Genomic DNA, 245,871 nt, shown 5'->3' with positions numbered 1-245,871 from the left:
TGAAGTTAGGAACCTACAGAGGTAAAAGGAATTTAATGTTCTTTTATTACAATTCTATTTTGAAAAACTATTGGTTTTTTCATTTTCTGTTTCCAGCGGCTTTTTAACCATGTGGTATTGACTAACTCAAAACAAAATGGCACACTCGCAAATCCTTAAAGACTTGAGAATGTAGTTAGTTATTGTTCAGACTACCGCGTTTTCTGAGAAATGTTCTATTTTATGAAATATCTAAGAAACGGTGCAAGATAAGTAGGTATAGGAAAATATTAACAATATAGGTCTGTTTGCAGAGGCAATTCCTGACTGGTTTCCAACCAGAGACGTTTTTCTCAACTCAGAAACAGTAAATGTCACGTTTCATTGGTATTGAATGCTCACGTGACTATGACGTTTTCTGACTTGTGACAGACCTAATAATGACTCGCTTTCTTGCGATGAGTGTCAATGTCAAGTCAATCCTGTTTACATCGGGCATCCATGGCATGGACGTCACCGTTTCAATCGGATAGAACATTTCAATCCTGTTATTTTTTGGGATTGACTAGTCAATCGGAATCGTTAAGCCGCGTCGTTTATATCGAGGATTTTATGACGGTTTGCATGATCGGATTGAATAAGCGGATTCAATTTGCTCGATATAAACGTAGTCAATTGACTACGTTTATATCCCTAATTGACTACGTATAAAACCCATTTCCGTCGACCGTGCATTAACAGCGTTTTCTAATAAACCATTTTAGTATAGTCCTATCTTTCTTTTTTTGTATTAAACAGAAAGAAATAGATGCACATGCAGCGTTGCCAAAGCTACCCCGATCGGAGTAGATCTACCTCATTTCGAATAACTTCACCCCGCTCCTCCATCAAAATCTACCTCCCATCAAAATCTACCCCGTTATTAAATGGAACAATCAAGAAACAAAAAAAAAACAAATAATATTGCCATATGTATGATAAACCACACTCCGACTTCGAGCAATAACCAATGTTGCCAGGTCTACCGTTAAAACGGCATATCTACCGTTTTTGTACTTCTTCTACCATTCTCCTGTTTTTTTGTATATAATCTACCGTTTTTAATTACGTTATTGCCATTATGTTGGTTGTGAAACTTTTTATATACTTTTTCAGTTTATTGAATAGGAAATTTTATAAAAATTCTAAAAATGCGCTTAAAACATTTTCTTACTCCAAACTATTCTCTAAAACCACGTGATGTCTGTCACTATTGTGAAAATTGTCAAAATTTTTACTAGAATTTGCAAGAATTACATTTTAACACAGTTTTCGAAACAAGACGATTTTCTGAGATTTAGCAGTTATTTTGAGAATTGTCACTTCATAGTCTAGCTAAATAGTCTTCTGAAATCACGTGACAACTGCCTTTAACGTTAAAACTGTCAAAATATGCTCTAAAGTTGCAAAAATCAGGGTTTAGAAACGTTGTTTTCTTTTAGTATTTGATATAAAGAGTGTTTTTGAGATTTATGATTTTCACAATGGTCACGAGACTGTTTAGCTAAATTATCCTTTAAAACCACGTGATCTAACGATTATTATTAAAAAAAATTAAAATTTTGTATTTTTGAAGTACAGTTTTTATATTATTTATAGCAAGAATCAATGATTAGAATTTTTGACAACTATCAAAAGACTCCCTGTATAATAATATGTAAAATAAATGAATTTGTTTTGATCTACCGTTTTTTGACTGATTCTTCCGTCATTAAATTTTTTGACATGGCAACATTGCCAATAATAACAAAAACAAACCGAAACGGTGTGAACTCAGCAGGAGTAGGAGTTCATCCTGGTCTAGTCTAAAGTCTAAAACCTGATCGTCATTGTTCTTCATTCTCAAAAAATCTATATGATAATTAAATCTAGGTAATATAATATGATGTGAATGCAAAGAATAGGGATGTATATAGGACTAATAAGAAGAGACAGTAAGACAGAGTGAATAAAATTAGAGAGAGAAAGATTGAAGACTCCCGTTTAAAGGGACTCGACAACTCCCACCCCAGCATTCCAGCATCTCTATGAGCAGCAATGCCAATTCTCTCTTTATTTCGTGACTTTAATGTTCCTCTTAACAAATCCTTTGCAAATTACATATGTTAGATTATACTATATTTAAATAGAACTATATAAGTAGTTATCATTAGAAAAATTAAATAATATTACGGTATATCTAATCCTAAAATGCCTAAAACAACGACATGGCAATAAAACATCCATATGATTGATTGAATGATATTTGTGAGTTGGCAACATCGCGTAAATCTGGGTTTTTGTTTCTTGATTTGTTTATTTGTAGTAAAGAATAAAGTATGTAAAGAGACAAAGTAAGGTTAAATTTTCGGATTTTGTTAATTTTGTTTATAATGTAACAATATGCAATGCATATATAATAGCTGTAAGAACAACAATAAGAAATCTAGCTGTATTGGAGAAAAAACACAAAAAGTCAAATTTTTTCGATTGCCCAAAGATGAAACTAGGTAAGTGCATTATTACTTAGGCTACTAAAACTAAACAAAAGTAATATTTTTTATATTTACAGATGCACCCAATGGTTAGAAGCTTCAGGTCGTGGAGACCTTTTAAAACCAAATTAGATTAGATTAGGCATAGTTATGAAACACTTAGAATTTGTAGTGATCATTTCGACAGTGATATGTATAACAATCCCTTTGAAAAAACAAAGTTGTTGTGCAGTGCTGTGCCTAAGACTTACGTTTCATCCTCAGTCTCAACTAATTTATTTAGTAACCTGCAACATAGACTTGACCCAGAGCAGAATCAAGGAAGCAGTCTAAATCATATTGGTGTGTTGGAAGATATAATAACTTTCATTAGATGTAAAATAAAAAATAAATAATCGACAACGCTGTTTCACTGAATTAACTAACATGTTGACAACAGCGTTTGGGTCTCCGATTTAAAGAGCCAGGCGTTCAAGGTCATAGAAATGTTCGCCCAAAACATCAAAGAAATTATGCCGGCTGTCCGGTCTTATTACAGTATGTATAATATCTCTAGTCTTTGGTGAATGTCTGAACTGCCTCAACGTATTCAACACATCTACCCCGAAAAAAAATACGTTTGGCAACACTGTGCACATGATTAGTTGACGTTCACCATTACCGACAGAACTAACTCAGGTCACTGGCGTTGTTAACGCGTTTACTGCGTTAAACAATTTCGATTATTAATCGCTTTCATTAATACACTCGTTCACTTTCTTATCTTTGTTAAATAAGGTATAGGGTGCTTGATTGAAGATTGGTCTTAGTTGTTGTTTTCTATATTTGTGGCAACATCGCACAGGCACACATATCGATCGACTGTCAAAATATTTCACCTGACAGTTGACATTAACCTCACTTTTGTTTTAAATTCCTAAATATTATTCAAATTTTATTTTGAATTAATTTATCAATAATGAACTTAATTACCGTACAGCTTTGTCCTTAATAAATTTAAATTATTTCTTACATAATGCTGTGGAATTTAGCAACACCCTTTCGGTGCATCAACCGTTCTTTTAGGTAAGAACCCCAGACTATCAAGAGCCACAAATTGTTGTTACAAAACTGGTTAATACAAGTTTCAGGAAGTTAGCTCAAAATTCGTATAATTTGTTGCATAAAGAATGTCATGGAGCTGTTAAGAAAGAGATGGGAAGACTTCAAACTGGGCATACTAGTGGCCGAGCAAATTTGGGGCTTTTGCCAAAACTAGGAGTCTTTGTAACTGGATGTGGTGTAGCTAAACTGTATATTAATGCTAACACAAGTTACTGTGATGCTAGCAGGTCGCGATTAGCTGGATATAAAGCAAGCAATACTAAAGCTATTAACTTTGATTTCAAGCTTTTTTGGCAGTATTTAAAACCGCACTTATGGAGGCTGATTGCAGCTATGTTGGTAAGTTTAACTCGTAATAATGTTTGATTTAGACTAGTTTTAGTGTATTTTAGGGTGCATTTGCTGTAGCATTACTGAATATACAAATACCACAAGTGATGGGTGGTGTAATAAATGTTTTAGCAAGACTTGCTACTGAACATGATAGTAAACTGTTCATATCTGAAATTAAAGAACCAGCACTCAAATTAATATTGATGTATATTGCTCAGGTAGCTAAGTTTTACTTGCTTTCTGCTTGACTTGTGTCTAAATATTTTTTTGCAGAGTTTTTTCACATTTTTCTACATTTCTACTCTATCAAACTTGGGAGAAAAAATTGCTTATCAAATGAAATCAGATCTGTTTAAGTCAATTTTGAGACAGGACATTGCTTTCTTTGATGGACAAAGGACTGGCGAAGTAATAACAAGGTAACTATTATTTTTAATATGTTTTTCTTTCTACTTAATCATCAACAAGATTCTAGATAATTATTTGTTTTATTAATATTGTCTGGTTGATTAATGATGTTTTCATTGCAAACAAGACTTATTACACTGTCAGTATGTTCTTAAAAAATTGATGATTTAATTAAGTAGGTATAATGCCTGGTTTGTATTCATTTAAAATTGATTGCATAAGATTTATCATTTTGTGACTTGTAACATCGTTTATATTCAACCTAAGAATGTACTATAGAAACACATGGTTTCTGTGTACTCCTTGTAACTATGTTTTTGACACTTGACAAAACAGTTGTTTGCCTAAGAATCCTTAAGCTGTTAAATGAAATATAACTATCAATTTTGCCATAAAAACTGACAGTAATTGATGCAAAAATGGACCAAAATGACTTTGTACACAATTTTTCAAAGGGGATTTTAATCTTTTCAACACAACTGCAGATTGTTGTAAGTCATGTTTAGAAGATTTAAATATTTCAGAGTTTGGGTTTTGGCGAGGGGTAAACTAATGGTAACACTAATTCCTTGTAATGCCCATTAATTCCTAATAACTTGCAATAACTAACCTAACCTGACAATAGCCACTAATTTTCTGATTACCACAACTGGAGAAACTAAAAAAACCTTTTTTTAATTAAAAAATAACGAAAAAATAAGAAAATATGCGTGCAACGATTTTACCGGAAGTAGTTATCAACTTCTGCTTAGTTTAAATGGGACACACTTTTCTTTATCCGTTTCTGGGAAATTTACCGTTCTATGTGAAATTTAATATTTTCAGTCTCCATAAGAATAATTTTAATTTATGCATATCAGGGAAGGTTTTTTTCTTGGTTTTTGTGTTTTGTCGTGTTGTACAAGGTTTGTTCTTCTCTGTGGGTGAAGAAAAACGATAAAATATATTATACAGGATGGTCAAAAAATAGCTCAAAGGCGTCAGTTCTAAAAAGGACGTTTCTCAAATTAAACACTCCTTTTGTCTGATTATTTGTTCAAAATTAAGGTAAGTTTGTATTAGGTTTACTTATTTAAATAAATTATTCTTTAAATTGATATATTGAACCACCCTGTAACTGTCAAACTAATCGAGTTATTGAAGGTTAAATTAGTAGCTGTCAAAACTGTCAAACTACTCCTTTATTCGCAACACTTTGTATAGACTTTTATCTGTCGATGGATAGAAAATATAATGGGCTTTCCAAAAATATGACCGTTTGTGTTGGTAGGGTGCGTCGTTTGGCCTCCAGAGGGCTCCAAAGCTAACTAAACGTTTTTCTTGACTGTAACCACTCTAACTTCTTTGAGGGATTTTTTTTTAATCGGTCAGGTACGGGCCTGATATTTGGCACAAACCTAGCCCAGCGAGTGTCAAATTTAGAGCCGTGGCAAAACTGTAGAAATAAAATTATTAAAGTCGATTTTCGCTTGCAGTAAGTGGCCAAGATATCGCAAAACCCATTGGAATAGTGGTGGTGTTTCAGGCAAATTTGACCTTTACGAAAATTGTCATTTGCAAAATCGGTTTTTCAAGAAATTTCTATGTGTTACATCGTAGTAGACCTAGAGCTAATGTAACTGTGTTTTCTTAATTTTCCAGGGTCAAATTAACCCTAACCAGTCAAAAAGTGTTTCTGGGACACCCTGTCTGTAAACCGTAAATAACACGCGTATTTGTAACACCTTGTATATACTTTTATATGTCGATGCACAGCCAATGAAATGAGCTTTATATTGACGTAGAAAAGTCGGTTGGTTAGCTGCACCGTTTAGCCACTAGAGGGCGTCAACTTTGACCATTTTTTTTTGTGTATCTTTTTGTTTAATATTCAAAAACCCGCTTAATTGCACTATTTTTGCTAGAGTTTTATACGTCAATGGAATGACCTTTCTAACAATTTCCCAACATGGATTGATAGGTTAGACGGTTTGCCCGCTAGAGAGCGTCAAAGTTGACTATTTTTTCATGACATTGTATTCCAACGGAATTTATTGAAATTACCAAATTTTATTTATGTTTAAATTTGAATGGTAGATGTATAGAAAAAAATATTTTATAATATAATTTAGCAGTTCCCAATTCTATTAATAGTTTTCAAAATATCAATGTATCTCCAGTAATGCCCATTAATTCCTAAAGTTTGATTGTACATACCATAATGCTCCAGCGGTTTACCCCTCGGGTTTTGGTTCAAATTCGCTTGAAAAAAGCTTTAAATGGGTTTTGCCATAAATACTGATAATAGTTTGTTGCAAAAATGGACCAAAATGACATGTTGATTGTTACTAAACAAATTAAGAAACTACGCAATTATTCAAAGAGGAGTTTTATCTTCTTGACAGATCTGCAGCTTGTTGTAAGTCAATAGACCTTAGAAGGTTTAAACATTTTATTTCCTGCAAGTTTCAAAAAAAAAATAGTGATTTAGGGAGTTGTTTAGATTCTTTATTTAAGAATAACGCCTATTTTAGAAGCAGTACGTTTTTCTAACGTAAAAACTTTGATCAATTTGAAATTGAGTAGTAAAAAGTTAAAAGTCAGAAAATTTATGGTCAGTTCGCGAACAGTATTGAGGCAGATTGTGAAATTTTAAAATATCAAAAATACGACAAAAACAAGTACAAAGCATTTTAAGCCCTTAAATACCTTTGGTTCGTAAAGCTGTTTTTACTGACAGCTTTGACTTAAAAGTTTGGTGTAAAATAAAATCACATTGGACTCCAAGAAATGCAAGAATTTATATAATAATTTGAAACTTATGGTGTAAAACCTGCTAAACTTTTTTCTTCATCTTGAATTAGTTTGAACTGTTAAGAAAACTTGTAGCATATAAGAAAACAATTGAGTATATTATTTGTTAAGCAAATCATATTCTGATTTAGATTGACTGCAGATATTCAGGATTTTAAAAGTAGCTTCAAACAAACCATATCAGGTGGCTTAAGGGCTGCCACTCAAATAATCGGATGTTCCGTAACACTTTTCTTAATATCTCCATACATGACGGTTGTCTCTCTACTGTGTATACCATCAGTGATTGGAGTGGGAACATTATTTGGGTCACTTTTACGGTTGACGTCACGAAAGGCTCAAGCGCAAGTAAGTTTATATCCAGTTGTCTTTGTTACAATGTTAATTTTCGTAAAAACTACTATAAGGGCTACAAAATAAAAGTAAAAGAATATTTTCTTAAAAATCTAGGTTTTTTTTCATCAATTAGGCAACACGTGAAATGAAGATTTTAATTTTAATTTGGAGGTGTTTTACTCAAATTTTGGGATCTAATTAAGGTGACTATTTTGTCCGTATTTTTTTGGTACTGTGAGGTTGTATCAAAAACGTAAAACAATGCAATCACATCGCACATAAATCTGTTTTTATTATGATTTGCATTTTATTGTACTTACTGTACTTTGTAAAAAAGGTGCAATTGAGAAAGAGATCATTCAAAGTGTATCAAGTGGATAGTTTTTGGGAATTTTTAGAGGAAAAGGTCTCATCGCTTTACTAATTAATAATAAAAGTCAAATTGCGAAAAATAAGCACAAAAAAGGTTTTGGAAAAAAACTCTACAATTTGATATTTGGAGGCATTTTGAGACACTACATGATGTTTAAATAATTTTTGGGTAGAAAACATGAATTTGCAGTAGAATCGACCATTCCAAAATAACGATTTTGACATGCTGTGTTACATCAAACATAGCAGATATATCCATCAAAGTTACGTATTCTGAAATGATCTATTGAGAAAATACTACAATAATTAATTCATTTTGTTAAGTTCCAGAAAAATGCCAAAACTGTAAATGTAATTTTCACAAGTTTTAAAAATATTGTTACGATTTTCCCGTGGGTTCACACAAAGTCAATTTAACTCAACAATTAATAAATTTATTTACACTTCAAAACACTCCGTACAATAATTAACTCAGCTATTAAAAACACTACTACAATTCCACAACTATTTCACTATTTAAACTTTACCGCGTTCTCAAATTCACTACACTACTACCCTCTACTCCTCGTCGACGCCACTTCTTTTATATTCACAAACTACGTTCTAGAATGACCGCGAAACGTTTCGCGATTTGCTTCGAATCTTCCAGGTGCGGCGCTTCCTAACTGTGGCCTACTTTAATACGCGCCCGGCCAGATATTACGGCGCATCGGTTTCATCGAGTATCGAGCATAGTAGGCCCAAACCGTAACAATATCTATCGGAAAAACAGCGAGAATCATTGTAAATCGATACTCTCAACAGACAGGAAAACAATTTCATCAAAAGTGACATGTATCAGTTGGCCGGACGGGATTTCACTTAATTAGACATTTGGCACAAAATTTCTGTCAAGGTTTCTAATATGCTAGTCATGTAATGACGTCAAATCTGTTCCGCGAACTAGCGAATGTAACGAAGATTTTGAATGGGGCCGCCTACCAAAAACATTTTTTTTCCTCTAATTAGAAGTACTCAGAAAAATATTTGACACGTATTTTTTGTTTTTTACCAACACAACATTTTACTGCAAAAAAAAATGTTAGTTAATTTCCGGAAAATTAAATTTATGGAAATTTTCCCAGAAAATTCTCTATCAACTATAGTTTCTGAGATAGCGATGCTAATGCATCGAATTTGTAACACCCTGTATACTCCAGGTGGAGAAAACAACAGCTGTAGCAGATGAAGCGATCAGCAATATTCGTACAGTACGTGCGTTCGCCATGGAAGATCCCGAACTCGAAATGTTTGTTAAAGAAGCGGAAAAGTCGATGATTTTAAACGAGGCACTTGGTTTTGGGATTGGAGTATTTCAGGCAGGGACCAATATGTTTATAAACGGGTAAGTCAATTATAGTTCTACTCTCCCTAGAGTAGGATTATTACATTGATGAGGTTCTAGTACAGTTTTAATGACCTTATACATGGGCGGTTACTTGCTGTCAACTAATCAACTGTCAGCTGGTGAAGTAATGTCTTTTCTAATGGCCGCTCAAACTATTCAGAGGTCTTTAGCTCAGGTTTCTCTATTGTTTGGGAGCGTTATTAAGGGAATTGCTGCTGGTAATCGTGTATTTGAGGTATTTTAATTTCTGTCAAACTGTAGAAGGCGTTATTTCTCTTATATCAACCTGTTTTAACAGTATATTAAAATGGAACCCGCCATGAAATTAAGGGGAGGACAGGTCATACCAGATGAATCGCTTAAGGGAGAAATTCAATTTAAAAATGTCACTTTTGCATATCCTACCAGAAAGAAGCAGGTCGTTCATTTATAAATTGCCGTAATTTATGATAATAAAGAAAAACATGTTTTCAGGTTATTTTAGAAGATTTTAATTTAGTGATTCCTGCAGGAAAAACTGTGGCAATTGTGGGTGCTTCTGGAAATGGAAAATCTACTATTGTCGGTCTCCTTGAAAGGTACCGAATAGTAAAACTGTCTTAGAGTGAAAACCGAAAATCGTATTTATAGATTTTACGATGTCGATCAGGGCTCAGTTTCTATTGATGGTAACGATATTCGCATTTTGGATCCATCTTGGTTACGTAATAGAGCTTTAGGGCTAATTAGCCAGGAGCCTATTCTGTTTGGGACCACAATTTTGGAAAATATCCGATATGGAAAACCGGAAGCTACAGATGATGAGGTAGGTAGACAGGTAAAGTAAATTAGTAAACATTAAGGAGGAAAAATGCATTATTGTGTAAATTAATCAAATAATATCAACAACATTGACACAAATTATTTGCAAAAGTTGCAAAGACAAGCTGAACAACTTTTAGTTAAATAAACTATCTAAATTTACCATTGATGAAGTGATAAAAAAAAGCTATATTACCACAGTTGAGATATGAATTTTAAAATTGAAAAATTACCACTGACAACAACAACAGAAACAGAATAAAGAAAGAAAAATTACTGAACCACAGTAATTGAACAGTAACCGAATAAGAATCTAATTTTACCAGGTTCTAACAGGACATGTGCTGGACTTTCGTTCGTACGCGTTATTTGTACGTTTAAGCATAGACTAAATGATAAGTACAGACAACCAGCGCAATGTAATTAAAGTGGCACCCAAAAGGGAAGCTGTTTACGCTTCAAGGGCTTTCTAATGTATTTTGGTCGCTTCAGTTGTACAGGGTGCTGCATTTTCGATGGTTTTACGGGGTACAGAGAAAACGGTAATAGATAGAAAAAAAGTAGCATACGTGTTCCGATCTCATTTTCTGAGCTGAGGTGACTGGCGAAGAGTGGGCTGAGCAAACTTCTTTTGTTTCAAAGATACGGGGGGCTTTTGAAAATTGGTCATTTTGGAACCTCCTCTGTATTTCAGTTGCTCTTAAAGTTATCAAAAAAGGGAAAACGCTTTCTGGTAGAAGTTTTGACGTAGAATCCAATGGCGTAGTCAGTTTTTTTCTATTACGTTTAGTTTCTGACATATGACACTAAGTTATATTTTTTTAAATGGAACACCCTATATATTTTTAGTTCATTTAATTCTGTTGATTTTTACTTTTTCAACGGTGTATTAAAACATATAAGTTTGTAAATGTTCATCTTGGTAATTAGAAAAAAAGCGTTTCCTTAACAAAAAAGTGCTAAATAATATGTATAAAAATACCCACAGTCGAAACAAGATTTGGCTATGTTCATATTAACATGTTACATGTCGTTTATAAACAGTTTTTTCAAGTTCTACCTTAAAAATAGTAGAAAATAGAAATGGCCACTTTTCTTATTAAAGTGACGGTAGAACTGTTTGTAACTTAGATTTTTTAATAAGATTTATTAAAAATATTTAATTTTCTGATGTGTTAGTTTATATGATTTCCTATTTTGTTTGGTATTTTAGATATTGGCCTTTTTTTAGCTTAGCAAAGGCCTTTTTTTAAAATAACAGGATTAACCTCTACAAACTTATATGTTGTAATACACCGTTGAAAAGGTAAAAATCAACAGAATTAAATGACGTAAAAATATATAGGATGTTCCATTTAAAAAAATGTAACTTACTGTCATATGTCAGAAACTAAACGGAATAGAAAAAAACTGACTACGCCATTGGATTTTACATGAAAACTTCTACCGGGAACCGTTCTTCCTTTTTTGATAACTTTAATAGCAAATGAAATACAGAAGAGGTTCAAAAATTACCAATTTTCGAAAACCCCCCGTATCTTTGAATTTGAACTATTTTGAAAACTAAACAAGATAAGATAGTTGTTGTGCAACATCTGGTGACATCTGTACTCAACTCTATGAGTTAGAAAGTACAGATGGCGTTCCCAAATCTAGGAACAGCCTCATTAATGCCTCATCATTCGGTAAACACCGATCTGATTGGTTAAAAATGGTGAGGTTTTGTTTTTTGTTTATCAATCCCAATCCTCTGACCGGTTTTGCCGTATTACGGCTCATCAGAAAGGAACCGTAATACGGCGAAACCGGTCAGAGGATTGGGATTGATAAACAAAACCTCACCATTTTTAAACAAGATAAGAATTTCTGGATAAAGATTCTATTTATTTTAAGAGTCACAGGACTCTTTTTTAACGTCAAAACAGAATCCTGAAGATCACGTGACCGTTTTTTAGTTTTAAACTGAGACACTAATCGCCCAGTACTTTCAGTTCAGAATAACTTTATTCTAAGGATAATATCTATGGAAACCGCGAAATCAGACGCTGCTATTGGCCAATTCCGTCATTTCAATAGAAATTATCCTAAGAATAAATTTATTCGGAGGCGAAAGTACCGGCCCTTCATCGCGTATCTATTTGTAAGATTAAAATGTCATTTTTAACGTCACGTGACAGTTTTTATGTTTAGACTATTTTTTTTTTCAAATTGTGTGACTTTTTTAACGACAAAACAGATCCTGAAGGTCCCGCGACTCTTTTAAGATTAATAATGCAATTTATAATGTCACATGACAGTTTTAAATGTTTGAAGGATCACGTAATCGTTTTTCAGTTTAAACTGATATTTTTAAAGACACGTGACCCTCTTTACCGTGCAAATGGCCACATGACAATTTTCAATTATTTTAACGTCATGCTCTATGGAGCGTGCAAATCTTTTTTTGACGTCACGATGACGTAATTTGACAATTGGCCAAATTATGGTTTTGCCAAATTACGTCATCGTGACGTCAAAAACGCTCTGCTCGCTCCATGGAGCTTGAAAACAAATGCGGCTAAAATGTGCAAATGGTCACGTGACGATTTTCAAAAATTAAATATATTTTTAAGTCACGTGACTCTTTTTTAATGTCAAACCGAAATCTTGAAGGTCACATGACTGTAAATAACGAAATAATATTTAAAGGGTCACGTGACCGTTTTACAGTTTGAACTGAGATTTTTTAAATTACGTGACTACTTTTAATGTGCAAATGGTCACGTGACGACTTTCAATACTCAAATTTAATTTTTTTTAGTCCACGTGACTATTTTTTAACTTCAAAACGGATCCTAACGGTCACGTGACTCTTTTAAGATTAAACTTGGATTTTATAATGTCACATGACAGTTTTGAATGTCAAAAACTTATTTAAAGGATCACATGCTCGTTTTTTAGTTTAAACTGATATTTTCATTTTCAATTAAAAACGTGTTCACATCAAACCGGAATCTTAAAGGTAACGTGACTGTTTTAGATGTGAAAAATATTATTTGAAGAGTCACGTGACTCTTTTTACAGTTCATAAAGTCGCATGGCGATTTTCAATACTAAAAACTTTATTTTTAAAGTTTAAAGTAGAGTCCATTGTCTCGCAGTGGAGGTGTAAGAATACACATACAACATTTATTTTTAAAGGTCACGTGACTCTTTTAATGTCAAAACGGAACCCTGAAGATCACGTGACTGTAAATGACAAAATATTATTTGATGGGTCACGTAACTATTTTCAATAATTAAATTTAATTTTAACGATCACGTGACCGTTTTTTTAGTTTTAAACTCTAAACCTCGTGCAATCTCGTGAATTCATAATGTATTAAGTATAAAATAACCCCCCTTGATGAATATTAAAAATAAACTAATAACAAATAACTAAACTAAAAATACAACAAAGTGAAACACAATAATTAAAGAAAACACTCACAAAATCTGTTATTTTAGAAACAAAACAAAAAATGTGATTTGTCAACTAGACAACGCCGCATTAAAACTGCAGTTTTTCGTGCCAACAGTCAAAAGATCGGAATTGCTGCGTCTGACTTTAAAATTACGCGAATATGCGTTTAGTGGTGCCATCTCACGCTGCTTACTTAAGGGCATCGGTAAAGCTAAACGTTTTATGGGAGATTCAATGCATTTTATGACAATCTTTTAACCCAAATTAAAAAAAAAACTAGGTTAGATATTGCTGTTTTTTAAACGGCGTATGAAAGAAGACACTTGCTAGAATGTGCGAAAGTTATATTATATAATTTTAATAGTACGTCAATTAAAATATTTAGAAGCATTTTAACAAAATGCTATAATTACCATAATTTTCAAGTCACTATTTTTTCTACCTGCAAAACTTTTTTGGTGACAAAAATAACTTTCGCACATGTCCCAAACCTTTAGCTATTTAATTAAAAAAAATCACGCAAATAAGTTAAAAATTAAAGTCGTAATTTGGGTTAAAAGATAGGACTAAAAAATTGCTCGAATTACGGAGCGAAAATCTTGCATCTTTGTTCCATATCACTCTAGGAGCCTCGTCGCTTAAACAGTAATGTCTGCGTTAACACTGCCGTAGTTTTATCGACAGAAACAAAGAACGAACTGTTTTTTATATATTTTTCTACACGTAGGCCAAGCATCGCGATCGAAAAACGTAAAGTCTTTACCGATCCCCTTAAAATAATTTTCAGCTCCATGGCCGCATTCGTTTTCAGGCTCCATGGAGCGAGCAGAGCTTTTTAGACGTCACAATGACGTAGTTTGACAATTGGTCAATTATGGTTTTGCCAAATTGCGTCATCGTGACGTCAAAAAAGCTCTGCTCGCTCTATGGAGCTTGAAAACGAATGCGGCTTTTGTCTATACTTATCATTTAGTCTATGGTAGTAGGTAATGTATGTATGTACACAATAACCTTGTAAATGGACCAATATCCCAGGTTAAGAAAGCGGCAAAATTAGCCAACGCCGACGATTTTATATCTGGATTTCCTAAAGGCTATCACACAATGGTAGGCGAACGCGGGGCTACACTATCTGGAGGACAAAAACAACGAATTGCCATCGCTAGAGCTTTACTGAAAGATCCTAAAATTTTACTTCTTGATGAAGCAACTAGGTAAATGGATTTCTCATATACAGGGTGTCCGGAAAATATTGGTTTTTTACTAAATTACGTAAAAACCTGCTAATCGATTTTAATGAATTTTAGTATGTAGACTAATACTATAAAATGACGTTTTCTAGTAGTATAGTCACCGGCTGTAAATAAGTGGAAGTGTTATAAAAGTGATATAATACGTCAACATTTCTCCTCATTTTTTATATGAACGGCGTTATGACAACCCAGATATTTTTGTCGAGTGACCGGAAGTATTTTGAAGCTATTTTACCTCTTTAATATTTCCCGGTGGATGAGCTGTTTCGCCAGAAAAAAAAAATTTACAATTACCTGCATACATCAAAGTAGGTATAATAAAGTTGAAATTATTTATTGTAAGAAACTAAGTAAACCAAAAACATTACTTAAGCAAATGTGTAAAATTAAAAAAAAAACTAAAATCGTTAATTAAAATCGATTAGCAGGTTTTCACGTAATTTAGTAAAAAACCAATATTTTTACAAATTTTTGACGCCCTCTACCGGCTAAACGTGACAATTTTGGATATAACTAAGTCGACTTAGATCGACATATTTTGACGTCAGGAGTCTGTCGTCAAACGTTGTACACGTATTTTCCGGACACCCTGTATGTTTTTTTTTTTTTCATTAAATTGTTATGACTGTGTTAGTGCGTTGGACGCTGAGTCAGAACAAATAGTACAGACGGCGTTGGATAATGCTAGAAGAGGTCGAACAGTGATTGTGATTGCCCATAGATTGTCTACTGTACGAAACGCTGACGTCATTTTGGTGTTAAATGAAGGAAAAATTGTTGAGGTAGTATTTTTCAAATCCCATTTCCGTCAGTATGGTGGTGTTTGTTTCATTTTAGATGGGGACTCACGAACAGCTACAAAAAATGAAGGGTTATTATTGGGCGTTGACTTATCAGCAGCAACAACGTTCACATCCTGAAGCGGCTTAAATCTAATACCTTGTTTTTTAAAGTTAAAAGGGGATTAAGATTGTTGGAAATATATATTGTGCGTTACAGATTTTAGGCATTTTTATTTATAGAAAAAATACACTGTATTTCGGCTTGTTTGGACTTGTATTAGGGTCTTCAAATTTTCAAATCTACCGCCAACGTTTCGACACTATATCGGTGTCATCCTCAGGGCTAAAAAAAAAAGATATAAAATTCTTAGAACGTTCTTAGCCGTTAGGGATATCAAACCACTATAATTCACATAAAACACAAATATAAAAACACAGACATTGCCCACATCTAACGGTGTTCAAATATAGCTATTAATGTAACGGGATTATTATAATAATAATAATAATAAAGCTGTTTATTTCCAACAGGCCGACGCCCACTTACAGGAAATTGAAAGATAGTATACGAACTCAAACTTAAATAATTAATAACTAAATACTAAAAATTAAAAAAAAGACGAACAAGAATGAAGTTTCACAATACAATCACAAAAGGGTAGGGGGAGGTAGGTGCAAAGGATATGTGCTTGTGGACAGCAGGATTTAGGGGGGAAAGCCGGAGAACGAGCGAAACCTATGCAACAAGGACGAGAGACTGTCGCAAAAAATATTAAGTCAGCCGCTACACAGTTATAGCTGTAACAAGCTTTGTGTATAGGGTCTTGGGATAGAGGATGTTGTACCTCGCAAATGCCAATGAAAAAGTTGGTTGATGCCTGACCGCCGCACGCGGAATATTAAACAAAACCCGCTCTAACAAGTATGGGCAGTCTATTTTAGAGTTGGTAAGTTTATAGAGAAACGAGAGTGACTGCAATTCCCAACGTACAGCCAGATGAAGTTCTGAAAACCTAAGAAGAATACGGTTATGCTCCAAACCCCTTTCTATGTATACATTATCCTCTCTAAACATCAAGTATTTTAGGAATCTTCTTTGCACCGACTCAAGAGTTTGAATGTGGGAGTTGTATATAGGGGACCACACTATTGAACCGTAATCCAATTTTGATCTTACATAGGAGTTATACAGCACTTTGATAGTATCCTGGTTAGCAAAATGTTTGCAGTTTCTCAAAACAAAGCCCAGAGTTTTAGAGGCGCTGGCAGCCAGTTGTTGGATGTGAGGAATAAAAGAGAATTTGGCATGGAAAACCACTCCCAGGTTCTTTATAGTGGAAAGTCTGTCAAGGGTGGATTCGCACAATGTATAATTAAATTGTACGAGGGTTTTATTTCGTGAGTAAAAGACTGCGTTACTTTTCGAGATGTTGATGAGGTTTAGCCGGCTAGCCAGGCACCACTGACTGAGAACGGATATGCTGTCCTGCAAGAGGGTGTAATCGGCCGAAGTTTCGATGCGATTAAATATTTTTATGTCGTCAGCATACGCCAGTGTACTGCAGTTGAGTGTTGAAATTAGATCGTTTATAAAAAGGTTAAAAAGTAAAGGGCTCAGATTAGAACCCTGAGGTACCGCGAGGTACGTTATTATGCGATTTATAATAGTTGTGGACATTGCTATGTCCGAGACGGTGTTAAATCGCTAATAATCGAGTTACATTCAAAGCTTTATCGTATCATTGGCAACTGCGATACGAAAACAAAATCAACAAAATTGTATGTAATTAATTTTTTGTTGTCCGCATTAAAATCATGCAAAATTTAGATATTCCTAATAATATATTGGCTGCAGCCAACAGTATAAGGTTGAACTTGCTTCCGGAAAAATCTTAAGTCCAGTATGAGAAAGAATATGAACAGTTTTGTGTGTGGCGAATCCAAGTACAAGTTCGAGGTGCAGAAGAAACGGTGTTGCTAGCATATTTGTCAAAACTCGCTGCAGAATATTCTGCTTCGTCCTTATGGCCAAAATATTTCATGTTACGAGCGACCTTAGAATGGGCCTATCCCACATATCATAAATTTTTGTTTTAATGACTGGAATCGAAAGAATAAGATCAAAAAACTAATTTTTCATATTCTTGAAGAAAAAATTATGATCGTAAATGTTCCTACATTAGTTTGAATTTGTCCATTAAATTTAAAAGATTGTTTTGGCGCGCATGGAGTTACATCTAACTTCATTAGACCTATATGGAAAGGAGTGCGCAGCCAGCGCTGCTCTCAGACTCAATGCAGTCTCACGATGGCCTAAAGTAAACTACGGCCACTCCAAGATTCTGAAAGAATTTAATCTCACCTTAATAAACACAGACTACACGAAACCCACCCCGATGTTCGACCGCAATTTCACAGTGGACATTCCGTCCAGAGAAAAATGGACGGCGAACCTAGTTAAGCCAAATGGGACGCTTTTTTATACAGATGGCTCAAAACTAGAGGGGAGAGTAGGAAGTGGAGTCTTCTCAGAGTCCCCACCTCTCAATCTATCATTTCGATTGCCGGAATACTGTAGTGTTTTCCAGGCAGAAATGGTAGCTATAAATGAAGCAGCCAAATGGGTACTTCAAAGTGGACTTGAGCCTGATGAAATATCTATTCTAAGTGACAGCCAAGCTGTCATCAAGTCTCTAAACTCGGTCTACCTGACCTCAAAGGCGGCTATACAATGCCGTGAAGCCTTAAATGAGCTGGCGACTAAAGTAAGAGTCAATGTCGTATGGGTACCCGGACACAGGGACATAACAGGCAACTGCATGGCGGACGAATTAGCAAGAGCTGGTACAAAGCTCGCGGCTATATCCGCTAATCCTATACCAGGGGCATCTATCGCTGAACGAAGGTCGCTCCTCCGGAAGGAAATACTCCGCCTAACCAACCTTAGGTGGCGGGAGGAGCGTTCTTGCACCTCGTCAAGACAGGTATGGCCGGAGCTTAACCTGCGACGCACCAAAGATATTTTATCTCTTTCCAGAAACTCCATTGGAAACGCGATTGCGGCCATTACTGGACACTGGCTTGGAGGATGCCATGCTGCACGTATGGGAATCCTAGAACAAAATGACTTCTGCAGAAGCTGTCGAGATGAGGAGGAGGAAGAGACGATGGTCCACTTACTCTGTCACTGCCCTGCCCTATCCAGGAAAAGATTTTCTGCTATGGGACAGCCCCTTTTTGGCAACCTATCCGATCTTCAGTCGGTTGGCATCAAAAGCCTCATGCAGTTTATTAACAGCAGCTACTGGTTTTCACGATAATGGTGAGGGTGGTAACCACCCCATACGGCATCACAACGGGCCTCTGGCCTATGTGGGTTCCACCCCGGACCACCGTGTTAACCTAACCTAACCTTTGGCGCGCATGTGACGTACGTAATTCTGGGCGATTTTATTGGCTGTTGCACGCTATCTGTTTCACTTCTTGTCGCTGATTGGTTGATAGTGTAGTACGTCACCGGCGGCGGGCGTTTTAAACATGAGATTAATGTAGTTTTTATCGTTATTTTTTTCCTATTTAGACTTAATTTTTTTGGAATTTTTGAAAACAAAAAAATACGGGTATAATATTTTCAATCCGTCTTTGTAGTTATGAAATAAAAAAAAATTGTGGGACAGGCCCATTGAAGGAAAGAGTGGAAATCGATAAATACGGCGCTTTAATACGTTTTATCAAGAAGAAAGACGTCGGATATAGACCAAAAGAGAACAAATCAACGAATTTGTACGTTCTGCTCCAGACAAGGAGTTTTTGATGTTAAAAGTGGCCTTTCTAATTGTAATTGGAGGAGCTTGCCGAACCAATAAACTATAACCAAGATGACCACGGAAGATGTTGACGTTTTAGAGGACAAACTGATTGTTACTATTCCCGACTCCAAAACCCACAAGAAACGGACGTTCGCGATAGTATCTGAGGGCGAAGTCATTCCTGTGCTTTTATTTAAAAAGTATGCATGTTAAGGCCAGCCCATGTTACTCACCGAAGATTGTTTCTATCATATAGAAAAGGAAAATGTACAGTACATACCCTGCGGCATTCGTTTCTTCGCTAAACTACCTCAAAACCTCTTGTTAATGCTGGAGGGGGTATATTGAATTTACAAGAACTTGGTGGATGGAAATCAACGAAGGTTGCTAGAGGGTATCTAGAAGAAAGTGTCCAAGAAAGTTTTCATTGCTCGTAAAATTCAAATCGGCGATGTCTCCGAATACTTTGCCTTTGGAGTCCACGATCATATTTATGTCTTCTGAAGGCTGATTAATGTCCGAGTATGCATTCCTCTCCATTTCATCCGGTTCCCTAAGGCTTAATCCACTGCCATTAATATATAATCCTCACCCTCTTACCATTACTGCATAATTTTCCTTTAAGTCGCTCTGATAGTCCAGGTAAGTATGGCATGGTATAGAAGGTTTCATTCTCTTCGGTGGGATTGATTAAATTATTCTGCAGGGGATTGAGCTGAGGAGTATGAGCAAGGAGACGGTTGCAGAGGCCCATGGGATACTCGTTCTGTAGCAATGTTTTCCGTTCTACATTTCTTTTACAGTTTTGTTTTGGTTTGAAAAAGTTTTATAATGTTTATTTTCTGATTAAGTGGATGAGCAGAGCTGTAATCTAAAATTCTATTAGGACTACTTGGTTTTTTGTACAACTCTGTACTAAGCTTATGATTGTTCCTAACAACTAGTAGATCGAGAAAGGGTATTTTATTATCTTTTTCCCTTTCCACTGTAAATTGAAGGCTGCGTTCCACACTATTCAATCTAAAAAGGACATTATCGGGCATTTCACTCGGTACAGCAGTCAACGAATCATTAACGTACAGAAAAAAAAATGGAACCTCGAAACTCAACTAAATTGGCCAGAATGGCGCTTATTGGCGCTCCCATGGGTGTTCCCTTCTTCTGCTGATAATGCTGTACTTCATATGAGAAGTAACTGGATGCACTTAAATGTAAACTCTATGAGCCTGTAAAACAATTCTTTGTTAATGGAAGTGTGTTCTTTTTATTTATAATTTGCCACCTTATGCCTGCCTAAAATGACTTCTGTCCATTATTCCATCTTCAGCCCCTTTTTTGCCATCTTGGATTGGCTTCTGCCACCTTCTTCCTTTCTGAAATGACTTCCGCCACCTTTTCTACCACGTTCCAGTACTACATTTCTTTTATTTTGCTACATTTACCGCTTTAAAATATCATCTGCCACCTTAGAATAGCTTTTGTCACTTTCTGCCCATTCATATTGTCACGTTGAGACAATAACCTAACCTAACCTAACCTTTTTTTTTCAGGCTCTATGACACGAGAAATCCGCATGGGACTGACCTGATGATCCTACCATCGTTGTGGTACTAGCAAAGGAAAGTAGGTATGGCAACTCTTGCTACACGCCCGCACTATTTCCTTTGCTGCTTGACACTACGTGACAATATTGCCACCTTGAAATGACTTTTACTGCCTTCTGCTTCCTCTTGCCACTTTGGAATGGCTTCTGTCACCTTCAATTATGCTTTGCGACACCTTCAACAAGTAGCTACTGAAACCTTGCAAGTGATTTTAGCCACCTTCAAGTGCCATTCTGCCTTCCTAAAATGACTTCTGCCACCTTTAAGTGGCTTGTACCAAATTCAAAGAGCTTCTGCCACCTTCTTCCGCTTTGACATAGTTTCTACCGTTTTCTTCCACCTTGGAACTAATTATCACTTTGAAATAGCTTCTGCTGCCTTCTAGCACCTGGCATGACTTTTGCCACTTTTTGTCCCTCTTTGATGCCAACTTGGAATGACTTTGGCTACCTTCAAGTAGCTGCGGAAACCTCCAAGTGTCTTTAGCCACCTTCAGGTGCGTTCTGCCACTTTTAAGTGCTTTCTGCCAACTTGAAATTGTTTTTGCCAGCTTCTGCCTTCCTCTAAAATGACTTCTGCCACCTGCAAGTGGCTTTCTACCACATTCAAGTAGCTTCTCTGCTACTTTTTGCCCCTTTTAAATAGCTTCTTCCACCTTCAAGTGCTTTCTGCCATTTTCTCCAATTTTTAAGTTACTTCTGTTACCTATACTGCCTCTTTCAAGTGGCTCATTACCCCAACTGTTCACTAAAAGTTACAATATACCTATAGAAAATTACATTTAAACCTAAACAAATCAATTTGACCGTCGCAGCTCCAATAACTATACCATTACTGTCAATCTAGGCTCTAGGGTCAATGGTGAAAAATTTTCAATTGCTACACATATCCTGATAAGTCAATTAGAAGAGGAACAACAATGCGCCTGTAAGCTGACCAGCAAGAACACCAGATTTAACGCCTCTAGACTTTGTCTTGTATAGTGTTAAGTCAACAGTTTTGCTTTTGCTGAAATACTGCAAAGGATTGTCAGTGCCGCAAATTATTTAAAAAAACTCCACAGTTGTGTATACATTTTTTATTTATTTCTGTTAATTTTTGAAATCCCGTTTACTGTTCATGTCATGAAAGCTGGGATTTACATTCCTCATGTAATTTATAAACTAGCAAATTTGATTATGTTTCCCTACAGTTTGTTCAAACAGTAAACACTTCACTCAAATGAATGAGTGGGAGAAAAGTACTCATAAGAATAACTTTCATATTTTTATCTCTTCTATTCCCTGCTTACAAAACTGAATATAGCTATTGCATTCTGGATGGTCTCTTAGTTGTACAGAATGTAAGTGTCCAGGGACTTTCCATTATCCATCCACTTTATATCCCGTTATCAACCAAAGCAACAACTTCTTTTTAGGGCGCAAACTCAACGCATTCAAACGGGAAACTTTCCGATTTTGGTAAAGTTACTATCTTCCGTACGTTTGCTCTGATGCAAGCTCGGGAAAGCTGGAACACGTAGTCGTGTAGGAGGTTTTTGCGAAAAAGTTTTCGCGCGTTTTAAATCGGACACTAAAACTATTACTCTAACAATTATTTGTTGATTTATTAGTGAGTTTTGAACACGAATTCAGGAACGATCGTCATGTATGGTAAGTAAAACTTTTTTATTGCCTTAAAAAATATGCATCTTGAACAGTGTATGTTATAAGGAAATTTGCATTACCAAAGCCACAATTAAATTTATGAAGAAGAAAATGTTGAGTAGGTTTCAGGATCTTAAGATTAATGGACCAATTTTTCTGACGTGTATTTCCATTATAGGATATGATGACAGTTTTGCCATATAATCGACAAGTGTAAGTAATCTCCGCATTGTTCCACTTAAGACTTTGTCTCGTGTGTCTTGACCTAATTCCATCAAGCATTCAGCCGAGAGAAAGTATATAACCCTGAAAAAAGGAATAATAGGGATCATCAAGTAAATTGATGTTTTTCTCGTGAAAGTCCTCGAAATTTTCGTAGTTTGTTACTCTAGACACGAGACTTGTATTTACAATCATTAGCTGATAAGGAACTTATTAGGGATGGAAGAGTTGGAACCAAAATCCAAAAAAATTGGCTTATGAGTAGTAAATTTGTAGATTCATGCTTCAAGTCAACTTAAAAATGAGAAAGTCAAATTTGAGAGCTTATTCAAGTCCCAATTAAATCAATTGAGGATCAAGCAGACAAAATCTTGTGGGCAAAAATGGGTTTGTGGTGGATTTCCATTTCATTTCGTCAGAAAAGTCTATTGGTAATGTCAAATCTAAGCAAAACCGTTTGTATCTCATTCAAAACCGACTTTAAAGTCAGGCCAATCAAGCAAATAAACCAGATAATCATACAAAATAAAACTGCTTTTAGGCAAGATTTATGCAAAAAGGGATTAGTCCGTCGGCTAGTCTTGTATTTTATCTTATTCAGTCGGTAAATATCAATTCAAAATGAACAAAACAAAATAAAGTTTTAATTTTTGCTAAAACAACTAAATAACTAAACTTAACAGAACTGTAATTAATTAAAACATATACATGACAAAGCATATTACACACAATAATTATTAATCTTTAACTGAAGCTAAAGCGGATACATAATAATAAGTTGTAATTAGCAATAATTTTATTATAATTCATTGCAAAATAAAATATTTTGTTCTTGCCAAGTTTTCGTGATTATCTCCAAATTTTATGTTATAACTTAGAGTAAACTTATTTTTGCTGGTAATTCCATCAGTAATTGTGTCTTTTCTTGACTGGAGACCACAAAGTTTAATTACAAGTATATCGATTCACTCTGTAGACCCATCAAGACCATCGTTATCATAAAGACCTCTCTAAACAGCAACGGAGTTCGTTAGAAGGTAATTTTGCCAGTCATTATCGTTATGAACATTTCTCAACACTACCTACAATATACTATAACGTGCTATAACTCTTTGTTGTTTCCCAATTTTACAATAATGTTGCTCCTAGCATAGTAAAACTGATACACTGTGTGTAAAAAGTCCAACATATCTGAATTATTTCGAAAAATATACAGCTGTGCTCTAAGTTTTGCTCGTGGTTTTGTTAAAGTTAAGTTAAAATTATCTACTTAAGGTAGGTAATGTTGTAGTTAATTGTTGCAACCTGGGTTACGCTTTCCCCCCTTTTATATAATTTTTAATACATTTTACAATCCATTCATAAACCAAAACATATTTACGTAACAAGCTGCATCTTCTACAAATAGGTTAGCGTATTTTCCCAAACGACATAGATTTGAAGTAAAGTTTATTTTACTTTTTCTACAGCAAAATTGGATGTGTATTGGACTGCAATATACGAGCAAATACTGATCCTAAAACATATACTATTACGTAAAGGTTTTTGATTTTGTCGAATCAAAATCCCTACCAGAAATTGCAAAAATTGTTAATAATTAAAATCGTATATTACAACAAAATATAAAATCACAACCTAATTAATTGCAGTTTGGATTATCGTATACTTTAATCCGAGTTTAAGTTAAATATGGTTCAGACTGTTTTTTTGTCTCAGTACAGCCACCCTAACTTAAACTTGGTTTAAAGTATTGTAATATCCGGACTGTTGAATAGTTCAAATCAACATAAACACAACACTGGGTACTACGAATAATAAATAGTATATCTATTACATAGGTTATACATAAACATATAAATGTCCATAACCGAACACCACGTTAAGTTGTTAAGTTCAGGTTAGATAAGTTTAGTTTAGACTGTTTTATTTTGCACCTGATCTGTCACATTCAAACCTCAACATACCTTATGTTGTACTTAATTGAGTTAAGTAAGTTAAAACTAGTCGTTCATAAGTATGACCAAGTCAAAATATTTAATGGCAGTAGAATAATCAGTCAAAAAACAGTTGATAACGGTAGATTAAAAAATAAACAATTTACATAGAAAAAACAAAATTTATTTTCCATTATTATATCGATTGTCTATCGAAAAATAATTCCAATTTGCTATACAGGGTGTTGAACAACAAGTTTGAAGCTTTCTTTTCACCTGCGAATAGAACGCTTATTCGAAATATCAACAATAACGAAGATACAGGGTGTCAAAGTTTTACTGAAAAAGAAATAAAAAATTACGAAGAAAAACTGACAGAGGTTATTCCTTATCAACAGACATAAACAAAAACAATAGATTTGAGCCGCTTATTTTGAACTAAGTTTTAATAATTTGGCATTTTAAATTAAAACAGCATTTAATTTTAGGCACGCATTAATTTATTTTTTTAAAAAGGGTTTTATTTGTAGAATTGAACAAGAAATTCAATAATAATTTTTTTTTGGAAAAAAACAGTAGCGTACTATTTTTTTCAAAAATATTTAAAAAAAATTGTTTTCAAAAATTTTCTGGTAAACACAAGAAAATTGTTGTTTCTTGAAAAATTTTCTTTCCACGTAGCTACTGACACCTACAAAATTTTGTTTAATTACTTTAAGTGGTTTGACCAAAATCATTAAATTTCTGTTTTTTCCAGTAAAACTTTGACACCCTGTATCTTCGTTATTGTTGATATTTCGAAAAAGCGTCAAACGAAAAAAAAAAACATTATTTTTTGAAGCCCTCTTCGCAGGTAATGGCAAGCTCCAACTTTGGAATCACCCTATATAAACCATACTTCAAAAATACAGATTTTCATTTTTTTTTCAAAGACGAAAGTTCACAGTCATGTGACTACTGTCATCTCAGAAACACGTTTTACTGCAAGAAAACTTTTTTAAACATTGATTTTTGCAACTTTGGAGCAGAGTTTGACACTAGTAGTGACAGTTGTCACAGGTTCTATAACACTATTTACCTAGACGGTCATGTGACAAATTGTCATAAGTCTCAGAAACAAATCTTGCATCAAAAACTGTAAGTAGTAAGAAAACTGTGGTAAACTTTAATTCTTGCATATTCGAGGGAAATTTTGACAGTTTTATATGACAGAAATAACTTTTAGCTACTTAGCACAAGTATGACCGTGCAATAACCTCTAAGCTAGTTAATCCTTAGAAATGCAGCTGTAAAATGATAGTTACGTGATTTGAGGTGGTAAAAACTTTAAGTCCAGCACGATTCAAGAGTTTTCCAAGCCGAAATGGCAATTTCCTGTATCAAACAATAAAAAAGTGGAAGTTTTATTCGGGTATTAGAAGTTTTGAGTTAACGAGCCGTTTCCGGTTAACTTGTTTCTCCTGAATGTGACGCGAGTGGAATCAATAGTAGCAAAACTTAGCTATATTGAATTTACTTAATTAGCTTTAAGTTTTTTTGTGCTATTAGAATGATTTTCTTTTTAATATTTATTATTTAAATAATTGTACAGGGTCTTTCACTGGGGGCTTCCCTGTTTTGAATTAAAGAAACTGAGATAGCCATTTGATGTAGTTTAAAAAGTTGAATCAAAAAATTAGTTCAGAAATATTCCTAACCTTCAAATAGAAGAGGTACAGCCAATAATGGTGTTTTTCTAATGGACCACCCGGTATATTTAACTATTTTCGGCAAATATTTTTATAATTTTATTTATATATTTTAATATTTTAAATAGGGACCATTAATTAATAATTATAACTCTGGAATCACAGCCATAAACAAGTGAGGGTAGAATATAAGATATGTTTTACAATTTTACAACAAACTAAAATAAATTATTAAGAAATATATATAATAATAATAATTTTTATTAAATTTCGTGGTCATTTTTTGATTCAACTTTTTTAACTACAATAAATGGCTATTTCAGTTTTTTCAATTACATACGGGGAAGTCAGAAAAAGGGTGTTGGTCCTCCAACCACCTTAATATAATCCCCGCACAACTTGCGAAGTAGTGTCACGTGTGCAAACCCTTTTTTCGTTAAGGAGCGGTCACGTGACGTTAAATTTATTTGCCAGTGAGAGTTTTTGCTTCCGGTCCGTCGTTTGGATAACCCGGCAATGTGTGTTTGGATAACTTGGAAATTTTATTTGGGTTTTGGTCATTGAATTAAATAGAATTCTGGACCTGTGTGATCCAAAAAAAAACACATTTATTTTGCTTGTGATGTAAAATAAAATTGCTTAGTTGAAATTAGGAAAGTTGCAAGGAGTATTTTTCCTAAATCGCTAGAATCGGATGTCAAAGTTGACATATGTCAATTACTTGTAAAATTTTGAACAAATCTACTACTCTGACAGTTTTTATAAAAAAAACACAATAAATTAAAACCCTATGTTTTTCAAAAAGTAACCAACAAACAAAAATTTAAAACTATATATTTTTTGAAAATTAATCATCTTATTCTCAATAAAATACTTATATTTGATATCAGAAAAAGAGATTATCCGATTGAGCAAATGAAATGCAGAGTGTTCCATTTGAAATCAAAACATGTATCAAACATTTCACAAGTGATTGGCATAATATATCAATTTTGATATTAGATTCTGGCAAGTTACAAAAAATTCTACAACTTTACTAATTTAAACCATGCTGTTTCTGATATCTCGGAGAACTAAAATTTAAAGTCACAGATAGTCATCGATTTTCAGGAACAAAAAAAAAATTCTCCAATCTCACTCGGGCAAAAATATATTTACTTTTTTCCTCGTACACATATTAAACGATTCCAAATACGTTCTTTTGTTTACTTAAAAATAAGTTCAAATTCCCTTTTCCCGACAGAAACGTGCTAAAAAAAACTGGAAAACCGTTAGTTCTTTTCAGGCAAATATGAATAATTTGTTACATTTACATACAAAAGTACAAAATGTACGGTAGATAATAATTCAGCAGTTTCAGAACAACGCATTTGAGTACAAAAGCAAAAAGTAGTTACTCGTAGTATTTATTACACATTTACCGTTTTTGTAACATGCTTATAGGTATTAAACTGAAATTCAACGTTTGATTTACTTTTAAACGGAAATGTAAGTTGATCAAAGAGACATTTTATACGTTATTTTAACGTTGCCAATCTCCTAAAATCAATATTCTGTTAGTTTAGGTTAGGCTAGGGTTAGGTAACATAGTTGTATTTATTAGGATTGTGTAACGTTAATTCAACTTTGATTAAGAAACGTTGCAGACACGCAGAAATTCAAAGTGTTGAATTTTAGTTTTTGTGTAACAATTTATAAAATAACGTTAGTATTAAATTTAAAGTTAATTTAACATTATATAGTGACGGTTTACTGTTTAAATAACTTTTAACGTCTTATTTCATGAAATACTCATCTTCAGTTCACCCTGTCATTTTTGGCCAACAAAAAAGGGACACCCTGGGCAACTGGAGCAACTTTTTTGCTTTTTCCCCCTAATTTATGTAAATTCAGCTATTTGCTTGAAACTTTCAATTTTCTTCAAACATTCGGCATTCGAAACACGAAAACTCATATATGTTCGTTGCCAATATTCCTGTTCCTTGAACATAAAATATATGAGATTGTATACAGTGATATATCGTTTGAAAATACGTAGTTTAAAAGTTTAGGTCTTAAACTTGAAGAGTTTAAGTCAAATACGTGTTATACATTACGTTTTTAGTTTATATAGTATTTAAATCTCTCCTTCAGGAAATGTCTTTTTCCAGTAAATGAAAAACCCATATCACAAGCTATTATCATAATTAATCTTCTAGAGACAGTATAATTTTGAAATTTTCTTAGTGATTAACCTTATTCCAGACTTCAGAGCTGGATTTAACTGGATTGACGTTATCAGTCTGGTTTTATTTGATTACCGCTTATGTTCTCTCGTTTAGATTATATTTCAGCCAAAACCAGTCCAATTCCACGTGGATTTCTGTTAATTTGGACCGAAAAGCAAACTAAATTAAGTGTAATTTGTTGTTTGATTACATCGATTTTTGGTATACGTTTTAGTAGTTTCTGATGTAATTGTCATTAAAAAAGTGTGTGTTACCACTGCTATCGGTGTGGTCAAACTTCTTGAAAAAAAAATGTATTTTTGAGAATATTTGGAAAACGTTTCTATGGATTTTAATGAAAGTTGCTCGGGATTTTCAAATCAGTTGAAGTTGTGATTTGAAATTTGTCCTATAACTAGGTCATTTTTTAGAGTTCAGGGAGGTTGAACCATTCAAATTAATCGACTTGAGCTCTTCTTTCCAGTGGAATTCTAGAAACCTTTTAGAATAAACTGGAACCATCTAGACTTTTGTAAAGTCGTCTAGAACGTTTTAGAAGCTTCTTAAACCTTTCTGAACCCGTAGAATCTTCTCAAAACTTCTAGAAACCTTTTAAAATGTACTTGAACCATCTAGACTTTTGTAAAGTTGCCTAGAACGTTTTAGAAGCTTCTGAAATCTTTCTGAACCCGTAGAATCTTCTCAAAACTTCTAGAAATCTTTTAGAATATACTGGAACCATATAGATTTTTGTAAAGGCTTCTAGAACGTTTTAGAAGCTTCTAAAACTTTCCTGGACCCTTAGAATCTTCTCAAAATTTCTAGAAACTTTTTAGAATATACTGAAACCATCTAGACCTTTGTAAAGTCGTCTAAAACGTTTCAGAAGCTTCTGAAACCTTCGTGAACCCGTAGAATCTTTTCAAAACTTCTAGAAACTTTTTAGAATGTACTGGAACCATCTAGACCTTTGTAAAGTCGTCTAGAACGTTTCAGAAGCTTCTGAAACCTTCGTGAACCCGTAGAATCTTTTCAAAACTTCTAGAAACTTTTTAGAATGTACTGGAACCATCTAGGCCTTTGTAAAGTCGTCTAGAACGTTTCAGAAGCTTCTGAAACCTTCGTGAACCCGTAGAATCTTTTCAAAACTTCTAGAAACTTTTTAGAATGTACTGGAACCATCTAGACCTTTGTAGAGGCTTCTAGAACGTTTTAGAAGTTTCTTAAACCTTCCTGAACCCGTAAAATCTTCTCAAAACTTCTAGAAACATTTTAGAATAAACTGGAACCATCTAGACCTTTGTAAAGTCGTCTAGAACGTTTCAGAAGCTTCTGAAACCTTCGTGAACCCGTAGAATCTTTTCAAAACTTCTAGAAACTTTTTAGAATGTACTGGAACCATCTAGACCTTTGTAGAGGCTTCTAGAACGTTTTAGAAGTTTCTTAAACCTTCCTGAACCCGTAAAATCTTCTCAAAACTTCTAGAAACATTTTAGAATAAACTGGAACCATCTAGACCTTTGTAAAGTCGTCTAGAACGTTTTAGTAGCTTCTGAAACCTTCCTGAACCCGTAGAATCTTCTCCAAACTTGTAGAAACTTTTTAGAATGTACTGAAACCATCTAGACTTTTGTAAAGGCTTCTAGAACGGTTTATAAGTTTCTTAAACCTTCCTAAACCCTTAGAATCTTCTCAAAATTTCTAGAAACCTTTTAGAATGTACTGGAAGCATCTAGACTTTCGTAAAGGCTTCTAGAACGTTTTAGAAGCTTCTGAAACCTTCCTGAACCCGTAGAATCCTCTCAAAACTTTTAGAAACCTTTCAAAATATACTGGAACCATCTATACCTTTGTAACGTCGTCTAGAACGTTTAGAATCTTCTTAAACCTTTCTGAACCGGTAGAAACTTCTCAAAACTTCTAAAAGCCTTTTAGAACGCCCTGGAACCATCTAGACCTTTGTAGAGGCTTCTAAAACAGTTTATCTGAAAAATTGAGTACATGGTGACCGAAAACAGTCAATCACCAAACTTTTCATGCACACCCGCTATACTGTAAGCAAAAATGTGCTGCAAATTTTTGGTGCCTGGCAAATTTTTCGTAACTTTTACCGTTTTCGAGTTATTTAAAAAAAAAACTGGTTTGATGCAACAAATTTTCAAATCAGTAATTCTTTCGTACGTAAAGATAAGTATTAAAAATATTTTTCTGGTAGATTATTGTTACACTATAACATTATCCATCCACAAAGTTATATTAAGTTTTAGGTTATAATAACGATATACTTACGTTTTTTGAATAACTTTCCATAAAATAATGCTATTATAAATCATTCAAATCTCTCCTTTGTTTTGTACAATTTTCTAATACCAACAAATTTTGCTTCGTGTATAGGAACTAGCTCTGAAACAGATTTTTGATAGGGCTTCCCGTTAACAAATTACGGGATGCAGGTTTATCAAAAGTATACAGAGTGTTTTAGGTTTTAATTTCGCAAACGTATTCTACGTCTAAAAATATAACTATAGTCTGCTCTAGAAATTATATTTAAAAAATGTTTTGTTAAAGAAATACAGGGTGTTAAATTATTTTTATTCCAAGATTAAAATTTCTTATTTAATTTAGAAACTTTTTTCTATTATTAATTTCTTTCGTATCTGTAATCGTTTTCAAGCAAATTGCATTTTAATACATTTCAATTGCATACTGCACATTGTTTTTTCTGATAAATTGCCCTAAATCTCAAAAGTAATACTCGGTAAGGTTTTTCAGAATGTTGGCTTAAATAATGATGTAGGGTATGATAAGATACGTATAGTCCAAATTTCAGCTGATTATTTCCTTCCTATCAATTTTGACCAATCGCTATCAAGAATTAATATAACAAATGTAAATTTTAAGTGGAAAAATCACTTGTCAACAACTGTCAACTTAGCTGTCAGCAGTTTTTCCGGAAAAAAATTCGAAAAAATTGCACACTCGTCACAACAACATAAAGAATAGTGTTACCCTTTCTAGCTTGAAAGTATTGTTCTTATTAATTATTGTTCTTATTATTTTAATTAAAATAAAATGTTCTCGCTCATGCTATTTAAAACAAAATACTTAGAAACTCGTTTTTCCGAATTTTTCCGGAAAAATTAAATGCACTAGGGATATTACCCCCGATTAATTGTCTCAAAAACTGAAAAAAAAATACAGAAAACCAGTGGTAAAAAGAGAAAATCATTAGAAATTAATGGGAGTAACGAGGATGGCAAACATCGACAGTTGGTCACATGATCACTTTATCAGAAAAATTGATTGATAACTGGTGTTTTCAATAATTAGTCCATTAATTTGCCATATCACACGAGGGTAATATACATACATTAACAAAAACATGATTTTATGTACGACTGGTGTGGTAATTATTCATTACATAACTCTCTGTTATTTTTAATCTGTTAACTTTAGTCTATTGCTTAAAATGTGTAATCACATTTATAAAATACTGTTTTCAAAAATCAATTATCGGTTTTGCTGCAGTTGTGTCAACTTTGGATCACCCTGTACTAACTATAGAGTAACACGAGTGTGGCAATATCCCAGTTTAAAACAGGATACTTCTTATAAACTACCCACTTTATTTTAAAAATACCTAACAATATAACTCGAGAGCAAGTAAAACTTTATGAGAGATAAACCCCCGTAACTTCAAGAAGAAAAAGAAAAGTTGATAAACTAATACCATGATACTTCAAGATTCTAATTTATTACAGGAAGAAACTTTGACAGGAGTTCCATAAAAACGTTCTACTAAAGCCCATACTGATATACAGCGTGTCTATTTAATAACTCCATTCATGTTGTATAGAGTTATTACCTATAGAAAATTGAAAATTCCAATGGAAGTGTATAGGCACTTTATTTCAGACTTTCGTGTCAATGTTGTTTCGACCAAACACATTTGTATGTACCAATGTGTTTAGTTGATAGCACTTTCTAAATGATAGCACACAAACTAGCAAAAGCTTCTAGAGATATTGACCACAATACTCGATTCAGGTTACTTTGAAAACAAACAAATTTTCCTGGAGAAATGGCATTAACCGAAATTTTAATTTTTGTCCCATTCTTTTTGACGAGCAGTTTATTTAGATGGGTCCCTTTCGTCCAAACTTGATTTTTATTGCTCTTGGACCTTTGCCCAGTAAAATTGTATTACCCCAACCAATTAAATTGCCTAGGCAGCAATATTCATCCTTTCATTGGCCTTCACATCGGATACTATACGCACGAGGCATTCCTTTAGCAAATTTTGTTTTAAAGGAAAACGATTCCTTCTTTGAGCTGGATATTATAATCTTCATCAAAAATTAATCAAAAAAGGCTGCAAAGTAATGAAAAAAATTAACTACTGTCGGAAAATTGTAGGAAATTTGGCGGTAATAAATAAGTGGAGTATTATATTAAACTTAATTTTCTTCTCATGGGACCCATTCTGTGAACGAATTAACAGAAAGTGAAATTTCATTTAGGATTGACCCTCCAAATTTAATTTCGATGGATCCAGCATTCTAACTGCTGCCTTCATTATGCGTGTGTCAAGCCAAGGAGAAGTTTATGATAATCAGGGTTAGTTGGTTAGTTTCATAGTTCTTTGTTGTGGCTAAACATTCCAGAAGGGTTCCAGAAGAAGGGGCTAAATGAAAGTAAATTAGATATACCTGAATCTGAACGCCATCGGAGGCAAGTTATATTTTAATTTTAGTTAGGTCTATACAAGGGTTATCAAAATATTCGTAAAACTGAATTTATTAATGACAGGAAAGTATTTTTTGGGAAAGGAACAAGGATGATAACCCGGCGACACAGTTTTTGCTTTTTGACTTCATCAGGCATGTAACTCCAACTGTATGAAAGTAGGTTTAGAAACCAGCTGACATACACATGATGAAACATATAGGTACGGGTGTAACCTGGAAAAGGAGGGACAAATAACAAACATGGATATCACAAACTGACACTTTTCTCTTCTGGTCGTTTGTGATATCCATGTTTGTTTTTTGTCCCTCCTTTTCCAGGTTACACCCGGATATATTTCACCATGTGAATGTCAGCTGGTTTTTGAATATAATCACCTAAGGCATTTTTACACGGAGCACAAAAACACGATTGGATGCCAGATGAGATACTGGCGCTGTTTGAGTAACGAAGAGGGTACAAGAACAAAGGGAATGGTGATAACTACAAAAAAATCCAGAAAGTCATTAGAACGAAGATAAGAACCGCTAAGGATGAGTGGCTGACACAACAAAGTGTGAAGAACTAGAACAACTACAAAGAATACACCTACACAGAAAGGTAAAAGAGACGTCAGGAGTATATAGGAAGAGTCCATTCTCTAATGTAGAAAACGATCAGGGAGAATTAGCGCAGGATGATCAACATCGTAAAATCATATAAAAGAACTATATTAGCAAACTTTTTGCCGATGAAAGACCTGTTGTTGAAAATGTAGGCGATAAAGACCTTTCGGGACCTCCCATCACAAAAGAGGATTATCCAAAGATAGAAAGGCGATTTGCCCAGACCGCATACCTATAGAGTTGCTCAAACTATTGGACGAAAAAACCATCAGAGTTCTTCAAACGATATTTAATCGAATCTAAAAGACAGGCCCGCTAAATGGTTATCATCGAATTTCGTCCCCTTGCCGAAAAAGAACAATGCAATAAAATGTGAGGACCACAGACTAATCAGCCTCATGAGTTACACACTTAAGGAGATTATCCACAACAGAATATCAATAAAGTGCGAAAGAAACATCGGATCCACACAATTTGGATTCAGACGAGGTTTAGTTACGAGAGAAGCATTAGTTGCGACTCAAGTACTGATTCAGAACTGAAACGATCAGAGAAAGGACATAATGCTGTGTTTCATCGATTATGAAAAGACGTTCGACAGAGTCCAACATCACAAACTGTCCAACATCATAAAAAGACATCCGCTGAATTCAAAGCCTATACTGGAACCAAATGGCTGAAGTCAGAGTTGGTAACGATCTCACAGAAGCAAGACCAATTTGTAGAGAGGACCAGGGTGTGTCTTCAATTTATATTCTGAAGCCATCTTTCAGGAAGCCCTAGAAGAAGGCGTTCAGGTGAATGTTGTATAAGTCAACAATATTCGTTATGCGGACGAGACAGTTCTAATTGCAGATAACATGGAGGATTTGCGAGATATGCTTGGGACTGTCGGGGAATGCAGTAAGAACATAATATCAGCACCAAGAAGACTAAATTCATGATAATTACTCGAAAGCCACAAGAATTTCAAAACTCATATGAGAATCAACCAACAGAGCGAGTAAATAAAATTAAATATCTAGGAACGTGGCTGTGTTAAAAATGGGAATCAAATTCAAAAAAGTGCTCACCAATACTGATTTCAATCTTGGCTTGAGAATTAGATTTGTCAAATGCTTGTGACAGTGTTGCTTTATGGCATGGAGGGATGAACACTGAAGGTGAGCACTATGATCAAGCTGGAAGCATTCGAGATGTGGGTCTATAGGCGTGTACTGAGGATTCCATGGACTGCAAGAAGAACCAACGATGAGGTCTTGAGAATAATCAATAAAGACCGCGAACTGTTAGACACCATTAAATGTCGAAAAACAGCATAACTAGGCCACGTAATACGCCACGAGAGGTACCAATTGAGGGAAAGAGAAAAATCGGCAGGAAAAAGATGTCATTGCTCCGCAACGTTAGGCAGTGGACAGGACTGGGGACAATGCAATAACTAATGCATACCATACGTAATAAGAAAGAGTGGACAAATGTGATCGCAAACATCCATTTATGTACACGCAGAACTTCTTCTTTCACTTAAAAATTCTACCGATTTTACAAATGTCCATTTAGGAGCCAAATTTACCAGAACATCCTTCCTAATTGATTCCAGTAGTTTTTCACTAAAAATTTTACTTTAAGAAACTAATTTCAGTAGTCTAACGATTTTCTAAATAATATTAATTTAGTTGCTTGTTTCCTAGAACAACCGGTCTTATAATACTCCGCTTGAAATGTAGCCTTTATAGACGAACTTATACTGATTTTATAAATGTCATGTCGTGTAATGTGTAATTTTCATAATTTCAGTTCTCTTCGGATATCTCCGGATGGCATGGCATCTTATTAAACACCAAATTGCGCATTTTTGCAATAATTTAACTAACTCTGTATCTCTTACCGTTTGAGATGAGAGAAGCACGAATTTGTGGTTGTTTTTGGTGTTTTCAAGCCGCAAAACCTTTAAAAAAATAATTGACTTTCTTTATTACACGTGTTGAATAAAATATAATCGAATTGCTCACTCTCCCAGATTGGTGGGATTGCATTGTCGTCCGGTATTAGAGCACCAAGAAAATGTTGAAATCCAAATAAACAACTACTTAATACCGTGTCGGAACAGCATTTCCAAGAAAATACGATTTCAGTGTATTTCTCTTCCGGGCACTTTCATTTCAATCCATTCTTGCATTGCACACAAGTATTGGCCGCCAAGCAATAAGCTTCGAAAACGTGGAAAATAATTTGTAATGACATGGCGGTTTATATATTGTATAGGATGTCTCAGAATACGTATTACAAACTTAGAAAATGTGTTGCAAATACAAAAATGAAAGAAAATTAGAAAACGCCTTACATCTCGAAAATTAAAGTTCCAACGGCTTATGTTTACAGAATATTTTTCTTCTTTTTTGTACATTTACTACATGGCCTATAGGTTTGTAATATAATAAGTATTCTGAAACACCCTGTATCATGCTTTCAGCACTTAATGTGTAAATAACTGTTTCACACTCTTCTTGCTATTCGAGTTTCATATTAGTTTACTAGATTATAGTTGGTTTACGTTCAATAACGGTTTTCTGTTATTTGGACACTCTTTCTGCTCATCCATATTGCATTTTGCAAGCATTCTAATAATTTACATTTCAAAATAGTAAAAATTGTGCACTGTTCATGCCGACATCGGAAAGGATTATTGAATTTCGTCTTCCATTTTATTGGCAACTGCAAAATGCATCATCACTTCCATCTTTATCGTAGCATAAAATTATATACGAGCCATCTACCACGGAATTTAATTTAAATTTACCGCTGCCTGATCTTTACCATCATTTTATTATAATAACCTGACTGAAATACACAATTTTTCCACCTAAACTGTGTCCTATTATGGGTCTTACTTATTATGTTTTATTCACAAGTAAAGTAATTTTTTATGTATTTTAGGATTTAAACGTGCACTCTTAATCCCTTATTTTAAGGACAAAAGGGACACTTTTAATCCTTTTGCCAAGAGATTAAAAGAGTGGCACTTTTATTTTCCAGGTTTATAATATAGTATTAAAAATATCTCTCGCTTATTTAGAGATATAAACAAACCAGAAAGAAAGAGCACGCTACGTGATATTGATAATTCACTTTTTGAGCTTGCAACACTGTAAAGCCCAATTGACAGCTGTCAAAAACAGTCACGTGACGTTCAAAATGTAATTTAAATATTGGAAAACTGGTAATTTAAATTTACCACATTGTAAAAATTTGAGTGGTAAGAGACACGTTACGTGACTTTGATAATCCAATTGTTAATCTTGCAACACTGTAAAGCCCATTTAAAAGCTATCAAAAACAGTCACGTGACCTTTAAAATGTAGTTAAATTGTTAATAATTTGCTAAATTAAATTTATACGGTTGTAAAAGCTGAAATTGTAAAATAGACATCACGTGACGTTGCTAATGCAATTTTGAGCTTGCAACACTGTAAAGGCTAGTTGACAGCTGTCAAAAACAGTCCTGTGACCTTCACAATATAGTTTAAAATTTGAAAAACTGGAAAATTCAATTAAATTTCTCAAATCATAATACCTTTGTTTGGGTTATTGAATTTATTACACTAATATGTCACTAAAAGTTCTATAAATCACTTGTAAGTGCTAGAATACACTTGTAAGTGCTAGGAGCTATTTGAAAATGCCAGAAGCCAATAGAAATTCTCTGAAACGTTACTAGAAAGTGCCAAAAGCAATCTGAAATGTCACTTAAAAGAACCAGAAGCCACTTAAAAATTTTAGAAGCCACTTGCAAGTACTATAAAAGCCTATTGAAAATGCCAGAATCTAACTGAAAGTGCTAAAAGTTGCTGAAACTTTACTAGAAAGTGCTAGAAGCCTCTGAAATATGACTTAAAAAAACCACAAGCCACTTTTAAAAGGGCCAGAAGTCTTTAAAACGTCACTTAAAAGTTCGAAAAACCACTTGTAAGTGTTAGAAACCACTTGTAAGTGCTAGGAGCTACTTGAAAATGCCAGAAGCCAATAGAAAGTTTCTGAAACGTTACTAGAAAGTACCAGAAGCAATCTGAAATGTCACTTAAAAGAGCCAGAAGCTACTTAAAAGTTTTAGAAGCCTTTGAAACGTCATTTGAAAGTACCAAAAGCCAATTAACTCTTCTATAAACCACTTGTAAGTGCTAGAAAACACTTGTAAATTCTAGGAGCCACTTGCAAGTAATATAAAAGCCTATTGGGTATGCTAAAAACCAACTGAAAGTGCTAAAAGTTTCTGAAACGTTACTAAAAAGTGGCAAAAGCTACTTAAATGTTCTAGAAACCACTTGTAAGTGCTAGGAGCTACTTGAAAATGCCAGAAGCCAATAAAAAATTTCTGAAACGTTACTAGAAAGTACCAGAAGCAATCTGAAATGTCACTTGAAAGAGCCAGAAGCTACTTAAAAGTTTTATAAGCTGCTTGTAGGTACTATAAAAGCCAATTGAAAACGCTAGATGCTAAGTGAAAGTGCTAAAAGTCTCTGAAACGTTACTAGAAAGTGCCAGAAGCCACTTAATAGTTCTATAAACCACTTATAAGTGCCAGAAGCCATTTGAAAATGTTTGAAGTCGCTGAAACGTTACTAGATAGTAGCAGAAACTTCTGAAAAATTACTTAAAAGATCCAAAAGTAACTAGTAGTGACTTTTAAAAGTGACAGCATCTAAATAAGTGTAACTTGAAAGAAAATGTTCAAATAATCTTATAAACACGAAAAATTACAATTTGTTGGAAAGGTAGGTTGATGCGTAAAAATGACAAGATTGAAGTGATTCGAGTAAATGACTTTAATCAGGCAAATTAACCATATCTGACTAAAATAGTTTCAAAAAATCAATTTCCATCAAAAAAACCTTGAAATAAATCAATTTTTCTTATAATCATTAATATAAATTCAAACGAACTGGGTGTAAGAGTGTAAGGTTCAGAAAAGTGCAACCATTACTCATACATAACGAGCTTTCTAGACAGGAAAGTAGCATTTTTTTCTTTTTCAATCATTTTTCATTCATCTGAATTACTACAAAGAAATATAAGCAATTTATTATGTTATTCCTTCAAAACAACCCCAAAAATAAAAACATATTCAAGGTATTGTTTGAAGTCCCTCGAGTTGGTGAGTTAAAAAAGTAAATTTTTTGTATTTTGCTGATAAACTTCTTCTTAAACAGCTCTCTGAAGAGCCATTATTTGGTTGGCATTGACAAATAGTCGACATTTATTGAAGACAGTCCCAAGAGGCAAAAACTTTTTAAACTCGGTTAATCCTAAGATTAATAAATTCCTAGCAGAACCAAATTCGAATAAATCGCCAAATTCATCTTTTTGACGGTCCATTTTAAAGTGTTCCTACTTTATTATTCATATATAGAGATTAAGGACTGAAAAGCTTTTTACGAAAATAAAATAAGAAAAACGTTTGAAACTACTTAGGATGTCCCATCAATTTTATTTTTATTTTACGTAATACTAAACTTAATTATTAATAAAAAATATACCTATATAAATAATTCTAGATTATCAAATTTTATAGCTTAATCTGTGTTAATCCGCTCTTGCGATGATTACAGGATATATTTGTTTTGTATACCATACACGGTATTGGGATCTAGAAGGGGGCTTTAGTTATCCTGGATTAACGTAATACCGCTAAACTGTGATTCTCCAACAATAAAGAGACAAGATGAGACACTTTCCGTAAACTTAGTTCAGCTAGAATATTGTGTATAGTATTATAATGTTATGAATGGGGTTTTCACACAAACAAAATATTTTTAATTAAGCATAATAAATTTAAACAATTTCAGTGAAGTAATAAATATACTAGAATTGCAAACTGTTTCAATGTTTATTTGTTGTAACAGTTAAATTATCTTCTGCAAATTGCTTTGAATTAATACATTTAATTTTTTTTTTCAAACACTCTGTATCCAGGAAATAAAACACTTGTTCTCTTAAACTTTTTGATAGAAAAATCATTCCCAGGCCTTTGTCACGTCAACTCTAAAACACTTTATATCATCTAAAAGCCTAGAAACTGTCTCGTAATATTGCTACATAAATTTCTTTTAATAGGTACTAAACTATCAACAAAATAACATCTCGGTATACAAAATTGTCTTTTCTCTCTTGTTTATGTCTAGTAAAAAGTAATTTCCTAAGTAGTTTATGTAAAGTTAAAGAGATGCTTCTCATTTTTTGTGGCTATTACTTTGCTAATTAATTTAGTAAATTCTTACAAAAGGGTTTATCATCATGGATCAGGATGAAAACTATAAAAGAATAATATAATCAAATAAATAATCCACACAAACACTGTTTGTGGTTCGTTTGGCTTTATCCCAATGCCCTTTTAATGGAATTGAGGATATTATTATATCAATCATTTTATTAATAGGACATTTAGTTTAGTAAAGCGTTATTAATACGCAATTTTCAAATGCATACATACAGTAAATTCAGGGAAATATTTTTCAAAAAAATGCTTGGACTTGGAAAAAAATGCATTTTTTGATGAACAAATTTGATATACCAAATGTTCCAAAATTGATATATGACCTTCCAGTTGATATTTTCAAATGAGATTTTTTTGTTGCAATTTCTATGTAAATTCTGGGTATTTTTCATGTAGCATGAATGAATGTTGTTAGATGGGCTTCCTTCGGAGAAGACACTTAGGCCGCTAGCCGGGCCCATTGTGACCAAGGGCAGCATCCGTAGATCTACCCGCCCTGTAAGCGTATTGCTTCTCGTGTAGAGGAGCCACAGTGAGTAGCTCTTCCTTAATATGACGGTCCACAATGCGCTCAAGAGTCCTCAACATAAAGCTCGAGAGGCTGATGGGACGAAACGATTTCGGATTAAAATAATCCGGCTTGGGAATGAACACGACTCTCACTCTTCTCCAGGCCCCCGGCTATGTACCCCAGAGTGAGCGATCGCCTAAATATCCTCAGCAGGACCAGGGTCATCTCCTCCGGGCTCCTCTGGAGGAGCGCCAGAAAGATACCGTCAGTCCCCGGGGACTTAAAGGGGGCAAACGAGGATATAGCCCATTTCACCATCACGTAGCATATTCTATGTCGATATTCAGCTGTTTTCGTCGAGGTTTTCGAGAAAATAACAGTTGGACGTGTAACGTGTTTCATTTAAAATAATGTTCAGTAATAATAAAAAACAGTAAATAAAAATATAAATTAAATAAAATTATTTTTTCTTTTATTAGATCAGACCAAAGACTTTTCAACGGTGTATTCAAAAAAGGTTATTGGTGTGATTGTTTGACCGCTAGAGAGCGTCAAAGCCAAGCTTTTTGACAATTTTGATTATTTTTCCTTTTTACGCAATTTTTGAGGTATTTCCCGAAAGCTAAAAATTGATTTTCACTTTTTTGGAACACCCTATACTCAGCCGCTAATCTGAGACACCCTGTATCACCCTGACATTCTATTTTGCCCCAACTGTCACGGTTTTGGGGATGACCTAAAAATTATGTCAATTTTGACAGTTTTCAGTGCGTGAAATGTATAAATATCTCAAAAACGATGGTTTTGATTAATATTACTTGTGTATCTTTCTCTAGAAAGCGTTCAGAATGTAATTATTGTTATCTTCAAATAGCGTTTTCGGGCCTGTTATTTTCATGAAAATGCAACTATTTGCTATTTTGATTGAAAGGAAAGATGAGTCTCCTATAAACCTGAAACGTTCATGCTTTTCCAAATTTTCAACATCTTGTTTTAAAATGGTTAGCTGTCTTTTAGGGTTTTTACTTACAAGATACATATAATATTAGGCTACTAATTAAATGCAAGTACAGAAATTGCATATAACTTGTCCAAGGGCAATCTAAATCAACCAAGAATGCCTTATTAGTAGAAGGGCTTATAAACATTCTGTGCATTATTGTATCTAATTGAAAGTTTGACAATGTATAGAACTGCTATTGAGGTTTGCAAACTTTATTAATATACTCCCTGTATTCATTACTATAGAGTCTAATTTGGGTATACAGATGAAATTCTCTATTGTTGTGGCTTGACTAAGCAATAATTCACAGGATGAATTGAACACATGAACATATTTTAAATCAGTATAATGTACACCTTTTTGTTCAATGAAAATTTCGATCTCTTCACATGCTGACACCAATGATTAATACGAGGGTTGTAACGATTTTTAAAAAACAATAAAATCTTGGAATATGTTTTCCAATTCAGATGTAGAAGTGAAATTTTGACATTGGTTTGTCATAATTTAAGGGAGTATGATACACAAGTTTTTAATTAATAGAAATTTCAATCTATTTTTAACACCAAAGATTAGAACGATGCTTGTAGTAATTACCAGAAAAATGTATAGTTTATAAAAACCTAATAAAAACATGGAAAATGCGTTTAAATTCAGTTGAAGAACTAATATTGACTTCTTATTTAATTTGTTTTTTTTTTACCTACACTTACTATTTCCATTAGAACTATACCAAAACTGCAGTTATGCTGCTAAGTATGGGGATCTCGAAAACGGTAAGAGATACAGAATTGGTGAAATGGAGGCAAAGTTGCGGAATTTGAAGATCAATCTTATGCCGTTTTAAAATTTAAAAAAATCCGATTACTTCCGGAAATATCAGAAAAAATACGAAATTTTGCAAAAACGTTTTTATTTTATTGTAAGCTTATTTGATGAGATAATTTAAATTTTGCAAATTTTTTCCTCTAAAACCTGACATCGTCACATTTAAATCCTGCGTTTCGGTTTTTGCCAGCCATCATCCACTTTATTTTTTTAAATGCGATTCTGTTTTTTTTTAAAGCAGATTTTGAAAGTACCTTTGTTTTCTGATTTAAATGACGTGCAACAGTTGATTATTCTTTTGAATTGTAGGTTAGAATTAATGATAACACAAAACCCATGTTGTTAAATTTAATGCATTAGAATGTATGCTGTAAAATCTGAAAAGTAAAATAAATAAAGTAGGTGATACAGAGATAAGTACATGTTTTATACAGAAATTCTGTGTAAAATTCAAATTTTGCTACTTCGCATGTAAATTATCAAATTGCCTGGTATTATGTCCTTTTTTACATCCCCATTAGTATCCGTTATACACGATTCCCGTACTTGTAATAAACCGGATCTTCTCCAGAACAGTAATAATAATACAACTTGTAGAGTGTTATATCCCTGGATAGTCATCCCGAGAAACGTAATATTGCAGCCACAAATACCGGATGTTCTTAGTTGTTTTCGACTTGAATCCAAATCATGTTAAATAAAATTCAAAGCCAATTTTGAATGGTTACACTCGAATTGCAATATTTAGGTATACTAGGACATAGGAGATTAACATGGAAAAATGGTTTTGATTTTTTTGCGCCTGTACGGTTCATTTAAAGGAAATTTAATGTAATTTTTTTAATACCGTAGATTTGACCATTAAGAATGCAAAGAAAATAAAAATAAATCGTGATAAATATACTTTATCAGTAGCCACAGCCCAAAAATCTGGTAAGTTGCGTTTATACAACCTATTTACTTTGTAGCAAAATTCTTTAAGAAAACACTGGTTTTGCTTGCAAATATTTAATGAGGACGACCGAATCACCTACCTCAAGCCTCTTCATAACACTACCAAAGTATTTAAAGTGATAAAAACAATGGACTAGGAAGGCCTGCAGATATTTGAAGATAAGTTGCTTTACTATACAGGGACCACAAAAGAGGGCAAATACTTCCCTCAAAAGTGATGCAATTTAGTGACCTATGTGACTGATAGTTTTATTGTATCCTTCTGTTTTGTAGTGTTATCAACACACCATAGTGTTTAAGTGGTGTTATATTGTATTATGTTAATAAAAAGGCATTTTTTATAACTGATTGTCAATGTTTTTTTCCTAGTTCTACAGGTTAAGGTAAGTACTGATATTTAATTAGCTCTATTAGTTAACTTGAACATCATTCATCTACAAGAATACTTGTAAAATGTCTACTAACCAAAAATAGTTTATTTGCAAGAAATGTGTTACTCGAGTTCACATTTGATTAGTAAAGGTATGTCCTGTGAAATGGTGTATTGAATTAGAAGCAAGTTATTTATCTTTAGAGACTTTCAATCACTACATTTCACCTACCTTTGCTAATTTGGAACTCCACTATTATCCAAACAAACATTAGGTTAGTAAGACAAAGTTGATTTTAGCATAGCTTGTATGGTGAAAGGTTCACTCACTCACACTCAATCTGTGGAACAATCACTGTTTATGTGGTAAGACCAGTTTTCTTTGCCACCTATGGTACCTAAGCTTGAACTTCACTTGAAGAAAATGTATACTACCTTACCTACCGTACCTTGAACTGTGAATAAATAATTAATACAAACGTTCAGTGTACAAAGTTTTATTTAGAACAATTGAGTGTGTGGAAAAAAGAACACAATTATAATGTTAATACCTCATAGAACAGCTCATGTAGAGAGATCAATTGAAAAGTTGGTTTTTTGACAATACCTACCCATATACAAAAACTTTTGTCACCTGACTGATAATTTGACTGTGTAAGTCCATATTCTGTTCCTAGAAGGGGTTTCTCAGAGGTATTATAGCCAGTTTAAGATTATTCACATTTCACAGTCACATCAAATTTTGAGATTTAAGTCAGATATCAACACTGAATCATTTTAAGTTTTAGTTGCAACACTGATGAAGACCCTTGCTGATGATAGTCCATGAAGTTAAACACATTGAAGCTAAATCACACCACTTTTGAAGGAAGTATTTGGCCCCTTTGTTGTTGTTCCTGTACAGTAGGAAACTTATCTTCAAAGATCTGGCTTCATTGTCCACTGTTTTCATCACTTTAAATCGTTTGGTAGTGTTATGAAGAGGCTTGAGATAGGTGATTCGGCCATCCTCATTAAATATTTGCAAGCAAAATCAGTGTTTTCTTAAAGAATTTTGCTACAAAGTAAATAAGTTGAGTAGATACATTGAATGAGGTTATAAACGCAACTTACCAGATTTTTGTGTTGTTGCTACTGATATAGTATTTTTATCACGATTTATTTTTATTTTATTTTCATTATATGGGTAGTAACTCAAAATTATTACTAAATAAACTTGTTTTGATTACAGAATGACAGCGATTTGTTATCATTTTGAAAGGTTGGTAGCACAGCCGGATATAAAACTTTCCTTAACGACCGCTTGGCGCGAGATTTAAAATTTCCGAATTTTAGATCCGTTTTTCGTCTTAATGGTCAAATCAACGGTATTGAAAAAATTACAAGTTGATAGCCGGAAATGTGCTCTACAACTTTTATCTAAAGCGTTTTTCCATTAAATAAACCGTACAGGCGCAAAAAATCAAAACCATTTTCCCATGTTAATCTCCTATGTCCATGGTGCTCTTGGACACCTGGTATAATCGGTTAGAAGAAACTTTCTTAAACATTCAAAACTCTCTATTTATCTCTAAAACCCATTTTAAAATAAATTGAAAGGCTTATTGTTTAAATATTAAAAGGGAATTAAATTTCTTTCTTAAAAGTTAATTCGAACTGGGCCACAATAGAAAAAAACTTAATTTTACGATCCAACAGTTTCCTGCCTTAGTAAACAGCAGCGTAATTAATTCTGAGTTAAATAAAAAATGTTTTAATCAACCATCGCCACTTTGTTAAGATAAACAAACTGTGTGTATTTTTATACTTTTGTTTCTTTCTCTGTGTGTTTTAACGTAGGAGAAAGCAAAACTGTCTAGTTGACATGAGAATGGGACAGCAAAATTTTTAATATTTTTTGAGCGGCTGTATCTTCAAATTGAGTAACTCGATTTTAATAATTTTTTTGAGGTTTAAAAGGTATTTTCTTTCTCTTTCTGATAACCTAAATGATCTTTTTGAAAGTTGTCACGGATCCGAGTATACAGCGTGTGACTGAGGTGGAGTCAAAAAATGAAAAATTTGGTCTAACGCCATTTCCTGCAAAAATATTTTTTTGGATTTCACAAGAACCTTAATCAAGTCTTGTGGTCAATATCTCTAGACGTTTTCGCCAGTTTGGCGATTAAGAAACGTTTACAAAAATTTTCAATATCAATATCAACTCCATGAGTGAGTTCTAGACGGTCTGTAAAGCAAATCTATTTGGATTGCAGTCTAATTTGTTAAGGGTGGGTCAACTGTCAGTATTCGCTGCAAAAAGCTATAAAACTGTAAAGAAAAACAGTTTCAAGTAACTGTTGTTATGAATAACTTGTAAAAGATCCCGTGAAGTTGTAAAACTCTGAAAATATCCTTGAAAAACAGGAAAAACAGTTTTAAGTACTTACTTTACGCTTCTATGAATGGGGTTTTAACTAAATTTAATCTGTTTCAAAGTTAACCACCAAAATCTGGCAACATGGAAGCAATATTTTACTTTAGGGTTTGTAGCTTGTATGTTGGGATGTAAAAAAATTAATTTAAATAACTTTATGCGTTGAATATTACATGCCAGCTCGCTTCTATGAATAAAAAAACTTCCTACGCTTTAAAATAATAACTTGGAATGTCCGGTATTTTCATTATCACATAAATTTGAGCTGCGATAAAAATACTAGAACTAAGAACGTCTTTTCAGTGAAAATATATAATATCATGACATTGTTACAATAGTAAAAGCAAAAAATTTTGTCATTTTGTTGTAATGTTCTATCGTACTTATTATATAAGTTTAATAAAACATGTTTTTATAGGTGATTTCGCAAAAACACGAAATACTGTAAATCATAAATCTCTTGTAAAATTGCAATTTCTGGTTAAATATAGAATAATAACTGCAGACCTATTACTCTACTTAACAAAAAACATTAACAAAAATAGTGGTTTAGCCAAAATCATTAAATTTTTGTTTTTTTCAGTAAAACTTTGAGAAACAAAAAAAGACCTTATTTTTTGAAGCCATATTTGAAGGTGAAAAAAAAATAATAAAAAGAAATAAGTACAAGAAAAGCACTTGAAAAATTAAAAGAATGGGGGGTATTAGGGGTCTCTTTTTACTACTTTTTGAAATTTCAAAAAAAAAAAAAATTCAAAATGGCGGCCTGAAACGCCATTTTGTCTGTCATTTCTTGAAACTACGTGAAATTTTCTTTACAATGAGGTGCAAGTCAATATTTTGACAGGAAATTCAAAATGGCGGCCTGGAAAACCTTTTTGTCTGTTAATTCTTGAAACTACGTGAAATTTCCTTTAAAATGAGGTGCAAGTCAATATTTCGATAGGAAATTCAAAATGGAGGCCCGGAACGCCATTTTGTCTCTCATTTCTTGAAACTACGTGAAATTTCCTTCAAAATGAGGTGCAAGTCAATATATTGACAGAAAATGCAAAATGGCGGCCTGGAACCGTCAAAAAATACAACTTTTTTATTTGAAAAGACGCTGGTGTAGTAGGTTTTTTGATATCTCAAAAACTAACAGAGTTAGATCTAAAATTTAACCTATTCTTTGCCAGGAACTCTGCCGGATTAAGAGATACATGAAATCTGACTAAAAAATATTTACAATGCAATAATAATATGTTATGGTAAAGGAAATTTGACGCCCTCTAGCGGCCAAACGGTGTTATCAATCAACTCTTGTGGGGATATTTTTAGAAAGCTTGAAGTCTGCTCTATCTTTTGTTTTCTATGACATTTTGACGTAGTTTGTCAAGTAAGGGAATAATTTAGGGCCAAAGCAACTTATGTCAAAAAATATGCTATTTTTACAATATTGGCAATTTTTAATTTTGCTCCAGGAGGGTTCTAACGCACAGCAAACGGCATATTTATATCAAAGGACCTTAAATTAGGTGAAATAAGTATTAATGTTTTTTTAACTATATTTTTATTATAATTAATTAAGTATTAGGTGAAATAATAAAAATTACTAAATGATTAATACTTAACTAAATCTTTAGTTAAATTATTAAGAATTCAATTACAATATCTACTGGTTGGAATAGCTTTAACTAACTTTTCTGTTTACTTAATAGCTTAAATATCTTGTGCATATTGGCGACAAGTTAAGCTTATTGCGTCTGTCGATAATATTCATGACGGATAAACCGAATAATATTGAAGCTCCAGGGAGCAATAACTTCGCCAAGTTGTGGGAAATTAATAATTTCCTTAAAGGAAATTGAGTAGATAATATATTCCCAGAAATACGACACGTATATGAAGATGCAAAGAATCGCATTGAAATAAAATGTTTTTCGCTTTTGTGAATTTAAAGTGGCTGTTTTGTGATGTGTCTGGTGCTCGTTTGCTTCTGTTCGTGTTCCTTAAGAAGCTTAATTTCCACTAATAAGGTGAAAACTGGGTACAAACCAAAATTATGTTTCTCTACAATGTACTGAAGCAATCTGACAAAGAATTACAATCCTAAATTGCAATGTTATAAATCTACACCTCTCAATACCTAAACAGTATCAGTGGTAAGTTTTTGTGAGAAAACATGTAAATTCCTAAAATTCCGTTCTAGCGTTGGTTCTCCTGTACCAAAAGGAACTTTTGAAAAGATAGGTATATATTTTGTATGAAAATATACAATGTGTCCATCAAGTATGGAATATATTCGATTACAATTCAGAGAAATATCTTTCAGAAAAATGCTCGGACACGTACGTTTTTTGAGAAAAAAATTAAATAGACAGGGTGTCTCAAAATTGAGATATTACCTTCGAGTTGATATTTTCAAATGAGAACCCCCATTTTTCATAATTGCAATATATGAATTCTACGTAAAGTTTGGGGTATTTTTCATGTAGCATATCCTATGTCGATATTCAGCTGTTTTCGAGAAAATAACAGTTGAAAAATATAACACGTTTTATTGAAAATAGTGTTTAATAACAAGAAACAATAATTATTTAGTTAATTAAATGTTCAAACTGAAATCCTTCTTGTGCCTGGCATTATCCTAAACGATCGATAAATTCACGATGGACTATTTTGCTCCAAGAGGGTTCCAATGCACAGCAAAGGGCATATTTATACCAAGGGACCTTAAATTAGGTGAAATAAGAACACAAAAAGCACTTTAAAATTTTCCATTTTTCAAAAAAATCGAAAGAATGGGGGGGTATTAGGGGTCTTTTTTTACTACTTTTTGAAATTCAATATCTCGGTAACATAAAGCGCTAGAGAGGTCAGTTTTGGCTCGTTTTGTAGTATTTTTTATCCTCTTTGTAATGGCGTTTTAGTGAAATCTATAAGAGTTTAAATAAAAAAGTTACTATTATTCTAAAATTGAAAAAATACCGTTTTTGTAAAAAGTGCAATTTTGGCAATTTTTTATTTTGCTCCGGGAGGGTTCCAATGCACAGCAAAGGGCATATTTATACCAAAGAACCTTAAATTATGTAAAATAAGAACACAAAAAGCAATTTAAAATTTTCCATTTTTCAAAAAAATCGAAAGAATTAGGGGTCTTTTAAAAGCACACTACGTCTTTTTGAAGTTCAATATCTCGGTAACATAAAGCGCTAGAGAGGTCAGTTTTGGCTCATTTTGTAGCATTTTTTATCCTCTTTCTAATGGCGTTTTAGTGAAATTTATAAGAGTTTAAATAAAAAAGTTACAATTATTCTAAAATTAAAAAAACGCCGTTTTTGTAAAAAGTGCAATTTTGGCAATTTTTTATTTTGCTCCAGGAGGGTTCCAATGCACAGCAAAGGGCATATTTATACCAAAGGACCTTAAATTAGGTGAAATAAGAACAAAAAAAGCACTTTAAAATTTTCCATTTTTCAAAAAAATCGAAAGAATGGTGGGGTATTAGGAGTCTTTTTTTACTACTTTTTGAAATTCAATATCTCGGTAACATAAAGCGCTAGAGAAGTCAGTTTTCGCTCATTTTGTAGTATTTTTTATCCTCTTTCTAATGGCGTTTTAGTGAAATCCATAAGAGTTTAAAAAAGTTACAATCATTAAAAAAAAAATTATTTTGCTCTAGGAGGGTTCCAATGCACAGCAAAGGGCATATTTATACCAAAGGACCTTAAATTATGTGAAATAACAACAAAAAAAGCACTTTAAAATTTTCCATTTTTCAAAAAAATCGAAAGAATGGTGGGGTATTAGGAGTCTTTTTTTACTACTTTTTGAAATTCAATATCTCGGTAACATAAAGCGCTAGAGAAGTCAGTTTTCGCTCATTTTGTAGTATTTTTTATCCTCTTTCTAATGGCGTTTTAGTGAAATCCATAAGAGTTTAAAAAAGTTACAATCATTAAAAAAAAAATTATTTTGCTCTAGGAGGGTTCCAATGCACAGCAAAGGGCATATTTATACCAAAGGACCTTAAATTATGTGAAATAACAACAAAAAAAGCACTTTAAAATTTCTATTTTTCAAAAAAATCGAAAGAATGGGGGAGTATTAGGGGTCTTTTTAAAAGCACACTACTACTTTTTGAAATTCAATATCTCGGTAACATAAAGCGCTAGAGAGGTCAGTTTTGGCTCATTTTGTAGTATTTTTTATCCTATTTCTAATGGCGTTTTAGTGAAATCTACAAGAATTTAAATAAAAAAGTTGCAATTATTCAAAAATTGAAAAAATGCCGTTTTTGTAAAAAGTGCAATTTTGGCAATTTTTTATTTTACTCCAGGAGGGTTCCAATGCACAGCAAAGGGCATATTTATACCAAAGGATCTTAAATTAGGTATAATAAGAACAAAAAAAGCACTTTTTCCATTTTTCAAAAAAATTGAAAGTCTTGACTAAATGTTAGCACCAACTTTCATTGTGACAATTTCTCACATCTCACAGTTAAGATTAGCTACGATTGGTCATATTCGCTCACCCCCCTGTAATTGCCCATACTTATCTTGTCTCTAAACTGTCAAGAAAATAGCAAATATCACTGTAAAAGTACAGGAAAACAAATATTAGCTTTTTTGAGCACTTCCTCATGCTAATGTTTGGGTGTTGACCCTCAGAGCGAACGGCTATACACAAAGTAATGAATTTTCAGACCGTTTTAAAGCATAATTAATCATCGTTGTATTACCAGGCAAATTACTTTTTATTTGTTTTCCTTCCTATTGACGTTCTCCCCAGTTAACTTTAATAATCACGAACCGTGCGAATAACTTAATTAGCGTGTGTAAGGTCATGTAAATTTTGTAATAAGGGTTAAGTTTATATTTAATGCTTTTGATTTATAAATTAATGAAAAATATTGAATTATATGTATTTCTACTAAGTCTTGTTTCAATAGAAGTACATATATAGGGTGTCCAGGATAAGGAGGGCCACTATGGAGATCTTGAAAACGGTTAGAGATACAGATTTGGTTAAATGGGAGAAAAGTAGTACGATCCTGTTGTTTCTATGTGAGATTCTGAAAGCTCTTTTTATTTCGAATTCAATAATATATGAAACTTATTTTTTTTTATTTTTACTTTTGGAATTGGAGAAAACTGTTATTTTCTTATTTTTAAATATAAATAAATAATAAAATAATTTTCAGATCCGTAATAGGCCATATCTTTATTAAGCTCAAATATAGGTCCAATATTAGCGTCACAAAAAAGTAAAATAAAAAAAAAAATCACTTTTTTCAAAATATCTCGATGTTATCTAAGTGACATTTTAGTAAAGCCATGATTACGTAACTTTTTTCCTATTTAACCAAATCTGTATCTCTAACCGTTACCAAGATCGCCATAGTCGCCCTCCTTATCGTGGACACACTGTCATTTAATATTTTTTAAACTAATTATCTATTGTGACTTAGTTATATCGCCTTAAAAATTGTACCTACAGAAAATAATAATTTTTTAGGGTATTTCCTGTAAATCCACGATTTGTTGTTTTTGATACTATTTAAATTTGTTTTAACCAGTTACAATAAATACTATCAATATTTCAATTTGTGTATAAACATTGTTTGTGTGCTAAAACTAACAACAAAATGGTCTAAATTAAACTAAATAGGGAAAAATTCAAATTTGTTGGTGTACTAGAAGCAAAGATGCATCGTATTCTAGTTGATTAACAACGAAAATTTATAGGCTCTAAATGCAATAAGTAATTAATTTCTCTTAAACATGTGTACGTAGTCGCAAAAGTAAATTATGTGGTAGCCATTGTTGTGCAATTTTAGGTATTTAATATTCTTTTGCCTCACTTAAATTTGGGATGGATGAATGTAACAGATAAAAATATATTATATAATTTGCTAAACCATTGAATAAGTAAAACTTCAAAGATCTTGTAACAAAAAAATATTCTGTGTGAAATCAAACCCTAAAAAGCTATTTCTGATATTTGCTAGGTTCAGACCGTATTTATAACATACACTGGCTAATCTATTGCTTCAGGTATTGGTCACGTGTAGAAGTTTACAGAACAAATAATAAGATTAATTATACAGGGTGTTTCCTGAACTATGGTACAAAACTATAGAGTGGTTTATTAATTAAAAAAAAAATGTTTAGTACATTATTTGTAAAAAAATTTAGCACTTTTTCTTTTTGCCTACATCAGGGATGTTCAGAAATTGAATTACATTCACACTAAACTAGGTAGACGAATCTATAATCTGAAAGCGTTAAAGGCTTTAAATAAAAAGTAATGGAAAAAAGGCATTAATGAAGCCTTTCTAAATCCCTAATTCTAATTGATAGCTCGTGTTAAATGCGTTTAGCCTGCAAATGGTTGATGTCTAACTAATACGATTGTTGTTTAAATGTATTCGAATAGAGAGAGAAGTATTTTTTATTTCTATTAAACCCGACTATGCATACATAACGACAATTTTTTAAAACCAAATGTTACAAAAACCGCTGCTCAAATTAACCCTTTTTAATTAAAATACCTTAGAGAATAATACACTTTAATTTAGAGTCAAATACAGAGTGTCTCGAAAAAGTTAGGTTAGGTTAGGTTAGGTTAGGAGTTTTAGATATGTGTAAGGTATCGTAAATGGCACCCTCTAAATTTTACAATGAATTTTAATCAAATTTTAATTACTCACCTTGCAAAATATTGATTTTTTTTTCGAATATCTCCGCAAGTACTAAGAATTTTTAAAGTGACATTTTAATCGACTCCTAATTGCTCAAATTTAAACTTCCTTGTATCTCTTCAAATAACCGAGTTCTCTATGGTGAGGCACGTAAAACGGACACTCTGTGTAACGATCTAACCGAACTTACGTTAATCCAAAAGTGGATGTTGTGGGAGACACAAAGTGTCACAATTATATTACATTTTAGGAACACCTTGTATTTTGCAAAGTTTTGATTGCTACTGTCAGGTAAATGTCAAAAATTATAAAATGTGTAATCGAATTTTTTTCTTTATTACATACACTAAATTAAGGTTACTGCACGTCACAAAGTTTATATTTAACTTTAACTAATTACAACTAACTTCTTTTCATAATCATTATGTTTACATTGTAACCGATTTAAATTATTATAAACAGACTGCAGAGGAATTTAAACCGGTAATTTCCAACACGTATAATAAATATTCAATACATTATAATTGAAAACCTGTTCTACTGAACGATAATCACTTTCAGTTGAATGCTGGTAAGAGAACTTTAAACAGTTTAAAACTATATGCTAGCTGAATTAACCGTTATATCAACTACAATGTAAATGTGTTTAATAACTCTTGGAATTGCAGAGATTTTACCAATTTAAATTTAAATAATATTCACTAATTTAATTATGGTTGATATTGCATTTTTCATCTAGGGCCAATTAAATATTCTTATGCAAATGTGGTCAATTTTGGGACTTACCTTGTATGGAGCAACTAAATGATGTTATTATGAGTGAAAACAATATGATTTTGTCAATAACTATAATAATAAAAAAATGAAAGTTGAATATAGTAACAAAAACCCAAAATGTCGGATCCCAAATCTGATATTTCCACGTTGTAAGGGGTTTCAATTATTTTCAGTTATTCCTTCCAAAAATTTAGCAATAGAACAAAAATAACTGAGATTCTTATGATGACGTCTGTAAAACAGACACACTGTATATCTTCTACGGTTTTTCCAAAAATGTTGTTCTTGAGACAGATGTTTTTTCAGGGGGCTCCTATACAGTATGTCCAAAATTCAATTCTTTATATAGGGATCTTGCTTCCCGTAAGAGCTACTGCAAAGGTTAAATGGGGAAAGTTCAACACCGTTTTATAAATATTTAATTTTTGCTTCGTTTTGGAATTATTTTCGAAAAACCAAAAACGACCATTTTCTAAAAAGTGCTGTATTTTCGATAATTTTAAAATTTGGCTTGAATATTGTTAGCGCAACTTTTTAAGGACTACCTTTCTGTGTATTTCATTTTCAGTTTCGACGTTTCGGTCTCGAGATACCATCATCAACTTCTTTTTTTTCTTATGGACGTCATTTTGTTTTTCTATCTAGTTAAAAAGAACACGTTTTTTGCATTAGAATGATGTATTACATGTTGCAAAAAAAATTTATTTTTATGTTAAAAAAGCTAAAAAATAATTTTATTTTAAATTGGCTTTGATTTAGGTGGCCATTTGCCGTAAAAATACATTGTGAAATATGACAGTGACACTCGGTTTTTCAAAACTGTTGCACAGATAAGCTTTTGTTCGTAGTTGTAATTAATATTTATATTAAAATGCCACAAAATAAGTATTCAAATGAAAAGAAATTTGACATGCTGGCACTGTATCTTCAGTTCAACGGAAACGCAAACGTGACTTCAATTAGGTATTTGGAGACGTATTTTGAGACGTAACAGTAACAGAACAAAATTGCCTGTAAAACCCACTTGTAGTGACAAAATGACAATTTTAAGCACATTTTTTGAATCCTCTTTAAATTTCCTATTCAATAACCTGATAAACACTATACAGTTTGGTACAGTCAGGGTGAAAAGCGGTGTCTAAGTTTGAACTGGCATAAACACAGTTAGAAAGAACAGTCAGGGTCAAAATTGCCTGTAAAACCCACTTAAATTGACAAAATGACGTTTTTAAGCACATTTTTGGAATCCCCATTAAATTTTCTATTCAACAACCTGGAAAACACTCAACAGTTTGGTACAGTCATGGTTAAAAGCGGTGTAAAAGTTTGAACTGACAGAAACGTTGTTTAAAAGAACAGTCAGGGACAACATTTCCTGTAAAACCCACTTGGAGTGACAAAATTACTATTTTAGACACATTTTTGGATTCCGTATTAAATTTTCTATTTAATCACCTAAAAAACACTCAATAATTTGGTATAGTCAAAGAGAAAAACGGTATCAAAGTGTAAACTCACAGAAACACAGTTTGAAAGAACAGTCGGGACAAAATTGCCTGTAAAACCCACTTGTAGTGACAAAATGACTGTTTTAAGCACATTTTTGAAATCCCCATTAAATTTTCTATTCAACAACCTAAAAAACAATAAACAGTTTGGTACAGTCAGGAAGAAAAGCGATTTCAAAGGGGCATTCTAATATTCACCAGCAGAGAGAGTGGTATATTGAATAAGAATCATTAAATTGGTTTAGTACGGGGAAATTTGTTTTTATTCTTCCCTCAATTCTTACACATACATATGTATAGATTAGCTTTAACTACGAGAGAAACTATTTGTTAAATTGCAGCTACAAACCGGCCATTACACGACTATAAACTGAAACTTTCTAGAATAGATTTTCGAATTAAAGTTTTATGAAAGCGTTTCCCAGTCTACATTTTAGGTTTTCAACAACACAAATATGTACTTTACGTTGTGACAAAGTTAAAATGCTCTACACGCCAACTTTTTTTTAGAAAATACTTCTTGAAAGCTTAATAATTACGTGTTGCTCGCCGCAACAAGTGCAGAATAATAAGTTGGCAACCAACTAACGCTGAAAACAAGGCAAACAGAAATGCAGAGTTTTTTGTATGGAATTTCATAAGGACAAATAAAACGAGAGAACTTAAAAATACATGAAAAATAATAAAGATTGTGGAATTGTTGGAAAGTTGAACTATTGCCAAGCAAAATTTTTAGATAAAGTTTGTTGAGCATACTTTTAAAGAAAAAGTAATAAAAATGTTAGTTTTTCTTAACTGCGCTTTTACTAATGTTAATAATTCAATATTCTTGATCAAACTTTAAGCTAGCCAATAACTTTGCAATATTGTTTGCTTAGGAAGAGGCTATCTTTTGCGCAATTATTTAAAAAAATCGAAATATTTTATTATTAAGCAAATTCTGTGAAAGTTTGAATATTATGGTGAAAGAATTGGAAAATATGGTAAATATTATATAAAATAACATTTTGTCAAAATTGTCAAATACCACTCTATCAAGCCAAATAAACCAAAAGAAAAAAATCTAGAAAATTATTGCAATTTATATGCTTAAAAATTGTTTTTAAGACAAAGGGCAACAGTGTTTTTTTATTGGAAATGTCAAATCAAATGGTGGTAAATATTGGACGTTCTAGCGGGGTAAAATTAAATTATGTTCGGGAGGATATTAATAAAATTCAGAATGATGTCGAAACTTACGTGACTTAGAGCGGAAAATTGACAGCAGAGGAGCCAGCTTTACAGTGATCACCGGAAACGGGCTCAACAAGATCAAGCCTCCCACATACAACGGTCAAACTTCATGGGCAACGTACCAACTCCAATTTGAGGCCGCTGCAATAGCAAATGGATGGAGTAACGAGGAAATGGCTGTAGCACTAGAAGTGGCACTACGAAGACCTGCATTGGAGCTGTTACAGACTCTGCCTATCGCCCAACAAAGCAACTATCAAGCATTAGTAGCTGCATTAGAACGACGTTATGGGGTTCAGCATAGGAAAGAAGTGTATCAAACACAATTAAAGGCAAGACAGCAGAAAACAGGTGAAAATCTACAAGAGTTTGAGGCCGAAATTCGTCGCCTTGTGCATCTGGCTTACCCAGCCGTCCCGGATGAAGTCCAAGAAGAATTTGTGGCACAGTATTTTGTAGAAGGGATTCGAGATCCGGACGTAAAGAAAATGCTGAAGATGTTCAAACGGAGCAACAGCAGCGAATTACTGGTTCGAGCGCTGGAAGTTGAAGCTGCCTGCAATGACTTAAAACCAAAGATCAGGGCCGTGACTATTACAACCATTCAGACGGGACCAGGAAAAACTCCAGCAGTATAATTTCAACATCAAGCTGCATAATAACGCAGATACTCTATCAAGAAAACCTTGCGCCGAAGAATGCAAACATTGCCAGAAAGCGGAACAACGTGAAGGAGTTGTGTCCGTCAGAATGGTTCAGCTGAAGACCGACGATGAATGGAGTTTCGATAAAATTAGGAAGGATCAACTAGAAGACAGCGACATAGGCCCATTGTTGTTGAGAAAGGAACAAAGCGAGCCAAGACCAACATGGCAAGAAATCTCTAGCAAAGGCCTGACGTTCAAATTACTTTGGGCTCAGTGGGACTCGCTTGTGGTTGAAGGCGGCTTGCTAAAAAGAGCTTAGGAGAGTGCCGATGGAAAAGAGATAAGGAAGCAGCTGGTAGTTCCCAGAGGAAGGGTCGACAACGTACTAGAGGAAATGCACAATGGAACGACTGATGCTCATTTGGGAGTAAATAAGACTTTGGACACAATCTGGCAAAGTTTTTACTGGGTGAACTACTGCCAAGACGTGAAATAATGGTGTCGACAATGTTGGCCTAAGGTGTTTGCGATTCCAAATCAAGAAGCCAGCACAGTCGATGATATTCTCGTCGAAAATGTCTTCAGTAGATTTGGTGTGCCGTTGGAGTTACACTCTGACCAGGGACGAAACTTTGAGTCCAAGCTCTTTCAGAGGCTCTGTGACCTGCTAGGCATTAGGAAGACCCGAACAACGCCGCTTCATCCTCAGTCGGATGGAATGGTCGAGAGATTTAATAAGACCATAGTGCAACATCTCTCAAAGGTTGTTGATCAGCATCAGAAAGATTGGGACCAGCATATTCCGCTTCTTGATGGCGTATAGAGCAGCAGTCCACAACTCACTGGGACAGTGCTGTTTGGTCGAGACCATGTGATGTTGTGTTTGTATCTCCAACATGCCAAAGCACGAACATTGAGAACTACATTGACGAGTTGCAAGAAAGATCACTGAACATCTATAGTCTTGTCGGGGAAAGTTTGAATCTAGCTAGCGACAAGATCTTAGGGCCAATTCGGGAGGGTTCCAGAAAGACGATAAAGTTTGGTTGTTTAACCCTCAGAGGAAGAAAGGCAAATCACCGAAATTAACACCGGTTTGGGAGGGACCTTACAATGTGGTAAAAATGTTAAACGACGTCGTTTGCAGAGTCCAACGCAGCCCCAAAGGCAAGATGAAAATTGTCCATCTGGACAGACTCGCAAAGCGTTTCGCGGTGGTTCTATAACGTGGTTTGCCGAATATAAAGGAGTGGTTTCAACGGTGGATCAGTAGTGGATTTGGGAACCCGGTGAAGTTTAAATAGTAGAATAATTATAGTAGTGTTTTTGGTAGCTGAATTAATTATTGTACGGAGTGTTTTGAGGTATTTTGAAGTGTAAATAAATTTATTCCTTGTCGAGTTCAATTGACTTTGTGTAAACCCACGGGAAAACCGTAACAGTACGTTGTTATGATTAAATTTGGCAGTTTCCAGGTTTAGGACAGAACTGTAAAAGTAACGGCCAAATGTCATGTCAAAATTTCAATCATGAAGTTATGAAATATAAGAGGGTGTTATGGTTTCACTGTTTTATGGAAAGGATTTTGAGGTTGTCATCATTTGTCATATACATTCTCATTCAAGCCATCCAAAGTTAATATAAAAGAACCAATTAACATTAATATTCATAAACAAATTTTAGTTTAAACTAGTGGCATAGTCTACTTTACCGATTACAGATCAGTAATTACCACATATCAAAATTTACCTTATTTTTTATCAACTTAGTATTCATCAAAATATACCATTTCACTTCGTACTAATATTTTATTCTGCAACTGCAACACCTTTACTGTTTTTTTTTTGTTAAAACCGCCTTCAATTCTCCTCAACATTTGTGAGTAAAATTTTACATTATTGCTTTCGCCCTTTGAATTCAGTATCGAAATTACCGGATTTCAATACTGAGTTCAACCCTTTTGCAAGCCCACGGAATAACAAACAACTAGGCAGACGGAAAAGCTTTTCTGAAAAATTATTTCCTAGAAACTGATATTTAAAATATATACTGGCATAGTTTTTCACAGAGGAAGCTGAAAATTGATTAGTTTAGATAGAATTAGGTTAGGTTAGGTTAGGTAAGATAGAATGACGTCAGTCTAAAGTTACTATTTAGAAAAAATATACAAAATTAAATCTAAATATCCTCGCAAATTCCTAGTTAAACTATAGTTGGATTTTTACCTTTTGAGAATGACGTCATCTTTTTACATCTTTGTTTCGCGCATATCAAACATGTGAGATAGACAATTTTAGCAAAAAAGGCACGTTGTTAATTTTGTCGTCCTGTCAAATTAAAAACGTTGACATTTACTGTCACTTTGATTTAAACGAATATCAAAGGTATAAAAATGCTGCGCTACAATGAGAAGGCCCAAATGGTAATTCTAAATGTGCTGCTTTTTTTCGAGTACGAAAAGAAAGAGTTTCCAGATGTCAACTGAAACTCTCATGATCACTCATTTTTCAAAGCATTTGTAGGTTAAAATTTGTGATCTAATTCCAGACATGCGTGTTTTTTCACCTGTTTGACGTCATTCTCAAAGGGTAAAATTTTGACTATATATTATTTTGATTTTGATATGATTAAGTCATAGTTTAAAAACATATACAGGGTGTTGCCTAACTTTAGTAAAACTACAGGAACCTGTTGTAGAGGGTGATTAACTCAGTTAATTTTAATCTGACAGCATAGATTGAATAAGTAAAGTGGCAGTATTTTTCCTACTTTTTTATTTGTCAAGTTAGAGTTGACGTCTCGGTGTCATTTTATGTTAGAATTTCTCGGAAAAGACGCTGGTGCAGTCGGTTTTTTGATATCTCAAAAACTAACAGAGTTAAATCTGAAATTTAACATTTTAACCATTTCTTTGCCAGAAACTCGGCCGGAATAAGAGATACATGAAATCTGACTAAAAAATATTTATAATATGCTCATAATATGTGATATTATGGTAAAGGAAATTTGACGCCCTCTAGTGGCCGAACGGTATGACCAATCAACTCATGTGGGGATATTTTTGGAAAACTTGAAATCTACTCTATCTTTTGTTTTCTATGACATTTTGATGTATCTTGTCAAATAAGGGAGTAAATTAGGGCGAAAGCAGCGGGTGTCTAAAAATATGCGATTTTGTGGTGAAGCAACTTTGACGCCCTCTAGCGGACAAGTCAATATTTTGACAGAAAATTCAAAATGGCGGTCCAGAACGTCATTTTGTCAGTCAATTCTTGAAACTACGCAAAATTTCCTTTAAAATGAGGGGCAAGTCAATATTTTGACAGAAAATTCGAAATGGCGGTCTAGAACGTCATTTTGTCAGTCATTTCTTGAAACTACGCAAAATTTGCTTTAAAATGAGGAACAAGTCAATATTTTGACAGAAAATTCAATATGGCGGCCTTGAACGTCATTTTGTCAGTTATTTCTTGAAACTACGTGAAATTTCCTTTAAAATGAGGTGCAAGTCAATATTTTGACAGAAAATTCAAAATGGCGGCCTGGAACGCCATATTTTCTGTCATTTCTTGAAACTACGCGAAATTTCTTTTAAAATGAGGTGCAAGTCAATATTTTGACAGAAAATTCAAAATGGCGGCCTAGGACGCCATTTTGTCTGTCATTTCTTGAAACTATGTGAAATTTCTTTTAAAATGAGGTGCAACTCAATATTTTGACAGGAAATTCAAAATGGCGTCCCAGGGCGCAGGAAATTCAAAATGGCGGCCTTGAACGTCATTTTGTCAGTCATTTCTTGAAACTACGTGAAATTTCCTTTAATATGAGGTGCAAGTCAATATTTTGACAGAAAATTCAATATGGCGGCCTGGAACGTCATTTTGTCAGTCATTTCTTGAAACTACGTGAAATTTCCTTTAAAATGAGGTGCGAGTCAATATTTTGACAGAAAATTCAAAATGGCGGCCTGGAACTGTCAAAAAATTTAACTTTTTTATTTGTCAAGTTAGAGTTGACGTCTTGGTGTCATTTTATGTTAGAATTTCTCGGAAAAGACGCTGGTGCAGTCGGTTTTTTGATATCTCAAAAACTAACAGAGTAAAATCCGAAATTTTACATTTTAACCATTTCTTTGCCAGAAACTCGGCCGGAATAAGAGATACATGAAATCTGACTAAAAAATATTTATAATATGCTCGTAATATGTGATATTATGGTAAAGGAAATTTGACGCCCTCTAGTGGCCGAACGGTATGACCAATCAACTCATGTGGGGATATTTTTGGAAAGCTTGAAATCTACTCTATCTTTTGTTTTCTATGACATTTTGATGTATCTTGTCAAATAAGGGAGTAAATTAGGGCAAAAGCAGCGGATGTCTAAAAATATGCGATTTTGTGGTGAAGCAACTTTGACGCCCTCTAGCGGACAAGTCAATATTTTGACAGAAAATTCGAAATGGCGGTCTAGAACGTCATTTTGTCAGTTATTTCTTGAAACTACGTGAAATTTCCTTTAAAATGAGGTGCAAGTCAATATTTTGACAGAAAATTCAAAATGGCGGCCTGCGACGCCATATTTTCTGTCATTTCTTGAAACTACGCGAAATTTCTTTTAAAATGAGGTGCAAGTCAATATTTTGACAGAAAATTCAAAATGGCGGCCTAGGACGCCATTTTGTCTGTCATTTTTTGAAACTACGTGAAATTTCTTTTAAAATGAGGTGCAACTCAATATTTTGACAGGAAATTCAAAATGGCGTCCCAGGGCGCAGGAAATTCAAAATGGCGGCCTTGAACGTCATTTTGTCAGTCATTTCTTGAAACTACGTGAAATTTCGTTTAAAATGAGGTGCGAGTCAATATTTTGACAGAAAATTCAAAATGGCGGCCTAGAACGCCATTTTGTCTGTCATTTCTTGAAACTACGTGAAATTTCCTTTAAAATGAGGTGCGAGTCAATATTTTGACAGAAAATTCAAAATGGCGGCCTGGAACTGTCAAAAAATTTAACTTTTTTGTTTGTCAAGTTAGAGTTGACGTCTCGGTGTCATTTTATGTTAGAATTTCTCGGAAAAGACGCTGGTGCAGTCAATTTTTTGATATCTCAAAAACTAACAGAGTTAAATCTGAAATTTAACATTTTAGCCATTTCTTCGCCAGAAACTCCGCCGGAATAAGAGATACATGAAATCTGACTAAAAAATATTTATAATATGCTCGTAATATGTGATATTATGGTAAAGGAAATTTGACGCCCTCTAGTGGCCGAACGGTATGACCAATCAACTCATGAGGAGACATTTTTCGAAAGCTTGAAATCTGCTCTATCTTTTGTTTTCTATGACATTTTGACGTATCTTGTCAAGTAAGGGAGTAAATTAGGGTGAAAGCAGCGAGTGTCACAAAATTAGTGATTTTTTAGTGAAGAAAGTTTGACGCCCTCTAGCGGCCAAACGGTATTATCAATCAACTCATGTGGGGATATTTTTGGAAATCTTGTAGTCTGCTCTATCTTGAGTTTTCTATGACATTTTGACGTATCTTGTCAAATAAGGGAGTAAATTAGGGCGAAAACAGCGGGTGTCTAAAAATGTGCGATTTTATGGTGAAGCAAATTTGACGCCCTCTAGCGGCCAAACGGTATGACCAATCAACTCATGTGGGGATATTTTTGGAAAGCTTGTAGTCTGCTCTATCTTTAGTTTTCTATGACATTTTGACGTATCTTGTCAAGTAAGGGAGTAAATTAATGTCAAAGCAGCGGATGTTTAAAAATGTGCGATTTTATGGTGAAGCAACTTTGACGCCCTCTAGCGTCAAGTCAATATTTTGACAGAAAATTCAAAATGGCGACCTGGAACATTATTTTGTCTGTCATTTCTTGAAACTACGCGAAATTTTCTTTAAAATGAGGTGCAACTCAATATTTTGACAGAAAATTCAATATGGCGGCCTGGAACGTCATTTTGTCAGTCATTTCTTGAAACTACGTGAAATTTCCTTTAAAATGAGGTGCAAGTCAATATTTTGACAGAAAATTCAAAATGGCGGCTTTGAACGTCATTTTGTCAGTTATTTCTTGAAACTACGTGAAATTTCCTTTAAAATGAGGTGCGAGTCAATATTTTGACAGAAAATTCAAAATGGCGACCTGGAACATTATTTTGTCTGTCATTTCTTGAAACTACGTGAAATTTCCTTTAAAATGAGGTGCGAGTCAATATTTTGACAGAAAATTCAAAATGGCGACCTGGAACATTATTTTGTCTGTCATTTCTTGAAACTACGCGAAATTTTCTTTAAAATGAGGTGTAACTCAATATTTTGACAGAAAATTCAATATGGCGGCCTGGAACGTCATTTTGTCAGTCATTTCTTGAAACTACGCAAAATTTCCTTTAAAATGAGGGGCAAGTCAATATTTTGACAGAAAATTCAAAATGGCGGCCTAGAACGTCATTTTGTCAGTCATTTCTTGAAACTACGCAAAATTTGCTTTAAAATGAGAAAAATTGCCAGAATCTAATGTCAAAATTGACATATGTCAATCACGTTTCAAATCAAACACATGTTTTGATTATTTCAAATAAAACACCCTGATTTTTATTTGCTCAATCAAATATTCTCTATTTTTTTAATGACAAAAATAGAAAACCTGAAAAAAGTCGAAAATTTTGCTGCAATGTTGTCAAACGCTTTTTCGAATTTGTCGACTAGAATACTTGCATATTTCAGTTGGTTTGCTACGTATGCTACTTTACCTCGTAAAACCATCGAAAGTACAGCACCCTGTACATTACCCGTGTGATATGGCAAATTAAAAAAACTCGTGCACTGCCAATACTTTCCACTCGTGACTATAAAAATTCTCATACCACACTAGAAATGTAAATAACTATTATCAAAGCATTATTAATATTCACCTGGTATAACTAATTTCCGCGTGGCTAAAATGAAATCTAAACAGCAAGGTTCAAAGTAGGTAAAATTAACAATTTGTGAAATGTCAGTGCTTTGAACAACTTTTGATTAGGTTTTGGTACGTTTAATTAAGTCACTATATCGGTGACTTTTAATAGAATATTTTTCGGCGAGCGAAAATAATCGGTGTGAAAAATGTATAGCTTGTTACAGATTCAAATTGAGTCGACAGACTATAAACTATGTTGTGTAGTTATTTACAGTTTTTGGTTCTTTTATTGACATTTGCCGATACAAACACTGATGGTGTTTTAATTGAAAATTCCCAGTCAAATAAAAAATTATTGAATCGTTTTTTATGCCAACGTAAATCTGTTTTATAATAACGGTTTTTGGTTCTTTCTTTTGATGTAGGTATTGTGTTTTTGAGTAAAATTTGGTTTAGTTGCTTTCATTCCTAACAATAGAGTTTAATCGTTTAATAAGTTGACTATTGCAATTACACGGAATAACTTTTAAATTTTTGTATTAAAAACATTATTTTGGTATTTTACTATAGACAGAGAAAAAGTGTAAAACAAATTTTGGTTTTTGAAATGCACTTTTTTGAACACAACACAAAACACACTGAATTGCATTTAGTTTTAATAAGTAAACATAACATAAATTCATGTAAATTAGGATCAAAATTGCCTTCCATTAATTCTAGATAACAGAAAATCCTATTAAACAAAGTCATCAAAGAGTCTTGGATCTATAAAGTAAATAACATTTGGATATTGTTAATAAAAAACGATTGTTTCTACCTTTTTTAAAAGCTGAAGTAAACCAACAATATCATTTGATTAAAAAATATACAGGGTGTCATAGTAAAGCATGTCCAATCAGTGATAAGTGTGTTGTATAATTTTCCTATAATGTAAGACCAAAGTGTTAAAAAACCACCTTTTTCAATATTCTTATCAGTTTATTTCACTTAAGACTTGATCACCATGTATTGACAGCACAAATTTTAAGTGCGTACCGAATGCCATTTATGAAAATGTTTTTTTGCCGTTAGATGAAACTAATAAAAATAATTTCGAAACTCTTTGCCCATATCGCTTTGATAATAATATTCTCTAAATAATAATTATTACTTTTATATCCGTAATACGGCGAAACCGGTCAGAGGATTGGGATTGATAAACAAAAAACAAAACCTCGCCATTTTCAACCAATCAGATCGGTGTTTACCGAATGATGCGGCATTAATGGTGCTGTTCCTAGATTTGGGAACGCCATCTGTACTTTCTAACTCATAGAGTTGAGTACAGATGTCACCAGATGTTGCACAACAACTACCATCCTACCTGGTTTGGGTATAAATACCACTCGTACTTCCACTTACTGGAAATATACCTCAGAGATAAAGAGACTGTGAATACTCCAACCAGGTGCGGCATAAAAATGTCCATTCCCCATTGAAGTAGGGCTGGTTTTATACCGTCAGGTCCTGGTGACTTGAAGGGGGCAAAGCCGGATATGGCCCACCTTATTTTGTCCTCATCAATTACTGCACTAGCACATTGCCAGTCGTATTGTGAAGGTGTTGTTGGTACTTCCGTCCAGTTCGTCGTTCCAGGAAAGACATAATCTGGGAAGTGAGTTTCCATAAGAATCTCAGCGCTCTTTTGGAGGTTGGCGGCCTTGTCGCCATTTTTCCTCGTCAGGATGCCGATACTCTTGTGGTGGTTATTTAGGAGTGCTTTCTGTAGCCTAGAGACTTGTGGGAAGTCTTCGACTGTCTCACAATAGACTCTCCAGGCTACTCTTTGATTTTGTCTGCAGACTTTTTTAAACTCTCTCAGGTTGGCTTGATATATCTCCCAGTCCTCTTTGAGTTTTGTTCGTTTTACCTTGTTTACAAGGCAAGATATTAAACTTAAATATTACAACAAATTTGTGGCACTCTGATTTATAGCAAGAATATTATAATAATTCGTTGTTTAGATCTCTTTGTGGTGAATATTAATAACAATGGAATGATGACAAACAATTTACTAATCTAACTTTTATGAAAGAAAAAACTAACATTTAAAAAACTTGTTTCAATGAACAAAAATCGTTTGCATTGATAAAATGTAAATAGAATAATAAGTTTCAAAAACCACCTCGATAAATGCTAGTAAACGATAGATTTTGTAAGAGAATATCTTGATAAAGTCATATTACTTTTTCAGTTTACTAATTTACAATGAACTGAAAATTTAATAAACTTGAATTGCCGGTCTTTGGTGATAATTTGGTTAGAAACGTTACAGAAATTCTTATTGAAACTCGAGTTAGGCATAATAAATTCTGACACAAAAAATAGGTCTCAAAGATAAAATTAAGATGTTTGCGACTGTACAGGATAATCTAATTTTTAAGCTAATGGTTTAGGAAAAAAACTGGCTGTAAAGATGAAAAATCAAGGCATAAAATTTTTTTTCTACCCAATTAACTGAAATGGATTTGATTAAACTTGATTATATCGAATCAATTCTGAAAAATCGACACTCAATTTCACATAACATGCTGATAAGGGTTGGCAGACGTTTCAGATATTCAAATCGACACGCATTCTTGTGAGAAAATGATTTTTTAATGTGTATAGGACGACATTGAGGGATGGCATTTCCAATATCAATATACCTTAAGGTTATACTGTGCGTTGTTAAAGGCACTTATTGATTAAAATGCCTTAGAGGTTTGGCGTTCTTGATCGTTTATGTAAATTCCAGCGTTTTAATAAAAAAAAAGATGGGCTCTTATTCAAAAGTAGTTTACGAGCATTTAATAAATCTTACAAGCGTTTTCTTTAACATAACCTTTCACATATTTTGTGTTTAATGCTCAGTTTTTCAATCTATTAAGCTTTAACTGGCAAACTTGTGATTATTATTACAGTTACATAAAACTACCATTACATGCTGAAGAGGCCATTACTTTAAACGTTTACGTTCAATTTTGTCTCTTAAACAGACAACTCATTTGATAAGTCTCGTTTCAGTTTACGGGACAATATAAGGCATAGAAGGGTATTAAGTGCCCTTTAATGTCCATTAACCACCACTTTTACCTATATTAGAGCAGCTCTGTGGTTTTCCTTTGAAATGGTCCAAAAAACCAAGAATATCTTAAAAAATTAAATTACCGATTTTATGTTGAACAATAACTTATTGACCTCAATATAAACATTTTTTTGTTTCAAAATTGTGTACGAATTTGCAACCGTTATAATCTAACCTAAACAGCATGGAAATATCCAAGTTACCTCAAATATTATTTAGAAAAACCGCAAATTTATGTAGAGCCTAATCCCCTCTATTTTTTGTCACGAAATATTTTCTCCCTAATGTTCACACAAACGTTTTTTCCATTTTTTAAGCACAAAAACTGACACTTTGTACACTAGGACTCCTATCACTCTTGATATGGAGTATGATAGTTAACGACCTTATCGGAATTTTTACCGCAAACAGAGTAACTTGCCTTGGATATGCTGACGACATAGTCATTATCTCTCTTGTCTTAGAAAGGCAGCTAGAATATAGGGTTTATTAGTGGAATTGAGAATTAATTCAACAAAAACCACAGTGGTAATTTTCACCAGGAGAATAAGACTAGAATGGCGGCAAAAGATTAAGTATCTAGGAATCGCCCTAGACTCAAAACTTATCTGGAATCGTCATGAAGAAAAGATTGTCAACAAGGCAAAATCATCACAGATGGTGTGCAGGAACCTTTCGGAAAAAACGTAGGTACACGGCAGAACCGAAATTGCCACAACAAGGAAAACATTAGAGAAGAGCGAATCCAACAGCAGCACTAGAGGTCAATCTGTACACCTCTCCACAGGTTGAATAAAGCCGAATTTAAAAGGAAAGCACACAGTGTAAAGGACTCATTACCCACTGGTAGTGCACATCTCGCCAACTGAGGAAGTTCAGTTTTGAAAAACAATTTCAAATATAACTGAGCACCAAGAGAGACTGCAGCAGAGAATCCACTCAAGCATTGGGAAAAAATACCATAATATGATAAACGGACGGATGTAAAACTTCCGAGAAAACTGGATCAGGTTTGGGCGTTGCACCAAATACTCGGAACCGATGGGCTAGATCAGAAACTCACGCTATAGAAAGGTGTATTCAGTTCAACAATACCGGAACAAGAAAATTACGATTCTTTCCGATAGCCAAGCAGCCATCAAAGCTTCAGCTCATCTAACATCAACTCGATGGTAGTTTTGAAATGTCTAGGAAAACTCAATGGTATAGGAAGGAATAACAAGGTAACCCCTCTTCTGGGTTCCGGGGCACGTCGTAGTAGAGAGAAATGAACAAGCAGCTACTCTGGCATGAAAAGAGGCATCAACGCCACTGATCGCCAGCCAGAACCATTCTGCGGCCAAGGAAACGCGTACGTCTAGGAAGAATTTAATAAAGAAATGAGAGCAACACACTGGCAAAGACTTCCAGGACTGAGGCAGACCAAAGGTCAAGAGCAAGATACAGATTAAAGACACTGATTAACCTTTGTTTGTGGCATTGTTGACTTAGAGTACCTCTAAGGAAGTTAGGACTAGAAAAGACCAGCACCTGCAAATTCTCCGGAAAAGATCCAGAGACATACCACCACATCCTGCTGGAGTCAAAAATTTTCAAAAAGGTATTTTTTGCAGTTTCCAAAGTATCACCCTGTGTAGCTATAAAATAGATGAAGTTTAGTTTATTGGTGATTTAAATAAACAATTTGAATTTTTAATTTTAACACTTAACTCCACTAGTACGGTTATGCATTTCAAGGGTATTTGAATAATAACGTAAATATTTTTGCAAAAATGCAAATATAAGCAAATGAAATGCTGGATAAATAAAAGTTGGATACTGTACTTTTTTCTCTACGTAAATTTGTGTATTCCTTTAAAATAAAATAAAAAAATTCTGAAAAATATTGAACGTAACTACAGAAGGACACTAGTTAAATTAAGCCTTAAAATGAATGTGAAGAAACAGCTGTTGCTAACTATAAATTACACGTATTTTATTGCAAGATGCAGCATAGCTTTAATTATACCAATTAATCTGGAAACAACGAATAAAACTGTTATTCTTATATCAAACTTTATAACCGTATACTTTACCGAAGCTTAAGATGGAATGCAGTCAAATTGTTATTTTAAAATGGATTTTTCTAGAAATTGCTATTGCCCTAGATAGATGGATCGCTCACATAAATCCCTAAGGAAATGAATTCTGATTTTCATGATCTACAAATTTTTGCTTGTTAGTTTAACGGTTTCTTTTTAGTATCCAATCTATGTTTTTCCTAAAACGGCAGTGTTGCCAGGTCTGTGGACAATTTTTAAACCCCGGTACTTAAATACTAATACAACGTTCCATGCAACTTATTCACATACAGGGTTAGAAAAAAAATTGGACAGTAGTGACGTGTATTTCAATCTGTCATAAACTTGGAAATGTTCCTCTTGATTTAGTTGGACTTTTACCAGTATCCAGAGGATTTCGTTACTGTTTAACTGTTATTGATCGTTTCACACGTTGGCCAGAAGCTATTCCAATTAAGGACATCACTGCGACACTGTTATCACTGCTTTTTACACTCATTGGATTTCATGTTTTGGAGCTCCTGTCACCATTACCACCGACCAAGGATCGCAAATTTTTACAGCTTTAACCAATTTAATAGGTTCCAAGAGGATTCGAACAACAGCTTGCCAATGGAATGGTGGAACGTTGGCATCGTTCTCTGAAAGCCTCTATCATGTGCCATGGTAACAATGAATAGGTTGACGTTTTGCCCACCGTTCTTTTGGGACTCACAACCAGTTTCAAGGAGGACCTAAAAGGCACAGCTGCGGAGATGGTGTATGGGACTACGTTACGACTTCCTGGAGAGTTCTTCACAAATGTCGATATGCTCCCTGATCCTCAACCTTTTCTTGCAAAATTTAGACAACACATGCAATTAATTCGTTCAATTCCTGCCGCTCATTATCATAAGAAAGCCGCTTTTGTTCACCAAGATTTGTTCACTTGTTCTCATGTTTTTCTTAGAGTTGATGCCGTGAAGAAATCTTTGCAACCACCATATGAAGTTCTTGAACGTATTTCCGACGTGGCTTAAGCCTCCTCTGCAAGAACAGTCTCAAAATGATTCAGGCAGACCCTCAACTTTAGCAGCACCCCTACGCACCTACTCCCGCAAGAAGAAGGTCCGTTTCAGTGACCAGGCAATTTGAACTGGACTATGGCCAAGTCACTTGGGGGGGAGTAACTGTGGCGGTCACTATGCCTTTCCCTGACCACCTGGGGCCAACCTTGCTTACCTGAAGTTCCACGGCACGACGGACTTTGATTCAGTGACGTGTTTAGTAACCGTTTCGTTATTGTTATTGTTGACTGTCAGTTAGAGACTTGAGCGTTCAATAGATAGTCGCAAAACTCTCGTTCACACCTTCGTATCCGTTTATTTATTAAAAGTATTGTTGCATTTCTGCTTCATTTGTGGACGTCAGTACCCACAATTTAAAGTCATTTACGTTTTTTCTTAGAATTATATACAGGGTGTCCCGCGAGGTAAGGGACAAAATTTCACTACCTGTTCTTTAGGTAAATTCGAGTCGAAAATGTTCTATGAACATGGGTCCGCAAATGCTTCCTTACCAAGATATGATTTTTTTAAGTTTAATAGTTTTATTGTGTTGAAAAGTACAATAACCTCACAAAAATATTTTTTTACAAAAAAAATTAATACCTCTTGGTAAATAACTGTTTATAATAATTGTTCAAAGTGCCCATTTTCCCATTGTAAGCATAGTCTAGCCCTTTTAATAATGTGGATGAGATCCATTGTAGTTTTTGGTACAAAATCACTATTAAATTTAAAAAATCATATCTCGGTAAGGAAGCATTTGCGGACCCATGTTCATAGAACATTTTTGACTCGAATTCACCTAAAGAACACGTAGTGAAATTTTGTCCCTTACCTCGCGGGACACCCTGTATATGAAAAAACCGCCCTTTTATCAGTTCTGGGAGCAGATAAACTGGAAAAACATCCAAGGCACGTCCACTGTCCCGTTTTGACCCTTTTAAAATGTGCTGAATATCCCTTTGGTGACATATTTTAACACATTTTCAGGTTGACGCTGCTTACTATTCATTACATTCCCTTGGGAATGCGAATGTAATACAGTCGTTTTTTTGTGAAAATAGTCTCAATAGGAAAAAGCTTTATATTGAGTCTCAATCTAGTGGTTTCGTACTTAAATTCATATTGATGAAATCACAGTTATTACACATTTAATACGTGTATACCTTATTTTGCAAATAAGGGCACATTTTGCATGCTGGTAACTCAAAGAGATTTACTCTTTGAATTGACATTAATGACTAATTTACCGTTTAAATTTAATTAAATATAAACTCATCTGCTCAGTAATTTTGTAGTGCAACCATTTTTAAATCAAAAAATGTAAATCACCCTTATTAAATTAACGTCGCATCGGTTTGGTCGAATGTTGCTTCCAAAAAAAAAAACTAAACGTAATTTAGTCTTTAAATTGAATCAAAATTAAACCTTTCCGAATTTCTTTTTTTATTTATTATTGGTGTCATTAATAACTTGAAACTAGAGTGCAATTATTGTTACTAGCACTTGATGCGTATTGTGGTGGTTGTCTAACCAAAATGCAAACTATTGAAATATTATCTCAAGAAATAATGAATATCAATGACTACGTTTATATCGAGCAAATTGAATCCGCTTATTTAATCCGATCAAATAAACCGCCATAAAGTCCTCGATATAAACAAGGGAGATTAACGATTTGGATTGACTAGTCGATCCTAAATATTAACAGGATTCAAACACTGAATCCGATTAAAATGCTACTTTTTAAATGAGATATACAAGATTGAATAATCTGGCATTTGACAACTGAGATTAACAAAGACAAGTGAATCACAAGACAAAAGTCATTGGGTTTAAGTTTAAAATTTCTGTTCAACGTTTTGTTCTTTAATATTCCTTTTATGAAAAGTTTGTCTGTTTGTGTTTAAAAGATCTGTTTTGCAAAAAAAATTGTGGTTGTCTTGCACTGGTTTCATCGGCTTGTTCTATATCGATTGACCAATCCAATCAAAGCTAAATACGAATAAAACGGAATTCAACTTATGATTGTTCTATCCGCTTCAGTAATCGGATTAAGATTACACGATATAAACGAAGTAAAAGTAAAGGTTGAATTTTGCTGCCAAAAACTAGCAACTTTTTTCCTTTAAACTGGATCTAATAACAGTAAAATATATACAGTAGTTTGGTCCCCTAATTGGACAGAATATTAATATCTGCTCAGATAGCAGAGCAGCCATCCATTCAGATACTGAAACTCGACAGAAGCAATTTAAGAACGGTGATAGGCTTATTGACCGGTCATTGTCACTTTAGACGACATCAGTCTTTGATGGGTGTTGCTGAGAATCCCGAATGTAGGGGATGCTTAGAAGATGAAGAAACTTCGGGACATGTCCTTTTGAGCTGTCCTGCCTTCTATTACGCGCGTATGCGCATACTGGGACAGCCAATGCTGTTGCCCAGGGATATAAGGGACTTATGCCCCAGCCACCTGGTGGCTTTTATAAAGGACACTGGGCTGCTGTAGATCCCTTACTGGCGGAACGTGACGGGCCCATATAGGAGGCCTATACGTTTTTTAAGGACAGGAGTCCCCCGCTTCACACACTCACACTCACTCACAGTAGTTTGTTAATGCAATCATTTTTAATCAACAGGTGTCAATGATGTTAGAACTATAAATGTCAATTTGGTTTGAAACAACCAACTCAGAAAGACCCAGAAGATATTAAGAACACTTTCTATATTATTTTGAACAATTTAACTTAGAAAAGCGGCTTCCAATGTGTCATTGTTATTGTTATAAAAAAAATCAACAAAGTTAATTCACAGACAGGAAAATAACCAGATTAAGATTTCCTAAATTTAGGGAAAATCTATATAGTGACCTCTCGCTTTTCCCTAAATTTCAGGAAATCTTAATCTGGTTATGAGGCCTTTGTAACACTGCCTCCCTCTTTAAAAGCTATTCGTCCCGGATAGCGTCATTCTGAAGGTTCCAAAATGGCGGATTTCTTCCTTTATATGGACTTAGACTCTCCACATAAACTACTTTTGGTTTAGATCTTGCTGAAAGTTGAATTCGGTAAACTAGATCGTTTATTTTCTTCATTATCCTGTATGGTCCTTCCCAGGGTCGTAGTTTTGGGCTCAATTTCTTCTGGGTTGCCAACAGCTGGTCTGTGGTCCAGTCTCATCTTCATACGGTCGCTGTTCAGCTTTAACTTATCTCTCTCAAGTTCATGAATTATGCTTGATTCCTTCTTTAACGAACACTGGTCACACCGTTTACACCATTCCTCAACGTCCTTTTTGAAGTTAATCCAGTAAAATCGATCTCTTATTCTAGCCAAAGTCTGGCTTACTCCAGTGCTAAGCTCTAAATGCTCTCCTTCACGATTGTCGTGTAATTCTCGCAACACACTCTCTTTGTAGGAATTGGGAATATGGTTTGGTAAACAAAGCGTTTTCCGTCTGGACTTTCCCATTTGCGAGTAATTAAGTCAGTAACCCTTTATTGTCGGTCCATGTCTGGAAGTTTCTTGCCAAGCCGGTTTCAAATCGTTTTCCAACCATGTTCTGATTACTTGCAAATCAGGGTCTGAGCGCTGCCCTTTTATTATGTCTTCCTTAGAAACGCTGCTCTTCATTCTTTTTGTAACCTCTTTATCTGTCACCTTTGCGATTTGACCAATCCTCCCCTCCAACCATCATGAATTTGTCCTTTCCGGGTTCTTCATTTCCTGCTCAAATTCAAGGTAGAATCTGCTTGGTCTTGGTCATCCGAAAATCTTACTTACCGCACTCTTTCCCTTTTGTAGGAGATGTTCTTTGCGGCTTCAAATTCTAAGCTGTAGACTACGGCATCAGTCAAGTTCCTAGAACGGCCAAGGCGAAGCGCCTGCTGTAGATCTGCTCCTCTGACATCATTGGTAAAATTTTGGACAGCGATCTGGTTCAGAAACTCTTCCGGTGCTTGTGGATAGGCCAGTCGAATTAGTCGCAGAGTCTCTGATGACCCTTGGGCTTTACTCTTCAATTGGCTCTGGTATACCTGGATCAAGTATTTATTCCCGTATCTTAGTTCCACCGCGTTTGCAAGGTAATAGTAATCTCCTTGTTTACACTCCGGGATGTTCTAGAGTATTTCGAAAGCTTTACCACGTAGTGCCAGAACCAACTCGGTGGCTTTTTGATGTTCGGTTCTCCAATTAGCCCCGGCGGCAGCCTCAAATTGCTTCCTGTACAACTCCCACGACGTTTCCCCATCAAACTGTGGCACCTTACACTTCATTGTCGCATCCGGTCGAACTTTCGGGCAGTTTCCTATTTCCTCGATTCCTTGCGAACGCTCATGATTTCCCTCCGTAAAGTTGCAATCTTTTGTCCAAATTGAGTCTCCATCTGTCCAAATTTGTTACCAAACTCAGTTTGCACCTCGTCGACTTTATGGTATACCTTTTTGAGTTCATGGTCCATTTTTTCCACTTTGTGATCCACATCTTTCACTTTATTACCGACCATCTCCAGTTGTTGATCTACATATATAGGATTGTAACTCTGTTCGGTTTTCTCAAAGCTTGCAAAATAGCTTGTTGTCCTTCCTCATCCTGTTGGTAGCGTCTCTCTTGCTCCTCTTTTTTAAGTCGTCGTCGTTCTTCCTCTTCTTGTTTTTCTTGTTGTAACAGTAGTTTTCCTGACAAGTGTGCAAGGTAAGTCGCGAAGCGGAGTTCGGACACCAGACAAGTGCGGACAAGACACTTTGCACAAGAGTTAGCAACAATATTTTTTTCTAAGAGTAACCCGACTCTTAATTTATTTTGCAACATAAATAAATATAAATTTGACACACGCTTGTCATATGCACAGTTTTGTCATATTTTAACCTTAACGTCACTGTAACAAATTGTACTACTGATGTTTTGTGTTTTCATTATTATTGAATATTTGTAGAAAAACCCTTATTTGAGTAAATTGGAGTGAATTCTGCCATATTTATTTTACATTTACCTATTTGGTACCTACGTCATTTTATTCTACTTTGATTTTCTCCATAAAGTCGTTAAATTCTAATTAGATTGTTCTTCAATAATGCTTCAACCATCTCCTTTTTAAACACTTGTTATAGAATTACATCCAATTAAACAATTTCCTACTTTGTAAAATAGTTTCAGGAATATTTGCCTGGAATAGGAAAACTTACAAACTTTATTGCTAAGATAATTAACTTTTTAATTATTTAACTTTGAGAGTTAGCCTGGAATTTTCGTTTGAAGAAACCTCAATTTTCCTTAAAGACAAAACTTTATCCGGAAGTAAAATAATGTTTACTTGATTTCTATAAACAAATGATTGTCGCGCAATGTTGCAGTTACATAGAGGGTGATAAAAGAATAAGTTGCTAATTTCACTAAAAAAAGTTAAAAACATAAACTTTTCTTGGTTATCCATATATCTACTGAGTGGTCAAGTTAAAAGTGATTCCATCGTTGCTACATTTACATGAAATCAATGACAACAAAGAATTTTTTGGCAACTATAGTAACTGATACCATTTTTCAATTCTGCTACTTGGTCTCGACAACTTTTGTCGTCGTTTTCAAAATATTTACCATTAAACAACGAAATTTTCAACATTTGGAAGGCTGTTGATTACAGCCAATATCGTTAGACATATCAATTATTATTACTTCTTTTTCTTCTGTCACCCTGTAAACTAATAACTCAACTACACTAAACTACAGAAGAAAGCTAAAATACAATTTTTTTAACATAAAGTGCCGACATTTTGACCTTTATTGCCGCTCTATATCGAGTCAATTACATGGAAGAAATGAAATTCGTGATGTCTGATAGGAAATTCCTCCTTAACACGTATTCGATCGAATGTTTTCGCCATTTCAGCTGTTATTTACCAATACGCTACATCAGGAATGTACCTTTCGTTACCTTTCTGAAGTTTATATGTGTCTTGTTTTACTAGTAAAGAATAATTTGTATTTTCTGTTAATATATCATATTTTAGCTTTTAAAATCCATTTTTGACCACCCTGTTGCTATAAAATAGTACTTACTAACAGATAAATCTAGAGATTTCTAGCACCAGACGACTCTACATTTAAGTAATTTGTAGTCACTTGGCAACATTGACCGCTAATTCAAAGATAAACTAGAGTTGGTTCAGAATGTTTTCAGATCAACTATGTCATACCCTGTGACCTGTAAACAGCCTGAATTTAATCGCTTATTCATTTATTGCTATTATCAACATTTGAAAACGTTTCTAGATCAGACCAAAAAATGTTCATAATATATAAAGTCATTGCGAAAAATAATGAAAATGATAAAAATAATCAGTCTTGCATGCACACAACAAGTGCAATTAATAATAGTATAGAAATATACAGGGAGTTGATGAAATATTATGCCAAAATGAGATTAAAGTAAGTCAATTTGATTAATAAAGTATTATTCGCAAATCCCAAATAGTTTTTGAGATACACAGGGTGATATTATTATTTCACCAGAGAATTTTAAACTAAAAAACTTTTCTACGCATGCTTTCTTGAATATTTTTGTTTAAATTTACCAGTATGCAGAAAAAAATGATTTTAATCGTGACAATTCAACTGTTGTTACTATTGAATGACCCATCTATACAGGGTAATTCAAATTCGACCCTCCCCATTGGGATTTCTGAAACCAAAATTTTAATTCAAGCGAAATTTTAACTCGGTTTTGAAAAATTAAGTAGCTTATACAGTTTATGAGCTTTTGATATCAAATTGTCTACTTTTTTATTAGTCTGTCATTGTCACCTGTCAACTTATCCTTTATGTCGCAGTAAAATTACAAAACACACCTGAGATTCCCGAAAAACAGTTTAAAGTTACATCATAAAGCCCTGAAAGTATAAAACACAATTGAAAGTCCTAATAAGTAGCTTAAAGTCATTTAAATGAACCGGTTTGCTTATTTTATACCTCCATAGGTTTAGACATAGGTTTTAAGCCGAAACTGTCTATTTGACATGTAGTCTGTCATTTTCCAACTGTTTCTCTGCATGAAGCTATAAAACTGGCAATTCAAAAATCATTCAATCGTATTCTACACATCTATGCGTCGACTTGACTGTCAATTTAAAAGGTAATCTTGTCATTTAAATGACACTTGTAAAGTTACTTTTCATGAAGCTACAAACCATAAAACTGACAATAACAATAAAATTTGGACCTCCACGGTTTATACTTTGACTGTTCCTATGTTGATACTGTAGTGTGTCACTACTACAAGTGTCACCTGTCAAGATACTCTTTATGACGCTATAAAACTACACAAAACACAGTTAATAGTCCCGAAAAACCGGTTAAAGTCGTTAATTCGATTTTGCACCTCCATGAGCAGTATTTTGAGTGTTTCTAAGCCAAAACGGTCTTGTTTTTGACTTACTGTCACCTGCACTGTCATTTTACTTTCACTGGGCAAGTTCACACTTGAAAATCCTTATTTTACACCTTTCCTTTTGGACATTTACTTTAAAGTGTCATTTAGCTGTCACCTGTGCCAGGGTACTGAATTTTCGGAAATCAGTTTAAAGTCATTTACAGCCATTTGCACTATGTATCGTATTTTATGCTGAGTTTAAGTCTCGACGTGCTCTATTCAACAGTTGAATAATATACAGGGTGTTCCATTTAAAAAGAATATGGTGTGTCACACTTTTTTGGGACATCCTGTATAATTCAAGTAAGTTCCGTTCAAATTTTTAGAACAAATTTTACAACTTTTTTTTTTCCTAAAATCATAAACAAAAAAATTAAAGGGGGGGCCGTTTATAATGAGACACCCAGTACCTACATTAGACTTGCCAGTGGAAAACGCACATACATTTCATGAAGCTATAAAAGTAACTGGAATTCATTCAGAGTTATTTACGAATAGAGCGAAAAAACTCCTGTATATTGAAAACTGCTGATTTGTTGATCTTAGTCTAATAATCATCCTGGCTTTAATTTTTGATGCTCTAGCACCACATTTCGTGAACACACTGTATAATAATTAGCGGACATTCCACGTTAAGTTGGTCTTTATCAAAAGCAGCTCCTACGCATGATAAATATGCTTCAAATTGACTGAATATCGACGATTAAACAGGATTGCAAGTTAAATTACTTCTTATAAATATTATTTATTGCTCTGTTTACTAAAATAAGCATAGGTCATCGATAAACGACTAGATAATCGCCACTACACATCATTTACATATAGCAAAGACAGTTCGTGATCGCGTTTCGGGTTTGAATCACTGATGTTTTCCAGATTTACTGTGGGATATTAGCCTTAAACAGCATTAAATTGTCAGGTAAACGTTTAAATAATTTATTTTTAATAATGAAATTGAAAGCTGTAAGGAATGGTTTTTTGAACTCCTTGACACCAAATTAGTCGTAGAATAATATAAACAATATTTTTTAAAATTTTTGTTAGGGCACCATTTTGCTATCAAATTAAAGGTCTAAATGATGTTTAGGGTCCAAGTAAAACCAAAAATGTGTGTCAATTAGACAGTGCGTTTGGAATTTTCGGTGGTTTTTTATTTTGCAATCAACATGCTTTGAGCTTTGAAAATTAACAATTTTCAAATTTGCCTCAAATGTGGAATACTGATTTTGAAAATTTTCAATATTTTTAAACTATTTTATTATGTCCTCCCTGTGTGCTCTCTAGAGATTATCACTATGTATGAGGACACCCTGTATTTGTTATAAAGTTTCTAATATTGTTTTAACATCAGGCTATTAAGTCATAGACGCTGTCCTGAAATTACTTACGGTTTTCCCGTGGGTTTACACAAAGTCAATTTAACTCGACAAGAAATAAATTTATTTACACTTCAAAATACCTCAAAACACTCCGAACAATGATTAATTCAGCTACCAAAGACACTACTAAAATTCCACAATTATTCTACTATTTAAACTTTACCGCGTTCCCAAATCCACTACTGCTCCACCGTCGAAACCGCTTCTTTATGTTCCGCAAACCACGTTCTAGAACCACCGCGATTTGCGTCGAACATCGAAGACGCTTCCAGATGTGTCGCGTTCTAACCGCGTCCTACTATAACACGAGCCAGGCCAGATATTGCGGCGCATCGGATCCATTTCGAATCGAATGCTCGTTCAGTAAGTATCGAGCATAGTAGGCGTCAAACCGTAAAGCTGACCGTCCCGATCCGCTTCATCTAGTCCCTGGTACTTCTTGAATCTATCCAGATGGACAATTTTCATCTTGCCTTTGGGGCTGCGTTGGACTCTGTACGCGACGTCGTTTATCCTTTTTACCATATTGTAAGGTCCCTCCCAAACCGGTGTTATTTCGGTGATTTGCCTTTCTTCCTCTGAGGGTTAAACAACTTTATCGTCCTTCTGGAACCCTCCCGAATTGGCCCTAAGATCATAACGAGCTTTTATCTTGACGCTAGCTAGATGCTAACTTTCCCTGACAAGACCATGGATGTTCAGTAATCTTTCTTGCAACTCGTCAACGTAGTTCTCAATGTTCGTGCTTTGGCTTGTTGGAGATCCGAACACAACATCACATGGAAGTTGAAGTTCTCGACCAAACAGAACTTTGGATGGTGACTGTCCCGTTGAGTTGTGGACTGGTGCTCTATACGCCATCAAGAAGAGCGGAATATGCTGGTCCCAATCCTTCTGATGCTGATCAACAACCTTTAGGAGATTTTGCTCTATGGTTTTATTAAATCTCTCGACCATTCCATCCGACTGAGGATGAAACGGCGTTGTTCGGGTCTTCCTAATGCCTAGCAGGTCACAGAGCCTCTGAAAGAGCTTGGACTCAAAGTTTCGTCCCTGTTCAGAGTGTAACTCCAACGACACACCAAATCTACTGAAGATATTTTCAAGGAGAATATCAGAGACTGTGCTGGCTTCTTGATTTGGAATCGCAAACACCTCAGGTCATTTGCTAAAGTAATCCATAGCAACAAGAATGTACTTGTTGCCTCTGTTGGTCTCAGGAAAAGGCCCAGCAACGTCTATGGCTAAACGTTCGAACGGCAATCTTACGTTGTACTGCTTCATAGGTCCTCGGGATTTTCTCTGTGGTCAGTGGCTAGCTGTACAAATGGAACATTGTCGACACCATGATTTCACGTCTTTGCAGTAATTCACCCAGTAAAAGCGTTGCCGGATTTTGTCCAAAGTCTTATTTACTCCAAAATGAGCACCAGTCGTTCCATTGTGCATTTCCTTCAGTACGTTGTCGACCCTTCCTCTGGGAACTAACAGCTGCTTCCTTATTTCTTTTCCATCGGCACTTTCCCAAGCTCTTTTTAGCAAGCCGCCTTCAACCACAAGCGAGTCCCACTGAGCCCAAAGTGCTTTGAACGTCAGGCCTTTGCTAGAGATTTCTTGCCATGTTGGTCTTGGCTCGCTTTGTTCCTTTCTCAACAACAATGGGCCTATGTCGCTGTCTTCTAGTTGATCCTTCCTAATTTCATCGGGACTCCATTCATCATCGGTCTTCAGCTGAACCATTCTGACGGACACAACTCCTTCACGTTGTTCCGGTTTCTGGCAATGTTTGCATTCTTCGGCGCAAAGTCTTCTTGATAGAGCATCTGCGTTATTATGCAGCTTTCCGGGTCGATGCTTGATGTTGAAATTATACTGCTGACGTTTTTCCTGGTCCCTTCTGGATGGTTGTAGGTCCCTCGTTGGAGAGCGGGACGGTATCCTTACTCGACAATCTTGTTTAATGTGTCCCGTACGTCCGCATCGATAACACTCCACTCTAGTGGTCGGGCGTGATCGTTCTAACTGTGTGAACTGACCATTTCCTGATGCTGCCATTTGTTGCAATAATTGGCCGACCATTGATTTAATTTCTTTTATTGATGTAGCAACATGATCGGCGGGCCGTACTCTCTCCTCTTGAAAAGTCACGGCTCTGATCTGTGGCTTTAAGTCATTGCACGCAGCTTCAACTTCCAGAGCTCGAACTAGTAATCGCTGCCGTTGCTCCGCAACAATATCATTCAATTGATTGCATTTGCACCGTAAAAGTTCATAAAACCGCAGTTTTCAATTAACTTTTTACTCGTGTTGTTAAGTTTTAATTTGCTGCTCTTCAAACATTTTTAATTTGGCTTATTTTCTCGTCTAGCCAATATGACCTTTCATCAAACAACTCAATATTGGTTGCAATATAATATGTTTTTATTTATTCAAGCTTCATTTTTTTATTTCTACAAGGATATTTGCTAAATTCCTCAACAGTTTTGATGCGGATAAGTAGTAAATTGCAGTTGGCTGCTAAAAATAGATTTTATTTATTCTTAGCTGAAATTTTCATCCTTTTATTAAAAAAAATCTAAATATTTATTTTTTTTTCTGTTTTCCTATTAAAAAATTAAACCATTGATACCTATCAAACTATATGAACACTTCAATTACAAACTACAATTTTCTATTTTACCCTCGAACTGTGAAGTGATAAATTCGCCTTTTCTATTTTACGATCGTTATTTGCCATACAAGATTAAACGCAACGAATGGTCCTATTCCCATTTAGATGAAACTTTCCATCTTATTCGGTCTTTTTTCTGTCTTTTAAATAATGTCTTCTTCTAATCTCATGCTTGCGCACGTTTAAAAATATATTAAACACCTTACTTCAGTCTATTAAATTATACAGCTGCTACATACAGTGTGGCCACAAAGTATGGAATAAATTCGATTAAAATTCAGGGAATTTTAATTTTTTTATTAATTACTTTGTTAAAAAAAACTGCACTTGTTTCAATTAAAAAAAATTATATGGGAAAAGTTGATTTTTAGTTAGCCAGTGGTGGCTGCGAAGCTAAGATAATTAAACTTAATGACTTGTCAATTATTATGGTAACCTTAGAGGTATTCGAGAATTAAGGTTACAGGCTAACGAATAGAGTTTGTAAGCCATAAATGATTCCAGTAGATTTAAGTTATAGAACCTGCCACATCCATTATTATTTGCCTATTAAAACCGTAACTTTTAAGAATGTATTTTAAGTTTGCATATTTAAAACAGCCATTAGAAAGATACAAATTATTTAACAACTGGCACAGCCAAATCTACCTACTTAAAAACAATATTAAAAGCAACAAGATTAAGTCATAAGTCAAAAAGTCAAAAATGTTTCCAAAATTTTTTGGTAAGTGCACCTAAAACTATTATAGTTTAAATTAATATCAGATTACCTTTAACTGACAATATAAACTGTTACATAATAGTTATTTACATTACTAGTGGGGTATGAGCATTTTTATAGTCACGAGTGGGAGTGTTGCCACGACGAGGTCGTAGACCGAGTTGTGGTGATCACACGAGTACGTTAATTTGCCATACCCCACGGGTGATGTACAACATTTTATCTACGACCATCAGAAACAGCGTAAAGTAAGAAAAAAATTCATATTTTGTGCAATGTGAACTATTTAGGAACGTCTCGTATATGCTTGCTACGGGTAGTTATTTGTTACCCTTAAATCTTGTCATCTACGCTGTACTGTTTTGGTGTTGTTGCTATGGTGGCCATTTGTTTCCACATATCACTTAAGCGACAATTTAACAGTGTCAGTCACAAATTTTTAAAAGTGCATTTCGTTATGAACATGTCTGAAGAACTTCCGTCAGATATTGAAGAAGCTGCCGCAAACGTGGTATCTGGCTTGTTGCCTGCCAAGTCAAAGGAGAAATATGAAAAAATGTATCAAAGTTATGTTTAAATTCAATAAACAATTACAGCAGAAATTTTCATTTAAAATTGTTTTATCGCACTAGTGCGATAAAATCGATTATTATCGCACTAGTGCGGTAAAATCGCTCATTACGTAACTCAAAATGAGCTATGTAATGAATGATTACCATGCTAGGAGTAGATAAAAAATATTACATTTCTGGTAATAAAAGATGTGAAATCTGTGTTATAGTTTTATGTACCACTCCAAATACTAAGTAACAGTGCAATAAACCAAAATTTATAACGCAAGTGCAACATTTGACGTCAAATCACTTAACTTAACAGTAAATCATCTAAACGCAAAATTTTTTTGTTGAAATGTTTCACCAGATGTCGTTATCGGCTAATTAAAAAGTGTACAGAGTGGATCAAATTAAATGCTCTTAATTTTAAATTGCTGGTCTTTTTTTTCGTACAGTCCAATCGTTCCAGCCCACAGTTTTGGAGATGTTTGAAAATTAGTTTTGTTTTTTTATGGGACACTCTGTATTTTATTTGCGCAGTCGAATGGTTTTTTAAGTACACATTAGTACATTTTGCTCGTCTCTGTCGACATTTTGTACATTTTCCTGCATTATATTCATCTCATGCCCTTCTAAACTAGATTATTTTGTGGGTCTGGTGCGATATAGGTGTATTTTGTTTTTTTTTTTTTTTTTTGATGACATTGATGTCAGATTGTTTAATTAACTTAGTTCTATCCAAAAAAGGGTGGATGAAGCTGTTTTTTGGAAAAAGTACCCTAAAAAAACGCTTTGAAAGTGGTCAGTTTACACCAAGTCTAGGCAGTGTTGCCAAGTCAAAATATTTAATAGCAGTAGAATATTCAGTCAAAAAACGGTAGATTAAAACAATTTCATTAATTTTACATTATTATACAGGGTGTCTTTTAATAGTCGTCAAAAATTTTAATTTTGCTATAAAAACCGTACTTCAAAAATACAGTTTTTTTATTTTTTCATTAATAATTGTTTTTTAAGTTTTGACATTAGTGACAGATATCACGTGGTTTTAAAGGATAATTTAGCTAGGCAGTCACGTGACCATGGTCAAAAATCATAAATCTTAGAAACACGTTTTATATCAAATACTGTAAGAAAACGTTTCTAAATCCTGATTTTTGCAACTTTTGAGTATGGTTTGACAGTTTTGACGTTAATGACAGTTCTCACGTGATTGTAGAACACTATTTAGCTAGACGGTGACGTGACAATTGTCAAAATAACTGCCCTAATTCTCAGAAACACGTTTTATATCAAATACTGCAAGAAAACGTTTATAAATCCTGATTTTTGCAACTTTTGAACATGGTTTGACAGTTTTGACGTTAATGACAGTTGTCACGTGATTGTAGAACACTATTTAGTTAGACAGTCACGTGACAATTGGCAAAATAACTCTCATAATTCTCAGAAACACGTTTTATATCAAATACTACAAGAAAACGTTTCAAAATCCTGATTTTTGCATATTTTGAGCATGGTTTAACAGTTTTGACGTAATTGACAGTGGTCACGTGATTTTAGAAGACTATTTAGTTAGACTATGAAGTGAAAATTGTCAAAAGAACTGTTAAATCTCATAAAATCGTCTTGTTTCGAGAACTGTTTTAAAATGTTTTCAAATTAAAATTAAAATTAAAATTTAAAATTTTGACAATTGTGACAAACATCACGTGGTTTTAGAGAATAATTTGGAGTAAGAAAATTACAGTTTAACGCATTTTTAGAATCCTTATTAAATTTCCTATTCAATAAACTGAAAAAGTAGGGTGTCCCATGACGAAAGACATCGATTGATATTGGAAAAAGTATAAATAGAAGAGTTTTGAAAATTAGGCAGGATACTGATGTGGGCATGCCCAATCTAACTAAAATATTTTCAAGATGGTTGCACTTCCGTTTATACCGGAAGTCGATCACAACTTTCTTATTTTAAATAGAACACCCTATATATTACTACATATTTGGATTCCTCACAAAATTCTGACCAACTTATGTGTACAGGGTGCTGCATTTTCGATGGTTTTACGGGGTACAGAGAAAACGGTAATAGATAGAAAAAAAGTAGCATACGTGTTCTGATCTCTTTTTCTGAGCTGAGACGACGGCGGCGCAAACTTCTTTTGTTTTAAAGCTACGGGGGGCTTTTGAAAATTGGTCATTTTGGAAGCTCCTCTGTATTTCATTTGCTATTAAAGTTATCAAAAAAGGAAAAACGGTTCCCGGTAGAAGTTTTCATGTAGAATCCAATGGCGTAGTCAGTTTTTTTCTATTGGGTTTAGTTTCTGACATATGATAGTAAGTTACATTTTTTTAAATGGAACATCCTATATATTTTTACGTCATTTAATTCTGTTGATTTTTACCTTTTCAACGGTGTATTACAACATATAAGTTTGTAGAGGTTAATCCTGTTATTTAAAAAAAAGACCTTTGCTAAGCTAAAAAATGGCCAATATCTAAAATACAATACAACAAAATCGGAAATAAAATAAACACATCAGAAAATTAAATATTTTTAATAAATCTTATTAAAAATCTGTTATAAACAGTTCTACCGTCACTTTAATAAGAAAAGTGGCCATTTCTATTATCTACTATTTTTAAGGTAGAAGTTGAAAAAACTGTTTATAAACGACATGTAACATGTTAATATGAACATAGCCAAATTTTGTTTCGACTGTGGTTATTTAGCACTTTTTTGTTAAGGAAACGCTTTTTTTCTAATTACCAAGATTAACGTTTACAAACTTATATGTTTTAATACACCGTTGAAAAAGTAAAAATCAACAGAATTAAATGAACTAAAAATATATAGGGATGTTCTATTTAAAAAAATATAACTTACTGTCATATGTCAGAAATTAAACGTAATAGAAAAAAACTGACTACGCCATTATATTCTACGTCAAAACTTCTACCGGAAACCGATTTTTCCTTTTTTGATAACTTTAATAGCAAATGAAATACAGAGGAGGTTCCAAAATGACCAATTTTCAAAAGCCCCCCGTATCTTTAAAACAAAAGAAGTTTGCGCAGCCCACTCTTCGCCAGTCATCTCAGATCGGATTCTATCTATTACCGTTTTCTCTGTACCCCGTAAAACCATCGAAAATGCAGCACCCTGTACAATGCCCTATGCCTATCTCTAGCCGTTTTCGAAATATTTGATGTTTTTCCAAAAAAGTGACAGTTGTTGCAACGCTCAACATCTTTTTGTACTATGTTAAAACCGTATTTCATTTTGCAATGAAACTTTGGGTTATTGTAAATAAAGGATCGTTTTATTAAACTGAGGGTGCGTAATGACTCATTTGTATACAGGGGTGTCAAAAAAAAATCATAAACTTGCCACTAAAAAAAATGAAAAATCTCAAGTTTTTTAAATAGAAACCCACATTTTTTATTGCGGAATCATTTTGATCATTAAAAATTACTATACGTTTCAATTTACTTGCCTATACCTAAATCCAACCCATTTCGTTTTATTTGAGAATAAATTTTTTTTTATTAGGCTGCATGGTTGGGATTAGCTGGTACTCTAGTTGGCCATGCTTTTGACACACGGTGATATTGGAGACCTGCAGAGCATGTTAATAACACTAGTTTTGAGTGTTTTAACAAGAGGATCTCAAAAAATAAAAAATTATGGAAAACTTCCATTTTAAGAAATTAATAAACAATTATTAGAATGACATTACTAATTTTGAACAGAAAAGCAGTTCTGTTTGACAACGTTGCTAAGGTTGTTAAGCACCAAACAAAATGTTCAACAATCACGCTGGTGCTGCTGGTACCAATGAAAAAAGTCATTTATGTTTAGTATAAAGAATGCCATAAGAAAGAAAATAACGTGAAATATGAGTTTTCACCCTTATTTTGGTAAAAGTAAGTTAAATAGACAATCTGACAACGATTTCATCAAAAAAGAACTAAAAATACGGTGGCACCTAAATCGCACCAGAACCTTATTTTGTTATTACTTACTTATGATCGCCATCTTGGATTTTGGCATTTTTGAAAAGCGCTAAAGAATCATTTTCAATGATGTATGTACTTGTGTTGTTTTAATGATGGTATTATTTACTTTCTACAGTGCAGAAAAACGTTTTTTTTTTTTTCAAGTTTTTATCATACATGGCTTTGGAAAATGTCGCGGATATCTTGAAGAAAAATGACAATCGACGTTTTCCCAATTTTCCAAAAAACGAGAAAAAAAAGTTTAATTTGGAAACCGGAAATAAGTTTCACATAAAACTCTCTAAAACTTTCCATATTTAACCAACCAATTTGAGACACACTGTATACATCGACATGATACTGACTTCTAGTTCAGAATTTGAGGGCTTTTTCCATCGATATCTCCTAAACGGATGCAAATATTCATTTTGACATAAAACAATAAAATTTCCAAATTTATCTTTGTACTCACCTTCTGCTAACTCAGGTCTAACTCGGTTATTGACAGATACGTCAAAATGACTGAAACTATAATTTATGTTTGTACTAATTTGTAAAGAATTTCTAAAAACACATTTTTCTGGACGACCCGCCACTGTTTGTAAACTATGTTTCAAAATGATTCAGTTTTATAATTAGACCAAAATTTTCAATTAAAAGTTTTCTAATTTGTTGTTATGTGGGTGTAGAGAGAAGAATTCTTAGCAGTAATTTTCGGCATATCTTTGATTGGCTCACAGTTCAGTCCGATAAAGCAATAAATCACATTTAATTAAAGACTGTTTATACTAAATTCATACGTTATTTTTTTTGTATAAATAATGAGATATAGTTGTTTGTAATCCATCTTGAGAAGCTTCAATTATTAATTATGTTAATTCACGTATCTTAACAGTTGTGAACGAGGTTGAACATGATTTTTTTACTATTTGTTTTTTTAAAAAATGTTTTTATTATACAGGGCGTTCCAAACTTAGCTAGTTTACATTGTGATCAAGGAAACCATAGGTCGGCTCGCAGAGGCAATTTTAAACTAAAAAATTTTTTTGGTTTCCAACTAAAAATCGAAAAATGTTGGTTTTTATTGGTCGAATACTCACGTGATATTGATAGTGTCTGGCTAACAGCAAATAACTGGACATATTCCCCTGATTGTTAGTGGGAGATTTTTTTCCCTTAACTTATAACGCTAAGTAACAAAATTTGAGCCATGTCTGGTCCCATCGACAAAAAATGTTTTCCCAAGCTCCGTGGGTCCCAAATAATAGGAAAGACCAGAAATCCAAAAAAGAATAATGATGTCAAAACTATAGTGCTGAATGTAATGGAAAACTGAATGTAACTCACATTCTAATCGCTCTAGAACATTGATTTTTTAATAGAGACTGAGTATAGAAAAGATAAATCAGACTTTTTTGATTTTTATTAAGATATGGCAGTTATTTAGGATAAGTTTATTAAAAGGCTTGGCTTTCCTTGCCCCCCTGATCCTCCGCCACTGTATATAAATAAAACTATTCCAGTTTTAAATCTCGTCTAGTCATCCATAACATTTCGAAGGTCTTCTCATTTACACCGTTAATAGTTTAACGAACAAATTGACCTGATTTACATGTCAATGGTTTTTTTCAGACTGACAACACCGCAAACTGCATTAGCATCAGCATGAAAGATCACATTTACTCAGCAGAATCGAAGGTGGAAGATCATAGAAGACTGGACGATTGGATTACCCCCACCACTTCCGATATCAACCCTCCACAAAATGCTTCTTCAAATGGATCGGCGGCGTTGCCACTTTATATGGTTTTCAATGACGGTCATCGATTATCTATTGCAGTGTATAGTGTACTGATGGTGTTTTCCACGATTGCCAATATTACGATTTTAGTGTTGTTAGTGAAACGGAAAAGACAACAGCCCAGTAGAATTAATACGATGCTGATGCATTTGGCGATTGCTGACTTACTGGTAAGTTCCACTTATAGTGACAGTCAAATCAAATTGGGTAGACGTCATAAAAATTTGCATTGTTGCCAAAAGTACTGCCGCTATTTTGGAGTAGTTGCTTTAGTGTGCAGGGTGACCACTTTTCGTTAATTTTAGTTCTGTTCGCAGAGATAATCCCTGACTGTTTTCCAGCTCAGAGACAGTAATTGTCAAGTTTTATTGGTTGAATTCTCACGTGACTATGACGTTTTCTGACTTTTTGGCAATGGATGTAACTATTTCTCTGATTACTAGTTTCTCTGCGAACAGACCTTATACGGGGCACAAGAAAATAGAGATAATTTTAGAAAATTTGACTAATTCAATTCTTCGAGATGTCTCTGCTGTCATTCAAGTTAATAAGACACTGAAAACCACTTGTAAGCTTGTTTAAAAAAGCTTTTAATTTTCAAGTTGTTAACGTAAATCACTTCCTTTCTTATGGACTATATCTATCTATATCCTCATTTTTTAGTATCAGATTTTGAAATCCCTTTTTATTCCGAATTCAATGAGGTAGAACACTTTATGGTTTAAAAAGGTTTTAATCTGTTATTTCATTTTAATATAGAAATGTCCCATTACAGATCTGAAAATTTTAGGAAAACCTGAAATTTGTTTGTTAAATATTGCTTATGACAATATGTAGTTAAATTTATTTGGTTGGTTATTATGAATTGAAAGTTGAAAATAAGACAAGAAATTAGTTGTTCTCCAATACCAGAAATAAAAAAATATACAAAAAAATAAACAAAAGTTAGAAAACTTTAGTTTAAAGAACTTTTGGTCAAATTATTTTTGTGGGCAAAATTTGGATATTGGATTTGGATTGTTATTTGAACATAGTTAGTAACAGGTTTTCCAACTTCCACCTTAAAAACAGTAGAAAATAGAAATGGCCACTTTTCTTATCAAAGTGAAGGTAGAACTGTTTGTAACTTAGATTTTTAATAAGATTTATTAAAAATATTTAATTTTCTGATGTGTTAGTTTATATGATTTCCGATTTTGTTTGGTATTTTAGATATTGGCTTTTTTTTAGCTTAGCAAAGGTCTTTTTTTAAAATAACAGGATTAACCTCTACAAACTTATATGTTGTAATACACCGTTGAAAAGGTAAAAATCAACAGAATTAAATGACGTAAAAATATATAGGATGTTCCATTTAAAAAAATGTAACTTACTGTCATATGTCAGAAACTAAACGGAATAGAAAAAAACTGACTACGCCATTGGATTCTACATAAAAACTTCTACCGGGAACCGATCTTCCTTTTTTGACAACTTTAAGAGCAACTGAAATACTGAAGAGGTTCAAAAATTACCAATTTTCGAAAACACCCCGTATCTTTGAAACAAAAGAAGGTTGCGCCGCCCACTTTTCGCCAGTCATCTCAGCTCAGAAAAAGAGATCAGAACACGTATGCTACTTTTTTTCTATCTATTACCGTTTTCTCTGTACCCCGTAAAACCATCGAATTTGCACCACCCTGTACATATTTGCACATTATTAAGGACAAAGCCCATTTAATTTGTGAAAATAAGAAGGAAACACGACATTTAGCAACTTTTTTTCTTCAGCTAGCAATTATCTCTCTTAAGTATTCACGTCAGCACATCCTATTCCTTTAGAATTTGCCAATCGCCATTTGATTAACCGAATCAAATTAAACATTTTAAGCACCTATAATTGCGTTTAATATCGATTAGAGAAGACGAGATAAACGTTAAGTGATTCTTCAGCCTTTGTTCCTTCGTAGACTCGTTGAACTTGAAGATACATAGTTAAATTTGAATAAAATTACTGTGACTTCCATATAAACGAGGCTTTTCATTCACGTCAAAAGCAGAAAGTCCATTTTATAATCCACCTTTTGTCTTTCTATATCTGTTAGGATGTTTCATTAAATTGCATCCTTCATTCTAATAGCCCTATAGAGGATGAGTTTGTTAATACATTTCAGTTAGGAAAATCAAAGGAAAGGAAATCTAACATATTTCAATATTTGTTTATGTATTATTAGTTATTCTGAAATACTCATTTTGTGTGGTAAGGACTCCAGGTATATTAAGTATTTTTCAGGAATTTGACGTATGCATTTAAATGTTTGATTATGCGTGCGGAATAAGATATATTAGTCAGGTAAATGTATTTTGAAACAACTCACCCTGTATAGGAGAACGAGGTGTGACGTGTTATTTAATTTGGCATTTAGTGACGGCATCACACATATCAATAGAAAATGATCGGAACAGGATAATCGAAACAAAATGGGAGAAACGTAATTTCAGGATTAGTAGAAATGGAGAATCGATAAGGGAAACCGCTCGTTGGCAGATTATTGGGAATACGTTTTGCTATCTAACACCTGCCGTAAATAATCTATCTTCTGAATTGCTTTTCTATAATTTACTAAGTAGTTACAGTTATACCCAAAATCAGACAAATTTGCGATGACGTTACAAATTTCTAGAGTTTGTGCCAGCAAAGAGAGCAAATTTTACTTGCTGCAGTGAATATCTTGCAAATTTGAAGCCTCTTATAAGTGTGAATATGCTTTAAATGTTGGTCAATTAGCCGGAACAATCATTTGTAAATACATTCATGTTTTTGTTATTGATTCCTCTTTTACAAACTGACATAAAAAAAGTTTGAGAACAATCACGTGACGTTTTAAGCAGACGAATGGTTAACTTTATTATTAAATAATGTGCCTTAAATTTGAAACACCTTATACAGGGTTTAACTAAGACTTTATCAACTATAGCTTCTGAGATAGCAATGCTAATGGGTTCAACAACAATAATAAAATGAATAAAATAAAATAAATTTTTCTGGAAAATATTTTTATTTCAAAAACTTCTGAAAGTTTCCTAACCTAACAAATCCTTTCTAACAAATGCCCTTTACTACAAACTCCTAACCCAAACAACCCTAAACTTTCAAGATGAGAAAATCATTCAACCAGGGTCAGTTTGTAGTGTGTAAACTGCAAGTTTCTTGGTTTGCAGATTGTTTATTATTCTTGAGGGTCTTAAGTTTAAGTCTTAAGGGTTGTTTGAATTAACCATCTTTGATGCAGTTGACTTTTTTCTTTAAACAAAGGAAATTTGTTCCTTAAAGGGAATTAAGTTCACGAACTGAAACTTGGGAATTAGTTTCTAAGACTTATTTTTACGAAACGAAAAAGTGTGTGATCTCAAAGTCTTTTGTGAATTATGTCGTCTAGACAGTTTAAATCTAAGAAAGACATTTGAAACTTCTTTTATACTCTTATATTTGACTTCCTAAGTTTTTTTTAATAAAGTCAACTCAAATTCAGTCCAGTTAGCATCACTTAAGTATATGAATTCAATTCTTGCTAAATAAGTTACATCATTACATCCTTATAATGTTATTAATTACTGATTTGTCACAATATTAGTTTTGATAAGCAGGATTAATGCTTTATTAGTAAATATGTTTTTAAAGTATTTTGTGATAATATTTATTTTTTTAGTCGTATTTTTGTAAATAGAAAAGGCAGTTTAGTGCTCACAAAAATCCCAAAAAAATTATCAATAGAACACACAACTTACAGTCTCTGTTATAACAAATTTGTCTTATAATCAATAGAACCATCATAAAATGCCATAAAGTTACAGGGTGTTGGCACGTTAAAATTTCCAAGAATATCTGTTCAGTGTATTTCAAACATTTTAGATTATTAATCACCCTCTAATGCGGTTAAATAAACATTAATTTCTGGTTCGCAATTAATTTGGTTTATCTAAAGGCGGAACTGTCCTAATCTCTCTTATTGTTTATTTTTTTTTGATAAATGCAGAAGGCAAACGTTGATTTGCAAGGTTAATCACCATTCAAAATTATCGCTAACGTGATTTGTTTTTCTTTTAGAAATAATCGGAATTTTGCCATTTTACAGTTTTTTCCGTCGTTTAAAATTGTAAAAACAAGTTGGGATTATGCAATACTATTGTAAAAAGGTTATCCGAGAATAGTTGTTGTTTGTAACGGCAAAAAATACATATTTTTTTTTTTGTTGAACAATTAGCTATTATTTTAAAGATTCCAACTTTGTCCGTTGAAACATCCGGTACAAAGAGAAAATCATTGGAAATAGATAAATTTTAATACTGTTTTTGCTTTTTAAATGGCAAAAATGCAATTTTCAAACAAATCTAACCCAACAAAGAGCTTTTTACTTTGAGTTTTATATGGACGTAAAGGAACATTTTCAAGGTTCAACGAATATTTTACAAACATTAAAGGATCCTCTGATGCGAAAACTTACTTAAGCCAAAATAATTCCATTATTTTTATTGTGTATAAATTATTTAACGTAAAATTCCTGATAAAAATTCACACTTTGTGGTCCTTGGAGCTAATCGTTATGTACTTTATAATCCTCATTGAAAGTTTAAACAAACTTTTGAATTAGTAATTCGACTTTAAATTTTAATACTTTCTAATGCTATTTTAGTTTTTGCATACAAAAAAGTTATTCTGTTATCACTACCGGCAACATGCAATTTGTTTACTTTAAAGATTTTAAGCTTCAAAACAGTTTATTTGAACACCAAAGCCATTTTTTTTGTTAAAAGATCACACATTAGATGAATTAAGCACAAAAGTACAAAAATAAATAAATTTAGTTACTTATTTTTTTGTAAAAGCACTTATTTAAAAGATGAGGGGGCATGTAAAGTGTTTTTTAAGCACGTTTTGCATTGGAATATCTCAGAAACGAAGAGAGCTAGAGAGGTAAGATTAATTGATTGTAAACTGAAAACCAATAAACTTGTATGACGTCAGTAATTTCAGCCAAAGTAATGCATAAAACTTCAATTACATGAAAATCAAGGTGATTTGAGGGTTTTTGCTATCTAATATCATAAAAAATACTACAAAATCATGTAAAGTCAGGGAGAAAAGTGATGTTTGAAATGTTTGATCTGCCAGAAACAGAGTTCGACAGTCAAGAACGAAACTGCCTGTAAAGCCCACTTAAAGTGAGAAAATTACTATTTTAAGCACATTTTTGGAATCTCCATTAAATTACCTATTTAATTACATAAAAAAACACTACAAAATCATGTAAAGACAGGGAGAAAAGTGGTGTCAAAGTTTGATTTGCCAAAAACACAGTTTGACAGTCAAGAACATTATCGCCTGTAAAGCCCACTTAAAGTGAGAAAATGACTATTTTAAGCACATTTTTGGAATCTTCATTAAATTTTCTATCTAATGACATAAAAAAACAAAACAAAACTATGTAAAGTCAGAGAGAAAAGTGGTGTAAAAATTTCATCTACCAGAAACACAGTTCGACAGTCAAGAACAAAATTGCCTGTAAAGCCGACTTAAAGTGAGAAAATGAATATTTTAAGCACATTTTTGAAATCTTCATTAAATTTTCTATCTAATGACATAAGAAAACAAAACAAAACCATGTAAAGTCAGAGAGAAAAGTGGTGTCAAAGTTTGATCTGCCAAAAACACAGTTTGACAGTCAAGAACATTATCGCCTGTAAAGCCCACTTAAAGTTAGAAAATGACTATTTTAAGCACATTTTTGGAATCTTCATTAAATTTCCTATCTAATGACATAAAAAGACACTACACAATCATGTAAAATTAGAGAGAAAAGTGGTGTCAAAATTTGATTTACCAGGAACACAGTTCGACAGTCAAGAACAAAATTGCCTGTAAAGGCCACTTCAAGTGAGAAAATGACTATTTTAAGCACATTTTTGGAATCTTCATTAAATTTCCTATCTAATGACATAAAAAGACACTACACAATCATGTAAAATTAGAGAGAAAAGTGGTGTCAAAATTTGATTTACCAGGAACACAGTTCGACAGTCAAGAACAAAATTGCCTGTAAAGGCCACTTCAAGTGAGAAAATGACTATTTTAAGCACATTTTTGGAATCTTCATTAAATTTCCTATCTAATGACATAAAAAGACACTACACAATCATGTAAAATTAGAGAGAAAAGTGGTGTCAAAATTTGATTTACCAGGAACACAGTTCGACAGTCAAGAACAAAATCGCCTGTAAAGCCCACTTCAAGTGAGAAAATTCCCTGGAAATCTATACACAAATTGAAGAAAACTAAAGCTTTAACATTACATTGATGTACTTATTTCTAGCTAGATTTCTTGATTTTATAACACTCTGATCTAAAATGTATAATATTTACAGGTTACCTTCTTTATGATGCCCATGGAAATAGCATGGGCCTATACAGTTCAATGGTTAGCAGGCGACATAATGTGCAGATTAATGAGCTTTACTCGGATATTTGGATTGTATCTGTCAGGTTTTGTGCTATGTTGCATCAGCATTGACCGGTAAGCTTATCATTTTATTTTAAAAATTACTATAAGTTTTATATTTTAAATCATTTTGAATAAGTATTTTCAAAAAGTATGGTTTATTGTTACAAAAGGACTTTTTAATTTATTTCTTGTTATATCTTGCCTAACCTAACCTAACCTAACAGGTGTATAGTATTCTTAATTTCGTGTTAACCTTTATAATAGTTAGATTGTTTAAGTTCTTGAACGTCTTACTTCAGCTGTTTGTGAAGAATCATGATATGAAAGGTGACAGAGACTTATTATATAAGTCTTGAATACTTGTGAATCTGCTGGAATCCAGAATCTATCGAAGGGTATCAATTTTAAAACTTCCATTGCAAATATCTCTGAAATAAACAAATAATTTAATTTAATACAAAGTCAAACAAAAAAATCTAATTCAAATAACCTAAACTGTGTTTGTATCAAATGTTATTTTAAATACTTTGCGCTAAAAAAAGATAGTAATATTTATTGCTCTAAATAGTAAAAGTAGTATATCAGGTTTCACTAAATAAAATATAGTGTGATTCAAAATAAAAAAGGGAAACAATTTTCTTTTTCATCCGATTTCATAGCTGACAGAGTATGGTTGAAAGAATTCAGATAGTTAATATTTATGTTTTTGAAAAACTTTTCATCGTCATAAAAAAGTTTTTTATATTCTCTGGCTAGTTACGAAAAGTGTTTTTTGTTTTGACTTTTCAGATACTACGCAGTATTAAAACCGTTGGATTTCATCGATCTCGACAGAAGGGAAAAGTATATGCTGTTATTTGCCTGGATTGGGGCAGCTTTATGCAGTGTCCCACAGGTAAGCTTCCATTAAATATTCACATTTTGAAATTTTACTATGATAGTTTTTGCGAAATCTACAAAATGTTTTTTTTTCTTTAATTTTATTCAGCCTTCAACATGTTTCGGGCCTATAAAAGAACCCATCTTCAGGAGCATACATTAGAGGGTAACTTATAGTTAATTGTCTTTGTCAAAAGGCCAGGTATCACAAAAGCCTAAATATTAGGTAATTAAAAATTATTCTGAAGAAAACATTTTGGAAACATTTTAAAAACTAGATTGACTCAAGATACATACTTATTAAAGTTAAAAATAAGAATTTTTCATACATTTCTATCGCAAAATCAAGTTGGAGGCGATGCAGGAAACAAATTAAAAGTAGAATTCCTGATGCTTTAAACTTTTTAAGAAAGACATTTAACTACAAGTTATCATCTAATGTAAGCTCCTGAAGATGGGTTTTTTATAGGCCCAAAACATGTTGTTGAAAATAAATATGTTCAGTATCGGGAAGTAGCTATTTTGTCAGCCCCTTTGAAAAAACAATTTTTTTTCTTCAAAGTTCTACGATTCACCGTTCAGTCAAAAAACCTAGGGTCACCCTGTATGTTATAAGCAAAACTTTTAGTATACATTTACAATATACCACTAAATAGAAACTGGGTTAATTAATGAAGCTAAAAATACACCTTTTCTCAAAAGATGTGTATTTTTAACCGAGTTTTTTTTAAGGAAAAGAGGACACCAAAACGTAATGGAAGATCCGAAAACTTTGGCGACGCACCTTTTCCATTAAAGCCACGACTTTTAAGACTGAAAAGTATATACGTTACCTCTAAATAGGATCTCCCTTAAGTATACATTAAAACTTATTCGCTTTGAGGAGTTGTGCTCAAAGATGGCACGGTTTACACTGTATTTTTTTGTATCCATTAAAAAACCAAAAGGTTATATTTCATTAAACAAATAGTCCATAGCAAATAATATTAAAAAGTACTCAATCTTCTGATATTAACGATGTTTCATTATTTCTTTCGAAAGGGACAACAAAAAGATCTCTGCAAAATAATACATGGGAGTTTCTTGACAGTTAAAAGTTCGGTTATACTTTTTTTGCTAGGAACTATCTGGAAGTTATGAAAGGAACTTTTATGTCCAAAAATTATTGGAAGAGTTGCCTATACAGTGATGTAGACAGTGACGTAGCAAAGTTTTTACAGATTTCCCAAAATGACTAGAAATATCAAGCTGAAATTTGCAAGACGGTTAGTACCCATCAGCTATAATGTTTTGATACAAATTTACACACCTTAAGAACTCGGTTGTCTTGACCAATAAGTCAAGCTATTTTATGACTGAAATATGAAAGTTATCCGGGCTGGTGGTCCAATGGAATTTCTTCCTGACGTTTCATTCATATCAACAACTGACTACGAACGGAAAATCGAAACCCTTCTGGATCCCATAACCTACAAGAAGTTGTCACGTGACCCAACAGCTCGAATACTTAGGACCAACGACTGAAAGATTCCACGACTGTCGCTGCTGAAGATATCTCGAAACTCAAGAGGTCAGATGCCCTTCCACCCAGGCTTTATGATTTACCTAAAATACCCAAGCCGGATGTACCTCTGTGACCCATAGTTAGTGCCCTAGGAAGCCCTACGTATGAGATAGCAAAGTACCTTACAACACCCCTTCAACCAAACATAGGAAAACGAACAGCTTCATAAAAGACTCAGCACATTTTGTGGACGAATTGCATGCCTTAACTTTATCTTCAGGTGACGTCCTTGTGAGTTTTGATGTTGTTGCTTTATTCACTCATTAAAACGGTTATGGAGCAGATAGAACAAGAATTTCCACTAGACCTCACCAAATGGTTCAGACACTGCCTAACCACCACTTACTTCCAATGGCAGAGTGAATTCTTCGAACAGAATGATGGTATTGCAAGGGGCAGCCCTCTCAGTCCGATAATAGCAAACTATTTTATGGAAACATTCGAAGTAAATGCTCTGGCCACCGCTCCAAAGAAACCAAAGTGCTGGTTTCGATATGTTGACGATACCTTTGTAGTTTAGACCCACGGTGAAGACGAACTGCAGCAATTCTTGGTACATCTAAACTCCATTAATAATCCAAGAATTCAATAGCCTTTCCTGGATGTAATGGTGGCAAGGAAACCTAATGGAACACACGGTGTATCGAAAACCAACACACACGGACTGGCCGTTATTTCAATAGTGAATCTAATCATCACCCTAGCCAAAAAAGAGGAGTGATCAAAACCCTATCGGAGCGGACAAGAATGATTTGCGAACCATCAGAGTTAGAAAAGGAGCTTAAACATCTGGAAAGGGTTGAAGATCGCTCTGATGTTGCTCTGCTGAGATCGTCTGGATGTTGAAGAGAAAGTTGGTTGGACTTGCTTACCATGCATACACAATGTCACGGATAGGATTGGAAGGATTTTAGAGAAGCACAAGGTCAAGACCGTCTTTAAACCAACCTGCACGATTCAACAGAGTCTCAGATCGGCCAAGAACAAACGAGATCCTTCTCATCTTCTTCGTGCAGCTGTGGATCCGTATAAATTGGAACGACTAAACGTAGTGTCAACACGAGAATAGAGAAATTGCAGACTGGGACAGACCGAGAAATCAGCGGTGACAAAACATGCACTTTCCAGAAGTTTTGAAGAGGTGGAGGTTTTGGATCGATCACAACGTTACGATCCTAGATTAACTAGAGAATCCATTGAGATCTTTAAGCACGAGAACATCACCAACAGAAAGGATCACTGTCATCGCCTTTGATAATGTCCACCGCAGTTGTGAATTCCTTCACGTCAGGAAGAAATTCCATTGGACCACGGCTTATAAGCCCGGATAACTTTCATATTTCGGTTTTGACCGGCCGTGAAAGCCTTCATACTTCATAGTCTGATATGGCTATTGATTGGTAGTGCAGAGATCCTTCAGAAACCGAATATGGATGGGATGTAGTCATTAGAGGGCGTCAAACCTGGAATAACATTTTGACGTTTTTTGCCAATATCTCGAAAACGAAAGGTGTAAGTTTTCAATCAAACACAACAAACAAACAGGTTGGAAACGTTTCAGAATTTAGAGTAAAAATGATTTCTTTTTTCGTTAAATTCTATCGTTTATTGTATAAATACATAATACCTTTCGGCTTGAGTCAACATATAATAGATAAGTGCAGGAGTAATAGTTTCCTATAGTATAAGAAAACTCTGTGATGTTAAATTCAAGGCTTGTTTTACAGTTCGCTATTTTTCCTTTTAAGAATACGACAACTTTCGATCTATGAAGCAAATGTCAAGAAAAGCTGAAACACTTTTACAATCTTTACTTTACAAAAACTCAACAGACACTTTGCTTCTATTTGATCGGTATAAAAACTGCAATTTCAGTAAAGTGAATGTGTTTTTCATATAATGTTGTTTATTTCTTTTTTGTTAAATAATATGGCAAAAATAAATGTAGAAATTGCTAAACTGTGTTGCCAAGTGGCTAATCCTACCAAATTACGAGTATATAACAGAGGTTAATTAATTATTAATAGTTAAAGGAATTTTCACCTAAAATAGCTTTGGAAAAACAAATGGTACCTACATAATATTGTTGTGAGAAATTACACAACAACGTTAAAGTAAAAACTGATTAGTTAAGATATTAATTTAGTTTAAATGGTAATAATTCTTCTTAAAATCTCAACACTTTTTACTATTTCACTTTCCAAAAAGAAACAAGGCCTTTACAGTGTTTTTTTGTGAAAAATTGTATAGACTATAGAATTAATAATAATTAATTAGATTTATTGAACTTGGTTTAATTAAAAATTTTTGCTCCGTAGTTTATCCAAAGTTATTTCAAGCAAAAACAACAATAGTTTAAAGAGGATTTATTTAATTGCCCTGTAAAAGAAAACGTAATTTTTCTTTTGTTTTTAGACTGATTAAATCGAAAACAATTTAATGTTTTCGCTACTAATTAATACTATTTTATTTGAATCGTCTGATTTAGATAGTGATCTGGATTTCTGGATGATGTTTGATTTCTGGAACTTTTAAATCCAAATCGAAATGAGAATAAGGCTGAATTTTATGGAGACTTTGATTAAGACAACCTATTTGAAGAAGAATGTAATATTCCATTACCAGTCCAGAAAAAGGGGTTTTCCCGTGCGTGCGTGACATTCATGCGAGAACGGGAAAAACTTTTTCGGAATGAACGATACTTTTCATTATCAGACTCTAAAAAACGTTTACATCGCTTTCAAAGATGTTATTAGGTTAATACCTTTACATTGATAGTGATAATATAGTTATTGTTGTTATAAAATTCATGCAGGTAGTTGTCGTATTATGCGATGAGCCAAAATCTTCTAATGTTGCACAGTGGGCTATTGTGGCAATCTAATTTGGACATAATGTTGGAATTTCTGGTTTTGAAATTAGTCAGTAATATTAATTATAGTTAATATTAGTAATTATTATTCTTCAAGATTTATCTGTGTCAATAAGGCTCATTTATACATAATATTTAACTCACTTTGTTGGAGATACCACAGTTTGCAACAGTAACAAGCTTTTAGACTGTTCTAAAAGCTTTTGGAAGCTTCTAAGCTGTTTCAGGAGCATTTGGAAGGTTTTTAGGACAGTTTAAAGAGAATATTGAAGGTTCTGGAATGCTTTAGGGGCAATTGGAAATCCTAGACCATTCTAGAAGTTATTTAATGCTTTTAAACTGCTCTAATATCATATGGAAGCTTTAGACTCATCCAAAATCTTTTGGTAAGCTCCACTTTCTGTATGCTGCTTCAGTAGCATTTGGAAGCTTCTAGGCACTCTTTTAAAAGCTTTTGGAGTATCTATAATGTTTTAGAAGCTCCTGCAATCATTTTGTACAACTTTAGGAGTATTTGGAAGGTTTTTCGACAGTTTAAAGTACGTATCTCAGACGGTTCGAGAAATTGTTTAAAGCTGTTAACTGCTCTAGAATCATATGGAAGCAGTTGGACTGTTTTGAAAGCTTCTAGACCAGTTGAAGCTTCCATAAGCTTTTGGAAGCTACTTCAGAAGCATTCAGAAGCTTCTAGACACACTAGTTTTAGAAGCATTTAGATTATCTATAGTGTTTTAGAAGCTACGGAAATCTTTTTAAACTACTTTAGGTTCAGTGTTTGGAAAGTTTTTGGACAGGTTTTGGATATTGAAGGTTATGGGTTGCTTTAGAGGCATTTGGAAACTTAGTCAGCTTTAGAAACAATTATTAAAAACCATTAAACTGCTCTAGAACCATATGGTAGGATAGACTGTTCTAGCAATTTTTGAAAACTTCTGTTTTGAAGGGTTTTAGACTACTTTAGAGGCATTTTGAACTTGTTCTTGAGCTTTTTTGGTCCTTATTACCATTTATAATTGCCCAATGAATATTTTTTCTTTTTAGGTTATTGTTTTCCACGAAGAAACTCATCCAAATTTCACCTGGTACAAACAGTGTGTCACCTACCACTCATTTGCTAACGATTTTCAAGAGAAAGTCTACAATGTATCTGGAATGGTGTTTATGTATGCTTTTCCGTTGTCGGTCATCATATTTTCTTACGCTTCGATCCTTTTGGAAATATACCGAAGAACTCGAAATCCTGGTGTTGGTAAGACTTTTCATTGTACAATAGTGTCCCATTGAAAAACTGGAAAAACTTTAAGCAAACGCTAAAAGACATTAGATAAAATCATTTGAAGTAAAATTTATACAGGGTGAAAAAACATCTTTCACCTTAAAACTAGAAGTGTACATACAGGGTTTTTCACTAGGGAGCGACCAACCTTCCTGTACCAAAATATTCCTAACCTTAAAATAAAAGTTGCTATATTTATGAGATACCCTGTATAAAATTGCTACCTAATTTCTTGACTGGTTCGGTGAAATAAATACGGTGGAAATATGATATAAATAAGAGCTTTTTGTAAGAGCTTACAGTGAATATTATACTGCAAATCTAGTCTGGTTTCACTCATTTTGGCTATTTATTGCCTCTTTAATACAAAACAGATACACCAATTATTCCCTCTGATTAATACGCCACAAATTTTCCAAAACTAGTATAAATTAAAAAATATCTCAATTTTTCATATCTATCACACTCTTTTCCACCCCGACCATATTCCAGCTAAAGTGACATGTGTCAGTCCAATCAGGTGTCACGTAATTTGACAGTTACAAGATGTCAACTGACATAACATTCATTTTGACACATGTAATAAATTTTTCTGATTTTTCATTAATAAATTGAAATCTCTATACCTTGTATTTATAACAAACTATAAGATTAGTCTTCGATGTAGATAATCTTAGTAAATGGTACGGGAAACCTGGCCCACCTTGTACGAATGATCTAGTAAAACTGTACTGTAATGGAAATTAAATTTAAAAATTTTCCTACAACATAAACTAACACAATGTGAAATTGTCATCGAAATGTATTTTCCGGGGCAGTCAATCGGGAGAAAATTACATTTTTCCACTCGTCGAATCGTAAATAGAATCACCCCATTTTTCATTCAACAATAAAACGCTTTTCGCTGAGTTATTTTTGACCGCGCCAATGGAAAAAAAACATTATATTTTCTTTGATTGACATGAAGAATTTAAATGGAAATCTATTTTATAAAATGGTTGAAGTTAGTACTGATATATTTCATTAGGAAATGAGGCTCCAAAACTCAGATACTCCCCTATCAGATAACTCACTCTTTTTTAAACAGCTTGATGTCTGAATTATGTATTTTCTTCTTATATTCACATCGGACCTTTTCTATCTTGTCAAATTGAATAGTGTAGAAAATATTAAAATTTATGATACACATGGTGTTCCTTTAGGGCAACAATTTATACGAACTTTTACTTAAATTTTAACGGAACTGTTTTAAATGTTGTTTTTTTCTTTTGACAGCTGACAGTGTCACAAGGTCCAGTTTGGCGTTTCTTGGGAAAGCTAAAGTGAGAACACTCAAGATGACGATTATCATTGTATTTGTATTCTTCGTGTGCTGGACTCCTTATCACGTAATGTGCGTTTGGTGAGTATATTTTTTCTTATTTATACAGGGTGTCACAAATTCTTGTGTAATAAGAAATACCAGAGTTGGTGAACTTGAGATGTCCGAAAATACCGAGATTTAGAAAAATTTCAACAAACAGTATACGACACTTTACTATTGCCATTTTTCCTCCACCACAATGTGGCAATATCATATTTGAAATCCGACTGATGTGATATATGAGAATAATACTTTGAAGGTCTGTATATTTTTATAATTTGGTCTTTTAAATTACTAATATTGGTAATCTAGCAATTTTACACTATTTACATGTCATTTTAGTAGTCTAAATTTACTAGAATGACCTTCTAGAAACATTTTAAAATTAAGCTGAGCTTGACATTTGTAAAATCGGTACAATTCTGAAATTAGACTTTTAAGGCGAAAAACTTCTGAAATATTCCAGTAAAAAAGTGAAAGGTATGTCGGACTTCAAATATGACGTTGTCATGTATTAGAGGGAAAACGATAAAATGTTAAGCTCTAAATAATTATCTTACATCAACAAAAAACATATAACTTTTGTTATTTTTGCAAAATTGCATACCATATGATAGATCACAATAATTAAAATGTTGATCTCGATGTTGATGATATTCAGTGTGATATTGTCACGTTGTGAAGGAGAAAAACTGTCAATATAAAAGTGTCGTTTATTTTCAGATATCTCATCGAATAAATAAAGAAATAATAACCAATTTTTCAAATCTTTCTTTTTTTTTGGATAAAAAATAATTTTTTGAATTTTAAACGGCATATTATTAAACTCCAAACTGCGCAATTTGGGATACTTTAACAAACTCTGAATCTCGTACACACGAATTTGTGGCACCCTGTATGACGTCTTTTTACAAATGTATACTAATATTGATATATCTAATCGTGAGGACATTTTTGATTATTTATTTCTATATTGTACGTATTAAAAAGAAAGAATTATTAACAAGGAGAGTTTATTAAAAATGACTAAAAATTCAGTTTCTAAATTACAAAAAAGTCAACCACTGAACGACTTTTAACAAAGCTTTCCAGACGATTTCGTTCCTTTTCAACAATAACAAGTAAAAAGCAATTTTAAGATGGGTATTTACATTTATTTAGCGGAACACTATAAAAACAACTGTTACATTTTTTTTCCTCCGGGAAATTTTATTTTTTTATGGAGATGAATGTTTTAATTGCAGAATTGTAAATTCCATTTCCAAATTAAAATAATAGCAAAACGACAGGGAAACGTGCCGCAAGGCATAACGTTAAATAATTTGGTTAAAAACTTTTAACAAATCAGTCCTTCAACATTGATTACAGTGACCTAACATCAAGGGTTAAACACTTTAAGACATAAGAGAAAAAGGCAAAAAAACGAACGCAGCATAATAAAGCCTTGGAAAAAAATGAAATTTACAAATCACGAACTTCTGATAATAAACAGAGATAAATATTCTTGGAAATCACGGTCATTCGTTGGTTTCAAACTAACGAGGTGCTGACTGAAAGAAAAAAAAAACATACATCAAGTCAACTAACGAAGCTATTCTTTTGTCAATTCTGTCAACCCCGACCTAGTGCATTTACAAATAAAAAAACAATAATAGCCTTGAAATTTACTATCTGTTATTATTTTAGTAAATCCATAAGACAACGATTTGCAATAATTATACGTAATGTTTACCTTACTTTAAGGTGGCAAAATTGCCTAAAATATAGTGTGTCCAAGAAAGAGCCACTATGGGAATCTTTGGTTAAATCGAACAATAGTTGTGTAATCATGGCTTTAATAATATGACATTTTGAAGACGTCGTATATACTGGGTGATTCCAAAGTTGGGGCTTTCCTTTCACCTGCGAATAGGACTTCAAAAAATAAGGTTCAAGGTTAAATACAATTTTTTCGAAATGTGAACAATAACGAAGATACAGGGTGTCAAAGTTTTACTGAAAAAACAAAAGTAAAAAAATTACTTTAACTTAATTTTAACTAACTGACAGGTTATTTCCTATCAACACACATTAACAAAAATGTTTCTTTTATTTTCTAACTTTTTCAGTTTTTGAGAAATTTCAATTCGAAAATTGTGTCACTTTTTGTGAGTTTGCAGCGTTGTTGCTAAGTTTGAAGCCCTGTGAAGCTGTAATTTGCACTCCAATCTAGATTTTTTAAATATCATTAGAAAGAGGATAAAAAATGTTACAAAATGTCCGTTGAGCGAATTTTCTAACTTTTTCAGTTTTTGAGGAAATTTCAATTCGAAAATTGTCACTTTTTGTGAGTTTGCAGCGTTGTTGCTAAGTTTGAAGCGTTGTGAAGCTGTAATTTGCACTCCAATCTAGATTTTTTATATATCAATAGAAAGAGGATGAAAAATGCTACAAAATGTCGGTTGAGCGAATTTTCTAACTTTTTCAGTTTTTGAGAAATTTCAATTCGAAAATTGTGTCACTTTTTGTGAGTTTGCAGCGTTGTTGCTAAGTTTGAAGCCTTGCGAAGCTGTAACTTGCACTCCAATCTAAATTTTTTAAATATCATTAGAAAGAGGATAAAAAATGTTACAAAATGTCGGTTGAGCGAATTTTCTAACTTTTTCAGTTTTTGAGAAATTTCAATTCGAAAATTGTCACTTTTAGTGAGTTTGCAGCGTTGTTGCTAAGTTTGAAGCCTTGCGAAGCTGTAATTTGCACTCCAATCTAGATTTTTTAAATATCATTAGAAAGAGGATAAAAAATGTTACAAAATGTCCGTTGAGCGAATTTTCTAACTTTTTCAGTTTTTGAGGAAATTTCAATTCGAAAATTGTGTCACTTTTTGTGAGTTTGCAGCGTTGTTGCTAAGTTTGAAGCCTTGCGAAGCTGTAACTTGCACTCCAATCTAAATTTTTTAAATATCATTAGAAAGAGGATAAAAAATGTTACAAAATGTCGGTTGAGCGAATTTTCTAACTTTTTCAGTTTTTGAGAAATTTCAATTCGAAAATTGTCACTTTTAGTGAGTTTGCAGCGTTGTTGCTAAGTTTGAAGCCTTGCGAAGCTGTAATTTGCACTCCAATCTAGATTTTTTAAATATCATTAGAAAGAGGATAAAAAATGTTACAAAATGTCCGTTGAGCGAATTTTCTAACTTTTTCAGTTTTTGAGAAATTTCAATTCGAAAATTGTCACTTTTAGTGAGTTTGCAGCGTTGTTGCTAAGTTTGAAGCGTTGTGAAGCTGTAATTTGCACTCCAATCTAGATTTTTTAAATATCATTAGAAAGAGGATAAAAAATGTTACAAAATGTCCGTTGAGCGAATTTTCTAACTTTTTCAGTTTTTGAGGAAATTTCAATTCGAAAATTGTCACTTTTTGTGAGTTTGCAGCGTTGTTGCTAAGTTTGAAGCGTTGTGAAGCTGTAATTTGCACTCCAATCTAGATTTTTTATATATCAATAGAAAGAGGATGAAAAATGCTACAAAATGTCGGTTGAGCGAATTTTCTAACTTTTTCAGTTTTTGAGAAATTTCAATTCGAAAATTGTGTCACTTTTTGTGAGTTTGCAGCGTTGTTGCTAAGTTTGAAGCCTTGCGAAGCTGTAACTTGCACTCCAATCTAAATTTTTTAAATATCATTAGAAAGAGGATAAAAAATGTTACAAAATGTCGGTTGAGCGAATTTTCTAACTTTTTCAGTTTTTGAGAAATTTCAATTCGAAAATTGTGTCACTTTTTGTGAGTTTGCAGCGTTGTTGCTAAGTTTGAAGCCTTGCGAAGCTGTAACTTGCACTCCAATCTAAATTTTTTAAATATCATTAGAAAGAGGATAAAAAATGTTACAAAATGTCGGTTGAGCGAATTTTCTAACTTTTTCAGTTTTTGAGAAATTTCAATTCGAAAATTGTCACTTTTAGTGAGTTTGCAGCGTTGTTGCTAAGTTTGAAGCCTTGCGAAGCTGTAATTTGCACTCCAATCTAGATTTTTTAAATATCATTAGAAAGAGGATAAAAAATGTTACAAAATGTCCGTTGAGCGAATTTTCTAACTTTTTCAGTTTTTGAGGAAATTTCAATTCGAAAATTGTGTCACTTTTTGTGAGTTTGCAGCGTTGTTGCTAAGTTTGAAGCCTTGCGAAGCTGTAACTTGCACTCCAATCTAAATTTTTTAAATATCATTAGAAAGAGGATAAAAAATGTTACAAAATGTCGGTTGAGCGAATTTTCTAACTTTTTCAGTTTTTGAGAAATTTCAATTCGAAAATTGTCACTTTTAGTGAGTTTGCAGCGTTGTTGCTAAGTTTGAAGCCTTGCGAAGCTGTAATTTGCACTCCAATCTAGATTTTTTAAATATCATTAGAAAGAGGATAAAAAATGTTACAAAATGTCCGTTGAGCGAATTTTCTAACTTTTTCAGTTTTTGAGAAATTTCAATTCGAAAATTGTCACTTTTAGTGAGTTTGCAGCGTTGTTGCTAAGTTTGAAGCGTTGTGAAGCTGTAATTTGCACTCCAATCTAGATTTTTTATATATCAATAGAAAGAGGATGAAAAATGCTACAAAATGTCGGTTGAGCGAATTTTCTAACTTTTTCAGTTTTTGAGAAATTTCAATTCGAAAATTGTGTCACTTTTTGTGAGTTTGCAGCGTTGTTGCTAAGTTTGAAGCCTTGCGAAGCTGTAACTTGCACTCCAATCTAAATTTTTTAAATATCATTAGAAAGAGGATAAAAAATGTTACAAAATGTCGGTTGAGCGAATTTTCTAACTTTTTCAGTTTTTGAGAAATTTCAATTCGAAAATTGTCACTTTTAGTGAGTTTGCAGCGTTGTTGCTAAGTTTGAAGCCTTGCGAAGCTGTAATTTGCACTCCAATCTAGATTTTTTAAATATCATTAGAAAGAGGATAAAAAATGTTACAAAATGTCCGTTGAGCGAATTTTCTAACTTTTTCAGTTTTTGAGAAATTTCAATTCGAAAATTGTGTCACTTTTTGTGAGTTTGCAGCGTTGTTGCTAAGTTTGAAGCCTTGCGAAGCTGTAACTTGCACTCCAATCTAAATTTTTTAAATATCATTAGAAAGAGGATAAAAAATGTTACAAAATGTCGGTTGAGCGAATTTTCTAACTTTTTCAGTTTTTGAGAAATTTCAATTCGAAAATTGTCACTTTTAGTGAGTTTGCAGCGTTGTTGCTAAGTTTGAAGCCTTGCGAAGCTGTAATTTGCTCTCCAATCTAGATTTTTTAAATATCATTAGAAAGAGGATAAAAAATGTTACAAAATGTCCGTTGAGCGAATTTTCTAACTTTTTCAGTTTTTGAGGAAATTTCAATTCGAAAATTGTCACTTTTTGTGAGTTTGCAGCGTTGTTGCTAAGTTTGAAGCGTTGTGAAGCTGTAATTTGCACTCCAATCTAGATTTTTTATATATCAATAGAAAGAGGATGAAAAATGCTACAAAATGTCGGTTGAGCGAATTTTCTAACTTTTTCAGTTTTTGAGAAATTTCAATTCGAAAATTGTCACTTTTAGTGAGTTTGCAGCGTTGTTGCTAAGTTTGAAGCCTTGCGAAGCTGTAATTTGCACTCCAATCTAGATTTTTTAAATATCATTAGAAAGAGGATAAAAAATGTTACAAAATGTCGGTTGAGCGAATTTTCTAACTTTTTCAGTTTTTGAGAAATTTCAATTCGAAAATTGTCACTTTTAGTGAGTTTGCAGCGTTGTTGCTAAGTTTGAAGCCTTGCGAAGCTGTAATTTGCACTCCAATCTAGATTTTTTAAATATCATTAGAAAGAGGATAAAAAATGTTACAAAATGTCGGTTGAGCGAATTTTCTAACTTTTTCAGTTTTTGAGAAATTTCAATTCGAAAATTGTGTCACTTTTTGTGAGTTTGCAGCGTTGTTGCTAAGTTTGAAGCGTTGTGAAGCTGTAATTTGCACTCCAATCTAGATTTTTTATATATCATTAGAAAGAGGATAAAAAATGCTACAAAATGTCAGTTGAGCGAATTTTCTAACTTTTTCAGTTTTTGAGAAATTTCAATTCGAAAATTGTGTCACTTTTTGTGAGTTTGCAGCGTTGTTGCTAAGTTTGAAGCCCTGTGAAGCTGTAATTTGCACTCCAATCTAGATTTTTTAAATATCATTAGAAAGAGGATAAAAAATGTTACAAAATGTCCGTTGAGCGAATTTTCTAACTTTTTCAGTTTTTGAGAAATTTCAATTCGAAAATTGTGTCACTTTTTGTGAGTTTGCAGCGTTGTTGCTAAGTTTGAAGCGTTGTGAAGCTGTAATTTGCACTCCAATCTAGATTTTTTATATATCATTAGAAAGAGGATAAAAAATGCTACAAAATGTCAGTTGAGCGAATTTTCTAACTTTTTCAGTTTTTGAGGAAATTTCAATTCGAAAATTGTCACTTTTTGTGAGTTTGCAGCGTTGTTGCTAAGTTTGAAGCGTTGTGAAGCTGTAATTTGCACTCCAATCTAGATTTTTTATATATCAATAGAAAGAGGATGAAAAATGCTACAAAATGTCGGTTGAGCGAATTTTCTAACTTTTTCAGTTTTTGAGAAATTTCAATTCGAAAATTGTGTCACCTTTTGTGAGTTTGCAGCGTTGTTGCTAAGTTTGAAGCCTTGCGAAGCTGAAACTTGCACTCCAATCTAAATTTTTTAAATATCATTAGAAAGAGGATAAAAAATTTTACAAAATGTCGGTTGAGCGAATTTTCTAACTTTTTCAGTTTTTGAGAAATTTCAATTCGAAAATTGTCACTTTTAGTGAGTTTGCAGCGTTGTTGCTAAGTTTGAAGCGTTGTGAAGCTGTAATTTGCACTCCAATCTAGATTTTTTATATATCAATAGAAAGAGGATGAAAAATGCTACAAAATGTCGGTTGAGCGAATTTTCTAACTTTTTCAGTTTTTGAGAAATTTCAATTCGAAAATTGTGTCACTTTTTGTGAGTTTGCAGCGTTGTTGCTAAGTTTGAAGCCTTGCGAAGCTGTAACTTGCACTCCAATCTAAATTTTTTAAATATCATTAGAAAGAGGATAAAAAATGTTACAAAATGTCGGTTGAGCGAATTTTCTAACTTTTTCAGTTTTTGAGAAATTTCAATTCGAAAATTGTCACTTTTAGTGAGTTTGCAGCGTTGTTGCTAAGTTTGAAGCCTTGCGAAGCTGTAATTTGCACTCCAATCTAGATTTTTTAAATATCATTAGAAAGAGGATAAAAAATGTTACAAAATGTCCGTTGAGCGAATTTTCTAACTTTTTCAGTTTTTGAGAAATTTCAATTCGAAAATTGTGTCACTTTTTGTGAGTTTGCAGCGTTGTTGCTAAGTTTGAAGCGTTGTGAAGCTGTAATTTGCACTCCAATCTAGATTTTTTATATATCATTAGAAAGAGGATAAAAAATGCTACAAAATGTCAGTTGAGCGAATTTTCTAACTTTTTCAGTTTTTGAGAAATTTCAATTCGAAAATTGTGTCACTTTTTGTGAGTTTGCAGCGTTGTTGCTAAGTTTGAAGCCCTGTGAAGCTGTAATTTGCACTCCAATCTAGATTTTTTAAATATCATTAGAAAGAGGATAAAAAATGTTACAAAATGTCCGTTGAGCGAATTTTCTAACTTTTTCAGTTTTTGAGAAATTTCAATTCGAAAATTGTGTCACTTTTTGTGAGTTTGCAGCGTTGTTGCTAAGTTTGAAGCGTTGTGAAGCTGTAATTTGCACTCCAATCTAGATTTTTTATATATCATTAGAAAGAGGATAAAAAATGCTACAAAATGTCAGTTGAGCGAATTTTCTAACTTTTTCAGTTTTTGAGGAAATTTCAATTCGAAAATTGTCACTTTTTGTGAGTTTGCAGCGTTGTTGCTAAGTTTGAAGCGTTGTGAAGCTGTAATTTGCACTCCAATCTAGATTTTTTATATATCAATAGAAAGAGGATGAAAAATGCTACAAAATGTCGGTTGAGCGAATTTTCTAACTTTTTCAGTTTTTGAGAAATTTCAATTCGAAAATTGTGTCACCTTTTGTGAGTTTGCAGCGTTGTTGCTAAGTTTGAAGCCTTGCGAAGCTGAAACTTGCACTCCAATCTAAATTTTTTAAATATCATTAGAAAGAGGATAAAAAATGTTACAAAATGTCGGTTGAGCGAATTTTCTAACTTTTTCAGTTTTTGAGAAATTTCAATTCGAAAATTGTCACTTTTAGTGAGTTTGCAGCGTTGTTGCTAAGTTTGAAGCCTTGCGAAGCTGTAATTTGCACTCCAATCTAGATTTTTTAAATATCATTAGAAAGAGGATAAAAAATGTTACAAAATGTCGGTTGAGCGAATTTTCTAACTTTTTCAGTTTTTGAGAAATTTCAATTCGAAAATTGTGTCACTTTTTGTGAGTTTGCAGCGTTGTTGCTAAGTTTGAAGCGTTGTGAAGCTGTAATTTGCACTCCAATCTAGATTTTTTATATATCATTAGAAAGAGGATAAAAAATGCTACAAAATGTCAGTTGAGCGAATTTTCTAACTTTTTCAGTTTTTGAGAAATTTCAATTCGAAAATTGTGTCACTTTTTGTGAGTTTGCAGCGTTGTTGCTAAGTTTGAAGCCCTGTGAAGCTGTAATTTGCACTCCAATCTAGATTTTTTAAATATCATTAGAAAGAGGATAAAAAATGTTACAAAATGTCCGTTGAGCGAATTTTCTAACTTTTTCAGTTTTTGAGAAATTTCAATTCGAAAATTGTGTCACTTTTTGTGAGTTTGCAGCGTTGTTGCTAAGTTTGAAGCGTTGTGAAGCTGTAATTTGCACTCCAATCTAGATTTTTTATATATCATTAGAAAGAGGATAAAAAATGCTACAAAATGTCAGTTGAGCGAATTTTCTAACTTTTTCAGTTTTTGAGGAAATTTCAATTCGAAAATTGTCACTTTTTGTGAGTTTGCAGCGTTGTTGCTAAGTTTGAAGCGTTGTGAAGCTGTAATTTGCACTCCAATCTAGATTTTTTATATATCAATAGAAAGAGGATGAAAAATGCTACAAAATGTCGGTTGAGCGAATTTTCTAACTTTTTCAGTTTTTGAGAAATTTCAATTCGAAAATTGTGTCACCTTTTGTGAGTTTGCAGCGTTGTTGCTAAGTTTGAAGCCTTGCGAAGCTGAAACTTGCACTCCAATCTAAATTTTTTAAATATCATTAGAAAGAGGATAAAAAATTTTACAAAATGTCGGTTGAGCGAATTTTCTAACTTTTTCAGTTTTTGAGAAATTTCAATTCGAAAATTGTCACTTTTAGTGAGTTTGCAGCGTTGTTGCTAAGTTTGAAGCGTTGTGAAGCTGTAATTTGCACTCCAATCTAGATTTTTTATATATCAATAGAAAGAGGATGAAAAATGCTATAAAATGTCGGTTGAGCGAATTTTCTAACTTTTTCAGTTTTTGAGAAATTTCAATTCGAAAATTGTGTCACTTTTTGTGAGTTTGCAGCGTTGTTGCTAAGTTTGAAGCCTTGCGAAGCTGTAACTTGCACTCCAATCTAAATTTTTTAAATATCATTAGAAAGAGGATAAAAAATGTTACAAAATGTCGGTTGAGCGAATTTTCTAACTTTTTCAGTTTTTGAGAAATTTCAATTCGAAAATTGTCACTTTTAGTGAGTTTGCAGCGTTGTTGCTAAGTTTGAAGCCTTGCGAAGCTGTAATTTGCACTCCAATCTAGATTTTTTAAATATCATTAGAAAGAGGATAAAAAATGTTACAAAATGTCGGTTGAGCGAATTTTCTAACTTTTTCAGTTTTTGAGAAATTTCAATTCGAAAATTGTGTCACTTTTTGTGAGTTTGCAGCGTTGTTGCTAAGTTTGAAGCGTTGTGAAGCTGTAATTTGCACTCCAATCTAGATTTTTTATATATCATTAGAAAGAGGATAAAAAATGCTACAAAATGTCAGTTGAGCGAATTTTCTAACTTTTTCAGTTTTTGAGAAATTTCAATTCGAAAATTGTGTCACTTTTTGTGAGTTTGCAGCGTTGTTGCTAAGTTTGAAGCGTTGTGAAGCTGTAATTTGCACTCCAATCTAGATTTTTTATATATCATTAGAAAGAGGATAAAAAATGCTACAAAATGTCAGTTGAGCGAATTTTCTAACTTTTTCAGTTTTTGAGGAAATTTCAATTCGAAAATTGTCACTTTTTGTGAGTTTGCAGCGTTGTTGCTAAGTTTGAAGCGTTGTGAAGCTGTAATTTGCACTCCAATCTAGATTTTTTATATATCAATAGAAAGAGGATGAAAAATGCTACAAAATGTCGGTTGAGCGAATTTTCTAACTTTTTCAGTTTTTGAGAAATTTCAATTCGAAAATTGTGTCACCTTTTGTGAGTTTGCAGCGTTGTTGCTAAGTTTGAAGCCTTGCGAAGCTGAAACTTGCACTCCAATCTAAATTTTTTAAATATCATTAGAAAGAGGATAAAAAATTTTACAAAATGTCGGTTGAGCGAATTTTCTAACTTTTTCAGTTTTTGAGAAATTTCAATTCGAAAATTGTCACTTTTAGTGAGTTTGCAGCGTTGTTGCTAAGTTTGAAGCGTTGTGAAGCTGTAATTTGCACTCCAATCTAGATTTTTTATATATCATTAGAAAGAGGATAAAAAATGCTACAAAATGTCAGTTGAGCGAATTTTCTAACTTTTTCAGTTTTTGAGGAAATTTCAATTCGAAAATTGTCACTTTTTGTGAGTTTGCAGCGTTGTTGCTAAGTTTGAAGCGTTGTGAAGCTGTAATTTGCACTCCAATCTAGATTTTTTATATATCATTAGAAAGAGGATAAAAAATGCTACAAAATGTCCGTTGAGCGAATTTTCTAACTTTTTCAGTTTTTGAGAAATTTCAATTCGAAAATTGTGTCACTTTTTGTGAGTTTGCAGCGTTGTTGCTAAGTTTGAAGCGTTGTGAAGCTGTAATTTGCACTCCAATCTAGATTTTTTATATATCAATAGAAAGAGGATGAAAAATGCTACAAAATGTCGGTTGAGCGAATTTTCTAACTTTTTCAGTTTTTGAGAAATTTCAATTCGAAAATTGTGTCACCTTTTGTGAGTTTGCAGCGTTGTTGCTAAGTTTGAAGCCTTGCGAAGCTGAAACTTGCACTCCAATCTAAATTTTTTAAATATCATTAGAAAGAGGATAAAAAATTTTACAAAATGTCGGTTGAGCGAATTTTCTAACTTTTTCAGTTTTTGAGAAATTTCAATTCGAAAATTGTCACTTTTTGTGAGTTTGCAGCGTTGTTGCTAAGTTTGAAGCGTTGTGAAGCTGTAATTTGCACTCCAATCTAGATTTTTTAAATATCATTAGAAAGAGGATAAAAAATGTTACAAAATGTCGGTTGAGCGAATTTTCTAACTTTTTCAGTTTTTGAGAAATTTCAATTCGAAAATTGTCACTTTTAGTGAGTTTGCAGCGTTGTTGCTAAGTTTGAAGCCTTGCGAAGCTGTAATTTGCACTCCAATCTAGATTTTTTAAATATCATTAGAAAGAGGATAAAAAATGTTACAAAATGTCGGTTGAGCGAATTTTCTAACTTTTTCAGTTTTTGAGAAATTTCAATTCGAAAATTGTGTCACTTTTTGTGAGTTTGCAGCGTTGTTGCTAAGTTTGAAGCCCTGTGAAGCTGTAATTTGCACTCCAATCTAGATTTTTTAAATATCATTAGAAAGAGGATAAAAAATGTTACAAAATGTCCGTTGAGCGAATTTTCTAACTTTTTCAGTTTTTGAGAAATTTCAATTCGAAAATTGTGTCACTTTTTGTGAGTTTGCAGCGTTGTTGCTAAGTTTGAAGCGTTGTGAAGCTGTAATTTGCACTCCAATCTAGATTTTTTATATATCATTAGAAAGAGGATAAAAAATGCTACAAAATGTCAGTTGAGCGAATTTTCTAACTTTTTCAGTTTTTGAGGAAATTTCAATTCGAAAATTGTCACTTTTTGTGAGTTTGCAGCGTTGTTGCTAAGTTTGAAGCGTTGTGAAGCTGTAATTTGCACTCCAATCTAGATTTTTTATATATCAATAGAAAGAGGATGAAAAATGCTACAAAATGTCGGTTGAGCGAATTTTCTAACTTTTTCAGTTTTTGAGAAATTTCAATTCGAAAATTGTGTCACCTTTTGTGAGTTTGCAGCGTTGTTGCTAAGTTTGAAGCCTTGCGAAGCTGAAACTTGCACTCCAATCTAAATTTTTTAAATATCATTAGAAAGAGGATAAAAAATTTTACAAAATGTCGGTTGAGCGAATTTTCTAACTTTTTCAGTTTTTGAGAAATTTCAATTCGAAAATTGTCACTTTTAGTGAGTTTGCAGCGTTGTTGCTAAGTTTGAAGCGTTGTGAAGCTGTAATTTGCACTCCAATCTAGATTTTTTATATATCATTAGAAAGAGGATAAAAAATGCTACAAAATGTCAGTTGAGCGAATTTTCTAACTTTTTCAGTTTTTGAGGAAATTTCAATTCGAAAATTGTCACTTTTTGTGAGTTTGCAGCGTTGTTGCTAAGTTTGAAGCGTTGTGAAGCTGTAATTTGCACTCCAATCTAGATTTTTTATATATCATTAGAAAGAGGATAAAAAATGCTACAAAATGTCCGTTGAGCGAATTTTCTAACTTTTTCAGTTTTTGAGAAATTTCAATTCGAAAATTGTGTCACTTTTTGTGAGTTTGCAGCGTTGTTGCTAAGTTTGAAGCGTTGTGAAGCTGTAATTTGCACTCCAATCTAGATTTTTTATATATCATTAGAAAGAGGATAAAAAATGCTACAAAATGTCAGTTGAGCGAATTTTCTAACTTTTTCAGTTTTTGAGGAAATTTCAATTCGAAAATTGTCACTTTTTGTGAGTTTGCAGCGTTGTTGCTAAGTTTGAAGCGTTGTGAAGCTGTAATTTGCACTCCAATCTAGATTTTTTATATATCAATAGAAAGAGGATGAAAAATGCTACAAAATGTCGGTTGAGCGAATTTTCTAACTTTTTCAGTTTTTGAGAAATTTCAATTCGAAAATTGTGTCACCTTTTGTGAGTTTGCAGCGTTGTTGCTAAGTTTGAAGCCTTGCGAAGCTGAAACTTGCACTCCAATCTAAATTTTTTAAATATCATTAGAAAGAGGATAAAAAATTTTACAAAATGTCGGTTGAGCGAATTTTCTAACTTTTTCAGTTTTTGAGAAATTTCAATTCGAAAATTGTCACTTTTTGTGAGTTTGCAGCGTTGTTGCTAAGTTTGAAGCGTTGTGAAGCTGTAATTTGCACTCCAATCTAGATTTTTTAAATATCATTAGAAAGAGGATAAAAAATGTTACAAAATGTCGGTTGAGCGAATTTTCTAACTTTTTCAGTTTTTGAGAAATTTCAATTCGAAAATTGTCACTTTTAGTGAGTTTGCAGCGTTGTTGCTAAGTTTGAAGCCTTGCGAAGCTGTAATTTGCACTCCAATCTAGATTTTTTAAATATCATTAGAAAGAGGATAAAAAATGTTACAAAATGTCGGTTGAGCGAATTTTCTAACTTTTTCAGTTTTTGAGAAATTTCAATTCGAAAATTGTGTCACTTTTTGTGAGTTTGCAGCGTTGTTGCTAAGTTTGAAGCCCTGTGAAGCTGTAATTTGCACTCCAATCTAGATTTTTTAAATATCATTAGAAAGAGGATAAAAAATGTTACAAAATGTCCGTTGAGCGAATTTTCTAACTTTTTCAGTTTTTGAGAAATTTCAATTCGAAAATTGTGTCACTTTTTGTGAGTTTGCAGCGTTGTTGCTAAGTTTGAAGCGTTGTGAAGCTGTAATTTGCACTCCAATCTAGATTTTTTATATATCATTAGAAAGAGGATAAAAAATGCTACAAAATGTCAGTTGAGCGAATTTTCTAACTTTTTCAGTTTTTGAGGAAATTTCAATTCGAAAATTGTCACTTTTTGTGAGTTTGCAGCGTTGTTGCTAAGTTTGAAGCGTTGTGAAGCTGTAATTTGCACTCCAATCTAGATTTTTTATATATCAATAGAAAGAGGATGAAAAATGCTACAAAATGTCGGTTGAGCGAATTTTCTAACTTTTTCAGTTTTTGAGAAATTTCAATTCGAAAATTGTGTCACTTTTTGTGAGTTTGCAGCGTTGTTGCTAAGTTTGAAGCCTTGCGAAGCTGAAACTTGCACTCCAATCTAAATTTTTTAAATATCATTAGAAAGAGGATAAAAAATTTTACAAAATGTCGGTTGAGCGAATTTTCTAACTTTTTCAGTTTTTGAGAAATTTCAATTCGAAAATTGTCACTTTTTGTGAGTTTGCAGCGTTGTTGCTAAGTTTGAAGCCTTGTGAAGCTGTAATTTGCACTCCAATCTAGATTTTTTATATATCAATAGAAAGAGGATGAAAAATGCTACAAAATGTCGGTTGAGCGAATTTTCTAACTTTTTCAGTTTTTGAGAAATTTCAATTCGAAAATTGTGTCACTTTTTGTGAGTTTGCAGCGTTGTTGCTAAGTTTGAAGCCTTGCGAAGCTGAAACTTGCACTCCAATCTAAATTTTTTAAATATCATTAGAAAGAGGATAAAAAATGTTACAAAATGTCGGTTGAGCGAATTTTCTAACTTTTTCAGTTTTTGAGAAATTTCAATTCGAAAATTGTCACTTTTAGTGAGTTTGCAGCGTTATTGCTAAGTTTGAAGCCCTGTGAAGCTGTAATTTGCACTCCAATCTAGATTTTTTTAAATATCATTAGAAAGAGGATAAAAAATTTTACAAAATGTCGGTTGAGCGAATTTTCTAACTTTTTCAGTTTTTGAGAAATTTCAATTCGAAAATTGTCACTTTTTGTGAGTTTGCAGCGTTGTTGCTAAGTTTGAAGCCTTGTGAAGCTGTAATTTGCACTCCAATCTAGATTTTTTATATATCAATAGAAAGAGGATGAAAAATGTTACAAAATGTCGGTTGAGCAAATTTTCTAACTTTTTCAGTTTTTGAGAAATTTCAATTCGAAAATTGTGTCACTTTTTGTGAGTTTGCAGCGTTGTTGCTAAGTTTGAAGCCTTGTGAAGCTGTAATTTGCACTCCAATCTAGATTTTTTAAATACTATTAGAAAGAGGATAAAAAATGTTACAAAATGTCGGTTGAGCAAATTTTCTAACTTTTTCAGTTTTTGAGAAATTTCAATTCGAAAATTGTGTCACTTTTTGTGAGTTTGCAGCGTTGTTGCTAGGTTTGAAGCCTTGTGAAGCTGTAATTTTCACTCCAATCTACATTTTCTATATGTCATTGGGAAGAAGATAGAAAATGTAACAATATGGCGTTTGAACAAACTGTCTAACTTTTTCAGTTTTTGAGATATTTTAATTTAAAAATTGTGTCACTTCTTGTGAGTTGAAAGCGGTGTTGCCAGGATTAAACCTTTGTGACGCTGTAATTTGCACTGTGTCACTTTTTGTTTGAGTTTGCAGCGATGTTGCCAGGTTTGAAGCCTTGTGACGTTGTAATTTGTTCTCCAATCTAGATTTTCTATATATCGTTGAAAAGATGATAAAAATGCTATAAAATGTCGATAGTATACACCCTGTATCTTCGTTATTGTTCATATTTCAAAAAAGCGTCAAACGAAAAAAAACCCTATTTTTTGAAGCCCTATTTGCAGGTGAAAGGAAAGCCCCAACTTTGAAATCACCCTGTATATTTTTGGTTTTTGAGATATTTGAATTGAATTGACCCGTATTACTAGAAATCTCGTTTCAGCGTGAAATAAAACACTTGGTCCCTATTACTAACTTCATAACTTACTAAATAATATCTTTGTTCCAATCAACTTGGTTGTGTCTGGAGTAGTTTCTGTTAACAACCGTAGAAACTCCAGATCCGGTGACAGTTCGCTTTTTACCTCGCTTTTTACGGACGTTGGATGGGTTGTCATCCCCAGGTCCCGAGTCCTGTACGCAATGCTGCTCCCACCGGTTTACCGCTTGTTTCCGGCATTTTCTCAGTGCGGATCTCCTAACACTGATGTCGCAATCGCCACCGGCCGGAGCAATTGGGACATCAACCAGCACAGAAGAGGCCATTGCTGTGTCGTCTTTGTGGGGTCAGGCAGTCGCTTCCAGTGGTAGCCTCCTTCCCTGGAAGTCCTTTATCCGAGGCTGATTCTATGACGTTCATTCATATTTGGGTCTTTTCAGGCAAGACCCCAGCTTTGCAGACGATTAATACTCCTAGCGACAGAGCCTCGCTGGGCCACTACTTGATTCATGGCCTATCGCCAGGAGGGGGTTTTACTACAGTCAGTACAGTGGTCCATTGGATGTGCCTTCCGCATCTGTCACTCCGGTCTTCGCTCCACGGGGGTTGGTTACCCGATCTCGCAAAAACAGAAGCGTCCAGGGGCCACCACGTGGAGGTTGCGGATAGAACTTCGGCCCCCAACCTAACCTAACCTAACATTTTTTTTTTATAGAGGTGGACAGAATCTCAGACATGTGAGCTTGGCGTAATGCGTTCTTAGGCGCTTTTTTTCGATCCAAAAGCGTTATGATCTAAAAGTCACATGGCACCACGGTTTCAATATTTTCGTCTTCAGTTTTTTGTTTTAGTATTGAAGTTGACAGCTTTTTAATTTCCATCCAGTTTTCTTTCGACGAAAGTAGGAGGTCAGACAGGTTTTCTTCTTCCAGGTTCTTTCCAAGTGCAGCACAAGCTTGTACTCTGACAGTTAGCCACCGTAGGCATTCGAGAAGGGTGTACATTGCAGTGTTAATTTTTTGCAGTACCGACAATAAGGATCTTCGCGTTTTCCTATTCTACACCGGTATTGTCCAAAGGCCCCGTGGCCTGTCATGAATGATTGGTGTCTGTCCATGGTGTTTGGCACCAGTGATTAACATTTTTCTCCCATTCTTGTTGCCACTGTAAGTTTCTTCTGATTCTAGCCTCCTTTTTAAAGCCGGCTCCTTTTTGGACACTTCCCTGCTTTCTTGGACTGTTAGTTTAATTCGGGCTATTTTGGCGATGACCAGTATCGCTGTTGTTGGGGATGTGCGGTATGCTGTGGTTACTCTTAGTGCTGCTTGTCTGTTAACGTTTTCAAGTAAGTTTTCGTAATGTTTTCCCATATTTGGCATCCGTATGTAATAATTGATGTGGCTGTTGTCATTAGCATTCGCCTACCTCCAAATGTTGGTCCCCCCACGTTTCGAGTTACACCCGCAAGTTTGTCCTTTGCTTTTACTGTTATGTTCTTAATGTGTGTTTTAGACAGTCTTTTTCGATGTGTAGTCCCATGTATTTTATAGCGTTTTTTGAGTTTATTGTGCTATTCATCCTGATTTCGATTTTCTACAGGTTGCGTCTACTGTTTAGGAGCAGGAGCTCTGTTTTTTGGACAGCCACTTCCAGTCCCAAAGCGTGCAGCACATTTGCAAACGTGCAACCTAACTTAACCTAACCTAACACAGAATTTTGGAAAGGGGCTTGTCACTTGGAGCGCGATTGCGTATAGATTTTACTTTGGGAAGTTCGGACTAACTGACTAGGACCTCGTCGTCACAGGTCATCGCATAAAAAATTGGAAAAAACCGTCCTATAGTCCTATCAAAAGGAAGAAGAGGAAGAAGAATGAGTTGATGAAATGATTGAACTGGCAAAACCAGTTTAAAGAGCATTAAACGTGGCTGAAACAGAGTGTCGTTAGTATTTGTCTAGTTTCAATATTAACGTCACAAAAAAAATAGAACACTTTTTTCAAGTTATCTCAAAATCGGAAAAAATAGACCTTTTCTCCCATGTATCCAAAATGTGTATCTCTAACAGTTTTCAAGATACTTATGGTGTGGCCCTCCTCATTCTGGACACACTGTACTGTACTCTTATTGACTAAGTTAGGGTCGGAGGATAATTCTACAATACGTATAGACAGGGTGTTCCAATAAGCCGTGCACGCGGCTTTTTCTCAAAAACCTAGACAGGGCGTTTCATAATATATGCTCGGATCTTCAAAAGTTTTTTTTTCTAATTATGGCATATAAAGTGACACTTTTCAAAACTGATTAGAGTGACAAAACGTTTTACTTTATGTAACTAGTTACATAAAGTATCACTTTATGTAACTAGTTATGAAAAGTTCATTTCATCACTCCCTGTTTTTATGCATTTCCGTAGAAACATATGGGCGACATCCATCATAACATGTCGTTGTCACTGTTTATACAAGGTGCTATGAAAGTGAATATTTGTGTTAAATCACTTTAAAAGATGGTTTTTGCCGCTTTTTGGTCAAAATTAGAAAAAATTATGTATGCAACACGTTTCGAAAATGTCTTATTGTGTAACTCATTCAAATTGTAGGACCTCGCTGCGCTCGCCCTACAAACATTCATTCATTACACAAAATCGATCTTTTCGTAACTGGTTACATAAATAGCTATTTTATTTTTTCTTTAAATCCTTCATTTTGGCTCATACTGTTTTTTTTTCGCCTTTAGGTACTGGTATGACAAAAGTACAGCTTTGGAAGTGGATCAACGAGTACAGAAAATTTTGTTTTTGTTCGCCTGCACCAATTCCTGTGCCAATCCGATCGTCTATGGCATCTTCAACATTCGAGCAAGACGAAGAAATACTCACCAGGTGAGACTTAGAGTGAACGGTTATGTCACCTCACGGTCACGGTGTAGTATACCACCACCAATTACGGCAGAAACTAGATTGTCACCATTAGAAATATCACTTAGAAGTCTTGAGTAGTTTGGTAGTGAGTGAACGCATTTTGGTGTAGGAAAATTCAAGCTAAATCGTCATGACGTCACAACACAAAAAAATGCAATTTTATCAAAAAAATAGTAGTTTTCCTATTCAGTGTGCAAAGATATGTTTTCCCACACGCGAAAGCAGTTAGACTTAGGATAAGCTTCAAGTGCGGGAAAACTACTTTGCACACGTGTTAGGAACAATATTTTTTCTACGAATGAAATATCTATACATTTTGTTTTTAATTTTTATTGATATTAAAAACAACAACTTATAACTATTTATTGTTATTAACAACATTAATGTTAAATGTACAGTTGGTCGCGTTTTTTAAATTGATCGCAGATTGAGCAACTGAAGGTAAAATACTGGTACTTGGAACTGCTTCACTTTCTTTAGGATTGAAGGTCAGAATTTTGTTACTTAATCCTTTTTTATAACTTGTGGATTCATCAATGTATTCTTCAGCTACCGTAGTCGATTTCCAACCCCCCAAGCGTTTTATGTCAGTGATTCCTTCTCCAGAATCGGCCAGGAACGTTGCCGATGATCGACGATAACTGTGCCCTGTCTAGAGTTCTGGATTTGGCAACTTCAAAAAAATAGCTATTTCAGAAGGCATTTTTCCAAAACTGTTTACTCCAACACTTTGCGAAAAACATTTACCCTTTCTGTAAACTAGGAAAAAACGATTGTTTGACTTTTTTGGACGTAGGCCGGTGTATCTTCTGTACAGTTGCAGGTAGGTTCCGTTATGAACTTCTTCTGATATTATAAAGTTTCTTGCTGTATGATTTTTGGAATCCCTAATTTTAACAATTATGAGGTTTCCTTTGTCTTCAATATCTGTAGTGGTTAAATTGGCTAGCTCTACCCGAATATAGTGGCAACTTTAATTAACAGGTAAATTTCATCTGGTGCGGAGTTCATAAAACTGAATATTTCTTCTTTTGTAAAAATTTTCGCCTTTTTAGGTTTAAAACCAACATTCTGCTTTTTCAGAAATGCAGTGAGCTTATAAAATTCACCGATATCGATGTCTCTTTTTATTTTTATTACATTTTTGAGCATTGAATACTTTGACCACATTGTGTTAGGTTTGAATTCTTTGCTTAAAGTAACAAAATACGCTAAAAGTACCTCTTCCTTTAAGGTTTTTATCCCCTTTTGTTCGCACCATTGGGTAAACAACTCGTACTGTTTCTCGTATTTTTCTCGCGATTTGAGAGGCAGCAATTGCAAACTAGCCATGTTGGCGGCTTTTAGAACATCTTCCGGAAGTTCATCTTCAGTGATATCCATTATTAAAATAGTTTTTTTAACTTAAATAAGTAAGAATAAACACTGTTGTAGACTTTAAATTGCATATAAATGCGTTGTTTGACAATGAGCTTTGGTTTCTAAGGAAACAAGCCTCATTTTCAAAGACAGAGACAAGGTGGTTTATTTACCTAAACTGTACGGAAGAATAATGTGAAAAAAGTCGTGTTTTTTATATGAAACCCCTGAATATTATTACATTTTTGAATTCTACGCAAAATTCTAAGCAGATTTTATGTATAATAGTCTATATAAAACCACTGTTGCAAGGTATAATCAGCATTTTAAAAAGTGTGCGGGAAAAAAATTTTCCCGCATAGTGTGCGGGAAAGTGCCACTTTGCACACACTTTTACGTATGCAAAGTAGCTTATTTGCAAACATTCGTAGAAAAAATAATAAAATGCATTGCGTATCAAATTAATCCTGTCAGAATAACGCATTTATGGGCAACTGCAATTTAGCTTGATTTTTCGTACATTTTCCTGCCTTTGTATGAATTGTTTTAGTTTGTTAAGTACCTACTCTGTATGTACAATACTCGTTTTTCTTTTCAGCTTTGCCTAAAATATCCATACACAACTGTCATATCCTTATTATTTTGTAATGTTAGTCAATTTGTGAATGTTATTGTAAATTAGTGTATCTATAGATTATTGTTAGTAATGAAGTATCTTTGCTTGCTACAAATTGTTTGTGTGTGTGTGTGATCTTATAGGAAACTGAATTCACGTCATAGATAAGCAATGTAGCCAAACTTTCCAACCTTTGGAAATGACAGACATTTTGCTAAAATAGGTTATTTGTCAATTTTAGTTGGTTTAACAAGCTTTCATCAGGGATTTTGTTTATTAGCTAGTTAAGGACTACCTTAGTTTTCTTATAACTTTAGAAAAAATATGTCCTTTAATAGCCCGGTAAATAAAAAAAATTACTTCTGTCCGGAATATTAAAAAAAAATAGAAATTTCCAAATTGTCACTTCAAAATGGTGACAAATTTCCCAAAAATCTGAGGATCTGTTTTTTGAGGCACATATTTTAGGGTTTGCTAGCTCTGCTAGAGGGCGCTTTTCGACCATAGTTTATATGACACTTTCGAGTTTATTTTTTATGTACTTTCCACCTTTTAAGTATCCTACAATCAATTTTGGATCACCCTGTAGAAAAACTCAAATCCTAAAATTACATAGATGACGTGAATGCAGTTTTCTTTATATTTTTTTGTACCATGGCCTAGATATGTTTTGTATAAAGCTAAATTGAGTTTGCTAGTGTTTTTTGATAAATATTTTTAGACTGTGATATTTTTTAGGTGTAAATGCTACATGAAATTTAGGCTGGTTTTATAAATCGATACAAACAAAAACATTGTCACTAACCACAATGTTTGTGTCAATTTATAAGCCCAACTTCACTTATTTTCTTACTTATCGAAAAAAGTTGTTAGTTATTTATATTGTTGTTTAATAATAATTATTCCTACTTAAGTGTACAAGTTTTCACAAACTGTAAGAATGGCAAATAATAAATAAATATATTTAAATCTGATATTTACATTATAATATGTGATAATTTACTGTTATTCTTTTCCATCACCTCATCATGATTCACAAAAATTTATAAAATTCTGCAAAAACCCAGAAATCCAGGGAACCAATTGTTCTTTTTTAAATATTACATGGTATTTTTCTTACACTTTTTCTTCTTGTGCGTACCAGATTTTGGGTGAGTATGGAATGCATTCGCTGTCAATAATTTTTTTGCTACGGTTTCAGTGTTCCTGTCGTGAATCAGGCCGATCCAGATGCTCCAGATCAGAAAAGGACGTGGTGTGCCTTTACTCTTGGAAACGCAAATCCACCAAACACCAAGTGTCAGGGCGCCAAGAGACTTATGTTAGCACTGCTGAAGGCCCAACTACAGCTTTTCCAATCAAATGTACAAAGTAACCTCTCTCTCTCTGTAAGGCTGATTTTACCCATGAAGTACTAAATTATTACACTACTTTTACTTTAATTTTAAATAATTTTTTTATAAGTAAATAGTCTGTAAATATATGTGTATAAAAATTTGACAGTGGATTGTACTATTCAAACCAGTTTCATCTCCTATAGTGGTGGTAAAATCAGCATCTATCATACTAATCAAGTAAACCTAATTCACTTTTACAACAAATTATGGATTTTCCAACCTGTGTTTGAAGAAAATTTTGATTTATTTGATCTTCTTAAACAATAAACACGGAGCTTTCCTATTGTATAACCATCTACTCTTCCTATTGCACATAGTAGGTCATTGAGTTGTCCTTTTTTTAATTTTTTTTAAGGAATTTGATAGCCATATTATTGAAATAAACGTACAAACTTTTGACCTCAAATATCTTAGAAGTAAACTACTTTTTCTATTACACATATGGTAGTTTATTTATTGACTAGCCCTGATTTTGTACTATTAAACGACGTAAAAAGAATTTACTGTGTGTCCTATTTAAAAAAAAAACTCTAAGGAAACAGTTTTTTTAAACCTTTGAGTTCAAGCCAAATTCGACTTTGTTCATTCAAATATCTCGAATCTGAAACAGTCTGCTTTGCCTATACAGACTGTCCCTGAATTGATATCAAAAAATCTATACCAAAGGACCTCAAATTAAGGGAAATAAGCACAAAAAAGGAACTATAGAGGCGAGTTTTGGCTCATTTTGTAGTATTTTTTATCCGTTTTCTAATAGCGGTTTCAACCTATCAAAAATACAAAAAATAACAGTTTTGGTAAAAAGTGCATTTTTGGCAAATTTTTATTTTGCTCTATAAGGGTTCCAATGCACAGCAAAAGGAAACATTTTATATTATTTTCACCTAATTTTACAAATTAGGTGAAAAAGTACCAAAAAAGCACACACAAAAAAATTCAAAAAGTGCCTAGGGGTCTAGTATTTTTTATCCTCTTTCTAATGGCGTTTAAGTGAAATCTATAAGAGTTCAAATAAAAAAGTTGCAATCATTCGTTACAATCATTCAAAAATTGAAAAAATGCCGTTTTTGCAAAAAGTGCAATTTTGGCAATTTTCAATTTCGCTCCAAGAGGGATCCAATGCACAACAAAGGGCATATTCATACCAAAGGACCTTAAATTAGGTGAAATAAGTACAAAAAAGCACTTTAAAATTTTTCATTTTTCAGAAAAATTGAAAAAATGGGGGGGTACCAGAGGTCTTTTTTACTACTTGTTGAAATCCGATATCTCGATAACATGAAGAGCTAGAGGGCCAGTTTTGGCTCATTTTTTAGTATTTTTTATCCTCTTTCTAATGGCTGTTTAGCGAAATTGATAGGAGTTGAAATAAAAAAGTTACAACCTATCAAAAATACATAAAATGACAGTTTTGGTAAAAAGTGCATTCGACATCCTGTAACTTTTTTTTTTCTTTCTCCATGGGTCTGTCGGCTGTCAGCTCCAGATAGCACGTAAGCCTAATGGCTTATTGTACTGTCCCCATGTTTGTAGTACTTTAGTTACACCAGTCCATTATCCCTGTTTCCCGTACGAGGTGAAGAAGGTCCTTGCTTGGTGCTCTTTCAGTACTAACTTAGTTTTCCCGAAGATTGTTTGTCGCCTTTGACCAAGTGCTTCACATTCACATATGATGTGTTCAAACGTTTCGATTTCCTCCCCGCATAGTCTGCAGTCCAGGTTATCATCGAATAGTTTCATGGTGGACAGGTGTTGTCTCACAGGTCCATGCCCTGTGAGAAGCGCTGTTAGGTCTTTCAGTTCTTTCCTGCTGTACTTTAGCAGTTCTTGAGCCTTATTTTTATTTGGTCCTGCAATAGCTTGCTTCCCATGCTTATTTCCTGGGTACGTCTTCCAGCGTTCCAGGTGTTTTGTGTTGATCCATTCTCCAGTGACCCGTCTTGTTGAGCATCTAGGTATGCCTACAGATGGTTCTGGTCCAATCATGTTTGCATTTGAGCCTTGCCTGGCAAGTTCATCTGCTTTTTCATTTCCAGGAATGCCTGAGTGACCTGGTACCCATACAAGTTTTACCCTGTTATGCTCTGCCAGTTCCGTAATTCTCTGTAGACACTCATCTACCAGTCTTGACGATGTTTTGCACGTAAGCAGTGCTTTCAAGGCCGCCTGGCTATCAGTTATTATTAGAATTTGCTTATTTTTGTAAGTCCTTCTAATGTTTTCTTCTATGCACCATAACAGAGCATATATTTCCGTTTGAAAAACTGTGGCGTGTTTTCCTAGTGGTATGCTGATGCTTACCTTAGGTCTCTCGCCATAAACTCCTGCACCACTTCCCCTTTCCTGTTTAGATCCATCTGTGAACTTACTGTGTTCCAAATTGATGTTGCACCTGTCGTTGTGATGTCCTGTAACAATCTGTAACTTAAAGAAGAGGCATGTAACGAACTTTTTCCTCATATTTTTGGAAGTACTATCTCTCTTTACAGTTTTAACAAAATACCAATACAAGTACACCCTGTAGAGCACATTCTACGCTGAATTGACCCAATATACCAGAAGACCTGTGTATCCGAGTTATATTTGTTATTTACTTTGAACTACATAACGGTACTTGTTTCACAAATTGTTGAAGAGGCTAAAGCCAAATTTGACCTCAAAAATATCTCAAAAACCATCTAGATTTCCTCATGCTCGTAGCAGATCATGGAACAGCAGTGACGTTGCAGTACGAGACAAAAGTATAATATACAGGATGTCCTATTTGAAATAAGCGTTAAGGTAAATTTGACCATTTAGGTTATTAAAATATACCCAAAGCAAAAAAAAAGTTAATTTTAACAATTGTGGACTATAAGGAATCTTACAATATTAAATTTGACAGATAAACTAAGACAAAATGGCTATTTCTTTCTCATGAATTTTATTGACAACTTTTAGAGTAAAAGTGTACAGCAATTTACCTATAATACCAGCCAAAAATATTGTTCCGCTAATTTATTTTAAAAATGTAGTAATTTCGATCATTTACAGCAAAGAAGCATAATGCTTAAATACAGCCGCAACTCTATCCTCAAAAACTTGTTTATTCTTAATTTTCAAACTGAAAGTGTCCGCTATATCTCCTCTTTCAGCGCATTCAGCAAAGTCAACTACTTCGTCAGCTTCTGAAAGCTCAAGTTTCAAAATGAATGGCGCCAAAACTAGTCCAAATATCCCAAATTCCTTCCAGTGTCGCTTGAGATCTTCTAAAGCAATTTGATATGAATCTACTCCAAGTTTCTTTAAGAAACTCATCAAACTGTGATGGTACGTGGCCAAAAGTGAGTTAAAATGTTGTAGAACTTCCTCGTCAGCCACTGCATACAAATAGTAGGACAAATCATAGATGGGAGAGCCAAGAGATGATAGCTGAAAATCTATAAAGACCATATCCTTTGGTTTCGTGGTAAAAGTGTCCTGAAATTATGATTTGAATAAAAAAACAGCACAAAGTAGTGATTAGAGTACTATACCTGGTACTTAAACATCATATTGTTGTTCCAACAGTCCCCATGCAAAATAACAGACAATCCATCTTTAGGATGTTGGCTTTTATACAGGATGTTTTTCACTGCAGCTTCATCTAGTTCAGGGAGCTTATTAACACTGAACTGATCAAGCAAATTAATAGCGTCATGGTATCCTTCTGTAACGTGTTTGACCATTCCAGCCTGACCCACAAATGTGGCCAGCAAATCCGTCATTTTACAAGTCAATTTTCGATACAAATCAGGCTGTAGAAGCTTCATTCCTAAAGACAGCGCGTGAAACTTTCCATAACAATCAAATACTAACATCACGTGGTCCAAGTTTTGTGGTTTCTTCCTATCATATACTTCATACCCCAAACATTTCAAATTCTGCAAAATTATGGCTTCCTGATGGTTTTCTTTACACATACTGTAGCATTTGGCGAATTTCTGGAAAACATCTTGGACGTTTTGTTCTAATTGGAACGCTTTGAAAGCAGGAAAAATTTGTTGGTACATAAACATTTCCCTTTCAAAAACTTCTTTTAAGGGAGTTTGTTTTCGTATTTGATCACCCTTTTTGGCTGACTTGATCACCAAATTGTATGTTTTTTCGTCTTTTCCAACATTTTTCGTTAGTAGTTTAACAAAAGTCACTTCACCTAAATATCCATCACCTTTAACTGAATTTCCTGTTAATTCTAGCTCATATTTAGAGAAACGTCTTTGTTTAACAAAGTCACTGATCCAAATGTTTAAATTTGATGACCTGGAATCACACATGATTTAAGCGCACATTAAACAAATAAATTGCATGTAAAGCTACTCCTCATCTGTTTTCGAGATATTTATACGAAGCATTACAAAAGATTCGTGTTTACTGTTTGAAATGATTCCGCAAATGGTATAATTTCTTTAAACACAGGTTGGTAAATCCAATTAGTTTGTTACAATGAAAAGTCAATGAAGGTCACTTGACCACATTTGAGATTTTTTAAACTTCACATCATTTGGTACTTCAAATGATTTTAAGTAACAATATTAAACAACAATCATATGTAACAGAATATGTCAGTATAAGGTCAAATTTGTATTTTCCTCATGGAGTTCAATGTAAAATAGTTAAGGCTATTTCAAATCTGCAGACACCCTGTATATTAATACCTTTGTTTTTATAATACAAACTCAGCAATGATTTACAGAGTGCAATGGAAAATCTAGATAGTTTCTAAATATTTCAAGTCAGATTTATTTTTAATCTCTTCAAGAATTTATAAAATTTAAAGTATAATAACTTGATTATTTAAAATGGGACAACAATTAAAACATGTCAAAATGGCGGAAATTACACGTAAATTTGTAAATACCTTGTTCTAAAATGTGCAATTCTAGTCCATATAAATAATTTGTTGAGATTAGTTTGATATGTTGATCCACTAATAAAACATGTGAAAACTCATTAAAAATATTAAATTTATATTATTATCGTAAAATTGATCAGTGTCATATACTCGTAATTGCTTTAAATTTGTAAAATAATTCCTCAACTTGATTGAATTTTGCAAATGCATAGCATTTTTTTGGACATTAGAGTTTTTTGGCTTTACTTCTCAAAAACACTTTTGAAAATTACTCAAGTACGAATATCTTTTTTTTTGTCCTTCCTTTTCTACAATTCATAATTGTTGTTTTAATCGCATGTTTTTACAAAATTTTTAGGTTTTTGAGAAAATGGCTGCTAAAAACTGACATTTTCAAAATGATTGTTTTGTTTTTGTCGAGGTTTTTATTATTTTTTTAATAAGTTGTTAGCGTACATACCATAAATGTGCTTAAAACACTCATTTTTTTCTCTTCAAGTGAGTTTTACAAGCCATTTTGTCTCTTACTGTTCTTTGAACTGTGTTTCTGGCAGTTCAAAATTTGACACCGCCTTTCTCCCTGACTGTACCAAATCTTATAGTGTATTTTGAGGTTTAGGATAGAAAATTTAATGAAGATTCCAAAAATGTGCTTAAAACAGTCATTTTCTCTCTCCAAGTAGGCTTTACAGACGATTTTGTCCCTGACTGTCTTTTCAAACTGTGTTTCTGGCAGTTCAAAATTTGACACAGCTTTTCTCACTAACTGTACCAAATCTTATAGTGTATTTTGAGGTTATAGAATAGAGAATTTAATGCAAATTCCAAAAATGTGCTTAAAACAGTCATTTTCTCTCTCCAAGTGAGTTTTACAAGCCATTTTGTCTCTTACTGTCCTTTCAAACTGTGTTTCTGGCAGTTCAAAATTTGACACCGCCTTTCTCCCTGACTGTACCAAATCTTATAGTGTATTTTGAGATTTAGGATAGAAAATTTAATGAAGATTCCCAAAATGTGCTTAAAACAGTAATTTTCTTAGTCCAAGTGAATTGTACAGGCGATTTTGTTCCTGACTGTCCCTTCAAACTGTATTTTTGGAAGTTCTAACTTTGACACCGCTTTTTTAACTGCATTAAATTTTTTACGTTTTTTTTCAGGTTATTGAATAGGGAATTTAATAAAGATTCCAAAAATTTACTTAGAACAGTCATTTTCTTAGTCCAAGAGAGTTCTGCAGGCGATTTTGTCCTTGACTGTCCTTTCGAACTGTGTTTTTGGCAGTTCAAAATTTGACACAGCTTTTCTCACTGACTGTACTAAATTTTGTAGGGTTTTTTCATGTCATTCGATAGGAAATTTAATGAGGATTCCAAAAATATGCTTAAGACAATCATTTTCTCCCTCCAAGTGATTTTTACAAGCAATTTTGTCCCTGACTGTCCCTTCAAACTGTGTTTCTGACAGTTCAAACTTTGACACCGCTTTTTTCCTTAACTGCACTAAATTTTATAGTGTATTTTGAGGTTATAGGATAGGAAATTTAATAAAGATTCGAAAAATGTGCTTAATACAGTCATTTTCTTAGTCCAAGTGTATTCTACAGGTGATTTTGTCCCAGACTGTCCCTCCAAACTGTGTTTCTGGCAGTTCAAACTTTGACACCGCTTTTTTCCCTAATTGCTCTAAATTTTATACGTTTTTTCAGGTTATTGAATAGGGAATTTAATAAAGATTCCAAAAATTTACTTAGAACAGTCCTTTTCTTAGTCCAAGAGAGTTCTGCAGGCGATTTTGCCCTTGACTGTCCTTTCAAACTGTGTTTTTGGCAGTTCAAAATTTGACACAGTTTTTCTCACTGACTATACCAAATTTTGTAGGGTTTTTTCATGTCATTCGATAGGAAATTTAATGAGGATTCCAAAAATATGCTTAAGACAATCATTTTCTCACTCCAAGTGATTTTTACAAGCAATTTTGTCCCTGACTGTCCCTTCAAACTGTGTTTCTGGCAGTTCAAACTTTGACACCGCTTTTTTCCCTAACTGCACTAAATTTTATAGTGTATTTTGAGGTTATAGGATAGGAAATTTAATAAAGATTCGAGAAATGTGCATAATACAGTCATTTTCTTAGTCTAAGTGTATTCTGCAGGCGATTTTGCCCTTGACTGTCCTTTCAAACTGTGTTTTTGGCAGTTCAAAATTTGACACAGCTTTTCTCACAGACTGTACCAAATTTTGTAGGGTTTTTTGTTATTCGATAGGAAATTTAATGAGGATTCCAAAAATATGCTTAAGAGAATCATTTTTTCACTTCAACTGATTTTTACAAGCAATTGAAGAAAGTCGTTTTCGCTCATTTGTCGACCTTAGCTTCGCTTCGGTCCGACAATTCCGAGCTCAGCACAATAATCGCCTCTTTCTACGCCTAATAAATAATACTATTACTGGTAAAATGGGTAAATTTTCCTGTCACACTGAATTTTACTTTTTTTTCAATTTTACTTTACCTTACTAAAAAAATGCCCTGTCACAAACACTTGTCAAAGTTTGTAGAATTGAAACTGTCTAGTCCTTAATACTAAATCATCATAATTTTTCCATAGTCTAAAGGCAATTCCGTGGAATTGACATCACGGCATCAGGCTATAATACAAAACCAGTTTCACTAAAAAATGCGATGTTGCCACTGATGTGTTGAAGATCCGGCAACACTAAAACAAAAAAAAAATTTTTGGACATATTTTATTACGGAACTAATTACCACTTGGTAAAACTATGATGTCAGACAGAGTTTCTGTTTAACATATGAATGTAATGTTAATCGAAATTCATTAGACTATGAAATCCACTACAAAGAACAATTGGCAATAATTTGGCATTTTATTGAAAAATTCGCTTTTACAACTCAATTCTAATGCCCTTGATTACATTGTACTCAATTTTCAGTATGACGATTGTATAAACTGTTATACACTACCATAAATTCTACTAATCAGTACTAATCTACACACTCTGATATCTCAGCGCATAACATATTTTACCTAATACCCGCATTAGCAGTGTAACAGTGGTGTGGTACCAAAATAGACGGTCCAATGTCATCTGAACTTAATTTATCAATAGAACAGAATAGGTTGGTCGAACAAGCCGCTTCAGTTCATAATTTAAAAAATTATGAAATAATCACAAATGTGGGATCTCTCAAAGGAGACAACTACTTGGGGGTATTACACACCATAACATTAAAATCAGATGGAAAATTAGTGTATTTGATATTGAAAAGTGCTCATACTGATGACAAATGGAGAGCAGTGGGCAAATCACAGCAAGCTTTTGCCCGTGAGGGTTATATTTACAGTACCATCATCCCTAAGTTGTTGAAATTGCAGGAAGAGAAAGGTGTTTCAGATGGATTTAGTGGTTTTGCAAAGTTTTACGGAAGTTGTCTGGAAGAGAAGAAGGAATGTATTTTGATGCAAAATCTGAAAGGGTAAGTTTGCAAATCAATTAAAAAAAATCTAGTGTAGCTAAGTCTGGTGAACGCAGAGGCCGTACAATTTTTCTGAATCATAATGTCCATGTCCAAAATAGTGTTCTGAAATTTGGAGTGTAATGTTGACCATATAGGTGCACTTTCTTGAACTATTTAAAAACATTACCGGTTTTTCAGCTACAGCTTTGACCTTTGGGATAGAAAAAAACCAATGGATGACCAACATATCACTCTAGTTTTCAAGGAATACGCCCGTTTACACGCATCTTCACTAGCATGGAAAAAACTGTACCCTCAAGAATTTCAAGAATACACAAAACACTTGAATTTCAACATTTTTGAGGGTGGCAAAGAGGACAAAACCATATTCTTCCAAAACTACTTCCAGACTGGCTTCAGTGCAGTGGAAAGCAACGACCAAGCCACCAAAGCTTTAACAAGAATTAAGGAAAATATTACTCAATTGTTTAGGAAGAGTTATACGGAAGGACAGGAACGATTTGTTGTCATACATGGAGATTGCTGGTGTAATAATATGCTGTTTAGTTATCAGGTAATTATTTATTCAAATGAATACAGTGGCGTAGCGCTAGTACGAAAAATGTTTTAGTTTGTTCACTTTTTGGGATTTTTTATTGTATGATTTCAAACGTGTTTGTTTGAAAAAAATCATGTCCTTAGAAGAGAACGAACTGGAAAACAGTTTGTTGTCCACGATCTTTAAACATCTTTTAAAGTTCCTAGACAGCATTAGGGGAACTCAAGGGTTAAATTTCAAATAGCTAATTAGCGGTTTCTGAACGAATTCACATAAGAATATCAATTCGGTAAATTGTCTTATTTGACCAATATGGAAATGATATCTCAGCTAAAACGACCAGATATCCGATCCACAAAGAGTGGCTAACCTAAACAGATATGACAGCCGATCACGGATCTTCACTTAACTTTTAAAGTTCTAGTAATTTGTAGTTTTCTGTGTTGTTAATTCGTTATCAACTGGCGAAAATGAGACATCCTGTACTTACAGTATATTTCAGTGGAAGGTTTGGCCAACTTTAACTTTAAATATTTCAGAAACTTACTGTACAGCACATTATAAAGGTGTCCAAATAAGCAAAATATGATCAAACAATGTCAAACATACATATGATGCAATTTGCGCTACGCCACTGATTCCATTCATTCTACAGTACAGTACAATTAAAATGTTTACAGGATGACCAAAAAACCCCTCAGAAAGTGTGCTTTATTGACTGGCAGCTGTCAAAAATATCATCACCAGCCACTGATTTGGCCTATTTCTTCTGCGTGTGCGCTTCAAAGGCAAACTTCCACAACTTAACCAAATATCTCCAAATCTATCACGACCAGTTAGCTAAGAACCTTAAAGAGTTTGGGTGTGATCCCGAGGAAGTCTTCAGTTATTCAGCATTATTGGAAGAATGGAGAAAACGTGCTTGGTATGGAGCTTTCATGGCTATTTCGATTATAAAACTGATGTTGTCGGATCCTGATGATGCCCCCAGTTTAGAAAACGGTGAAAACAATCAACATGTTTTACAAGCTTTGACTAATTTCAGTTCAGGGAAATCGCACGAGCATCAAACTAGACTTTGTGATTTATTAGTTTTTTTGGATGATCATCAATATATCTAAAGTTTACAGAAACTATGAGAAATAATCACAATTAGTGCAAGTGTATCGTTTTCAAATCACTATAATTTTCTTTTAAGTTCAATACTTTTTAGGCTTAAAAAATTCCCGATGTTTGGTCGCCATTTTATCGAAAACGGTGCCGTATAATTCATTCAACCCAACTTTCCTTATACCCGATGAAACTTTCTAAAAATGCAATAATACATAAGGTATTCCATTAGAAAAAATATCATTTTATGCTCACCTCTCAATTTTCTATGACACGCTGTATATAGTATACAGGGTGTTTTTAATGACATACTAATCAAGGGAAAGATTCTTTGGGGATACGATATTATTATACAGGACACTATTTTTAATAAATTTAGAGAAAAACTGAGATCGGATCAATTTATATATCACATCACAATTTAGCTATCACAACTTTGTGCGTAGAATCCAGTAGTGTTAAATACTGTTTTGCTATATTAAAACTCTCATTAAATTTCCTATTCAATTACCTGAAAAAGCTCTACGAGTCAGGTAGAAAAGCAGTGTCAACGAACTGCCAGAAACACAGTTTGAAAAAACAGTCAGAGATAAAATCGCTTGTAGAACTCACCTAGACTAAGAAAATAACTGTTTTAAGCTAATTTATGGAATGTTATCACTAACCTGAAAAAACACTACAAAATTAAACAGGTGGATTTGGCAAAACAGGAGTATATAAAATGTTTCACAACCACAACCCACATAATGGCAATGCAATGTTATCAAAAACGGTAGATTATATACAAAAATAAAAACAGGAGAACTATCTAGAAGAACCACAAAAACGGTAGATATATCTGACAGCATTGATAAAAAATTAAAATAAACACAAAATTAAGAAGAATTACGTTGCTAATATTGTCATTATGGCTATGCCCTTTCTGATAAAAGCGGTCTCTGGCCTGCGAGACCACCAGATTTAGGGTCGTGTCGCTACGTTATCACCTTCATTATTCTTATATTTTCCTGTTAAGTATAATTAAGAATAAAAACTACGCAGAAAATATATTGTTTTATTCAAGTCCAACCCGTCCAACCAAAATCAGATTATTTGATTCGCTTATCACAAAATCTTAAAAAACTGTATTTGTGTACAAGAGCTTAAACCATAACTAGAACAAAAAATTTACAGAATACCATACTCAAAAGCATGTTCAAGTAAATCAGTGGCAACCACTTTGAACCGATTACCGTTCATTATATTTTTGGATTCAACAGCAAAAGCGTCATGCATATTTTCTGCACCTGCCAATGTTTGAACCGTTTCTTTGCTCATAAGTTTGGCAGGCCAAAGTATCACACCCATATTAATCCCCAACAGAGCGTAGTTTTGCCAATCTTCCTTGAAACTAGACCACTGTATAGCGTTATCGCTATTAACGCCAAAATCCTGAAGATGTCTGTTGAAAGCTGTGTAGTAGATATGCAGATAGTCGTCCAACTGTTTGAAATCCTTTTCGGAAGCTGCCGAGTAGAAAAAGTAGGACAAATCGTGTACTGGAGTCGAATTTCTTATCATTTGGTGGTCTAGAAGTTTCAGTTGGTGTACTTTACCATTCTCTTTCTAAAATATCACAAATAATGGTGAGTAATTGGGAAAATTGTAAACGATATTTTTTGATTACTGATTTAGCTGCATAGCAAACTGAAACACTGTTGCAATGCAGAAATCTGTCTAAAATATTAAATGATTATAGGAGGTGGTTAAATAGGCCAAATAAAAAAAATGTTTATACAGTAAGGACAAAAACATGTATCATGGCATAACCCATTCAAAACGCAGCGATTGAAGCAGATTTGAACCACAATGACACTCGTCACGTGATTTACTTCAACAGGTATAATCAGTGTTGCTGTCGCTATCACGTGATGAGTGTCCAGCTAGAAATATCAAAAAATACACTAGTAGATAATGAGAAAGATGAGTGCGACAATTTTCCCTTTTCATTATGACAGTTTTTCCGCAAATTTAATTTTAAGACTATTCTAATTATTTTTTGTTTATTCTCTTCTCTCTTCTTTCCCAACAAAGTTGTAAGAAATAAAACAGCAAAAAAACAACTAAAGTAAGGGGGAAAGAGATGAGAAGATATAAAGAGTAAGAAGTAGTTTCCAACATTGCAAAAATTTAGTACAAAAAAATTATAAAAACTGATTTACCATTTGATGAGTGATGAATGATGAATGGATGTTAAAGATCTAGTTTTTGCTTTTATTTGTTGAATGAAATGGAAGAATATTTGTTATAGTAAAGTAAACACCAGTTCTAACCTCAAAATCAAACAAAATAGTAAATGGTAAACATTACTGATGGAGAATACTTTAAATTTTCTGGAGGCTTGAATTGTAACATTTAGACAAAACAGTACACCTTTTTTCAGTTTTTTTGTCTTTGTCTGTCACATGACATTATCAATGTTTTTCTGTCCGTCACACGGTTTTTCTAGGGTCTTTTACCTCACTTGTATGTGTCTACATGAAAAGTAATATACAAGGTGTTAAAAAAAAACAATTTTTTAGTTTTTTATTAATTGTTCCTACAAAACTTTGGTAGGCAGGTAAATTTTCAGAATGCATTTGCGACTGTCGTACTTATACAGGGTGGTGTATACTTACCTCATCATATTTCAACATAATATTATTACTCCAGCAATCCCCGTGCAACAAAGTGGAGAACTTTCCTCTATAGTTGACAAACTTAGAACAGCAATCTTCAAAGTTATCCACCATAAACTTGATTTTCTCTCTCTTAACTAGGTCGGTTGAATCGAATATTTCGTAGCAAACTTCCCAGGCGTTTTTCAAAGCAGTTACAAACCCTTTTTGCTCAAACATAAGAGGAAACACATCAACATAACCTTCAAAGAACTGATTGTATTGTTCTGGGTGATAGTGTTTGAAAGCCCAGGATATGGCGTGGTATTTTCCATACGTCTCAAATACAGTTTTTAGTGTGTTTTCTGGCATAAACTTTGTCTTGTCGTGTAAGACAAAGCCACGTTCAATTAAATCTTCCAAAACTAGATACTTTTGATCTTCGGTGAATCTGCCACAGTAAAACTTGGGGGTTATATCTTTAAGCAGTTGACTTAGTCCTTTGGCCTCTTCAAATTTCTTCAATTCTGGCAATATTGTTGAGTAATAGTGAAGTTCATTAACAAATACGTGAGGATACAGTCCACTGTGACCATCTAGTGGCAATTTGATGTACAAATGACTTATTTTGCCTGTGTCCAAGTCTTGGATCTTGCCAGTGTGAAATTCGCTTAAAAACCCATCTCCTCTTAACATTTCTTCATTTGGAAATAGTTTAAAGTTAGTTAGTCCTGCTGATTTAGCTGCCCTTCTTAAGATATCTTCAAGAAACTCTAATGGTGACATTGTTGTTCGCCTTACTACAACCTATATTAATAAGTGAAGATTATGTTGAAGAAACTCACTTCGTTCTGAAAAACAAAAAGTGATTTAGTTCTTTTATTACAGACTATTTATATGCTACAGATTTAATGACCAAATCAAATATTTGGTAGACAATACACAGTATATAGTTTCAAAAAATTTTATGACAAACTCATACACGTTTTCCAAATTGGATTATCTTATTTTTCTGTTTTAAAGTCATGTCATTTTAAAGATTGACTTTTAGTTTCTTAACTCAATAAGACTTACCTGCTTAGACAAGCTGCTTACCTATTTCCACAACTCTGGTAAACTCTTAAACTTACAAAAAGTTAATAGTACTGTTACATCAACCACTTTACTCGATAACTGATTAAACCTCTACTACCAAACAATGTTTTAAGAGAAAAATTACTTTAATTCTGATTTGAATGCATAGTCTAATGAAGTACTAATTATCAAAATAATTGTTGATTTAAGATTTTTATTATTAATATGTAATTAGTAGACAACATTTTGCAACCTTGAGTATGATAAGCTTTTATGTACCGGGTGGTCAACTAAGAATGTGATGTATACTGTATTTGTTTTTAAAATACTTTTGCGATTTCAGCGTTGCCACATCTATCAGAAATTATTGGCAACAACGGATTTTTGGTCGACAACCCTAATAACTAAAACCATTTTGGATTTTGCTGCTTGATCTTGACAATTTTTGTTCTAAAAAGTGTCTCTCTTAATTTTGTCGTTTTCTAGATATTTACCATTAAACAAAGAAATTATCGATATTTGGAAGATTGGATATAGCAGGAAAACGGTTGTTAGGACAAAATGGTTTGCATGTTTCTATATTTTTTTTTAAGATCTACAGGGTGTCCAAAAAGTCTGGAATTTTGCAATTATTTCAAAAACTACTGGTTTAATAAGAACTGGTTTTAGAATTCGTCTTTATGAATACTATTAAAATCTGAAGTAATATACAGGGGGTTAGGTTTAAATTAAGGAATTTGATCTACTTTGTAACTGACCCTGTATACTTGCAAACCTTGTTTCACCCTCAATATGCAAGTTTGAGGAAAAAAAATCAGTATTTTTCGAAATATTTACAATATTCCAGACTTTTTGGACACCCTGTATATTGTGACCGCATTTTCACAATTTTTAAGCTTTGAACATGGTATTTTATAATCTATACACACAGGACTTGAATTTGATGGAAAAAAGTTTCTATTATTAACTTACACTCTAAAATGGTGTATTTTAGAGATGCAGGATGTTGAATTGACAAAAAATATTCTTTTTTTACAAATATTGTCGAAACTATCGTACAAAAAATAGCTTTTGCATTAGACTCATAAAAACACTGCAGCATTTTCTACTAATAATAAACTATGTTTTGTGCTTTTTATTTTCTTTAAATCATAATTGGTGAAGGTTTTGAAAGGGTAGTGAGTGTTTTTTCTTAAAAAACTTGAACAAACAAACTTATCGTGAGTAATAGCAGCTATTATTACATGCTCATCGAATAATATACTATTTTTAAAAGTCATAGTTTTCGAACAATATTTGTTTTAGAATACTACTAAACTAAATAGTAAATACTTATTACCGGACATACCGTACTTAGTGAAGACTACAACGTAGATGTGTTGACTCAAATAATAATTTTCTAAATATGTAGTATAAGATAACACCCAATAAAAATATACATTAACCATTCAAAATTTAAGAACTCGTAAGATTAAAGGTTAGATTTTAATTTTAAATTTAGTGAGCATGTTAATAAGTGATCCACTATCGCAAATATGTGATTAATGTTAAGTCAAGATGATAAACGAAAAAGTTACAAGCGTATTCTAGCATAAAATATAACTATTTATTATGTATAAATATAAGTTTATTATAAAGTATATTGTAAAATTATTTTTTTAAGGCATCGTATTCCACAGATGTAGGGTCTTAATTTTAGAAATAGTTGACCAGTATCTTCTCAAACTTGACGAGATCACCAGACTTTTTGGCAAATACCACATTTACCATCAGTTTTAAAGCCACCTGCATTACAACAGTATTGTATAAGGAAATTTTGGAATCTTTATTTAAAAGTTAAGTTGTTAGTTAACCACACCTTTACAAAATCGCGGCAAATCATACATAAAAACTGACATCCGTCAAAAGGTCAAGTTTTGCACTGGCGTTCCGCAAGGACCAATGTGAGATTTCGTGGGGTCTCACTCTTAGTAATCGACTAACCACTACATCAATGAAAGCAAAAGAATTGCAGTTTTTGAAACAGCCACAATCATAGTTAGTAGAGGGTGGTAATGCGTGAGCAGAAGATTGGATGCTAAGATGGATTGGATCTTGCTGAAGGCATCATTACAGGCTTGAAATGAGCGAAAGACACCGTACAACACCTTGTTCATCAGCACCTGATGGCAAGGCGCCTGCTGAAATACTCTTTGGACGCTTGCCACGAACCATCCTTAGCCTTCTTCTACCAACCACAACCATTTGTGTTAGAGACGAAGCAATAGATTCGCAATTTAACCGCCACAATGGTGCTCACAAAGTCTGAACGTTTCAAGTGGGCAACTTAATCTACTGTCGTTGTCTTCGCGATCAACCGTGGACCTGTGGAACTATCGAAGCTGTTAAAGGAGTCCTCTACGATGTCGCGTTTTCACGTCAACCAACTTCGTTTACACTCAGCCAAAGAGCTGGAATTAAAAGAGAAGACTGAAGACAATAATCTAAATGTTCTTTTTGACGCATTTAGGATCCCGTCCTCGTTTCGTCCGCAAGTTCCGGTTCCTGCTCAAACACCTATCCAAAATCCATCTCAAAACATTCCGGACACATTGGTTACAGTAGGAAATCCAGATCAAAATGAACAGCCTATAGAGAGCTTTGCAGAGCTTGAACCCAGACTCAGCCGCTCTCAGCGAGACCGACGCCCTCCAAAGCGTTATCTGTGGTTATGGCTACCAAAAGGGGGAGATGTTGTAAACCGAACGTACCATTGGGTCACATTGGTGAGCATTAATGTAAAAAATAAATATTTCTTCATTTTTCTACATTTTCCTAGAAACTTTTCCTTGTTAAAGGCTCCAACAAATAAATAATCACTAATTATATCAAGAGTTGTTTTAATGGGAATTGGATCCAGATCTAGTAAAAGACTACACTTGCCGACGTTTCGTCAGTTTTATTTAGACTTCCTCAGGCCAACTTTAATTGGACTTTTTATCATTATTCTTGCTGAACAAATACATCTCTCAAAGCAATAAACTAATTATATCATCACAAGTGGTGCTACAGTGTATGGTACTTGGATTATTGTTACATTAATTTTTGTAAAACTAAAGTAAACTAAATGATATTTCTATTAATAGCGTGCATCAAAATATCTGTCACTTTGATCTTAAAATTGTCATTATTCCTCACTTTTTCCATTTTATCTTGTAGCTTTTCAAAAGCTTTTCCCTCACTGGCTTCTGAGATCTCTTCTTTAGATATTAGCTCAGCTTGTCAAACAATAAAACCTAGTCTAATTCCAAAAAAACTGTAATTCTGCCAGTCAAAGCTTCACAAGGTAGAAGTTCTCCTGGATCTTCTCCCAACAGTGTGGCAAAATGGCTGAAACTTTTGTAGTATAAGTCGAGATAGTAATCAAGTTTTTCGAAATCGGTTTTTGAGCCTCCTGAATAAAAAATTAGGATAAATCGTGCAATGGGATTGAATTTCGAAGCAATATTGGTGGTCTACCAGCTTGATGTCTGCTATATCTCCATTTTCTTAAAAAATAGATTATAATATTATATAAATTAGCTAATAAGCCTAGAAAGTGGTACTTTTTTGCACGAAGCTGCAGTTTTCGAACGATGCAAATCGAAATTCGGACAAATTCAGGAAAACAGTCCTAGCATTTTGGTTTGTAAGTTTACAGTTTTCTATTACTTATTCATTTCAACGAATTCTTAGTTTAACAACATATTTCATAGATGGCTCCACTTGTCTCACCGGCTGCAGCGCATTTAATGGTTTGATCTTCTTTATCGTCGTTCTCTCTCATTAATGAGAATCGTGATCACTTGTGACGTTATTTTTCTCCATAGCCTCCATTGACTTCAATCCCAAGCTATACAGGGTGGTCCAAATTGATGTAGGATAATTAATTTTTTTTGTCCTTTCTACACTTTAAGTATCCTACAATCAATTTGGATCACCCTGTATTTACAGAACTGCAGATCAAACTACCGGTGGCCTTTTGGATCTGTTCAGTCCATCTGGTTGGTGAGTGCCCTTTACACCATTTTCAAATGTAGTTCAGAAAAGGCCAAGTGTGATTCAGGAAAGGTCAAGCGTAATTCAGAATAAGGAACTGCAATTCAGAAACCATCAAGTGTAATTCAGAATAGGCAACTGTCATTCAGAGACCAGCAAGTGCAATTCGGAAAAAATCAAATGAAATTCAGAACATTCAAAGGCAATTCCAACAAAATACATTATCTGTGGATAAAATTACCAAAGCTGAATCTTCAAGGCACTTTATTAACAATGAATAATATAACACAATTTAGATTAAAAAGTAAACTAAATCACACTTGATATACTTTCTGAATTGCAATTATTAACAATTTCTGAATTACAGTTGCCTATTCTAAATTACCCTTGACTCTTTCTGAATTCCAAATGACTGTTCTGTATTACAGTTAGAAATGGTGTAGATTTTCGCGCTTCTGTGTTTCTCGAAACTATCAGCCTATCCAGGTTACTTTTTCATCTCTTCGCACGATGTATCCAAAAAATCTCAATATGTTTGTCAGGCAGGTAGACAAAAGTCTTTTGCGGGTGTTCAGTTCTCTAAGAATTGATATCTCGAAGTTATCAATTCTTTTTCGGTCTGCTTCTTTAATTATCCACGTATCAGCTTCACATCGTGAAATGGAAAACTAGTCCTATTCTCTTTCGGATGTCACTTAAACCCAAGTTACTAATATATGAACCCAGGTACATGATATGGTCAACGATTTGAAATCTTTTTAGAGCCTCTGTCAATTGCAGAGTGTTGGAACGATCAACTGTGATTTTTCTTCACGTTTATCATAAAGCCACAGTTATTGCTCTCTGTTTCCACTCGGTTTAGGAGATCCAACCTTTCCTCTTATGACGCAGTTATTAGTGTTGTATCGTCAGCATTTGTAATCTTTTTACTCGCAATTGAGATTCCCCAATGCCAATCATCCAATGCCTTCCTTATTTATATGTATTCTATATGTATAGATGTTAAAGAGAGCTGGAGAGTGGATGCAACCCTGACGAACGCCCCTGCAGGTTCTCTATTCTGACACTGATTGTCGTACCGTTGTCGTAAAGGTTTCTTGTGAGTGCAATTAGATGTTCAAGCATTCCCATCTCTCGAAGAACTCTCCACAGCATCCTCCAGTTAACACAGTCAAAGGCTGTTAGGTAGTCCAAAAAGCAAATAATCATTGGGATATTGATTTCTCTGCATTTCTCTGAGTTTTCGTAGATTAAGCAACCGTTTTCTGATATATTTGCCCTTTCACAAACCCTGCCTGTTCCTGGGAAATCTGTCGACTCCTAAATGTCGTTTTATAATACAAAGTGGAATCTTACTCCGGTGGGATATCAAAGAAATGGTTGGCATCTTTGTGGATGCGTCCTTTTTATGAAGAGTTATTAGTTGATGTAATTAATGACATGTAGTTAACTAATATATTATAGTTTAATAATAGCTATTTATGTAACCAGTTACGAAAAGAGCGATTTTGTGTAACGAATGAATATTTGTAGGGCGAGCGCAGCGAGGTCCTACAATTTGAATGAGTTACACAATAAGACATTTTCGAAACGTGTTGCCTACATAATTTTTTCTAATTTTGACCAAAAAGCGGTAAAAACCATATCTTTTAAAGTGATTTAACACAAATATTCACTTTCATAGCACCTTGTATAAACTGTGACAATGACATGTTATGATGGATGTCGCCCATATGTTTCTACGGAAATGCATAAAAACAGGGAGTGATGAAATGAACTTTTCATAACTAGTTACATAAAGTGATACTTTTCGTAACTAGTTACGAAAAGAAAAACGTTTGTCACTGTCAGTGTCAGTTTTGAAAAGTGTCACTTTATATGCCAAAATTATAAAATAGTATATTCTATATTAAGAGAGGAAAGTAGATATTTGCCGCTTGCACATTAAAATTGCAGCTTGAGGCGAAGCCGAAGCGTTGTTATGAAAACGCCGAAAAAGTTGGTGAGTAGAAAGCGAAAACGCTCTAGGACAGAAAATGATTCACTTTCTGTGCACGTGCGGCGAATAACCACTTTATGCTTTGAAATGGAAGCGTACATGAGGTACTTTCAAAGTCAGTCGTCGAAAAATGTTATTTAAATTTACTTATGCATTGTCTAGAAAAATGATTATGTATTGTTTATTTTCATAATTAACACAATAGCTATTTATGTATCTTAAGTAGGACTAAAATTTCAGTTTTAATTCTTAGCACGTTATTTGTTACAATAACAATAAAGTAAATTAAATGATATTTCTGTTAATAGCGTGCATCAAAATATCTGTGACTTTGTTAATAAAATTTTCACTCTTCCTAACTGTTTCCATTTTTTCCCGTAAACTGTCAAAGGAATTTCCTTTACTGGCGTCTGCAATCTCCTCTTTAGATATTAGCTTGGCTTGCCAAACGAGAAGGCTCATTCTAATTCCAAAAAAGCTGTATTTCTGCCAGTCTTCTTTCAAAGCTTCGAAAGGTAGAAGTTCTTCTGGATCGTCTCCCAACAGTGTGACAAAATGGCTGAAACTTTTGTAGTACAAGTCCAGATAGTAATCCAGTTTTTCGAAATCTGTTTTTGAGCCTCCGGAATAGAAAAAGTAGGATAAATCGTGCACTGGGGTTGAATCTCGAAGCAATTGGTGGTCTACCAGCTTGATGTCTGCTATATCTCCATTTTCCTAAAAAATAGGAATTATACATTACTCCAGTAGAAAAATAATTAAAAATGTTTTTTTTGTTGCATTTACGTTGTTCAGCTTTTCAAAAATTTACTTAAAACTAATAAATGTCATATTAAATAGCTATTTATGTAACCAGTTACGAAAAGATCGATTTTGTGTAACGAATGAATGTTTGTAGGGCGAGCGCAGCGAGGTCCTACAATTTGAATGAGTTACACAATAAGACATTTTCGAAACGTGTTGCATACATAATTTTTTCTAATTTTGACCAAAAAGCGGTAAAAACCATCTTTTAAAGTGATTTAACACAAATATTCACTTTCATAGCACCTTGTATAAACAGTGACAACGACATGTTATGATGGATGTCGCCCATATGTTTCTACGGAAATGCATAAAAACAGGTGAGAGTTATAAAAAGTTCATGAAATGAACTTTTTATAACTAGTTACATAAAGTAAAACGTTTTGTCACTCTAATCAGTTTTGAAAAGTGTCACTTTATATGCCAAAATTAGAAAAAATAAATTCTTATGGTCGCTTTCAAGATGGCTTACAAAGTCATCATCCATATCACGGAAACCAATGACGATAGATTTTTTCTAATTACGTCATCGTGTTCTACGTAAAAAAGTGCCCTAATGATGTCTGAGTTTCAAAACTCTCTTTGGCTTTGTTAAAGAGTGTTTAAAATGCAGCCTCTGACATTTTCCCAATTTTCCGGAAAACGGAGAAAGATAATTTAATTTGGAAACCGGAAATAAGTTTCACATAAAATTCTCTAAAACTTTCCCCATTTAACCGACTCTGTAGCTCTTATCGTTTTGGAGATCCCAATACATGTAGAAGCAATTTGGGACACACTGTATGTATATTATAACATAGGTATATCCTGTTAGTTGTATGTATATGAAATATAAGTACATACCTTATAACTAAACATCATATTATTAGACCAACAGTCACCATGGACCAAAGTGGAGTAATTCCCTGTATAAAAAGTGCCTTTTTGTATAGTATACGGGGGGTCTTCGTAGAACTTTATCAATTTTTCAGCTTTTGCTTCGTCAATAGCTTTAACACCTTCATAACCGACTTTAAACAAAGGTGCTACGATTTCTTTACTATGCTTCATATAGTTTATGAACACATCTGTTATAGTACTCAAAATACTGTCATACTTTTCTTGGTTATGTTTTTTGAACGAAAATGTTAACGCATGGTATTTTCCGTACAATTCAAAAATTGCCTTCAAATGTTTCTCATCCAAATACTTGGTCTTGTCGTGCAATTCATAATTTTCGGTTTTCAAGTTTTCTAAAACAATGCTTTCAACACTTCCACAGTAAAATGCTGGAATATTGTCAAATGGAGTCTCAATTCGTTTTTCTTTTTGGTAATCAACTAAGGATGGGTACACAGTTGAGTAATAAGCAAACTCATTAGCGAAAACCACGTCTTTCATCTGTATATCTGACTGGGGAGGAAACTTAATGTATGCCTCAACAGTGTTTCCTGTGTCTTTGTCTTTTACACGTCCAGTGTAGAATTCACTCAAAAATCCATCGCCTCTAATTACATTCTCGTCAGGTAAAACTTCGAAATTTGTGAAACCATTTTTGGTTGCCACTTGGGTTAACAAGTCGGTCACTGTTTCTTTGATTGGCATTTTACTGAAATATTTACAGGGAATTCTACACTAGTACAATTTAAACTAAAATTAAATATGAGAAAGCAACCACGTTATTCAAAATGACAGAGATAAGATAAGATAGTTTATAAACAGAATGACTCTCTTTTAAGATAATTTTTGATTGTTAATGCTGCGCGTGTCGGATGATTTGACAGAAAAAACTAGTTTTGGAATATCAATGGCACTTCTTTATGCTATTTCAGAAAATAATTTTAGTTTTCAGCTCCAACGTTTCGTTTTTTACCATCATCAACTTTAATTTTTCTTTTGTTTTTTAGTAGCTACAAATCTCCCTAAGCTAATGATATACCACACTTGTCAAAAAATACTTTAAGTTTTTTTTTTAATAAGCAATTGGAATATGTACTTTGCCATAATGAGTAAATAATTCAGTTTGATATGATTTAATCATTACGTTTATGACTCTTTTTAATACTAAAAATTAATAGCAGAAAAGTGTTTATTGGGTATCATGAAGCCAATAATCAGTCATCATGTGGTACATCAGTAGTTTTGGAATGTCTGTAGTTACTAAAAAAAATAAATAGAAAGTCTAGGTGCGCATTTGAAAACTTGAAGTTGATAATGGTAATATTTAAAAAACGAAACGTCATAGCTGAAAACTAAAATTCTGTTATTAAAGCGTGAAAAAGTGTCTCTAAAAGTTGCGTTCAATATAACAAAATAAACTGATTAAAAAATAAATTTGACATTTTTGGTTTTTGTAGGATATCTTCTGATCTAATAGAAATTTTACTCTTTACTATCAACTATAGTTTCTCTCCAAAAAAATTAAATAAAAGTCCATATTTTACAAGGAAATTAACACACAAAATGTTTATAAGAAGAATGAGAACATATATTTTTTTTTAACTTTGATAAATCCTTTAAGATTTATTAAAGTATAAGAAAATTTGATTACAGTCAAGGTGCACTGTTATCGTTATCTGAAAACGTGCTTACGTATATTCAATTAAGATAAGTATCATCATTTAGTAGACATATTGCACAATCTATACTAATCATTACAGTAAATTGTATATCATTGAAGTAAAATTTTTAATAAAAAGAACGTAACAAAATAAACTGAGTTAATAATATATAACTAGTGCTGTAAGAAGCATTTTACGCACGATACGGGAAAAGTTACGTGTAATTCTATGAGTGTATGCTATAAACTTTACCGACGACCAAGTCCTGCTTTCGCATCTTATACAGGGTGATTCCAAAGTTGGTGCTTTCCTTTCACCTGCGAATAGGGCTTTAAAAAATAAGGTTTTTTTTCCTTTAACGCTTTTTCGAAATATGAACAATAACGAAGATACAGGGTGTCAAAGTTTTACTGAAAAAATTAAAATTTAATGATTTTGGCCAAACCACTTGAAGTAACTAAACAAAATTTTGTAGGTGTCAGTAGCTACGTGGAAAGCAAATTTTCCAAGAAACAACAATTTTCTTGCGTTTACCAGTGGCGTGCGTATCATTTTTTTAAAACATTTTCGAAAAAAAATATTACCCTACTGGTTTTTTTTCAACATAAATTTATTATTGAATTCCTTGTTCAATTCTAAAAATAAAACCCCTTTTATTATTTTTTAAGACGCACCGTTTCCCAATAAAAAAAATAAAAACCGTCTTAATGCGTGCCTAAAATTAAATGCTGTTTTAATTTAAAGTGTCAAATTATTAAAACTTAGTTCAAAGGCGGCTGAAATCTCTGTGCGTTTGTTTACAACTGTGCGTAAAGAGGGTCATTACTTAACGGAGAACTATGCGTAATTAACTATTCACCTTGAGGTCGTAGGTAAAATACTTGATAGATATAAGCAACATACAAATATTCCTATGTACTGGGAGTTCTAGTGTTTTATAACCAGTACAAAGTCATTTCATTTCTTAGATGACTCGAGCGGCATTGGATTTATAGTTTTATTAATATTATTTTAATTTATTAAGACATGATCTAGAAATATAAATACATCCTTAACAAAACATATTGAATTATTATAAAATATTTCTTCGTTTCACAATTGACTTAAATTAAATAATATTTCTATTAATACCGTGCATCAAAATATCTGTGACTTTGCTTCTAAAATTCTCACTTTTTCTTACGTTTTCCATTTTTTCCCGTATATTTTCAAAGGCCTTTCCTTCACTAGCTTTGGAAACCTCTTCTTTAGATATTAACTTGACTTGCCAACTAAAAATGCTCTTTCTAATTCCAAAAAAGCTGTATTTTTGCCAGTCTTCTTTCAAAGCTTCGAAAGGTAGAAGTTCTTCCGGATCGTCTCCCAACAGTGTGGCAAAATGGCTGAAACTTTTGTAGTATAAGTCCAGATAGTAATCCAGTTTATCGAAATCAGTTTTTGAGCCTCCGGAATAGAAAAAGTAGGATAAATCGTGCACTGGGGTTGAATCTCGAAGCAATTGGTGGTCTACCAGCTTGACGTCTGCTATATTTCCATTTTTCTGAAAAACGAATATACAAATTACAATTTTTTTTACATTTTTGAATATAAATCACGGTGTTTTACTATGCAAGTCAAATATTTGAGTATCTATACAAAGTTTCGTTAAACAAAGTGGGTGCAAAGGTTTAATCAGTGAATTTTAGGTACAACAAACGAGAAGGGAAATTTACGGATAAACCTGGTTAGTAGGTTATCAAATAATAATTTACAAAATTATTTAATAATAAATGGTTAGTTTGTTCATCACCCTGTATAGTGATCTGGTACAACTGGCGCAAATAACTGACTGTATTATTTAATTCAACCTGTAGAGTTTTTAATATTAAATAACACATTTCTACATTTGAAACGAACAGAGTGATCAAACAGAAATTGTTACATACCTATATTTACAATCACCCTGATCACATTTTTACTATCAAATTTATATTTCTATTTTGATAAATTTATATTATTATGAATTGAAATTTTCACTGTGTAACTCCACAGGATGGTCAAACCAGAATTGGAAAGGTTACAATGGTATAGCAAATCATCCTGTAACCTGCAAGAACCAATAAATAAGGGACTTTCATATTGAAAATGATTAAATTTAGTTCCTTTGTCTCTATTATACAACTATTTTATTTATTGACATTTTAGTGATTGTATAGGGTGGCCAAAAAACTGTAATTTTCCAAGACTTTTTCGTTTTTCCAAAATTGAGAGTCAACTAGTACTGTTTCAGTCAAAAATTATCAAATTTGCTAAAGTTTTATACATACCTCATATTTGAACATCATATTGTTAGACCAACAGTCACCATGAACCAAAGTGGAGTACTTCCCTGTATAAAAGGTGCCTTTTTCTAAAGTATACAGGGGGTTTTCGTAAAATTTAATTAACTTCTGCGCTTTAGCTTCATCAATCTCTCTAACGCCTTCATAACCGACTTTGAATAAAGGTGTCATGATTGCTTTATTATGTTCCGGAAATTTTTTGAATACATCTGTTGTGATACTTAAAATACGTTCATATTTCTCTTGGTTATGTTTTTTGAACGAAAATGTCAACGCATGGTATTTTCCGTACAATTCAAAAATTGCCTTCAAATGCTTTTCATCCAAATATTTGGTTTTGTCGTATAATTCATACTTTTCGGTTTTCAAGTTTTCTAAAACAATACTTTCAACGCTTCCACAGTAAAATGCTGGTATATTGTCGAATGGAATGGCAATTCGTTTTTCCTTTTGGTAGTCAACTAAAGCTGGGTACACAGTTGAGTAATATGCAAATTCATTAACAAAAACCACATCTTTGATTGGTATATGGGATTGTGGAGGAAACTTAATGTATGCCTCAACAGTTTTTCCTGTGTCCTTGTCTTTTACGCGTCCAGTGTAGAATTCACTCAAAAATCCATCACCTCTAATCACATTCTCGTCAGGTAAAACTTTGAAATTTGTAAAACCATTTTTGGTTGCCACTTGGGTTAACAAGTCGGTCACTGTTTCTATGATTGACATTTTGCCTAAATATAGGAAAATATCAAATTTAGACTGAGATTGGAAAGTATTGACTAAAACTGTTAATAATCATTTTAAAAGATAAGATTAGATGATTCATAAACAAAACAAGGACTGTCTTTTGTAATATTATGTAAGTATATAACGATAGATTATCAGATTTTGAATATACAGGGTAGAGACTTTAGGTTTAAAGGTCTTTAGGTTAAGTTTGCCTTTAGGTAGGAGCTCCATAGACGTATTCAAGTATTTTGAGAAAAGAAATAAAACTTCTTACAGTCCTAACAGTTTGGAGTAATGACTGATTACATATTGAACATTTCGTGTCAGATACTTATGTAATAACGATATTGTTGAACGGGTCCTGTATAAGGATCAAATCAATACGTTTATATCGTAGACTGTCATTCGCATCGCATACAGTGAAGTAAGGATTATTGAGTCGATTATTTATTGCGATTTATCAAATAGTTATTTTTCTACAAACATTCAATAATGATGCATTTTTCGCTTCCAAATCTCAACGAAAAGTTACCCTTTACTGAGGAGTTTATTGCGCGCTGCCAAGGGGAGCGAGCAATAATTTTGCCCAATTTTGAGAGTGTTGTGTTTGAACTTAGTTATATTCCTTTTTGTTTCTAATTCCATTTACCTTAATTACCGTTTTGTTAGGTAATAGTATTTTTGGGAGTTAAAAGCTGTCAATGTCTGTTTTGAATGTCAAATGAGTTTTAGAACTTTGTTCTTTGTTATTATCCTTAATAAACAGATTTAATAGAGAGCAACAAAATCTATAACAAAAATAAGTTTGAAGGAATCGTCTTGGTAATAACATAAAACCCACTTACCAGTTTGGCTTACCTAGCTTCAAGGTTTTACAGATTTTATCAGTTTTTGAATTAGTTTGCTGGTTTAGGGTATGGCTTAGAGTTAGTGCTAACACAAGATGATTTATAAAACGGTTAAATATCTCAGGAATCAATAAAAATGTAGATTTTGATTTTAACCACATGGGTTCGACGGATGGAGTATTAAAAGAAATGTGCTTGCTGTACACTGTTATTTTAATGGTAATGTCAAAACATTGAACTGTTAAATGAAATTCAAAATTTAAGTACTTAAGCATCCAGCTCGCAGTAATCATCATCAGGTATCCAATCCTCTACAAGAGTTTTAAAAGTTTCCAAAGGACAAAACTCACTACATCCCGGGATTGTCAACAGTTTTGGATCCACTTCTTTATAATTTTGGTAGAAAAACTGTAAAAATAACTTGATTACGTCACAATTTTTAAATTCCTAATGACTTACTTTAAATCCGTAAATTCCGTCGACTCGGTGAACTTCAATCAAAACGTAACTGCCAAAAGCTGGAATTTGGTCATCGAAAATGTCAAGAGTCACCAAAAGTAGTGCTATATTCGTTTCATGAGCCGAGTAAAGAAACATTTTAGTAGGAGAATCTACGTTAGCTATCTTGTTTTCAGTGTCTTCGATAATTTTTCTAAGGAAGTAACCTAGAAATTGTTAAAATGTATGTTATTTGCATTTACAAAACGTTGCAATAACGTGGGTTAATCAGTTATAATTTATAACCACATAATAGTTGCAGTATTCCCAATTGTTTAAAGTTTCAATTTGAAATATCTTTAAAACACAACGCGAATTTTACCAAGTTTTTTTTTGGACAAAATATTTTAGAAATTTTGCATTTTGATTTGTAAAAATAGCATTTGTTAAGAACACCCTCAATGTCAGACTTCAATTCAACAGTACACTTACATTACTTCCTAATTTGACATTTTTACTATATACAATGTGAGGTGGTTACAAAAAATCAAGGGATACAAATGAACAAATTGAATTACTTTGTAAGTGACAAGAAAACTTAAAAAATATACAGAGTGTCTCTGAATTGGTGTCACAAACTGTAAAGAGTGATAGTACATACACACATATGAGAAAAAGTTTTTATAGACATGCCCCTTCTTCGAAATACATTTTTAAGTTTTAAGGACAAAAATTATGGTCATCAGCCCAAAATCTCCGCCACTGCTTAAGTAAAGTCAATCGATTTACACTAAAAAACTGCGTTTCCTAGGAATCTCTTAAAGCACACGTTGTTCTCAGTGCAACCAATGATTCCGGAGATATTTACAAAAAACTAGGAATTTCGAAAAAAGGACTGAAAAATTTGTGTATTTTTTCACATATTTTGGAATGTACTATCTCTCTTTACAGTTTGTGACACTAATTCAAGGACCTTGTATAGTTTAGAGGATAAAAATTTATTTAAAAAAAAAAAAATTTATTTGTGTAGTCAAGCTGTCAAATAGAAATTTGATAATTTTATTTGATCCACCCGAAAGTATAGAAAAACGAAGATTTAGTTTAAACTTGGTCACTCTGTATATCAAAGCCCGTTGCCGAAACTGAAATATTTATTTGGCTCAAGCATTCTGTTGTACCACCCTTTGTAGGTATAGGATTTCCAACCTGTAGACAGCGTTTTCAGTTTCTTAGTTCCAGCCATTAATCTGTAATTAAGTACAGCGATGTCGAACAACTGTTGTTCGTAAGTGTACACCCATTCTTCTACAGGATATCCATAATACGACTGCAAAAGAGAAAGAAATTCAAAAATCTCTACTTGGAAGGACACCAGACAACTACGCCAAAAGTCAAATTCCAAATTATGAAACTGGACACTATAAAACTCCCATTTTTTGACTGAAATTAAATATAAGCTCAGAATCAACTGTGCCTAAATCTATTGCTTTAAATGTAAAACTGTAATTTTGATAATACTTTCAAAAAGCGTGGTGTCCAGTGGTTTAAAACCCAAATTTGAGACGAAAAAAATTTAACTGAACTATTCAACTTACTTGTACGAGAAGTTCAATATACAAATCAGCTGCTTTCTTTGCTTTTTGGATTTCCAATCCAGTTTTTTCACTCACATAGTCAAACATTTCTTGATAAGGTTCCAGCATTTCCAAAACTTCGGCGGTTTTCACATACTTCTTGTACTTGGTTTTGTAGTTGGTGCACACTTTTCTACCGTAAAGTACCTGAAAAGTTTGCCATAAAAAACCGAATTTGAATAGTGAAACAGCACATACCTTGTCATAGTCAGAAGTATTGAAGGGAATTGGTTGCCAGTCTAAGCCAGCGTTCCACATAAACTCTTCAGTAGGAGGAAAGAGGGAAGCCAAGACCAGTAAAAGAGACATTTTTGTTCTATCCGTAACAGTACTGCGAGCCTCTATAAGGTCGTAATGATAGTTAGGACCGATTAACTGGTCATACCGCTCTCTAAACGCTTCTCCTAATTTGTATTCAGTTCGTCTTCCTTCCTGTCATAGAAAATATTGCTGGAATGTTCTCTAGAAAAGTTATAGGTGAGAATTCTCACCTGGGTGAGCTGCTTATATCCGTATGGTTCCCAGTAGCTTATGTTGCCGTAGGGGTTTGTTGGATACAATTCATCTTCAATGGTTCGATTTCCATGTCTGAATAACTGAAACGCATTGGAGATTTATAAACCAGAAATAACGATATAACTCTTAACGTAGAGAAATACTCAAAACTTTTCTCATGTGGATGTAAAATAGTGTTAACTTTAAGCTTATTAAGTAGTAATTTTTATAGCTTTATGGATTTTAACAAATCATCAACACTTTAATGGCAGATTGAACTTTGTCCAACAGGTACTTTCGCTTTACAAACACTTTAAGTTTTTTTATGGAGGTGTAAAATCTAGTTAATAAGTTTAAATTGATTTGGTTTGGTTGACTTCAGAACAAAATTCCACTCATGGAGATGTTAAACACTGCTCTTGTCTTTCAGATGTGTTTGCTAGGTTTGCAGCTCGATAGAGAGAATTTTGGCAGTTCAATGATAGATTCGACTATATGTCAAATAGATTCATGTTGCAAATATTGACAGCTGAAAGTGTATATTTAAAGGCACTAGAAAAGAATAAATTCTTTACTGGACTTGTAAGTCCTGAGAATATATCAGAGATAGGAAAACGTGATATTTGTCAATTTATTATAACTTTGGTGCTTACAATATGGGCTAGAACCAACTCATCTTTTGACATGGTACACTTTAACGCCACAGGAAATATAAAACCAGCACTAATTACAACCAAACTCCAACCATAGGAAAACATGATTGTTTAAATTCTGTATTGTTTCTAAATATGATGTGATTGAATTGACAAAAATCATAATAATTGTCCAATTAATCCCGTACAGTAAAAGGATCTACTGTAATAGCTTTTTATTGTTGCTGAGATAAGTAGCTTTTATGTGGTATAACTCACTTTTGAAAGGGTGAAATGGGCTATATACGCTCGTTGTGTTCGTGTTCATTCCCAAGCCGGGAAAGGCGGATTATTCTAATCCGAAATCGTTTCGTCCCATCAGCCCCTCGAGCTTTATGTTGAAGACTCATCGCGCCCGGATGCGCCACCCAGGCGGCGTTTGTGGATATAGAGGGAACGTTTGACAACACCTCCTTTGCATCGATATGCCAAGCCCTTGAGCGGCGTGGGGCCCATTCGGTGGTTGCCGGGTGGGTGAAAACCATGTTGTTCAACCGTTTGGTTTTTGCGGAGCTCCACTCAGTCACGTCAGAGGCGTGGGTCGCCAGGGGATGTTCTTTCGTCCACTCTTTGGTGCCTGGTTGTTGATACTCTGCTGTGGAAACTCAACTCCGCAGATGTCTACGCCCAGGACTACGCGGACGATGTCGCCATTCTTTCGAGTGGTCGTGCCGTCGGGGGCCTGGCGAGAATTATCCAGGCCGCCCTTCGATCCACACAAGTTTGGTGTGAGGAGGAGGGTCTCTCTGTGAACCCGGCCAAAGTGGAAGTCGTCATCTTTACGAGGCGACGAAAACTCGGACCATTGCCGGACTTAAATCTGTTCGGCCACATTCTGGGGTACAAATCCCAAGTCAAATACCTAGGGGGTAATTCTAGACTCCAGACTGACCTGGCATGATGATGAAAACTGCCCCAACAAGGGCACTGTTGCGGCTATGTGGGCTCGAGCCGCTGCACCTGTTTATACAAAAAGAAACCGCCAGGGCAGCCCACAGACTGACAGGTCTCAATATGCTGATTACAGACTCAGCTGAATCGCGGGGTCATCTCGGGGGCTGGGGGGAGGCGTTGAGGGAGTGCCCGGAACTGTTGATAAAGCAGGATCGGGTGCCTCTGACGCTTCTGTTAAGCGGACCTCTAAAGTTTGTAGTACCCGAGAGGGAGGACTGGGAATTCTCTCAAAACTCTATCCTACCGTCGCGTCGCATGGAGACGTCTGGTTTACAGATGTATCCAAAACCGTGACGGGGGCAGGGGCAGGTGTGTATGGTGTGACTTCGGGGACGAGGCTTAGCTTCCCTCTAGGCTGCCACTGTACCATCTTCCAAGCCGAGCTCTTCGAGATCATCCGATGCGGGGAGTTCATTTTAAACTCACCGCTACGCCGGAAGGATATATTTATCTGTACGGACAGCAAGGCAGAAATGGCTGCCTTAAAAGCTGATTCAATGACGTCTGGGCTGGTGCAGGAGTGTAAGAAAACACTCTTGTCCTTCACGCGGATGGCCAGGGTACGTCTAACTTGGGTTCCAGGGAACTCCGGTGTTAGGGGAAACGAGTAGGCGGACAGGTTGGCCCTTCGAGGCTCCAAAGAGAGACCCGTAGGGCCCGAAACTATTGTAGGACTAGCCGGCGCGGTCGGATCCGCCATTGTAGACCGTATCTTCTGGCAAAGATCCGATATTGCTTGGGAGGAGGCCGAAGGCATGCGGCAGTTGCAATGTCTCATGGGCTTCTTTCCAAGAAACAAGTCGAAGTCCCTGATGGAATTATTCAGAAAGGATCTCAGATGTGTGACAGGACTTCTCACGGGTCACTGTCAGATTAGAAGACACATGCACATTCTGGCTCTGTCACAGAATCCGGTATGTTGCTTGTGTCTGGAAGACGAGGAAACTCCGATACACGTTCTCACACAGTGCCCGGCACTTGCGACGATCAGAAAAGAGCTTTGGGGTAAGAGTGTGATCAACCCATGAGATATTCAAGGTACCCGGCCAAGGAGGCTTTGCGGCTTTGTCAAGGCCACCGAACTGGAGGGATACTAGCTTGTGATGGATCACAGGGAGCCCATCTAACAATATTCGATCATATTCATGTGCTATTACATTTTAGTAATTTCCAAATTTTAGAAGTATATTTCCTCTATAATAATATTGGTAAAACATCGTAATAAAGGATGCCTCAAGATAATTACTTTTGATTTTTTGGGAACACAATAATTTAGAACTGTTAAATACTTCATTGTGTTCTTCTGTGTCTCTATTTCAATGTTTAGCTCTAAATATGTATTAAACCGACATGTAAATGGAACAAAAAATTACTCTTATTAGTCTTATTCCGTTGTAGGTCGTAGATAAGACACTGTAAAAGTCAGAAATCAAATTTCAGAAAGTATTTTGATTTACCAAAAACTCACTCGTTTTTTAGTATTAATTGCACTTCTATCTTAAATCATAACTATTTAAGAAAATAATTAAGTACCTACTTACAATATGAGTAATAATTAAACCATCGGGCTCATCAGTAGAACAGACAGCTTCACACAACGCCAACAGACATGCCAAACCTGCCAGCAACTGAACTGGACCTGTCATTGTGAATTCCCACTAGAAACATCACCACTTTCTGCCACTTTTATACTGTCAAATCACATGAAAATTATATAATCTTAATCTTGATGAAATCGTAAAAAATTCAGATTTCATTCAACTGTCTGTATAGTTATGAAGTAGTGATTTTTAAATTTGTTTTCGGTCTAAGTATTGGTACTTATGCCTGGTGAACTATTATCTCCAAATTGGAATTAGCAGCTATAAATCAATGCGCATTATGTGTTGGTGACAGACGTAATCAGAATTTTTTTATTACTTTATTGAAATGGGCTAGACGTGATCCTGTTTTTTGCACTGTTTATAGTATTTGAGTATGTATTTGATTAATTATTAGGTAATAATTTTATTTACATTTACCTTTAACTAAGTAACTAATCAAACGAATCAAAAAAAGTTTGAACTATCAAGAAAGCACTTGATAGTTCAAACAATTTGACCACAGTTGTTTCTGCATACAACTACACTCCTCATCGTGAAGTTGATGGGCGTACTCCTCGTCAAAACCCCGTTGGACATTTTTCGACCAATAAAAGCATCCACTGCTGGTCTGACTGCGACCCAAACAAAAATGACGACTCAATTCCACTCACAATACTCGACAACGCAACTTTCAAGTAGGACAAAAGGTAATGATTGCATTGTGGAATGGAAGACGCGTTAATGATACCATACGGAGCATCATCGGTAACTGCTTTGCTGAAGTTGGAGTAGGAGGTGATACTCAGCGTAGACATTTCTATCAGATCTGGAAACGCAGCATGGATACCACTTCTAGATGCAATATGAATTTTGGCTTTCTAATTCCATCTCCATCTGAGTTAATTCCAGTCATTGAGCACAACCAAGGTAACATCAATGATCATCAGATAATTCCGGAGCAGCTTCCAGAAACTATTGACGTCCACCTACAAGATTCTTCAGGCACCACTAACCAGGAACAGTACACCAATCGGAATCAACCAAGACGTTCGTGTAAGAGGCCAGTAGACTACCGAACTCTTGCGGGATGTCGACATCGGTGTCGGGACTCCTAGCTATAGTAGGGAAGGAGTTGTTGGGTTTGCACCTGTACCTTATGAATGCTGGTGCGAGTGATTGTTGATAAGTAGTTGTTAAAGTTGTCTGTTGTAAGTCAGTCGTTCAATAAAGTGAATTCAGTTTACTCTGCCTGTGCTCCCTCTGCCACGATATTGTAACATAAAGATTACACTAGGTGCCGTTACCCTAAGTTGCCCCGTACAGATTACCGAACTCTGGGGTCTCCCCAGAGGGAGGTCACTGACTGATCTCTGGGTTAGTCTGGGTATGCCTATTGTGTAACGTAACGTGGAGCAGTAGGTGACCAAGTGCCACACCCCAGATCAGCCCTAGCAAAGGAAATAGTGTGGGCGAGCAGCTTAAGTTGCCGTTCCTACTTATCTCCCTTTGCTAGGTTCTTCACGTCTTTACCGGCTCGGCCCTCGGACCTAAGTCTAGGGTTCATTCATCCCCGTGAAAGCGTCGCCCCCGTGTTCCTTCTGCACTATAGCTTAATAAAAGTGGGTTACCTGTGGAGTCCTGTGTATTCTTCCCCCTCAACCAACCCTTAACGTGACAATATACTGCAAGTCTGCTAATTTAAACTATGCTGTCAGATCAAAATTAGCAGAGTTAGCTATTGAGTAAAATATAAACAATCACCCTGTACATTAGATAATCAAATTACTCACTTAATTTAATTAAAATGTGTTATTATACCCCTGAAAATTACTGACTTTAACCTAAGTCAAGTTTTTTCTGAACTTGTAGTGTGCGTCAGTTTTAATTTTTACTGCTGCCGGTGTTGTCAGTTTTACCCAGTTGTACAGAGTTTAAGGAGGAATTATTTTCCTAGAGAAAAAATAAGAGAGAATTTTCAGGATTCTATATTATGAACAAAAAGCTATCACAAAAATCCATTATTTCTCAGTGGAGTTGTATGAATACCACACCGGTGGAAACTGGTTCAGCAGACCTTATTTGGTGTCAGTGTAGTGAAGTGTTATTCCTTTGGAATTACAAAATGGTATTTGGTGGTAAATGGTACTAAATATCTAAGAATCAATGGAAATGTTTGTTCAATTTAATAAAAGTGTCAGTGTTTGTTCGTAAAAAATTTTGAAAAGAATGGTAAAAACCTGTCCTGAAATGAAAGTTATAGTTCTTTGTATGTTTACTGGGAAAGGTTTCATTCAGTGGTATTTAAAACGAACCAGAAAATTCTGTAAAGTTTACTCTTTAAATTTCCCAAAGAGTCATAAATAACCAAAGTGTATATTTTGAAATAAACCAATTTATTGTTTGCTTAAGTTGACAAAATACCTGGATTGCCATTGCTCCATAGGTAACTTGATAATATGTAAAAAAAGTTAACTGATTCAAACTTAAAACCACATGATAAACGTTATCAAAAAGTAAATTTGGTTTTATTAGATTACTTAAAAATTGTCTGAAAGGTTGTGTTCACTCAACAACTTTGATTTTAATTTATTATCGACAAATAATATTATAAATAAATTTTTTATTTTTAATTCTACCAAACTATAAACACAACTTTGCGCAACAAATTGCGCTTCTTGGGCTTTTTGACGTTGCCAAAATGACTGAATCAAGAGTTTTGATTTTGGCTACGTTGATTTGAATGCCACTTTCAAGCCTTTTCCACGTGGAAAATGCGTTTTAGAGTCTGAAAAACTGATTATTTTTTTTGTTTGGTCTGAGTTTAAAACGCCTAGACTACTCATCCAATATTCCAAAAAAATTGTTTTTATTTTTGGGATCTACATGAATAATTAAAAATACTATTAATGTAAGAGTAATGAATGACAGGAGTGATTTTTGGGTTGATTCCGCAAAAAAACGTGAGGCAGAAAGGAACAAGGATGGGATAACTGTATATCGACATAGGATATGCTACATGAAAAATCCTCAGAAATTTACTTAGAATCCATAAATGCAATCACAAATTGGGGTTCTTATTTGAAAATGTCAACTGAAAGGTAGTACTGTGGCTCTTTTTCTATCGTTACATACAAAGAAGAGAAACCATTAGTAAAGGCTGAAATATTGTTGAAATTACACTGTCACTTTAGCAATTCGACGATTTCCGGGATTTTCTCATCTTCCCGATTAAATTAACAACAGAGCGTCAACACCTAAACAATCGGCTGCGGAAACGGCCTGACCAAATGTATATTTCATACACGGTGGCCCAATTTAACTTTTCGAATCGAGAACAGGATCATCATTATCGGCAATTTCCTCCACGTATTAAGTATGTGGGCCGTTTTCGCATTATTAGTTTGAGTTGATTTAAAGAGGGACCTGATTCGGTCGTCGAGTTAGTTCGTCGCTGGACGAAAACCAGTGATGGCGGGATGAAAATCGCTATTAACGCAACACAGATTCGCTAAACTGAGAACAGTTTGATTTCGTATTCGGGATCAGGGAGTTTGCCGTGTTTTTGCCTCTTTCATTTTGTAGCGCGTGCGTCGATGCTGAGCACAATATCCGGAGGACCCCTTTTACATAGTTTATTGTGTAATTCCAACTGGTGGTGGTGGCTACTTGTTGAACAGTAAGTGTCCAATTATAATTTCTTTTATTGGTAATACATTTTTTCACTAAAAATTACATCGAAAGATTTTTCGAAAAATCCAACAGCAAGATCATTTTCCAACTCTAGTAAGTAATAACTTATCTGATCCCGAAACTAAGATCATTCAGTTTGTGTTGCTGCATCCAATACCTACTGAAAAATCTTTATGACACACTTCACCATTGTTATTTTTAGTTTTCTAGTTAATTTTGGATAATCAAAAAATTCGGCCGAAAATAACAATCAGTGCCAGCCAGAAAGCGTTTGTTAGATTAGATTTTCAGTCCGTTGGTTTGGCTTAGATTCTCTAGTTTGATACCTGTTGAATATCTCTTACATGTTTTCGACTCGATTTTCTATTTGGAGTCATTCTGGCAAGAGGTAGCAGCTAAATTCCCTTTTCTTCTCTTTCAATTCTATTGGGAATAAATTTGCTACGTCGAATTTTCAACACTGTAGCTCTGTAATTATGAACTTTTGGATTAAGGCAAATATGGCTAAATCGCTTTATTTTAACCCCAGCTAACTGTGGCAGACCTTTCAGTAACACCCTGTATATGAGAATTTCTTTTTCTGCGAACATTCAAATCAGTTCCATTTGTCAATAATTCCATAACGATCATTGTTGCCCTCAAAAATAAATTTGTTTCAAGGCTGTCATCCAATTTAAAAGCTTTTTGTGAATATACCCAGTAGCACACAAATATTGCAAAAGTATTTTTATCAATATTGAAAACGACAGATTTTTTTTATTGTCCAAATATTGCCAATCATAAAAATATGTGTACAATATAACTTAGAGAAATTTTAGTAATATTGTTTGAAATTTGCAATTTTTTAGTTACAATTATTCAAAAATTGGAAAAATGCCATTTTTGCAAAAAGTGCATTTTTAGTAATTTTTTATTTTGCTCCAGGAGGGTTCCAATACACAGCAAAGGTCATATTTATACCAGAGGACCTGAAATTAGGTAAAATAAGTACAAAAAAAGCACTTTAAAATTTTCCATTTTTCATAAAAATCGAAAGAATGGGGGTGTATTAGGGGTCGTTTTTACTACTTTTTGAAATTCAATATCTCGGCAACATGAAGAGCTAGAGAGGCCAGCTTTGGCTCATTTTGTAGTATTTTTTATCCTCTTTCTAAAGAACAAAACCTTCCAGTATGTCAACTGGATGACAGACATGATAGTTGTTTTGCCACATCTGTAATCAACTCTATGAGTTAGAACGTAAGTAGGTACCAACTTGCAAAACTTGCTTATATTTTAAATTGAATATACAGAAATACACAATTGTATATCCCATATCGATCTGCAATGGTTTTCGAGATATTGACGTTTGAAAAATGACATGTTCAGATTTTGTGAGTGTCATAACTCCTAACCAGAATGAGATAAATGCTTGCAATTATCTGCTATCTTAACTTTGTAAGGTCGTCTCTTCACAGGCGTAACTCATTCTGGTTATGAGCCATTACCCTCCAAAATGTGAAAATGTCGTTTTCCGAACGAAAATATGTTGAAAACCATTGCAGATAGAAATTGGTTATGATTATGATACATGAGAAATATTTGAAATCGATAGGAGTATTCATAAATAAAATAATATACAGGGTGTTCCATTTAAAATAAAAAAGTTGGTACCTACTTCCGTTATAACTTGAGTGTCATAACATTGAAAATATTTTAGTTGGATTGAGCATGCTGACTTTACTATACTATGTTACCAAGTTTTGAAAACATTTTTATTTTCAACCAGGTATGTAATAACGTTATTTCTTATGTGTAAACCAGGTGGAAAGATGAAAATTACCTGTACTCACAAAGTACTCACTTTCTACCCGGGTAAATGTCACTTTCCATCTGAGTAAATGTCAATATGCTTCTTGTCATATCTGGGCTTACTTTTTATAGTGAAGAGACTGTGCCGCCACCTCTGCAACAGCTCGCAGCTCAGGTGATGATGAGTAACATCTGCGTCTTCAGAAATCTCCACTTTAAGAAACGTTTCAGCTCAAAATATTAAAGACGGAATAGCACAATAATGACGTTGTCAACATTGTAAACAAATCACCAGTCGTTTATTATGGCTGAAGTCATAACTACTCGTGCACCTATACTACCTTATTGTTAGAGACTATTAGCAATCAATATTTCATCTGAATGATTTATTAAAAGTTCGATGAGATTTTGATAAATGGTTGAAAATAAAATAGTATACAAACCACGGTAGAAAGTTTAATTTCTGTCTCGAGATAAAGTTACTACTTAATCTCTCGAAAGAAATCAAACACTTTCCACCTGAGTATGTAATATACTATTGTTGGTAGTTTTTCTTATATCGGTTTATGTCTTCCGTCTTGGGTCACCATGTATACTTTGTTGTAAAATTCAGCCTGTAACTCAAATTAAAAAACGTTTCAAAGCGAACAATTTTAAGCATGAAGCACGGCAGTAAGCTCAAAATTATCAGATGCATTTCAATAAAAATGCAATAATGGACGAAATCCAAGTTCTAATTTGTCGTACGTGGGTAGACACACTACGCTTTATTTCATTGTTTTTAGGTAAAAAATACGTTTTTGCTTTTTATGCTGATATTAGTAATAGTAATAAGTAATAATAACAAAAAATTCAGTTTTCAGTATTTGATTGATTTCATTTGATATCTGGTTTTTAGAGAATAGTATTAATAGGAAAATAGTTTGTTAGATAATTCCGCAAAAAAAAGTGAAGCAGAAAGGAACAAGGATGATAATCCTGCGACACGAACCAACTGACATAATGAAACATATAAGGTAACGTGGAAAAGAGAGACAAAACCAACACATGCTTATCACAAACGGCCAGCAGCAACAGTTAACACAAAAACTTGTCTCGCCAGGTTCTCATCCTTGTTCTTTCGTGGTTCACTTGTTTGCGGAATTCACTTTTCTTTTATTCATTTCATCCGCGTCCAAAAAATTTCCAGGTTTAACTAAATTCCAAGTAAACACAACTAAAATATTGTATAATGACATATGAACATACATGAAATGAGTAGCAACAACGGATTTTGGTTTGGCAACCTTAATAATGATCTCGACAATTTTTGTTCTGAAACGTTTCTCTCCAAGTATTGTCGTTTTGGAGATATTTATCGTTGAAAAAACTTAAATTGCTATTATTCGGAAGGCTGTAACAATGAAATGGTTAATGTTAGAACAAAACGGTTTGCATGTTCCTTTCAAAATTTTCATAATTAACATCACTCTAACGACAAAGTTGTACATTTCACACACCTTTGCTCAGCTAAAAAAAGGCCAATATCTAAAATACCAAACAAAATCGGAAATCATATAAACTAACACATCAGAAAATTAAATATTTTTAATAAATCTTATTAAAAATCTAAGTTACAAATAGTTCTACCGTCACTTTAATAAGAAAAGTGGCCATTTCGATTTTTTACTATTTTTAAGGTAGAAGTTGAAAAAACTGTTTATAAACGACATGTAATATGTTAATACGAACATAGCCAAATTTTGTTTCAACTGTGGGTATTTTTATACATATTATTCAGCACTTTTTTGTTAAGGAAACGCTTTTTTTCTAATTACCAAGATTAACGTTTACAAACTTATATGTTTTAATACACCGTTGAAATAGTAAAAATCAACAGAATTAAATGACCTAAAAATATATACGGTGTTCCATTTAAAAAAATATAACTTAGTGTCATATATTAGAAACTAAACGGAATAGAAAAAAACTGACTACGCCATTAGATTCTACATGAAAACTTCTACCGGGAACCGTTCTTCCTTTTTTGATAACTTTAAGAGCAACTGAAATACTGAAGAGGTTCAAAAATTACCAATTTTCGAAAACCCCCCCTATCTTTGAAACAAACGAAGTTTGCGCCGTCCACTTTTCGCCATTCATCACAGCTCAGAAAAAAAGGTCAGCACACGTATGCTACTTTTTTTCTATCTAATACCGTTTTCTCTGTACCCCGTAGAACCTTCGAAAATGCAGCACCCTGTACACAGAAGATAAATGGGTAGTGTACAGGGTCATTCATTGAATTTTGACCACCCCTTTAACTTCCTTGATTTTGATTTTAGCAAAAAACGTTAAATACAAAACTAGTAGATATTTAGGTCTACTTTATTCTTAGATAAACAGTTATTACACAGGGTGTCCCAAATTTAAGTAACGAACCAAATATGTTTTTTTTTAAATACATTGACCAACTATTTGTTCGATATTTGAATTCTACGTCAAATTCTAGGCCTAATTGATGTAAAATGTCTGTATCGATATTCAAATGTTTCTGCAGCAGCGTCTTTGATTGATTGAATTTTAACCATCCCCTTAACTTCCGTATTTTTGCTTTTAGTTAAAACACTAGTTATAGCAACTTAGTTATAGATATTTGGGTTTACTTTATTATTATTCAGGGTGTCCCAAATTTTAGTAACTAATTTATCCCTCAATCACATAGTCGAGGAAACATTGTTAAAGTAACAGATGCTGCTGCGGAAACAGTTGAATATCGATACAGACATTTTACATCAATTAGGCCTAAAAGTTGACGTATAATTAAAATATCGAATAAAAAGTTGGTCATTGTGTTTAAAAAAAACCTAAGTTTGGTTCGTTACTCAAATTTGGGACACCCTGTATAATAACTGTTTATCTAAAAATAAAGTAGACCTAAATATCTACTGGTTTTGTATTTAACGTTTTTTGCTAAAATCAAAATTAAGAAAGTTAAGGGGGTGGTCAAAATTCAATCAATCACCCTTTTACGTCACAGATATACAGAGTGTCCAGTAAGCACATGATCAAGAGGGTATTGTGGATTTTAATGAAACTTGCTGTGGACTTGTCTCTAAGTAAGGCTTTTGGTTTGATGAAACAATCACGACCATTTGCCTTTGGCAAGTGCTAAGTTCTTCAGTGACTGGATTAAAAAATTACCAGAACTTTTTATTTCGTCGTTAAAATTAAATTTTTGTATTATTTAATCTGATGTATTGGTCCTTTATCAAGGCTTTACTACTCTTGGTAAAATTTTCTAGCATTCATAGTTCTTCCGCAAAACATGTTTTTTGTGTCCCCCTGCTATTTATCATTTTACACATTTTTATTGCAAATAACCTAGCCATCAGTTAATTTGATAACTACAAACTAACTATCAACGTTTTGACGTTGGTGACAGTTTAAAAAAATTAAAGTCTTAGGGTTTTGCGAAGACAACTTGCGTGATAGTGTTCGCGTCTACGCTGCGCGATATCCAAAATCGACGAGTTCCAGATTACCGGACATTTGCAAGGATTGAAAAAAGTTTACGGGAGACAGGGCAATTTGGTGTTCTGTCGTCCTCAAGTTCGTAATGCTGCTGTTGAAGAGGCCATTTTAAACAGGGTTGCTGAATACCCAAATATTAGTAGTCGCTGTTTAGCACTGGAGTACCAAAAAGTACAGTTAATTGCATCACGAGACTTTATCCTTATCATGCAACGCCTGTTCAGGAGCTTCTACCACCCGATTTTGACAGAGACTTCGGTTTTGCCACTTTATTGAAGATGCACGTGACCCAAATTTTACCAGCAAAATTTTATTCACTGATGAAGCTGGATTTATTAGAAGTGGTGTTTTTAATTCACATAATTTCCATCATTACGCAAAAGAAAACGCTCATGTGAGGCGTATTAACCACTTTCAGCTGGAATTCCGCATAAATGTGTGGGCCGGTATCATCGGAGACATTCTTCTGGGTCCTTATATCCTGCCTCATCGCTTGAATGGTGAAAATTATCTTGAATTTTTAGTGAATACTTTGCCTGTTCTAATGGAGGACGTCCCTCCCTCTCAATGTGCGTGCTCAGATGTGGTTCATGCACGATGGTGCTCCTCCACACATTAATAGAAATGAAACTGCACATTTAAACAACACTTTCCCACACAATTGGATCGGAAGGAGAGGGAGAGATGTTCCTGTCGAATGGCCCCATATGTCCCCCGACTTACCACCATTAGATAGAGTCTACGTCCATTCGAGTCTACGCTACTCCTGTAAAATCCAGGAAGAGTTAATACGTAGGGTGCAGAACGAGGCGAACGTAATTCGGGATGATGAAGAAATGTTGAGGAAGGTTCAATTCAATTTCATTTGAAGGATCCAGCTATGCATCCGAGAAAATGGTGCATATATCTAACATTTGTTGTAATTTCTATTTTTTTGAGAATCTTCTGCTTTTGAGATCTGGCTGGTAGTTTCAATAGAAAATTATGTTTTTCTAATTTTGGCATATAAAGTGACACTTTTCAAAACTGATTAGAGTGACAAAACGTTTTACTTTTCGTAACTAGTTATGAAAAGTTCATTTCATCACTCCCTGTTTTTATGCATTTCCGTAGAAACATATGAGCGACATCCATCATAACATGTCGTTGTCACAGTTTATACAAGGTGCTATGAAAGTGAATATTTGTGTTAAATCACTTTAAAGGATGGTTTTTACAGCTTTTTGGTCAAAATTAGAAAAAATTATGTATGCAACACGTTTCGAAAATGTCTTATTGTGTAACTCCTTCAAATTGTAGGACCTCGCTGCGCTCGCCCTTCAAACATTCATTCGTTACACAAAATCGATCTTTTCGTAACTGGTTACATAAATAGCTAATTTTACCAACGTCAAAACTTTAATAGTTAGTTTGTAGTTATCAAATTAACTGGTGGCTACGTTATTTGGAATAAAAATGTGTAAAATGGTAAACTATGAATGCTAGAAGATTTTACCAAGAGTAGTAAAGCCTTGAAAAGGGACCAAACATCAGATTATTGTATTATATTCAGACTTTTTTCTAGTGACAATTACGTGAAATCGTCACCTTTCGATCTAAAGAATGTCACAGTACCCTTTTGATCATGTGCTTACTGGACACCCTGTATGTTGTACCAAATAAGTGCACTTTTCACTAACGTTTTCTGCGCAGTAAAATCTTTTTGAAAAAGAAAAAATAGGTGTTAAGTATTTTTCTGTGTACCTCAAATTAACGCAAATAAATGTTTTTGGTTTACGACCCAATTATACAATGTCAACGACTTTGAGACTTTGTTCTCCTTGTTTTTGCAAACATCGACCACTTTGAGTTTTTAAACAATTGATTTCTATTCAAAAAGGTATACGTTTTGAATGTGACATATAAAGAAGCAAACGTCAGATTCAAGACAGTTCCTATTACAATGTTACGTCATTTTATTTTGCTATAACACGTACTAAGTACAATAAAGCATACCTATAGTGTCTGATTCTCGAAAGTTCGCTCATTTAATTATAATATCAAATGTTAGTTGTCATAGTAGTATTACTTCTTACTACCATCGATCAATCTCAGAAATATGTATTTGTCTTAATTCATAGGAATTGCTTTCGTTACGTGGTGGTTCATTTTCGAGAATCGGACTGTAGGTTATCTCAACAAGAAAGACACTCATATCATTGTGATCTACGACTCTACGAGGTTTTGAAACCAGGAATAACTTCTACATAACGTTTTCTGAAACTTTCTTCACTTAACCAATTATTTAGCTTCTATAGGTACTAAGATTTTAATATACGTAGAACGAATTTAAAACTATACTGCTTAATTGACGACAATTTGAAAGAATAAGTCAATTATTAGTTAGGTCTCATATTAGTGTTTTTTTACTAGCTTGGAACCGTAAATAGACGATTCGTACGCAAAGGGAATTAGTCCGCTAAAGGAAGTGTTTAATAAAAATAATTTATCAATAAAACGAGAAGCATATCCAGTGATACATACCGTTATAGCATGGGGAAACGTTTTGTAAATGTGTAATTTCATGCTAATATATAGGCCGGAACAGAGTTGGCGGGTTTCTGGAGTAATCTAGAAATCGATATATGAGGGGAAATCGGAATCGGGGGATATACCCAAAGTCAAGCTAAATTAAAATGACGTCACAAAAAATTTCGATTTTTCTGACGTTTACTGAACGAGTAAAAAGTCATTATTTAAAAAAAAATTAGGTTTTATCTGGATTCGGAAACTGGTACTGGTATAGTTGAAATTTTGGAGTCGTTATTGTTTCTGAACAATATTGAGTGGCGCCAAATGTCAGACAACGCAAGCATTCTCTTTGCATGACATGTCAAATGTCAAATTGGTAAATAGTACTAGTATTCTTTTAGTAATAGCGATCAGTATACGTATTAATTCGTAAGATTTGGCTTTGTCACGTGATGACACATTTTTGAGAATTGGACTGTAGCTTATAAAACATGTTAGACTATATTCTGTTCTATGTGGGCTCTTTCATTATTGTAGTTTCCTTTTGGAAATGTATGACATTATACCAATTTTTTTCGAATTTCTGCTTCCGTCCTGTGAGGGGTTGCCCGCAAGGACCGCAGGGTCCCTTGCTCTTTGGAACGTCTAGGTCCAGGATTATGCTGACGATCTAGCCATACTCATTAGGGGGCTCCAGGACGACGACTATTCGTCCACCGTACAGGGGGTCCTCAATGTGACACAAAGATGGTGCGAGAAGAAGTGTCTTAGGATAAATCCGCTCAAAACAGTAATTATACCCTTTACCAGAAGGAGGAAGTTGGAATTTATTAAACCGCCCTCCCTCTCTGGTAAGACAATACCATATGCGGCGCAGGTGAAATATCTGGGAGTCATTCTAGATAAAACACTCACTTGGAACCCGCATGTGGACAGACTAGTCAGTAGAGCTAAAATCCTGCTTTGGAGATGCAAAAGCATCTACCAAAGAAATCCTGGGGTCTAGGGACCCAGCAGCTATACTGGCTTTACACCAGCCCAATTATACCTGTGCTGACCTACGGGGCCTTAGTCTGGTACGGCAAAAGCCGCTAGAGCTCCGTAGCGAAGAAACTGTCTTTCATCCAAAGACAGACATGCCTTTTAATCACGGGTGCGTTCAAGACAGCGCCTACGTCTGCGTTAGAGTGCCTCCTTAACTTATCCCCCCTTCAGCGTCCTACCGGCTCTTTCATATTACCCGTGTGTCTGCTGCAGGACCTTCGTACCATCGAGAGTGGACTGGGCAGAACGGGCTAATGACCTACTCCAAGCAGATATCTGCTGGTTTAAAGTCCTCGAAAGGGACTGGAGTCGGGGCTTTCTGTGCCAAGGTGGTGATCTGTCTGACTGAGGGACTGGTACAAACACCGACGATCCTGCATGCTGAACTCTACGCCATCGAGATCTGCTCTGGTGTGGATCTGGCTGAAAACTACAGGGTTGGCTCACTCCAAGGGGGCCCTCTAAGAACAGGACCAACAATCTCCTGCAATTCAGCAGACCACACCTGAGGGCAGTCACAGCGCTGTACACCGGTTACAATTTTTTTAAAAAGTAGTGGGCGCCACTTTAAGTTCTAAATTATTTTTGGAAAGCGGGCTTTCATACTTTTAAGTTGTAATGCCTGTAATTTAAGAATTTTAGCAAAGCGTTTTTTATCAGTTGCTAACTTAAAACTTTTTTGTAAACTCCAATTTCAATGTTTTATATTATTTGAGGTATCAACTCCAGTATTCCACCGTATACCTACTTGAGCTCTATTAGTGTTAATAAAATTCTTACCAAACCAGCTTTCTATAATATTGATAATGCTTATTGCAAAGTAGATTTCACATGTTTTGATTTTCCTAAACTTGCTATTTTTTAGATTGCTATCCTACTTTTACACATTACACCCTGTATAATGTTGTCGGCAGTAGTCATTATAGTAACAATGTTTATATTTAATAAAAATTGCGACATGTTTTTCGAAACATTAAGTGACTTTAGTGCCAATTTCTGGAATTAACTGTAGCAAATGCGATATTGGACATAATTGGCAAGCTTTCAAGTGTCAAAATGGGTTCAAGGAGAAACAAAAAATTTTCAATAAATACACGGAATTCTCATTACTATTTTTGTAGGATGTAACCTTGTAAATTTCGATATATACCGGGTGTCTAAAAAGTCTGGAGTATTGCAAAAATCTCGAAAACTTCTAAAGTTTGACTTGACGTGAAGGTAAAACGATTTTATAACTTTATTGGAGTGAATGATATAAAAAAAACAATAAATAATGTTCCTATGCACCTAATTACTTACTTAATTATCAAAAGTTATGTTTTTTGAAAAGTATACCCACTTATAACAATAATAGGAGTAACAATGATAGCTATAACGTCAATATGATGTTAAATTGTTATAAATTTTTCGTACTACATAATTAGGTTAGGTTATGTTTGATTTAAGAAAGTTGGTATACTTTGTGACTGTCTGTGCATACTTGCAAACCTCATTTGATGCTCTGTTATTTATACTATGACAATAAGAGAACTTTTAAAAATAAAATAAAATCAGTAGTTTTTGACATATTTGCAATATTCCACTTTTTTGACACCCTGTATACAGTCTGTCCCAAATTCACCTCTGGGATCTCAGTTATTATTGAAGTAACAAGAATGTTTAAATTAGAAAGTTTTAAAGAATTATATGGCTAATTCAAATCTTTTTTGAAAAATATTGTATTATTTTTTCGAAAGAAAGATATTTCGAAAAAACTGAACAGTGATGATTTTTTACATGGCCATTATTTTGCAAACTGTTTATTGGACAGCCGGTAAACTTCGACATTGTTAGGACACTTTGTTCTGAAGAATAATTTGGTTGTCCCAAAAATGTTTTATCGCTATTGGTTTTTGAGGTTAGAACTAACTTTTGTTTTACTTATGGAAGCCATATCTAATTTCATTATCATCTAATAGGCCAAAAAAATCACCATTTTATTGATGTATCGCATGGCATAAAAATATTTATTTTAGTTAAACAGTTGTCCACTAAACGATTTGGATTATGCCAGCAAGGTAGAAAAATGGGTGGTCTGGTGTGGAGTAGTTTTGTCAGTTGTATGTCAGTTTGTAAATAAAAAGTTTTATCGTATTGGACCACCGCCCTCTGTACAAGAAAGCCTAGAATGTCACTTTTAATGGCGGCGTTAGCGGTTTTTGTTTTGTACACAAACCTATGCAGATGCAGTAGAAAATATGTTTTTTTTTATTTTTTCGTGTAGTTGATTAGAAGTTGTGAGTGAAAAATCAAAGAACGCTTCATTCCTGATCCAGATATGTATAGATATGGCTTTTTATACCCAATAAAGTCCAGCCAAAGCAAGTTTGGTTAGAACCCTTTGTCCTGGAAAGTACAACAAACTAATGTGAAAACTGCTCAATCAAAGAAAATTTGGAAATCCTTGAAGCTAGGTAAGCAAAACTGGTAAATGGGTTTTATATTATTACCAAGACCTTTCTTTTAAAATATAAATGTGCCAATGGAACTTCTAAAAGCTGTCCTGTTTCTTCAGAGTAAACGTTTGTTGCTCTCAAAATGCAGGCGGCCTCAAAATGTAACTCACATACCTATGTATGTAAGAGGCAATAAGTTTACTGAATGAGAAAGCATATTGTACTTACCACTGAGTATTGTGTTGGAGTAAAATCACTCCAGTTCAAAGTTTTCAACCACTGTTGGGTTCGAGCAGGGTCTTTTGGACACTTTTGGGCCTTTCACCAAATTGCTTTTACAATTTGGCAAACAACAAGTGGACGGCATATTGTAGAGGCAATAGAATTTAAGTTAAAAAACCAACAACAAATTATAGAACAATGAAGGAACAATAACAATAGTGATAACACAATAAAATGAACACAAACTACACTTTCACTAGAACAATAAACATATAAACAACAATATATAATAGCAAACAAAAATTACTTTGGCAAGTAATCCCAAGTCTTGACTTTAAGCCTTAAAAATTAATTTAATCATCGAAAAATTCAATTTCCGCAATACAAACAAAAAATGCAAACTGTCAACCACTATTTCGGCCATATTGGAATTTTTGGCATGCACCTTCTTGGCTTTCTTGCACAGGTACAGGTGATTGGACCCATTATTGGCGCAGTCGGTAGGGAGGTTGTCTACTTGGATGTCGTTTCCACAGTTGGTTAAAATGGCAAGTAATAGTGGTATCACCAATATCTATCGTTGCATTCCAAACTTCAACCATTACATTTTGTTTGGCCGAACCAATAATATTGCGAATAACCCAATTTACCTGCTCACTCAACGCTGGGCATTAAGACTGATTGGTTATGATTTCGACATTGAATATGTGAAGACCGAAGAATTTGATAAAGCGGATGCCCTATCACGGTTAATTGATAAATCAAAAAGGAACTCAACTGACTCGGAAATGGAAGTGGTTATTGCTGTAGTTCAAGCTGCTGATAAGAACTAAGTGGTGTCGCTCTCGAAGCTAAGCGATCCACAACGATGCGGAAGACTTTGCAACGTTTGACGCTGGAGGATCCTGTATTTCGAAAAATTTCTGATCGAATAAAAAACGGATGGAACAAGGCAGACTCTAATGATACAGATCTTTGACCATATGTGCGTCACGCCGATTGCCTATCCATTGTCAATGATACCGTTATGTTGATGGAACGAGTGGTCATTCCTCCTCCGCTTCGAGAATGTGCACTTAAGCTTTTACACCGAGGCCATCCTGGAATCCGCCGGATGCGTGATCTTGGACGTCATCATTATTTTTGGCAAAGAATTGACAACGAGAGAAGTGCTTCAGATGTGCCGAAACTGCAGCGGCTCAGCCAAGAACTCCAATGGATGTGTTCCGACCACGGACAGCTCTTTCAGCAACTCTAACTGACACACAAGTAATGATGAAGAGACAATTTGATCGTCGCCATGGAGCTCGTCATCGTCACTTTGAACAAGGGGAAAACATCCAAGTAGACAACCCTCCCTACCGTTTCAGGAAGTGAATGGATTGCCGGAGACTAATCAAGTTTAAGACGACAAGACTCAACCGGATAATCGTCGGTTAGAATGCGTAGTTAATGACAGTGAGGTAGGAGACTTGGGAAATAGTTGTTCTGAAGAAGTATTTTAAGAAGTTCACACATCAACGCTTCATCCTGATGATGGTTTGAAAAATTGTGATTCTGGCAGTACAGCTCCAAATTCTAGGCCACAGCGCACCACCCGCAAAGATTTCGATTATCGGGATTTGTCTGGTGTTAAATCATACCGTCGTAACATTAAGTAAAAGGGGAGGAAATGTTGGGTTATCCCAGCAAGGTAGACCTGTGAGGTAGAAAAATGTGTGAGGTGGTGTTGAATAATTTTGTCAGTTTTATGTCAGTTAGTAAATAAAAAGTTTTATCGTATTGGACTCATTAGCTTCCAATAAAATGTATAATTTAAATCGCTAAATTTATTACCCATATAATTTATTTTTTTATCTATGATAAATGCACACCTAAAAATTACAGCAAACAACTAAATATTAACATATTTGTCAAACTTGTATTATTTTGAGTTTTTAAAGATATTGAATGTTTTTTATTTCTTTCCAGATTTTTTGATCGTCAAGTTTCCAAGAAGACATGTTCTATGGAAACTCAACTATGGCCTCGTCCCATTTATAGGTGTTTAAAATTTCTCTTGGCGGGTCTGCGAGCATAGCTGGCAGGCCAAAGTTGGTAAGTTTATTGCTCTCCAATTACATACCGCACGTTGTTAGCCCATTTATATGCTAATCAACCACTGTTTTCGGCATGAGAAAAATAAATTGCTTAACAAGTAAGCAAATAATAGTCCCACTCCCACATAGCAATTATTATAATATTTACGCACAAATGGCTCTTCAATGTTCATAAGTTCCCATGGTGGCATCCCAAAGTGCCTGAGATACGGTCCTGATTTTAGTTCTCTACAAGAATCAATAATCAATTACAGCATAATTACACAAATAATATACGAAAAAGTTTAAATTGGGCGCAATTTAAAGCTCAACCAAATGCCGTTTTAAAAATTTTGATTTTGATTTTCCGATTTTCCGTCGGCTTATTGAGACACTCTGTACATAACCATTACACTAACCATTCAAATTTCAGACATATTATGGCAGACGACCGCAATAGAGTAGTAAAATGTGTCACCAAAAATCTGCTTACCATTTTGACCGTGGTAGGAGTTTTTGGGGGAACCGCTGTTGGACTACTACTCAGGGTGTCCACTACAAAATGGAGCAGCAGAGAAATCATGTACCTGGCATTTCCGGGTGAACTATTTTTGCGGATGCTCAAAGCTCTCATCATTCCGTTACTTATGTCTTCAGTCATTTCGGCCATCGGTTCTTTGGACTTAAGCTTGTCGAAAAAAATCGCCATTAGGTTTGAACTAGGTATTTAGTATTAATAGTTTTGCAATTTTTTCACATTTTTAGATCAATTCTGTATTATGCTACCACCACCATTTGCGCGGTTGTTTTGGGAATTGTGTTAGTTGTAGTAATTCGACCTGGTGAAGGGACTGTACCTTGGAAACCTACCGATGAAGACGATTCTGGTAGAGTACTTACCAGACACGTGCTTACTCAGGATACTTTGCTGGATCTCGTCAGGTAAGTAGTTATTATTAAATTATTAGTAAATGAATTCAGATCTCTGATACATTCAACTGTTGTTTTTGATGTTATAGAGGCAAAATCATTTATTAGCCCTATGGATTAATATAGACGTGGGGTATCTAATAATGGAGGATTTCTGGGATTCAGATTCACGAAAGTGTTTGTTCAAGTAATTCACTTGTAATTGAAACAAGGCTCCGTCTTCCAAGAAGATTTCAAATTGCAATTACAGAGTGGTCCAAATTGATTGTAGGATAATTCCAGGGTGGAAAATACATAAAAAAACGTCGAAAGTGACATATAAACTATAGTCGAAAAGTTTTTCCTAGCGAAGCTAGCAAACCCTAAAAGTGAACTACAAAAATCTTTTTTTATTTTAATTCCTTAACGAAAAAAGTTACTCAAATGAAATTAGACATGCACGTTGACCATTTGATGTGATTATTTTTTTTTTTTGGATTTCTAAAATTAATCTAGACAAATATTTCACAAGTATAGTTCCTATGACACTTTGGCGTTTATTTTCAATCTTTCAAGTGTACTACTTCAATTTGGACCACCCTGTACGCCGAAGGGGGTACTAACTAACATTGAATAACAGATATTCGCATTTCAGATGATTCACTTTGCTTTACTAGAAAACAATTAGAGCGATTACTAGCGAGTTATTTAAAAAAATAACTGACTTTCTTGTATTTCTATTTTTGTTGACTTTTGGTTTAAGGTAAGTCCCCAGAAATGTATCATTACTTATGGAAAAAATTCTATACTATCTGTTAACACCTAAAATAAAATATTTTATGCGCATTAGACCTGGTGATCAAGCAGGACACCAATTTAGTGTCATGTACAGGGTTTCTGGGTTTTTTGTAGAAGAACTAAAAATATGACAAAAAAATGTTTTCTTCAATACCAGAAAGATTCCCTCAATGCCGACCAATATGCGTACCAAGCGGGCAAATCAACAGAACTAGCCTTGAACAACCTTGTTGGGAAAATAGAAAAGACGCTCGCGAGTAAAGGAACAGCAGTTGGCATCATTCTAGATATAGAAGGTGCCTTTAACAAAGCACTACCCTCATCAATCACGGCGGCGGCCAAGGCGAGGGGAGCAGAACCCAACGTTTGTGGATGGATCGAGGCTCTGTTAACGCAAAGGACTGTGACGTCAGATCTGCAGGGAAAAATGGTCGGCTTCCGTCCTGTGAGGGGTTGACCGCAAGGAGGGATTTTATCTCCCTTGCTGTGGTGTCTCTTGGTGGACGATCTGCTGGCCACCCTTGCTCTTCGAGAACGTCGAGGTCTAGGCTTATGCTGACGATCTAGCCATACTCATTAGAGGACTCCGGGACGACGACTATTCGCCCACCGTACAGAAGGTCCTCAATGTGACATAAAGCTGGTGCGAGAAGGAGTGTCTTAGGATAAATCCGCTCAAAACAGTAATTATACCCTTTACCAGAAGGAGGAAGTTGGAATTTCGTAAACCGCCCTCCCTCTCTGGTGAGACAATACCATATGCGGCGCAGGTGAAATATCTCGGAGTCATTCTAAATAAAACACTCACCTGGAACTAGCATCTGGACAAACTAGTCAGTAAAGCTAAAATCCTGCTTTGGAGATGCAAAAGCATCTACCAAAGAAATCCTGGGGTCTAGGGCCCCAGCAGCTATACTGGCTTTACATCAGCACAATTATACCTGTGTTGACCTACGGGGCCTTAGTCTGGTACGGCAAAAGCCGCCAGAGCTCCGTAGCGAAGAAACTGTCTTCCATTTAAAGACAGGCATGCCTTTTAATCACGGGGACGTTTAAGACAACGCCCACGTCCGCGTTAGAGTGTCTCCTTAACTCACCCTCCCTTCAGCTCCTGCTGAAAAGAGAGGCAAGGATGGCCTCCTACCGGCTCTTTCATATTACCCGTGTCCTGGAGCCTCGAGGGCCACTTGCGGAAATTCTAAATCGCGAGTCCGTTGCTATGCCCTCCGATGTTCCGCCGAGCACGGCTGCCGCCGATTTCTGCTACAGGACCCTCGTACCATCAAGAGTGGACTGGGCAGAACGGGCTGATGACCTACTCCGAGCAGATATCTGCTGGTTTACGGACGGCTCAAAGTCATCAAAAGGGACTGGATCCGGGGCTTTCTGTGCCAAGGCGGGGGTCTGTCTGACTGAGGGACTGGGACAAACACCGACGGTCTTGCAGGCTGAACTTTACGCCATCGAGATCTGCTCTAGGGAGATGATGAATAAAAACTCCCCTAGGCGGAAATCGATAAAAATCTTCACAGGCCGCTGTTCGTGCCCTCTCCTCAGGTCGCTTTGTGTCAAAGGCGGTCCTGGGCTATCATAAAATCCTTAACACTCTTGGAAAATCCAACAGCGTTATCCTGATGTGGATTCCGGGTCACTCCGACTTCACAGGGAATGTCAAAGCCGACGAACTGGCTAAGCTGCGTTCGGAGGCGGCCCAGAACCTATGGCTGAGAACTACAGGGTTGGCTCACTCCAAAGAAATTATTATTGCAACTCAGCAGACCACACATGAGGGCTCTGTACACCGGTCACTGTCAGCTAAGAGCTCACATGCACCGGATAGGCCTGACGGAAGACGCCGAATGCCGCTGGTTTATGGAAGATGACGAGTCGGTCGCGCACCTACTGTGCCGCTGTCCGGCTCTGGCCAACTCCAGGTATTCAATATTTGAACGGGCGGATGTACGCCCAGGAGACCTGGACAACCTCTTATCCAGAGCAGTTATTCGGTTCCTCAGGGAGTCCAGTATTCTGGATGAGCTTTAACTTATATGTGAGCCACAATAGACCTGCGGTCGCGGTAGAGGGCAGAATATGCCCACTCACGGTACCTAACTATCAACTAGTTGGTTAGTAATGATTTCCCCCAATACCAAAAACAAAAAAGAGTAAAAATAAAGTTTCATACATTGAATTCGGAATAGAAATGGCTTTCGGAATGTAATATAAAAACGCCAACTATATCTAAAAAAATGAAGTTGATGATTCTGCAAAGACGAAACGTCGGAACTGAAAACTGACAACCCCACTTAAAAGAGCATTAATGCCTGTTTTCCGGACACATCCAAGTCAATTTTAAATACATCATCAGCTAAGTTGATGTTTAAATGTGACAGATTAGGTGTTAAATAACACAGTCTAAACTAAACTTATCTAAGCTGTCCTTATTGAACTCAACTTAGCCAATACTGGGGAAACGGACATAAAAGTGGCTGTAGAGAAGTGTCATTAGTTTGATCTTAACGTCACAAAAAATTAAAACTGAATAAAAATATATCAAAAAGTCAATAAGACTGAATTGTTGAACTGTTAGTTATTAAATAGTTAAAGTTTTAAAATTATTATTAAATAGTAATTATTAAACTACTTCTTTATTACTAAAATCCACTTTCTTTAAATTACAAAAAAATAGTACAAAAATCCCCGACACCCTGTATAGATATGATTCTATGGGAAATGCGAATCCGATTACCAATTAATTGAACCGAAACCCTTTGAAGCAAGCAGGACATGCCTTGTTGATGCAGGAAATTTTTATATAATTGCTAATAGTGTCATGTCATTGAGTTTCCTGTCTAGGCAGCAACTACCGGTCTACTATATGTGTTATACAGGGTGTAACGATTTATAATTTTAGATTTGATATCCTTCGTTTAAAGATTTTCTATGCCTGTTGTAGAACTATTTAAAATTTCATTCATCCTACATTTAATCATTTGAGCACTTTATTTTAGTAGTTTGTAATTAGTTTAGCAACGCGCGTTTTTGCACGATTAATCAACTACTAGACTGTTTAAAACAGCTTTTGTTGCAAAGTCTATTTTTAGAATCAAAACAGTAATTTTATTTTAATATTCACTTCGCGTTTACTTGAAAAGCTAAATATGAAAAAACTTTGAATGCTTAAAACTAAATAAATTATTATTTCTTTCAGAAACTTTTTTCCACCTAATCTCGTACAGGCTTGCGTCGGACAGGTAAGACTCGATTGTTGATTCATTAATACAGGGTATATTTTTTATAACACGCTTTGCTCAGGTTTTTTAGTTTTATCTAAATTAAATCAAACACGCTATATTTAAGTTTTAATAATGATTTATGAAACTAAATAATAAAAAATGGTTTAAGTCACTTGTTATATAAATAACTATTAATATTAGACGTTAAAATTTAATAAAATGTTGTATAAAACACGTAATTTAAACCTATTTATTTAGTCAAACTACTTAGGCCACTCGCTACGTTAGTGGGCCTAATTTTTTGTTTCGTTAATAAACAATGGTTTAAATCACTTATTGTATAAATAATTAATATCGTCGGGATAAAAAAGTTTTATCCTGAAATAATTTTCAAACCATCAACCTACTTTACTTATACTGGCTTTCAAACGAAAAATTCCTTTTAGCGGCAAGAACCTTCAGACTTGATTACGTTGTCGTCATGGTAAACTCATTTCATCGAAGGGCATTTATTGAAAAGGGCTCTCCACTTCAGCGTCCCTTTGTCGTTTTTTTTATTCACTTATTTCCAGAAGTCGGATAAGTTTTTTTTTGGGTTTCAAAGATGTGCATAAAAAATGCTACCACAATGTTGTTGAAGCTTAAATATGACGATCTAACCCAACTTACGTCAGTCCAAAAAATAGATAATGACGCAGATAAAGTGTCAAAGGTACGCGATTTTTTTAAATCCAAATATCTCAAAAACCTCTGCTCAAATCAACTCTTACCAAGAACTTATACCTTTTTAGGTTTGCTTGCCTTGAATGTTTTGATGTTAGTTAGTTCAGTGTTGTCAAATATAAAGTTCCTTTTTATTGCCTATTCGCCAGCGTATCTTTGGAATAAACCACTAGGACACAACATTGGCGCAGCCCGGTAATGGATCCTGATCAATCTAAGGACCTGCTCAATGCGGTGGCGACCCATGCTCGAATACAATAAGATGCTATGACATCGTTACTTACTCAAATCAAACAGACTACACTAACCGACCCATCAAATAGCAGCGGATCCCCTCGTGCTGTCATGCCTGAGAAATTCTCATCTTACGACGACGAGACCCAGGATCCAACTGTTTTCGAAAACTGGTTAGAGCGTTTCGAGTTTGCAGTTAAGATGAATCACCCTGGCGATAGTGACTCCGATCATCGCATTGTGATGCTTTTGACCCGCCTCTCCGATACATCGTATCGTGAATTAAAAGAAAAATTCTGGCCCCAAGATATTGGCAGTCGAAATTATAAGGACCTAGTGGACATTCTTAAAACTTTATACTCTCAACCGCGTTCGCTAGAACTAGACCGTTTAGCATGCTTTCAAATGGAAATGCTACCAGATGAGATATTGGACAAATACATCTGCCGTTTCAATGCAAAGTTCCGCAGTAGAGGAATTTCGTGTGTTTCTTCTACTGCTGCACATGAAACAATCTAAATTAGTCCCTCTGCGAACTAGAATCCTCGCAAGACTGCAAGCAACTCGAGGAAACGTCGTGTGTGATGATATCATAAGCGACGCCCGTACCTTTCTTCAAACAGCAGCAGATTCTAAAGAATTTGAGCATCCTACTAGTGCCGTAGTCCATGCAGTGAAGGAAACATAAAGAATCAGCCGGACTTCCAGCTCCAAATGTGACATCAAGGCAAGGATCCTCCTAGCAATTTTCTTCGTTTTATAACTGTCCATACAAGAACTACAAGTGTTCAAATTGGTGGCCATCTTGAGCGCTAGTGCAATGTATGGCTCAACCGAAATCACAGAAAAAGCAAATATTCCAGACAAAAAATTGGAAACATTAATACAGCAGTCATCGGCACATTGCAGAACAACCAAATCCAAGTAAATCAGTCCGCATTATTATTTATGGTCGATTCCGGATCAGAACTTACGATTATTGATGAGAAATCTCACAAGTTGATTGGTTCTCCGGAACTAAAACGCAGTTTTCTTCGTGGCCATAGTTTTGATGGATCAGCTCTTTGCCATTTTAAAAGACAATTTGAGGCAACCCTCTCTTTTAATGGTCAACAGTCAAAACAAACAGTGTTTGTCGCAAAAGAAGGATCCAGTAACATTCTTGGTATTTTTGCTTGTGAAGCACTTGGACTCCTAGACATTCCATATGGTCACCACCGATTAACACTGTCAAAACAGAACAAGGTCAATCTGTCCTAACAAAATTGCGGTCTACCTTCCCAGAAGTTTTCTCGCCCGGACTTGGACACTGTACCAAAACCAAAACCAAAGCAGCAAAAAATCCTATTAAACATCAGCTTCAGTCTTTGCGCCTTGGCAACGAGTGCGTATGGACTTCGCCGGCCCAATCAACGGACTTTACTACTTAATTATTGTGGACAGCTATTCCAAATTTCCAGAGATCCAGGCCATGTCACCAATCACGTAAACTGCACTCATTAATGTCCTTCGACCAATAATTGCTCGTTTCGGTCTTCCGGAACTACTGGTCACAGACAACGACATCCAGCTCACCAGTTCCATTTTTAAGAAATTTTGTAAAAAACTTGGAATTGAGCATACATTTTCTCCACCATACCATCCTCGATCCAATGGTCAAGCTGAACGTTTTGGAGAAACTTGAGCGAAAGAATCCAAGAATTTCTATTCAGTTACCTTACAACACCTTGTTCATTTCACCTCTTTGGACGCATGCCACGAACCATCCTTAGCCGTCTTCTACCAACCACAACCAGTAGCGTTAGAGACGAAGCAATGGAATCGCAATTTAACTGCCACAATGGTACCAAAGTCCGAACGTTTCAAGTAGGCGACTTAATCGACTGTGGTCGTTTTCGCGATCAACCGTGGACCTGTGGAACTATCGAAGCTGTTAAAGGAGTCCTCTACTACCTAGTCAGAACATCCACCGGAGTCTCGCGTTTTCACGTCAACCAAGGTGACTGAAGACAATAATCTAAATGTTCTTTTTGACGCATGTAGAATCCCGTCCTCGTTTCGTTCGCAAGTTCCGGTTCCTGCTCAAACACTTATCCAAAATCCATCTCAAAACATTCCGGACACATTGAGGCCTATAGAGAGCTTTGCAGAGCTTGAACCCAGACTCAGGCTCTCTCAGCGAGACCGAAGCCCTCCAAAGCGTTATGGCTAGTAAAAAGGGGAGATGTTGTGAACCGAACATACCCAATGTGAGGTGATACAGCTTTTTTAGTAAGCCTTGAATGTTTTGATGTTAGTTCAGTGGTTATGTCAGTACCCAGGGCATAAAAGTTTTAATTTAAAGTTAAATACAGAGTGTCACAAAAAATTTACGGCGTTTCAGATATGTGAAAGATATACCCCAGGCGACGCCCTCTCTAAATCTGACAATAAAAAATAAATCATATTTTAGTTATTCACCCTGCAAAAACTTCTTTAGTTGAATTTTGAATATTATACTTTTGGACTAAGGAAAGTTGGGTTAGATCGTCATATTTAAGCCGCAAGTAGCATTTTTTCCGCAGATTTTAGGGACATCCTGTATAAATCACACTCAGCGGTTTTTTAATCCCTGGATGTTTAACGTTGTAACTGTGCTTTGTTTCAGTCTCAAACATTCCTCTACGAACCGAGCGTGTACACTTTATTTAAAAGGGGAGACCAAGGCGTTATGAGAAGCATCGTCGGCAATTCCACATTGGATTCGGAATCGAAAAGCGCCATTTTTGATTCCCTAGCCTCTGCTGAACATAGGCGTTTGAACGACACGATTTTAAAAGAACTACAGAAAATCAAATACAATGTCACTCATTGTAAGTATATTTCAACAAAAATTCGTATTTTTTGCAAAGTCAAATATAGCTTTTCATGCTCCAGTTTTAAGTATTAATAATTAATCAATTGCTAGCCCATAAAAAAATAAATTGACACGCGTTTTTTCCCATAACTGTGTTGGAACAATTATTGACTTAGAACGACTGGACCATCCTTTATATGATTGAATAGTATGTATACCTATAAATCAAATATGTCCTGCAGAAAAAGTTACGAGATACTTGAATTTGATACAAAGCCAACTAAGTCAAATTTTCCAAAATTTGAAGCAAAATCCAAAACTAAGCTACACTGGTCTACAGATGTTTAAATAAGAGATTTATTTTTTTTTTGTTAAAACCATGAAAAGCAAGGTTTTAATCAAAAACGTAAAAATATTTAATTAAATTAAAGAAAGCAACATTGTCACATTGTAGTTTCCTATACCGGGTGTCCCCACGGGAACTACGGCGGGCGATATTTCGAAAACTACAAAAGATAACTAATTTCAGCGATTAGTAATTTCGTTGAGACCTACTATTTTAAATTGACCACTGTATATATTATCATATATTTTAACTCTCCTAAAGATTTAAATGTATCATAACCTATATCTATATGCAACTGTTTTCGAGATATTCGACGTTTGAAAAATTACGTTTTTACACTTTGACCCGTCATAAAGCAAAACGGTTTGCATGTTGCTATTTTTACTTTTTGAGATATTTCACCCGGTAACATTTTTAAATTTTGACAGGTGTCAAATATTTATAAGAGTAAAAAAAAATGACTTTGCATGACAAACTTTGCAGTATGACCTTGGCATTGTACTATAACTCCTCCGGCTTAGGAGCTATAACACTCCAAAATCTGAAATTGTCATTTTTTATACATCAATATCTCGAAAACCGTTGCAGATAGATATAGGTTATCATACATGAAACACACTTGAAATCGTTAGCAGAATCTAAAACTATAATAATATACTGGGTGTTCCATTTAAAATAAGCAGGTTGGTACCTACTTTCGGAATAACCGGAAGCGCCACCATTTTGAAAATGTTTTAGATAAACTGCCCCTGTCGACTTTGGTATACCACCAAATTTTCAGAATATGCTCCCTAAGGTTTTCCCATAATGGATCGTGGCAGTTCCTGGTGGACCACCCTGTATGTGTTCCTCTAAACATAAAAAAAGCACGACTTGACAACGTTGCTCGACAAGTCGAAACCTAAACCAATTATGTTCATGTATTTCGAAAACTCAGTTTAAATTAGTATTAACCTCATCAAGTTAGTTGGCTGGAGAAATGATATTACTGTTAGTGATTAGCGTTAACTTTTTGAAAGGATTGCTTAAGAGGCAATGTTGTCAGGTCTGAACCACATTTGGATCTTATTTCATTCTGTCATAAACTTGGAAACTGTCAAACACAATACAAATTAAACTGCAAAACTTGTTGACTTAAAAGCATATTATCATGTATTTTATAGTTTTGTAAGGTTTTTAGCAGTTTTGTGATGGGTAACTGTCTATTGCGGATATATTTTGATCTGTCACAATGGTCAAATAGGTACAACTCCGTAAAGTTATCAAACTTTCAAACATTTCTTAAAGGCAGTACAAATTATAATTATTAATGCTTCTGTATCTGTATCTGTAGAAGTGGGGAGGGTGAGTCTAGACCTACAGCACTTCCTCCCGAGTTGTCCTCCTAGGTTACCGTCCATCCTGCCTTTCCCAAGAAGGTGAACAGGTCATTAGGGGATATCTCTTTTATGTCGGCAGGTGTAGGCCAAGACTCACCGAACACACACTCTCTTATTGACGATAACTCCGGACACTCGCATATAAGGCATGCCCGACAGTTTCATCTTCCTGTTCACACATCCTGCATAGAGGTGTGTCCACTAGCCCCATAGTATGGAGGTGTTTCCTTAGTTGATAGTGGCCAATCAGAAATCCTACTGTTAAACGTAGGTTTTTCCTGGTCATCGCCAAATATTTCTTCGGCGCCAGCTTCCCAGCGTCACCCAGGGTGATCCTGGCAAGACTGCATCCTTTGATTCCATCCCATCCCTTTAGGGATTGAGCGTGGGTGTAGCCTTTGGCTAGTTCCGCAATTGTCGAAGTCATCAGGCCGTAGGTGTCACTGGGCTAATGTCCAGCCGCTTCTAAAGAGTCGGCAATGCGATCACCTTTGCTCCTATCGTGCCCTTTAACCCATCTCAGGATAATATTGTTATCTACCGAGGCGTTAGCTAAATCTTGGAGGTACTCTAGTACTAGCCCTGCGGTAACACGTTGTCTGTTCAGGGTTAATAGGGCTTGTCTATTGTCAGTGCAGATTATTATGTTTTTGCCAGAAATACTTTTCTGGTTAGTTCTTTCGTGGCGCTTGAGATACCACCCAGTTCCGTTTGAACCACGCTGGTATTTTTTCCCATTCCCCACTTAATCCTTAGGCTTAGTGCAGCATCTGACTCTGAGTTCTGTTTTATTAGTATTTTGTAGGGTTTGTTAAACACAAATCTGGGTTCAATTGCATCACTGGCACCGCAGTGAGTGCTTCTCGCCATAGGCTTAGCCTCAATTGACCTCTTCCTACATATAATAATTAATGCTTGTTTATAGGTCTATGAATACAGTTTTGACAGTTCTGTCATACAAATATATGTTTCGGACTCAATTTAATCAGTTACAAAAGTGTGAACTGGCAAAATCGAATCTATAAAGCTCTAGAAAATTAGTGTGAAACTAGATTAAATATACCACTTTATAGCTGCATAAGTTAAATTTTGATAGGTAACACGTCTATTTTGAACTTATCTAATCAGTCACAATGGTGGTAACTGTCAAACACCACTCTATAAAGCTATAAAACTACAAAACCAGCTTGAAAGCACCGTTATAGTTAATACTGTTGTAAATCATATTAAATGCTTGTTTAGCGGTTACAGGCCTATGAGTAGAAAATAGGACAGTCGTGACCTCTGTATCTGACTCAAAAATTGATCTAAACTTTGTATGGTTTACTTTTCGGTAAATGACTTTTAAAATAACCAATTTTTTTACGTTTTTACACAAAATAATTTTTTGACACCCTGTACAATATCAGCTTTATTCCGAATTGGAAGGACTAACAAGCACTGAAATATGGAAAAAGCACACAAATTGCTCGTAATACATTCAAATTCTGCTCCAAACACATTTAAGCCTCTTACATCGTTACATCAAAGTGAGCGAATGTTCATTTCATTCAAAATTAGAGCCCTAAAAAGGGATTGCAAAATTTAGTTCAATACGCGTTTCAAATTAATAGGGAAATCTACATTTTACCGTTTCAGTTAAACATTGGCAATAAACTGGCCAATCTAATTAAAGGGGACTTTGTGTTTGAACAGTTTCAGATAGAGCTTTATAATAGGGAACCTTTTGTCTCTATTTCAAAGTAGTTAGAGTTTGATAATTAAGGCTCTTATTGGATTTTTAATTCACTCTAAAATGGTCAATCATGCTTTTGTAAGAGGACTAACCATTGCTATTTTTTCAATTTTTTATTAAAGTTAACTAATAATTACCATAGTTGAACATTGACTACCTACTATAAATTACTTGCTCACTAATTGTTTTTCAGATGGAAACGTTGAACTAGAAGACATTTACCCAGCTGAAAAATGGAAATTTGAAGAACGATACGAAAGTACAACCAACGTTTTAGGTTTAGTTACTTTTTCCATCGTTTTTGGAATCGCCATGGGTCAATTGGGAGAAAAGGGTAAAGTTCTGCTTGATTTTTTTCTGGCTTTAGCTGAAGCGATGATGATCCTAACCAGTTGGGTCATTTGGTGAGTTTTTCAGCAATATTTCCTGAAAAAATTACGTTTTAGTAATATGCATAAAGAATCATTTGTAACAAATACTTTCGGAATCAGACATCCACTGAGATATTTAAACTATCTGGAAATCAAATATTTTCTGTATAATGTTTAAAACTTTCATTCGTAAAATATCATAAATCTCCACATATATGTCAAACAAAAAATTATAACTCTTCAATTTTGACCAAAGAGCCCACGTAACGAAATCATACCTAAATAAATAATTAAAGTTATTGTTGAAAAGTATTTATCATGTGGTACATCTAAAACAATATTATGTTTTTTTTAGGTTATCGCCATTGGGTGTTTTCTTTTTGGTCGTGGCCAAAGTGTTAGAAATCGCCAGTTTTGCAGATTTAGTAGGCCGTTTAGGACTCTATTTTATGACCGTCCTCCTAGGATTATTTATTCACGGCTTCATCACCCTCTCAATAATTTACTTCATCGTGCTCCGACGATTACCGTTTAAAATCATCGGTCAGTTAAGTCAAGTTTTGGTTACTGCTTTTGGAACAGCGTCCAGGTTAGTTTTTTTTTACCTGCACATACATTAAAAACATTTAGCAATTGATATTTAAAGTAATTCAATCAAGCTTGGAGTGGAAAGAAGAAAATGGTGAATTACTGCTCTAGAATTTTCTCTTCAACACTAACAAGCTGCTTATTATTGTCTTTGGCGTTTCCATTAAAACGATTAACAAAATTTAAATAAACTTTCTCTATTAAAATGATTTATCTTAGCCAAGCTACTGTCTACAGGGTGCCAAAAATTCGTCTCTAAGTATGGGGATTTCGAAAACGGTAAGAGATACATCAGAGTTAACGGTGAAATCATCAATAATATCCGCTGTGCTGATGACACCGTCTTGTTATCAGACAGTATAAAGGGGCTACAAGAGTTGTTAGACAGGGTCAACCAAACTAGTAAGGAGCACGGGTTGAACTTGAATGTCAATAAGACCAAATATTTGGTGATTAGTTACCCTGATTTGTACAAATCCAGTCCAACCAGGTAGCGTGTATATAAACAATAAGCCAGTTGAGAGGAAGGCAAAGTTTACTTATCTCGGCTGCACGTTGAACGAGGGACTGGGATCACCCACAGGAGATTAATCATAGAATTGAAATAGCGAGAAGTACGTTTATGCAGATGAGACCGCTCCTGTCAGACCGAGATCTGAAATGGCTCTAAAGAAGAGAATAGTCATGTGTTATATACCTATACTCCACTCTTCTGTACGGTGTGGAGGCTTGGACGCTCAGAGGGTATGGAAAAAAAGCTGCAAGCTTTTGAAATGTGGATTTTCAGAAGAATTCTTAGCAATCTCTTGGATAGATAGAATTACAAACGAAGAAGTACTCCGAAGAATGGGATGTGAGACTGAAATCATGCTTACTGTGAAGCGTAGAAAATTAGAGTATTTTGACCATATGATGAGAAATAACAAATAGAGAACTCTCCAAAACATAGTCCAAGGCAAAGTTGATGGCCGACGTGGGCCTGGAAGAAGGAGAATTTCATGGCTGGCTAACCTGCGAAAATGGTTTGGAGCAACATCTACTGATTGAATCTAAGATTGAACTCCAAATTGTGCAACTTTGCCTACATTTAACCAACTCTGTATGTCTTACCGTTTTTGAGATCCCCATACTTAGACACGAATTTGTGGCACCCTGTATAGTCTGTTCACGATCCAGCCCTAGGGACGTTATTTTTCATAATGGCCTCAGGTGAGGGCAATATTTTTTATAATGCCCTCTGGCCATTTATTAAATACATATCTACAGAATGAAAGTCGGACATTAAACATTGAAGACACCACAGGCATTAGAAGAAATAATGCCCACGGTCGAGGTAGACCCCTCGGGCCAGAGGCCAGAGGCCATCGTGTTCTACCCTATCGACCTCATGCATTATTGTCCTTATAATGCCCTTGGTATCTTAATTACTATTTAATTTACACCACCAAGTATTTGTATTGTAGGAAGCAATGGTTCAAAATGTGTGTTTTGTTCTCCTTGTTTTAGTTGTAGATTCGTCGGAAAAGTAGTTTCCGCTCTTAACATAGAATACACACTATTACAGCTCAGCAACAATGCCAATTACTATCCAGACCATGGATAAAATGGGTCTGGACCCACGGGTTACCAGATTTGTAATCCCGATTGGCGCTACAATCAACATGGATGGAACGGCTCTTTACGAAGCTGTGGCTGCTATTTTTATAGCTCAATTGAATAATATCTCGTTGGGTTTTGGCAAAACAATAGCAGTTTGGTAAGACCTATTTATTTAAAAGTTTGAGTATTTCTTAAAATTATTTCTAAATAAAGTTTGACAGCTACCGCAGCTAGTATTGGAGCTGCAGGAATACCCCAAGCTGGTTTGGTGACGATGGTAATGGTATTGGATACTGTAGGTCTTCCTGCTGATGCCGTTATTAATATTATTGCGGTGGATTGGTTGTTGTAAGTATTGTTGTATTTTGAAAAAAGCTGTAATAAAACACCTTTTTCTTCTGAGCTATTAAAAATTATAATTTTCAACTTCAGACGATATTGAGTACGCACGCTGGCAACATTGCCAAAAATCGCCTGGTTTGACAATAGAAAAATTTCAAAATCTGTCATTGCATCTGCAAAACGTGTCATTCTGACGCATTAATTGTCGAAATGGTTGAGAACGTCAAAACTTATCAAAAATTGACGTTTTGACTAAAAGCTCAACTGGTGAATTTAACATTGAAACTGTCAAAGACTGACTAAAATTCAAAAGATAACTCAAAAGTTGTCATATTGGCGGAAAATGACAAAACGATTATTTTTGTTCTTTCTGTTCTGAGTTTTTATGAAAAGCATTAAAGAGGAAATTAAGGAAAAAAATAAAACCGAATATTTTTTTAAAAAACAACGTAACCTTAATTTTTTCTTGAGCAAATAAACTACAGGACGTTCTAATTAAAATAATTAAACTTTTGCTAATTAAACAATGCTGTCAAATCAATAATAACAGAGTTAGCTTTTGAGTAAAATACAATCAAATATTTATTGTAGAACTTTGAAATTTTGGAAGTCTGAAATAGAACACCCTGTATATTATTGTATTTTTGAATTGTCCTGTATCTGTATCTGTAGAGTGGGGAGGGTGAGTGTAGACCCACAGCACTTAGGCCACATGTAACCCATTGTACATCCTCCCGAGTTGTCCACCTAAGTCACCGTCCATCCTGCCTTTCCCAGGAAGATGGACAGGTCGCTGGGGGACATCTCTTTTATGTTGGCAGGTGTAGGCCAAGACTCACCGAACACATAGGCCTCATTCGTTTTCATGCTCCATGCTTTTATTTAACCAACTGTCAAATTACGTCATCCCATCTCTTTAGGGATTGAGCATGAGTGTAGCGTTTGGCTAGTTCCGCAATTGTCGAAGTCATCAGGCCGTAGGTGTCACTGGGTCCTAAAATGTTTAGTCCAGCCGCTTCCCTAGCTAAAGAGTCGGCAATCCGATTACCTTTGCTCCTATCGTGCCCTTTAACCCATCTCAGGATAATATTGTTATCTACCGAGGCGTTAGCTAAATCTTGGTGGCACTCTAGTACTAGCCCTGCGGTAACACGTTGTCTGTTCAGGGTTAATAGGGCTTGTCTACTGTCAGTGCAGATTATTATGTTTTTGCCAGAAATACCTTTTCTGGTTATGTGGTGTGACGATTGAGATACCAGCCAGTTCCGTTTGAACCAAGCTGGTATTTTTTCCCATTCCCCACTTAATCCTTAGGCTTATAGTGACCTAGAGTAAACCCCACATCCTGAGCCTTCTTTCACTGTTCACCTCTGTTCACAAATTTTCCGGTCTGCAAGATAACTATGTCATCTGCTTATGCAATTGTGTAGAATCCATTATTGTTGAGGTGATTAATTAGGGTATCCAGAACTATGTTCCAAAGAAGGGGTGATAAGACCCCCTTTTGTGCACATCTCTTCATGACCAGTCCTCTCATTGTGATGTTTTCTACATTGATATTTATTGCTCTACTGGGGAGCACCTTAAGTGTCCATTCTCCTACTACCAGTGGTACATTCCTGGAGTTAAGTTGCTGGGTAATTGTCGGAAAGGTTGTTTTATCAAACGCTCCCTCGATATCTATGAATATACCCAGGGTGGATTCTTTATTGTCCAATGATCTTTCGATTTTTTACTGATTTTGACAACTGTCAAATATAAAAATATTACCAAATGATAGATCCCAAAAAGTTAAGATAAAAACATGCAATCCATTTTGCTCTATCTCATTCTGGTTATTTTATTATGACACTTGAAAATCTGAAAGTGACTATTTACAAACGTCAATGTCTCGAAAACCATTGTAGATAGATATAGGTTATGATACATGAAAAATATTTGAAATCGATAGGACAATTCAAAAATACATTAATATACAGGGTGTTCTAATTAAAATAAGCAAGTTGACATCAACTTCCGGTTAAACCAAATGTGTCAGAAAGATGAAAATATTTGTAAAACATAGCGCGCACTCATCAAATTTTCTTTAATTCCAAAATTTCAAATTTCTATTAATATTGGATCAGAATAAACTTTTAATGAACAGTTTGGGTGGCTTACCCTGTATAAGCCTAAGCCTAACCTAACCTAACCTAAGAATAATATATTTTCTTGTTTTCTCATTTGGATTTGGTACTTTAAATTATGATTTCAGGGATCGTTTCCGAACAACAATAAACGTAATGTGCGACTGTTTGGGAGCTCGTTTAGTCGACCTGCTCAGTGTAGGTGAACTAGCGGGGGGAGTTGGTGTAGTAACAAACAAAGACATAGCAAATGCTGAACTACACGAACTCACAGAAATTACTAAAGCAGATCAGCACTCGTAAATTAGTTGTTTTAAGTATATTATAAGTTTTATTTATACATCATCGTATTTAACGGTAATGGTTTATTAAGTAATATTTGTCTCTATCTGATAGAATGTTTTTGGTCCACTGTTGGCTAAGTTTCAATAAAAAGAACCGTTCCATACCCTTTGTAGTAAGTAATAATAATAATCAACAGTGTTGTAGTTAATATTTTTGTCGCTTTTTGTTATTTTAGTTTGCCTTTCCTTTACCGCTTCACTGAAATGCTTTATTGTAGTAATGCATGCTGTTTTTTATATGCGTTATAAACAACGTAGTATCTCAATTATTATTAAATAAAATTAAGGACATTTTAACACAGAAAAATGATCCAAACAACAGGGTTTTTAAATAATTATTATGCTCCGAGATTTTGCTCTTAATTTGGTTCATTTTTTTAGTAAAATCTCCTTAATTTTGCCTTTAAAGTCATCTTTGCTCTCAGAGAATACGAAAATGTGCAAGTATGGTCAGTCATTATAAAATTCATATGGGCCAAATGATCAATATATTTATGTTTTGCCATTATACAAGGTGTTCCGTATTGTTGTAACAACGTCACTTTAGATATGAAGCTTTCAATGAAATTTTTTTCAATTTGAGGTTTCCCTGCTCAAATGATTATAAGAGTTGTTAACTAATAATACTTTAACATAATTACGGAACACTCTGTGAATTTAATACTGTATAACTATTATATTACACGTATAAACATATATCTATACTTATGACGTTCTTGTAGTCACATGTTTTAATTTTAGTTGTGCACGTTGTAGGAGATTATTCTAGTCTTATATATGTAATACAAAGTTTTGTAAAATAGGTAACTTGGTATTGAACATTATTTATTCTGCTAACTTAATCTTAAGTACTCTATATATAACTACAAGTATTTAATGGAAATCATATTATATACGTATAGGTGATGGATACTCGTTATTATTCAACATAGATACAATATTATTACTCTAATATGTTAGCATTTAGTAGGTAATTATTATAATCCGCTTTAAACGGCATATACGTCTAGAATAATACTAATTATTATACTATATCAAGTAGTTTATTAATACACACCTAAAATTATACTGGGTTGATTAATTACGTAAGAATTTTGAAAATGTAGCTGTATACCACAGTTTATCAGAACCAAATCCATATAAATTATTTTCAAGATTTTGAATAAAATTGTTCACTTTTGGAATCCAATGTCAAATTCATTACAAAGAAATTTATTATTTTTACCTTGAAAATCGACTTATAAAATCCAAATTTGATTATTCCAATTTGAACTGTGTCTACCACCAATTTGTTCCGGTTAACTATGATATATTTTGCTACAATTTTCAATTCATCGTGGTGTTCAGTTTGTATTGTTTAATATGTTAATTGTAATTTATTACATATACTTTAAAATTAATTATTGTATAATCTTTGTATGTTAAGAACCATATTTACTTTATTATTTGACACTATACAGTGTGGAACAGCCAAATGGAATAAATTCGATAACGAATAAATGAGAGTGTGTTGCAAATAACGCTTGGACACGTCGATTTGTATTTTTAGATGCGCATTTAAAAAAAAAATAAAATTATGTAGAGGATGTGTCCTGTGACAGTGGCCGATACCAACTTTCTTATTTTAAATACAACCCCCTGTATATTATTAGTTTTTTGGATTCTTCAGAAAATTCTAGACATAATTCATGTACAATGTCCCATACCTATCTTCAACTGTTTCGGAAATATTAAGTGTATTCAGATGTATTACAAAAATTAACATTAAAAAAAGAAAATTATTTTATTTCACAAATAATGTAAAAAAAAACAAAAAAACATTAATTTCAATGTAAGAGATGGTCAAAATGTTTGCGAAAATAAGTATTGAGTGTAATGTAGCGAATTTGTGAAATAAAATAATTTTCTTTTTTTAATGTTAATTTTTGTAATACATCTGAAAACACTTAATATTTCCGAAACAGTTGAAGATAGGTATGGGACATTGTACATGAATTATGTCTAGAATTTTCTGAAGAATCCAAAAAACTAATAATATACAGGGGGTTGTATTTAAAATAAGAAAGTTGGTATCGGCCACTGTCACAGGAGTCACCCTCTACATAATTTTATTTTTTTTTAAATGCGCATCTAAAAATACAAATCGACGTGTCCAAGCGTTTTTCGCAACACGCTCTCATTTATTCGTTATCGAATTTATTCCATTTGGCTGTTCCACACTGTATAGATTAAACTTATGTTCTTATAAGCATATACTAGTTCGATTTAAATGCTTATTGTAGATCAGTACGGCAAAAAGGAAAGGCATACATATATAACCATTAAATACACAAAAGTTACTGGCATTTAGTAATATTCTATTGATACTTAGTTACAAAAAACTACAAGACTATGTAATATTTATCCATTAAACATATTATATTTTCACCATCTAAAAATAAGAAAAAACTCCAGCTTAATAGTACATTTTTCTAATTTTGCGATGCTGGGACCAAAAGCCTGTAATTTTAATTTTTATGATATAAATAATTATGCTTTTAAGGTTCTCGTCGAGGTGCGTCCTGATCTGGACATTATTTTACAATAAAGTCAACGCTGTTCAGATTAGAACGCACCTTAATAATACGATAATATGTTATAGTTTAGATTGACTGCCATAAATCAGAATAAAGTCATTTTTTTCCTATAAAATATTTAGTTTAGCTCTTGTGTAAAAATGCTTCTATATGATAATAAAAAAAATATTTAAGATGTATAACCTTTCCTAATTTTTGGTTTTAGGATTTGATATTTACTTCATAATAAAAAATAAATTAATATATTATGATAATTATTCAGATATACTTATTGTTTTATTTAAGTTCACTTTGAACATGATTGATTGAACAGCAGTTTGTGGGTCATCAGAACGGAAACCACAAACGACGAGTGACAAATGTTAAGCCGAAGTGTCACTAAATAGTGACGTCAAATTGAAGTTCACTCATGTCTGGATTAGTTCCAAAGGTTTTCATTGATACTTCGCGGTTGCCAGCTTGAGCGTTCCAGATTTCCGTTTTTGTTTTCGTTAAGCCAGACATATTGTAAAGTTCGGGTATAGAGCATTTTTAAAAAACAATTTTTGTTTTTTGCTACTGACAGATGAAGCAATCGCCGCCAGTATTGCTCCGTGTCAGTGCAAGAAAGTTGTTTGGTCTCAAGGACGGTAAACAGTAAAGAATAGCTCGATTGGCCGGTTTTGTTTCCCGGCGGCGACTGGATCCTGACGTCACAGTAGGACGTCACAAGTTTCGGACTCGTAGTGATGGGTAAATTACCGGTAAAGTAAATATTTTACATTACCAAGAAAATTTTACCGGTAAATTACAAACAATGTGTTTCTGGCAGGTCAAACTTTGACACCGCTTTTCTCCCTGACGGTACCAAATTTGTAGTATTTTTTTATGTTATTGAATAGGAAATTTAATGAGGATTCCAAAAAAGTCCTTGAAACAGTCATTTTCTCACTCTAAGTGGGTTTTGCAAGCGATTTTGTCCGTGACTGTTTATTCAAACGGTGTTACTAGCAGTTCAAACTTTGATTCCCATTTTTCCCCTGACTCTATTAAATTTTGTAGTGTTGTTTTATGTTATCAGATAGGAAATTTAGTGAGGATTCCAAAAATGTCCGTGAAAAAGTCATTTTCTCACTCTAAGTGGGTTTTACAAGCGATTTTGTCCGTGACTGTTTATTCAAACGGTGTTACTAGCAGTTATCATATAGGAAGTTTAATGAGGATTTCAAAAATTTGCATAAAACAGTCATTTTTTAACTCCAAGTGGGTTTTACAGGCGATTTTGTCCCTGACTTATCTTTCAAATTGTGTCTTTATATTTTGACACCACTTTTCTTCCTGGCTTTACTTGATTTTGTAATGATTTTTTATGTCATTAGATAGAAAATTTAATGAGAATTAGAAAAATGTGCTTAAAAATATGATTCGGTCACTCCAAGTGGATTTTACAGGCAATTTAGTCCTTTAAACCGTGTTCAAAATTTAAATCACAATTACTATACTACTTTAACAAACTAGAATTACTCGAAAACTCGGTGACTGTTAAAAAAAATTGCAGGAGACCAAAAATGTTCCTAATCAACTCCTTAACTTAGCACCGTAAGGTTGCAGAACCGTTTTAGCTTCCAGTATAGAGAGTGTGCATGAAACGTATGGTGGTTGAATGTTTTCGGTCGCCCTGTACACATTTTTTGAGATAGAATTTTTTGCTCAACACTACTGGAAAGAGGAGCTCAAGACGGCTAATTTGAGCGATTCAACATCCCTGAACTCCCATAAAATAACCGAATTACAGGCTGTTGAAATTTTAAACCAGAATTTCAACTGATTTGAAAATTTGTTGCACCAAACCTGTTTTTTCATTAAAACACGAACTTTACATAAATTTTGTTTTTATTTACTTCTTATACAGGGTGTCCCACGACGAAAGACATCGATTGATATTGGAAAAAGTATAAATAGGAAAGTTTTGAAAATTTGGCAGGATACTGATGTGGGCATGCCCAATCCAACTAAAATATTTTCAAGATGGTTGCACTTCCGTTTATACCGGAAGTCGATCACAACTTTCTTATTTTAAATAGAACACCTTATATATTATTACATATTTGGATTCCTCACAAAATTCTGACCAACTTTTGTATAGAATGCCCTATGCCTATCTCTAGCCGTTTTCGAATATTTAATGTTTTTCCAAAAAAGTGACAGTTGCAACGCTCAACATATTTTTGTATTATGTTAAAACCGTATTTCATTTTACAATGAAACTTTGGGTTATGGTAAATAAAGGATCGTTTTATTAAACTGAGGGTGCGTGATGACTCATTTGTATACAGGGTCGTCAAAAAAAAATCATAAACTTGCCACTAAAAAAAATGAAAAATCTCAAGTTTTTTAAATAAAAACCCACATTTTTTATGACGGAATCATTTTGAGCATTAAAAATTACTATAAGTTTCAATTTACTTGCCTATACCTAAATCCAACCCATTTCGTTTTATTTGAGAATAAACATTTTTTATTATTAAAACTCCAGATTTCTTGAAAATTTCTCTCTCTAATTACCTGTGGATTTATGTCACACCAGTAGTGTGAATTATGTCTATTGAACATTCCATTTTTAGTGAATTTGGCCTCGTCGATCCAAATAATATTATTCAAAAACAATTCATCTCCATAGTGACTAGTCAGCAAAAACTCACTAAAAACAACTCTCTTCGGAAAGTCAACCTCTTTTAAGTGTTGCACTAATTTAAATGAAAAAGGGTGAAATTTATGTTTCTTCAGGATCTTCTGAATTGAGCTTTTGGATATGCCTGATTCTACGGGAACTTGTCTTATTGACAAAGTTAAATTTGCAACAAAATAGCCCAAAATTGCAATTTCTACATTGGTATTATTAAGGATTGGTTTTGTTTTAATAGCTTTTATCTTCACATATCCCGTATTCTTACAATTTTCAATTATTTGCTTGACAGCTTTTGGTGATGGCTTTGGTTTTTCTGGATAACGAGTGGCAAATACCTCACATGTTCTACTCACAACTTTATCACATTCTCCGTAAATAATAAACAGATTTAAGTAATCTTGGTTTGAATAACGTAACCGCGACGGCATATTTGCAGTTGTCAAAACACTCAAGTCACTAGTGTTATTAACATGCTTTTGCAGGTCTCCGATATCACCGTGTGTCAAAAGCATGGCCAACTAGAGTACCAGCTAATCCCAACCATGCGGCCAAATAAAAAAATGTTTATTCTCAAATAAAACGAAATGGGTTGGATTTAGGTATAGGCAAGTAAATTGAAACTTATAGTAATTTTTAATGCTCAAAATGATTCCGTCATAAAAAATGTGGGTTTCTATTTAAAAAACTTGAGATTTTTCATTTTTTTTAGTGGCAAGTTTATGATTTTTTTTTTGACGACCCTGTATACAAATGAGTCGTTACGCACCCTCAGTTTAATAAAACGATCCTTTATTTACAATAACCCAAAGTTTCATTGCAAAATGAAATACGGTTTTAACATAGTACAAAAATATGTTGAGCGTTGCAACTGTCACTTTTTTGGAAAAACATCAAATATTTCGAAAACGGCTAGAGATAGGCATAGGGCATTCTATACAAAAGTTGGTCAGAATTTTGTGAGGAATCCAAATATGTAATAATATATAGGGTGTTCTATTTAAAATAAGAAAGTTTTGATCGACTTCCGGTATAAACGGAAGTGCAACCATCTTGAAAATATTTTAGTTGGATTGGGCATGCCCACAGTATCAGTATCCTGCCAAATTTTCAAAACTCTCCTATTTATACTTTTGCCAATATCAATTGATGTCTTTCGTCGTGGGACACCCTGTATAGAAGTAAATAAAAACAAGTTTTTTAACAGAGAATTTTGAATAACTATATTAGTCAATATTGAGTTTTTTTTTGTCTCTCTCTGTAAGCTGTTTTAGTCAAGTCATCAACAACAAAAACAAAAACAGGAAACGGTCAACTAGATATCGTGAAGGTCACGTTTGTGTCAGAATTGCGTTCAGTTAATAAGCGCGTGTTAGAAAGAGAGCGCTACAGGTCGCAACTAATCGCTAAGCAATGTGGTTCTATTTAACAAGTTTTTTTTGTTTCAGGAAGAAGTCTGAAGTAGATGCTCTGGCAGATGAGCCTGATGAATTGAATTAATTTTTTTTTGCAAACTTGGAAAATATAATAACGTCATTTGAAATTGATTTTTACTATGATACGCACCGATGCTGCTTTTGAAGGCATTAAGATACCTAACTGCAGTCTGTAACAAACGTTTTCAAACTCATTTTTATTAAAACTAATTTAATTAGCTGAAGACAAAAAAAATAATTAATTAAAACATCACAAAAGCACTATAAATTTTTCAATAAATCAAACAATAGGAAAGCCTAATTGAAACTATTTGAAATAAGTTATTAGATACTGTTCCAATTTAGGCTAATAAATTCCAATAGCAATAATGACAAACTAAAACCCATTGAAACTAATAAAGTATAATTCAGAAAACACTATATCCCCAGTATAGCTTACTAGAGATTTATTGTAGAAACCAATAGCACTTCTAATAGACACTTGTTAAATCTTATTAGGTTTGTTGTGACCTACCAGTTTCAATGCATACTAAAGCTACTAGAAACTAATACGTATTTCCTGATAGAAACAAACGATTTAATGATCCAATCCTTATAGAAACTTTATCAAACTCAGGTCTCCAATACACACATTCATTCTTATTAAACCTTATAGGCAATTTTTTTATTGGGTTTAATTAGGCATTTTCAACAGGGTAGCAGTTCAAACTTTGATACCAATTTTTTCCCTGACTGTATTAAATTTTGTAGTGTTGTTTTACGTTATCCGATAGGAAGTTTAATGAGGATTTCAAAAATTTGCATAAAACAGTCATTTTTTAACTCCAAGTGGGTTTTACAGGGGATTTTGTCCCTGACTTTTCTTTCAAATCAGTCTCAAGTGGTGTCAAACACTTTTCTTCCTGACTTTACTTGATTTTGTAATGATTTTTTATGTCATTAGATAGAAAATTTAATGAGAATTAGAAAAATGTGCTTAAAAATATGATTCGGTCACTCCAAGTGGGTTTTACATGCAATTTAGTCCTTTAAACCGTGTTCAAAATTTAAATCACAATTTTACTACTTTAACAAACCAGAATTACTCGAAAACTCGGTGACTGTTAAAAAAAATTGCAGGAGACCAAAAATGTTCCTAATCAACTCCTTAACTTAGCACCGTAAGGTTGCAGAACCGTTTTAGCTTCCAGTATAGAGGGTGTGCATGAAACGTATGGTGATTGAATGTTTTTGGTCGCCCTGTACACATTTTTTGAGATAGACTCTATATAAGAGACTTCTTATATAGAAGTAAATAAAAACAAGTTTTTTAACAGAGAATTTTGAATAACTATATTAGTCAATATTGAGTTTTTTTGTCTCTCTCTGTAAGCAGTTTTTGTCAAGTCATCAAAGAAAAACAAAAACAGGAGACGGTCAACTAACTAGAGATCGTGAAGGTCACGTTTGTGTCAGAATTGCGTTCAGTTAATAAGCGCGTGTTAGAAAGAGAGCGCTACAGGTCGCAACTAATCGCTAAGCAATACGAATGCATTTTCAAAACGTCAAACTCACTGATGACGTGCATCGCTCCTATTAGTGCCTTGGACCATACTTGTTACATGCACAGGTATGTGAGTTACATTTTAAAACATCCTTCATTGTGAGAGCAAAAACTATAACAAAAATAATTTTGAATAAATGCTCTTGGGTAATAACATAAGGACCATTTACCAGTTTTGCTTACCTAGTTTCATGGATTCACAGATTTTCTTATATTGCACAGTGTTTAAACTAGTTTGCTGTGTGTTGTACTTTCCACGACAAATGTTCTAAGCAACTTGTTTAGACTGGACTTGATTGTGTAGAAAAAGCTCTATCTAATCACTTTCTTTGATTTTTTCACTCACAACTTGCAATCAACTACACAAAATAATAAAAAAACATGCTTCTCATTGCATGTGATTGTGTATAAAACGAAAACCGCTAACGCCGCCATTAAAAGTGACATTTTAGGCTTTCTACTTTCTAGTATAGAGAGCGGTGACCTCTGTTCTAAATGACTGATTTGTAATACGTAACCCCACATTTTTGTATTTTTAGAACAACTGAACATGTAATTTAACTTGTTTACAGTATTTACATTTCTTTAAGTTTAGATAAGAGCCGTATTCTTTCGGTTTGTGATTTTGGATTCAAACGCGACATTTTCCAATGGCCTCCATATGGTTTTGTAATAATGATGCCATGTGACTTTTAGATCAATTCGCGGATCTGAAGTCATGGGTCGAAAAAAAGCGCCTAAGGAACCGACTTTCTTTGCAATACTGAAAACATTTTCAACAAAGTTAATAGAGAGAGAAGAAACAGTTTAAGCAAGTAATTTTTTTTAGTGCTTGGCAACCCCGCATCAGGTTGTCGTTATGTCGTTTATCCGTTGGCAACGCTGCCAAAGCGAGCAGAGAAAGAAAATTGAGGTTAGGTTATGTTTTGTTTGGCTTTGGTTTTGCTTTTAGGTAGCTCAAAAAATTAATTTAACACAATAATTAACACTGGAGATATGACGACCATTAAGCAGGAAGTGAACAAAGGCGACGATGATGGTGTTGAAATAATTCGATTGGATATAGAGAACGACAACCAAATTGAGGAGACAAAAATCAAAACTGAAGCCCCCAAAACAGCTAAAGATCTATTTTCCGACTTTAAACCTGACTCGGCCAGTGAAGCGGAGCCTGAGGATGAGGAATCTGAAGACGATGAAGACGACGACGAGCCATTGGCCAAAAGAGCCAAAAAGGATAATTCAAAACCAGGTCGAAAAAAAAAAGGAAGGAACCAACTTGACACCAAATAACAAAAAGGTGGTTTGTGTACACTAAAGCGACTGTCATAACTAACAGTAATACATTTCAGTACCTGCAAAAGTATAAAAAGGAGTGGGAAGACATTCCAACAGTCAAACCCTGGCTATCGGAAAGTGTACATGGAGAAACTTATTTCTACTGCAAGTTCTGTAAAAAGGACTACAAGTGTGGCAAATCAGAAGTTTTCAAGCACATGTCCTCTAATAAACACAAAAAGAACACCACACACCCACCTTCTGAGAAGATTATCAAAAAGGTATATACAATATAATTTACTTAAATAGTTTATACCAGTAACTATAAATGTTTTTGCAGCAAATGATGAAATTCCGAGGCCTATTATGTCCAGTTGTTACACCGTTTGTTAAATCTAGGAACAAAGAAGTTTGTTATGATTTAATTAAGCCTTATGTGAAGTTTTTGAAAGCTTGTGGTGTTAAGGGTATCCTTGGTAAGTAAATCCACATTTTTATTCTACTTATCAATGTTGATTTGGTTGTTTCATGGATAAATGGACAAAACTTATTATTCATTATTAAGTATTATTCCAGGAGTAAACTGCTGAGTAAAATTTTGTACACTGATTCCTAATATGCAAGTAATGCCCACTAATTTCTTGTAAGTTTAGTTTAGTATGCTTTATTTCATAATTACATTGAGTTACACAAAGATGTATAAAACAAAAATAAAATGAAATGACGTCACAAAAACATTACCCACACAAAAAAGAACTACCCCAATCTTATGTACCTAACTAAAATAATCCTGAAGACTATATGGTTCGAGATCTATAAGAAACATTTTTAATTTTCTTTTAAACATTTTTTCTACAGTAATCTTCTTAATATCAACATTTACTTTATTATAACATTTGATGCCCATATAATATACACCTTTTTCAAACAATGCTATCCTATGTTTCGGATAAGGAATGTCACTTGTGCGAGTAGGATAATTGTGATTGACATTTGATACAAATTCAGCTTGGTTTTTAAAAATGAACATAACTATTTCATATATGTATAAAGCGTAAACAGTAAGCAGTCTTTTCGACTTAAATACTCCTCGGCAAGATTGTAATGGTGACATTTTATAAATTATTCTTAATATTCGCTTTTGAGTAACGAAAATGTTTTGAGCTTTAAAGTTTATTCCCCAAAAATACCAAACCATATTTCATTGTAATGCCCAGTAATTCCTTTGTATTCTACGTCAAATTCTAGACATTTTCATGCATTAATGTCATATACCTATCTGTTTCTGAGATATTTACCATTTTATGGAAAATTTGATATGTTTGGTTTCCAAAACATTTTTAATTTATATGTATCAAGAAAGGGTTTTTTTCTTGGTTTTTGTGTTTTGTCATGTTAGACAAAGTTTGTTCTAGGAAAGGGTGCAGAAATACGTCAAAATATAGGAGAACAACATGGGGAAAACGGTTTTGATTTTTTTGCGCCTGTACGGTTGATTTGATTGAAAAATCGTATTTTTTTCCGATCTGTAACTTGAGCCCTTTTGTGGTAAAACACGAACAAAAATGCGAAAATTTGAACTTTTTACCTGCACTCTATAAGCAAGGTCAAAACTGTGCTCAAAAATTGCAAGAATCAGGGTTTAGAATTTTTTTTTTGCAGTTTTTGATATAAAACGTGTTTCTGAGGTTTATGACAGTTACTCTGACAGTTGTCACGTGGCTAGCTAAATTATAGTCAAAATTTTACCCTTTGAGATTGACGTCAAGCAGATGAAAAAACACGCATGTCTGGAATTAGATCACAAATTTTAACCAACAAATGCTTTGAAAAATTAATGCGTTTGTAAGTGAGTGATGATCAAGTGCCTTGAAAATCACATGATCATGAGAGTTTCAATTTAATCATCATTCATTTAGTGAATAGTTGTGCTTGCACTCATTTAAAGATCTCTTCTACTCCTAATAACATAATATATTATTAATGTTTATTGATTTTGTGCTGTGTTATTGTGCTTTGCACAATACAGCGAAAATAATAATTTGACATACCAACTTCTTTGTTTTTCATAAAAGCGGTTATTTTGGTTTTACTGACCGACATTTTCTTAGAAATGTTGATGAAATAGGAGTCATCAGATGGAATTCCAGCCTTTTTCATTCGGCATAGGGTAGCAGTACTCACTTTTAAAGCCTGTGATGCTCTATCAAACACATTAGAATAATCAATTGGGATGACATCTAGAAACTGTTTCTTTTCGTAATCCAAAAAAAAGCAGCACATTTAGAATTAGCATTTGGACTTGCTCATTGTAGCGCACCATTTTTATGCCTTTGATATTTGTTTATATCAAAGGGACAGTAATTGTCAACGTTTTTAATTTGACAGGATGACAAAATTAATAACGTGCTTTTTCTGCTAAAATTGTTTATTTCTTATGTTTGATATGCGAGAAACAAAGATGTAAAAGATGACGTCATTCTCAAAAGGTAAAAATCCAACTATATCCGCTAAAACCACGTAATATCTGTCACCAATGTCAAAACTTAGAAAACGCCAAGGATAATAATGTATAATTAAATTTGTTTTGATCTACCGTTTTTTGACCGATTATTCTACCGCCATTAAATATTTTATTACACGGCACGTAATTTTTATTATTTCCAAGCATTGAAAAAATATCGCGTTTAGATCAAATCATGCCAATTTGTGTAGTTATTGTTGGTCCCTAAACTTCGGAAAATCGATAAGTGTTGTTTAGAACTTGTTTCGAATAACCTTTATTAATTTGAGTACTTAGGCGTTCTGTAGCGGCAAAATCAAGCAACTTTAGATATAGGTGAGTTCGCCTAGATCGCGTTGTTTCTATCCAAGTTGGTTAAACGTTGAACAGTCATTTCAGGGACACTCTGTATATTCAGTAATAGATATTTATTCTATTTAAAAACTAGGAGGAGTGATCGTGAATTAGGATGGCAATGGGCCTATCCCACATATCATAAATTTTTGTTTTAATGACTGGAATCGAAAGAATAGGATCAAAAAACTAATTTTTCATATTCTTGAAGAAAAAATTATGGTCGTAAATGTTCCTACATTAGTTTGAATTTGTCCATTAAATTTAAAAGATCTGTTTTGGCGCGCATGTGACGTACGTAATTCTGGGCGATTTTATTGGCTGTTGCTCGCCAACTGTTTCACTTCTTGTCGCTGATTGGTTGATAGTGTAGTACGTCACCGGCGACGGGCGTTTAAAACATGAGATTAATGTAGTTTTTATCATCATTTTTTTTCTATTTAGACTTAATATTTTTGAAAACAAAAAAATACGGGTATAATATTTTCAATCCGTCTTTGTAGTTATGAAATAAAAAAAAATTGTGGGACAGGCCCATTGTGGTCAAATGTGATTGGCCTGTTGGCGGTATGATTTACACAGCAGAAATCTTAAATAAACAAGTTATGCCAAAAAACACCGGCTCGGCTACCATTTGAATTTTCAGGTTAATCACTGTCAATTTGTTTCTTTCGAATCCTACAGATCCTTGTTGTATCAGAGTAGTTTCAGGTTGTTTTTGAGTCTGTTTAAACTCGTCTGGAAGACAAAAAAGTTGTTTTTAAAACTACACCACTTAAATATCCATTCTGCATAATGTATTCAACTTCGCCAAGAACCAGTGGGCCGATGTGAATACTTTCCCATTAAAAATGCCAAGGCAATTGGAGTTAGGCCATTTGTTTCCTAAAGAAAAGCAATTTATAGTGAATATGTACAAACAGATATTAAATATAAAAGACCGGGATGCAAAAACCATATTTATTGTATCAAAAATAATTGAAGTGAAGCAGGTAATTGAAGGCAGGAATCGAAATTCAAGTTTAGCATTCAATTTTTATGTTCATTTATATAATCTAAACATCAATAAACATGCCAATGTCATCCAAACAAAATAGGTATAAATCTGGGGAATTTTTTTGGTAACTTTTGCTTGTGTAACATATACTCCGAATGATATACAATATTTTATTTTAAAATGGTTTCTGCGAGTATTTTTCTAAAAAAAACATCATTTAAGTTTAACAACAGCTCCCTAATTTTGCTTTGCATTTAGGTTAATTGACAAAAAACCTGCCAAACATTGACACTAGGAATGTCATTAAATTAATGTTTTTGATTGAGCAGAGTATAATTTTATTTGCCGCCGGAGAATAATAGTAGGTCATTTCGTAGAAACAATCTCCAACAGAGGAATATGTCCAGCCAGTAGCCATAAAATGTCAATGTCACATGACAATTCAACCAATAAAAGCCAACATTTTGAAACAGTTTGAACAGAACTTATTAGGTTTATTTCTGGAGCAATCCGTGATTAAGTTCCGACCGTGGACGCATGCTCTAATCGAAACTTAATCACGGATTGCTGCGGAAACAAACCTATTATTCGCAGGCGGCAAAAAGTGACTAGAAACAGCTCGCCACGTCAACCGGGACAGTGATTTTTTTGGGTCATATTTAAAACCTCGTCATTTCGAATCGAATCAACATATTTTAATGAGGTTTGGACTGTCATTGGACTTGGTTTATTACACTTTAACTGCTCTTTTGCTTTAATGCACTTTAACTGCTTTATACAGGGTGTGAAAGAAGTGCAGACAAAAAAGTGAAATTTTCAAGTAGTCTTCAATTGATCAATATTTTTTTTTGGTTTTGTTTTAAAATAAAAAAGTGTTTTTTAGGTCAATATCTCGGGACGTTTTTGGGCGTTTCCCAATTAACGTCCCATATCTCAAGAAATATCGATTTATCCGAAAAACACGACATTACAGTGCTTAAGCTCGAATTAAGTTACGGCAGCAGCTTTTATGTGTCATTTTAGTTCAGTGTAGATCCAATATTATCTGTTACATAATTTTTAAAGCAACCCCATTACCAATTAGACCATACAAAGGGTGGCTAGAGACAATCAAAGTGAGACAAGAACGTGTGCAAAAAACTATTAAATTACAGTCACTTTACTAATAAATATTTTTAACTTTTTTCTTACGTAGTGACTTGTTGTCTAGGGTATTACCTCGTTTCTTAATTAATGTCATGTGTCCGAAGAAATAGCGATTTTTCCGGAAAATGGATATAACACTGTTCAATTTTGAGTTAAGCCACATTAGCAAGTTTGTATCTATCATTTAAATGCCGTTGTATGTTCAACATTTTCTGTTACATAATCTGAATACTTTTCAGGACGAACCCCATATTTGGTGAGACGTTACGGGGTGTCCAGCGACAGTGAGTGAAACTTGAAATTGTTTGCATAAGCAGTTCATCCACTTTAACTCTCTCTAAACACCCTGTATGGTTCTATCGGTCAATGAAGTTGAAGACTTAAAATTATGCAACACATTATATGGCACCTACACGTGACTTAAAATGACAGTTCAAAGCTATTGCCTTAATTCGAGATTGAGCACTGCTATGTCGCATTTTTTGGATAAATCGTTATTTCTTGAGTCATAGGATGTTAATTGGGGAACGGCCAAAATCGTCCGGAGATATTGACCTAAGCATCACTTGTTAAAATGTTAAAACAAACCTAAAAAAATATTGATTAATTGGGGACTACTTGAAAATTTTATTTTTTTTCACCCTGTATAGTACAGTGGCGGTGCATTTAAATCAGAGTTTTTTTCCATCAGCAGAAAGCCAATAAATTGATTTGAATGATAATCCAAACCCGATCAAAATCTGTCATTTCGTTTAGAAGTGACCCGAGAAAATCACTGTCCCGGTTGAGATGGCGCGCAGTTTATTATAATTCACAAATTCTGTCACTAAATTTGAGGTTTTAACACGTTTGAAAATAACATATTTTTTTAATGTCCAGGTGAGGGCATTATTTTTTATAATAAAAAAAAATAAATAAATAAAATCGTTTAAATTTCGAATTTTTATTTTCAAATAAAATAAAAATTATGTTTATGCTGTCGACAAGATTGAGACTTTGACTTGGCGACAGCATAAACTTCATAATCGTTTACACCAAGGCCGCATTCGTTTTCAAGCTCCATGGAGCGAGCAGAGCTTTTTTGACGTCACAATGACGTAATTTGACAGTTGCTCAAATTATAGTTTTGCTAAATTACGTCATTGTGACGTCAAAAACGCTCTGCTCGCTCCATGGAGCTTGAAAACGAATGCGGCCCAAGTCTCTTTGAGAAAAATGGACTATTTCTACGAGTTTATCTACTTATTTATTTATTCGTAGTTATTACTTTACGTGCTTTTTACTGTGAACAGCATTACTTTATTTGTCCATTTATTCTCGAAACTGTGTATTAAATAATCTTCAACTAAATCGGTGAGTGGAAAAACCGTACAACGCCCGGTTGGGTTGTGGAAGTGTGATCTGTTGTTGAATAGTTGTAGTTTGTCAGTTAGCAAATAAAAGTAATGTTGTTAATGTTTAAACGATTTTGATACAGCAATTATTAATTTCGTATTTATATTCTTATACATGCATAACATTATCCTTTGTACTTCCATAGGCCTCGGCACTATATCGGCCGATGCACCATGTCATCAGTGAGTTTGACGTTTTCAAAATGTTGTATTCGTATGGCTTAGCGATTAGTTGCGGGCTATCGCGCTCTCTTTCTCACCACCGCTTATTGAACGGATCCAGATTTAATACAAACGTTACCTTTTCGATGTCGAGTTTTGTGCGCTGTTGCCAGATTGCCACTTGACAGTTTGCGGTTTTTGTTTTTGTTGTGATAGGAAACTGAAAATTGCTTACCGATAAAGAGACAACTGCTTTTAAGAACTTATGAATCTTCTATCTTCATAGGTATTATTTATTGGAGTAGTTAATAGTTAATTAGTGTGTTAGTGTGAGTCATCACATAATAATATTAAATACTTATTATTGTGGTGGTTTCAAACCTAAACTTAGCTTAAGTTGTATTTAAAATTGGCTTGGAAGTGTTGATGAAACAGATACAGTGTTTTCTACAGTAAGTGTTCACCAAGGAAAAGTTGCAATCATTGCCAACATTGCCAATCTTGACGTCTCAACTATTTGCAACTCTATACCTAATGAGATGTATGAATGAACAAGTAGTTTTATTTATTTTATGATCAGTGTATTAATGGTTTAGTAAAACTTTTTTGTAGAACACATAATCATGGAGTAGTAGTATTTATCAAAAGTTAAGGAGTAAAAAAGTTTTTGTTGGTGGATTAAAATCCTTGTCTAAAGTGCTTCACAAAATGGTCAAAATATGTATGTAATTATTATTAATTATAGTTATTTGCAATCATGCAGATTTTTAAATTTAAACTAATTATAAATAGCATTATGATTGTTAGTTTTCTAGGGCCCTAACTTTTTAATAAAATATGCAATTGAAATAAATTCTTTGATTGTGCTTTTAGAGGCACAACATATAGTTAATTAGGGAATAAACCCCAATATTGACTGATATTGTTATTAAAATCTCTTTGTTAAAAAAAACTGTGTCGACTTCTATATAAGAAATGAGTAAATACAAAAGTTTGGGTTTTAATGATAAAAAAACATCTGGCAACGTCAATGTCGTGCATCGGCTGATATAGTGCCGATGACTTTATTATTTTGGTTTATTGTTTTTCTCATAAGTATGATTTTGGAATTATACTGTTTTTTCCACTCACCGATTTAACTGTATGTACTTTAACGTTGATTTAAAATGTGTAGTAAATGATGTGATTGGAGAAGGAATGTCTCTAACAATAAGTGAACGCAAAAGACTTTTAGAGTATTGGTGTACTCTGTGTAAGGAATTTGGCATTTTTGTTATGGTTCAAATTGGTGGCGCTCCACTGCAAAGTGTGATTGAATTGGTAATAAATCGTTTGATATGAAAGTTTTGGAGGATGTTCTAAGAACTAGTATTGCAGGCATTGCATGCCGAAAAAACTGGAGTGGGAGCGGTCGTTTTAATGGCAGACTTATACCACCGGCCTGAAGACCATTTAGACTTGGTTAAATACGTTAAAATGGTATCAAATAATACCGGATCGATGCCGATATTATACCATCACTACCCTAAATATACGAAACTTGACAGTACGTTTTTTTGAATTGAAGTTGTGCTAATTAACCGATTGTCAAAATGTTTATAGTTGATATGAAACGGTTTTTATTGGACATAACTGGAGAGGTTGACACGTTTGTAGGACTAATTTATACTACAGGGGACTTACAGGAAACCGTATCAGTTATGGAACTGAATCCAGAAAAATTTATTGTGTTTATGGGTACAGATGAGGTGATGATAAAAGTCAAAATATATTCAGTCAGAATTGGAAGTTTTATTAAGCTTATTTTAGGGTATGTTGGGTGCTGTTGCAAGTGGTTTTACTTGCATAATGGGTAGTAGTCTCAACATTCTGCCTAAACTGGCCGAATCAATATGTTCGTGCATGAAAAATGGCGAAATAAAAAGTGCACAAGCATCACAAACTTTACTGACCAAAGCACTGACAAATATAATAATCACGGTGCGTAAAAGTGTCAATTAGTTAACTAAACCGCGCTCTACGTCAACCGAGACAATGATTTTTTTTTAAACCTCGCCATTTTGACGCGAAAAAACAAATTTTGATGCGGTTTGGACTATCATTAAACTTGATTTTTGTATTTTAACTGATATAACTGTACTACACAGAGTACAATTTTTAACTAGTCCTCAATTAACCAAGGAAAGGGAAGTGTCGTTTAAGTCTATATTTTGGGTCGTTTTTGCTCGTTTCCCAATTAAAGTTCTGGATCTCAACCGAATATCGATTTATATCAACCGCAAAATGTCCCTCTCAGATTTTCACAGAAAATTCAATTTCCTGAATTTTGCCGAGTTAACGGAGAATTAGTTCGATAAGAAGACATTCAAACACTTTACACTATTAAAAATCTGATGCCTCGATTTGTGTTCTCTCCCATTTTACGGGACGTTAATTGGGAAACGCCCCGATATGTTGAACTAAGCAACACCATCTTATGTCTTATGTTAAAACAAGTTCAAAAAATATTGGTCAACTGGGGACTACTTACAAATGTTCACATTTTTGCACGAGTTTCTTAGCCACACTGTATAGTGCATTGTGTGTTTTAAAGTAAACGTTGTTCACATTAGCAAAAAGCCAATATATCAAGCCCAATGGCAGTCCAAACCGCATTAAAATCCGTTGATTTGTTTGAAAAGTTAAAAAAACTGTAGCCTCGGTTGAGGGCGCGCCACCCTTTATTTAAAAACAAAATCTAACACAAATCGCTTTTAGGTGAATTAGTGCCTGCCTTAAAAGCTGCAATGGCAATTATTACTAAACTACCGATGGATACAGTACGGGAACCTCTTCAAACACTTTGGGAGGGTACCGTGTTGAAAATGCGTGAAAAATTGCGGGAGATTGGAATTATTTAATTTATCAAGACAATATTCTGTAAATTTTTTTTTAAGAAAGTGTACTATCCACTATAAGTATGTACGGCATTATGTAAAATTATTAATAACGAGGGTGAACGTAGCAGCGATATTTTTATTTCAATCTGTAATATGTATGATTCTTTTTACATAATAAATTTAGTTCTAAGTTATTAAAGTATCATAGAAATGAATGGGTTGCATGATCGTGTATGTGGTTTAAAATATACACAGTGTGGCGCAATAGTGTAGCAATGTCATGTGCAGTGGCATTAAGCCTACAACATAATACTTTTTATACGGGGTGTTGCCTAAGTGGGGGCAGAATGTTTTTGTTTGTTTTTTAATGAACCCCAGCATTTTTTGCCTATTAATTTCTTATAAATTTTGCTTTGAATCAGTTTTTCATAAAATGTCAGCGTTGCCAACCGATTAAAGGCAAATCTTTATTATCGGCGATAATAGCCTAATTATTTTTAAAAAAGTAACCAAATCGGCCTAATTGGAGACAAAGCTGTAAGTAAAAGCTCAATTAGGCTTAGAAAACATTGCATCATACAGTCTTGTACACAATTTCCAAATTGGAATTGAAACTTCCCAAAAAAATCGGTTAAATAGAACACCCTGTATCTGTATTTGTAGAGTGGGGGGGGGGGGTGAGTGTAGACCCACAGCACTTAGGCCACATGTGACCCATTGTACATCCTCCCGAGTTGTCACCGTCCATCCTGCCTTTCCCAGGAAGGTGGACAGTTTACTAGGGGGCATCTCTTTTATGTCAGCAGGGGTAGGCCAAGACTCACCGAACACACACTCTCTTATTGACGGTAACTCCAGACACTCGCATAAGACATGCCCTACAGTTTCATCTTCCTGTTCACACATCCTGCATAGAGGTGTGTCCACTAGCCCCATAGTATGGAGTCACCAGCCAAATATTTCTTCGGCGCCAGCTTCCCACTGGCAAGACTGCATCCTTTGATTCCATCCCATCTCTTTAGGGATTGAGCATGGGTGTAGCGTTTGGCTAGTTCCGCAATTGTCGAAGTCATCAGGCCGTAGGTGTCACTGGATCCTAAAATGTTTAGTCCAGCCGCTTCCCTGGCTAAAGAGTCGGCAATCCGATTACCTTTGCTCCTATCGTGCCCTTTAACCCATCTCAGCGTTAGCTAAATCTTGGTGGCACTCTAGTACTAACCCTGAGGTAAACACGTTGTCGGTTCAGGGCTAATAAGGCTTGTCTACTGTCCGTGTAGATTATTATGTTTTTGCCAGAAATACCTTTTCTGGTTAGTTCTTTCGTGGCGATTGAAATACCAGCCAGTTCCGTTTAAACCACGCTGGTATTTTTTTCCCATTCAACACTTAATCGTTAGGCTTAGTGACCTAGAGTCAACTCCACATCCTGAGCCTTCTTTGGTTTTGAGCCGTCTATGTAAATACGTATTGCATTTGCAACATCTGACTCTGTATTAAGCATTACATCTTATTCCTCTATTCAATTCTCTTCAACTTTTATTAAGATATTTTTAGACCTATCTTGGCTTGTTTTGGCGCTATTTTAATTTTTCTGCATTATTACCTAAAGAAAATAGATTAATTCAATTATTGTAGAAGTTGGCGGTGGCGATACAGTTTAATTTTTTTTATTTTATCACTAATCACACTCACTAGATAGTTAATTATTGGGCGTTTAATAATAAGCAAAATTAGTTAATTAAGTTTAAAAATGAAAATAGGCGTAATTTTACTCTTAATACTTAATTAACTATTAAATTGCACGTTTAACTACAACTTTTACTTAAATATTTTTCATATTTATGGAAAATGGTAAACATGTACTACTTTGGCCCTTTTTTGAGTGTTGTTCGCCAGTTGTCACCAACGTGTGATCATGGACAACTTCGAAAATAATATTCAAATTAATTTAATTTATTTACTTGTTGGTTGCGTTTTTATGAAGCATTTCAAAAAAATGAAAATAGCGCCTAATCAAGCGAATATATGCATAGAAAAATCTGAGTGATATTTGAAGAGAATTGACAGGACAATAGAATGCATTGCTTAGATATAGGGTGTTCTATTTAAAAAATTCATTAAACAACTTTGAAAATTGCTAAGTTGGGCGTTCTGTACAAGATACTCTTTGTCCTTAATTTTGACTATTTTGTTTAGATAAGCTGGCAACATCGCCGTTTTATGAACAAAACTGAAAATAGTAATTTTTTTCAAAAATCATTAAATAACATCAATATGGGACTTTGTCAGACTATTGCGCCACTCTGTAGGTACGAGATATGTAGGTACTATTAAATTTTATTTAATAAAATGATTTTTTTTATATTTTGTATTTTCATTAGTTTTTTAAATAGATGTTTCCTCTTTTTGATGTGGTGGCTGTTGTGGGCCAAAAATAGTCGGAACGTCAACTTGTTTTTCAAGTACCTATAGTTCGATTTCGTAATAAGTAGTTGACTAACTTTGAGTAGTTCAACTACTTTACAGAAGTAATTACTTTTTTTTGAGTAATTACGACAGCTCTGCATGTGTATCAAGATGAACCCACAACTTTTATAACTAATTTACTTTGTACGGAAATTTGTAGTTTGGTTACTTTTTACTAAATATCTCGAGAACGGTTTATGATGAAACTTTATCTATGCTTGCAGTTTCAATGTTTGTTGGGAATTAGAAGAATGATAAGTTATTGTTTGTTTGCTAAACGGTCCTTTAATGCCATCAGGAGCGTTAACAGCAACAACGTGCGTCTATTTCTAATCAGATCGCGTAAAGGTTGCGATATCGAAATGGCGATTTTTTTTTCTCGCAATAGGAAGTGATTATTCCGAATGTGTTCGAAGAAGAAAAAAGGCGATTTGTGTGACAAATAAGGAGCAGATCGGATTCCGACGAAGCCCACATATTAATACACCGTCGTCCCAGTAAAGTACGCGACAGACCAGCCGTTAGTGTCCAGTCGTGAAGCCGCTAAGCAGCATCGTAAACCAGTTGTTGGAGTGAGAACGTAAACGGACGATTCCGTGAGATAGAACAAGATGGGTGGCGGGCCCTTTAGTGTCGTCTTTGTCCTATTGCTGGGGGCGGCCCTTGCTAGTGGACGCTGTCTCATTTGACCATCGGTAAGTTCAAGCTGCTTTTTACTTCCATTCATGTTTTAATTACCTTTTTTTAGCATTTAGTACAAACTAATTTCGTATACAGAATTCGTATTACAAATATGAAGAACGATGCAAAATTTGTTAGATGGGGTATCAAAGTCTGGGAGAACAAAAAATCGTACCTACTTTTATGAAATAGAAAATTGACTTCAATTGCAGATTAAAAGCAAAACATGTGTTAATATCTCGGTTAATACCCAATTGAACGAAATTGATAATGATCAATAGCCAACTTTCTGTTTTGTTTTTTTGAAAAAGAGTAATGTAGGGACGTTTTAAAATGTGAAAATGTAGTTATGTTTAAAATTGACATATTCAAAGCTTTGATATAATTTTGAAAATAAACAATTTTAAACAGCAAAATATCGGGTGGCAAACTAAGAATACGGCTATATTTGGAAAAGTACAAGCTTGCGACAAAAAATATAACTAAAAGGGTCAAGAATATCCAAAATATTTTTGTGTGTCGATTTAACCATTGAAATTTTAAATATTTTTGTAAAGCTGTAACATGTTAGGATAAAACGGCTTGTATGCTCCTATCTTACTTTTCTGAGATCTATAGTATGAGCGCATTTTTAAAGTTTTTTTATTTTCAATATTTTGAAAAAATGTACCTAGATTTTGGTTTTTTAAACATTTTCAATGTGCACTCATAAAAAAATATATCTCGAAAAAGTAAGATAGGAGAACATGCCGTACTAATACTAAATATCTCGAAAGCGTCAAAATTTAGAGAGAAACTTTTCAGACCAAAAATTGTTGAGATCATTTAGCAGAATCGAAAAATAGTATCAGTTACGGTTGCCGAACAAAAATCCGTTTTTGCCACTGATTTTATGTGACTAGTGGCTACGCTGGAATTACAAAAATATTTTAAAAGTGTTTCTATTGGTCCTTTTAATTATACCTCCGCAAGTCGCTTTGTTGTATAGTTTTCTAAACTATACAACAAAGTACCTCGCATTTCTAGTTTGCCACCCTATACAAACGGGTTGTGACCATCGCATGGTTACTATACAGGGTCTTTCGGAAACTTTATCAATCGAATTATTTTTATAGGGCCCAACAATATGTTGGGTTAATTTTTTTCTAAGATATCATTTGCTTCTAGGAACTGGTTTACGTTTATTATTGAATCACTTCTTAACCACAATTTTACGCACACACATAGTTATAAATATACTAAACGTATAATATATGTGACACATAATCATAATTACAGTACAAGGTGACAAAGTTGCCTTGTTTACTAACACATCTTGCAAAAAAAAAACAGTTTTGAGCTATTTTTATTTAGGTTTCTGAGTGCCGAAAAGTATGCTCTTGGTGAATAATTAATAGGCTCTTAAATTAGTAAAAGTATTAGAGGTTAGCGCGAGGATACCAGAAATAACTTATTTAAGAGAAATTTGTAGAAATACAAGAGAGGTTTTTTCTTCCAAATTGAATAGAGAATTCAAAACTTAATTTATTTTTTTAGTGACTTTTCGTCTTTCTTTAAAATTGTCCAGACACAGGAACGCCTACAAAGTGTTGTCAAAATTTTTAGAGCCATCTTGAATTTGATGATAGGGAATAGTACATACATACTAAACAAGATTAGGAAAATGAAATACCTATAATCTAAATTGATTTTATTCTATACATTAAAAATAAGAAGTGATTAAGATAGTTTATATGCTGTGTGCTGTTATTAATCTTGTGGTATTTATTACTATATTTTATTACATCCTGTACAAATTTGAATTGTCATTTCTATTATTTTTTATTTTTTTGGTTTTGTCTAAGTAATAACGTGATTCTCCACAGTTTTATTCAAGCTTTATCGTATGGTCCAAGATCAAGCATATATGTGGTTAGTAACAACAATAACAAGTGACCAGTTCTTATAATTTTCTCTTGCTTTACTATATTTGGCGAGTTCCCATTATACATATACATGATATATGGAAGAGTCTATCTGCACGTATTATACTGTCTCGTCTACCGACCCTGATTACCTCATAACGCCGGTCCTGAGTATTACATTAAAAAATAATGCGTTATTGTCACTATATTGTACAGGGTGTCCAAATAACAGTGGTTTTCGTTGTTTTTTTTTTTTGACTAAATGGTTTATAATCGTAGAGCTTCAAGAAAATAAAACATGTTATAAAAGGGGTTCAAAGAATTGCCAGAAAATATTTTCAGTTTTGGCAAATGTCCACAAGAGGGCGTACTAACAACTTTAATTCAAAAAAGTGCCTAATTTCAAAATTTTAAATACTATGGCCCTATACTATTAGTAAGAACTTTAAGTTAGAGCATTCAGTTTGGCAAAGTTAATTTTGCGCTAGTGTTAGTTTTTGCTGTATAATGTTGTATTTACCATAGTTCTCTTTATTTTGACATTAACGCTTAATTAACGCTATGTGCTACATTTGATTTTTTTTTGAGTTAGGCGGTAATAATAGACTGTGGTAGTGCTTGTAAAAAGCTCCACCTGTGGACAAAACTAAAAAATACTAGAAGAAAAGACTGAAATAGTCTAACCAACTATTTTACATCTAAAACATTCCAAATACTCAAAACTTCCATCACCAAATAAGTTAGGGTCACCTAACAAAACCGGATGTTATCAATGATTTCAGTGCCCTTCTGAATCACGAAAATAGTTTAGATGTGTTGTATCACCCTGTACCTTGTAATAATGCAGTTTAAAAGGAGAAGTCTGTTTGCGAAAAGCCGCCCATTGATTAGAACAAGGTCTTATGCTAATGAATGTGTAGGCTTCATATTGTCGTCGGATTTTTCTAAAAATGCTCGCATAATAGGTTTGGTTACATCAATTGCCTTTGTATAATACAACAGGCTGTTTTTGAAAGGAATGTAAGTGCTTTTTTTTTGACATATTTTTTTATTGATGTGGTAATTGACTCCAGATCACTTAAATGGTAGGAAATGTTAGGGTATGACAAATGCCAGCCAGTAAATGTACATTTGCGTTTACAGTTTATAAGATACTGTTTTAAATTCCGATGCAGCTTAAGAAAATCTGCATTAAAATGTCGTTTACAAGATAAGTCAGAAAATCTTCTTCTCATAGTAATAGAAAGATGGTAGAAAATAAGAGAAAATTCGATTTTAAAATTTAGACTATAGGTACTTTAAAGGTTTTTAGAAACAATAAGGAGTCATGTTTGGGTTAAGAATCATACATCAACCATAGAAATTGACTTGAAATTTGATATTTTGACTATTAAATTGGTTCTCATATTTTTTATCCTTAGATTTAACTTACTAAAAACTTGATACTAAAATAACTGAAATAGATGGATGATTAAGGGTGGGGCTGATTTTTTTCAAGAACTTTGACCGTCAATCGCAGTGGGACCAGACACTTTTCCTAATTTGTCAACTTGATTTAGAGAATGCCCCAGTACTCTTTTGATCATGCGGGATACTTATTCGCTTAAGTTACGAGTCCACTGGATCAATGTTGTACAAGACGCGTATACTGCTACTGTACTACACGGCAATAAAACATTTTTGCAACAGGAAAGTGAGTTTCCAGCGTCTTGTTGCAACATTGTTGCGATACAAATGTATCCAGTAGACCCCGTACCTTTTTATAGCAATAAATAGGGTAAACATGTCTAGGTGACACTCTTAAGAAAAAAATTTAAACATTTAACCGCAATTATCAACATTTTTTTGGAAAATTTTGAAAATGTAAGGACTGTACTAATTAATTAATATCTTATATCACAATATTAATTATATGCGTGTTTAAAAATAGTAAGTCGGTTTTACGAAAACTAGCCAATTCGATGAAACATTAATAGAATGATGTCGTTGACTGCTCAAGTTTGTTTCCTATATTAATAATTTTCCAGGAGTAATAAAGTTTATCCACTCATGTGAAATATTTTAGTGGAAGTTTTATTATATTTATTACACCAGGTGTCCAAATGATATACCATTTTTAGCCCAATTTGAGAATTGAAGTATCCCAATTATATTACATAATAACATGCAATTTGATATTTATAGTTTAAATTATTATTACATTTTTTTCTTATTTCATATTTGGCGGATACGAAGTAGGTTAATCTAAGAAATAGTTGCGCAATCAGTGCAAATGCAATACAGTGTATCAAATATGGTTCTTTATACAGTATGATTAGTGCCGCAATTTTGTACCGTCATTTTTATTAGTAAGGCGCCTACTAGAATGGCACTTGTCAGTTCCAACATCTGTCAATAGCTATTTTTTACTGATATACACGAACAAGTTACTTTGAAGCTTTTAAGTTTGAACAGTAATACCCTATGTTTATGTAAACCTTTATATTCCATTATACAGGGTGTCCCGCGAGGTAAGGGACAAAATTTCACCACATGTTCTTTAGGTGAATTCGAGTCGAAAATTCCTATAAACATGGGTCCGCAATGCTTCCTTGCCAAGATATGATTTTTAAATTTAATAGTGTTAATTTGCTGGAAACTACAATAATTTCGAAATTCTAATTTTATTTAACAAAAAATTACTACTACTGTGAAAAAAAACTGTTTACAATAATAGTTCAAAGTGCACCTTCACATTATAAGCATAGTTTAGTCCTTTTAATGATGTGGCTGATACCTGTCCCCAACACGGTGGCTTATTTTAGGTCGTCAGCGATATTATTAATTTCACGAAGCAGTTCAGCCCTGGTATGTCATTTCTCTACATACCCTAAACTCTTCATATGGGCTTTTTTTTTTTTTCTTTTTCTTTCTCAGGTGTCTGTCGGCTGTCAGCTCCAGATAGCACGTAAGCCTAATGGCTATTGTACTGTCCCCACTGTTTGTAGGTACTTTAGTTACACCAGTCCATTATCCCTGTTTCCCGTACGAGGTGAAGAAGGTCCTTGCTTGCGTGCTCTTGTCTCTCTTTCAGTACTAACTAGTTTTCCCGAAGATTGTTTGTCGCCTTTGACCAAGTGCTTCACATTCACATATGATGTGTTTCAAACGGTTTCGATTTCCTCCCCGCATACTCTGCAGGTCCAGGTTATCATCGAATAGTTTCATGGTGGACAGATGTTGTCTCACAGGTCCAGTTGCCCCTGTGAGAAGCGCTGTTAGGTCTTTCCAGTTCTTTTCCTGCTGTACTTTAGCAGTTCTTGAGCCTTATTTTTATTTGGTCCTGCAATAGCTTGCTTCCCATGCTTATTTCCTGGGTACGTCTTCCACGTTCCAGGTGTTTTGTGTTGATCCATTCTCCAGTGACCCGTCTTGTTGAGCATCTAGGTATGCCTACAGATGGTTCTGGTCCAATCATGTTTGCATTTGAGCCTTTCCTGGCAAGTTCATCTGCTTTTTCATTTCCCAGGAATGCCTGAGTGACCTGGTACCCATACAAGTTTTACCCTGTTATGTTCTGCCAGTTCCGTAATTCTCTGTAGACACTCATCTACCAGTCTTGACGATGTTTTGCACGTAAGCAGTGCTTTCAAGGCCGCCTGGCTATCAGTTATTATTAGAATTTGCTTATTTTTGTAAGTCCTTCTAATGTTTTCTTCTATGCACCATAACAGAGCATATATTTCCGTTTGAAAAACTGTGGCGTGTTTTCCTAGTGGTATGCTGATGCTTACCTTAGGTCTCTCGCCATAAACTCCTGCACCACTTCCCCTTCCTGTTTAGATCCATCTGTGAACCATATTAGACAGTCCTGGGTCAGTTTTTTCGCATTATTTACCCAGAATTTTTGATCCAGTATTACCTCAAATTTCCTCTGAATGTGATATTTAGGACACATGTAATCCGATCTCATTTCAAGAATTGGATCCCTTACTGTGTTCCAAATTGATGTTGTACCTGTCGTTGTTATGTTCCCCGGCAGGTCAATCAAGTCCCGGAGCCTTTGGTAAGCACATCTTGCCTCCCCTAAATTATTAGGTCCAGTGGAGGCAGGGGACTAATATAGCTTCCATGCTCGCAGTAGGAGTGGTTCTACTGCGAGCGTAGACCAGTTGCGGTTCACCAGTTATGCCTAGACAGGCAATTCGTTGAATCCTCTCTAGTTTGTGTATCGCAGTGTTTGCATGACTTTTGGCACCAGCTTACAGCTGCGTAAGTTATTGCTGGTCTGATCACCCTGGTGTACACACAGTGCACCATACCAGGTCTGAGACCCCATGTTTTTCCATACATTCGTCTAAACCATTGCAAATGTGGTTACCGATTTGTTTATGACCTTTTCCAGATGCTGGTTCCAGGTTAGTTTTGAGTCTAGGATGACTCCTAAATACTTAACCTCTCCCTTGAATGTTAACTCTTCACCATGAAGATAAATTGGTCCAATTCCATCCAATTTTTTCCTTCTGGTAAATGAGACGATGGTGGCTTTTGTGGGGCTTATATTCAGCCCTTCACTTGCAGTTCATATGGGCTTAATATACTTGTTAATATACTAGAGATAATTATTATTACAGCATTGTACTTTTGGCACAAACACTATTAAATTTAAAAAAAATCATATCTTGGTAAAGAAGCATTTGCGGACCTATGTTTATAGGACATTTTTGACACAATTTACCTAAAGAACACATAGTGAAATTTTGTCCCTTACCTCGCGGGACACCCTGTATATATTAATGGGTCCAATTCGATAAAACTTTTTATTTTTCAACTGACAAAACTACTCCACACCACACATTTTCCTACCTCACAGGTATACCTTACTGGCATAACCCAACCTAGGTATATTATATTGTATATTACTTATTTATACAATAATAATTTAAACTTCGATTAGTGTAACTTCTATCTAATCGTTTCTTTATGTGGTTCGAGAATTTTGCTAACGGCGTAAAATAGCACAAACTGCCAGCTGCTCAATATACTAAAGACTATGTACATACATACAAAATACACTAGCATAAGTCGTAGCTCTTCTCTTGAAATGCTTATTGAAATAAATTATTGGGTTGATCTCATATTTTCTAGGTTTGGTTCGGTATTATCGTCATAAACTTGACTTTACTTGATTTTTAGTACATAAGTACTTAAGTGGTTTTGGTTTCTTACGTCATATCCACTCAAAGTGACCCGTATAAACTAGCGCATATCTATTTTTTCTTAGGCTATAATTTGTCTTGCCAGACATTTTAATTGTATCCATATGTTAAGTTTAAGAATCTGTGGTATTATTATTCTTAAAAAAATCTATTTAGGTAAAGCTATGCCGCTTGGTTTGTAATTTAATTCGATAGACCAAGGTTTCGACGACATAATACGGCTTGTCAACGGCTAGCAATCTTTCTTGGGAAAAAAGACTATGACAATGCCCAAAAAGGAAACAGTAAATTATTATATGTGGGTTTATTTTACAACATTTAGTAAAAAGTGTGGTATAAAAATTCCACAGTTTATTAATTTGTAGGTTTTTATGACTAGTAAATGTAGCAGTTTCTCCCACAGCTTAATAGTACCTAACAAAATCAGGTGAATAAACAGGAAACAGTTGTATCTACTCGAAATTTATTAGCGACAGGCAAAGTCGGAAATATATAGGTTAAAAAATAGGTTTGGATCACTGCCATGTTTTTAATTCACACTTTTGGAAAGGTTTTCTGAAAATTAACTTATTTGTTTTCGAGTTGTAAAAATAACATTTCAAACATTGTTTCGTCCAGTGGCGAATCACTATTAGAAGAAAGACCGTGCAGCAAAAATTCTATTTAAATTTCATGTAGAAACATGGTGTAGAAAAATAATAATTGTGGGTTGCAGGACATGGGCAGCTTGGAAATGGAAATGGTGTGATCGAAATAGATAAGATTATTTGTTTATGTGTCATATACTGCAATTAATAGTCTGCGATTTATTTATATTTTTTAATTTTTTACCTTCGTTATTTGTTATTTTAACTAAACTAAGTTTATAACTCCAAACCCACCAACCAAACCAAATATGCATGTGTTGTCAAACTTATTTTTTTATTAAAAAAAAAAGTGTTATTTTTGTGCGTTATTTACAATTAACAATTTATAATATCTGAGATACCCCAAAAGTGATGATTTTCAATAATTTGCTTCTTAAAAACACAAAGCGTTAATGGCAATTTGGCAGAGGGTATGTTTAATTTCACGATACATATAATAGCACACTGTCGCAAAAACCGTATCCCTGTATCTTTCAAAATAAGCGAATAATTCGAAAATTTTAATTTGGAAGGTCATTTTTAACAAATAACGCGTATTTGTCAAGTAAAGTGTTACTTTCACAACTAAATATCTTAATACTAATTTAATTTTTGCGTAAATGCTCCAGTAGTTTTTGGTTCTAGACATATCGAGAAAAAGTGGCAGATGACGATATTAAAATACACGTACAGATGAGTGAAGACAAACTTGCCCACTTTTATCTTGGGTAATCACCCGTAATAGTTTTCTTTATAACCATACCGAATTAAATACAGTACTGTCTAATTGACCTAAAACAATTTTCATGGTGCAGTTACTTAAACGACTGTTAAACCTATTGATGATTAATCGTTGAATTGGGAGCGGACGACCTAATTTAGTCACATATCATTTTGATTTCAGATATAACCAAAGACTTAGAGAATGTTATCAAACAGGATACGTTTATTCTGTCCATCAAACACATCAAACCGAAGAAAAGGTCCAGAGGTGCGGTGGAGACTCTTTTTTCCGTCGATTTTCCTGGGGCTGAAAACAAATTTTCGTTGCTGTTAGATCGGAAAACTAAAAGAGGTGAGTCGAGTGTGTGTGTGTGTGTGTTATTATTAGCACTTTAAGATCATTATGCAATATTGTTTTAACGAGATCTAAAATAGATTGTCACCTGTGACGAATCCTTAAAAATGTTTACTAAAATGTCATTTGATTTAGTTTTTTAAGGGTTCAGTGAAATATTTGGATCCGTTGAAATCAACAAATCAACCGTTTTAAGCCAGTATTGAACTTAAACTGGAGTAAACAAAAAAATAGTACCGGATCGGCGTGACTGGAGTATACCTATACTTTTATCAGTCATTCTGTAAAAGAATTTCCACATTTTTATACTTTTAATCATTACATTTTAGTATTGATAACAACGGCAAAATTTAATCAGCGCAAACGTAAAGTGCAAGTAATTCAATTGGAAATATTCCTAATGTAAAATTATACACTTTATGTAGAAGGTCTGGCAACCTTGGTTTTATTCGAAAAGGCAGTTTATCCCAAAGATACGCTGGCGAATAGGCAGTAAAAAGGAACTTTATATTTGACAACACTTAAAAATTACTGACATAACAACTGAACTAACATAAAACATTCAAGGCTTACTAAAAAAGCTGTATCACCTCACATTGGGTATGTTCGGTTCACAACATCTCCCCCTTTTTAGTAGCCATAACACTTTGGAGGGTGTCGATCTCGTTGAGAGCGCCTGAGTCTGGGTTCAAGCTCTGCAAAGTTCTCTATAGGCTGTTTATTTTGATCTTGATTTCCGACTGTAACCAATGTGTCCGGAATGTTTTGAGATGGATTTTGGATAGGTGTTTGAGCAGGAACCGGAACTTGCGGACGAAACAAGGACGGGATCCTAAATGTGTCAAAAAGAACATTTAGATTATTGTCTTCAGTCATCTCTTCTAATTCCCGCTCTTTAGCTGAGAGTAAACGAAGTTGGTTGACGTGAAAACGCGAGACTCCGGTGGGTGTTCTGACATCGTAGAGGACTACTTTAACAGCTTCAGTAGTTCTACAGGTTCACGGTTGATCGCGAAGACGACGACAGTAGATTAAGTCGCCCACTTGAAACGTTTCGGACATTGCGAATCTATTGCTTCGTCTCTAACACAACTAGTTGTGGTTGGTAGAAGAAGGCTAAGGATGGTTCGTGGCATGCGTCCAAAGAATATTTCAGCAGGCGCCTTGCCATCAGGTGCTGATGAACAAGGTGTTGTACGGTAGCTGAATAGAAATTCTTGGATTCTTTCGCTCATTTCTCCTCCCTCCTTGAAGTTAATCAAACTGCGCTTAAAAGTTTCTACAAAACGTTCAGCTTGACCATTGGATTGAGAATGGTATGGTGGAGAAAATGTATGCTCAATTCCAAGTTTTTTACAAAATCTCTTAAACTGGGTGCCGTTGTCTGTGACCAGTAGTTCCGGAAGACCGAAACGAGCAATTATTGGTCGAAGGACATTAATGAGTGCAGTGTACGTGATTGGTGACATGGCCTGGATCTCTGGAAATTTGGAATAGCTGGCCACAATAATTATGTAGTAAAGTACGTTGATTGGGCCGGCGAAGTCCATATGCACTCGTTGCCAAAGCGCGGTAGGCTTAGGCCAAGACTGAAGCTTAATGATGTTTAATAGGATTTTTTGCTGCTTGAGCATAAGATGAACATTGTTTCACCAACTGCTCTATTTGAGAACCAAGGTTTGGCCAATAAACATAAGCTCTAGCCTTCTGCTTCATCCGGTGAATTGCTGGATGTCCATCATGAAGTGACTTTAGAATTCGCTTCTGGAGACGCTCTGGCACGACAACGCGGGACTTGCACATGATGCAATCCTTCAGAATCGTTAGGATTTCCATTTGAAGGCACGCTAAACGGTCTAGTTATAGCGAACGCGGTTGAGCGTATAAAGTTCTAAGAAGGTCCACTAGGTCCTTATAATTTCGACTGCCAATATCTTGGGGCTAGCATTTTTCTTTTAATTCACGATACGATGTGTCGGAGAGGGGTGTCAAAAACATCACAACGCGATCGGAGTCACTAACGCCAGGGTGATTCATCTTAACTGCAAACTCGAAACGCTCTAACCAGTTTTCGAAAACAGTTGAATCCTGGGTCTCGTCGTCGTAAGATGAGAATTTCTCAGGCATGACAGCACGAGGGGATCCGCTGCTACTTGATGGGTCGGTTAGTGTAGTCTGTTTCATTTGAGTAAGTAACGATGTCATTGCATCTTGTTGTACTCGAGCCTGGGTTGCTAACGCATTGAGCAGGTCAATACCACCCTGTATTTACGCACTACACGTATTTTTTTTTTAATTCCACGAATTGGAAAAATATCCCGTTTAGGTCAAAACTTGTCAATATATGTAGTAATTGTTAGTCCCCAATCTCGTGAAAAACGATAAGCGGGTTGATAAACGATATTAATTTGAGAACTTTAGCCCGTTATAGCGTCAAATGAAGGAACTTTGCATATAGGTGATTTGGCCTAGCCCTAGATCGTCTTATTTTTGGCCAAGAAATTTGTGCTTAAGGGTTGTACAGTCATTTACACCCTGGAAATATGAAAACTTTCCATGTTGCCTATCACCACAAATGCGATGTTACCAAGTTGTGCAATTTTTTCCTAAATTTCAAGAAATTCTTAAATAGTCACACCTTGCGATAATATATTTGACACTTAAAGTAGCACACATAGAAAATAAACTCATTTCTGCTTTATAGAAAGTTAATTAATTAATTTGCAACTTGTTTGTAGGGGCTACAGTGGTAGAAGAATTCTTGGTACATACTAATAAACGAATCGTTGCCAGAAAATTGAATTTTAGATCATCATTGACAATTTACTTACCTCGAAACTTTTTTATAAACAGTTATTGTACAAACACTGGAGGAGAGCAGAACCAGACAGCAACATTTCACTGTAGACGTCCTCCATGAGGATAGCATTATCAAGTCCTTAATATTGGCCGTAAATCAGTCTCAACCAACTGCCCATGCCAGTTTATATATCGATTGTGTCGCTTATGGTATGGTGGCCACTCCAAAATCTTTAAGAGACATGTATACCAGTATGAAAAGACCATTTTTAGAAGTGGTAAGTTATCATGTAAAAGATTCAGGAACTGAGTTAATTTAGTAAAGTAATAGTTCCATGAAAGGAAGTACTCCATGGATATAGATGGGCATAGAGATCTGCGTGGTGTGTTAAGCAGAAACGAATGCCCGTTGCCCATAGAGAAATCTTTAGATTTCGATTTGGCTGTAAGCAATTCCCTTAGAGATGATCCAAACATCCAAGCTCAAGAGCCTTACGGTGCTCCCGCTTATCCTCCTGATTACAGGGGAGACATTCCCTTGGTAACTACAATCACAGATGGTAAGATTTTTTTAAAAATGTCGCGAGAGTAGTGTAAACTGATTTACTTTCAGTTGGGATGATTGATGCTTTGAACAAATTGATTAAGGTGGTTAACCTGGAAGTGCAAAAATGCCAGCAGCAAGCTGAAGCTTTCGACAAGTTGCGACGAATCATCGAAGAGTGCGAATTGTGCAAAGAACGGCCTGAAATCAGACTGCCAACTTGTGCAACTCACAATCCTGGCTGTGCTCGTGAAGCTCGATGCTATGACACTCCCGAAGGACCACGTTGCGGACCTTGTCCTAAAGGCTATCTAGGTGATGGTAAGTAACGAGTAAGATAAGGATATGGATGGATAAGGATAAGGATTTTTTTTATTCATTATAAAAATCTCACCATTTAGAAACGAAACGACAGATTTTGATCCGGGTCATTTTTATACATTTGTGCGTAAATAAGAAAATTTGCTTCTGTCCGAAAAATTTATAAATTTCCAAATTGCCATCTCAATATGGTCAGAAATTTGCCAATTTGGAAAAAACTGTTTTTGGGGCACATATTTTAGGGTTTGATAGCTCCGCTAAAGGGCACTTTTCGACTAGAGTTTATATGACAGTTTGGAGTTTATTTTATATGTACTTTCCACCTTTCAATCAAGTATCCTCCTACAATCAATTTGGATCACCTTGTATGTATAGATCAGGAGTCATAACATGAGAAGGCAAGAAATGATAGTTGTTGTGCAACATCTGGTGACATCTGTACTCAACTCTATGAGGTAGAAAGTACAGATGGCGTTCCCAAATCTAGGAATAGCCCCATTAATGCCGCATCATTCGATACAACACCGATCTGATTGGTTGAAAATGGTAAAAATATAAATATAAAATAATATAAACAAAAAACAAAACCTCACCATTTTTAACCAATCAGATCGGTGTTTACCGAATGATGCGGAATTAATGGGGCTGTTCCTAGATTTGGGAACGCCATCTGTACTTTCTACCTCATAGAGTTGAGTACAGATGTCACCAGATGTTGCACAACAACTATCATTTCTGGCATCCAGTTGACTATACTGGAATGAAGACGGCTAGCGGGCTATCAATCGTATGCTTTGATTAATCTTCTATAGCCCCGTCGTTTTGCTAATGATGACTGACAGTAAAACTGATGTAACCAACAACCAACTTAATAAATATGATCATCATGAAAAATATAATAAAAACTGTATAAACATTATTTATTTGTTTGTTTTTAAAGGTTACACGTGTACTCCTGGTCAAACTTGCGAGGACCGTCCTTGCTTTCCTGGAGTAGAATGTAGAGACACTGCCAGGGGATACCAATGCGGGTCATGTCCTGGTGGTTACGAAGGAGATGGAGTGAACTGTAGACGTCGCAATCCATGCGAGTTCAATCCTTGTGCTCCAGGTACGCATGAACCTTATAGTCGCTATTAGTTTCTTCTTAGTGGGAGGAGTTTTTATTCTCAGGTAGATTTTTTAAGTAGAATTAACCATTTTTTGCACTTTATTTGTTTATGTGTAGATATTTTGATATGTATTTAAAATTTTTGTGAGCAAAAATGTGGGAGGTTTGGGTTCCTCAGTGGCTTAGCGCTAATACCACAGAGGTGCACGAGTTTAGACTGTTTTACATTTAAAGCCATGAATTTTGTCACTGTTATCTAGTAAACTATTTTATTAAAGTTTTCCGATTTAGTCTTGATGAAAGAGAGTAAATTGAGCAAGCAATAGTTACAGGTTGACAATAAAAAAATTACCTCTTGCAAAAACTCCATAAAATGTTTAATTTGCAACAAAACTCAAATTTATCGGCAAAGAATAATTAACAAATATTTTGACTATAACATACTCATAAGTCGGTTTCGAAGTGGCCTCCTTGCGCGTCTCGACAGAGTACCAAACGCTTCCGAAAATTCTTTGCCGCGCCACGCAACTCATCCGGCGACAATCGGTTCCATTCCCTACTCAGCGACTCCAAAGTTTTGTGACGTGTAGCACAGGTCCTGGTCTCCAAAATAGACCACGCACTGTAGTCCATCGGATTTAGATCTGGCGAGTAGGGTGGTCATTCCTTCGACGAAACGAAATCCGGAAAATGGATCCGGCACCATTCCTGAGTCGCTTTTGCTTTGTGGGCTGGAGCGGAGTCATGTTGGAACGTCCAATCTGCATCGCCAAAGTGCTGCTGAGCCCACGGAAGTACGACGGCATCAAGAATGTCACGGCGTTTCTGTTCCACGAAAACGAAGAGGGTCTTGCCGCTGGCGCAAATTCCGGCCCAAACCATAACTGCCGCGAGATTTTGGCAATGTTCAACGATGGGCGAAGTGTCCGGGGCCTTCACACACCAGCTGCTATCGTTCTCGTTATTGTGGGCTTGTTCAACGGTGAACAGCTTCTCATCTGAGAAGAGGATTTGGTTCCACAAGGAGTCGTTTGCATCTTTTAAGCCGTACGCGGTTGTTATATGTTATATATCGTCGGTGAGAAGTTGAACTTTTTGGAGCTTGTAAGACTTGAGATGTAGATCTTCTTTGGCTATTTGGCGGATTGATTCCCGCTTAATACCAGTCTCATGAGCGATTTTTTGCATGGAAACTTTCGGATTTCTCCTGACTCGTTCTCGGTCAACGGTGCGCTTTCTGCCACTTCCTGGACGGCGACCAGTATGGCCGAACTCTTCCAACCGCTTGATGGTTCGTCGGATGTTAGATTTGTCGATGCCGATAACGACAAAATTTTTTCTCTCTTGTTTGACATCTTAATAAAGTAGCTTAAAAATACTGTATAAAATTAAAACATAACTTATATGTAGTATTTTTAACGAAGAATCGAATAAAAATATCAAACACTTTCAAACTTAATAGACCTTCATGTCACATGTTCGTTACAATTTGGTTGTCATTTTTTTATTGTCACCCGGTATATACAAACTGTTTTCTAAATTCTAGGATTGCTACGCCACTGTGGTTGTTGTTTACTTTACATTTTTCTAACCTGCTAACAAACCCCAATATCCCGCATTTTTCTCTTTTTAATGCATGTAATCCGTGATCCGCTTCGCATCATGACTATTTCTGTATTCTAGGGTATTTTTTATCTGTAGTGAAATGTAGCCAGAAGCACTTCTGTACTTTTTAATCTAAATATAACAAATTTAAACTGAATAATCTTGTTTTATTTCCAAACAGGATGCGCGCCCGTGTGGAGAAGCCGGAATTCTCGAAGGGCTCGCAGATCGTTAGCCCGATTTTCGATAACCGGATAATATGGATACCTTAGGATGCAGATCATATGAGCTAACCGAGCGGTTATTAATTGCCATTTCTTAGTTTTCGCTTAATAACTGCTCATTAAAGTACAAAGTTAACACAAATGTTTGTATATACTAATCACAACATACTGATGTGGATATTTTGAAACTGGTTTATTGCCTTTACTGATATGGAGAGAGAAATACTGTAACTTAATTGACACAGAAATTTACCTTCAAAAATAGTTTTTGGCTATTAAATAGATACTTTTCTGTTTTTTTCCAATTTTAGGTTTATTTTTCTCCTAAGAGCCGGTACTTATTGAGAATAATTTTATTCCAAAGATAATAACTATAGACACTTTCATAGAAATTATCCTAAGAATAAATTTATCTGGAGGTGAAAGTACCGATCTTAAGATAATTAATTTAAGGCATTTCTTTATTCATATACAATGGGCAGTTTTGAAATTTCTACACCAGTGTAACCCATACACAATAACATTTTAATGTCAATCACTGCACGTTAGGATTCTGGCGTTTATTGATTTTTTATTGGCCGCATTCGTTTTCACGCTTCATGGAGCGAGCAGAGCGTTTTTGACGTCACGATGACGTAATTTGCGAAAACCATAATTTGACCAATTGTCAAATTACGTCATTGTGACGTCAAAAACGCTCTGCTTGCTCCATGGAGCTTGAAACGAATGCGGCTATTATCTTTTCATTAATCGGTCAGTAAATGCCAGATATAGAAATTAAGCTGGCACTACACTCAGAGTGTTAGTTTTATAAGTTACTTAATTTTTAAAGTTTAAATAAATGATTTTTTTTGTGTGTTCACTCGGATTCTTGATGCTTTACATACTTCTTAACATACATAGTTTCTAACCTTCAAAAGTTTTGAGGTTGCATCATAACATGCTCCAGTTGAGTTGATTATTTGTTATCTAATCCGGCTTGCTACTAGAGACAATGAAATTGAAACATACCTATATGTTTGTGAGCCCTGTTGTGTTGTGATTTCAATGATGTACGACAGTAACTAAACAACTCAGTGCCTTTTACTATCTACGTAAGCCGCATTAACAGAAGCATTCTCGGGATAATAAAATGAATCTGGAAAACTCAAACGTGATCAATTTCTCTCAACAGGAAAGCGGCGACACACGATATACAATCATCTTTAGTTTGTCAAGGTATAGGTAGCCAACTCATAAACCGTTAACGGTAAACCACACTGACCTCTCTTATGGTTATCGATTCATCTTTTAAAGATAATGAAAACTATAAGGGAACCGTTATTGACGATCATAACAATTATTGCTTCTCTGTAAATTGTATCAAACAAAATGAAATATGTAACGGTTTTGGATCCATTTCAATAAGTTGACGCAGAAAGCAAACATTCTATACTTACAGGAATATCTTGTATACCAACTAACGAAGACCCATATTACCGTTGCGCTGGCTGTCCAGCAGGATTTACAGGAGATGGTCAAAACTGTCATGATTTAGATGAGGTAAGTACTTTTTCACTTTACTAATCTTAGTGAAACATTTCAGGAAAAAGTAGTTTGTGGATTAATCAAATGAAACATACAAAATCAACAATAACATACAAAATTACCCATATATTTATCCGGGAATGATAATAATTAAAAATATAAGCCTAAAACAGTAATATATGCATTTGTCACATTAAACAGTTGTTATGGCTCGTATGTCGCCGGTTTATTAACAGGTATTATTTACTTTTTTAATCCACAAACCACATTATTTGCATCCGCGCTAAACTTATTTGGTTTTTAAACATTCTAGTGCGATTTGGTACATCCCTGTGACCCCAACGTGGAATGCACCAATCTTTCACCAGGCTACAGATGCGGACCGTGTCCGCCGGGATACAGCGGACGCGGCAGTCATGGTGTCGGTTTAGAAGAAGCGGCACGAAACAGGCAGAGATGCGATGATATAGATGAATGCGCTGATGCTCGAGTGTGTGGTCCAGACTCTCAATGCTTAAACACTCCTGTAGGTTTCCGGTTAAAGTTCTATTGTTGTGAAAACAATTTTTATCTGATAGGGCTCATACGAATGCCGGAGAATTGAAGGAATTTGTGGCGAAAATTTGCGTTGTCACCAAAACGCTAGATGCGAAAGTTTAGGTAAGCTATTTATCATTTTGATAAGCATTTTTAGTGATTTTAGTGATTTTTAGGCTGGGGTCAATACATATGCAAGTGCGTTACTGGTTATGCGGGTAATGGGGAGGAATGTGGACCGGATACTGACTTGGACAGCTGGCCTGATCAGCAACTTCGCTGCAGAGATCCACATTGCCGGCAAGACAACTGTCCGTACATTCCTAATTCTGGACAGGAAGACGCTGATGGTGATGGCATAGGAAACGTTTGCGATCCTGATCCAGATAATGACGGAGTGTACACTGATGTAAAATAGCCCTAACACATATTTGAATAAAGTGAGATAAGATGGTTTGTAGGATAACTGTCCTTTACATAAAAACGCTGACCAGTTGGACTCTGAGAGTGATCCTGATAAAGTTGGAGACGTTTGCGATAACTGTCCTTACGTGCCTAATAGAGATCAGGCGGATATTGACGGAGATGGTATGGGAGATGCATGTGATCCAGATATAGATAATGATGGTACGTTTTGGTTCGTTTATTTTTTAGGAACTTATTTAATGACTGACAGGGTCATTCATCTACCTACCATCAAACTATACCTAACAAATTTCGACAAGATATGGACACAATTTATGTTGTCTTAGAACTTCTTCTTGTGCCTTGTGCTTCGCCGCACGTTGGCGATTGTCTGTACTCTTCATACAATGTGCAGAGCGCCGCTTTCGGCTCTTCGAAATATGGTAGCTGCGTCGCTAATGTTACACCAGTCCCGTATGTTTCTCAGCCAGGAGTGTTGCTTTCTTCCCGGGCCTCGACGTCCCTCTATTTTTCCTTCTAGAATCAATTTAGGAATGTAATATTTGCCTCCTCTAAGGATATGGCCGAGGTAGGAATCTTTTCTTTCTTTATCGATGTTAAGCAGTTCTCGTTCGCAGCCTGCAGTTCTTAGAATTTTTTTCATTCGTGGCATGTGCTGTCCATGTCACGCGCAAGAGTCTTAGGAGAGTCCACATTTCGAACGCCTCGATGCGGTTTAGGGTTCTAACTTTGAGAGACCACGTGCCGTGTAGTAAGATGGGCCATATGTAGCACTTTATTACCCGTTGTCTAAGTGCTAGAGGGAGACTGCGAGCTAATAAGAAGTTTTTAAGTTTGAAAAATGGTGTTTTTGCATAATTCGTTCTTAGTTTAACTTCTTCATCGCAGTCCCATCGTTTGTTGATCGTGGCACCCAGATATTTAAGCCGTGATAGCCACTCTATATTTTTTCCATCGACGATCATGGGCTGGCGGCCTATTACCATGAGTTTGGTCTTGGTAGCATTGATTTTAAGACCAAAACGTTTGCCCATTAAATCCTCTATTCTATTCATCATTTCATGGAGATCCTTTAAAGTTGGTGCATATCGTATATTGTTTATTGGATATCCGTTACTCTTAATTTCTCTACTTTGTCCTTCCAGGGCCATTTGAAAGACCTTTTCCACGTATATATTAAAAAGTATAAAGTATTGGTGACAATATACAGCCCTGGCGGACTCCTTTGCGTACATTGAAGGTATCTGTTGTCACGTTTTTGTTAACTCTTATCTCCGCGATTTGGTTTCAATATAGTTCCTGTATGATTCTGATGTCCTTGGCGTTCATTCCTATCTCGAGCAGTCTATTTAGGATGATATCGTGTTTAACGTTGTCGAAGGCTTTCTGATAATCTATGAAGCATATACAAAGACGCCTTGGCGTTGGTCATAACCCTTCTGGATCAATAGTTTGATTGAAAACAAAGCCTCTCTCGTACCCAACTCCCTGATGAAGCCAAACTGTGTTTCTTCGCTCTTTTCTTCACACCTCGTGTATATTCGACCGTGTATGACTCGAAGAAAAACTTTCAGAACATGGCTCATTATAAGTCTGTAATCATTACAATCCTTTGGAGATGTTTTTTTGGGAATTGTTACAAAAGTTGCCAGTCGGTTGGAATTTTACCTGAATCGTATATTCGATTGTACAAACATGTGAGATGTTTTGAGTCAAATATTTTAAGAACTTGCATGCATGCACGTTGTCATGACCAGGACTTTTTTGGTCTTTCATTGCTTTCAGAGCATGCGGAACTTCAGACTCAAGAATTTCCGGGCCCGATCATTCTTCCCAATTGATAGGTTGTCTGGCTTTTCCTTGTCTTAGGACTACGTAATCGATATTGAGTTGCTTCGGAGAAGAGGTAATTGCAAGGATCTGGGAGACATGCAGCAACACTTAAACTTTAATAATCATTATATCAGCATGTTGTGAACAAGGTTTATAGTTATTTAGGCTTTTGGATTCGAAGCTTTAAAAACTTTGATAGAGTTTTTAAAACTTAGAGACAATTTTAATGTTATGCAATGTAAGAGTGCACTGATTCAGTTATATGGTGTCATGCCCAGGCATAATATTTTATTTTTTAAGAACTGCCTAAGTTGGTAGTCTTTCAGTATATCATACACTTTATACAGCAAGCTTCTGTGATTGACGGTGTCGTACGCAAAACTTAGATCGACGAGTGCCAAGCCTGTTATCTGTTTTTTTCTCGAATCCATCTTCGATGTGTTCCGTCAGTGCTAGTATTTGGCTGGTGCAAGACTTCCCAGGTCTAAAGCCGGCTTGCTGTGGAATGATTTTTGAGTCAACAATCCTCTCTAATCGTTGGAGGATTAGCCTTTCATATAGCTTGTATGGGTGATAAAGAAGCGATATGGGGTGGTAGCTTTTTGGAGACTCAGGGTCTTTTTCGGGTTTTAGTAATGCTACGACTTTCGATTTCCTCCATACTTTTGGGATCTGGAATGTAGCTCGGCAGGTATTAAAAAGTTTTAGAATCCAGTTCTTTACTATTGCTCCGAAGTTTTTGATTTGCTCTACACACATGTCGTCTTCTCCTGCTGCTTTGCTATTTTTCAGTGGGTTTATCTAGCTCTTTTTGGGAAAGGGCGTGTTAAAGTGGTTTTTCTCGGTTGTTGGAGACCGATTGATGCATTTTTTTGGCATTTTTTGTCCGATTTACCGTTGAGAAGCAGTTAGTGAGCTACTTGGTTAGCGGTTACTTTTGGCGGCGCTTTGTTTTGCTTTGGATCTCCATTTAGCTTTTTGATTAAGTTCCAAGCCATCTTGCTACTGTACGACATATCCATTCGCTCAAGTGTCTATCCACTTTTTATCTCGAGCCTCGCTCAGTGCTATCATGAGCGCATTACCGCAGGCTATATAGTTTCCTGGCTAAACGGGTCTTTGTTAAAAAGTTCTTCGTATTTGTTTAAAGACCCTTTAGAGGCCTCTGACAGCCCCGGTATAAAATGTTGTCTGCAGCCTCTTGGTATGTGCCGCTTTGATACATTTTGCAAGATTTGCAAAAAGGTTTGGTAGTGAAATAAAATCAACATACGGGATGACTAAAGTGATACTTGCACCTTAAAAGTTAAAAATATAATTACTTAATTATTCCCGGCGTACAAAAAATTTTGTTTGCGCCCGCATGTAAAAGTTGTGTTTTACGCCCTTGGTACAAAAATAACTATTGTGTCTTTGAGAACATGTTTATGTTCGATACGCGGCAAAGGTAATACGCCCCTAATCGTTTCACTAATATAGGTATGATACCAATCTTTATTTGTATCTTATAATTACTATTACGTACAGGTTTAAACAATGAGAATGATAACTGCCCTAGACACGTCAACTCTAACCAAAGAGACACGGATGGTGACGGAATAGGAGATGTTTGCGACAATTGTCCTAACATTTATAATCCGGGGCAAGAAGATGTAAACGCTAACAACTTGGGAGATGCTTGTGAAAGCCCTTATGATATTGACCGGTTTGTTGTATGTTTTTTCTTAGAGAGCATAGTCTGTTAAATGTTAATTAAAGTGATGGTGTTCCCGACGACATTGATAACTGCAAACACATAGCAAATCCGGATCAAGCAGACACAGACCGCGACAGAATAGGTGATTTGTGTGATCCTGATATAGATGAAGATGGAATTCCGAATGAACGAGACAATTGCGTGTACAGATACAATCCTGATCAGGCAGATCTTGATCGTTAGTCACGAGACACAAAAACAAGCAGAATCTTTAAAATGTTTTTCTAGGAGATGGAGTTGGTGATGCTTGCAGAAACGGTTCAGACGAGGACCCAGTCGGGGACCTCTACGACAACTGTCCCAATAACTCGCTTATCTACCGAACTGACTTCAGTAAATATCAAACGGTTGCTTTAGATCCAGTGGGCGAATCCCAGATAGATCCAAATTGGGAAATATACAATCACGGTGCAGAAATTGTTCAAACAATAAACAGCGACCCTGGTTTGGCAGTCGGGCATCACAAACTTTATGGAGTAGACTTTGAAGGGACTTTTTTTGTGGACACGGATATTGATGATGATTATGTAGGGTTTATTTTCAGGTTTGTACTTTCGTACTGTCTGTTAACACTGTTGAAGCAATAATTTTGTTTGCAGTTATCAAGACAACAAACGTTTTTACACGGTGATGTGGAAGAAAAACGCTCAAACTTACTGGCAACCGACGCCGTTCCGTGCAGTCGCAGAACCGGGCATACAAATTAAACTAGTTCATTCTGAAACAGGTCCAGGAACTTATTTGAGAAATGCTCTTTGGCACACTGGCGATACCAAAGGGCAAGTGAAACTGCTTTGGGTTGATCCTAGAAATGTCGGGTGGAAGGAAAGGACCTCGTATAGATGGTTTCTCATTCACCGACCTCATATCGGCCTTATCCGATTGAAAATATTTGAAGGAGAGAGTTTGGTCGCTGACTCTGGCAATATATTTGACAACAGTCTACAGGGTGGTCAACTTGGTGTGTTGTGCTTCTCGCAAGAACAAATCATTTGGTCTGATTTGGCTTATAGGTGTAACGGTAAGAATTCTATTTAATTGTTCCATTTAATTGTAAACTTGTCTGGTTTGTTCCAGAGAATCTTAGAGAAGAGGTGTATCAGGAGCTTCCGCATAGACTGAAGTCCAAAATCCACGTAGATAACACCATCTATCAAAACATTCAGGATCCTGATTTTAATTACTAGTAAAAGTAGGTAATTTTTTTACAAAAAACTGGTATTACTGCAATGAATGTCTTTTGTAGAAAAGCCTTTTACTAATCAAACGATTGTTAATTACCTCATAATTGTATACTCATAATAATATTTAAGAGAGCTTTTATCAATCCACTTAAGTTTGAGTTAACTTAAGGAACATGCATGTAGGTTATAAGAAAATGTTTACTATCATTTATGTACAATAAAATGTCATTATATTCTTGGAGTATTTAGTTGTGTTGGCCTTTTTAATGTATTACATCAGTGCAGTGGAAATACGAGAGCCTGGGTCTAGATATTACATATTGTTACGATTTTCCCGTGGGTTCACACAAAGTCAATTTAACTCAACAATTAATAAATTTATTTACACTTTAAAACACTCCGTACAATAATTAACACAGCTACTAAAAACACTACTACAATTCCACAATTATTCCACTATTTAAGCTTAACCGCGTTCCCAAATTCACTACTACACTACACTACTACTCTCTCTCGTCGACGCCGCTTCTTTTATATTCACAAACCACGTTCTAGAATGACCGCGAAACGCTTCGCGATTTGCTTCGAATCTTCCAGGTGGCGCCTCCTAACTGTGGCCTACTTTAATACGCGCCCGGCCAGATATTACGGCGCATCGGTTTCATCCTGACTCGAGTATAGTAGGCCCAAACCGTAACAATATCAAATCAAATCAAATCATTTATAGCTATATGTACGTACACACGTCAAAAAAATTACACTTACAAAAGCTATTCCACACAACAAATAGACATTCAGACTATTTACCGTCACATAAGATAAATCTTCATTAAAACAATCAGCTGTGCTGTGAGGCGCAAGCTGTAAAAGCAGTTTTTTTATATTCATCTTAAATTTAATAAAATTTAGGCTCCTGACGGAAAGTGGGAGTCTATTATACATTTTAACAGCCATAAACTCTGGTCTGTTTTGACACTTTCTCAAACGGCTAAAGATTGGCCTGATATTATCGCGACCTCTTGTTTCATATCCCTGCATACCTGTCTGAAGAGTAAACCTCTCTTCATTTCTTTTAACAAACTCTCCAAAATAAAAGCAGCTGGAAAAGTCAGAATATCCAGCTGCTCCACAAAGGCACACCTGCAATCCTCCCGGTAAGACAGAGCCGCTAGCAGCCTAACAGCCCTCCTCTGGAGTCCAAATATTTTTCCCGCACAAGCCGCTCCGCATAGTCGTCCAGCAGTAGCCTCCACATCAACATCCCAATGAAGACGAGGATCAAGGCTTATTCCTAAAAAATGTACCCTCCTCCGGTCTCCGCCATCCAAGTCCCTAAAGCCAAAAACCATTCCCTGCGATTTACCATCATGTTGGCCCGGAACCGCTGTTCAGCCCTCAGCTGCGCCTCCAACACACCCCGCTTCAGACCAAGAAGCTGAGTGCCCTGCAGTGAGATAGTGTCATCAGCAAAGAGGGTATACGAGTATGTTAATAAACATGGCTTTAAATAAACAAAGCCAGCAGCTTGTCGCTGCTTTATTATCATTTTTTGAACGTGAACGAGATCACGAAGGTCCTTTTATCCCTTTGGCTGCTGTGAGAGAAGTAAAACTAAAATTATTGCAATAGAGTATTTTTGTTTACTAACAGTATTTTTAGCGTGTAGCTGAAGCGCTTGGGCTTGGTGTTTCTACAATAAGTGCTATATCACGGAAAGTCAAGCAAGGCATTCCGTTAAGTTCACCAAAGAAAAGTCCAGGTAGGCCAAAGTCTATTAGGGACATTGCCAATATTGATGTCCCAGCTATTTGCAACTCCATATATGAGATGTATGAACAAAGTAAGTTGTTTTATTTATTTTGTCCACGACCAACCAATAATGTACTAATATTCAGCGTGTTGACAGAAGCTAAATGAAGGTCATATAGCGTCAGAGTGATTAATGAAGAGGAATAATGATCATTATTCCCTCTCGACCTAAAGGTGTTTGCACACCAAGCATAAAACATGGGATATGCGGTATTTCTTGCATGTAGACATCCACTTATGTCTTTGCAATTACTGCTAATTCAGAATACCATTTTCTTAACAAATACACCGCAATAACACAGTACAGGAGTTTGCCAAATCTTTAGGTAAATTCCATAATTTATATTTGAAATATTTTTCGTGTTTGACCGTCCTTAGTTCTGTGGTTTTTTAAGATGACATTGACAACGTCAGTGCCCTTGTGGTCGTAGGCGGCCAAGGACGGTAAACAGTAAAGGAGTGCTTAATCCCATAAGCCACCGCCCTCTGTACAAGAAAGTCAAGAAGGTGCATGCCAAAAATTCCAATATGGCCGAAATATGGGATTGACAGTTTGCATTTGTTTGTATTGTGGAAATTGAGTTTTTGGATGATTAAATTAATTTTTAAGGTTTAAAGTCAAGACTTGGGATTACTTGCCAAAGTAATTGTTGTTTATATGTTTATTGTTCTAGTGAAAGTGTAGTTTGTGTTCATTTTATTGTGTTATCACTATTGTTATTGTTCCTTCATTGTTCTATAATTTGTGGTTGGTTTTTTCACTTAAATTCTATTGCCTCTACAATATGCCGTCCACTGGTTGTTTGCCAAATTTCTAAAAGCAATTTGGTGAAAGGCCCAAAAGTGTCAGTTTTTTACTTTCCAAAAGACCCTGCTCGAACCCAACAGTGGTTGAAAGCTTTGAAGTGGAATGATTTTACTCCAACACAATACTCAGTGGTAAGTACAATATGCTTTCTCATTCAGTAAACTTATTGCCTCTTACATACATTGGTATGTGACTTATGTGAGTTACATTTTGAGGCCGCCTGCATTTTGAGAGCAACAAAGGTTTACTCTGAAGAAACAGGACAGCTTTTAGAAGTTCTATTGGCACATTTACATTTTAAAAGAAAGGTCTTGGTAATAATATAAAACCCATTTACCAGTTTTGCTTACCTAGATTCAAGGATTTCCAAATTTTCTTTGATTGAGCAGTTTTTACATTAGTTTGTTGTACTTTCCGAGACAAAGGGTTCTAACCAAACTTGCTTTGGCTGGACTTTATTGGATATAAAAAGCCATATCTATACATATTTGGATCAAGAATGAAGCGTTCTTTGATTTTTCACTCACAACTTCTAATCAACTACACGAAAAAATAAAAAAAAACATATTTTCTACTGCATCTCCATAGGTTTGTGTACAAAAAAAAATGCGATAACGCCGCCATTAAAAGTCACATTCTAGGCTTTCTTGTAAAGAAGGCGGTGCATAAGCGCAATCTTGCCGGTATCGGCTCGGGCCGGTGACGATTTTTACGTCACCATGGGTCTCTCGCGTTCGCGCGATTGTTTTGCGCGATGCGCGATTGCAGTCGATCATTCACGAGAAATATCCCTAAACCATATATGTACCTAGTACTTCTGCTGATGCACCCAATATTTCTGCTGACGCTAGTATTAAGTTTTATAAAGGCGATTGTAACGCTGCAACCGTAATCATTAAGACCGTGTCAAAGCTTCAGGCTGTTCGGCTTAATTGTTCACCATAATTTTAAGTTTTTAGTTTAGTAAACGTCCTATTTCAACAAATAAAGTCTTTTTTAAAAGTTACTTCGTCTGACTTCTCATTTAATTCACGAATATGATCTCGTACATAGCAGCTCGGGCGAATATTTAGCGTATTGTGCACCCGAAGGCCCACTGTGACGTCAGAATTCATTCGCCGCCGGGAAACAAAATCGGCCGATCGAGCAATCCTTGACTGTTTAATATCCTTGGTAGGCGGCAACCCTGGGGGTGCGTTCAGAAATAGGGCTGGTGTGCGCACCGTGGCCTTTGTCACATGCCACCATATAGTTATGTAAATAAATTGTTCACGTGATCCATTTTTTCCCAAATTCTGTCACGACTTGTACACCGACGGCCATTCTAAACGCGATCCTAAGGATTTCAATTTTAATTTGGTAATTTTATAAGAAATATTTGCTTTTTTCGCAGTAATTCTTGTTAAAAATGAGTTCGGATAGTGATACGGAACCAGGTTGCACTCCACCAGAAATTATACAGGCTGCCAAAACGACAAGTACAAATTTGCTACCAGAAAAATCGAAATCATCAAGTTTCATGGATTGGAGAAGTACTAAGCAGATTAATTCATTTTCTGAGAGAGTTTTATTGGTTTTTTTTTATAGTATCTGCAGTTTTATGTAATGCTTTCTTAGTTTATTAACATTAAGACCGAAACCCACTAGCAACACGCCACGCCACGTTACCCCTCTTTCTCATGTCTAGTGTCAAAAATGTGTGCGTATCTTTTCCATTTTATTTACCCATAAGTTGCTACTGTTGCTAGTTGCTAGTGGGTTTAAATATCGGAATTTGTGGTTGGTTTTCTACTTTAGCTATGGCCGCATTCGTTTTCAAGCTCCATGGAGCGAGCATACGCTTGCTGTCCAGACTAACGGCCACAATGCATGCATTATTGGAAATGTCAGTGTCACTAGTTTGATGTCAGTATTTAATTATGTATAGTTTTGATCTACGTAGTAAGTTTAGTGGTATAATTATTTAGACAGCAAGTGACTTACACCAATTTTTAATCACGAAAACAACAATTTTAATTACTAAAAGAAGAAAATCGCACAATAAAATCAAAGAACGCTTAGATGCTGTGTACGGTAATTCTTCTCCTTTTCAGTTTCAACGAGGTCGAACGTGCTCCGAAGAAGGTGAAGACTGTTGTCTCATGAGCTTGAACTGTGATGGCCACCATTTTCTGGGATTCACAAGGAGTGATCCACGTCGACTACCTGGAGGAGGGCAAAACGATCACAGAACTCTACTATGTCGAATTATTACACCGATTCGACGCCGAATTGCATATAAAACGGCGGCATTTGACGAAGAAAAAAGTGCTTTTCCACCATGACATCGCACCGGCTCACACAACCGCCGTCGTCATGACCAAATTGTTGGAATTAGCCTACGAACTGCTCCCCCATCCATTCTATTCTCCAGATTTGACCCTGTGCGACTACTTTTTGTTTCCAAACTTGAAAAAGTCAGTGGCAGGGCTGAAATTTGAGTCGAATGAGAGGTTTATCTCCGCCACGGAGTACTTCTTTTGCAGACCTCCCAAAAACGTTTTTTTCAAACGAGTTAAAGAAGTTGGAGAATCGCTGAGTTGTGTATCGAGCTAAAGTGTTGGAAGAGCCGACCAGCGGCCACAGAGTTTCAGAAGGTCAGAGTTAAACCACCACAATTCCTCACTTGATTTAGTTTTATTTAATTTTATTTTATTTTTATTTTTTAGTTAATATTAGTTTGCTCTAAACAACTTCAACACTTGTCATCACCTCTGGTCACCTTTTTGGTTGCCGGAACAAGTGTTGAAGCTGTTTGTTCGTTTTCCCTGGTGTTCTGCTGTTTTCTGCCTTAGGTACCTGTCACCAGTCTCTGGACTCCATTTCCTACCTGGAAATCAGCGGTGGCCACTACTGACTACTGGGAAGAGGATACTGGAGGTTCCAGGACCCAAACATCGCCTTTGACAACTGGTAAGGGCAGTCAGTTACGGTTTGGTACTGGGAAAACTTTTCCTGTTTTTTTTTTTAATTTCAAATTTAACTTTTTTTTTTCATTTGTTTTAAATTCAACTTCCATTTTGTTTTCTTTTATTTTAATTTAAATTCCTTCAATAATTTGTTTCGCGGCAACTTTTTGTAAATTTCGTAAAATTGTAAATATTGTAGTTTGTTTTTTTTATTTGTAATATACACGTGTACATATACAACTAACGGTTTGTTTGATTTCCTGCAAAATATCCAAGTGTGTTCATTTATAGCCAATTATGAACTCATGCAATTAATCCACGACCTTGAGCAATCTGATTTAAAAATGTTGAAATCTCATTAACGTGAGGTTTCAAAATTTTTGTAAAAGTTCTAGGTGCACAGCTTAACCCAAAAGGAAGACATGTGAATTCATAGGTAGTACCTTGAAATTTGAATCTAAGATATTTCCTATGATTTTTACGTATGGATACTAAAAAGTAAGCGTCTTTTAGATCGAGTGAAGCTAAATAACAGTCCCGATTTATCAATTTCGAGACTGTTTTATAATTTTCTAGTTTGAAGTGGCTGGTAAAAACAAATTCATTTAGTTGTTTTAGGTTTAATATCAACCTTTTGGATCCATCCGGTTTGTCACGGAGAAAAATGTTAGAAATAAACTGACTCTTACAAGGTAAAACCTTATTAATAGCACCCATTTTTAACAATTTTCCAAGCACTTGCCTGATATTGCAAATTTCCAGTTCTGACCATTTCGCCTCTTTAGGTACGGCTAATTGGTAAGGAACTGAAGAAAAAGGTATTTTAAGACCTTTGATGTATGATAAAATACTCTTATCAGAGGTGATTTTTTTCCACTCGGGTAAAAACTTACTCAGCCTGCCGGCAGTTTTACTGACCTCTAAGGTCTGGTTACGTTGAGCTTCATATGTTCCCGGGAGAACCGTCTCCTCGGCTGTGGAGCGGCTCGGTCCTGAGTCCTGCAATAATAAAACGCTCGGTTGTTTTGAGACCCTCGCGAATTTTGTCTGCTCTGAGGTAATCCGCTGCTGACTCAAAGAAGCAGCCTTGTTCGAAGTTTTAGAACTTGAAGGTTTAAAGTCATCACCCGACTTTAACAGGTTTTTGGATGATTTTATCCTCTCTTCCAGGTTATCTCCAAACAGCCACGCTGAGATTGACGACTGTTCTAGAGTTTCCTTTAGATATTTATTGATTGACGTCAAAATAAGTGAGTTGCTTAATACAAGTTCGATTTCCATCAGTTGGTTCACGCAATAATGCGGAGATGGATGCTCCGATGGTTGCTATTGCACCGCCCAATTGAGATTGAGAGGAAACCAATTTTGCTTCCCTCTTTACTTGGAATTCATTCAAAGCTATATCGTTGACCCTCAAGAACATAGGGCCAACTAGAAGGGTTATTTACAAGGACACAACAGTGGCACGGCTAGAAGAGCCCAGTGATTTGACCACAACAGCGCTCTTGACAACACAGAGAACAGACGAAGAAGTTGTAACGTTAGAAGACCACAAGTTGGACCACATTAGGGACAAGCGGTTCAAAAGGGAACTAGAGAGGCTACTAGTTGAGTATGAGGATGTGTTTTGCAAGTCACCAAAATATATGGGCAAAACACAACTTATAGAGCACAAAATAGAAGTGACAGAAGATAAACCAGTAAAATGCCGCCCTTATAGAGTCTCACAATCCGAGCGAGAAATCATTGACACACAAATACGAGAAATGCTCGATTGCGGGGTAATAAGACCGTGCCACTCGCCATGGGCGAGCCCCGTGGTACTGGTGAAAAAGAAAGATGGCACCACTAGGTTCTGCGTGGACTACAAAAGAACTATAAACCCGGTCACCAAAAAATCATGTTACCCAATACCACAAATCGAGGACATTCTCACATACATGGGAAATGCCAAGTACTTTACAACTCTGGACATGTTCTCGGGATACTGGCAGATACCTATAGAAGAGTCATCCAAGCAATACACGGCTTTCACAGCACAGGGACATGGATCATACGAATTCAACGTATTGTACCGTCGTACTCCTTAATAACACACTTCTTGTACAACAGTGTATATTGTTTACAAACAATAAACTGACACTGACTTTAACCTCGTTATCTGACAACTTCGACTTCACTACAACCATCAACTCAACAACTAACTAACCAGGCCTGGTTCAGCTGCTTATATAGGCTTCCATGGTTTCTAGAAAGTTCCCAAATATTCATGAAACTGACTTTCTCTCTCACACTCATTAAGCTATAACATAAATCTCTCTCTATATAAGCAACGGAGCCAGGATTTTCTAGAACACAGACAAAAGAATGTAGAACGTAAACAAAGCAACGTAACATACAGGGGTAACAACAAATAACTAAAGAAACCCTAACTAATAATCAAAAGTTCGCTTCGCAAACAGTATTAAGCTTTGGTCTATGCAATGCACCAGCAACCTTCCAACAACTTGCAGATAGAATATTTAGGGACTTAAAGTGGAAGGACATACTAATATATCTAGATGATATTAT

General features: G+C 34.6%; 13 protein-coding genes and 3 long non-coding RNA genes across 23 annotated transcripts; 8 read left to right on the top strand and 8 right to left on the bottom strand.

Annotated features, from left to right (window-relative positions):
- Positions 1 to 3,358: 3,358 nt before the first annotated feature.
- On the top strand, positions 3,359 to 15,721 carry LOC145729996 (mitochondrial potassium channel ATP-binding subunit-like). The gene is made up of 13 exons (XM_081981011.1): positions 3,359 to 3,557; positions 3,617 to 3,935; positions 3,989 to 4,147; positions 4,203 to 4,348; positions 7,262 to 7,478; positions 9,038 to 9,222; positions 9,283 to 9,460; positions 9,524 to 9,643; positions 9,700 to 9,803; positions 9,856 to 10,030; positions 14,504 to 14,682; positions 15,356 to 15,503; positions 15,559 to 15,721. The coding sequence occupies exons 1-13, from the start codon at positions 3,508 to 3,510 to the stop codon at positions 15,649 to 15,651; spliced, it is 2,073 nt and encodes a 690-aa protein (XP_081837137.1). The 5' UTR covers positions 3,359 to 3,507; the 3' UTR covers positions 15,652 to 15,721.
- Positions 15,722 to 22,400: 6,679 nt separating this feature from the next.
- On the top strand, positions 22,401 to 125,455 carry LOC145729997 (adipokinetic hormone/corazonin-related peptide receptor variant I-like). Of its 5 annotated transcripts, none has more exons than XM_081981012.1 (8): positions 22,409 to 22,568; positions 88,679 to 89,017; positions 95,250 to 95,398; positions 96,116 to 96,221; positions 101,683 to 101,890; positions 103,193 to 103,319; positions 121,797 to 121,941; positions 125,157 to 125,455. In XM_081981012.1, the coding sequence occupies exons 1-8, from the start codon at positions 22,566 to 22,568 to the stop codon at positions 125,328 to 125,330; spliced, it is 1,251 nt and encodes a 416-aa protein (XP_081837138.1). In that variant the 5' UTR covers positions 22,409 to 22,565; the 3' UTR covers positions 125,331 to 125,455. The 5 variants fall into 5 exon arrangements, with proteins under 5 accessions (XP_081837143.1, XP_081837144.1, XP_081837138.1 ...); XM_081981014.1 differs by lacking the exon at positions 125,157 to 125,455 and adding an exon at positions 123,938 to 124,929; XM_081981013.1 differs by lacking the exon at positions 22,409 to 22,568 and adding an exon at positions 78,510 to 78,641.
- A 1,451-nt stretch (positions 125,456 to 126,906) lies between these two features.
- LOC145729259 (uncharacterized) lies at positions 126,907 to 127,709 on the bottom strand. Its single transcript, XM_081979941.1, has 2 exons — positions 127,654 to 127,709; positions 126,907 to 127,522 (listed from the first exon to the last, which is right to left on the bottom strand). Exons 1-2 carry the CDS (start codon positions 127,707 to 127,709, stop codon positions 126,907 to 126,909), a joined length of 672 nt encoding a protein of 223 aa, XP_081836067.1.
- Positions 127,710 to 128,237: 528 nt separating this feature from the next.
- On the bottom strand, positions 128,238 to 129,710 carry LOC145729229 (uncharacterized). The gene is made up of 2 exons (XM_081979907.1): positions 128,868 to 129,710; positions 128,238 to 128,811 (listed from the first exon to the last, which is right to left on the bottom strand). Exons 1-2 carry the CDS (start codon positions 129,645 to 129,647, stop codon positions 128,380 to 128,382), a joined length of 1,212 nt encoding a protein of 403 aa, XP_081836033.1. The 5' UTR covers positions 129,648 to 129,710; the 3' UTR covers positions 128,238 to 128,379.
- A 2,802-nt stretch (positions 129,711 to 132,512) lies between these two features.
- LOC145729034 (uncharacterized) lies at positions 132,513 to 133,301 on the bottom strand. Of its 2 annotated transcripts, XR_014178238.1 has the most exons (3): positions 132,989 to 133,301; positions 132,735 to 132,938; positions 132,513 to 132,652 (listed from the first exon to the last, which is right to left on the bottom strand). It is a non-coding gene; the product is annotated as an uncharacterized LOC145729034 (long non-coding RNA). The 2 variants fall into 2 exon arrangements; XR_014178237.1 differs by having other exon boundaries at positions 132,513 to 132,938.
- LOC145729031 (uncharacterized) lies at positions 133,290 to 136,413 on the top strand. 2 transcript variants are annotated; one of them, XM_081979636.1, is made up of 3 exons: positions 133,290 to 133,717; positions 133,898 to 134,273; positions 134,960 to 136,413. In XM_081979636.1, the coding sequence occupies exons 1-3, from the start codon at positions 133,323 to 133,325 to the stop codon at positions 135,377 to 135,379; spliced, it is 1,191 nt and encodes a 396-aa protein (XP_081835762.1). In that variant the 5' UTR covers positions 133,290 to 133,322; the 3' UTR covers positions 135,380 to 136,413. The 2 variants fall into 2 exon arrangements, with proteins under 2 accessions (XP_081835762.1, XP_081835761.1); XM_081979635.1 differs by having other exon boundaries at positions 134,939 to 136,413.
- On the bottom strand, positions 136,403 to 139,259 carry LOC145729033 (uncharacterized). Of its 2 annotated transcripts, none has more exons than XM_081979637.1 (3): positions 139,100 to 139,259; positions 138,026 to 138,855; positions 136,403 to 136,973 (listed from the first exon to the last, which is right to left on the bottom strand). In XM_081979637.1, exons 2-3 carry the CDS (start codon positions 138,788 to 138,790, stop codon positions 136,536 to 136,538), a joined length of 1,203 nt encoding a protein of 400 aa, XP_081835763.1. In that variant the 5' UTR covers positions 138,791 to 138,855; positions 139,100 to 139,259; the 3' UTR covers positions 136,403 to 136,535. The 2 variants fall into 2 exon arrangements, with proteins under 2 accessions (XP_081835763.1, XP_081835764.1); XM_081979638.1 differs by having other exon boundaries at positions 139,079 to 139,239.
- A 5,989-nt stretch (positions 139,260 to 145,248) lies between these two features.
- LOC145729227 (uncharacterized) lies at positions 145,249 to 147,576 on the bottom strand. The gene is made up of 2 exons (XM_081979906.1): positions 146,742 to 147,576; positions 145,249 to 145,811 (listed from the first exon to the last, which is right to left on the bottom strand). The coding sequence occupies exons 1-2, from the start codon at positions 147,480 to 147,482 to the stop codon at positions 145,380 to 145,382; spliced, it is 1,173 nt and encodes a 390-aa protein (XP_081836032.1). The 5' UTR covers positions 147,483 to 147,576; the 3' UTR covers positions 145,249 to 145,379.
- Positions 147,577 to 148,343: 767 nt separating this feature from the next.
- On the bottom strand, positions 148,344 to 151,534 carry LOC145729504 (uncharacterized). Its single transcript, XM_081980290.1, has 2 exons — positions 150,745 to 151,534; positions 148,344 to 149,978 (listed from the first exon to the last, which is right to left on the bottom strand). Exons 1-2 carry the CDS (start codon positions 151,483 to 151,485, stop codon positions 149,547 to 149,549), a joined length of 1,173 nt encoding a protein of 390 aa, XP_081836416.1. The 5' UTR covers positions 151,486 to 151,534; the 3' UTR covers positions 148,344 to 149,546.
- A 996-nt stretch (positions 151,535 to 152,530) lies between these two features.
- Positions 152,531 to 158,251, bottom strand: LOC145729198 (prostatic acid phosphatase-like). The gene is made up of 7 exons (XM_081979860.1): positions 158,091 to 158,251; positions 154,900 to 155,004; positions 154,607 to 154,840; positions 154,370 to 154,555; positions 153,981 to 154,101; positions 152,796 to 153,001; positions 152,531 to 152,744 (listed from the first exon to the last, which is right to left on the bottom strand). The coding sequence occupies exons 1-7, from the start codon at positions 158,193 to 158,195 to the stop codon at positions 152,604 to 152,606; spliced, it is 1,098 nt and encodes a 365-aa protein (XP_081835986.1). The 5' UTR covers positions 158,196 to 158,251; the 3' UTR covers positions 152,531 to 152,603.
- Positions 158,252 to 158,383: 132 nt separating this feature from the next.
- Positions 158,384 to 159,375, top strand: LOC145729199 (uncharacterized). Its single transcript, XM_081979862.1, has 3 exons — positions 158,384 to 158,547; positions 158,608 to 158,897; positions 158,957 to 159,375. The coding sequence occupies exons 2-3, from the start codon at positions 158,859 to 158,861 to the stop codon at positions 159,245 to 159,247; spliced, it is 330 nt and encodes a 109-aa protein (XP_081835988.1). The 5' UTR covers positions 158,384 to 158,547; positions 158,608 to 158,858; the 3' UTR covers positions 159,248 to 159,375.
- Positions 159,376 to 161,556: 2,181 nt separating this feature from the next.
- On the top strand, positions 161,557 to 195,823 carry LOC145729793 (excitatory amino acid transporter 3-like). Its single transcript, XM_081980716.1, has 11 exons — positions 161,557 to 161,808; positions 175,310 to 175,435; positions 175,850 to 176,128; positions 176,182 to 176,358; positions 180,335 to 180,377; positions 183,964 to 184,168; positions 187,806 to 188,016; positions 188,339 to 188,572; positions 190,136 to 190,327; positions 190,384 to 190,518; positions 192,767 to 195,823. Exons 3-11 carry the CDS (start codon positions 175,857 to 175,859, stop codon positions 192,939 to 192,941), a joined length of 1,644 nt encoding a protein of 547 aa, XP_081836842.1. The 5' UTR covers positions 161,557 to 161,808; positions 175,310 to 175,435; positions 175,850 to 175,856; the 3' UTR covers positions 192,942 to 195,823.
- Positions 195,824 to 201,928: 6,105 nt separating this feature from the next.
- Positions 201,929 to 202,693, top strand: LOC145729796 (uncharacterized). Its single transcript, XR_014178466.1, has 2 exons — positions 201,929 to 202,502; positions 202,555 to 202,693. It is a non-coding gene; the product is annotated as an uncharacterized LOC145729796 (long non-coding RNA).
- LOC145729792 (cartilage oligomeric matrix protein-like) lies at positions 202,555 to 237,979 on the top strand. The gene is made up of 17 exons (XM_081980715.1): positions 202,555 to 202,761; positions 202,821 to 202,956; positions 223,695 to 223,865; positions 226,722 to 226,945; positions 226,999 to 227,227; positions 227,281 to 227,532; positions 228,473 to 228,643; positions 231,914 to 232,014; positions 232,313 to 232,525; positions 232,578 to 232,659; positions 232,713 to 232,945; positions 232,998 to 233,163; positions 236,323 to 236,500; positions 236,554 to 236,729; positions 236,780 to 237,095; positions 237,151 to 237,572; positions 237,629 to 237,979. Exons 1-17 carry the CDS (start codon positions 202,699 to 202,701, stop codon positions 237,736 to 237,738), a joined length of 3,243 nt encoding a protein of 1,080 aa, XP_081836841.1. The 5' UTR covers positions 202,555 to 202,698; the 3' UTR covers positions 237,739 to 237,979.
- LOC145729795 (N-acetylneuraminate lyase-like) lies at positions 205,202 to 212,039 on the top strand. The gene is made up of 6 exons (XM_081980718.1): positions 205,202 to 205,319; positions 210,211 to 210,356; positions 210,414 to 210,582; positions 210,639 to 210,784; positions 210,846 to 211,016; positions 211,794 to 212,039. The coding sequence occupies exons 2-6, from the start codon at positions 210,234 to 210,236 to the stop codon at positions 211,800 to 211,802; spliced, it is 618 nt and encodes a 205-aa protein (XP_081836844.1). The 5' UTR covers positions 205,202 to 205,319; positions 210,211 to 210,233; the 3' UTR covers positions 211,803 to 212,039.
- Positions 224,355 to 226,003, bottom strand: LOC145729797 (uncharacterized). Its single transcript, XR_014178467.1, has 2 exons — positions 225,833 to 226,003; positions 224,355 to 225,802 (listed from the first exon to the last, which is right to left on the bottom strand). It is a non-coding gene; the product is annotated as an uncharacterized LOC145729797 (long non-coding RNA).
- Positions 237,980 to 245,871: the final 7,892 nt, after the last annotated feature.

This window comes from Ips typographus, linkage group LG5, assembly GCF_016097725.1.
Source record: "Ips typographus isolate SLU linkage group LG5, UJ_Ityp_2.0, whole genome shotgun sequence".
NCBI classification, from domain to species: Eukaryota; Metazoa; Arthropoda; class Insecta; order Coleoptera; family Curculionidae; genus Ips; species Ips typographus.
Note: the sequence above shows the minus strand (reverse complement) of the source record. Positions and strands in the feature narration are given on the sequence as shown.

Excerpts from the sequence above, each read along its gene's own strand:
- LOC145729031 (XM_081979635.1), top strand. The coding sequence starts at position 133,323 with ATGTCATCTGAACTTAATTTATCAATAGAACAGAATAGGTTGGTCGAA. Across the intron at positions 133,718-133,897 it reads TTGATGCAAAATCTGAAAGG|CTACAGCTTTGACCTTTGGG; the intron begins GTAAGTTTGCAA and ends CCGGTTTTTCAG. Across the intron at positions 134,274-134,938 it reads ATATGCTGTTTAGTTATCAG|GATGACCAAAAAACCCCTCA; the intron begins GTAATTATTTAT and ends AAATGTTTACAG.
- LOC145729795 (XM_081980718.1), top strand. The coding sequence starts at position 210,234 with ATGTCTCTAACAATAAGTGAACGCAAAAGACTTTTAGAGTATTGGTGT. Across the intron at positions 210,357-210,413 it reads TGCAAAGTGTGATTGAATTG|GCATTGCATGCCGAAAAAAC; the intron begins GTAATAAATCGT and ends CTAGTATTGCAG. Across the intron at positions 210,583-210,638 it reads TAAATATACGAAACTTGACA|TTGATATGAAACGGTTTTTA; the intron begins GTACGTTTTTTT and ends AAATGTTTATAG.
- LOC145729033 (XM_081979637.1), bottom strand. The coding sequence starts at position 138,790 with ATGTCACCATTAGAGTTTCTTGAAGATATCTTAAGAAGGGCAGCTAAA. Across the intron at positions 136,974-138,025 it reads TTATGTTGAAATATGATGAG|AAAGAGAATGGTAAAGTACA; the intron begins GTAAGTATACAC and ends GTGATATTTTAG.
- LOC145729792 (XM_081980715.1), top strand. The coding sequence starts at position 202,699 with ATGTCCTCTAATAAACACAAAAAGAACACCACACACCCACCTTCTGAG. Across the intron at positions 233,164-236,322 it reads TCCAGATATAGATAATGATG|GTTTAAACAATGAGAATGAT; the intron begins GTACGTTTTGGT and ends TATTACGTACAG. Across the intron at positions 236,501-236,553 it reads AGCCCTTATGATATTGACCG|TGATGGTGTTCCCGACGACA; the intron begins GTTTGTTGTATG and ends TGTTAATTAAAG.
- LOC145729227 (XM_081979906.1), bottom strand. The coding sequence starts at position 147,482 with ATGCCAATCAAAGAAACAGTGACCGACTTGTTAACCCAAGTGGCAACC. Across the intron at positions 145,812-146,741 it reads ATATGATGTTTAGTTATAAG|GAAAATGGAGATATAGCAGA; the intron begins GTATGTACTTAT and ends CCTATTTTTTAG.
- LOC145729199 (XM_081979862.1), top strand. The coding sequence starts at position 158,859 with ATGGAAGACGCGTTAATGATACCATACGGAGCATCATCG. Across the intron at positions 158,898-158,956 it reads TACCATACGGAGCATCATCG|ATCTGGAAACGCAGCATGGA; the intron begins GTAACTGCTTTG and ends CATTTCTATCAG.
- LOC145729997 (XM_081981012.1), top strand. Across the intron at positions 95,399-96,115 it reads TGTTGCATCAGCATTGACCG|ATACTACGCAGTATTAAAAC; the intron begins GTAAGCTTATCA and ends TTGACTTTTCAG. Across the intron at positions 101,891-103,192 it reads AACTCGAAATCCTGGTGTTG|CTGACAGTGTCACAAGGTCC; the intron begins GTAAGACTTTTC and ends TTCTTTTGACAG.
- LOC145729229 (XM_081979907.1), bottom strand. The coding sequence starts at position 129,647 with ATGTGTGATTCCAGGTCATCAAATTTAAACATTTGGATCAGTGACTTT. Across the intron at positions 128,812-128,867 it reads ATATGATGTTTAAGTACCAG|GACACTTTTACCACGAAACC; the intron begins GTATAGTACTCT and ends TCATAATTTCAG.
- LOC145729793 (XM_081980716.1), top strand. The coding sequence starts at position 175,857 with ATGGCAGACGACCGCAATAGAGTAGTAAAATGTGTCACCAAAAATCTG. Across the intron at positions 176,359-180,334 it reads ACTTTGCTGGATCTCGTCAG|AAACTTTTTTCCACCTAATC; the intron begins GTAAGTAGTTAT and ends TATTTCTTTCAG. Across the intron at positions 190,328-190,383 it reads GGCAAAACAATAGCAGTTTG|TTTGACAGCTACCGCAGCTA; the intron begins GTAAGACCTATT and ends TTCTAAATAAAG.
- LOC145729504 (XM_081980290.1), bottom strand. The coding sequence starts at position 151,485 with ATGTCAATCATAGAAACAGTGACCGACTTGTTAACCCAAGTGGCAACC. Across the intron at positions 149,979-150,744 it reads ATATGATGTTCAAATATGAG|AAAAATGGAAATATAGCAGA; the intron begins GTATGTATAAAA and ends TTCGTTTTTCAG.
- LOC145729996 (XM_081981011.1), top strand. The coding sequence starts at position 3,508 with ATGCTGTGGAATTTAGCAACACCCTTTCGGTGCATCAACCGTTCTTTT. Across the intron at positions 9,461-9,523 it reads CTGGTAATCGTGTATTTGAG|TATATTAAAATGGAACCCGC; the intron begins GTATTTTAATTT and ends CTGTTTTAACAG. Across the intron at positions 15,504-15,558 it reads ATGAAGGAAAAATTGTTGAG|ATGGGGACTCACGAACAGCT; the intron begins GTAGTATTTTTC and ends GTTTCATTTTAG.
- LOC145729259 (XM_081979941.1), bottom strand. The coding sequence starts at position 127,709 with ATGGATCTAAACAGGAAAGGGGAAGTGGTGCAGGAGTTTATGGCGAGA. Across the intron at positions 127,523-127,653 it reads TTTATGGCGAGAGACCTAAG|CCAGGCGGCCTTGAAAGCAC; the intron begins GTAAGCATCAGC and ends AATAACTGATAG.
- LOC145729198 (XM_081979860.1), bottom strand. The coding sequence starts at position 158,195 with ATGACAGGTCCAGTTCAGTTGCTGGCAGGTTTGGCATGTCTGTTGGCG. Across the intron at positions 154,841-154,899 it reads GATATAAGCAGCTCACCCAG|GAAGGAAGACGAACTGAATA; the intron begins GTGAGAATTCTC and ends TTTCTATGACAG. Across the intron at positions 152,745-152,795 it reads ACGGAATTTACGGATTTAAA|TTTTTCTACCAAAATTATAA; the intron begins GTAAGTCATTAG and ends TTATTTTTACAG.